The following is a 288,358-nucleotide window of genomic DNA, read 5'->3' on the forward strand; positions in this document are numbered from 1 at the left end:
GGCAAAGAGCAAGACCTCATCTCAAAATAAAATAAAATATATGAGAACAAAGTTACTCAAAGTACGAAAGGCTAATCAGAGACTGAAAAGAAAGCAACCATTTGTCTCTTATCTACCTATGTCCTGGAACCCCCCTCCCCGGCTTTGAGTTGTTCTACCTTTCCCGACTGAACCAATGTACCTCTGACACTTACTGATTGATATGACATGTCTCCCTAAAATGTAAGGTCTACCTAGACCATATTGGGCACATGCCATTTGGACCTCCTGAGCCTGCGTCATGCGCATACTCTTAACCTTGGCAAGATAAACTTTCTAAACTGATTGAGATGTCTCAGATACTTGGCTCACAAACTATTTTTAAAGTCCCAGGTGATTTATTTTAGCAGCTATAAGAAAAATCTGGGCTGGTACGGTGGCTCATGCCTGTAATCCCAGCACCTTGGGAGGCCAAGGCGGGCAGATCACAAGGTCAGGAGTTCGAGACCATCCTGGTGAAGATGGTGAAACCCTGTCTCTAGTAAAAATACAAAAATTAGCGGGTGTCTTGGGCACGTGCCTCTAATCCCAGCTACTCCGGAGGCTGAGGCTGGAGAATCGCTTGATCCAGGGAGTCGTGGCTTGCAGTGAGCCGAGACTGTGCCACTTCTCTCTAGCCTGGTGACAGAGCAAGACTCTGTCCAAAAAAAAAGAAAAAAGGAAAAGCTGGTTTCAGGGGTTTCTGGTTACATCAGGAAGTTTCAGCAGCCATACTTCAGAGAATCACGTTCTTGAAGCAATGTATGTGTCCTGAGTTTATTTTTTATATGTCCTCTTGACTTTGGTTTAGTTGTGAAGCAGCCTCATTTTCTGGGGTAATATCTGAGGTTCATTGTCTCATGGCCACGGAAATCAAGTACATGGACACCCAAGAGTGACGTTAGAGTAGAAGTTCAATAGGCGAAAGAAAGTCAATAGCTCTCTGCTACAGAGAGGGGTCCTGGAAAAATGGTTTGAGGATTCGTGGTAAAATGTAGGGGTTTTATTGATGAGCTGGTGGGGAGGCAGTGTCTTATCTACATAGGGCATGAAAAACTCGTTAGGACCAGATGTGTCATTTGCATACGGCATGAATTTCTGGTAGCCCCCTCCCCAATGTTTTATTATGCAGGTGGGTTCTGTGCCTGAGATGTGCACCATCTTGCCCATTTCTTTCTTACTGTACACGTGCTAACAAAAAAGGAAAGACGGAGCTTCCATTGTGGGCATGCCTAGCCCCAAGGTTGCCCCTTTCCTATTGGCGCAGCTGCTGACTTTCCTCCATGCAAGCTTCCAGCTTGCTTACCTGTTTGCAGATCAATTTTTCAGGCTGCTCTTCGTTAGAACAAAATGATATTTTGGGCAGCTTTTTGTTAGAAGGGAAGCTCTGCAGAGGAGTTTTTGCCCTCACTATCTGCCTAAATAATTTCTTTCTACCTCCTGTATCAGTTGGATATGGCAAGGGTGACCCAACTGATAGGATGAACTTTCACCACGGCAGAATTTTCAATCCACTTTACGTGCATTCTGAAAGTAACTAGAAAAGATGCTTTTTATTGTCAAATTGTAAGGGTTTTGTTTGTTTTGAGACAGTCTCACTGTGTCACCCAGGCTGGAGTGCAGTGGTGTGATCCTGACTCACTGCAACCTCCGCCTCCCAGGTTCAAGCAATTTTCCTACCCCAACCTCCTGAGTAGCTGGGATTACAGGTGTGCGCCACCACGCCTGGCTAATTTTTGTATTTTTAGTAGAAATGCCATTTCGCTATGTTGGCCAGGCTGGTCTCAAACTCCGGTCCTCAAGTGATCTGCCTGCCTCGGCCTCCCAAAGTGCTGAGATTACAGGCATGAGCCACCTTGCCCAGCCAATTATAAGGTATTTTAAAATTATTATTTTTTTGAGACAGAGTCTTCAGTCTGTCACTCAGGCTGGAGTGCAGTGGCACTATCTTGCCTCACTGCAACCTCCGTCTCCTGGGTTCAAGCAGTTCTCCCGCCTCAGCCTACCAAGTAGCTGGGATTACAGGCATGCACCATTACTCCCAGCTAACTTTTTTTTGTATTTTTAGTAGAGATGAGGTTTCACCATATTGGCCAGTCTAGTCTTTAACTCCTGACCTGGTGATCCGCCCGCCTCAGCCCCCCAAAGTGCTGGGATTACAGGCGTGAGCCACCGCGCCCGGCCCTATAAGTTATTTTATACCTTTTCTTTGTTTTCTCTTTCTGTCAGGTATGGTTAGAAAACCTATAACAGAGAGAGTCTTCAGAATATATTTGGATTTATTGTGGAGTCCTAATTAGGGAAAAGGAGTCTGGCTAGTAGGAACAGGGGGAAAGCAAAGAGATAAGGCAAATAAGCTATTTTAAAACTTAAACATTGAGTTACCATATCATCCAGCAAGCCTAGTGCTGGGTATACATGCAAAATAAAAGAAATCAGTATGTGAAAAAGATCTCTGCACTACCATGTGTGTGCACTCCTGTTCACAATAGCCAAGATTTGGAAGCAACCTAAGTGTCCAGCAACAGATAAATGGACAAAAAAAAAGTGGTGCTTACACACAACGGACCAATGTTCAGCCATCAAAAAGTATGGTATCCTGTCATTTGCAAAAACATAGAGGCAACTGGAGATCTTTTTTTTTCTTTTGCTGAGACAGAGTCTCTCTCTGTCACCCAGGCTAGAGTGCAGCAGTGTGATCTCTGCTCACTGCAACCTCCACCTCTGGGTTCAAGCGATTCTCCTTACTCAGTCTCCCGAGTAGCTGAGATTACAGTCGTACACCACCACGCCCAGCTCAATTTTGGTGTTACTTTTGTTCATATTCCCCACATTTACTTTTATTTCACAGCACTTTTTATATCCTTACTATATGTGTATTTTTATTTTACGTAAATTAAAATGCATGCCTTGTGTTCATTTGGGACATAAGAGAAAGACATTTAGAAGAATACAAGTTACACTTATCAATAGGGATGCAGGTTTGTCAGAGTGTGAAACTGCACTGCTATGGGATTCTCATCATGTTCACATAAGTAACCTAAGGCCGACTGCAGAGAGGATAACTGAAGTGGAAGGGGTGATTGTATGTTCTCAAATTGTATGATGTTTAATTCCATCATAAAATAAAACTGTAGATCCTTCAGCCTTAGCAACCTGATGGGGCATTGTTTGTGTTTAGACATGAAGGATCCTATAGAGGTGAGATAAAGCTATGCAGGTAGATGGGACATAATTAACTCATAGTTATAAAAAAATAAATTTTATTGACACATGAAATTTATGATACATTCTAAATAAAACAATAGAAAATGTAGCCTGGCCAACACAGTGAAACCACATCTCTACCAAAAAATACAAAAATTAACCGGGCATGGTGGTGGTGCGCATGTAGTCCCATCTACTAGGGAGGCTGAGGCAGGAGAATTGCTTGAACCTGGGAGGCGGAGGTTGCAGTGAGTCATGATCGCTCCATTGCAATCCAGCCTGGGTGACAGAGTGAGACATTGTCTCAAAAAACAAACAATAGAAAATGTAATGCTGGCAGTTTAATGGGATTCCTAATCAAGAACATGCTATTGTGGTTTTTTTTTTTTTTTTTTAAATAATTAAACTCTCCTCTTTGGACCAGATACAGTGGCTCACACCTGTAATCCCAACACTTTTAGGAGGCCAAGCAGAAGGATCACTTGAGCTCAGGAGTTCAAAACCAGTCTGGGACACATAGCGAAACCTCGTCTCTACAAATAGAAAAAAAGAAAAAAATGCTAAAAAATCCTCTTCTCTGTGATAACTAATCTTTTCAATTTCAAGATTAAGATCAATTTTTCCTCAATCTTGCTACATGACAGCTACTGCCATTCAATGGAGATGTGGCTAACATTTCCCCTGCATTACCTCTACCTTACATGTAATCACTTCCTATTAACGTATTAATCTCCTCCAGTAAAAACTGCAGTCTCTTGAGGTCTTGGATTGCTCTGTTTCATGATTGGTTAGTAGAGCATTTCTTTCCTATAATCCACACTGGCCCTCTCTGTGAAGAATGCCCTGTATGCAATAATATGACTGATATCACAGCTTTACATTATTCTCAGCCCCTTACAAATCTTAATTCAGCCATTTTTTTCCTTTTTTTTTTTTTTCTTTGAAATACTCACTCTGTCATCCAGGCTGGAGTGAAGTGGCACAATCTAGGCTCACTGCAACCTCCACCTCACGGGTTTAAGTGATTCTCCTGCCTCAGCCTCTCATAGCTGGGATTACAAGCGTGCGTCACTATGCCTGGCGTGTTTTTGTATTTTTAGTAGAGATGCGGTTTCACTTTCTTGCCCAAGCTCGTCTCGAACTCCTGATCTCAGGTGATATACCTGCCTCGGCCTCCCAAAGTGTTGGAATTACAGGAGTGAGCCACAATGCCTGGCCCATTGTTGTTTTTGAGGAGCATCACAGAAACACATACGTAGGCAACAATCTCTGTCTGGTTCTGTTTCCTTTTCTTTGTGTGTGTGTTTTTTTTTTTTTTGAGAGATGGAGTCTCACCTGTCACCCAGGCTGAAGTGCAGTGGCGCAATCTCGGCCCACTGCAAGCTCCGCCTCCTAGATTCAAGCAATTCTCCTGCCTCAGTCTCCCGAGTGGCTGGGATTACAGGTGCCAGCCACAATGTCTGGCTAATTTTTGTTATTTTTAGTAAAGATGGGGTTTCACCATGCTGGCCAGGCTGTTCTCAAACTCCTGACCTCAAGTGATCCACCCATGTCCGCCTCCCAAAGTGCTGGGATTAGCCAATATTCAGCCAATATTTAATTTCAAAAGATAGTGTCCCTGTTTCACAGGAATATGGAAATGATCTCACCTAATGAAGTAGGCCATTTTTTCCTATTCTTGCCTATAGATCATGAAATGACTAAGAAAGACATCATAAAAACATTTCTAATGTCAGCTTGAAAGTTAACATTGGTAAAGAAGTCTTTCTCCTTCAATAATGTAATCAATTATTTTATGACCTGAAGGTAACTGGCCATTTCCAAATGTCTTTGAGTCTTTGATGTATGTCATGACTTTTAACATGCTTTGAATTGTAATTATTCTGCAGAATGTAATATAAAAGATTAATGGCAGAGAATTAGACTTCTTATGAGCTCTCAGATGGATTATAGTCTGTGAATTGGTTAATTTACCATATCACTACATTTGTGTTTGTTCCACTATAATTTTTTCTTTTTTTTTTTTTTTTTTGAGATGGAGTCTCACTCTGTTGCCCAGGCTGAAGTGCAGTGGTGAGATCTCAGCTCACTGCAAGCTCTGACTCCCAGGTTCAAGTAATTCTCCTGCCTCAGCCTCTCAAATAGCTGGGATTACAGGCACCCACTACCACACCTGGCTAATTTTTGTATTTTTAGTAGAGATGGGGTTTCACTATGTTGGTCAAGCCGGTCTCAAACTCCTGACCTCATGATCCACCCAACTCGGCCTCCCAGTGTGCTGGGATTACAGGCGTGAGCCACCACACCTGGGATCCACTATGAATTATTTTTTGAGACAGAGTCTCACTCTCTCGACCAGGCTGGAGTGCAGTGGCACGATCTTGGCTCACTGCAACCTCTGCCTGCCAGGTTCAAGCAACTCTCCTGTCTCAGCCTCCCAAGCAGCTGGGACTACAGGCGTGTACTGCTACCCCCAGCTATTTTTTGTATTTTTAGTAGAGACAGGGTTTCACCATGTTGGTTGGCAGGATGGTCTCAATCTCTTTTTTTTTTTTTTTTGAGACGGAGTCTTGCTCTGTCGCCCAGGCTGGAGTTCAGTGGCCGGATCTCAGCTCACTGCAAGCTCCGCCTCCCGGGTTCACGCCATTCTCCGGCCTCAGCCTCCCGAGTAGCTGGGACTACAGGCGCCCGCCACCTCGCCCGGCTAGTTTTTTTTTTTTGTATTTCTTAATAGAGACGGGGTTTCACCGTGTTAGCCAGGATGGTTTCGATCTCCTGACCTCGTGATCCGCCCGTCTCGGCCTCCCAAAGTGCTGGGATTACAGGCTTGAGCCACCGCGCCCGGCCAATGGTCTCAATCTCTTGATCTCATGATCCACCCGCCTCGGCATCGGCCTCCCAAAGTGCTGAGATTACAGGAATGAGCCACTGCATCCAGCCCTCCAATATGAATATATATATATATTTTTTAAAAGACGGAGTCTTGCTCTGTCGCCCAGGCTGGAGTGCAGTGGTGCAATCTCGGCTCACTGCAAGCTCCACCTCCCGGGTTCATGCCATTCTCCTGTCTCAGCCTTCTGAGTAGCTGGGACTACAGGCGCCCACCACCGCACCCGGCTAATTTTTTGTATTTTTAGTAGAGACGGGGTTTCACCGTGTTAGCCAGGATGGTCTCGAACTGCTGACCTTGTGATCCGCCTGCCTCGGCCTCCCAAAGTGCTGGGATTACAGGCGTGAGCCACTGCGCCCGGCCTCCACTATGAATTTTTAATGAACCATGAGAATGCATCTTAGACTAGTGACCTTTCCAGATTTACTACATTTACTTGGTTTTTATTGAATAGATCTCTCATGACAAAATAATGAATATTACACTGAAAGGCTTATTACATTCATTATCTTTGTGTAGTTACTCTCCAGTATAAACCCTGTGATGTTCCAGTTTTAATGCTTGGGTAAAAGCCTAAGCGTGCACATTCCCTTTGTATGGTTTCATCAAAAAAGTTTTTGATGCCTAGTAAGACTATGGCCTGCAGAAAATCTCTATCACATATAATTATATAAAGGCTCTTTAGTATGGATTCTCTGATGTTGATGAATGTTTGAAGTCATAATGGTTTCCCACTCAGTGTTTTTGTTTCTCAAGTATGAAATTTTGCAATATTGTACAATGTGAGAGTTGTGCCAGAAGACCTTGCCACTTTCATTACATTTGTTAGGTTTCTCACCAGCAAGAATTCTTTGAAAAATCCTGATCTCAGACTTTTACCTTAAGGCCTTGCCACATTCAATACATTAGTAAAGTTTCTCTCCCCTATGGACTAGCTAATGGTTATTAAGCCTTGAACAAAACTAAAGGCTCTGCTACATTCATTATACTTGCAAAGTTTTTCTCCAGTATAAATTATTGTATGTGTTGCAAGGCTTTAATGCTGACTGAACCCTCTGCCACATTAATTACATTTGTTAGATTTCTCTCCAGCATGAAATCTCTGATGACCAACAAGATATGAACTGTCGCGGAAGAGTTTGCCACATTCATTACATTTGAAAGGTTTCTCTCCAGTATGGGTCACGTGATGATTAGTAAGGCTTGAACGTACACTGAAAGCTTTGCCACATTCATTACATTTGTAAGGTTTCTCTCCAGTGTGAATTTTCCGATGATGTGCTAGGGATGAGTTCAGACTGAAGACTTTCCCACATTCATTACATTTATAAGGCTTTTCTCCAGTATGAATTCTCCGATGATATGCAAGGTATGAATTTTGACTGAAGACTTTGCCACATTCATTACATTTGTAAGGTTTCTCTCCAGTATGAATTCTGCGATGTTGTACAAGATGTGAATTTTGACTGAATGCTTTGTTACATTCATCACACTTAAAAGGTTTCTCACCAGTATGAATTAGCAGATGTTGGGCAAGGTATGAATTGCGACTGAAGACCTTGCCACATTCATTACATTTGTAAGGTTTCTCTCCAGTATGGATCCTCCAGTGATTTGCTAGGGATGACTTGTGACTGAAGACTTTGCCACATTCGTTACATTTGTAGGGTTTCTCTCCAGTGTGAATTCTCCGATGTTGTGCAAGGTGTGAAATATGATTGAAGACCTTTCCACATTCATTACATTTGTAGGGTTTCTCTCCAGTATGAATGATCAGATGTTGTATAAGGTAGGAATTGCGACTGAACACCTTGCCACATTTGTTACATTTGTAAGGTTTTTCTCCAGTATGAATTGTCCGATGTTGTGCAAGGTGTGAAATTTGATGGAATACCTTTCCACATTCATTACATTTATAAGGTTTCTCTCCAGTATGAATTCTTTGATGTTGTGCAAGGTGTGAAATTTGATTAAAGACCTTGCCACATTCATTACATTTATATGGTTTCTCTCCAGTATGAATCCTGCGATGCTGTGCAAGGTGTGAAATATTATTGAAGACCTTGCCACATTCGTTACATTTATATGGCTTCTCTCCAGTATGAATTCTTCGATGACTTGAAAGGTTTGATTTTTTATTGAAGCTCTTGCCACATATATCACATTTAAGCTGCTTCTCCTCAGCATGGATTATTTGATGTATAGTAAAATGTAAGCCTTGGTGAAAGGACTTGCCACACTCATTACATTTGTAGTGTTCTGTCCCAATGTTTGCTTTCTCTTTTTGTGTGAATAATGAATCCACAAAATTATATGCATGTGTATGAGAAACGTGGGTTTTGACAGTAGAAGAAATACGGGGTGGGGAAACTAAGGAACTACTGTTGACAGATTTTTCCATGTGATCATATTTATATATTTTCCTTTCAGCTTGAAATAGCTGCAGTTCTGGTAGGTGTGACTGTAAGTTTAATCCAAGTTGACTTTTAATAGGCTTGTTTTGTACATCATCCTTTCTACCATGCATGTCTCTTCTACCAATAAGACTTTCCTTATAGGTCACACACACTCGTTTGTAATGTCTTTCATCATGTCTCCACCGACATTGAGAGTCATGTACATTTTTCTGGGTTTCACTGAAGCAAAAATCTATGTCGTGGCTTTCATGTCTTTCCAACATTACTGTCTGGAATATTTCTCCTGTATTACTCTCCTTTTTTGTTGGTAATTCCTTGATCTCATATTTAGAAAAAATACCTATAAGACATAAGGAACCCACAGTTTCCAATTAATTACAGATAATAAATATCTCCTATTGAAATATGTAATATTACACTAAGAGTAATGCTTATGTTAAAGGAAATTATAAAACTCCCAATCATGATTTTTAATTTTTTGGAGAACAAAAGGAACAGATATTTTCTTTTCTTTTTCTTTTTAAGATGGAGTCTTGCTCTGTCGCCCAGGCTGGAGTGCAGTGGTGCAATCTCGGCTCACTGCAAGGTCCGCCTCCCGGGTTCACGCCATTCTCCTGCCTCAGCCTCCCAAGTAGCTGGGACTACAGGCGCCCGCCACTACGCCCGGCTAATTTTTTATATTTCTAGTAGAGATGGGGTTTCACCATGTTAGCCAGGATGGTCTCGATCTCCTGACCTCATGATCCGCCCACCTTGGCTTCCCAAAGTGCTGGGATTACAGATGTAAGCCACCGCACCCGGCCAGGAACAGATATTTTCTAGTAGAGAAAGGGTGACTGCACATAATTCAAACTAACTGCAGAACAGTAGTATAAAGAAAGCTACGACCAACCACTTACATTGCAAAAATTAGTTAGGTTAGCTCCCCAAAAAGGAGAATTTTTCCAACATGAAGCCTGGGCATACAATAGAAGGGAAACATGGCTATCTAGTAATTGAAAAGAATTTTGGAATTGGGAAATTTATTGACTAAGGTCAGAGAAAACATTCTTTGGAGCAAACTGAAAAATAAAAGGTATACAACACAACGAAGGCACCCATGGTCTAAATGTTTGCACTGACCAAAATTAGTCTACTAAGATCCTATTCCCCAATATTATGTTATTGGAAGTGGGGACATTGGGCAACAATTAGGCCATGAGGAGGAAGCTCTAATGAACAGGATTAGTGCCTATATAAGGAAAACCACTAGAGTGCTTGCTTCCTTTCACTCTGACATGTGAGACACAGCAAGAAGCTGGCTGGGGCAAGGTGCGGTGGCTCAGGCCTGTAATCTCAGCAATTTGTGAGCCCAGGGTGGGTGAATCATCTGAGGTCAGGAGTTTGAGACCAGCCTGTCCAACATTATTAAACCCCATCTCTACTAAAAATACAAAAATTAGCAAAACTCCATTAAAAAAAAAAAAAAAAAACAGCAGACTAGGGTAAAATAGAAAGAAGGCACCACCCGGGAAGTGTTTTTATGCATCTTGGACTTCACTGTTTACAGATTTATGAGAAATTATTTCCTGCAGTTTAAGGTGTTAAGCATCTCAGTCTACAGTATTTCTTACGGTAGTTTGAGGTGGTTAAGACATGAAAAGCTCCATCTAATAAATCTGACAGAGACTGATAAATCTTTTTTCTTAACTAAAGTAACTTTTTCATCTTCACAAAAACTCTGCAGTATTCCCAGCCATCTACCAACAAACACTAACTTGCCAAAAGAAATTTGGAGTAGGCCGGGCGCGGTGGCTCAAGCCTGTAATCCCAGCACTTTGGGAGGCCGAGGCGGGCGGATCACAAGGTCAGGAGATCGAGACCACAGTGAAACCCCGTCTCTACTAAAAATACAAAAAATTAGCCGGGCGCGGTGGCGGGCGCCTGTAGTCCCAGCTACTCAGGAGGCTGAGGCAGGAGAATGGCGGGAACCCGGGACGCGGAGCTTGCAGTGAGCCGAGATCGTGCCACTGCACTCCAGCCTAGGCAAGAGCGTGAGATTCCGTCTCAAAAAAAAAAAGAAATTTGGAGTAAATTATTGCTTTTCAAATAAATAGAGTAGGTCCACCAATTTACACTGAAAATAGGTCAATGGGATTTGATCTTGGGCTGCAGACCCAGACATGTTCTTAAAAGTGGATGTAGTATTGCCCTGGCAATCCCATTGCTGGGTATATATCCAAAGGATTATAAATCATTTTACTATCAAGACACACACACATGTATATTTCTTGCAGCAATAGTTACAATAACAAAGACTTAGAACCAACCCAAATGCCCATCAAGGATAGACTGGTTAAAGAAAATGTGGCACATATATTCCATGGAATGCTATGCAGTCATAAAAAAGAATGAGACTGGCAGGACACAGTGGCTCACACCTGTAATCCCAGCACTTTGGAAGGCTAAGGTGGGCAGATCACCTGAGGTCAGGAGTTGGAGACCAGCCTGACCAACATGGTGAAACCCCTTCTCTACTAAAAATACAAAATTAGCCAGACAAGGTGGTGCATACCTGTAATTCCAGCTACTTTGGAGGCTGAGGCGGGAGAATCGCTTGAACCCGGGAGGTGGAGGTTGTGGTGAGCCGAGATCATGCCATTGCACTCCAGCCTGGGCAACAAGAGCGAAACTCCATTTCGAAAAGAAAAGAAAAAAAAGAATGAGATCATGTCCTTTGTAGGGACATGGATGAAGCTGAAAGCCATCATGCTCAGCAAACTAACACAGGAACAGAAAACCAAACACTGCATGTTCTGACTCATAAGTGGGAGTTGAACAATTAGAACACATGGACACAGGGACAGAAACAACATACAGCAGGGCCTATCGGGGTGGGGGGCAAGAGGAGTGAGAACATTGGGAAAAACACCTAATGCATGCAGGGCTTAAAACCTAGATGACGGGTTGATGGATGCAACAAATCACCATGGCACATGTATACCTACATAACAAACCTGCACATTCTGCACATGTACCCCAGAACTTAAAATTTAGACAGTGGCATGTCAACCATCATACAGAGCAGACATTGGTTTAGGCTGTGTCCTGAGAAGGCTGTCCCATGGATAAGCATGTGTCTTTCCTTACATAATGAGAGTAGTGTGGGGTCTGAGAGAGTACTGTGGATATTGAGGTGGTCAGAAATACAAAGATTAATACGTTCATAAGTGACAGTAGGCCGGGAGAAGTGGCTCACGCCTGTAATCTCAACACTTTGGGAGGCTCAGGCAGGTGGATCACCTGAAGTCAGGAGTACAAACCCAGCTTGGTCAACACGATGAAACCCTGTCTACTAAAAATACAAAAATTAGCTGGACATGGAGTTTGGCGCCTGTAATCCCAGCTATTGGAAAGGCTGAGGCAGTCGAATGACTTAAATCTAGGAAGAGGAGATAGCAGTGAGCAGAGATCATGCCACTGTACTCCAGCCTGAGCAACAGAGCAAGACTGTGTGTGAAAAAATATATAATTATAGTTCATCAGTTAAAATTCTGACCTTAGTAGAAAAGAACTGATTTAATAAAGAGCATTAATAATATTGCATCCTTGCCTGGGCATGGTGGCTCACACCTGTAATCCCAGCACTTTGGGAGGCAGAGGCAGGCAGATCGCGAAGTCAAGAGATCAAGAATATACTGGCCAACATGATGAAACCCTGTCTCCACTAAAAATGAAAAAATTAGCCGGGCATGGTGGTGCGTGCTTGTAGTCACAACTACTCGGGAGACTGAGGTAGGAGAATCAATTGAACCTGGGAGGCAGAGGTTGCAGTGAGCCAAGATCGTGCCATTGCTCTCCAGTCTGATGACAGAGCAAGACTCGGTCTCAAAAAAAAAAAAAAAAAAGTACCCTATCTTCAACTCTGGGAAAAATTGCAATTGTGCAGCAAAAATGGAAGAGATTTTTAAAAGTCAGTATGATAATGTGGGAAGGAGGCAGGTTTACATCTCTTATAATGTATCCTATGAAATTTGTCAAACTGAATGACCTATGAATTCTATTTATAGGCACATATTCAACAAATCCAATGTATAGATTCAGCATGATTTCAGCTCACCTCTTTCTCCCATGTTGAAGAGATTCTCTTGCCTCAGTCTCCTGACTACAGGCACCCGCCACCACGCCCGACTACTTTTTGTATTTTTAGTAAAAACAGGGTTTTATCATGTTGGCCAGGCTGGTCTCAAACCCCCGACCTCAAGTGTTCCGCTTGCCTCAGCCTCTCAAAGTGATGGGATTACAGGCAGCCACTGCATGTGGCCATTTTTCCTATTTCAAATAGACAACCAGACTATTTGAACAAGTACAGAGGGCTCTGTGCAGTATCCCGCACCCCAGACGCAAAGGAGGAGCAGCCCAGATTTTTCCATCTCCTAATTAGGTGTTCCAAGTACAGGAAATGGGATGGAACCTGAATAGGTCAAGGGGCAGGTATATCTAGAGGGACGGGGCAGTTCTGATCTATAGGGACAGAGAACGGAGCATCAGATGGAATCAAGTACAGAAGGAGAGACCACAGAGGAAAGAAACCACTTTGGCACAGCCCGCCCTGTGCTGCAGAGTCAAGAAACCAAAGAGGTGACAGAAGCCAGATGACAGGGCGCTGCCCATCAGGATAAAGACTGTGCCTTTGTCTCTGAGCTGCGGCATCACTAGAGGACAAAAGGTCAAACTAATACACGTCTCAAGAGCACAGGGCACAGGCGCGGTGGCTCACCCCTGTAATCCCAGCACTTTAGGAGGCTGAGGCGGGTAAATCACCTGAGGTTGGTAGTTTGAGACCAATCTGGCCAACATGGCAAAACCTCGTCGCTATTAAAAATACAAAAATTAGCCAGGTGTGGTGGTGGTGCATATCTGTAAAAAGAAAAGAGAAAAAGAGCAAGCAGAGGGATAAGTGGGGCAAAGAAATATGTCCAGAGATCTCAGGATTTAAATGATGCTTTTCCCACAGAATTCTCTCACTTGCAAAGAGTCTCCCCACACACTATTTGAAGATGGAGCTTCCACTCTGCCCATCTGACCTCTTACCTGTGTTTACATCTGTAAAACATTCCCAGCCGGACACGGTGGCTCATGCCTGTAACCCCAGTACTTTGGGAGGCCGAGGCAGGTGGATCACAAGGAGACCATCTTGGCCAAACTGGTGAAATCCCGTCTCTACTAAAAATACAAGAATTAGCTGGGCGTGGTGGCATGTGCCTGCAGTCCCAACTACTCAGGAGGCTGAGACAGGAGAATTGCTTGAACCCAAGAGGTGGAGGTTGCAGTGAACTGAGATCGTGTCACTGCACTCCAGCCTGGGCGACAGAGTGAGACTCTGGCTCAAAAAAATAATAATAAATAATCCCCACCCATCTGAATTTTTTTGCTATTTTCACTTTACGTTACACAGTCCAGGGCTCTTTGCCTTGCTCCAACAGGTCAGAAAGAGACTCCTGCTTATAAAAAGTAGGAAACATGACATGTTGGAGCTTTTCTAGAGCCCCAGCCCTATGTTTCTGTAGGAAAGAAGATATTACAGATGAACCTAGGAAAATATTTCAAATTCCTCCATTGCCTGCCTTATTCTGAATCCTTAAAGAGCATTGTAATATGTGGACATCAAGCTCTCTTCCAAGAACTACTGAATTGAAAGCAAAGGAGTAGCAAACAGAAATCTGGATATCTTTAAAGTCTGCCATAAGGTTTTGTTTTTGTTTTTTGAGACAGAGTCTCGCTCTGTTGCCAGGGTTGGAGTGCAGTGGCGTGTTCTCAGCTCACTGCAACCATTGCCTCCCAGGTTCAAGTGATAATCTTACCTCAGCCTTTCTAGTAGCTGGGATTACAGGCGTGTGCCACCACACGACATTTCACCATGTTGGTGAGACTGGTATCGAACTCCTAACCTGAAGTGATCCACAAGCATTGGCCTCCCAAAGTGCTCGGATTACAGGCATGGGTCACCATGCCTTGCCAGCCATAAGGTTTTAAGCCTACTTTACTTCTGGAAACCCCACTGAACTGTCATGAAGAAAGCAGAACATCTAAACAAAGGGCACAGTTAAAGTCCAGATGCTACATCATGAAGCTTTTCATTTTGAAATCAATACAGCTTCCATTTTAGTCAAGCAAGGATGGGGCTCCCAGGAGACAACTGGAGAAAATACAAAGATATGCAAGGGCACACCCCCACCTCTGGAGGGCAGTTATCCTCACCCAGGGAGACCAGGTTCCTATAATTCTCCAGCATCACGTTTCTGTATAGAGTCCTCTGAGCAGGGTCCAGGCATTTCCACTCCTCCTGAGAGAATTCTATGGCCACATCCCTGAATGTCAGTAGACCCTGAAATGAAAACACATTTTAACCAAATGGTTATGGGAGGAGTTCTTATCTTTACAGAAGTGAGAAGAGGAGAGTGGTGACAACAAGGATTTAATTGTAGTGAATGTTCTGACAAATCTGAGTGTGGGATTTTTCACCACATGATGTCTTCCCAGTGGTGTTTGATTACACTTTTTAAGCAGGTCATAATACCCTCTCGGTATAAATTTCTTATGTTTGTGAAGAACACAAGAGACGCTCAAATAAATAATAAATGCCTGGTTCCCATTATAGAAAAGTTAAAAACTTTTGGTCAGGTGCGGTGGCTCACACTTGTAATCCCAACACTTTGGGAGGCTGAGGCAGGTGGATCACAAGGTCAGAAGTTTGAGACTAGCTTGGACAATCTGGTGAAACTCTGTCTCTACTAAAAATACAAGCAGGCCGGGCGCGGTGGCTCAAGCCTGTAATCCCAGCACTTTGGGAGGCCGAGACGGCTGGATCACGAGGTCAGGAGATCGAGACCATCCTGGTGAACACAGTGAAACCCCGTCTCTACTAAAACTACAAGAAACTAGCCGGGCAAGGTGGCGGGCACCTGTAGTCCAGCTACTCGGGAGGCTGAGACAGGAGAATGGCGTGAACCCGGGAGGCGGAGCTTGCAGTGAGCTGAGATCCGGCCACTGCACTCCAGTCTGGGCGACAGAGCGAGACTCCGTCTCAAAAAAAAAAAAAAAAATACAAGCATTAGTTGGACATAGTGGTAGATGCCTGTAGTCCCAGCTACTCAGGGGGCTGAGGCAGGAGAATTGCTTGAACCCGGGAGGTGGAGGATGCAGTGAGCGGAGATCGCACAGTTGCACTCCAACCTGGGCAACACAGACTCCGTCTCAAAAAGAAAATAAAAAAGAAATGTTAGAAATTTTTATTGACACACCAAGTGACACTCAGTATCTAGATGAGATAGAGCATGAGTAATGCCTTCAAAGATGACAATATTCACAGTGAAATGTCAGCCGGGCTCAATGGCTCATGCCTGTAATCCCAGCTACACAGGAGGCAGGAGACTTGCTTGATCCTGGGAGGCAGAGGTTGCAGTAATCCAAGATCACACCACTGCACTCCAGCCTGTTCAACAGAAATTCCATCTCAAAAAATAATAAAAAAATTTAGCTGGGCATGGTGGCAGGCATCTATGGTTCCAGCTGCTTGGAAGGCCTGGGCAACAAAGTGAGGCCCCATCTCAAAATACATGAAAACAAAATTACTCAAAGTACAAACAAACATTTTGTGTATATCCACAAAATAATAAAATATACACAGACTCACAAAAAACTAGAGTTGAATGCAAAGGGTTGTCATTTTCCCCAGATTTTCAAAATATGTACGTGTGTGTGTATATATATATATAAAGTAGCAAGTTTTGTTTAATTGAAGAGGAATCTCATCTTGGTGGAAAAGGATATTTTGGCAGTTGGGGGCACGGGGGAATCTATTCAGTTCTAAGAAAGCAGCAGATTACCCATCCTACAAGCAATCACTCTTTTAACAGCCTTCCCTGGAGGAATCCTCAGATATTGGCAGTAATGCAGGCGAGCACAGAGGCAGTGACTATGACACTCTTTATACAAAGAAAAGTCACAAAGGACCCACATGTCATTCAGCCAATTTCCATGCAGGTGTCAAAGAGGAAGGTAGCCATGTTTACTAACATGAGAACGTGTAAATTTTCACAACCAGCAGGATCAAATATCAGTAAAATATTTACTAAAACACAAAGAACAACAGACACTGGGCGTCAGGCCTCTGAGCTCAAGCCTGCATGTATACATCCAGATGGCCTGAGGCAACCGAAAAGTACAAAGGAAGTGAAACAGTCAGCTCCTGTCTTAACTGATTGACCAACCTTATGACATTCCATTATGACTTGTTTCTGTCCTGTCCCAACTGATTGATGGATCAACCTCATGACATTCTTCTTCTGGACAATGAGTCTTATGATCTCCGCACCATACACCTTGTGACTCCCTCCTCTGCTGACAATAGATAACCACCTTTAACTGTAACTTTCCACTGCTTACCCCAGTCTATAAAACTGCCTCTCATTTATCTCCCTTTGCTGACTCCTTTTTTGGACTCAGCTTGCCTGCACCCAGGTAAAATAAGCAGCCTTGATGCTCACACAAAACCTGTTTGGTGGTCTCTTCACACGGACGTGCATGACATTTGGTGAGACCCAGGACAGGAGGACTCCTTCAGGAGACTGACCTCCTGTCCTGGCCCCCACTCCATGAGGAGATCCACCTACGACCTCGGGTCCTCAGACAAACCAGCCCAAGGATTCAAATTGGGTAAGTGGTCTTTTTACTCTCTTCTCCAACTTTTCTCACTATCCCTCAACCTTTTTCTTCTTTCAATTTCAGCACTGCCTTTCAGTCTCTCCCTTCCCTTAATTTCAGTTCCTTTCCTTTTCTGGTAGAGACAGAGGATACTTGTTTTATCCATGAACCCAAAACTCCGGCGCTGGTCACGGACTTGGGAAGACAGTCTTCCCTTGGTGTTTAATCACTGCAGGGATGCCTGCCTGATTATTCACCCACATTTCAGATTTGTTTGATCACTGCAGGGACACCTGCCTTGATCCTCCACCTTGGTGGCAAGTACCACTGCCTCTGGGCAGCAAGTACCACCCCCCACTTGTGTCTCTACCCCTCTTTTCTCTAAACTTATCTTTTTACTATGGGCAACCATCTGCCCTCCATTCCTCCTTCTTCCCCCTTAAGCCTGTGTTCTTAAAAACTTGAAACCTCTTCAACTCCCACCTGATCTAAAACCTAAGCATCTTATTTTCTCCTGCAACACTGCTTGGCCCCAATACAAACTTGATAATGGCTCTAAATGGCCAGAGAATGGCACTCTATTTCTCCATCCTACAAGACCTAAGTAATTTTTGTCATCAGATGGGCAAATGGTCTGAGGTGCCTTATGTCCAGGCATTTTTTACACTTTGCTCCCTCCCTAGCCTCTGCTCCCAATGTGACTAGTCCCAAATCCTTCTTTCCCTCCCGCCTGTCCCTTCAGTCCCAAACCCAAGTGCTGCTGAGTCTTCTGAATCCTCCTTTTCTGCAGACCCCTCTTTCCTCTCTCCCCCTTCCCAGGCCACTCCTCAGCAGGCTGAATCAAGTCCCGATTCTTCCTCAGCCTCTGCTCTCCCACCTTATAGCCCTGCTGTCACCTCCCCTCCCCACACCCAGTTTAGCTTACAATTTCGTTCTGCAGCAAATACTCCCCCACCTGCCCAACAATTTCCTCTTCAAGAGGTGGCTGGAGCTGAGGGCATCATCAGAGTGTATGTACCATTTTCTCTATCAGACCTTTCCCAAATTAATCAGTGCTTAGGCCCCTTCTCATCAGACCCCATTAAAGATATACAGGAAATCCAGTATTTAACCGAGTACTACAACTTAACCTAGAGTGACTTAAATGTCATCCTAACTTCTACCCTTTCCCCAGATGAGCGAGATAGAGTTTATACCCTAGCCCAGTCCCACACTGACACCCACTGTCATCATGAGCAAGACCTTCAAGAAGGCATCAGTATAGTTGCCCAAGAAGATCCCCAGTGGGAATACCAGACAGGCTCACCAGGTGTAGGTAGGTGAGATTATATGATTTCCTGCCTAGTTGAAGTGCTTAAAAAGGCAGATTTCAAAGTGACAAACTTAAAGAAACTACCCAAGGAAAAGATGAAAACCCAGCCCAGTTCATGGTTCATCTGGCAGCAACACTGAGACACTTCACAGCCCTAGACCCTGAAGGGTCAGAAGGCCATCTCATTCTCAATATGCATTTTATCAACCAGTCAGCTCCTGACATTAGAAAAAAGCTTCAAAAATTGGAATCCATTCCTCAAACCCCATAACAGGAATTAATCAATCTCGTCTTCAAGGTGTGAATAATAGGAGGCAGCCAAGTGGCAATGCATTTCTGAGTTACAATTACTTGCCTCTGCTGTGAGACAAAACTAAGCTGCACCTCCAGCACACAAGAACTTCAAAATGCCTAAGGTGCAGTGGTCAGGCATTCCTACAGGACCACCTCCCTCAGGATCCTGCTTCAGGTGCCAGAAATCTGGCCACTGGGCCAAGGAATGCCTGCAGCCAGGGATTCCTCGCAAGCCGTGTCCCATCTGTTCAGGGACCCACTGGAAATCAGACTGCCCAGCTCACCCAGCAGCCACTCCTAGAGCCCCTAAAGCTCTGGCCCCGTGCTCTTTGACTCCTTCCCAGATCTGCTCAGCTTAGCAGCTGAAGACTGACACTGCCCCCATCACCTCGGAAGACCCCTGGACCATCAGGGATGCCAAGCTTTGGGTAAATGTCACAGTGGAGCATAAGTCCATCCCCTGTTTAATTGATACAGGGGCTACTCACTACACATTACCTTCTTTTCAAGGGCCTGTTTCCCTTGCCTCCATAACTGTTGTGGGTATTGAAGGCCAGTCTGCTAGACCCTTTAAAACTTCCCAATTTGGTGCCAACTTGAACAATATTCTTTTATGCACTCCTTTGTTATCCCCACCTGCCCAGTTCCCTTATTAGGCTGAGACATTTTAACCAAATTACCTGCTTCCCTGACTGTTCCCAGACTACAGCCACATCTCATTGCTGCCCTTCTTCCCAACCCAAAGCTACCTTCACGTCTTCCTCTTGTCTCCCCCGACATTAACCCACAGGTATGGGACACCTCTACTCCCTCCCTGGCAACCAATCACACACCCATACCTAATCACCCTTACCCTGCTCAACACCAGTATCCCATCCCACAACAGGCTTTAAGGGGATTAAAGCCTGTTGTCACTCGCCTTCTACGGCATGAGCTTCTAAAGTCTACAAACTCTCCTTACAATTCCCCCATTTTACCTGTCCAAAAAATGGACAAGTCTTACAGGTTGGTTCAGGATATGTGCCTTTTAAACCGAATTGTTTTGCCTGTCCACCCTGTGGTGCCCAACCGGTACACTCTTTTTGTCCTCAATACCTCCCTCCACAACTCACTATTCCATTCTTGATTTTTTTTTTTTGAGACAGAGTCTGGCTCTGTCACCCAGGCTGGAGTGCAGTGGCGTGATCTTGGCTCACTGCAAGCTCTGCCTCCCAGGTTCCCACCATTCTCCTGCCTCAGCCTCCACGAGTAGCTGTGACTACAGGCGCCCGCCACCACGCCTGGCTAATTTTTTGTATTTTTGTTTTTAGTAGAGATGGGGTTTCACTGTGTTAGCCAGGCTGGTCTCGATCTCCTGACCTCGTGATCTGCCCATTTCGGCCTCCCAAAGTGCTGGGATTACAGGTGTGAGCCACCGCGCCTGGCCATATTCTTGATCTTAAAGATGCTTTTTTCGCTATTCCCCTGCACACCTCGTCTCAGCCCCTCTTTGCTTTTTCCTGGACTGAACCTGAGACCCATCAGTTCCAGCAGCTTACCTGGGCTGTACTGCCACAAAGTTTCCGGGATAGCCCTCATTACTTTAGCCAAGCTCTTTCTCATTTACTTTCTTTCCACTCCTCTGCTTCCTACCTTATTCCAAACATTAATGACCTTCTACTCTGTAATCCCTCCTTTGAGTCTTCGCAAAGCTTGGGTTGGGATTTGAGAGATCAGCCGGACACAGTTGGCAGGGAGAGCATGAGTGTTTTCATGAAGAATTATGCCAAGGTAGGTAATGGATGGGGAAGAAATTTGAGCTTTGGAGGGGGATACCTGATATCCTTTGGAAAATAAATGTTGAAGGAGCAGGACGGTATCTTGCTGCGAAGATACTCCCCTCATATTTGGACTCCCCACAACACAAGCTGCTACTCTTGTGGCTGCTCCATTATGCATCTCTCGGCAAAGACCCACTGGAATTCCCTTGGGTAACCTTTCACCTTCTCAATGCTCCTTCACTCTTCATCTCCAAAGCCCAACTACACATATCACTGAAACAATTGGGGCCTTCCAGCTCTGTATTACAGATAAGCCCTCTATCAATACTGGCAAACTTAAAAACATTAGCAGTTACTATTGCTTAGGAGAACATTTACCCTGTATTTCACTCCATCCTTGGCTACCTTCCCCTTCCTCTTCAGACTCTCCTCCCAGGGCCTTTTCTTGTTTACTTATACCCAGCCCCATAAATAACAGTGAAATGTTGCTCATAGACACTTGACACTTTCTCAAACACCATGAAAATCGAACCTCCCCCTCTATACAATTACCCCATCAGTCCCCATTACCACCTCTGATGGCTGCCGCCCTAGCTGGATCCCTAGGAGTCTGGGTACAAGACACCTCTTTTAGTACTCATCTTTTCACTTTGTATTTCCAATTTTGCATTGCACAAGACCTCTTCTCCTGTGGCTCCTCCACTTACATGTGTCTACCTGCTAATTGGACAGGTACACTCATTTTTCTTATTCCCAAAATTCAATTTGCAAATGGGACTGAACAACTTCCTGTCCTGCTCATGACACCAACCAGACAAAAAGTTATTCCTCTAATCCCTCTACTTGTAGGGTTAGGACTTTCTGCTTCCACTATTGCCCTTGGAGCTGGAATGGCAGGTGTTTCAACTTCTGTCACGACCTTCCATAGCCTTTCAAATGACATTTCTACTAGCATTACAGATATATCACAAACTTATCAGTCCTTCAGGCCAAGTCGACTCTCAGCCACCCCTGGCCCGCCCCCCTGGCTTCTGGGAGCCCCATCGCCGGGGGTGCAGGCACCCCCTGCGATCGGGCTCAGTTGTCCTCCAAAATCGCTGAGGCCCCGACTTACTGCTGAAAAAGGAGGACTCCGTATATTTTTAAATGAAGAGTATTGTTTTCACCTAAATCAGTCTGGCCTGGTATATGACAACATAAAAAAACTCAAGGATAGAGTACAAAAATTTGCCAACCAGGCAAATAATTACTCTGGACCCACCTGGACACTTTCTGAGTGTCTTGGCTGCTCCCTATTCTTAGTCCCCTGGTTCCTGTTTTTCTCCTTGTCTTATTCAGGCCTTGTGTCTTCCATTTCATTTCTCAATTCATTCAAAACCACATTCAGACCATCACCAATCATTTTATACAACAAATGCTACTTTTAACAACCCCACAGTACCATCCTCTGCACCAAGATCTCCCCACAGCCTAAATGTCTATTCCTTGTAACTCATAAAATTTTCCTTAAGGTGCCCATGCAGCCCCTAATCCCGCTTGAAGCAACCCTGAGAAACATCACCCATTATCTCTCCATACCACCCCCCAAAATTTTTGCCACCCTAACACTTCACCACTGTTTTATTTTTCTTATTAATATAAGAAGAGAGGAATGTCAGGCCTCTGAGCCCAAGACTGCATGTATATGTCCAGATGGCCTGAGGCAACCAAAAAGTACAAAAGTGAAACAGCCAGCTCCCGTCTTAACTGACTGACCAACCTTATGACATTCCATGATGACTTGTTTCTGCCTTGCCCCAACTGATCCATCGATCGACCTCGAGACATTCTTCTAGACAATAAGTCTTATGATCTCCCACCATGCACCTTGTGACCCCCTTCTCTGCTGATAATAGGTAACCACCTTTAACTGTAACTTTCCACTGCTTACCCCAGTCCCATAAAACTTCCCCACCCCTATATCTCCCTTTGTTGACTCCTTTTTCGGACTCAGTCTGCCTGCACCCAGGTGAAATAAAGTCTTTTTGCTCACACAAAACCTGTTTGGTGGTCACTTCACACGGACAAGTGTGACACTGCAGTCTGCTTAAGGGTGGAGGGTGGGAGGAAGGAGAGGCGCAAAAGAAAAAACAAAAAAACTGTTTGGGGCTGGGCATGGTAGCTCATGCCTGTAATCCCAGCACTTTGGGAGGCCCAGGTGTGTGGATCACCTGAGGTCAGGAGTTCAAGACCAGCCTGGCCAACGTGGCGAAACCCTGTCTCTACTAAAAATACAAAAATTAGCCAGGCATGGTGGCAGGCACCTGTAATCCCAGCTACTTAGGAGGCCGAAGCAGGAGAATCCCTTGAACTTGGGAGGTGGAAGTTGCAATGAGCTGAGATCATGCCAGTATACTCTGGTCCGAGCAAGAAGAGCAAAACTCAGTCTCAAAAAAATAAATAAAAAAATAACTATTGGGTACTAGGGCTTAATGCCAAAGTGACGAAATACTCTGTACAACAAAACCCCAATGACACGAGTTTAACTGTGTAACAAACCTTCACATGTAGCGCTAAACCTAAAGTTAAAAAATGAATATAATTTTTTAAAAATTTACTGATTTTTTTCTGAAGTCTCATAACGATGCAGAAAAACACATATACGAGACTTGCTCTGACACGTGGCACAGAATTGACAGTAGCGGCTCCCCAGTGAGGTTGGAAAGAGGGTGGAGGATGTGACAGGGAAAGGAGATGCTTTATGGCCAATGGCCTCAGATGCAGCTTTGCTTAGAGTTTTCCACAAAACAAATATATTCATTGGCCAGGTGTGGTGGCTCATGCCTGTAATCCCAGCACTTTGGGAGGCCTAAGGCAGGCGGATCACCTGAGGTTGGGAATTCGAGACCAGCCTGGCCAACATGGAGAAACCTCATCTCTTCTAAAAATACAAAATTAGCCGGGCATGGTGACACCTGCCTGTAGTACCAGCTACTCAGGAGGCTAAGGAAGGAGAATCACTTCAATCCAAAAGGTGGAGGTTGCGGTGAGCAAAGATCACGTCATTGCACTCCAGACTGGGCAACAAGAGTGAAACTCTCTCAAAATAAATAAATAAATAACAAATATATACATCATGTGATGTTTAAGTGTAAAAGTATATATTTACTAATAATTGGTGGGGCTGGGCACCGTGGCTCATGCCTGTAATCCCAGCACTATAGGACGCTGAGGCAGAAGGATCACCTGAGGTCAGGAATTCGAGACCAAACTGGCCAACATGATGAAACCCCGTGTCTACTAAAACTACAAAAAGATTAGACAGGCGTGGTGGCACATGCCTGTAATCTCAGGTACTCGGGAGGCTGAGGCAGGAGAATCACTTGAACTCGGAAGGTGGAGGTCGCAGTAAGCTGAGATCATGCCACTGCACCCCAGCCTGGGTGACAGAGCAAGACTCCATCTCAAAACAACAACAACAATAATAATAATAACAGGTGGAATGAGAATATGGCTCAATCCTCTAGGATACAAAAGTACTTTTCCCATTGTTGAGAAAAATTGTAACTTTTTTTCCCTTGTAAATAGTAGAATTTTATTTTATTTTATTTTATTTTATTTTTTTGAGACGGAGTCTCACTGTGTCGTCCAGGCTGGAGTGCAGTGGCCGGATCTCAGCTCACTGCAAGCTCTGCCTCCCGGATTTTTACGCCATTCTCCTGCCTCAGCCTCCCGAGTAGCCGGGACTACAGGCGCCCGCCACCTCGCCCGGCTAGTTTTTTGTATTTTTTAGTAGAGACGGGGTTTCACCGTGTTAGCCAGGATGGTCTCGAACTCCTGACCTCGTGATCCGCCCGTCTCGGCCTCCCAAAGTGCTGGGATTACAGGCTTGAGCCACCGCGCCCGGCCAATAGTAGAATTTTATACAAAGTTTTGCACCTTCAAAGTTATCACTTCAATAAGACACTTAATTAAAAAAAAATCTTAAAAACTATTTTAACAATGTACAAATATATTCACAATATAATCTGCTGATTAAGACTTCAACAAAGTGTATAATATCTATAACAGAATTTACAAATGCCTACAATAGTTTCTGGATTGGTTTACAGTTACACAGAATGCTTTAGGAAATACCATTAATACAAATGCATAATTTACAATATCCCCATTATAGCAAGAAAAAAAAAATAGATTCAGAAAATAAAATGTCTTTTAGGCATTTATTATGCCAAGTATGTAAACGATTATTCTCATTATGATATGAGAATAATGCTCTTTTAGTGGTAAAAGATCTATTAGCTCAAGGTCCACTGAGGAGCTTTCAATCTAGCTATCCTTTCTGTAAAATAAATAGAACAGCAGCAATCTCTGGGTATTCCTTAAACAAACGATGATGATTCCACTTATATTACCTGGGCCTTCAGTAAACGACTTCTTCCAAATAAAAATAAGATTTTAGAAAGTAGTTAATACCACTGGCCCTAATCGTTTTCACTTGTTTGCATATGTTTAAGAAATTTCCCCCATGAAGTACATATTAAAAACTAACAATAATTTCTAACTCATACATAAGCCAAAGTGCTCACTCTTACCATGGAAGCAAAATTTGCTCCTGAAAATAGTCTACAGAAATAATATGTAAACACATAGAACTTTGAGACAGACTAAGAACATCTTCCTATGTTTTATGGATCAAAATGCAAAGGTCTCCATTACCTATGTAAATGACCACTTTCATTAACTTGGGATATACTGATATTACACAGCTGTGTGCATACCTATGGAACACATGCACACCTACACCACAGAATAAATCCTGACAATGTTTCTAGTGCCAGCATATACTTTCTAGCCCCAAATGCTGGAAAGCAAATAAAAACTTAATATGAAAACTACTTTTCCTTTTTATAAATAAAGTTTTTAAGTGGAAAAACAAAGCCAACACTCCTCATTGCAACATGGACTAAGCTCTAAAAGGTTCAGAGTCAAGAATCTCTTCAGTTGTTCCCCAATGTAACAAAGCATGTAAGTTTTCTCTATTCAGGAAGGCTGATCATCTCCAGTGTTTTGTCGTAAGAACTGCTTTCCAAAATGTGAAGTAGCCATGCTGGTTAAATTCTTTCTGCTGCCCACCTTACACCCGATGTAACCATACAGGTTGGCACCTTGTAGCACCACACCCATGATAACCACCGCCAACCACTCTACTCTGAAGGAGAAGAGTGCACTAAAGGCAAATATCACCCACAGCACTGGACAGGCAATAAGTCCCAACCAAAAGATTCTCGATTCAGCCTCTGACACAGTTTTAGTCTCTTGAGAGGACTCCTTTCTAGATTGAAATACCCAATGGCTCTTTCCATCTTCAGCAATGTGATTCCAACAACGTAGGCCAACCATGAGTCTACCTGCGACATTCTTCACTGCCCAAAAGTCACACGACAAGATAATTGTCACCATACAGGTAATAAAGCTGCTGCTGAGCAACTCACAGAGCAGACAGACGACCATTGCACTGACTCGAAAGAACAAGTGGAAAAATGCTGCTACTGGATGTCTGATTTTGGATTTTCTTGGTCTATTAGTCGTTTCCTCTTCTGCATCAAACAGTGAAACATCTTCAGTGTCATCATAACTATCCTGCTGCAACATGGCGGCCCCAACTGTAACTATTTTTACCGAAAACACCTGTTTCACAAGCCTCTCCACAGTAACACCACAATCTCCAAGAGCTTAGTGTGCTAACAATGGTTTAAAGAAACTCTAGCGGGCCAGGTGTGGTGGCTCACGCCTGTAATCCCAGCTCCTTGGGAGGCCGAGGCGGGAGGATCACAAGGTCAGGAGATCGAGACCATCCTGGCTAATAGAGTGAAACCCTGTCTCTACTAAATACAGAAAAAAAAAAAAAATTAGCCGGGCATGGTGGCAAGTGCCTGTAGTCCCAGCTACTTGGGAGGCTGAGGCAGGAGAATGGCATGAACCCGGGAGGCAGAAGTTGCAGTGAGCCAAGATCGCACCACTGCACTCCAGCCTGGGCAACAGAGATTCTGCCTCAAAAAAAAAAAAAAAAAAAAAAAAAATCTCTAGTTATTATTTAGGTTGATTTCATATTCTTTTTTTTTTTTTTTTTTTTTTTTTTTTGAGATGGAGTCTCGCTGTGTCTCCCAGGCTGGAGTGCAGTGGCATGATCTCGGCTCACTGCAAGCTCCGCCTCCCGGGTTCACGCCATTCTCCCGCCTCAGCCTCCCAAGTAGCTGAGACTACAGGCGCCCGCCACCACGCCCGGCTAGTTTTTTGTATTTTTAGTAGAGACGGGGTTTCACCATGTTAGCCAGGATAGTCTCGATCTCCTGACCTCGTGATCCACCCGCCTCGGCCTCCCAAAGTGCTGGGATTACAGGCTTGAGCCACCGCGCCCGGCCTGATTTCATATTCTTAAAATAATGATGGAATAAAACACCTTGTATCATTCATGTCTGTGTATGAACTTTCCATTCTAATTAGTAAGATTTTTCGAGTCAGGAACACAGTAACTCACTCAATTACCTAAAAATATAGTATAAAATCAGGGAGAAAAGATTTCCCCTTGTTGGTCTCCTTTTCTAGAATTTACCACATACTTTGTGCCCATTAATAGATGACTTCCGGCGGGGCGCGGTGGCTCAAGCCTGTAATCCCAGCACTTTGGGAGGCCGAGACGGGCGGATCACTAGGTCAGGAGATCGAGACCATCCTGGCTAACACGGTGAAACCCCGTCTCTAATAAAAAATACAAAAAACTAGCCGGGCGAGGTGGCGGGCGCCTGTAGTCCCAGCTACTCAGGAGGCTGAGACAGGAGAATGGCCCGAACCCGGGAGGCGGAGCTTGCAGTGAGCTGAGATCCGGCCACTGCACTCCAGCCTGGGCGACAGAGCGAGACTCCGTCTCAAAAAAAAAAAAAAAAAAAAAAAAAAAAAAAAAAAAAATAGATGACTTCCATTGGCAGCTGCTCTACTCCTGATCCACAGAGAGCTGACAGTACATCCAGTTGTGGCCCCTGAACAATCCCTGCTGCCCAACAGCACTGACACCACGGGACCCTCACCCCATCTCCATCCATGTCTGGTGTGAGCCCTTCCCAGGCCCATGCCCAGTGCCGCCTCTTCCCAACTTCATGTCACTGGGTCACGAGAGATGGAATCTAAGCGCGATGAGAGGGACTGAGGGAAGGCATGGGTGAGTGCGAGCAAACCTGTCAGGCAGGACGCTTCAGACTCAGAGAAGATTCCCAACTCCAAGGCCCAGCGTTTCTGAAAGGAAGGAGACAGAACAATCCACCGAGAATATCATCTCACCTGAGGAAGAGCCATCCCTGACTCCTCTGCTTTCCTCTTCCTCTTCCGGGTTTCTTCCTCATGGACCAAGAGTCTTTAGCAGTCAATCCTAAATGTTAAAAATACATTGTTTATTGCTCAGAATCAACACACCCCGTCCCTGTAACACAACCACACATATAAAGGAGACCCCACACTGAGGAAATATGGTCCCCTGTGCTGCCCACTGCCCCAGAGACAATAAACTCCTACAGGAAAACTCCCGCACCCTCCTGGAGAAGTCCACACACGCTGCAGCAGTGGGGAGCTGGGCTGGAATGAGCACCTCTTCAGGGCACAGACGCAGCCCTGACCAAACGCCATGCAGAGGCTTGGTGCAGTGGCTCGTGCCTGTCATTCCAGCACTCTGGGATGCCGAGGCGGGTGGATCGTTTAATCTCAGGGGTTTGAGATCAGCCTGGGCAACATGGTGAAACCCCATCTTTACCAAAAATACAAAAAAAAACGTAGTCAGGCATGATGGTGCATGTCTTTGTGTCTATGGTCCCAGCTACTTTGGAAGCTGAGGTGGGAGAATTGCTTAAGCTCAGGAGTTCGAGACCAGCATGCCAACATGTTGAAACACTCTGTCTACTAAAAATACAAAAAGTGGGCCGGCCGCAGTGGCTCATGCCTGTAATACTGGCACTCTGAAAGGTCAAGGCGGGCGGATTGCTTGACGTCAGGAGTTCGAGAGCAGCCTGGCCAACATGGTGAAACCCCGTCTCAACTAAAAATACAAAAAGCAGCTGGGCTTGGTGGGCGTCTGTAATCCCAGCTACTTGGGAGGCTGAGGCAAGAGAATCCCGAGAATCTGGGAATCTGAGATTGTGGTGAGCCAAAATCACGCCACTGTACTTCAGCCTTTCCCAGGCTGGTAAATTCCATCTAAAACAAACAAACAAGCAAAAAATCAAAAAACTATGTAGACCAGGTTCGGTGGCTCTTTCCTATAATCTCAGTACTCTGGGCAGCCAAGGCAGGAGGATACTTTGGGCCCAGGACTTTGAGACCAGCCTGGGAACACAGTGAAACCTCGTTTCTACCAAAAAACAAACAAAAAAAACAATGATGGGCTTTTTGGTGGCTCATGACTGTGGTCCCAGCTACTCAAGAAGCTGAGGTAGGATTACTTGAGCCCAGGAGGACCAGGCTGCAGTTAGAGATCATGCCACTGCACTCCAGCCTAGGCAATTGGCCAGACCCTGTCTCTTAATATTAGTTAATTAATTAAGTTAAAAATTATGTGACAACAGAAAGGAATTTTTTTCTCACTTCACTGCCCCACTCCCTACCCCACTCTGGGAAAAGGGAACAGAGTGACTCAGAAGTGAATAAGTCGCTCCACTCTGGCTGAATAGGGATTCCAAGTGGAAGCTAACCTCTGAGGCCAAGATTTATAGAATGTACATATCTTATAGATAGGATTCTTAAAACTCTCAATCTCATCTGTATAATTTAAGCAAGTTTTAAGTTACGAGATTATATACAAAGAAGTCAACATGTCACAACTAATCGTATCCAATGAGCTCACCCACTCATCTAAACCCAAAGTCCCCCACCCCTTTTTTTCTTTTGAGACAGGTCTTGCTCTATTGACCAGCCTGGAGTGCAGTGACATGCTCTCGCCTCACTGCAGCCTGGAAATCCTGGGCGCAAGTTATTCTTCTGCCTCTGCCTTCAGAGTACCTAGGACTACAGGTGCGTACCATCATGCCGTTAATTTTTTTTTTTTTTTTTGGCGGAGATGGGGGTGTCTCATTATGTGGACCAAGCTGGACTTGAACTCCTGGACTCAAGCAATCTTCTTGCCTCAGTCTCCTAAAGTGCTGGTATTACAGGCATTAGCCACTGCGCCCAGCCCCTCTTTCTTCATTACTATGCTTCCCTTTCTAATTCTGTACCTATCTCTCTCCCCTTCTCTCTCTAGCTCTTGTTTTCTTTAATTTCCCTGGGATTCTGCTCATTTTGTACCCCTCTCCTCTTCTGCTGTTTATCCCCTTCTTCCCTCCATTCCTTCTCTTCCACCTCTTCTACTCCATCCTCGCAACTTACCTAACTTCTTGCTGCTCCTTCTCCCCAATCGTTCGATCATCCTCAATCTTGATATATTTCCGTCTCTTCTCCCATCTCTGCATCTCCTCTGCTCTCCCTGTTACATTCTCTCTTCGCTGTTATATCTCCCTGTCCCCACTCTCTGGAACCCCAGTCCTCAGGTGTCCTCCCTGCTGTGGTTCTCCTTCTGTTCTCCTTGCCACCAGCACCACTCTGCTCTGTCTGCCCTGGCTCCAAATCCCTCCTCTCCCTCACTCTGATGAGCCTCCCTCTTTGCTGCCCTTCTCCCTACATTACTGTCCTTCATCTCTCTGTACATCTAGCTTTGCTCTACATTTCTCCAGTTGCTTTTCTCCTCCTGCTTTCTTATCGTTTTCTCTTCACTTTTGCTGTCTCTGGGCAAATCCCTCACCCATCCTCTACTTTGCCATCTGTTATGGTCTTTCTCATTCTTCTTTTGTCTGTCTCAGGTTTTCTACTGCTCTGTCTCCTGAAGCCCTTGACCCACACAATCACAGGAGGGTTTGGAGTAGGAAGCCTGCATCCCGGGGGAGCGCATTTTCCAGTGGCTGGAGCTGGGCAGACAAGAACACCCCATATCACAGGACAGGCCCCGGGAACCTCCCCAACGCGGTCTCAGGGAAGCGGTGACTGCAGAGGGGAGACCTGGGGAACTGCAGGGCCCGGCACGAGGAGGGAGGTGGGGGCGTCTTAAGACAAGGGTGGGGGTCTGCAGGATTCCAGGACCAGGCAGAGGACGCGGCCTCCGTGGGACTGAGGTCCCTGCGCTACGCTCCAGCGGCCTACCAAGGCGAGGGTGGGAGGCGCCTAGGGAGGGAATTCAGCTCCCCGGTGAGGACTTTAAAAAGCGCGGGGCGGGAGGAGTCAGAAAATGGTTTTGAGCAGGAAAACTACGCGACAGGAAGTGTAACATTGCCCTATAGCAGAAAGACCGGGCCGGCCCAGCCTCAGGGCGACTTTAAACCCAAAAGGAAGCGATATCCGGACTCTCACGGGGACGTCTCAATTTGTCCTGGGTGAAGGAAGAAGGGCGAGAATTTCCAGGTCTGTAGGGACCCCACGTTTCAGGTATAGAAGCGCAGGGGACCTGGTAAGCCCAGACTTAATACAAGAGCGAAACTCACCGCCGCGGTGTGACCTTCACTCCACCAAACCCGCTTCCGGGTTTGCGCGAATCTGCGCACGCAGTACGGAAGCCAGGTCTGGGCGGGGGCCGGGAGGAGGTGGGCGGGGCCTTGAGGAGTAGGGGCGGGGCGGAAAGCGGAGAGACTTTCCTCTTTAGAACCGGCAGAGGGCGGGGCCAGGGCGGGACCTGTGCCTCTCTTAGCCTCCTTCTCAGCGCGTCTGTTTTTCGAGTTTTGGAGGCGAGACCGACCAGGAAGGCTGAGGCATGATTCAAAAGCCCTGGAATTGTCTGGAACGAAGATGCAAACTAGAATGGGAAATGCAAAGCCCTGCCTGGGCAAAAAGTACGATTTCATGCTGACGGCCCACAGAACCAAATAGAAATCCTCTCCCTTTCTATTGTCTCACTTGGGAGAGAGTCCACCCTGTGCTTAGCTTCAGAGACTCAGGTCACTGCATGAGATGCAGGATGGAGTGCTCAGGCCAAGGAGAGGTGAGGTCACCACCTGCGGCTTAAACACAGCAGGGATGCGGGCGCGGGAGCGGGAGCCTGAGGTCCCAGCTATTCAGGAAGCAGCGGAGGGAGGATCGCTGAGCCTGGGAGTCCAGGCCAGCCTGGGCGACAAAGGCTGGCCTGGACTCCTCGACAAACACCCCCTCCCGCAGGGCTCCCTTCCTCGTCTCTCTCTCTTCCTTTTTTTATAATAGCATTTTTGATGCTGTTACATAGGGATCCAACATTATTCTTTTCCACGTGGATATCTAGTTAGTTGTCCCAGCGTATTTGTGTAAGAGATCTATTACTTTTTTTTTTTTTTTTTTTTTTTTTGAGATGAAGTTTTGCTCTACTTGCCCAGGCTGGAGAGCATTGGCGCGATCTCGGCTCACCGCAACCTCCTGGGTTCAAGCGATTCTCAAGCCTCAAACTCCCAAGTAGCTGGGATTACAGGAACGTGCCACCATGCCCTGCTAATTTTGTATTTTTAGTAGAGATGGGATTTCTCCATGTTGGTCAGGTTGGTCTCAAACTTCCGACCTCAAATGCTCTGCCCGCCTCGGCCTCTCAAAGTGCTGGGATTACAGGCGTGAGCCACCGCTCCTGGCTTATTTTCTTTTTTATATTTACTTTTTTCTATTCTTGAGACACAGTTTTCTCTGTTGGCCAAGCTGGAATGCAGTGGCGAGATCTGGGCTCACTGCAACCCCTGTCTCGTGGGTTGAAGCGATTCTCCTGTCTCAGCCTCTGGTGTAGCTGACATTACAGGCGCGCGCAACCATGCCCAGCTAATTTTGTATTTTAAAAACCTCCTCTCTAATTTTTAGAGACGGGGTTTCACTATGTTGTCTAGGTTGGTCTGGAACTTCTGACTTCAAGTGATCTGCCTGCCTCAGCCTCTCAAAGTGCTGGGATTATAGTCATAAGCCACATGCCTGGCCCCAAAAATATTCCTTATTTTACTCTTTAAATTTTGAGAAAATATAATGGAAAACAAAACAAAACAAAATCTTCTCCCAAATGAGAACTCATCTTCACGACGATAATAGTGAGAGAAATAAAAACCACTTTATTAATAAATAAGCCTTAAGCCAGAATATGATGGGAAAATAGAGACAAACAGCTGAGAGGTTGAAAAGAGACAAAGAAACTTCGCTATTCTATACAACCCGTTGAATACACGTTTTCAAGATAAACACTAATCAGCCCTCAGGGAAGAGGACTTAACAACACCCTTGGTCACACATAGTTCATCCTGGCTCACACCGGTAATGGAGGTGGCCATCTGTGTCAACTAATTAGCTTCATCCAGAGGGAGGGGGAAAACCCCAACCCGTGCCTTTTTGACACGTGTGAGTTTTACAACATAGCGACAGGTGCCCTCTCTGGTCAGGTGCCTGCAATCCAACAGAAACTGATGTCAGCAGTAAATAATAAAATTTAGAATATATGATTAAGTATTGAGTTTACGTGAACACAAAGCTTGAGGACAGCCACCTGGAAACATCAACTCCAGATGAATGGGATCAGCGTTCCAAAGTAGAGACGTTAAGGTTTCACATACAGGGAAAGACAGAGAATCTTTAGCAGAATCATGACAGTTTTCATTCAAGACCAGTGCATAGGCTGCAGCAACTTGTTTGGTTATGGACTGATACAATTTGAGGAAGTCTACTTTATCACTCCATAAGAAGTAACAATGATCCCATGAGGTCTTAGCTCTGGGGCTGCTTAGTCTTCCTAATTATTGACAGGAAAACTCTTTTTTCTTTGAGAGGGAGTATTGCTCTGTCGCCCAGGAGTGTAATCTCAGCTCACTGCAACCTCCACCTCCTGGGTTCAAGCAGTTCTCCTGATTCTAATTGTCAGTCCCCTCTTCAACCAGCCCCCCACTCCACCCCTTTACGGAGGTCCCTGCCCCTCCCCACTACGCTGCCCCAGTCTGAGGGGAGCTCGCCCGCCCCGCCTCCAGGACTCTACCTGCTCAAACAAGGCGCTTTACATTAAAACCATTTTCTGGCCGGGCGCGGTGGCTCAAGCCTGTAATCCCAGCACTTTGGGAGGCCGAGACGGGCGGATCACGAGGTCAGGAGATCGAGACCATCCTGGCTAACACGGTGAAACCCCGTCTCTACTAAAAAAAAATACAAAAAACTAGCCGGGCGAGGTGGCGGGCGCCTGTAGTCCCAGCTACTGGGGAGGCTGAGGCAGGAGAATGGCGTGAACCCGGGAGGCGGAGCTTGCAGTGAGCTGAGATCCGGCCACTGCACTCCAGCCTGGGCGACAGAGCGAGACTCCGTCTCAAAAAAAACCAAAAAAACAAAAAAAACCATTTTCTACTTAAGAGGAAAAACGATTCAGCGTTCAGTACTGATGGCCCACTACAATATGTTGTTTTACCTTCGATTGTTTGAAACACTAACTTGAAACGGGCAGGAAAGGTCTATGATATTAGGGGTAATATCACGGCACATCAGAACCAATCCACCAATCAGAACCCGGAGGATTTAGTCCAGGCCGGCAAGAGGATGACGGTAGGCGACATCCGGGGCCCGACTGAGAGAGCCCAAACCCGACCCTTGCAGGCCCACGCCCTTCAGAACAACACCCCCTCCAGACCCCGCCCCCAAGATGACGATAACCCTCTGGTTCTGCCCTTTCCCGCTGTATGGCCTGACCCCCAGGCAGCCTCCTCCCTCTTGCCCCGCCCCAGTCTTGTTCCAGGTATGGCCTCCACGCTCTAGCTGTCCTAGGTTCCTGTTTAACAATTTATACACTCATGTACCACAGAGTCCTAAGCACAAATATGGACGACACCAATCTCTGGTAATGTATCTGACTGAGCGTCTGCCTCAAGAACATAACAATAGCAATACTGAGTGAAATATTAGTAAGTTTCATGTATGTATATAATTGATCATTTATTATCTGCAGCTTTAAATTGGCTAAAATTACATAGCATGGGTTTTTATTTTAATCAAATATTAGAAATCTATCATTCACAAATGGAATCTAATCACACAAAGTTGAAGAGCATTTCCCTATGTTGAATAAATATGAAGTCGTTCAGAAATTGGAACTGATTTAGTGTTTTGCATTACACCTAGTTCTTTTTTCTTTTACTGTTTTTTGAGACGCAGTTTCTCTCTTGTTGCCCAGACTGGAGTGCAATGGCGGCATCTCGGTCATTCTGGAACTGATTTTGTGCTAGTCTTTTTTTTTCTGTGTTCATGAGCTTGTGAACCAAAAGTATCTAACAGGTCTCAATCAATTTAGAAATCTATTTTGCCAATGTTAAAAATGCACCCCGATAGCCTCAGGAGGTCCTGACGACGTGTGCCCAAGTGTTCAGGCTGTAACTTGATTTTACTCATTTTACAGAGACATGAGACATCAATCAGTACATAGATGTACATTAATTCGGTCTGGAAAGGTGGAAAAACGAACTGGGGGCTTCCAGGTCACAGGTAGATAACAAATGATCACATTCTTTGAGTGACTGATCAGCCTTCCACTGAATACACAATTTATATATGAGAGGGAGTAGAGGATAGTCACTTATGCCTTAGTCTGGTTCAGTGGCTCTGAATTTTTACATAAATAGGGCAGGTGAAGCAATCGGATAGGCATTTGTCTCAGGTGTGCAGAGGGACGGGTTCTGTCCCACGCTTGGGCAGATAAGCTATCAGTTTACCTTACCAAGGAGTAATTCAACAGAACTATTTTAGGGTGAAGATCTTGAGGTTCCCAGTTAGTGAGGGGAGTATTGTAGCTTTTCTCCTTCCTTCCTTCCTTCCTGTTTTTTGAGACAGTTTCACTCTTGCCCAAGCAGGAGTGCAGTGGCCCAATCTCTGCTCACCGCAACCTTCACCTCCTGGGTTCAAGTGATTCTCTTACCTCAGCCTCTTGAGTAGCTGGGATTACAGGCAGGCACCACCATGCCTGGCTAATTTGGTATTTTTAGTAAAGACGGGGTATCTCCGTGTTGGTCAGGCTGGTCTCGAACTCCCAACCTCAGGTGATCACCGCACCCAGCCTCTCTGTAACTGTTTTTTAAATACTTGTAGCTATCTTGTCTAGGAATAAAATGGGAGGCAGGTTTGTCTGACACAGTTCCCAGCTTGACTTTTCTCTTTGGCTTAGCAATTTTTATTTTTCTTTCACAAGCTTGTGACTGACATAATGCTTTGACACACTGATATTGCTTTATATAGATTTTTCCATAACAGTGAAGTCCAAGGGTCTATCATGAAGTGGGTTAGGAGAGACGAGAAGATTCCCAGAAGTCTCCTGGCCTCAAGCAACCATCCTATCTTAGTCTCCCAAAGTGCCAGGACCACAGGTGTGATCCACTGAACCCAGTGGAGTCTCCATCTCAAAAAATCCAAAAGCAGTTCACAAATTATGGATCTCTATGGAATTACATCATTTTACTTTATCTTTTTGAAATGAAAAGTCTCACATATTTATTGTTGAACCCAGCCAATGTATGCATTCATAACAAAGTCAGAGAGAAAAAATACATTAGCAATAAAAAATGTCCAACTCTCCAGATAGTGGTGACATTTTCAGTTTGATACGGTAACGTGATTGTGATGCTTAGACAGCATAAATATGTGTGCTATCTCATCTGCAATTCTTTATAGACCCATCTTGGTTCTTCTCCAATGTACCCTTTTAGAGTCATACCTGATTTTATTACCAGTTTTCATCTGAATCCACTAGGGGAATCGGATGATTTTACTTTTGTTTCTTGGCCAGGAATCTCTTAATCCTGAAACTCTCTTGAGAGGACATGGTGAGAAGCAGAGTCAAGTGCACACTACGATGGTGAAAAAAAGAAAAGAAGGGGCTTGACATCTTTATTTATTTTTATTTATTTTTTGAGTCGGAGTATTGCTCTTGTTCCCCAGGCTGGAGTGCAATGGTGCCATCTTGGCTCACTGCAACCTCCACTTACAGGGTTCTAGCGATTCTCCTGCCTCAGCCTCCCAAGTAGCTGGGATTACAGGCACCCACCACCATACCCAGCTAATTTTTGTATTTGTAGTAGAGATGGGGTTTCACCATGTTAACCAGGCTGGTCTCAAACTCCTATTTTTTCAGCAGTTAGCTGTCAGTCCTCTTCATTACGGCACAAATAAGATTAATTTTTGTCTGTAAAACTGATGTGGATGGTCTGCCTGCCACTCCATGCATCACTTTCAACATTGTCTTGTACCAACTCAAAATGAGTTATCCATTTACAAACTGGTGATTTTTGGGGGGCATCATCACCATAACATTTTCATAAAGGATTAATGATTTAATTATGTCTCTACCCAAACTTTACCATAAGTATTCTTCTTTTGAGACAGTGTCTTGTTCTGTCACTTACACTGGAGTGCAGTGGCATGATCACAGCTGACTGCAGTCTCGACCTCCCAAGCCCAAGCCATCCTCCCACCACAGACTCCACAGTAGTTGAGACTGCAGGCATATGCCATCATGTCCAGATAATTTTTAGATTTTTTTTGTAGAGAAGGGGGTTTTGCCATGTTGCCCATTCTGGTCTTGAATACCTGCGCTCACATGCCACACCTGTCTCGGTCTCTGAAAGTGCTGGTATTACAGGCCTGACCCACTTCATCTGTTCTAATCAGAAAGTTGATGTTTTTTCTTGTTTCAATTTTAGCAGAATTTGTACTGCTTTGATATAGTCTCTTTTCAAACTCATGTCTTATCCTTCTGAGTGCCTCAAACTAGAGCCTGTTCAGACATGTTAAAACAGATTTGTATCAGTTCATTTGGGTGTAAAGGGTGTGAAATTTATGCACAATTTTCTCATAATATGTATTTTTCCATGAACTTCTTAAGGACCCCTTGTACAGGCAACTGTATTCAAGAGGATATAAAAAGGATTGTAGATATTCAAGTGCCACTTATTTCTGGGATGCAAGGATGGTTCAACATACTCAAGCAAATCAATGTGATATGCCACTTGAACAGAATGAAAGGTGAAAACCACATCATCTCAATAGATGGAGAAAAAGCATTTCACAAAATTCAACATCCAGTCATCATGGATATCCAAAACAAAATAGAGAAGGAAATTTACCTCAACAATAGAAAGAGCATCCATGAAATGACCAATGCAGAAATGGAATTGGTCAAGCAGGGAAAATGGAATGCTTTTCCTGTAGAATTTCACATGATGCAAAAATGCTCTCACTCCTTCTACTCAATAAATATTGGCTGTCCTAGCCAGAACAATTAAATAGCAAAACGAATGAAACTCATCCAAATCAGAAAGAAGTAAAATTATATTAGTTTGTAGATGATGTAATCTTCTGTGTAAAAAAATCATAAATAGTCAACCAAAATACTACTGTAACTAATAAACACATTCGGTGTATTTACAGAATAAATTATCAGCATCAAAAATTAGTTGAATTTTGATACATTAATAAATAATTATAAAATAAAATTTAAAAACACTTTCATTTGCTAGAGATCTTAAAGTAAGAAATACTTAGGAATAAACGTAAAAAGGTGAGAACTTTGTACCTTTAAACCTATAAACATTCATCAAAATGATTAAAAACTTTATATAAAGAGAGATACAACACATATTGATGAATTGGAAAAATCAATACTGTTAAATAATTATTTAACCCAATGTGATTTAGATTCAACACAGAACCCGTAATAATCCTTATCCGTTTTTGTCAAAGAAACAAAAAACAGGTTGGGAAAAGTGGCTCATGTTTCTCAGCCAGGCTGACCTCAAACTTCTGACCTCAAGTAATCTACCCGTCTTGGCCCCCTGAAGTGTTGGGATTACAGGCATGAGCCACCACACCTGGCCCAGTCCTCTTAATAGAAACACTTAAATGTCAATTAATGTTTGAATTCAATGTTAAGTCAACTCAAACTCAAGTCAATGCTGAATTGACTCTAATGTCAATTAATGCGTGATGGTTTGTTATACTCATTGCATTGGAACAATTATCTCCCAAGTGAATTTTCTGATGTTCTGCAAGGAGGAACCTCAGACTGAAGATCTTGCCACATTGATGACATTTTAAAATTTCTGTCCAGTATGAATTCTCTGATGTCTAATGAGGTGTGAACGTGAAGTAAAATCTTTGCCATAATCATCACACTTGTGAGGTTTCTCTCCTGTATGAATTCTCCTGTTTTGCATAAGATGAAGTTTGATTGAAAACCTTGCCACAATCATGACATTTGTAATGTTTCTCCCTCCCAGGGAGGGTGTAGAGGTTTCCCATACCTGTGGGTTAAGGTGGGGAGGATATGAGAGGAAGACGCGAAGGAGGCTTTGAACTGGGGGGAAAGGTGGCAATGAGGTGAGGCTGTAGCCGAGAAATAGTCAGGGAAGCAGATAATTTGGTTAAAATGTCTCGACCTAATAAGGAAACTGGGCATGTGGGCATAACTAAAAAGGAGTGCATAAAAGAATGTTGTCCAAGTTAGCACCAGAGTTGGGGAGTTTTAACGGGTTTAGAAGCCTGGCCATCAATACCCACAACAGGTATGGAGGCAACGGAAACAGGCACTTGAAAAGAAGGTAACATGGAGTGGGTATCCTCCATATTGATTAAGAAGGGGGATGGACTTACCCTCTACTGGGAGAGTTACCTGAAGTTCAGCATCCGTGATGGTCCAGGAGGCCTCCAAGGCAATATCAGGCAGCATTAGTCTTCAGCCACTAAGCCGAGCAGATCTGGGAAGGAGTCAGAGAGCCTTAGGCCAGAGCTCTAGGGACTCTGGGAGTGGCTGCCAGGCAAGTTGGACAGTTCAATTTCCAGTGGGGTCCCACACAGATGGGACATGGCTTAGGAGGAATCCTGGGATGTGGGCGTTCCTTGGCCCCGTGGCCAGATTTTTGGCATTTGAAGCAAGATCCTGGGGGAGGAGGTCCCAGAGGAACACCTGGCTGCTGTAGTTCAGGTGTTTTGAAGTTGTTGTGTGCTGGAGATGTGGCTGGGGTTTTTCTCACAGCGGAGGCAAATAATTGCAACTCTTCTCTATTATCATACACCTTGAAGGCGAGGTTAATTAAGTTCTGCTGTGGGGTTTGAAGGCCAGAATCTAATTTTCAGAGCTTTTTCTAATGTCAGGAGTGGATTGGGTAATAAAGTGTATATATATATATTTTTTTTTTTTTTTTTTTTTTTTTTTGAGACGGAGTCTCGCTCTGTCGCCCAGGCTGGAGTGCAGTGGCCAGATCTCGGCTCACTGCAAGCTCTACCTCCCGGGTTCACGCCATTCTCCCGCCTCAGCCTCCGAGTAGCTGGGACTACAGGCGCCCGCCACCACGCCCGGCTAGTTTTTTTTGTATTTTTAGTAGAGACGGGGTTTCACCATGTTAGCCAGGATGGTCTCGATCTCCTGACCTCGTGATCCACCCGCCTCGGCCTCCCAAAGTGCTGGGATTACAGGCTTGAGCCACAGGCGAGCCACCGCGCCCGGCCATAAAGTGTATATTGAGAATAAGACGGCCTTCTGGTCTCTCTGGGTCTAGGGCCGGAAAGCGTCTAAGGGTTGTTGCCAAACGGGCCATGAACTGGGCTGTTTTTTTTTTTTTTTTTTTTTTTTTTGAGACGGAGTCTCGCTCTGTTGCCCAGGCTGGAATGCAGTGGCCGGATCTCAGCTCACTGCAAGCTCCGCCTCCCGGGTTTACGCCATTCTCCTGCCTCAGCCTCCCGAGTAGCTGGGATTACAGGCGCCCGCCACCTCGCCCGGCTAGTTTTTTGTATTTTTTAGTAGAGACGGGGTTTCACCGTGTTAGCCAGGATGGTCTCGATCTCCTGACCTCGTGATCCGCCCGTCTCGGCCTCCCAAAGTGCTGGGATTACAGGCTTGAGCCACCGTGCCCGGCCTGGGCTGTTTTTATATTTAATGAAAAAGAGCCTAAATGCTAACTGATTTGGGAGAGGTCGGCTAAAGAAAAAGGAGCATTAACCTTGACTATGCCTTCAGCTCCAGCCACATCTGTAAGACGGTTAGAGAAAAAACTCTTTCCCGTTCATCTGGGGAGAGGGTAGAAGTTAGGATGACATTTAAGTCACTCCAGGTTAAATTGTAGGACAGAGTTAGATATTGGAATTCCCATATATATTTAGTGGGGTCTGGTGAGAAAGAGCCTAAGTGCTGACTGATCTGAGAGAGGTCTGATAGAGAAAAAGGCACAGGTACCCTGACTATGCCTTCAGCTCCAGCCACCTTTCTGAGGAAATTGTTGGGCAGGCTCGGGAGAGCGAGCTGCAGAATGAAACTGTAAGCCAGACCAGGTGTGAGGAGGGGAGGTGATAGAAGGATTATAGGGTGGAGGAGTGGAGGCTGAGGAAGAATTGGGACCTGGCTTGGCCTGGTGAGGAGCAGCCTGGGGAGGGGAAAGGTCAGATGGGTCCATAGAACAGAAGGATTCAAAGGACTCAGAGTTTGGAGTGGAGACTGAAGGAACAGGAGAGAAAGAAGAAAGATTTGGGATGAGTCACATTGGGAGCAGAGATTAGGAAGGGACTGATGTGTAAAAGAATGCCTGGACATCAGGCACCTCAGACCATCTGCCCATTTTACGACAAGAATTATCTAGATCTTATAGGATGGAGAAAGTAAAAGTGCCATTTTCTGGCTATTTAGAACAATTGTTGAGTTTGTATTGGGGTCAAGCGGTGTTGCAGAAGAAAGTAAGGCTTTTAGGTTCTAGGTCAGGTGTGAGTTGAAAAGGTTTTAAGTTCTTGAGAACACAGGCTAGAGGAAAGGAAGGAGGAATGGAGGGTAGAAGGTTGCCCAAACTGAAGGAGGCAAGCCCAGAAAAAAGAAAGGGTAGAGACACGGAGAGATGGGGGTGGAAGGTAGTTGCCCCCCAGGGGAGGTGTTGCTTGCCACCAAGGTGAAGGATCAAGGTAGGCTTCCCCACGGTGATCAGACACCTCTGAAACGTGGGTGAACAATCAGGCAGGTGTCCCCTCAGTGATTAAACACCAAGGGAAGACTGTCTTCCCGTGTCCGTGACCGGCGCTGCAGTTTTGGGTTCACGGATAAAGTGCATCTCCTCTGTCTCTACCAGAAAAGGAACGGAATTGAAATTAAGGGGAGAGATTGAAGGGTGGCACAGAAATTGAAAGGAGAAAGAGGTTGAAGGATAGTGAGAGAGGCTGAAGAGAGTAAAAAGAGATCGCTTACCCAATTTAACATTGGTGAGATGTTACTTGGGCTGGTTGGTCTGAGGACCTGAGGTTGTAGGTGGATCTCCTCATGGGGTGAGGGTGAGGATAGGGAGGTGGTCTCCCAAAGGAGTCCCCCTGTCCAGGGTTTTGTCACCAAATGTCATGCACATCCATGTGAAGAGAGTCCACCAAACAGGCTTTGTGTGAGAAACAAGGCTGTTGATTTCACCTGGGTGGTGCAGGCGGGCTGAGTCCGAGAAAGGAGTCAGCAAACGGTGGTCGGGTTATCATTAGTTCTTAAAGGTTTGGGATAGGCGGTTGAGTTAGGAGCACTTTTTTGTGGGCAAGCAGTGGCTCTCACAAAGTACATTCTCAAGGGCGGGGAGAATATTACAAAGTACCCTTCTTAAGGGCGGGAGAATATCACAAAGTTCATTATCGCAAGGACAGGAAGGGTGTATTGTCATAAGGTCAATTGATCAGTCAGGGTGGGGCAGGAACAGATCATAGTGGTGGAATGTCACCTTTTGTGGTTCTTCAGTTGCTTCAGGCCATCTGGATGTATACATGCAGGTCACAGGGGATATGACAGCTTAGCATGGGCTCAGAGGCCTGACAATGGGAGATAGAGGCAAACAGCTGAGAGGTTGAAAAGAGAGAAAGAAACTTCCCTGTTCTATACAACCCATTAAGTACATGTTTTCAACATAAACACTAATCAGTCCTCAGGGGAGAGGAACTGATAACACTCTTGGTCACACATAGGTCATCCTGGCTCTACTTGTTAACATAGTTGACCATCTGTGTCAGCTACTTAACTTCATCCAGAAGAAGGAAGAAAAACCCGAACCCATGTCTTTTTGGCAAGTGTGAGTTTTACAACATGGTGAAAGGTGACCTCTCTTGTGAGGCTCCTACAATACGACAGAAACTGATGTCAGCAGTACATAATAAAATTTAAACTACATGATTAAGTATAGATCATTTGAACACATAGTTTGAAGAGCGCCACCTCGAAACGTCAACTCCAAATGAATGGGATCAGCATTCCCAAGTAGAGACGTTAAGGTTTCACAGACATAGGGAAAGCCAGAAAAGCTTTAGCAGAATCACCACATTTTCCATTCAAGACCAGTGCATAGGGTGCAGCAACTTGATTGGTTACAGATTGATACACTTCAAGGAAGGTACTTTATCACTCCAGAAGAAGGGACAACGATCAGAGGAGGTCTTTCTCTGGGACTGCTTAGTTTTCCTAACTACCTACAGGAAAACTCTTAGAAGTTGCGCCTGCAAGGCCGGGCGCGGTGGCTCAAGCCTGTAATCCCAGCACTTTGGGAGGCCGAGACGGGCGGATCACGAGGTCAGGAGATCGAGACCATCCTGGCTAATATGGTGAAACCCCGTCTCTACTAAAAATACAAAAAACTAGCCGGGCGAGGTGGCGGGCGCCTGTAGTCCCAGCTACTCGGGAGGCTGAGGCAGGAGAATGGCGTAAACCCGGGAGGCGGAGCTTGCAGTGAGCTGAGATCCGGCCACTGCACTCCAGCCTGGGCGACAAAGCGAGACTCCGTCTCAAAAAAAAAAAAAAAAAAAAAAAAGTTGCGCCTGCATACCACTGGACTCAGGTTGCATGACTACATTCCTCTCAAGGCTCAGAATTATTTAAAGGTCCATAGCTTTAAATTGGAAGTATTTAAGGTTTGAATTACTTAATTTCTTACTGAGATACAAATATTATCTTCCTTGTTGTTTGCCTTTCAAAGAGAGTTCCCAAGTCCTTCAGAAATATATCCCTGGGGCAGGCACGGTGGCTCATGCCTGTAACCTAACCATAGCACTTTGGGAGGCTGAGGCAGGCGGATTGCCCAAGTCTGGGTAACATGGTGAAACCTCGTCTCTACTAAAATATGAAAAAATTATCCGGGCATGGCAACATGCTCCTATAGTTCCAGCTACTTGAAAGGCTGAGGCAGGAGAATTGCTTGAACCTGGGAGGTGGTTTACTTAAAGTAAGAAATACTTAGGAATAAAAGTAAAAAGATGAGAAGTTTCTACTTTGAAATCTACAAACATTCATCAAAATGATTAAATAGAGATACAACCCATATTGATGGACTGGAAAAAATTAATATTGTTAAATGATTATATAACCCAATGTGATTTAGATTCAACACAATACCCATGAAAATCCCTATCAGTTTTTGTTAAAGAAACAAAAAGCAAACTGGGAAAAGTGACTCACATCTGTTGGCCAGGCTGGTCTCAAACTCCTCACCTCAAGTGATTTACCCATCTTGGCCCCCCAAAGTGTTGACATTACAGGTGTGAGCCACCCTGCATGGCCCAATCCTCTTAACATAAACACTTTGATGTCAGTTAATGCTTGAACTCAATGTTAAGTCAACTCAAACTCAAGTCAGTGCTGAAATGACTCTATTGCCAATTAATGGTTGATGGTTTGTTATACTCATTGCATTTGGAACAATTATCTCAAAAATGAATTTTCTGATGTTCTGCAAGGAGTAACCTCAGATCTAAGACTGAAGACCTTGCCACACTGATGACATTTGTAAGATTTCTGTCCAGTATGCATTCTCTGATATCTAATGAGGTGTGAATGTGAAGTAAAGGCTTTGCCACAATCATCACACTTGTGAGGTTTCTCTCCTGTATGAATTCTCTTATGTTTTGCATAAGATGAAGCTTGACTGAACACCTTGCCACAATCATCACATTTGTAAGGTTTCTCTACTGTATGAGTTTGCCAATGAACTGCAAGGTATGAAAGATGTCTGAAAAATTTGCCACATTTGTCACACTTGTAATATCTCTCTTCATTATGGATTCTCCAATGATTTGCAATGGTTGTAGCATTACTGAAGACTTTGTGACAATCATTACATTAGTAAAGTTTCCCTATACCATGGATTGCTTGATGGTGAATAAGTGTTGACTACCCACCAAAACCTTTGCCACACTCATTACACTTGTACGGTTTCTCTCCAGTGTGAATTCTAGTATGTAGTGTCAGGTGTAAAATACTCCCAAAAGCCTTGTCACAAACCTTACATTTGTATGGTTTTTCTCCAGTGTGAATTGTCCTATGTCTTTCAAGGTGTGATTTGGGACTGAAAACTTTGTCACATTCTTCACGTCTGTAAGGTTTCCCTCCAGTATGAAGTCTATGATGACGTGCAAGGTTTGATTGTTGATTAAAAACCTTGCCACATTCATTACACTTATAAGGTTTCTCTCCAGTATGAATTGCCTTATGAATTACAAGAGCTGAATTTTGACTGAAGGTCTTGCCACACTCATTATACTTGTAAGGTTTCTCACCAGTGCGACATTTATGATGGCATGCAAGGTATCGCTTCTGATGAAAGACCTTGACACATACATCGCATTTATATTGTTTCTCTTCTAAGGGCATTATTTGGTGTTTCCTTAAGAATGAGCTACAGCTGGGCACGGTGGCTCACCCCTGTAATCCCAGCCCTTTGGGAGGCCGAGACGGGCGGATCACGAGGTCAGGAGATCGAGACCAACCTGGCTGACATGGTGAAACCCCGTCTCTACTAAAAAATACAAAAAACTAGCCGGGCGAGGTGGCGGGCGCCTGTAGTCCCAGCTACTCCAGAGGCTGAGGCAGGAGAATGGTGTGAACCCGGGAGGCGGAGCTTGCAGTGAGCTGAGATCCGGCCACTGCACTCCAGCCTGGGCGACAGAGCGAGACTCCGTCTCAAAAAAAAAAAAAAAAGAATGAGCTACAATTGGCGGCTTTGCCACTCTCATTACATTGGAAAGATTTCTCTCTCATGTGTACTTCCTGTTTTTGTGTGAGTAATGAAGAATGCAGGAAATTCTTCCCATACTTATTAGAAATATGTGTTTTGGGCCTACAAGAAATTATTTGGGATGTTGAAACTGAGGAAGCATTGTTGATAGACTTCTCAATTTGATTATCAATTTTCTCTTCAGTCGGAAATATGTGCAGTTCAGGCAGATGTGAATGAAAGCTTGATTCAAGCTGGTCTTTAATAGGCTTGTTTCCAGCATGCCTTTTTTTTTTTTTTTTTTTTTTTTTTTTTTTTTTGAGGCGGAGTCTCACTCTGTCGCCCAGGCTGGAGTGCAGTGGCCGGATCTCAGCTCACTGCAAGCTCCGCCTCCCGGGTTTACGCCATTCTCCTGCCTCAGCCTCCCGAGTAGCTGGGACTACAGGCGCCCGCCACCGCGCCCGGCTAGTTTTTTTTTTTGTATTTTTTACTAGAGACGGGGTTTCACCGTGTTAGCCAGGATGGTCTCGATCTCCTGACCTCGTGATCCGCCCGTCTCGGCCTCCCAAAGTGCTGGGATTACAGGCTTGAGCCACCGCGCCCGGCCTCCAGCATGCCTTTACTCATATTGGTCTGTACTCCCAGTCATCTTTTCTATTTTTGTCATTGGTGCTTCATGGCCATTTCTTCCATCTTCTTGACACTGAAACACAAAGTCATGAATATCTTTCTCAATTTCCTGGAAGCAAACATCTCCAATGTGATGACTTGCTTGTCTTTTCAATGTCCCTGTGTGGATCACTTCTGTATTGCCTTGCCCTGTTGATGAGAACTCCTTCATCCTGCATTTGGAAGAGACAGCTACAAAATATAAACACCAATATGTTTCCAATTAAGTACAGATGGTAAATAATACTAAAATGTGTATATGACACAAAAAACAATACTTATTTTTAAACTTCCCAAACATGATCTTCCAAGTTTAGGAACACAAAAGGAGTAAGGTTCTTTAATAAATAAGGACAATTACATGTACTTCAAATTATTTGTACGGAAGCCTATTTCCAACATCATGACAAAACACTGATGGGGGCAAACATGTATAAGCCTAAAGTAAGGAGTATTTTTCCAATGTGAACTTAAGGTGTATAACTGTTTGCAAAAAACATATCACTGTCACATCAAAGAAGAGAAAAAATATATATTCTTCATATTTACAGCATATTTACTGTGTACAAATAAAGGCTAAAGAACCACACAATATACTATATTGATAAATAATCCACAACAAGCTACTGTAAGGACAACCAAAATCAATGGAAATTCTGTATTGTCAAACAATCATAGCACTGAGAAAATAAGAAAAGATTACAAAAATTAGCTAGGCATGGTGGCCCATGCCTGTAGTCCTGGTTACTTGGGAGGCTGAGGCACAAGAATGGCTTGAACCCAACAGGCAGAGGTTGCAGTGAGCCGAGATCACATCACTGCACTTCAGCCTGGTTGACAAAGTGAGACTCTATCTCAAAAAAGAAAAAAAATTAACAGAGGATTTTTCTGAATAACTGTCATAAAATTACTTATATCCATGCAGAAAAGGCATGTTGTGACATTTTTAAAAAGTTTTTTGTATTTTTATATTTTTGAGATGAAGTCTAGCTTTATCATAACAGGTTCGAGTGCAATGGCCTGATGTCGGCTCACTGCAACCTCTGCTTTTGGGTTCAAGTAATTCTCCTGCCTCAGGCTACCGAGTAGCTGGGATTACAGGCACACACCACCATGCTTGGCTAATTTTTGTATTTTTAGTAGAGATGGTGTTTCACCATGTTGGCCAGGCTGGCCTCAAACTTTTGACTTCAAGTGATCCACCCGCCTCAGCCTCTTAAACTCCTGGGATTACAGGCATGAGCCAAGGCTCCCGGTGGCACTTTTGACATTAATGAGTGGAGTGTGTCCGTTATATTCCATACCACATACCAAAAAGCCTGATGTAAAATCATAAAACTTAATTAGTAAAATATTGTAATTCGTAAAACCAGCAAGCAAATAATAAGTATATTTATACAGCCTGCTGAATTCTAAACAATTCCATTAAGAAAAAAGCCACAACTTCTACTTACCACCAGCACACAATATAAGAACTGAAATACATGTTAAGATCACTACTTTCTGATGTATGAGGTCAAGAAAATACACAGCATTATAAGGTTGCAGTGAACCGAGATCACACCATTGCAATCCAGCCTGGACAACAAGCTGAGACTCCATCTCAAAAAAAATTTTTAAAAAGTTATGACTAACGGTGTCAAAGATTGTAATTATGATGTGACAACTGCAGTTATGTAACAGCTAGGCAATGTAGCAATTCTTTTTGTTATTTATATTTTAATTTAATTTTATTTTATTTTATTTTATTTTTTTTTTTATTTTTTTTTTTTTGAGACGGAGTCTTGCTCTGTCACCCAGGCTGGAGTGCAGTGGCCGGATCTCAGCTCACTGCAAGCTCCGCCTCCCGGGTTTACGCCATTCTCCTGCCTCAGCCTCCCAGTAGCTGGGACTACAGGCGCCCGCCACCTCGCCCGGCTATTTTTTTGTATTTTTTAGTAGAGACGGGGTTTCACCGTGTTAGCCGGGATCGTCTCTCGATCTCCTGACCTCGTGATCCGCCCGTCTCGGCCTCCCAAAGTGCTGGGATTACAGGCTTGAGCCACCGCGCCCGGCAATTTAATTTTATTTTTTAAGACAGAGTTTTGCTCCTGTTGCCCAGGCTGGAGGCTGGAGTGCAATGGCGTGATCTCAGCTCACTACAACCTTCGGGTTCAAGCGATTTTCCTTTCTCAGATGCCTGAGCAGCTGGAATTACAGGTGTGCACCACAATGTCTGGCTAATTTTTTGTATTTTTAGTAGAGATGGGGTTTCACCATGTTGGCCAGTCTGGTCTCCAACTCCTGACCTCAGGTGATCCACCTGCCTTGAACTCCCAAAGTGCTGGGATTACAGGCGTTAGCCACCGTGCCCAGCCTCAGAGCAATTCTATATATATGCATTGCCCTTAGTTATCTAGTTTACTATGCATAACATACAAAACATAGAATGTGTACTGGGTAAATTTATAAACTGAGATTATAGGAAACATTTTAGAAAACAAATCGCACAATAAAAACATAAACATGATTCAGGCTCCCAGGTCTGAATGTTCTTATTGACCAAAAGCCATGTTCAGAGTTCTTATTCTCCAATAGGATGTTCCTGCAGATGGGGCCTTTGAGAGAATTTGGTCATGGGTGTTGACTACTAGTGAATAGGACTCGTGCTTTTATAAAAAGAGACAGTAAAGAGCTCACTGCCTGTTTCTCTTTCCAGCATGTGAGAATACGGCAGGGAGATGGCTGGGCTAAACCATGAAGAAGGCTCTCACCAGGAACCAATGTGGCTGGCACCTCGCTCTTGGATTTCCAACTTTCCAAATTCATGAGAAATAAATGTCTGTGTCTTCAGCCTCCCAGTTTAAGCTACTTCCTTTATTGTTTGTTGTTGAGACCAAGTGATGCTCTATCACCCAGACTGCAGTGTAGTGGCCCAATTTTCCTGCCTCAAGAGATTCTCCCTCCTCAGCCTGGAGTCTCACTCTGTTACCCAGGCTGGAGTGCAGTGGCATGATCTTGGCTCACTGCAACCTCTGCCTCCCTGGTTCAAGTATTTCTGCTACCTTAGCCTCCCGAGTAGCTGGGATAACAGGTGCAAGCCACCACGCCCAGCTAATTGTTGTATTTTTAGTACAAATGGGGTTTTACCACGTTGGCCAGGCTACTCTCAAACTCCTGACCTCAGGTGATTTGCCTGTCTTGGCCTCCCAAAGTGCTGGCATGACAGGTGTGAGCCACCGTGCCTGGCCCATTTTTTTGTTTGTTTAGTAGATTCGAGGTTTCTTCACGTTGGCCAGAATGGTCTCAAACTCCTGACCTCAAGCGATCTGCCCACCTCAGCCTCCCAAAATGCTGGGGTTAGACGTGTGACCCACCCAGGCCAGCCAATGTAAACTCTTTCTGACAGGACAGCGAGATAACGGAGACAGGAGAAGGAGCATCTCATCATCAGCACTGAAGGCTGACAAGTCTGTTTAAACAAAGGAAGTTTACAGTCTGTACTACAAACCTTGCAATACTTCAAACCATCTAATAGCACTATCATGTTTTAAAAACCTTGAGGCAAGCAACGCATGGTGGCTCACGCCTGTCATCCCATCACTTTGGGAGGCTGAAGCGGGAGATCGAGACCATCCTGCCTAACACGGTGAAACTGTCTCTGCTAAAAAAAAAAAAAAAAAAAAAAAAAAATTAGCTGGGCATTGTGGCACGCACCTGTAGTCCCAGCTACTTGGAAGGTAGAGTTAGGAGAAGCGCTTGAACCTGGAAGGTGGAGGTTGCAGTGAGCTGAGATCACGTCACTGCACTTTAGCCTGGGTGACTGACTGAGCCTCCGTTTTGAATTAAAAAAATTTTTAAAAAAAATTAACAAAAGGAATTAAAGAAGGCTAAAGAGTAACTCCAACCCACACACATATATATAAAGTTCTCCATTAAAGGCAAATAAAAAGCAGATAGGCCAGGCGCCATGGTGCAGCTTATAGCTTGCAGTGAACTCCAAGAATGAAGTACTCAGACAATTCCAGCTGAGTGGGGGCAGAGATCAACCCTTCTGAGAGAGTGCCGCCCCAGAATCCATCCTCCAAGTCTTTTTTTAAAGGGCTTGTTTAAACTACACTTCAGCCTGGCGTGGTGACTCATGCTTGTAATCCCAGCAATTTGGGAGGCTGAGGTGGGCGGATCACTTGAGGTTAGGAGTTCAAGACCAGCCTGACCAACATGGAGGAACCACGTCTCTACTAAAAATACAAAATTAGCTGGGGTGGTGATACAAGCCTGTAATCCCAGCTACTCAGGAGGCTGAGGCAGGAGAATCGCTTAAATCCAGGAGGCAGAGGTTGCAATGAGCCAAGATTGTGCCATTGCATTCCAGCCTGGGCAACAAGAGTGAAACTCCATCTCAAAATAATAATAATAATAATAATAAAATAAATGACACTTCAGACAAACAAAATGCATCCACCTCGGGGCTCTGTGCAGTCAGGTCATGAGGCACATATGGCCTTGTAAAAGCACTTAGACCACATTCACAGGAGACTGTTTGCAGCATTTCTTATCACACAGTCTACTCCTTGTCCTGATTTCAGGGTCAAGGAGTTATAGTCTCATGCACAAACAACATACACACAGTGCCTCAGTATTTTTCCATGCCTCAACCTCAAATGCCTTGTACATAAGCTTGAATATGTTGCTGTGCACCCACCAAAGGTGATTCACGCCTGTAATCCCAGCACTTCAGGAGGGGAGGCCAAGGTGGGCAGATCACTTAAGTTTGGGAGTTCAAGACCAGCCTGATCAACAAGGAGAAACCTTGTCTCTACTAAAAATACAAAATTAGCCAGGCGTGGTGGCACATGCCTATAATCCCAGCTACTCGGGAGGCTGAGGCAGAAGAATTACCTAAACCCAGGAAGCAGAGGTTGCAGTGAGCTGAGATCATGCCATCGCAATCCAGCCTGGGCAACAGGAGCAAAACTCCATCTTGTAAATAAATAAATAAATGAACAAACAAACAGATACAGAAACCGGTATAAGTGTGCCTTTTCTTTATAACTCAACTTTTCCATTTAGAAGAAAAAAGCATGAAGAAAACACTGCGTATATGTTAATGAAAATACAACATACACAGAACTAATTCTGACATAAATAACAAAGAGTTCTAGTGGAGATAGAGTAGTTTTTGCAGGTTATGGAATTTTTGTTTTGTTTTGTTTCATTCTGTTTCCTTGAGATGGAGTCTCACTCTGTCTCCCAGGGTGGAGTGTAATGGCACCATCTCGGCTCCTGCAACTTCCACCTCTCAAATTCAAGTGTTTCTCCTGCCTCAGCCTCTTGAGTAGCTGGGATTACAGGTGCCCACTACCATGCCTGGCTAACATTTGCATTTTCAGTAGAGACAGAATTTCACCCAGCCAGGTAATGGAAATTTCAAGTTTCATTATTATGCTACCACTTTAAGATGTTTAACATACCTTCAACAATAACCTCGCCCAAACATCTATACAACACACTTCGGTTCTTCATATTGAAAGGAATGGACACTAACGTGGTTGTTATAGTCTCACTGGAATCATGCTTCAACCACTTATATGTTTACTAAAAACTAAAAGACAAAACTATTTAAAATAATAACAATGGCCGGGCACGGCAGCTCGTGCCTGTAATTTTAGTGCTTTGGGAAGCCAAGACACATGGATTACTTGAGATCAGGAGTTTGAGACCAGCCTGCCCAACATGGCGAAACCCCATCTCTTCTAAAAACACAAAAATTAGCTGGGCAGGTGCTGGGTGCCTGTAGTTGCAGCTACTCAGGAAGCTGGGGCATAAGAATCCATTGAGCCCAGCAGGCAAAGGCTGTGGTTAACCAAGATCACACCACTGCACTGTAGCCTGGACAACAGAGTGAGACTTCGTCATAAACAAAAAAAAAAGGTAAATAAGAAGGGAGTCAAAGCACATTGACACAAAAAAGCAATTATACACAAAAAATAGTAAATGAGAAATGAAGAACAAAGCAACCTACAAGACACGCAGATAAGATGTAACAGAAAGGCAACGGTAAGGTCTTTTCCATCAGGAATACTTCAAATGCAAATATTTAACTCTGCACTCAGAAGGCGAAGACTGGCTCCATCAACAGGAACCAACTACATGTTGTTCATAGAAGACTCATATTAGCCCTATGGACACACATACACTAAAATTAAAAAAAAAAACCAATAATTAGTTATGGAGGTTGGTGCCTGTAACCCCAGCTACTCAGGAGGCTGAGGAGGGTCTCTTGAGCCCAGGAGATCAAGACCAACTTCAACAACACAGTAAGACACTGTCTCTAAGAAAAATAAAAGTGATAAATTAGCCCCTCATGGTGGCATGCACCTGTACCAGCTGCTGAGGGAGGCTGAGATGGGCCAATCGCCTAAGCCCAGGAATCCAAGGCTGCAGTGAGCCCTAATCCCACCATTGCACTCCACCCTGGGGGATAGAGTGAGACGCTCTATCTAAAAAAATTTTTAAATAGAAAATAACACAAAAAATAAAAATAATATTCCAAGCAAATGTCATCACAAGAGAGCAGAGGTGGTTATAGTAATTTTTTTTTTTTTTTTTTTTTTTAGAGATGGGGTCTTGCTCTGTCACCCAGGGTGGAGTGCAGTGGTGTGATCTCGGCTCACTGCAACCTCTGCCTGCTGGGTTCAAGCAATTCTTCTCCCTCCACCTCCCAAGTAGCTGGAATTAGTGCACACTAGCATGCTTGGCTATTTTTGGTATTTTTAGTAGAGACAGTGTTCTACCATGTTGGTCAGGCTGGTCTAGAACTCCTGACCTCATGATTTGCCCACCTTGGACTCCCAAAGTGCTGGGATTACAGGCGTGAGCCACCGCACCCAGACCTAAAACATATTTTAACTTGAAAATATTTTACTGGAGAGAAGGAAAGATATTACATCATGATAATAGGGTTAATTCACCAAGAATATACAATAACTAGAGATATATATGCATGAATATGAGAGCTCCATATATAAAGCCAATGTTTACATAACTAAAAAAAAAAAAATGGCTCCATTGTAATGCTAGGAGATTTCAACATTCCACTTTCAATAATGGGTAAAACTACAAGAGCACTGAACAATAAAAAAGTAGAGGGAGGCCGGGTGCATGGCTCATGCCTGGAATTCTATCACTTTGGGAGGCTGAGGCATGAGGATCACCTGGGGTCAGGAGTTTGAGACCAGCCTGGCCAACACAGTGAAACCTCATAGCTACTAAAAATACAAAAATTAGTTGGACGTGGTGGTGGGTGCCTGTAGTCCCAGTTATATGGGAGGCTGAGGCATGAGAATCACTTGAACCCAGCAGGTAGAGGCTGCAGTGAGCCAAGATTGTGCCACTCTACTTCAGCCTGGGTGACAGACAGAACAAGACTTCATCATACACACACACACACACACACACACACACACACACACACGAAACTGATGATTAAATGAATAAAATCCAAGATCATGTGTAATATATAGAAATGTCCAAGATGAAAGTAGTGGCTTAACCAAATAACAGTGAACTTCGTACCAAAGGCATCATTCCAGTGACCTATGCTCCCCACAAGGACCTTGGGCCCCAATACAGGGTCTTTCTGTCAACTGTCTTTCCCACTCAGCTGAGTAACCATCTCAGAACAGTCACCTACTCCCCTGTGACACACACCAGTAAAGTGTGGATGAAGCACAACTGAAGAATGGCTGAGGGGCCTTGTGGAATAAGAAGAAATGCATATATTGGTCTTTTGCCCAGTTCCTGACACAGAGCTCCAAAGACCTTGGGACGTCCTGGGTGCAGGAGCATGATTTGTCCTAATGAGGCAACCTCTATGGTCTCCTGGATGGAGCTGATCACCAGCAAGAACAGGCTAGGCCTAGGGGCATGGACAGTCACTGCCATCCACCATCCTCCAGGAAGGGGAGAGGGGCTGGAGACTGAGTTACCATCAATCATGACTTTGTGATGAAGCCTCCACGCAAATCCCTAAACTATGGGAGATGAGAGCTTCCAAATGCTGAACACACACAGGGCCTGGGGCACGGCACACCCAGTGAATCTTCCCTCGCTCCTTGTGCGGAGCACAGCTCCCTGGAAAGGTGCCTCTAGTGTTAAGTACACTGTTATTCATTTCTACATATTATACATGATGTTGGATTTTATTTATTTAATAATCATTTTCCTATTTTGTGTGATAGTCTTTGTATTCTGTTTTATATCAATCATGTGTGGAACTGTTATATCAGAGAGTGACTATGGATTTACATTTTACTGTCCCACCCCGTGAATCTCATCTGGCTGTCCATCTGTGTCCTGCGAAACATCCTTCATCATGAACTCAAGAAAGTGTTTCACTGAGTTTTGTGAGCCACCCTAGCAAAGTAATCAAACCCAAGAAAGGGGTTGACGAAACTCAACTTACAGCTGGTTGGTCAGAAGAACATGTGACCATCTACTACTTGGAACTGGTGTCTGAGGTCGGGGGCAGCCTTGACGGCCTGGAGTTCAACCCTTGACCTGTGAGTTCTCACTCTAACTCCAGGCAGACAGTGTCAGAACTGAATTCAACTACGAGACATTCAGTTTGTGTCCATCCAAATCTGTATGTCGTTGAGGGGAAATACACATTTTGGTGATCAGAAGGGAGGCATTCTGTGCTCAGCAGCATGTGAGAGTAGGAAAAGCACATTTGTTTTTTCATATTTTTTTTTTTGGTGGGAGGATGGAGTCTCGCTCTGTCACCCAAGCTGGAGCGCAGGGGCGCAATCTCAGCTCACTGCAACCTCTGCCTCCTACGTTCAAGATATTCTCCTGCCTCAGTCTTTCAAGTAGCTGGGAATACACACGCCTGCCACCACACCCGGCTACTTTTGGTATTTTTAGTAGAGACGGGGTTTCACCATGTTAGCCAGGCTGGTCTCAAACTCCCGACCTCAAGTGATCCACCCTCCTCAGCCTCTCAAAGTGTTTGAATTATAGGCATGAGCCACAGCGCATGGCCTTTTTCATATTTCAAATAGACAAGCAGACTATCTGAAGAAGCACAGAGGGATCTGTGCAGTATCCTGGGCCCCAGAGGCAAAGGAGGCACAGCCCATGTTTTCTCATCTCCTGATTAGGTGTTCCAAGTACAGGAAATGGGATGGAACCTGAAGAGGTCAAGGGGTAGGTGTATGGAGGCCTCAAGTCTGATCTATAGGGACAGAAAGTGGAGCATCAGATGGAATCAGGTACAGAAGGAGAGACCACAGGGGAAAGAGCTCCTTTGACACAGCCCTCCCTGTGCCACAGGGTCAAGAAACCAAAGAGGTCACAGAAGCCAGGTGACAGGGTGTTATTGCCCATCAGGATAAAGTAAAGGCTCTGCCTTTTTCTCTGAGCTGTGGCACCACTAGAGGGCAGAAAGATCAAAGTACTACACATTTAAAGGGCAGAGGGGCCGGGCGCGGTGGCTCACACCTGTAATCTCAGCATTTGGGAGGCCCAGAGAGGCAAATTACCTGAGGTTAGGAGTTTGAGACCAAACTTGCCTAAATGGCAAAACTCCTAAAAAAACAAAAATTAGCCAGCTGTGGTGGTGATGCATGCCTGTAGTCCCAGCTACTTGGGAGGCTGAGGCAGAAGGACCACTTGAACTCAGGTGGCAGAGGTTGCAGTGAACTATTGTGCCACTGTACTCCAGCCTGGGCAAAATGGTGAGACTCTGTCAAATAAATAAATAAATAGCAGAAAAATAAGTAGGAGCAAAGCAAGATGTCCATTCTGAGATCTCAGGATTTAAACTTTCCTTTTCCCACAGAATTCTCCCACTTGCAGAGAGTTTCCCTACACACTAGTGGAAGGTGGAGCTTCCACTCTGCCCATCTGAGCTCTTACCTGCCTTTACACCTGTAATACATTCCCACCCAGCTGGATTTTGTTGCTATTTTCACTTCACTCTCCACAGTCCAGGGCTCTTTCCCTTGCCCCTACATGGTGACAACAGGGCAGAAAGAGACTCCTACTTATAAAAAGAAAGGAACATAATGTGCTGGAGCTTTTCTAGAGTCCCAGCCCTACGTTTCAGTAGGAAAGAAGACATTACAGAAAAATCTAGAAAAATATTTCACAAATTCCTCCACTCACTGCCTACTTCTTAAGGCTTACAGAGCATTGTAATATGTAATATGTGGACATCAAGGTCTCTTCCAAGAACTACTGAATCGAAAGCACAGGAGAAGCAAACAGGAAACTGGGTTTTTTTGTTTGTTTGTTTGTTTGCTTTGAGACGGAGTTTCACTTTGTTGCCCAGGCCAGAGTGCGATGGCGTGATCTAACCTCCACCTCCCCAGTTCAAGAGATTCTCCTGCCTCAGCCTCCTGAGTGACTGGGATTACAGGCATGCGCCACCCCTGGCTAATTTTGTATTTTTAGTAGAGAGGAGGTTTCTCCATGTTAGTCAGGCTGGTCTCGAACTCCCGACCTCAGGTGATTCCCTTGTCTTGGCCTCCCTAAATGCTGAGATTACAGGTGTGAGCCACCATACCCAACCAGAACTGGATATCTTTAAAGTCTGCCATAAGGTTTTGTTTTTCTTTTTTTTTTTTGAGACAGTCTTGCTCTGTTCCCTGGGCTGGAGTGCAGAGGCACAGTCTTGGCTCACTGCAACCATCTGCTTCTAGGTTCAAGCGATTCACCTTCCTTAGCCATTCTAGTAGCTAGTATTACAAATGTGTGCTACCACACCGGCCTAATGTTTGTATTTTTAATACAGATGGGGTTTCACCATGTTGACCAGGCTTCTCTCGAACTCCTGACCTGAAGTAATCCAGAAGCCTTGGCCTCTTGAAGTGGGAGTGATGACAGGCGTGGGTCTCCATGCCTGACCTGCCATAAGGTTTTTTTTTTTTTTTGAGACGGAGTCTCGCTCTGCCGCCCAGGCTGGAGTGCAGTGGCCGGATCTCGGCTAACTGCAAGCTCCGCCTCCTGGGTTGACGCCATTCTCCTGCCTCAGCCTCCCGAGTAGTTGGGACTACAGGCACCCGCCCTGCGCCACTGCGCCCGGCTAGTTTTTTGTATTTTTTAGTAGAGACGGGGTTTCACCGTGTTAGCCAGGATGGTCTCGATCTCCTGACCTCGTGATCCGCCTGTCTCGGCCTCCCAAAGTGCTGGGATTACAGGCTTGAGACACCGCGCCCGGCTGCCATAAGGTTTTATGCCTACTTTACTTCTGGAAGCCCCACTGAGCTATCATGAAGAAAGCAGAAGATCTAAACAAAGGGGACAGTGAAAGTCCAGATGCTACATCATGAAGCTTTTCATTTCAAAATCAATACGGCTTCCATTTTAGTCAAGCAAGGATGCGGCTCCCAAGAGGCAACAAGAGAAAAGGCAAAGACACACAAGGGCACACCCCCAGCAGGGAAGTTATCTTCACCCAGGGAGACCAGGTTCCTATAATTCTCCAGCATCACGTCTCTGTATAGAGTCCTCTGAGCAGGGTCCAGGCATTTCCACTCCTCCTGGGAGAATTCTATGGCCACATCCCTGAATGTCAATAGACGCTGAAATGAAAACACATTTTAAGCAAATGGTTATGGGACGAGTTCTTATCTTTACAGAAAATGAGAAGAGGAGAGAGGAGAAAGCATGGATTTAATTGTAGTGAATGTTCTGACATCCGAGTAAGGGACTTTTTACCACATGATATCTTCCCAGTTGTGTTTGATTATACTTTATAAAGAGGTCATGATACCCTCTCAGTATGAATTTTATGTTTGTGGATAATACAAGAAAGACACAAACAAAAAATCAATGCAGAGTTCCCGTTATGGAAATGGTAGCGGCCAGTCATGGTGGCTCACGCCTGTAATTCTAGCAGTTCGAGACCAAGGCAAGCAGATTGCCTGAGCTCAGGAGTTCAAAACCAGCCTGGACAACATGGTGAAACCCCATCTCTACTAAGATACAAAAAATTGGGAGGCCGAGGCGGGCGGATCACAAGGTCAGGAGATCGAGACCACGGTGAAACCCCGTCTCTACTAAAAATACAAAAAATTAGCTGGGCGCGGTTGTGGGCGCCTGTAGTCCCAGCTACTCGGGAGGCTGAGGCAGGAGAATGGCGTGAACCCGGGAGGCGGAGCTTGCAGTGAGCCGAGATCGCGCCACTGCACTCCAGCCTGGGCGACAGAGCGAGACTCCGTCTCAAAAAAAAAAAAAAAAAAAAAAAAATTGGCCAGGTGTAACAACGTGAGCCTGTGGTCCCAGCTACTGGGAAGGCTGAGGTAGGAGAATTGCTTGACACCTGGAGGCAAAAGTTGTAGTGAGGCGAGTTCAAGCCACTGCACTCCAACCTGAGCAACAGAGCAAGACTCTGTCTCCAAAAACAAAACAAAACAAAAAAAGCAATGTTAGAATATTTTATTGACACACCAAGTGACATTCAGTATCCAGATGAGACAGAGCATAAGTGATGTTTTCAGAGATGACAATGGCCACAGTGAAAGATCAGAAACTAAAATTCAGCTAGGTAAGGGGATACATTGCTCTAATCCCAGCACTTTGAGAGGCCGAGGCAGGTGGATCACCTGAGGTCAGGACTTCAAGACCAGCCTGGCCAATATGGTGAAACCCTGCCTCTACTAAAAATGCAAAAAATTAGCCACATGTCCTGGTGGACACCTGTAATCCCAGCTACTCAGAAGGCTGATGCAGAAGAATCATTTGAACCCAGGAGGCGGAGGTTGCAGTGAGCAGAGATCATGCCATTATACTCCAGCCTGGGCAAGAAGAGCCAAACTCTGTCTCAAAAAAAAAAGTAAATAAAAAATAACTATTGGGTACTGGGTTTAATATCTAAATGATGAAATAATCTGTATGACAAACCCCATTCATTCACAGGTAGCCCCAAACCTAAAGTAAAAAATATATATATATAAAAAATTTTAATTTACTGCAGAATTTTTCCTAAAGTCTCATAACTATGCAGAAATACATGTGTACAAGGCTTGCTCTGACACCTAACACGGAACTGACGGTAGCGGCTCCCCAGTGAGGTTGGAAGGAGGGTGGAGGACGTGACAGGGAAAGGAAATGCCTTATGGCCAAGGGCCTAAGCTGCAGCTTTGCTTGGAGTGTTACCACAAAACAAATATATATATCATGTGATGTTTAAATATAACAATATATTTAATAATAATTAGGCTGGGCATGGTAGTGCACGCCTGTAATCCCAGCACTTTGGGAGGCTGAGGCGGGTGGATCACAAGGTCAGGATTTCAAGACTAGCCAGACCAAGATGGTGAAACCCCATCTTTACTAAAAATACAAAAATTAGCTGGTTGTGGTGTCACATGCCTGTAATTCCAGCTACTCAGGAGGCTGAGGCAGAAGAATTGCTTGAACCCAGGCGGTGGAAGTTTCAAGCGCCGGCCATACCTTCATCTGCATAGGGCACCCATCTGCTCTGGCCTCGGGCCCGTTCACCTCAGCATTTCACTGGCCAAAGGCCAAATCCTTCATCCAGATAAGGAATAGCCCATAGGGACCTCAAAAGAAATACTTTAACCCCGCAAAACTTTGTAAACGGGGCCCTGGAGATGCTCGCTCAGACCCACTCCCCGCTCTGGAGTGCTTTCCTGATGGAATAAGAGGATGGAGAAGAGGGCTGCCTCCAGGAAGAGCACGTTTTCCAGGGATTGGAACTGGGGAGAAGCTGGGCCCGGCAGGAGGAGGGAGGTGGGGGGCGACGGCGCCTTCGGACAGGGGTGGGGTCTGCAAGATCCCAGGATCAGGCAGAGGACTCGGCCTCCTGGGGATTGGGGCTGCGGCGCTGCGCTCCATAGGCCGACGTAACAGCGAGGCTACTAGGCGCCCAGGGCGAGAATCCAGCTCGCGGGTGAGGACTTGAAACAGCGCGAGGTGGGAGGACGGATCGGGAAGCGTTTTGTGAAGGAAAGTTTCGCGACATGAGGTGGCTGCACAATACTGCAGAAAGACCGGGGACGGGACCGGCGTCAGGGCGACTTTAAACTCAAAAGGAAGCCACTCACGGACTCTCAGCCGGACGTCTCAATTTGCTCTGGGTTTAGAAAGAGGGGCTGAAATTTCCAGGTCTGTGGGGACCCCATGTCCCCGGTAAAGCAGCACCAGAGAACTGGGAAGCGCACAGACTGCCGCGCAACCTTCAGTACACGCTATCTGCTTCCGGGTCTGAGCCAATCAGAAAAGGACAGAAGCCAGGCCTGGGCGGGACACCCAGGAGGTGGGCGGGGCCTCGGTGAGGCCGGGAACAGACTCGAAGAGGTGGACTGGGTCTGAGCGAGGCAGGGGCGGGGCGCCCAGGACAGGTGACCTGGCGCGAGGGACAAGAGTCCTGGACTGTGAGGGGTCTGCGGGGGCGGGAAGGAGGGGGAGCTTCCCTCCCTCTCGCTCTGGGCGCCTCTGTTTTCCGGGTTTTGGAGGCAAAACCCGCCAGTGAGGCTGAAGCAGCTCAGCAGTCAGGGAAATAGTACCTCTCTGAGAAGTCGACGTGGGGCGGTAATTGGACACGGGAAAGTTCCTTGCTAATGAAATTAATTTTAGCAATTTAATTCCAAAGCCTCGATGTTGTCTAGGGCAGAAATGCAAACTAGAATGCGAAATGCAAAGCCCTGCCTGAGCGAAACCTACAACTTCATGCTGACGGCCCACAGAACAAGAGAGAAATCCTCTCCCTTTCAATTCTCCATTCACTGGAGTGGGAGAGTCCACCCTGTGCTCAGCTCCTGAGACTTCCCTAGGGCCACCGCCTGGGGTGCAAAGGGGAGGGCTCAGGTCAGGGAGGAGTGAGGTCACCACCTGCTGCTTAAACGCAGCAGGGATGCAGGCAGGGTGGCGGGAGTCTGGGGTCCCAGCTACTCAGGAAGCAGGAGCAGGAGGATCGCGGAGCCCGGAGGTCCAGGCCAACCTGGGTGACAAAGTAAGACCCTCTACCCCAGAGCTCCCTCCTCCATGTCAATAAGAAAAAAAGTAATTAAAAAAAAAAAAAAAAAAAAGGCACTGACATTTAAACAGTGCATATAAATTGCCCAAGTGTTCCTTATATTTGTTATTTCATGCTGCACTTAAAATGAGTTATTCTTATCATGGAAAAGAGTCAAACTCTGTAAAATATCTTTAGAGATTTATTCTGAGCTAAATATGAATGACCATCAGGAGGTCCTGAGAACGTGTGTCAAGGTAATGGGGAACAGCTTGTTCTTAGGCTGTTTAGGGAGGCATTAGACATCAATCAAATACATTCAAGAAATACACTGATGGCTGGGCGCAGTGGCTCATGCCTTTAATTCCAGCACTTTGGGAAGCCGAGGCGGACAGATCACGAGGTCAGGAGATCGAGACCATCCTGGCTAACACAGTGAAACCCTGTCTCTACTAAAAATACAAAAAATTAGCCAGGCATGGTGGCGGGCACCTGTAGTTCCAGCTGCCCGGGAGGCTGAGGCTGGAGAATGGTGTGAACCCAGGAGGCATAGCTTGCAATGAGCCGAGATCACGCCACTGCAATTATCTCAAAAATGAATTTCCTGCTGTTCTGCAAGGAGAGACCTCAGACTAAAGACCTTGCCTCACCTATGACATTTGTAAGATTTCTGTCCAGTATAGATTCTCTGATGTCTAATGTGGTGTGAATGTAAAGACTTTGCCACATTGGGCGCGGTGGCTCGTGCCTGTAATCCCAGCACTTTGGGAGGCCAAAGTGGGCAGATCACAAGGTCAAGAGTTGAAAGCAGCCAGGCCAACATGGTGAAACCCTGTCTCTACTAAAAACAAAAATTAGCCAGGCTTAGTGGAACATGCTTGCAGTCCCAGCTACTCGGGAGGCTAGGAAGGAGAATCGTATGAACCTGGGAGGCGGAGGTTGCAGTGAACTGAGATTGTGCCACTGCACCCCAGCCTGGGAGAAAGAGTAAGACTTCATCTCAAAAAGAAAAAAAAGAAAAAAAAAGACTTTGCCACAATTATCACAGTTGTAAGGTTTCTCTCCTGTATGAATTCTCTTGTTTTGCATAAGATGAAGCTTGACTGAACACCTTGCACAATCATGACATCTGTAAGGTTTCTCTCCAGTATGAGTTCGCCAATGAACTACAAGCTATGAACGATGTCTGAAAACTCTGCCACATTTACTACACTTGTAAGATCTCTCTTCATTATGAATTCTCTAATGATTTGCAAATGATAGTAGCATTACTGAGGACTTTGTGAGAATCATTACATTTGTAAAGTTTGCCTATACTGTGGATTGCTTGATGATGAGTAAGTGATGACTGCCCACTAAAGGCTTTGCCACACTCATTGCACTTATAAGGTTTTTCTCCAGTATGAAGTCTATGATGACATACAAAGGATGACATATGACTGAAGGTCTTGCCACACTCATTACACTTGTAAGGTTTCTCCCCATTATGAAGTCTATGATGGTATACAGAGGATGACATATGACTGAAGGTCTTGCCACACTCATTACACTTGTAAGGTTTCTCTCCAGTATGAACTCTCTGATGTTGTGCAAGGTTTGATTGTTGATTAAAAACCTTGCCACATTCATTACACTTGTAAGGTTTCTCTCCAGTATGAATTGCCTTATGAATTACAAGGGATGAATTTCGAGCAAAGGTCTTGCCACACTCATGACAGTTGTAAGGTTTCTCTCCAGTATGAAGTCTACGATGGCCTACAAGGGATGACTTCTGACTGAAGGTCTTGCCACACTCATTACACTTGTAAGGTTTCTCTCCAGTATGAAGTCGATAATGACATGCAAGGTGTGCTTTTTGATTAAAAACCTTACCACATTCATTACATGTGTAAGGTTTCTCTCCAGTATGAACTCTCTGATGTTGTGCAAGGTATGAATCACGCCGGAAAACCTTGCCACATTCATTGCATGTGTAAGGTTTCTCTTCAGTATGAACTCTGTTATGGCGTGAAAGGCATGAATTATGCCTAAAAGCTTTGTCACAAACCTTACATTTGTATGGTTTCTCTCCTGTATGAATTCGCCTATGTGTTTCAAGTTGTGATCTGCAACTGTAAACTTTGTCACATTCTTCACATTTGTAAGGTTTCTCTCCAGTATGACGTCTACGATGGCCTACAAGGGATGATGTCTGACTGAAGGTCTTACCACACTCATTACATTTGTAAGGTTTCTCTCCAGTATGAAGTCTATGATGGCGTGTAAGAGATGACTTGTGACCGAAGGTCTTGCAACACTCATTACACTTGTAAGGTTTTTCTCCAGTATGGACTCTATGGTGCCATGCAAGGTATTGCTTTTGATGAAAGACTTTGCCACATACATCACATTTATGTTGTTTCTCTCCTGAATGGGTTATGTGATGTCTCCTTAAATGTGAGCTATAATTAAAGGCTTTGCCACACTCATTACATCGGAAAGGTTTTTCTCTCATGTGTACTTCCTGTATTTGTGTGAATAATGAAGAATGGAGAAAATTCTTCCCATACCTATTAGAAATATGGGTTTTAAGCCTACTGGAAATTCTTTGGGATGTTGAAACCAAGGAAGCATTGTTGATAGACTTCTCTACTTGATTATCAATTTTCCCTACAGTCTGAAATACGTGCAGTTCAGGCAGATGTGAATGAAAGCTTGATCCAAGCTGATCTTTAATAGGCTTGTTTCCAGCATGTCTTTGATTATGTCGGTCTGTACTACCTGTCAACTTTTTGATTTTTGTCATGGGTGCTTCATGGACCTTTCTTTTAATTTCTTGCCACTGAAACTCAAAGTCATGAATATCTTTCTTGATTTCTGGGAAGCAAAAATCTCCAATGTGATGACTTTCATGTCTTTCCAACATCCCAGTGTGTAACACTTCTGTATTGCCTTGCCCTGTTGATGAGTACTCCATCATGGTTTTAAAAGAGCTGTCTAAAAAATAGAAAAACCAATAGGTTTCCAATTAAGTACATATGGTAAATAAAGGTTAATATTGAAATGTTAATATTACACAAAAAGCAATACTTATTTTAAACTTTCCAAATATGATCTTCAAAGTTTAAGAATACCCTCTCTCTACTAAAAACACAAAAATTAGCCAGGTATGGTGGTGGGTGCCTGTAATCCCAGCTACTCAGGAGGCTGAAGCAGGAGAATTTCTTAAACCTGGGAGGCAGAGGTTGTAGTGAGCAGAGATCACATCATTGCACTCCAGCCTGGGTAACAAGAGCAAAATTCCATGTCAAACAAAAACAGTTCAGTCAAGAGCCTCATATACATGAGGCAGTAAGCCTGAATCATGTCCTCCCTAGGAGGAACTTCTACAGCAGTGACTGCTGCTTAGAGAAGCTGATCATTAGTTTATGTGATGATCACTGTCACAGTACCAGGGAGAGATGCTTCTGTGATGCTCCTTTAAAACCAGAATGAAAGACCAAGCATGGTGGCTCAGGTTTGTAATCCCAACACTTGGCTGGAGGCTGAGGTGGGCAGATTGCTTGAGACCAGAAATTTGAGACCAGCCTGGTCAACATGGTGATACCCTATCTCTAACAAAAATACAAAAATTCGCAAGGTATCGTGGCTTGCATCTGTAATTCCCGTTAGGTTGGGAGACTGAGGTATGAGAATTGCTTGAATGCAGGAGGTGGAGGTTGTCATGAGCTGAGATCACAACAGTGCACTACAGCCTGAGCAACAGAGGGAGACTCTGTCTCAAAAAAAACAAAACAAAACAAAACCAGAACCACAGCTGGAAACACTTGTCAGTCAGTGTCAGTGTCATGCTTTCAATCTCATATCCTGGGCCATGCTGACAATTCTGCTCAGGGCTTCCAGGGACATCTCTGCCTAGAGCAGGATGATATTCAATTGTATTAGTCAGAGTGTTAATAAGTGTTCTGGGCCGGGAGCGGTGGTTCAAGCCTGTAATTCCAGCACTTTGGGAGGCCGAGACGGGCGGATCACGAGATCAGGAGATCGAGACCATCCTGGCTAACATGGTGAAACCCCGTCTCTACTAAAAAAATACAAAAAACTAGCCGGGCGAGGTGGCGGGCGCCTGTCGTCCCAGCTACTCGGGAGGCTGAGGCAGGAGAATGGCATGAACCCAGGAGGCGGAGCTTGCAGTGAGCTGAGATCCGGCCACTGCACTCCAGCCTGGGCGACAGAGCGAGACTCCGTCTCAAAAAAAAAAAAAAAAAAAACCAGTGTTCTGTTTTTATGTAAAACCACTCCATAGGAGAGTCTCTAAGAAGCTACCCATGACAGATAGGAGGGTCATCACTGCAGAAAAGAATGACATGTACATCAAAAGCATGTATCACAAAATCTCAAAAGAGAATACTAAATCAGGAAGAGCCAAGAAAGACAAAGGCAGATTCCTCACGTGTGGAGACACATTTTCCTCACCCACAGACTCCAGGTTCCTGTAGTTCTCCAACATCACTTCCCTGTATAAAGCCCTCTGCGCAGGGTTCAGGCATTTCCACTCCGCCAAAGAGAATTCTATAGCCACATCCCTGAAAGTCAAGTGTCCCTAAAATGAAACACACATTTCCACAAAACATTATGGAGGAGTTATCACCTTCACAGAAAATGAGAAAAGAGAAAATAAGCATTGATTTGATCCAAGACTGTGTTCTGACAAACCCACGCTAAGGTATTTTTTTTTTTTTTTTTTTTTTTTTGAGACGGAGTCTCGCTCTGTAGCCCAGGCTGGAGTGCAGTGGCCGGATCTCAGCTCACTGCAAGCTCCGCCTCCCGGGTTCACGCCATTCTCCTGCCTCAGCCTCCCGAGTAGCTGGGACTACAGGCGCTGCCACCTCGCCCGGCTATTTTTTGTATTTCTTAGTAGAGACGGGGTTTCACCGTGTTAGCCAGGATGGTCTCGATCTCCTGACCTCGTGATCCGCCCATCTCGGCCTCCCAAAGTGCTGGGATTACAGGCTTGAGCCACCGCGCCCGGCCGCTAAGGTATTTTTGAACAGTTTTTTCTGTACAGTTGTGTTTTATTGTACTTTCCCATTATAGATTTTAAAATCTAACTCACTGTGGAAGTCTCAGTTTTATGGAAAATATAAAAAACACATGTCCAGGATCCTGGCTAACTCAGTGAAACCCCATCTCTACTAAAAATACAAAAAATTAGCCGGGCGTGGTGGCGGGCACCTGTAGTCCCAGCTACTCAGAAGGCTGAGGCAGGAGAATGGCGTGAACCCGGGAGACGGAGCTTGCAGTGAGCCGAGATCATACCACTGCACTCCAGTCTGGGAGACAGGGCGAGACCCTGTCTCAAAAAATATATGTGTGTGTGTGTGTGTGTGTGTGTGTGTGTCCAGGGTGCGGTGGCTCACACCTGAAATCCCAGCAGTTTCGGAGGCCGAGGTGAGTGGATCAACTGAGCTCAGGAGTTCGAACCACCCAGGGCAACATGGTGAAACCAAGTCTCTACTAAAAATACAAAAAAATTAACTGGGTGTGCTTGTGCACGCCTCTAGTCCCAGCTATTTGGGAGGCTGAGGCAGGAGAATCGCTTGAGCTCCAGAGGTGAAGGTTGCAGTGAGCTGAGATTGTACCACTGTACTTCAGCTTAGACTGCAGAGTGAGACTCCATCTCAAACAAACAAACAAACAAACAAACAAAATATATATGTATATGGCCAGGCATGGGGGCTCACACCTGTAACCCTGTCACTTTGGGATACCAAGGTAGGTGGATCACTTAAGGTCAGGAGTTTGAGACCAACCTGGGCAACATGATGAAACCCCATAGCTACTAAAAATAGAAAAATTAGCTGGGCATGGTGGGGGAACCGCCTGTAATCCCAGCTATTTGGGAAGCTGGGGCAGGGGAATTGCTTGAACTCTGGAGGCAGACGTTGCAATAAGCTGAGATCATAGCACTGCACTCCAGCCAGGGCAACAGAGTGAGTCTTTCTCAAAATAAAAATATATGTAAATATATACTGCAAATAATGTGTTTTCTACAAAAACCATGGGCTTGGCTGGGCATGGTGGTTCACATCTACAATCCTGACACTTCTGGAGGCTGAGGCGTGTGGATCACGAGGTCAAGAGATTAAGACCATCTGAGCCAACATGCTGAAACCCCGACTCTATTAAAAATACAAAAATTAGCTTGGTGTGGTGGCATGCACCTGTAATCCCAGCTACTCAGGAGGCTGAGGCAGGAGAATCACTTGAACTCGGGAGGCTGAGGTTGCAGTGAGCTGAGATAGTGCCACTTCACACCAGCCTATCGACAGAGTGAGACTCTGTCTCAAAAAAATCATGGACTTCTCCATTAATGCTTTCCAGGACACATTTAAAATCACATCTACACACACTTAAATTAACTTCAGTCCGGACATTATAAGGAAAAACCTGGAGAGGACACATCCATAGCTACTCACCAGGCTGAGGTGGGTGGATTGCTTGAGCCTGGAGAGCAGAGGTTGAAGCGAACCAAGATTGCACCACTGCACTCCAGTCTGGGGGACACAGTCAGACCCTGTCACCCCCACCCCCCAAAAAGTCTGAAGCTCATTGAATTAAGCGACAGCTTCAAGAAATCATGAAAGCAATGCATGAAGAAAATGAGGTCAACCAACATACAGAAATTATGAAGAACTACAGAGAAACTCTCAGGCTAAAAATACAGTAACTAAATAGAAAAACTCAATACATGGGATCAAAATCAGAATTCATTATGTAAATTAAAAATTAGTGAAGAGGGGATGGGTGAGGTGGCTCACATCAGGACTTTGGGAGGCTGAGGAGGGTGGATCACATGAGGTCAGGAGTTCGGAGACCAGCCTGGCCAATATGATAAAACTTTGTCTCCACTAAAAATACAAAGATTAGCAGGGTGTAGTGGTGGGCTTCCCACTGCACTCCAGCCTGGATGACAGAGTGAGACTGTCTCAAAAGAAAATAATAAAATAATTTTTTAAAAAAGGCCAGGCGTGGGCCAGGTGTGATGGCTCATGCCTGTAATCCTAGCACTTTGGGACGCCGAGGCAGGCAGATCACCCAAGGTCAGGAGTTCAAGACCAGCCTGACCAACATGGAGAAACCCCATCTCTACTACAAATACAAAATTAGCTGGGTGTGATGGTGCATGCCTGTAATCCCAGCTACTTGGGAGGCTAAGGCAGGAGAATCGCTTGAACCTGGGAGGTGGAGGTTGCGGTGAGCCGAGATTGCATCATTGCACTCCAGCCTGGGCAATAAGAGCAAAACTCTGTCTCCAAAAAAAAAAAAAAAAAAGAAAGGCCAGGCTTGGTGGCTCATGCCTGTAATCCCAGCACTTTGGGAGGCCGAGGCGGATGGATCACCTGAGGTCAGTAGCTCAAGACCAGTCTGACCAACATAGAGAAACCCTGTCTCTACTAAAAATACAAAATTAGCTGGGCATGGTGGTACATGCCCGTAATCCCAGCTATTCAAAAGGCTAAGGCAGGAGAATTGCTTTAACCATGAAAGTGGATGTTAAAATGAGCCGAGTTTGTGACCTTGTACTCCATCCTCAGCAACCAGAGTGAAACTCCATCTCAAAAAAAAAAAAAAAAAAGTAGTGAATAGGAAAAGAAACAACAACAACAAAGAATAAAGAAAAATGAAGGGAGTCTAAACAGACTAACAGGACACCAGCAAGGACACCATCCTAACACATTAGGAAAGTCCCAGGCCAGATTGTGGCTCACGCCTGTAATTCCAGCACTTTGGGAGGCCCAGGTGTGGGAATCACCTGAGGTCAGGCGTTCAAGACCGGCCTGGCCAACATGGTGAAATTTCATCTCTACTGAAAATACAACAATCAGCCAGGTGTGGTGGTGTGCACCTGTAATCTCAGCCACTTGGGAGGCTGAGGTGAGAGAATTGCTTGAATCCAGAAGCAGAGGCTGGAGTGAGGTGAGATCACACCACTGCACTCCAGCCTGGGCAACAGTGTTGGGATTTACTCAAGATAGGGGCAGAAATATTAAAGGGAAATATTAGGGAAAGTTATAGGGAATAGTCACAAACCTTTTGGAAGGCCAAAAGGTTACATAGCTTGTAGTAATTGAACAGGCTGAAGGCAGCCGGCTCTTACCTTACAGCATTAGGTCATAGGGTAAATACTAGGGACAACAGAGGCTTCCCCAGTTGTGTCTGTTTACCCTGCCTCCAGTAACTAACCTTTGAGCCACATGGCACTCTAGGGGGAGGCTGACCAGGGAAATTGTCCCTTAATGGTATTTACTTTAGACCACAGTACCTGGGCTTTAATCATTCATAAAACCACTCTCTTAACCATGTTAATTATCCTCAAGTGTGTTTACTCAAACTTCTGTTGTTAATTCAATGCTACATAAATGCCTGGAGTGTGAGCTGCTCAGGGCCGCTGCAGTGACAAACCTCTCTTGGTGTGCAGGCAACTGGGCACCCAGCAGGACTGGCAAAGCAGAGTGTCTGTCTGTGTGTCGGTGTACGTTTCACTCATCCGTCTGGACCAGGGACTGTGGGCAGACCCCTGCAGCTAATGCCCTGTTGTGAGGAGCAATACCTCAGTTGGTGCCCCGTGTGAGGAAAGTCAGGGATCTGCAGAAACAGACCCCCAGCAGTTCAAGCCCCTCCTGAGGCAACCTGCAAAGGAAGGGTGAGGACCGCCCTCAAGAGGAAAGCTGTGATGGAAGCGTGAGGAACGCGACCCCCGAAAACGAAGGCAAAGAAGGACCATGTGGTCAAGTCAGTGAGTAATCAGCAAGTCACTGGTGCCCACTCTAGGTTACCACGTTCTGGGGAAAGTTGGAAACAGCATATAAAAGCGTTAAGACAGTTGCTTAAGGCTAGTGGTCGGGAAACACAGCAGAACTAGCCAAACAGAATTATCTGTGTGTCAGTGTATGTTTTATTCATACATGGTTTAGGTCAGGGTCGGCACGCAGACCCCCGCAGCTAATGCTGTCTTGTGAGGAGCAATACCTCAACAGAGCAAGACTCCATCTCAAAAAAAAAAAAAAAAGAGTACCAGAAGTCACAGAAGTGAGTGAGAGGAACAAAGGAATAGAAAAGCTTGTTGCAAGGCATAATGGCCAAAAATTTCTAATTTCAGAAGGCAAAAGAAACAAATTCAATACCTTAAGAATATCCAACTAGGATAAATCTAAGAGACCTACAACAGACAACATCATAATAAAACTGTCAAAATTCAGAGATAGAGAATCCTAACAACAGCCAAAAGAAGAGCTAACTGTCACTGTCAAGAGGGAGCCCCTGTAATATTATCAAGATAGTTCTCGGCTGGGCGGGCGGTGGCTCACGCCTCTAATCCCACAACTTTGGGAGGCTGAGGCGGGCAGATTATGAGGTCAGGAGTTTGAGACCAGTCTGGCCAACATAGTGAAACCCATCTCTACTAAAAATACAAAAAATTAGCCAGGTGTGGTGGTGTGCGACTGTAATCCCAGCTACTCGGGAGGCTGAGGCAGGAGAATTGAGGTGGTAAGACCATGGTGGTAAGAATCATAGTGATAAGACCACAGTAGTAAGCTTTGCTTAATGCGTGGGAAATTTCCCATGTTCTTAGTCAGAGAGGGCACCTCTGCAGCTGGGGGCAGGGATGGAATCTTCCCACATCTAAAAGAGGAAATGACAACTCCAAGAAGAAGCAATCGGCTTTTCTTTTCTTTTTTTCTTTTTGAGACGGAGTCTTGCTCTGTCACCCAGGCTGGAGTGCTGTGGTGCAATCTCCGCTCACTACAAGCTCTGGTTCCCGGGTTCACACCATTCTCCTTCCTCAGCCTCCCAAGAAGCTGGGATGACAGGCGCCCGCCACCACGCCCGGCTAATTTTTTTGTATTTTTAGTAGAGACGGGGTTTCAGCATGTTAGCCAGGGTGGTCTCGATCTCCTGACCTCGTGATCCACTCGCCTTAGCCTCCCAAAGTGCTGGGATTACAGGCATGAGCCACCGCGCCTGGCCTGCAATCAGCTTTTCAATACCCCAACTTGTAGGAAAGCTCCAGATATCTGCAGTGAAGTCACCATGTCCACAGGCAGCCAGTGTGTTATTCTTGGTAACAGTGAAAAACTGTCAAGGAGATTATGTGAAGTCAGGAGTTTGAGGCCAGCCTGGACAGCATGGTGAAATCCTGTCTCTATTAAAAATACAAAATTAGCCCAATGTGATGGTGGACGCCTGTAATCCCAGCTACTTGGGAGGCTGAGGCCTGAGAATCTCTTGAACCTGGGAGGTGGAGGTTACAGTGAGCCCAGAGTGCTCCAGTGAACTCCAGGCTGGGCAATAAAGGGAGATGGAATTTAAGATGAGAGGGAATGAGAAAAGGCATGGGTGAGTGCGAGCAAACGTGTGAGGCAGGACGCTTCAGACTCACAGAAGACTGGCTACCACAATACCTGGCATTTCAGAAAGGAAAGAGACAGCAGAATCCACCGAGGAATATCACTCACCTGAGGAAGAGCCATCCCTGGATCCTTTTCTTTGCTCTTCTTGGTGGCTTCCTCATGTAACATGAGTCTTTGGAAATTAATCCTGTGTGAGAAAAAAAATATGATATTTAATTTTTTTTTTTTGAGATGGAGTCCAGCTCTGTCACCATGATGGGGTTCAGTGACATGATCTCATCTCACTGCAATCTCCGCCTCCCCAGTTCAAGAGATTCTCCTGCCTCAGTGTCCCGACTAGCTGGGATTCCAGCCATGTGCCACCACACACAGCTAATTTTGTGTTGGCCAGGATAGTCTCGATCTCTTGACCTCGATATCTGCCCACCCCAGCCTCCTGAAGAGCTGGGATTACAGGGGTGAACCACTGCACCCCCCTCACCTCCCTGTGGATCACAGGCCGATCTCAGATCTCAACATGGAGGAAAGTGCCCTGACGTTCAATACGTTCAATACAATAGACACAGATGAGAATCACCAGTGCCATTGTAAGTATTAGTGAGCATGAGTCCCATCCTATGATAATAGCAATCTTTGACAGAACAGCATAAAAGATGTATTTGCAGAATGCCTGAGAACCCCAATGTAAAGTCAGGGTTGAGCTCCACTCAGAGGGCGCCAGCCCAGCACAGCCCCACCTTCTGGCTCTGCTCTCCCCTTGGGGACTTGTTCCCACCAGGATCCAGTGAACAGCGAAGGAGCAAAAAGAATCACACAGAACAGGCAACATGGACCAGAGGTGGGGGTGAAGGTGGGGCTGCCATGTCAAATGGGGGGTTGGGGAGATCACAAAGGTTTCCATAGAGAAAGTGATGTCAGAACAAAGACTTAGGGAAGAAAGGCTGCTTGTCACTTGCAGCTGATGGGACAGAGAATCCTAGGCAGAGGGACAGCACAGGTGAAGGCCCTGAGACAGGAGCAACCTCAGCCCCAGAAAAAGGAAAGAGGCCTGCGTGGCTGGAGCAGAGGGAGCCAGGAAGACGCATGCAGGAGGTGAGGTCAGAGGGGTCCTGGGAGCACAGATCCATAGGGATGAGGTCTTGAAATATTTTTCTCCCACACTTCAAAAGAATTTTGGAAATGATGTATTTTCTCACTCCTTTCATGTATACACGCAACTTTCTCTTTACGTTATAAATTACAACATTTACAAATAACGGAATTCATTTCCCATATTTAAAATACATGCTGTCAAATTTGGCTAAGTCCCTGGAAGTACACAGTCACCCTCATCTGAGATGTACAGGACTGCAGGGGAATGTGTTTGGGGGTTTAGGAAATCACCTACGGAAATGTGAATGTGGAGATGCCTGTTTGATGTCCCAGCAGAGAGCTGAGGAGACAACGGGACACAGGATTGTAGAGCTCAGGGGAGAGGGCCTGCAGGGGACATGGAGTTGTGTAGGTGGGTTAAAGTTGTGAAATGACATGGTATAGAAGGGCAGTGGGTGTGGACAGAGACAAGGAGAGGTTCAAGATGATTTGAGTCTAATTCCCTGTTTTTTCCATTCTGGTACTTGTGTTTTTTACATTTTTGGAGAACAGTAATTTATTTAAAATTCATATTACACCTGAGCATTACCCTGTCCTATAGAAAAAGCCACAAACTATTTGGTCAATCATTTCAGGGGCCAGTGTCACTCTGACTGAGCTTTTCTGGTCTTATTTGTCACCCGTATATTACAGGTGCAGTCACTGAGGTTCAGAGCAGGAGACATTTCACCAAGTTATCCTGAGAAGCTCTGAGTTGAGTGGGAAGGAGGTGTGGCTCATTCCCATGTGATGGCCTGGAAGGGTTAACAGACTGGCATTGGTTTTTTTCTCTAGGAATTTGCAGGATGGGCTGGGTGTGGTGACTCACCCCTGTAATCCCAGCACTTTGGGAGGCTGACATGGGTAGATCATATGAGCCCAGGAGTTTGAGACCAACCTGGGCAACACAGTGAAACCCTGTCTCTAAGAAAAGTACAAAAAATAGCCAGGTATGGTGGTGTGCATCTGTGGTCCCAGCTATTTGGGAGGCTGACTGGGGTGAATCTTTGGCCTCCCAAGTAACTGGGATTACAGGGGTGAGCCACCACGCCCAGTCCAACATTTACATTATAGCATCTTGACTTGACCCTCGGCTCCTCAGCTGCCTTGTGACTGTGTGTGTGTGAGACTGTGTGTGTGTGTGGCACTGTGTGTGTGTGTGTGTGCGCTCACGTGCTGTGACAGGCAAGGAAAAGCCAGTAGAGAGTCATCGCCACTGGCCTGGCAGGAGGAGGTGGCCCTCAGGTTGCGGTTCACTGTGCTGTTTGCACTCTGATCCTTGGAAGAATCTTTCCTGAAGTCATGGAGCCTCCAGCTCCTCCAGAACAGAACTAGTTGTGTAGGGGTGTGTCCTTCATGCCCTTCAGCACCCTGATCTTCTCCCCACTCTTCCTGAAGGGAACCCAGGACCCTGCCTCTGAGCACATCACCTGCTGGTGGCAAAGCCCCTGCCCATAATGGCCAAACTGGGCCCTGGTGATGCGCAGAGCACGGAAGACTCGGGAGCTGGAGTGAGGCGGTGACACAGACGGCAAAAATGGGAATGCCTCGGGATTGGCTGAGGACACAAGGTCTGGTCTGTTGGGCTTTTCTGACCTCAGTGAGGCCTTCTCCTCTTATTTTGACTGAAATAAATAGCCACAGGAAGTTCAGATCAATTAGAGTGGAAATTTCCAGATGAAATGTGGGACCATCCTCACATTTGCCCCAGCCCCTCAGTCTTCCCTGAGGATGCCTCAGCCTCTAAACCACAACCCTAGAGTAGATGCTGCAGTTGTCCTGTGGCCAAGATGGGAAATGTGTATCCTTCAAGTAAGGGAGACCCAACACACAAAGTAATCCACGCAGAAGGGTGTTTCTGGGCGGGCACAGTGACTCCCGTCTGTAATCCCAGCACACTGGGAGACCAAGGCAGGTGGATCACCTGAGGTCATGAGTTTGAGATTATCTAGGCAAATATGGTGAAACCCCATCTCTACTAAAAATACAAAAATTACGCTGGGTGCAGGGGCTCATGCCTGTAATCCTAGCACTCTGGGAGGCTGAGGCTGGTGGATCACTTGAGGTCAGGAGTTCGAGACCAGCCTGGCCAACATCGTGAAACCACGTCTCTACTAAAAACATAAAAAGTAGCCTGGCTTGGTGGGCATCTGAAATCCTAGCTACTCGGGAGTCTGAGGCAGGAGAATTGCTTGAACTCGGGTGGTGGAGGTTGTAGCGAGCCAAGATCACACCACTATACTCCAGCCTGGGTGACAGAGTAAGACTCAGAAATAAAATATAATAAAATACAAATACAAATACAAAAATTAACCGGGTGTGGTGGCACACACCTGTAATCCCAGTTACTTGGGAGGCTGAGGCACAAGGATCGCTTGAAGCTGGGAGACAGGTTGCAGTGAGACAAGATCACGAGACTGCACTCACAGTTTGGACAATAAAGTGAGAGTCTGTCTTAAAAAAAAAAAAAAAGCACTTCTGATATGATTCATGCAGAGATAATAAAACCTGGGTAACGTGATAGAGACTGATGGGCAGAGGGAACTTCAGAAGGTGGTGGGAGGGCATGGGAGACAGCTCTGAGCCTAGACCTGAAGGAGGAGAAAGGGACAATGCGGTGATCATTTAGGGACATAGGGTAAGAGCAGGGACAATGACCTGAGACAGAAAAGGTTTTGGTGTTTGAGGAAATTAAAAAAACTGTGACTGGGGCAGACGGAGTCGGGAGAGGAGGGCAAGCTCCCAGGAGGAGGCTGGACACTGGCAGGGGCCCTGGACACAGGGCTGTGGAGCCACAGTGAGGAGTTGGGCTTTTGTCCTGGGGAACACGGGAAGCCAGTGGAGGGTTCCCTGCCAGAGACTGACACGACCTGCTTTAGATTTCGCTGTGATATCCTCATACAGAGAAAGGCCCCGAAGATGGTCTCTGTGTCTGAGTCTACACCAGTTTCTTCCATTCTTCTGCTTTTCTTCATTTTTAGGGTACTGCATCCCATTTAAAATTCTAGTTACAACTGGGCACTCCCCTCTCCCAGATGAAAAGCCACGCCCAGGCACACACTCTATTTTGCCAATCATTTCAGGGGTCAGCGTCGCTCGGGTTGAGCTTTTCTGGTCTAGCCCCTCATCGCCAAGTTGCAGGGAGGCTCACTGGGGCTCAGAGCAGGGACATATTCACCAAGTTATCCTGAGAAGGTCTGAGATGAGTGAGAAGGTGTGCCTGAATTCTTACATGGGGGCCTGGAAGGACTAACGGGAAGGGTTGGTCTTTATCACCCCTATCCTTGAAAATTAGAGAAGCATCTTTCACATGCCTGGGCTAAAGAAACTTCTTTTACAAGGTTCTGATGCCATTAATTCCTGACATTTAATTCTTCCTTTAAAAAAATCACAGTAACGGCCGGGCGCGGTGGCTCACGCCTGTAATCCCAGCACTTTGGGAGGCCGAGGTGGGTGGATCACGAGGTCAGGAGATCGAGACCATCCTGGCTAACATGGTGAAACCCCGTCTCTACTAAAAAATACAAAAAACTAGCCGGGCATGGTGGCGGGCGCCTGTAGTCCCACCTACTCGGAGGCTGAGGCAGGAGAATGGTGTAAACCCGGGAGGCGGAGCTTGCAGTGAGCCGAGATCACGCCCCTGCACTTCAGCCTGGGTGACACAGCGAGACTCCGTCTCAAAAAATAAATAAATAAAAAAAAATCACAGTAACATCCATAAAATGCAGAAGTGTGAACATATAGCTATTGACCTTGAAAACAGTGAAAGAAGGTCAGCTGTAGAACTAAGACATAAGCAAATTGTTTTAATCAAGAATATGTGGGTGATCAGGCACGGTGGCTCACGCCTGTAATCCCAGCATTTTGGGAGGTCGAGGTGGGTGGATCGCCTGAGGTCAGGATTTTGACACCAGCCTGGTAAACATGGTGAAACCTCGTTTCTACTAAAAATACAAAAAATGAGCCAGGCATGGTGGCAGCCAACTGTAATCCCAGCTACTCGGGAGGCTGAAGCAGGAGAATCACTTGAACCCCGGAGGCAAAAGTTGCAGCAAGCTGAGATGGCAGCATCGCACTTCCAGCCTGGGGAACAAGAGTGAAACTGTCCAAAAAAAAAATACAGGAGTGCTTCTGGAACAGCATTCCATGCCAAACTGACCCATCTGTCAACATTTGTCCAAATGCACTAGATGGCCTTGAGGGAAACATGTACTTAATAGCTTACAACTCAAGATTTTAACAATGACATAAGGAAAGAAAACTGAAAAATAGACTAACTAGTTAAACTACATTTTCATGTTAAGGTAAGAGGTCCCCGACGTCTTTACCGGGTACACACTGAAACAATCAAAACTTCTGTATGAGGTACCAAAGGTTTCCAATAAATAATAAAATCTAGAAAGCATGCAGACCTCGATCTGAACCAGATGCAACTAATTTCAAACCGAAACTATTTTTAAATTGTTTTTTTAAAAAAAAGCTAACAAACTCTGAGGTCAATGGGAACATAACTGAAATATACACATGTACAGAAAGGAATGATGTGAGTTGGTTATAGGATGCCACAAAGGCATCTTTCAGAAGTGATTATGTATTAAAAAGATATTCTTAAAACTAAGATTTTTCTCACACTCCAACTGCAAAAATATCTATATATTTAAAAAATGAGGAACTAGAAAGAAAAACAAAAGGAAATCTATGACACCATGAGAACAAAAGCACTTTTGATGTCCCTTTTGTTTTTTATTTTATTTTTTTGTCTGTTTTTCTAAGATGGAGCCTCACTTTGCCGCCCAGGCTGCAGTGCAGTGGCATGATTTCAGCTCACTACAACCTCTACCTCCCAGGTTCAAGCGATTCTGTACCTCATCCTCCCGAGCAGCTGGAACTATAGGTGCATGCTACCATGCTGAGCTAAGTTTTGTATTTTTCATAGACATGGGATTTCACCATGTTGGCCAGGCTGCTCTTGAACTCCTGACCTTAGGTGATTCCCTCACCTCAGTCTCCCAAAGTGCTGGGATTACAGGCATGAGATACCACACCTGGCTTTGATGTCCATTTTAGAATGTACTATGGGTTGGGTGCAGTGGCTCACACCTGTAATCCCAGCACTTTGGGAGGCAGAGGTGATCAGATCACCTGAGGTCAGGAGTTTGAGACCAGCCTGTCTAACATAGAGAAACCCTGTCTCTACTAAAAATACAAAATTGGCCCGGGGTGATGGCGCATGCCTGTAATCCCAGTTACTCAGGAGGCTAAGGCAGGAGTATCGCTTGAAACCAGGAAGCAGAGGTTGCAGTAAGCTGAGATCGCAACATTGCCCTCCAGCCTGAGCAACAGGAGTAAAACTCCAACTCAAAAAAAAAAAAAAAAAAAATACTATGTAGGCCAGGCACGGTGTCTCAACCCTGTAATCCCAGTACTTTGGGAGGCCAAAGCAGGAGGATCCTTTGAGCCCAGGATTTTGAGACCAGCCTGGGAAACATAGTGAAATTCCATTTTTTGTTTGTTTGTTTGTTTTTTTAAATACAAAACTAGCCGGGCTTGGTGGCTAATGCCTGTGGTCCCAACTACTCAGGAGGCTGAGGTAGGAGGATTGCTTGACCCCAGGAGGCCAAGGCTGTAGTTAGAGGAGATCATGCCACTGCACTCTAGCCTGGGTGATAGAGCCAGACCCTGTCTCAAAATATTAATTAATTAAAAGTATTTTGTAATAATAGAAAGTGATTTTTGTCCTACTTCACTGCCCCACGTCCTACCCCACCCTGGGAAAAGGGAAGAGAGTGACTCACAACTCAGTAAGTCGCTGCCCTCTGGCTGAATAGGGATTCCAAGTGGAAGCTCAGCTCTGATGCCAAGATTTACAGAATGTACATGTCTTACAGATAGAAGTTTTAAAATTCTCAATCTCATTTTTATAATTTAAACAAGTTTTAAGTTCTTAGATTATATACACAGAAGTCAGCATGTCACAACTAATCATATACAATAAACTCACCTACTCATCTGATCCCAAAGTCCCCCCGCCACTTCTCTTCTTTTGAGACAGGGTCTCACTCTGTTGATCAGGCTGCAGTGCAGTGGCATGATTTTGGCTCACTGCAGCCTGGACCTCCTGAGCTCGTGATTCTCCTCCCTCAGTCTCCAGAGTAGTTGGGATTACAGGTGTGCACCATCATGCCCAATTAAGTTTTTTTTTTGGCAGTGATAAGGGTCTCACTATGTTGTCCAGGCTGGTCTAGAACTCCTGGACTCAAGCAATCCCCCTGCCTCAGTCTTCTAAAGTTCTGGGATTACAGGCATGAATCCCAGCCTCTCTTTCTTCATTACTTTGCTTCCTTCCCTAATTCTGTACATATCTCTCATTCTCCCCTTCTCTCTCTAGCTCCTGTTTTATTTTTCCCCAGGATTCTGCTCTTCATTTTGTACCCCTCTCCTCTCCTGCTGTTTATCGCCTTCTTCCCTCTATTCCTTCTCTTCCACCTCTTCTGCTCCATCCTTGCAACTTATTTAACGTCTTGTTGCTCTTTTCCCCAATCTTTTGATCATCTTGTATCTCCATATGAGATAGAAATTTAAATATAATAAGTACTGCATTTATTCACTCCAATAAAAGTAAAAGCGAAGGCCCATAATATAGCAAGGCAAGGGTTAAAAATAAAAAGAAAAGAATACGTTTTCCTCTGCAAGCTCAGGTTAAGGACGGTTACAGGATAACACTGTCCGAATAACCAAGTCTAAACGAATGGGCTCCAGACACCCCCACATTCCAGAGCAAGGTTGAAGAAAAAAAAAGAGTGAAAAATTATTTTACTGTTACTCTTTTTCCAGGCTTCTTAAGCATTATGATGTTTTACAAATGTATTTAGCCAGTTCTTGTTTTTCTTTTGATGCAGCTGCAAGGTCACTGGCTATGCAAGATCACAAGATATGCTATCAATTACATGGCCTGTCACTGTATAATTCATTGCTTTTGTAAGGCCACTTGTAAAAACTCCACTCTGTCTTTGTTCAATACTCAGCTTTTTGGATATGAATCCACTGAGCCGGTGTGCACCTAAAATAAACAATTCTGTTTCTCTCATATTGGTCTCTCCATTCTTCACTTTACCGCAACACATATATTTCCACCTCTTTTCCCATCTCTGCGCCTCCTCTGCTCTCCCTGTTACATTCCCTCTTCCCTGTTATACCCTCATCCCCACTCTCTAGAACTCCAGATCCCCAGGTGTCCTCCCTGCTGTGGTTCTCCCTCTGTTCTTTTTGCCACCGGCACCACTCTGCTCTGTCTGCCCTGGCTCCAAATGCCTCCTCTTCTCCCTCACTCTGATGAGCCTCCCTCTTTGCTGCCCTCCTCCCTACCTTGCTGTCCTTCATCTCTCTGTACATCTAGCTTTTCTCTACGTTTCTCCAGTTGCTTTTCTCCTCCTGCTTGTTTATTTTCACTTTTGCTGTCTCTTCGCAAATCCCTCACCATCCTCTACTTTGCCATCTGTTATGGGTCTTTCACATTCTGCTTTTCTGTCTCTGGTTTTCTACTGCTCTCTCAGTCCCTCTCTCTGTCTCCTGATCCCTTTGGCCCACACAATCGCAGGAGGGTTTGGAGTAAGACACCTGCATCCTGGAGGAGCGCATTTTCCAGGAGCTGGAACTGAGCAGGCAAGAACACCCCGTGTCACAGGACAGGCCCCGGGCAGCTCCCCAACGCGGGTTCAGGAGAAGCGGTGACTGCGGAGGAGAGACCTGGGGAACAGCAGGGCCCGGCACGAGGAGGGAGGTTGGGGGAGACGGTGCCTGACAAGGGTGGGATCTGCAGGATCCCAGGACAAGACAGAGGACGCAGCCTCCCCGGGACGGGGGCCGCGGCGCTGTGCTTCAGGGGCCGACAAGGGCAAGGTTGGGAGGCGTCCAAGGCGGGAATCCACGTCGCGGGTGAGGACTTTAAAAAGCGCGGGGCGGGAGGAGTCTGAAAATGGTTTTGAGCAAAACAAACAAACAAACACACACAAAACAAACAAACAAAAAAACTACCCGATAGAAAATGTATACATTGCCCTACAGCAGAAAGACTGTGGATGGGACCAGCCTCAGGGCGACTTTAGACCCAAAAGGAAGCGACTTCCGGACTCTCACGGGGATGTCTCAATTTGCTCTGGGTGAAGATGGGCGAGAATTTCCAGATCTATGGGGACCCTAGGTCCCAGGGACAGAAGCGCTGAGGACCTGGGAAACGCAGACTTAATACAAAACAGCGAAACTCACCGCCGCGGTGTGACCGTCACTCCACGCGATCCGCTTCCAGGTTTGCGAGAATCTGCGCGCGCAGGACAGAAACCAGGCCTGGGCGGGACCCGCGAGGTGGTGGGCGTGGCCTGGGCGAGGTAGGGGCGGGGCGCGAAGCAGAGAGACTTTGCAGTTTAGAACCTGCAGAGGGCAGAGCCGTGACCGGACCTATGTGTCTCACATCCTGGCTCCCAGCGCCTCTGTGTTTGGGGTTTTGGAGGCGAGAGCGGCCAGGAAGTCTGAGGCATGATTCAAAAGCCCTGGAATTGTCTGGAACGGGGATGCAAACTAGAATGTGAAATGCAAAGCCCTGCCTGGGCAGAATGCACGATTTCATGCTGATGGCCCACAGAACAGAATAGACATCCTCTTCCTTTCTATTCTCCATTCATACGGTAGGGAGGGTCGGTCCTGTACTCAGCTTCAGAGTCTTCCCTAGAGCCACCGTCTGGGGTGCGGGACGGAGTGCTCAGGCCAGGGAGGAGTGAGGTCACCACCTGCTGGTTAAACACAGCATGGGTGCGGGCGCGAAGGCAGGAGCCTGAGGTCCCAGTTACTCAGGAAGTAGCGACAGGAGGATAGCTGAGCCCTGGGGTCCAGGCCAGCCTGGGCGACAAAGTAACACCACCTCCCGCAGGGCCCCTTTCCTTGTCTCCCTCTCTCTCCCTGTCTCTCTCTCTTTTTAAACTTTTTTAAATGAAATTTTTGATGGTGTGACATAAGGATCCAACATTATTCTATTCCGTGTGGATATCGTTATTTGTCCCAGCACATTTGTGGACGAAATCTATTACTTTTCTTTCTCACGTTTTTCCTTTCTTTTTCTTTGAGAGGGAGTCTCCCTCTGTCGCCCAGGCTGGAGTGAAGTGGCGTGATCTCTGCTCACTGCAACCTCTGCCTCCCAGGTTGAAGCGATTCTCCTGCCTCAGCCTCCAGAGTATTACAGTATTACTGGTATTAGAGGCGCGCGCAACCATGCCCATCTAATTTTTGTATTTTTGATAGAGGAGGGCTTTCACCATGTTGGTCAGGCTGGTCTCAAACTCCGAACTTCAAGTAATCCACCTGCTTTGGCCTCCCAAAGCGCTGGGATTACAGGCATGGGCTACTTTGCCTGGCCTAAGGAATACTCTACTATTTAAACGTTGAGAAAATACAATTGAAAACAACAACAACAAAAATCTTCCCCCAAATGAGTAATTATCTCCACGACAACAGAGAAAGAAATAAAAACCATTTTATTAATAAAGAAACCTTAGACTCAAATGTGATGGGGAAATAGAGGCAAACGGCTATAAGGTTGAAAAGAGAGAAACTTCACTGTTCTGTACAACCCATTAAGTACACGTTTTCAAGATGAACAGTAATCAGTCTTCAGATAAGAGGACTTGACAACACCCTTGGGTCACACGTACTTCTTCCTGGCTTTACTTGGTAATGGAGGTGACCATCCGTGTCAGCTAAATAGCTTCATCATGAGGGAGGGGGGAAAACCCTAATCCATGTCTTTTTGGCAAGTGTGAGTTTTACAACATGGCGACAGGTGCCCTCTCTGGTGAGGCTCCTAGAATCCGACAGAAACTGATGTCAGAGGTAAATAATAAAATTTAGAATACACTATTAAGTGCAAAGGTTATTTGAACACAAAGCTTGGAAATAGCCACCTGGAAACATCAACTTCAAATGAATGGCATCAGCGTTCCTAAGCAGAGATGTTAAGGTTTCACACACAGGGAAAGACAGAGAAGCTTTAGCAGAATCACCACATTTTCCATTCAAGACCAGTGCACAGGCTGCAGCAACTTGGTTCCGGATTGATACACTTCAAGGAAGGTTACTTTATCACTCCATAAGAAGGGACAATGATGCCAAAAGATCTTATCTCTGGGGCTGCTTAGTCTTCCTGATTATTTACAGAAGAACTCCTCCTTTTTTTTATTGTTTGTTTGCTGTTGCTGTTGTTTTTTCAGACAGCGTCTAGCTCTATCACCCAGGCTGGAGTGTACTGGTGCTATGTCGGCTCACTGCAACCTCCACCTCCTGGGTTCAAGCAGTTCTCCTGCCTCAGTCAGACAGGTAGCTGGGATTACAGGCCAGCATGATCACACCTGGCTAATTGTTTTCTATTTTTAGTAGAGACGGGGTTTCAGCATGTTGGGCTTCTCCATTAATGCTCTCCTGCATACTTCAAATCACATCCACACACACTTAAATTAACTTCAGTTCAGAGATTATAAGCAAAAACTTAGAGAGGACACATCCACAGGCTGAGGTGGGAGGATTGCTTGAGCCTGGAGAGCAGAGGTTGAAGTGACCCAAGATTGCACCATTGCACTCCAGCCTGGGGCACACAGTCAGACCCCGTCACCCCCACCCACCAAAAAGTTGGAAATGCATTGAAATAAGAGACAGCTTCAAGAAACTATAAAAGCAATGCATGAAGAAAATGAGAAGGTCAACCAACATAGAGAAATTATGAAGAACTACACAGAAACTCTCGGGCTAAAAATACAGTAACTAAATGGAAAAACTCAATACATGGGATCCAAATCAGAATTCATTATGTAAATTAAAAATTAGTGAAGAGGCAACGGCTGAGGTGGCTCACACCAGGACTTTGGGAGGCCAAGGTGGGTGGACTACTTGAGGTCAGGAGTGCGGAGACCAGCCTGGCCAATGTGGTGAAACCTTGTTTCTACTAAAAATGCAAAGATTAACCAGGTGTGGAGGTGGCCTCCTGTAGTCCTAGCTACTCTAGAGGATGAGACAGGAGAAGCACTTGAACATGGGAGGCAGAGGTTGCAGTGAGTCAAGATCACTCTACTGCACTCCAGCCTGAGCCACAAAGCAAGACTGTCTCAAAAAAATAAAAATAAAAATAAAAATAATAGGCTAGGCCTGGTGGCTCATGCCTGTAATCCCAGCACTTTGGGAAGCCTAAGCAGGGAGATCACCTGAGGTTGGGGGTTTGAGACCAGCCTGACCAACATGGTGAAACCCCATCTCTGCTAAAAATACAAAATTAGTCGGGCATGGTGATGCTGCCTGTAATCCCAGCTACTGCAGAGGCTGAGGCAGGAGAATCACTTGAATCCCGGAGGCTGAGGTTGCAGTGAGCTGAGATCACACCATTGCACTCCAGCCTGAGCATCAAGAGTGAAACTCCACCTCAAAAAAAAAAAAAAAAAAAAAAAAAAAAAAAAAAATTAGTGAAGAGGAAAAGAAACAACAAAAAAAAAAAAAAAAAAAAAAAAAAAAAGAAAAATGAAGGGAGTCTAAACAAACTGACTGAACAACATCAAGGACAACATCCTGGTTGGGCATGGTGGCTCACGCCAGTAATCCCAGCACTTTGAAAGGCCAAGGCAGACGGATCATGAGGTCAGGAGTTCAAGACCAGCCTGAACAATATAGTGAAACCCCATCTCTATTAAAAATACAAAACTTAGCAGAGCATGGTGGTGCGCACTTGCAGTCCTAGCTACTCTGGAGATTGAGGCCAGAGAATCGCTTGAACCTGAAGAGGCAGAAGTTGCAATGAGCTGAGATCGCACCATTGCACTCCAGCCTGGGGAGCAACAGCGAGACTTCGTCTGGAAAAAAAAAATAATTAAAATAATAATAATAAATTAAATTAAATGTAAAAGGACAACATCCTACACGTTATAAACATCCCAGGCTGGGCATGGTGACTGACACCTGTAATCCCAGCATTTTGGGAGGCCAAGGTTGGGGGATCACCAGAGGTCAGGAGTTCAAGTCTGGCCTCGCTAACATGGTGAAATTCCATCTCTACTAAAAATATAACAGTTAGCCTGGTGTGCTGGTGGGAACCTGTAATCTCAGGTACTTGGAAGGCTGAGGTGAAAGAACTGCTTGAACCCAGGAGGCGCAGGCTGTAATGAGCCAAGACTGCACCACTGAACTCCAGCCTGGGCAACAGAGCAAGACTCCATCTCAAGAAAAACTACCAGAAGTCCCAGAAGACAGTGAGAGGAAGAAAGGAGCAGAAAATCCTGTTGGAAGAAATAATGGCCAAAAATATCTAATTTCAGAAGGCAAAAGAAACAAATTCAACACTTTAAGAATCTCCAACTAGAGGCCAGGCACAGTGACTCATGCCTGTAATTCCAGTACTTTGGGAGGTCGAAGTGGGTGGAAAGAAAATGGAATAACAGGCCAGGCGCGGTGGCTCAAGCCTGTAATCCCAGCACTTTGGGAGGCCGAGGCGGGTGGATCACGAGGTCAGGAGATCGAGACTATCCTGGCTAACATGGTGAAACCCCGTCTCTACTAAAAATACAAAAAACTAGCCGGGCGTGGTGGCGGGCGCCTGTAGTCTCAGCTACTTGGGAGGCTGAGGCGGGAGAATGGCGTGAACCCGGGAGGCGGAGCTTGCAGTGAGCCGAGATCACGCCACTGCACTCCAGCCTGGGAGACACAGCGAGACTCCGTCTCAAAAAAAAAAAAAAAAAAAAAGAAAATGGAATAACAGGCTACTTGAACTAAATATTGATGTTAGCATAAAGGAAAAAGGTCCTAGGGCCAGTCGTAGTAAGTCACACCTGAAATCTCAGCACTTTGGGAGGCCGAGGCGGGCGGATCACCTAAGGTCGGGAGTTTGAGACCAGCCTGACCAACATGGAGAAACCCCGACTCTACTAAAAATACAAAATTAGCTGGGCATGGTGGTGCATGCCTGTAATCCCAACTACTGGGGAGGCTGAGGCAGGAAAGCCACTTGAACCAAGGAGGCGGAAGTTGCAGTGAGCTTTGATCGCACCATTGCACTCCAGCCCTGGCAACAAGAGTAAAAAATAAATAAATAAATAAATAAATAATAGGCCTTTAATATCTGTATCAAGTACACATTGAAACAGCCTAAAATCGGGCACGGTGACTCACACCTGTAATCCCAGCACTTTGGGAGGCTGAGGGCGGTGGATCTCGAGGTCAGGAGATAGAGACCATCCTGGCTAACATGGTGAAACCCCGTCTCTACTAAAAAAAAAATTACAAAAAATTAGCCAGGCGTGGTGGTAGGTGCCTGTAGTCCCAGCTACTCAGGAGGCTGAGGCAGGAGAATGGTGTGAAGCCGGGAGGCAGAGCTTGCAGTCAGCCAAGATCACATCACTGCACTCCAGCCTGAGTGACAGAGTGAGACTACATCTAAAAAAAAAAAAACCTGAAATAATTTATCAGGTACTAGAAAATGTTTCCAATATATATTATACAGACTAGAAAGCTTGCAGTCCTCAATGTAAACTGAACACAATAAATTTCATAGAGAAACAATTTTAAAATGGTTAAAAATATACACATCTAATGAAAGGTGGGGTCAAAGAAAATAATTTTGAACAAATATCATAGTTGGAAAACAATGATGTGAGCTCATAAGATTCTATCAAAGCTTATTTGAGAAGTAGTTATTTATTTTACTTTGTTGAGATGGAGTCTCACTCTGTCCCCCAGACTGGAGTGCAGTGGCACGATCTCAGCTTACTGCAACCTCCGCCTCCCGGGTTCAAGCAATTCTCCTGCCTCAGCATCCTCAGTAGCTGGGATTATAGGCGCCCACCACCACACCCAACTAATTTCTGTATTTTAGTCGAGATCGTGTTTCACCGTGTTGGTCAGGCTCGTCTCGAACTGTTGCTGTTACATGGGGACTGAAAGGAGGAGGACGAATGCAGGAACGAAGACAAAGAGAGAAGGATCTGTTTGCAAGAAAGGGTCAGGGGACTCCTTGCTTATAGAGAACAAGGGCTCTGAGCTTCTATAGCCTTTTGAATTTATTGGGTAAACAGGGAGGAAGGGGTAACTGTTGGTCAACTATTTGATTTAACACAGGCCTACATAATTGTTTTCTTGGTTCTACAGGCTCCAGATGCTCCTGTAGATAACTTCAAGGAACACAGTGCCTGGGATGTGACTGCCTTCAGCATTCCTTCTGGTGGCAGATGCAGTTGTCAAATTGCCAGCATCCTGCTTTCATGAGAACAGTTTCCTGTTTCCCCATATAGCCCCCAGTGGTATACTGAGTTGGTCTCAACCCTCATTCCTTCAGCCTCCAACATCTCCCCATTTATGTTTTTGCATTAATTGAATAAAGGAATTCCAGGCTGTGCAGTTTTCAATTGCCGGTTGGTGGCCCACCCGATCTTACAGACTATAAACAGAAAACAGAGACATAATATTATTCCTATAAGTATAAAAAGGACATTAAGCTGATGTTTAACATAGGTTCAAGGATTGATACTTTCTAAATCCTGCAGGAATTCTGTCCAAGCTTCTAAAGAGGGCTGAAACTCGAGTCTGCTTACTCAAGTCAAGAATTTTACTTTGCAATTCATTGATGTCAAAAGTGACATTGGATGTAAAAGCCCTCGAAAATGAGCCTTTACAAGGTCTTATGGATATTCACTTTGGTTATATTCCAAATTGTCTACACAAATGCGAGTATGCTTAAAATGACAGTGTAATTTCTGCTGCAACTGTAAACTCTGTATTTGTTACCCTCACCACAAAACAGTAGTCTTTAACACTGTCACCTTGGTTTGTAATTCAGTATTAATTTGATTTTGAAGCATCCATGCCTGGTAAGCTGTGTGCATCCAATTTTCCATATATCGGGCTTTTTGAATAGAGCTGTGCAGTGCTACTGAGGACACCACCACAGAGGTTATTAGTGTGACTAAGGAAACGATAGCAAAAATTACCATGCCCAAGACTCTATGAGCACGATGAGTGAGCTGAGTGAGAAAGAGTTTCACGAAGTGTAAAGCGAGGGTGGTAGTCCAAGGTTCAGACAGATTGACAGGGATACACAATCCAGGAATGACATTTACCTGGAGCTAATCCTTCTTAGAAAAACACAAACTGTAAATTGAGTGGTAATATTCCTTACAAAGGTAACATTAACACTGTGTTGAGCAACATTACCGGCACTGGAGTGTCCCAACCCAGAAGCTGCCACTCATCAATGGGAGTGCTGCTTTCCATACCGACCCCTGAATTGGGTCCCCCTTTCCTTGATGCCACCACTGAGGTAAAGGTGGGTTAAAGCCTGTCCCGTGCCAAGGAAGCTGCACGGCAGATTCAATCCCTGTGCAGTGTAGCAAAGAAAGGTTGAAGGTCTGCCACCAGTACCAGCGAAGTTTGTGCCATGATGTCTGACTCTCATCTCACCCATCTAATTGACCACGGGGCCCCTAGTCATGATGGACAACATCACTGGACATGACCAGCTGTTTTCCCTGTTTGGCATGTGGCATGTATTATATGGGAGTAAGTGTCTATAGTCATATAAACATAGCTGAGGTTGCCAAAGGCAGCTATATGGGTAACATCCATCTGCAAGATTTCTTTTGGATGCAAACCTCATGGGTTACATTCTTCTACAGGTGCAACACCAGGAACATGTTGGCAAGTGGGGCATCCTTGCACAGTAGCTTGAGCTTGGCTGTAAGGGCAGAGGTGTTTTGATGCGGTAATGCAAGAGAAGCTTGGGATTGTCAAAAAACAGAACTGATCAGTTTATCTGCTCTATTATTACCTAGAGATAGTGGCACAGGGAGTTGAGAGTGAGAGCAGATATGAGAAAGATGAAAAGAGGCAGTACAAGAGTGAATAGCTTGTTGGAGTCTTAGAAACAAGGTAAACAGTTCCGGTTCTAGGGTACATTTAATAGTGACAGTCTCAAAGCAACTGGCTACATTTACCACAAAGGCTGAATCACAAACAATATTAATAGGAGATAAAGTTGTGAGCTCTAGAACCAGAATAACTGTGATTAATTCTGAATGCTGAGCTGAAACTCCAGAAGTCTTTATTGTTTGAGTATGTTTAGGTCCATACATACCTGCATGACCTTTGGAAAAACCATCAGTAAAATAGGTCTGTCCACCTGGAATAGGCTTGTAGTGAGTAATCACAGGGAGGATGAAAGGGTGAACTTTATAAAATTGCAAGATTTTGTCTGATGGATAATGGTCACCTGTTATTCCCACAAAATCTGTGAGAGTGATTTGCCAAGCAGTTGACATTTCCCAAGCTACGGCCTGCTGTCAGGGCTCCAAAGGAACAACCATTTTATCAGGATCATATTCTGTAAGCATTCTTGATCTACACCTGCCTATTGTCATAAGTTGTGTAATTAAAGAAAAACTTGCCAAGTTTTCACTGTCTGATTGGATAAAAAGAGCCATTCTATTACCATTATGGATTTGTCTATGAATTGGCCCGAAAGTCCTTCTGGAGAATGGGGGGTAGGAAGAATAAACAAAAGCAAATTCTTTCGCAGTTGTAGCCAGAAGGCATGTCATTGTTGAAGCATCTGCTCTACAAGCTAAAACTCAGCTTCTGCCTCTTTAGTAAGTTGCTGAGGGGAATCTAATGACGACTCTTTTTGGAGGGTTTGATAAAAGTGTGTGAGTTGATAAGCGACAATACCTAGCATCAGGCACAGCCAATTTATATCCCCTAATAATTGTTGGAAATCGTTCAGAGTTGGTAACCTGTCCCTATGGAGAGTTATTTCCTGAGGTTGAACACTTCTTTCAGTAACAGTAGTACCCAACTGTTGGTATGGGGGGTTGCTTGTACCTTTTCAGGAACTATTTTGAGATTCCATTCAGTTAAGGCCTGCTTTATTTCTCTGTATAATTGGTGTAATATTTGAATTGTAGGAGTGGCCAAAAGAATACCATCCATATAATGAATGATGTAGGCAGCGGGAAACATATTCCAAGGCTCCTTTAATGCCCTTCCTACAAAATGCTGACATAACGTGAGACTGTTGAGCATGCCTTGGGGTAAAACTTTCCATCGATAATGAGAGACAGGCTCTCTCTGATTAATAGAGGACACAGAGAAGGCAAATTTAGGCTTATCCTTCTCATGTAAGAGTATAGTATAAAAGCAATATTTAAGATTGATTATTACGAGAGGTCAATCTCTAGGAATGGTTGTTGGGAAGGGTAGACCTTGCTGTAATGCACTCATTGGTTTAATCTGTGCATTAATAGCTCTCTAATCATGCAGCAGTTGCCATTTTCCTTTTCCAGGACCACAAATCCTGGTGAATTCCAGGGGCTGACTCCTCTATGTGTCCTGCATCCAATTGCTCTTTTTCCAGCTGATGGAGTTGAGTCAGTTTCTCCTGTGATTGGGGCCATTGATCCACCTACACAGGTTTATCAGTTATCCACTTTAGCGGCAAAGCTGTGGATGGAGGAGAAGTATCAATGACCCCTTTTAGAAATCCTGATGTCCTAGTCCTTTTCTATCTGTTTGCCCGGTTATTGATATTGGATTAGGGTTTCCCTGCAGGAACTTTCCCAAGCCTTTCCCACTTTGATATCGCTTGTCCTTCAACATTTTATATCCTGGGTTATCAAGTTTATCATTTGTAAGTCTCAGATCCCATGCTGTAAGTAAATCTTGGCCCCATAAATTAACAGCTATATTTGCGACATAAGGTTGAAAAGTACACAGCTGTCCATCCAGACCAAGACAGGGTAAAATCTCAGGACTCTGTTGAACACTTTGAGCTGTTCCCACTCCCACTAGGGATGTATAGGTTCATTGCAGGGGCCAGGATGGGGGCCAATAGTTTTTGGATATTATTGACACATCAGCTCCTGTATCCATAAGCCCATAGAATTTCTTTCATTTAATTTGCACTGCACAAGTGAGTCAATTAGATGCTATGGGTTGTGATAAATACATTTCCTGTGTAGTTATACTCCCAAATCCTTGATTTCCTCATTTTTCCTTTCATGGAGAAGGGTGTAATTTGCAGGGAATAAACAATAGTTGAGCAATATGTTCCCCCAGTTCAAAAACCCAAAGATCTTGTGACATTAAAACTACTGCTCGGCTTGCGGCGGGTACCATGGTCGGTGGCGAAGCGGCAGCTGCAGTGGAGGAGCTGGTCTTGTGGGTGCAGCAGGCGGCCGACTTCACGGAGCAGTTCCGCTCCTACTCAGAGAGCGAGAAGAAATGGAAGGCCCGCATGGAATTCATCTTGCGCCACCTGTCCGACTACTGCGACCAGCCCGACGGCGGTGGCCGCCTGGACCAGCTGCTGTCCCTCTCCATGGTCTGGGTCAACCATCTCTTCCTAGGCTGCAGTTACAATAAAGACCTTTTAGACAAGATGATGGAAATGGCCAGTGGGATTGAAGTGGAAGACCTGCCACAATTTACTACCAGAAGTGAATTAATGAAAAAGCATCAAAGCTAAGCCAGAAGATTTATCACATTTTCATCATCAGCTACAGGATTAGAAAGGAGGCTGGGATGAATGTGACGTCGACCACAGCAGCTCTCTTAAGACTCCTGGTATTACCAACATAAAGAGGCAGGTGGAATGAGAAGGACTCTGTCTAGATTGGCTTTTTTAACATTCTCATTTTTTCCAGTAGTTATCACTGTAAAAGTATGCATGGATATTTATGTATTTATAAATCATGTACTCTAAGATGAGTTCATCAACATTGTAAAAGCCCTCTTCTATTTTCAGGTTTTTGGTTTTTTTTTTCTTACCAACAAGGTCTCACTCTGTCACACAGGTGGGAGAACAAGGGTGCAGTGTTGGCTCATTGCAGCCTTGAACTCCTGGGCTCATATTTTCAGGGTTTTTTGTTTTTCATTTTGTTTTTTTGAGACAGAGTTTTGCTCTGTCACCTAGGGAGGAGTGCAGTGGCGTGATATATTTTCAGCTTTTAAATGTCAGAATTTTTGTTTAAAATGCCTTTTTGGGCTGGGCACAGTGGCTCACACCTGTAATAATCCCAGCACTTTGGGAGGCCGAGGTGACCGGATCACCTGAGGTTAGGAGTTTGAGACCAGCCTGGCCAACACAGTGAAACCCCATCTCTACTAAAAATACAAAAAAGATTAGCTGGCGTGGTGGTGGACATCTGTAATTCCAGCCACTCGGGAGGCTGAGGCAGAAGAATTGCTTGAACCTGGGAGGTGGAGGTTGCAGTGAGCCAAGATTGCACCATTGCACTCCATCCTTGGTGACAAAAGTGAAACACTCTCAAAAAAAAAAAAATCATTAAAAAAAAAACCAAAAAAACCTCGATTTCTCCCTCATAATCAGAGTCAACAACCCCAGGGACCACAATAATGCCCTGTAAGTTAAGATGGCTTTTGCCCAAAATTAATCCCATATATCCTGTTGGCAAAGTCCCCAAATGTCAGTGGGAACCTTGGTGGGTTTATCTCCTCCAACTAATGTAACGCATTCTCTGGCTGGGAGATCTAGTCCTGCACTCCCAGCTGTTCCTGGGGAGATGGAATCAATGTTCCTCTGGAAACCCACTCCTGAAGTGGGGTTATGGTTGGGACAGGGAATGCCCTCATTGTTTGAGGGGCCTGGGTCCAGGCCCCCTTCTCGTTTCCTGACAGGGGAGTGCCATTTTGATGAAATTTTGAGCGGCATTGATTAGCCCAGTGATTTCCTTTATTACAAAGAGAGCAGAGCCCTGGAGTTTTTTTCTGTTGGGGGGGCGTGGGTACTGCATTATAAAGTCCCTTCTGCCCTGAGGTCTGACAGCATTCTTTTTTGAAATGTCCAATGTTTCCACAATTATAACATTTTCCCACTTTATGGTTCAACCCTTGGCTCTTTCTAGATTTGTTCACTACTAAACTAGCCACTGCTTGAGCCAACATTGTAGAACGATGGAGTTAAGTTCCCACATCTTGACAGGCTTTAAGAAAATTTCCCAAGCTCTTTGTAGCTCTCACAGGAGCCAGTGCACATTTACAATCTGCATTCGCATTTTCAAAAGCTAGAGTCAAAGTAGGCATTTCTACAGCAGCGGCATGAGGGATCTGATGTTGCACTGCCTCTTGTAACTGCAATAAATTATGCATAGGGTTCTTGCAATCCTTGCATGACATGCCGAAAAGATTGCATCCCCTCAGGAATTGTGGCCCAGGCACACTTAGCAGCCAAGGACACTGCTGGTAAGCAATGTCTGTGAGTGCCAATTGCTGCACAAGGTTCAAATAAGGGCCACTACAAAATAGCATGTCCTCTGCAATGTTCCCATGTCCAACGGCATGATTATGCCTAGCCTGGTCTGCACGCATTTCTTGCCCATTTAAATTCCATGTCAAATATGCACTAGTCGACAAGCAAGTGTGAGCCATGTGCTTCATATCAAAGGGTGGGAGGTGCATAGCACTAAATACCAATTCTAGCAATCCTAAAGTAAATGGGCTCTGTATTCCATTGTTAACCACACTCGCTTTTAATTCTTTCACTAGCTTAAATTCTATTGGCATGTGTCTATGAATAAGCCTCTGTGGATTATTTGGATCAGGCGTTACAGTCATAGAAAAACTGTAAGATCCTAAAGATTCCTCAGCTATGGCAGCAGCATTCAAAATGTTTTGTATTTGTACTGGGGTCTCTATTTCTGTTACTGTAGGAGGCAGTAAAGGCCAGTTATCCCCTCTCTCCTGTTTATCATTTTCAATAGTCACTCTTGGTGAGATAAAATATCCTTTCAATTATTGAGATTCAGAACATCACTCCTGCTGTCCAGCAGAAAAAGAAGAGGACAATGGCAGGAGGACAGTACAGACTAAACCCCAAGTAGAGAAAACAAAAGGGTCTACTTTAAGGCCTTTTTGAGGAGCCCATTTCAACTCTTCTCCTACCAGGTCCCAATTTTCCACATTGAGGGTGCCTGCCTATGGAAACCAAGGGTTTGCATAATAACCTCTTGCAGAGACTTAGTGTTTGAGAACTAACCTGAGCACCAGATTGTTTAAGTAAAACTGAGCAAACACACATAATGTTGCTCCTCAATAGACAAATTCTGTCCCATGTTACCCTGCTTCAGAAACTCCCCATTCCCAGTACTGTCTTAGGGCACTGACATTGTATCCTGCACTGGCAGACTTGTCCTGGGGTTCCCTGTTTGTCTGATCAGTTTCACTTCCTCTGCTCCAGCAGACCTTCTTTGTTCAAGTCCCTGTTTGGGCATCACTCATAGGTGTTACTTCGAGACTGAACCGAGAAGGACAAATGCGAGAATGAAGACAAAGACAAAAGGATCTCTTTCCAAGAAGGGGTCGAGGACTTCTCGCTTATAGAGAATAAGAGCCCTGAGCTTCTACAGCCCTTTGTATTTACTGGGTAGATGAAGCAGGAAGGATGGGGTAACTGTCGGTCAACTATTTGATTTAACACAGGCATACATAATTGCTTTCTTTGTTCAACAGACTCCAGATGTTCCTGTAGATAATTTCAAGGAACATGGTGCCTGGGACGTGACTGCCCTCAGCATTCCTTCTGGTGGCAGATACAGGTGTCAGCATGCCAACATCCTGCTTTCATAAGAACAGTTTGCAGTTTGCTCACATAGCCTCCAGTGGCATACTGAGTTAGTTATGACCCTTATTCCTCTGGCCTCCAACATCTTATTAATTAATTAATTCATTCATTCATTTATGTTGAGAAGCAGTCTCACTCTGTCACCAGGGGGGAGTGCAGTGGCACGATCTCAGCTCATTGCAACCTCTGCCTTCAGAGCTCAAACAATTTTCCTGCCTCAGCCTCTTGAACAGCTGGGCCTACAGGCACGTGCCACCCTGCCCAGCTAATTTTTGCATTTTTTCAATAGAGACAGGGTTTCACCATGTCAGCCAGGATGGTCTTGATCTCCTGACCTCACGATCCGCCCCACTCAGCCTACCAAAGTGCTGGAATCACAGGTGTGAGCCACCGTGCCCAGCCATCTTTTTTCATTTTTTATTTTTATTTTTTTGAAATGGAGTCCTGCACTGTCACCCAGGCTGGAGTGTAATGGTGCCATCTCTGCTCACTGAAACCTCCTCCTTCTGGCTGCATGCAATTCTCCTGCCTCAGCCTTCCAAGTAGCTGAGATTACAGGTGGACACCGCTTGGCTTATTTCATTTATTTCATTCATTCATTCATTCATTTATTTATTTATGTATTTTTAGTAGAAACTATGTTTCCCTATATTGACCAGGCTGGTCTCAAACTTCTGACTTCATGATCCATCCATCTTGACCTTGACCAAAGTGCTAGGATTACAGGCATGGGCTACCACACCAAGTCACACATTTACATTATAACATCCTGACTCTTGGCTCCCCAGCAGCCTTGTGACTGTGTGTGTGTGTGTGTGTGTGTGTGTGTGTGTGTGTGTGTGTATGCTCACATGCTTTGACAGGCAAGGAAAAAACAGTACAGAGTCATTGTCACTGGCCTGGAGGAGGAGGTGGCCCTTGGGCTGCAGTTCACTGTGCTGTTTGCACTCTGATTGTTGGAAAAATATTTCCTGAATCATAGTGTCTTCTACCTTCTCCCAAACAGAACTAGTTGTGTAGGGGTGTGTCATTCATCCCCCCGCATCTCCCCACCCTTCCTGAAGGGAATCCAGGACACCTGACTCTGAGCACATCACCTGCTGGTGGCAAAGTCCCTGCCCATAGTTGCCAAACTGGGCCCTGGTGATGTGCAGAGTGTGGGAAGCCCCAGGAGCTGGAGTGAGGCAGTGGAACAGATGGCAGAAATGGGAATGCCTTGGCAGTGCCTGAGGACACAAGGTCTTGTCTGTAATGCTTTTCTGACCTTTGTGAGCCCTTCTCTTCTTATTTTGACTGAAACAAATAGTCACAGCAAGTTTAGATCAATTAGAGTTGAAATTTCCAGTAGAAACATGGGACCATCCTCACACTTCCCCAGCCCCTTGGTCTTCCCTGAGGATGCCTCTGCATCTAAACCACAACCCCAGAGTAGGTGCTGCAATCATCCTGTGGCCAAGATGGGAACTGTCCATCCTTCAACAAAGGGACACAAAACAATCAAAATAATCCATGCAGAAGGGCATTTCTGACAGCGCACCGTGGCTCACGCCTGTAATCTCAGCACATTGGGAGGCCACAGCAGGCAGATCACCTGAGGTCATGAGTTTGAGACCAACCTAGCCAACATGGTGAAACCCCAACTTTACTAAAAATACAAAAAGTAGCTGGGCTTGGTAGGTATCTGTAATCCCAGCTACTCAGGAGGCTGAGGCAGGAGAATTGCTTGAACCTGAGAGGTAGAGGTTGCAGTGAACATGAGACAGGAAGGGCCACCTGTCCCATGATCATGTGACTTGCTTGATCTTATCAATCACTTGGACGACTCACCCTCCTTACCCTGCCCCCCTTGTCTTCTATGCAATAAGTATCAGCACACCCAACCATTCGAGGCCACTACTAGTCTCCGCATCTTGATAGTAGTGGTCTCCAGGGCCCAGCTGTTTTCTCTTTATCTCTTTGTCTTGTGTCTTTATTTCTTACGATCTCTCATCTCCGCACATGGGGAGAGCACCCGCTATGCCCCGTAGGGCTGGACCCTGCATTTGGCACTCCAACGTGGGTTTCTCCCTTGCTGTGTAAAGTTGCACTTTGAGCACGGGACTCAGTGGAGGACTGTGACAACAGATTCTTGAGGATTGCGGTCATTAAGCTTGGTGGTAAGCTTGGGTACTCAGAGCATCTCGGGGACACCATGGGACAAGCCAGTACTAAGGACTTGGCCTATTTAAACTTCATAAAAACCCTTCTTAAAGAAGGAGGAAATTCAGTTTCCTCTGACAAGCTAATTGAACTTTTTGAGGTTGTCGATCTCACTTGCCCTTGGTTTCCAACCTAGGGAACTCTAGAACTTAAAGATTGGGATGAGGCGGGCTGACAGCTTAAAATCTGTCACAGAGGGGGACATGTTATCCCGCTGGTCATTTGGAGGGTTTGGTCCTAGGTTCACTCCATCTTAGAATCCTTGCAGCCACAGGAGGAGGGAATGGAGGGTATGCTACCTTTCCTCTCCTCTGAAGAGGTTGAGGAGAACCTCACTACTCTCTATCCAGAGGACACCACACAACTTGAGGCCATCATTTCAGAAATGGACCTCCACTCTGACATTCTTTTGGCTCCACCAAATACACCACAGCCTACCGCGCCTACTGCACCCCCAACATCGCTTTATGAGGACCTTATGAAGAATCTCCTTCCCTCTTTCAGATCAAAAAAATCCCTCTGAAATGTACTATCAGCAGCCATTGTGGCTGGAACCTCCTGTACTCTCTCAGGCCTGCTGTAGGGCTCTCAACCATCCACCTGTTCAGCCCGGTCATGAGGCTCTCAACTCTATCCCTGTTCAGCCCAGTAAAGAGGCCCTCAATGCTATCTCTTCACTCAATTCTGCCTTTCCTCCTATATATCAGGATCCACAGAAGCCTGACCTGCAGTCCATGCAGCAGCCTGGAGTTCAGGTCCTGCAGTCCATGCAGCAGCCTGGAGCTCAGGCCCCTGAAAGATCTGCAGAGCAGGCGACTGCGCTTCAGCCTGGCTTGAAGGCTCTCAACTTCTCCTCTATTCAAATCTCCAATTTCTTTTCTGCCTCTGGTCTGGTCACAAGTGCTGTTGCTACACATAAGCAACAGGTTGTGTACATTCCTGAGAATGACACATCTTTTATGAGGGCCATTTCTCAGGCAAGGGAATATGGGGATCCTGAGGCATGGCCATTTCCTGTTATTCTAGAATCTCCTATACCTGCCACTCCCGTTCCTGCTGCCCCTGCTCCGGCTGTGCCAGACCAGTCACAGCCCGCTGACCAAGCTCAGCGGGTGGCTGATCCCACTGCTTCTCCAGACCCGCAGCTCAATGATCAGGCTCCTCAGTTGGTGCAACAAGGGCCCGCTGCCGCAGCACAGCCAATTCCTGGCATACCTGCCATTCAGGCTGTGGTGCAACCTGATCCCTTACACCCTGGTTAGGTCCACTTACGACCAGCTACTTGGGAAAGTTTTTCTTTCAAATTCCTTAAAGATTTCAAAGAGTTGGTTAAACAATATGGTACCAATTTCCCTTTCATCCGTTCCACCTTAAAGTTCTTAGCAGAAGATAAACGCTTGGTGCCCTATGACTGGGAAATTCTAGCAAAATCTGTCTTATCTAAATCTCAATATTTACAATTTAGGACATGGTGGGTTGATTTGCTGTCCAGGATCGAGTCCGCCTTAATCAGGGCTCTAATCTTCCTGTCAATGTCACAGCTGACCAGTTACTGGGAATGGGGCAGTGAGCTGCAATTAGAAACCAAATTATATTGAATGATGAAGTCATTGAGCAAACTCTGAAAATGCTGCCTGGATGCTTGGGATAAGATTCAGGATGATGGCTCTAGATGTCCATCCTTTACAGCCGTTAGAGAAATGCAAAATGAACTATACCCTGACTTCATTGCCCATCTTCAGGACATGGCAGAAAAAGCTATTCCTGATCGAAATGGCCAGCATTTGGTTGTGGAACTTATGGCTTATGAACAAGTAAACCCAGACTGTCAGGCTGCTATTCACCCTGTAAAAGGTAAAATCCCACCAGGAGGTGATTTAGTCACATCCTATATTAAGGCATGTGAGGGTGTTGGTGGAACTTTACATATTGCTATGGTCATGGCTCAGGCTATGGCTAGTTTTAGAATGCCTGAACAATTTCCTGGTAATAGTTTTCACTGCAGCCAAACTGGACTCACCAGGAAAAAATGTCCTCGGTGTTCAGACCACTGCCCTGTACAACACCAAACCTAAAAGGCCATACAACAGTGAGCCCCACCTTCCATACCATGCCCAAGATGCCGTAAGTGGAATCACTGGGCAGCTCACTGCCACTCGAAATTCGACATTGACGGCAATCATTTACCACCACTTCAAAACCAGGAAAACTGGAAGAGGAGACAGCACCAGGCCCCTTCAAACAAGGGGGCATTCCCCAACTCCCAGCCTTGGCCTTCCAGCCAAATGGGTGGATTTCTGGCCCAACCAATCGACCAACCATCCAGTTTCCACTTCAGCCATTCTTGCCACAAGCACAGATGTCACAGCCTCAACAAGGATCTCAGTTCAATGTTTGTCCCCCGCCACCACAGGATCTGCAGCAGTAGATCTCTGCTGTATTAGGGACAGTCCCCTTTTGCCCAGAGAGCCACCAATCACTGTTCCCATAAGTGTCTTTGGGCCCTTGCCACCTGGTTCTGTTGGTTTATTGCTTGGTCGCTCAAGCTTAAATTTAAAAGGTGCTCAGGTACATACTGGTGTGATTGATTCTGATTACTCTGGGGAAATACACAGTATTGTTAGTTCTGCAGTTCCTTGGCAAGCTTCGGCAAGAGATAGAATTGCTCAGCTTCTTCTTTTGCCATACATTTCACTCGGATCTAGTTCTCATAAAAGAACTGGAGGTTTTGGAAGTACAGATAATCAGGGTAAAGCATCTTACTGGGCTAAGAAAATTTCTGACACCTGACCCGTTTGTCCCGTGCATATACAGGGAAAGAAATTCGTGGGCATTATTGACATGGGTGCTGATGTCTCCATTATTGCTTTACATCAATGTCCTCAGCAATGGCCCAAAGAAAGCGCATCCACTGGGTTGGTGGGAGTTGGTCAGGCCTCCTAGGTTTACGAAAGTTTCACTATTTTACATTGTACTGGCCCAGAGCGACAGACTGGTACTATTCTCCCTCTAATTACACCCATTCCAGTTAATCTCTGGGGAAGAGATCCTTTACAACAATGGGGTGCACAAATTTCCTTCCTGCATGCTACTTACAGTGAGCAAAGTAAAAACATTATGACAAAAATGGGATTTGTTCAAGGCACTGGTCTGGGAAAATTGGTTAAGGTATTACTGAGCCTATTCAACCTTCCTATAAATTTGACTCTAAAGGGCTTGGTTAGTCTTTTTAGAAGCAGTCACTGTCAACTATCAAGCCTCCAGATCCCATCACTTTAACTTGAAAAACTCAGAAACTGGTTTGGGTGGATCAGTGGCTACTCCCAAAAAGTAAGCTGGAGGCTCTCCATAATTTAGTCTTGGAACAATCAGAATTGTGACACACTGAAGAATCTTCTTCTCCAAGGAATTCACCTGTCTGTTATCCAAAAGAAATCTGGAAATTGGAGAAAGGCCACTGATCTCAGGGAAGTTAATGCTGTACTTCAACCCATGGGGACATTACAACCTGGCTTCCCTTCCCCTTCTATGCTCCCTGAGTATTGGTCCCTAATTATCATAGATCTTAAAGATCTTAAAGATTGCTTTTTTAACATTCCATTGGCCTCTCAGGACTTTGAAAAATTTGCTTTTACTGTCCCTTCCCTCAACAATGTCACTCCAGCTGCATACTCCATGGGAAAGTTCTAACACGGGGCATGCTTAATAGTCCCACTATTTGTCAGTATTTTGTGGTGCGCATGCTTCAACCAGTTAGGGATCAGCTTCCCCAATGTTTCAGTTTCCTCATCATTCACTCTATGGATGATATCCTCTGCACAGCCCCCAAGCATGCCGTTTTGACTTCCTGCTTTTCCATGATTCAACAGGCCATTTCGGAAGCCCAGAAAAAAATTCAACTGGCAGTCTCTATTACACCAGAAAAAAATTCAGCCTTCCTCTCCTTTTCAATATTTGGGCATGCAGTTGGAAGACAAGGTGATTAAACCACAAAAAGTTCAGCTTACGAGAGACTTCTTAAAAACTTTAAATGACTTTCAAAAATTACTTGGCGATATTAATTGGATTCACCCTTCTTTGGGCATCTCCAAATAAGCTATGTCTGACCTTTGTGTCACAATACATGTGAACCGTACCGGCCTCCAGTAATGATTCTTATCAGGTGCACAATGTTTTCAGTAGTAATTATTTTCAGGTTCTGACCGTTAGAATAAATTCATTTGAGGAACGGAGAATTCCTGTCACAGTAAAACATAATAAAACACAAGGATTGCCAGACTCTTTGAAAGACACTATAAAGGGACCATTAATAATTGGAAACATCGGCCGGGCGCGGTGGCTCAAGCCTGTAATCCCAGCACTTTGGGAGGCCGAGACGGGTGGATCACGAGGTCAGGAGATCGAGACCATCCTGGCTAACACGGTGAAACCCCGTCTCTACTAAAAAAAAATACAAAAAACTAGCCGGGCGAGGTGGCGGACGCCTGTAGTCCCAGCTACTCGGGAGGCTGAGGCAGGAGAATGGCATGAACCCGGGAGGCGGAGCTTGCAGTGAGCTGAGATCCGGCCACTGCACTCCAGCCTGGGCGACAGAGCGAGACTCCGTCTCAAAAAAAAAAAAAAAAAAAAAATAATAATAATAATAATTGGAAACATCCTATGGAGTGACTGCAACGCCCCAACACCAGCAGTGTCATGGAGTCCCGTCACAGGGACTGTCATTGACTGGATCCCAAAAGGGTATATTGGCGAGATCGCTCTGGCCAAAATACCCAATGTTCAGAGTTTAACTATTCAATAGATTATGAAGAAGACTGGCAGTCCTCCAAAAAGAGGGAATGGGTGTCCCCTTACCCATTCAAATGCTTGGACAAGGGCATCGTTCCTCCTAGACCAAAAATGATTCATGCTATAGTTACCTCGGAGCATCCTCAATTGTGGAGGTTGACTGCAGCCATGTCCGGAATCAGATTATGGAATGTAGCTTATCAAAAAGTTCTTACAAATACCAAAACAAACAGGTATAAGATCATTTTAATGTCTGAAAGGGTGATACCCATTAGGAGCTGTGTTAAACCACTCTATATGTTATTAGCTGGAAACATAATTATCACCCCGATTGTCAAACTATTGAACGCGATAGTTGCAAATTGTTTACGTGCATTGATGCTACATTTGATAAAAAAACAAATGTTCTCCTGGTCAGGGCCAGGAAAGGGGTATGGATACCAGTTTCTTTACACTGCCCCTGGGAATCTTCTCCTTCTATTCATATAGTCAATGAAATCCTTAAAGAGATCCTTAAAAGAACTAGGAGATTCATTTTTACTCTCATTGCCGTGATTGCAGGTTTAACTGCTATTACTACAACAGCGGCTACTGCTGGAGTAGCCATTCATAACTCTGTCAGACCACTCATTACGTGGAAATATGGCAAAAGAATTTCACCAGGCTTTGGAATTCTCAGGCTCAGAATGATCAAAAACTAGCCAATCAAATTAATGATCTCCGCCAGAGTGTCATCTGGTTGGGAGATAGAATAATGAATTTAGAACACCGAATGCAACTACAATGCGATTGGAATACTTCTAATTTTTGCATAACACCTTATGCTTACAAAGAAGATCAACATAGTTGGGAAAAAGTCCAAAGGCATCTAAAAGCCTGGGATGATACTTTAACCTTAGACATTTCAAGACAGAAGGAGCAGATTTTTGAGGTTTCCCAGGCTCGCTTAACTACCGTTCCTTGTTCTGACATATTTGAAACAATTACAAAGGGACTATCTGATCTAAACCCTTTCAAGTAGGTCAAACCCATTGGAGTTTCACTTTTATTATTGACATTACTAGTACTGGTGTGTTTATGTCGTTTGCTTTTAGTCTGCAGGTGTCTCCATGAAGTCTGATGAAAAGCTCAAAGTCAGCGACAAGGAATGATGGCAATGACAATCCTAATCAATACAAAGGGGGGAGATGTGGGTGAAAGACTACCTAGCTGCCAAAGCAACAGACTGAAGGCACAAACTGTGTCAGTATAATAAAGGAAATAGTTACAATAAGAATATTCACAGTACAATTGAGATATAGAGATGATCACGGATAATTATCAATCATTATTATAAATATTATTAATCATTAGCTTTTAATATTACTCTTTGTTGTATTACTCATATTACCAAAGAATAACCAGTGGGGATAGGGTCAGGTGCTGAAGGGACATTATGAGAAGTGACCAAGAAGGCAAGCGGTGAGCCCTCTGTCACGCCCGCATAAGCGCCACTTGAGGGTTCCTTGGTCAAGTGGTAACGCGAGTGTCTGGGAAGGCACCCGTTACTTAGCAGACCGTGAAAGGGAGTCTCCTTTCCTTGGAGGAGTCAGGGAACGCTCTGCTCCACCAGCTTCTTGTGGAAGGCTGGATATTATCCAGGCCTGCCCGCAGTCGTCCGGAGGCCTAAACGCCTCCGTGTGGTGCTGTGCTTCAGTGGTCACGCTCCTTGTCCGCTTTCATGTTCCTCCCGTACTCCTGGTTCCTCTTTGAAGTTCGTAGTAGACAGCGGTAGCAGAAATAGTGAGAGTCTTAAAGTCTTTGATCTTTCTTATAAGTTCATAGAAGAAAACGCTGATGTATGCTGCCTGCTCTCTCTGCTTCAGCTACCTATAAGGGAAGGAATCCCTGTTCTATGATCACGTAACTTGCTTCATCTTATCAATCACCTGGACAACTCACCCTCCTTACCCTGCCCCCTTGTCTCCTATCAGTAAATATCAGCACGCCCAGCTGTTCGGGGCCACTACCGGTCTCCACGTCTTGGTGGTAGTGGTTCCCCGGTCCCAGATGTTATCTCTTTATCTCTTTGTCTTGTGTCTTTATTTCTTACAATCTCTTGCCTCTGCACATGGGGAGAACACCTGCTAAGCCCTGTAGGGCTGGACTCTACAGTGAAAACCCGTGTCTACTAAAAAATACAAAAATTAGCCAGGCATGTTGGAGGGTGCTTGTAATCCCAGCTATTCAGGAGGCTGAGGCAGGAGAATCACTTGAACCAGGGAGACGGAGATTGCAGTAAGCCGAGATCACACCACTGCACTCCAGCCTGGGTGAAGTAGAAAGACTCCATCTCAAAAAAAAAAAAAAAAAAAAAAAAAAAAGTGATTATGTATTAAGAAAGAAATTTTTAAAGCTAAGATTTATCTCAAACTCAAAAACTGCAAAAACAAGGAAAGAATAAAGAGAGAAGAGGAACCGGAAAGAAAAAAAAAAAAAAGAAAATCTATTGCACAACGACAACAAAAGCACTTTTGATGTCACTTTGGTTATTTTATTTTATTTTTTGTTTTTTTGAGATGGAGACTCGCTCTGTCACCAAGGCTGCAGTGCAGTGATAGGATTTTGGCTCACTGCAACCTCTACCTCCCAGGTTCAAGAGATTCTCATGCCTCAGCCTCCCAAGTAGCTGGAACTACAGGTGCATGTCACCACAGCCAGCTAACTTTTGTATTTTTAGGAGAGATGGGGTTTCACCATGTTGCCCAGGGTGCTCTTGAACTCCTGACTTTAGGTGTTCCAATCACCTCGGTCTACAAAGTGCTGGGATTACAGGTGCAATGGCTCATCCCTGCAATCCCAGTACTTTGGGAGGCCAAAACAGAAGGATCCTTTGAGCTCAGGATTTTGAGACCAGCCTGGGAAACAGTAAAAACTTGTTTCTGCAAAAAAAGTTACAAAAACTAGCCGGGCTAGGTGACTCATGCCTCTGGTCCCAGCTGCTCAGAAAGCTGAGGTGGGAGGATCGCTTGAGCCCCAGAGGTTGAGGCTGCAGTTAGAGGAGATCACACTACTGCACAACAGCCTGGGTGATACAGCCAGACCCTGTCTCAAAATATGATTTAATTAATTAGTTAAATTTAAAGTATTATGTAATAACAGACAGTGACTTTTTCCCCCTTCACTACCCACGTCCTACCCCATCCTAGGAAAAGGGAAGGCAGTGATTCACAACTCAATAAGTCACTTCCCTCTGGCTGAATAGGGATTTCAAGTGGAACATAACCTCTCATGCCAAGATTTATAGAATGTTCATGTCTTATAGATGCCAATTTTAAAATTCTCAATCTCATCTGTATAATTTAAACAAGTTTTTGGTTATTAGATTATATACACAGAAGTCAACATGTCACAACTAATCATATCCAAAGAACTCACCCACTCATCTAAACCCAAGGTCTCTTGCCCCATTTTTCTTTTAAGACAAGGTCTTGCTCTGTTGATGAGGCTGCAGTGTAGTGGCCTGATCTCAACTCACCGCAGCCTGGACGTCCTGGGCTAAAGTCATCCTCCCAGCTCTGCCTCCAGAGCAGCTGGGAGTACAGGTGCACACCATTAGGCCCGGTTATTTACTTATTTTTTTTGGCAGAGATGGGGGTCTCACTATGTTGCCCAAGCTGGTCTCGAACTCCTCAAGCAATCCCCTTGCCTCAGTCTCCTAAAGTGAGGAGATTACAGGTGTGAGCCACTGTGCCCAGCCCCTCTTTCTTCATTACTGTGCTTCCCTCCCTAATTCTGTACCTATCTCTCATTCTCCCCTTCTCTCTCTAGCTCTTGTTTTCCTTTCTTTTTCCCTGGGATTCTGTTCCTCATTTTGTACCCCTCTCCTCTTCTGCTGTTTATCTCCTTCTTCCCTCTATTCCTTATCTTCCACCTCTTCTGCTCCATCCTCACAACTTATTTAACCTCTTGTTGCTCCTTCTCCCCAATCTTTCAGTCATCCTCAATCTCCATCTATTTCTGTCTCTTCTCTCATCTCTGCACCTCCTCTGATCTCCCTGTTAAATTTTCTCTTCCCTGACATACTCCCCCGTCCCTACTCTGTGGCACCCCAGATCCCCAGGTGTCCTCCCTGCTGTGGTTCTCCCTCTGTTCTCCTTGACACAAGCACCACTCTGCTCTGTCTACCCTGGCTCCAAATCCCTCCCTCCCTCACTCTGATGAGCCTCCCTCTTTGCTGCCACTTCCCCACCTTGACGTCCTTCATCTCTCTGTACATCTAGCTTTTCTTTACATTTCTCCAGTTGCTTTTCTCCTCCTGTTTTCTTATATTTTTGTTGTTGCTGTTGTTGTTTTCACTTTTGCCATCTCTTAGCATATCCCTCACCAATCCTCCATTTTTCCATCTGCTATGGGCCTTTCTTATTCTTCTTTTCTCTGTCTCAGGTTTTCTACTGCTCTCTGTCTCCTGCTCCCTTTAGCCCACACAATCATAGGAGGGTTTGGAGTAAGACGCCTGCATCCCAGAGGACAGCATTTTCCAGGGGCTGGAGCTCAGCAGGTGAGAAGACCCCGTGTCACAGGACAGGCCCTGGGACTTCCCAAGTGCAGGTTCAATGGTTGGGAACAGGCTCCTCAAAATCTGGCCATAATTTGGCCCCAAAACTGGCCATAAACAAAATCTCTGCAGCACTGTGGCATGTTCATGATGGCTATAACACCCACGCTGGAAGGTTGTGGGTTTACCGGAATGAGGGCAAGGAACACCTGACCCACCCAGGGTGGAAAACCGCTTAAAGGCATTCTTAAGGCCGGGCGCGGAGGCTCAAGCCTGTAATCCCAGCACTTTGGGAGGCCGAGGCGGGTGGATCACGAGGTCAGGAGATCGAGACCATCCTGGCTAACATGGTGAAACCCCGTCTCTACTAAAAAAATACAAAAAACTAGCCGGGCGAGGTGGCGGCGCCTGTAGTCACAGCTACTCGGAGGCTGAGGCAGGAGAATGGCGGGAACCCGGGAGGCGGAGCTTGCAGTGAGCCGAGATCGCGCCACTGCACTCCAGCCTGGGTGACACAGCGAGACTCCGTCTCAAAAAAAAAAAAAAAAAAAAAAAAAGGCATTCTTAAGCCACTAACAATAGCATGAGCATTCTGTGCCTTAAGGACATGCTCCTGCTGTAGATAATTAGCCAGACCCATCCCTCTATTTCAGGTCATCCCTTCCTTTTCCATAAGAGATACTTTTAATCTAAAATCTATAGAAACAACACTAATGACTGGCTTGTTGCTAATAAATACGTGCGTAAATCTCTGTTCCAAGTTCTCAGCTCTGAAGGCTGTGAGACTCCTGATTTCCCGCTTCACACCTCTATATTTCTCTGTGTGTGTGTGTGTCTTTAATTCCTCTAGAGCCACTGGGTTAGGGTCTCCCTGACCGAGCTGGTCTCGGCACTCAATGGAAGCCGTGACTGCGGAGGGGAGACCTGGGAAGCAACAGGCCCTGGCATGAGAAGGGAAGTCAGGGAGGACGGCGCCTTAGGACCAGCATGGGGTCTGCAGGATCCCAGGACCCGGCAGGACTGGGCCTCCCTGGGACTGGGGCCGCAGTGCGGCGCTCCAGGAGCCCACGAGGGGGAGGCTGGGAGGCGCGCCTCCGGCAAGAATCCACTTCCCGGGTGAGGACTTTAATAAGCCCGGGGAGGGAGGAGTCAGAACAAACTTTTGAGCAGGAAAACTACGCAATAGAAAGTGTATACATTGCCCTATAGCAGAAAGACTGGGGACAGGACCAGCTTCAGGGCGACTTTAAACCCAAAAGAGTTTAAAGACCCCCGGGCTCTCACGGGGATGTCTCAATTTTCTCTGGGTGAAGGAAGATGGGTGAGAATTTCCAGGTCTGTGAGGACCCCAAGTCCCGGGGAAAGAAGCGACGGGGACCTGTGAAGCGCAGACTTAACACAACACAGAGCAAAACTCACTGCGGCGATGTGACCTTCACTCCACCCGATCCGCTTCCGGGTTTGCGTTCATCTTCGCCCAAGCAGGACGGAAGCCAGGCTTGGGTGGGAGGTGGGAGGAGGTGGGCGGGGCCTGGGCGAGATAGGGGCGGGGCGGGAGGCGGAGAGACCTTGTTCTTTAGAACAGGCAGAGGGCGGGGCGGGGCGGTACCTGAGCATCTCTCAGTCTCCCTCGTAGCCTCTCTGTTTTCAGGTTTTGGAGGTTAGAGCGCCAGAAAGTCTGAAGCATGATTCAAAAGCCCTGGAATTGTCTGGAACCGGGATGCAAACTAGAATGTGAAATGCAAAGCCCTGCCTGGGCAGCACGTACGATGTCATGGTGACGGTCCACAGAACAGAACAGATATCCTCTCCCTTTCTATTGTCCATTCACTTGGAGGGAGAGTCCACCCTGTACTCAGCTTCAGAGACTTCCCTAGGGCCACCGCCTGGGGTGCGGGACGGAGTGCTCAGGCCAGGGAGGAGTGAGGTCACCACCTGCTGCTTAAACACAGCAGAGGCGCGGGGGAGGGAGCCTGAGGTCCCAGCTACTCAGGAAGCAGCAGAGGGAGAATCGCTGAGCCTGGGGTTCCAAGCCAGCCTGAGCTACAGGTAACACCCACTGCCGCATGTCTCCCTTGCTCGTCTCTCTTTCTCTTAAAAAAAAAAAAATTTTTTTTTGTTAAATAAAATTTTTGATGGTGTGACGTACAGATCCATCATTATTCTTTTCCATGTGGATATCCAGTTAGTTGTCCCAGCACATTTGTGGAAGAGATCTATTACTTTCTTTTATTATTATTATTTACTTTTTGCTTTCCCTTTTTTTCTTTCTTTTGAGACAGAGTATTTCTCTGTCGCCCAGGCTGGAGTGCAGTGGCGAGATCTCGACTCAGTGCAGCCTCTGCCTCCTGGGTTCAAGCGATTCTCCTGCCTCAGCCTCGGGAGCAGCTGGCGTTACAGGCGCGTGTCACTATGCCCGGCTAATGTTTGTATTGTTGGTAGAGACGGGGTTTCACCATGGTGACCAGGCCGGTATCGAACTCCTCACTTCAAGTTATTTGCCTGCCTCGGCCTCCCAAAGTGCTGGAATTACAGGCATGAGCCACCATGCCTGGCCCAAGAAATATTCTTTACTTCGCTTTTTAAATGTTGACAAAGTATAATTGAAAACCAAAAAATCTTCTCCCAAATGAGAAATCATCTCCATGACAATAACAGAGAAAGAAATGAAAACAGTTTTATTAATAAATAAGCCTTAGACCAGAATGTGATGGGAAATAGAGGCAAACAGCTAAGAGGTTGAAAAGACAGAAAGAAACTTCACTGTTCTATACAACCCATTAAGTACATGTTTTCAAGATAAACACTAATCAGTCCTCAGGGAAGAGGACTTGACAACACCCTTGCTCACACATAGTTCATCCTGGCTCTACCTGGTAATGGAGGTGACCATCTGTGTCAGCTAAGTAGCTGAGGGAGGGGGAGTAACCCTAACCCATGTCTTTTTGACAAGTGTGAGTTTTACAACATGGCGACAGGTGCCCTCTCTGGTGAGGCTCCTACAATCTGACAGAAACTGAAGTCAGCAGTACATAATAAAATTTAAAATATATGATTAAGTATAGAGTTAATGTGAACACAACACTTGAAGAAAGCCAGATGGCAACAGCAACTCCAAATAAATGGGCTCAGCGTTCCCAAGTAGACACGTTAAGGTTTCACACACGGGGAAAGACAGAGAAGCTTTAGCAGAATCACCACATTTTCCATTCAAGACCAGTGCACAGGCTGCAGCAACCTGATTGGTGACGGATTGACACACTTCAGAGAAGGTTACTTTATCACTCCGTAAGAAGGGACAAGGATCCCAGGAGGTCTTACCGCTGGGGATGCTTAGTCTTCCTAAGACTAAATAAACGGTGGGTATAGTGTAATAGGCAGTTTTCCACGTCACCTTTCAGTGTCCATTATCCACTCAAACAACCCAGGACTTTGCTTAGTTTACTAAGCCATTCTAATTGTCAGTCCCGGTTGTAAGCAGCGCCCCACTCCACCCCTTTACCGAGGTACCTGCCCCTGTCCCCAGTCCTGCCCCAGCCTGAGGGGAACTCGCCCCGCCTGCAGGACGCGCGACTCTACCTGCTCGAAAAAGGCGCTTTGCCTTAAAACCATTTTCAACTTCAGAGAAAAAAAGATTTAGCGTTCAGTACGGGTGGCCCACTACAAAATGTTTTACCTTCGATTGCTGGAAATGCTAACTTAAAATGGGCAGGAAGTATCCCTGTGATATTAGGGGTAATATCACGGCACACCAGCAACAATCCACCAATCAGAACCCGGGGGATCCAGTCCTGGAGGTGAAGAGGATGACAGCAGCTCACATCATGGACCCAGCTGAGGAGAGAGCCCCGACCCATCGCCGCCAGGCCCCGCCCTGAAGAACAACACATTTCAAGCCCAGGCCCCAAGACAAAAATAAGCCTCTGGCCACACCCCGTCCCGCTGTCCAGCCCAGCCTCCAGGCAGCCTCCTACTTTTTGCCCCACCCCAGTCCCCACCCGCCCCACGCCGTCTAACCAGACCCGGCCCCAAAGTGTGGCTTGAAATGCATTACCAAATCAGATACAAAATATCTCCCCTTATTGGTCTCCTTTTTCAGAATTGACCAGATATCTGTGCACAATAACGTATGCACTTCACATATTGTTTCTCTGATCTGGTCCACAAATTGCTGACATCCAGATGTGGCCCCTGAACAATCCAGGCTCCTCAATAGCACTGACACTAGGGGGCCCACACCCGGTGTCCATCCATGTCTGGGTGTGAGCCCTTCCCAGGACCGTGCCCAGTGCAGCCTCTTAAGAAGTTCTTGGCCGGGCGCGGTGGCTCAAGCCTGTAATCCCAGCACTTTGGGAGGCCGAGACGGGCGGATCACGAGGTCAGAAGATCAAGACCATCCTGGCTAACAGGGTGAAACCCCGTCTCTACTAAAAAATACAAAAAAAAAACTAGCCGGGCAAAGTGGCGGGCGCCTGTAGTCCCAGCTACTTGGGAGGCTGAGGCAGGAGAATGGCGTGTACCCGGGAGGCGGAGCTTGCAGTGAGCTGAGATCCGGCCACTGCACTCCAGCCTGGGCGACAGAGTATGACTCCGTCTCAAAAAAAAAAAAAAAAAAAAAAAAAAAAAAAGAAGTTCTTGTCACCGGGTCACAGGGGATGGAATCTCAGAGCAGGTGAGAGGAACTGAGGTCAGGCATGGGTGAGTGGAAGTGAGCGTGTCAGGCAGACTGCCTCAGACTCAGAAAAGACTGGCTACTACAATATCTGGCATTTCAGAAAGGAAAGAAACAGATTAATCCACCGAGGAAGATGACTTCACTGGAGGAAGAGCCAGGCCTGGCTCTTTTTCTTTCCTCCTCTGAGCTGTTTCCTCATGTAACATTAGTCTTTAGAAATCAATCCTATATGTGAAAAATAAAGGGGGCCAGCCCCTCCACACCTGTGGATATTTCTCCTCAGGTGGAGATGAGAGACTGAGAAAAGAAATAAGACACAGAGACAAAGTATAGAGAAAGAACAGTGGGCCCAGGGGACGGGCACACTCAGCATGCGAGGACCCCCACCGGTGCTGGTCTCTGAGTTCCCTCAGTATTTGTTGATCACTATTTTTACTATCTTGCTGAGGGGAGTGCAGCAGGGTAACAGGGTGATGGTGGGGAGAAGGTCAGCAGGGAAACAACATGTGAGCAAAGGATTCTGTATCATGAATGAGTTTAAGGAAAGGTACTGTGCCTGGATTGTGGGGAAAAGAAAGACAGATCAGATTGTTACTGTGTCTATGTAGAAAAGGAAGATATAAGAAACTCCATTTTGATCTGTACTAAGAAAAATTATTTCTGCTTTGAGATACTGTTAACCTGTAACTTTAGCCCCAACCCTGTGCTCACAGAAACATGTGCTATAATGAATCAAAATTTAATGGATTTAGGGCTGTGCAGGATGTGCCCTTTTTTGTTTCTTGTTTTTCGGTTTTTTTTTTTTTTTTTTTTGGTTTTGGTTTTTCGAGGTGGAGTCTCATTTTGTGGCCCAGACTGGAGTGCAGTGGTGTGATCTCGGCTCACTGCAACCTCTGCCACCAGGGTTCAAGAGATTCTCCTGCCTCAGTCTCCTGAGTATCTGGGATTACAGGTGCTCACCACCACACCTGGTTAATTTCTGCACTTTTGGTAGAGATGGGGTTTCACCATCTTGGTCAGGCTGGTCTGGCACTCCTGACGTTGTGATCCGAATGCCTCAGCCTCCCAAAGTGCTTAGATTACAGGCGTGAGCCACCATGCCTGGCCAGGATGTGCCTTGTTAACAGTATGTTTGCAGGCAGTGTGCTTGGTAAAAGTCATCGCCATTCTCCATTCTCGATTAACCAGGGACACAGTGCACTGTGGAAAGCCACAGGGAACTCTGCCTAAGAAAGCCTGGGTATTGTCCAAGGTTTCCCCCCACTGAGACAGCCTGAGATATGGCCTCCTGGGAAAGGAAAGACCTTACCATCCACCAGTCCGACACCCTTGAAGGGTCTGTGCTGAGGAGGATCAGTGAAAGAGGGAGGCCTCTTTGCAGTTGAGATAAGAGGAAGGCATCTGTCTCCTGCAAGTTCTGGGAATGGAATGTCTTGGTGTAAAGCCGACCATTCCCATTGGTTCTATTCTTAGATAGGAGAAAACCACACTGTGACTGGAGGTGTGATATGCTGGAGGCAATACTACTCTGTATTGAGCCTTCATTCTCACCTTGGAATTCTCTTGTGTTTGTAATTCAGAAAAAATCCGGCAGATGGCGAATGTTAACTGACTTAGGAGCCGTAAATGCCATAATTCAACCCATGGAGCCTCTCCAACCGGGTTGCCCTCTCCGGCCATGATCTCAAAGGACGGGCCTTTAAATATAATTGATTGGAAAGATTGCTTTTTTACCATTCCTCTGGCGGAGCAGGATTTTGAAAAATTTTCCTCACAGTACAATTAAGACTTTTACATTGCACTTGGATCAAAGAGCTACATTAATTGGTCAGGCAAGATTACGAATAATAAAATTGCGTGGAAATGACCCAGACAAGATCGTTGTTCCTTTAAACAAGGAACAGGTTAGACAAGGCTTTATCAATTCTGGTGCATGGCAGACTGATCTTGCTGATTTTGTGGGAATTATTGATAATCATTACCCAAAAACAAAAATCTTCCAGTTTTTAAAATTGACTACTTGGATTTTACCTAAAATTACCAGACATAAACTTTTAGAAAATGCTCTGACAGTGTTTGCTGATGGTTCCAGTAATGGAAAAGTGGCTTACAGAGGCCTAAAAGAGCGAGTCATCAAAACTCAGTATCAATCGGCTCTAAAAGCAGAGTTGGTTGCAGTCATTGCAGTGTTACAAGATTTCAATCAACCTATTAATATTGTATCAGATTCTGCATATGTAGTACAGACTACAAGGGATGTTGAGACAGCTCTAATTAAATATAGCATGGATGATCAGTGAAACCAGCTGTTCAATTTATTACAGCAAACTGTAAGAAAAAGAAATTTCCTGTTTTATATTACTAATATTGGAGCACACACTAATTTACCAGGGCCTTCAACTAAAGCAAATGAACAAGCTGACTTACTGGTATCATCTGCATTCACAAAAGCACAAGAACCTCATGCTTTGACTCATGTAAATGCAGCAGGATTAAAAAACAAATTTTCCAGGCCCAGTGGCTCATGCCTGTAATCTCAGCACTTTGGGAGGCCAAGGCGGGTGGATCACCTGAGGTCAGGAGTTCAAGACCAGCCTCAACATGGAGAAACCCTGTCTCTACTAAAAATACAAAATTAGCCAAGCATGGTGATGCATGCCTGTAATCCCAGCTACTCAGGAGGCTGAGACAGGAGAATTGCTTGAACCTGGGAGGCAGAGGTTGCGGTGAGCCGAGATTGTGCCATTGTACTCTAGCCTGGGCAAAAAGAGTGAAACTCTGTCTCAAAAAAAAAATTTAAAAATAAAAATAAAAAACAAATTTGATGTCACATGGAAACAGGCAAAAAATATTGTATAACATTGAACCCAGTGTCAGGTCCTACAGCTGTCCACTCAAAAGGCAGGAGTCAATCCCAGAGGTGTATGTCATAATGCGTTATGGCAAATGGATGTCACGCATGTACCTTCATTTGGAAGATTATCATGTGTCCATGTAACAGTTGATACTTATTCACATTTCATATGGGCAACTTTCCAGACAGGAGAAAGCACTTCCCATGTTAAAAAACATTTATCTTCTTGTTTTGCTGTCATGGGAGTTCCAAAAAAAAAAAAATTAAAATTGACAATGGATGAGGATACTGAAGTAAAGCATTCCAAAAATTCTTAAATCAGTGGAAAATTACACATACAACAGGAATTCCCTATAATTCCCAAGGACAGGCCATAGTTGAAAGAACTAATAGAACACTCAAAACTCTATTGATTAAACAAAAAGAAGAGGGAGACCGTAAGGAGTGTACCACTCCTCTGATGCAGCTTAATCTAACACTCTACACTTTAAATTTTTTTTTTTTTTTTTTTTTTTTTTGAGACAGAGTCTCGCTCTGTCGCCCAGGCTGGAGTGCAGTGGCCGGATCTAGGCTCACTGCAAGCTCTGCCTCCCGGGTTTATGCCATTCTCCCGCCTCAGCCTCCCGAGTAGCTGGGACTACAGGCAGCTGCCACCTCGCCCGGCTAGTTTTTTTGTATTTTTTAGTAGAGACAGGGTTTCACCATGTTAGCCAGGATGGTCTCGATCTCCTGACCTCGTGATCCACCCGCCTGGGCCTCCCAAAGTGCTGGGATTACAGGCTTGAGCCACTACGCCCGGCCTTAAATTTTAGATTATACAGTAAAGGATTCAACTGACCTTACTCAAACTGGAGACTGTTCCCAGTGTATTCATCAGGTCACTGAAGTAAGACAGCAAATTAAAACAATCTTTCTGTTCTATGGTTATTATAAATGTGTAGGAACCTTAAAAGAAACTTGTTTGTATAATGCCACTCAGTACAAGATATGTAGCCTGAGGAATGACCAACCTGATGTGTGTTATAATCCATCTGAGCCCCCTGCAGCCACCGTTTTTGAAATAAGATTAAGAACTGGCCTTTTCCTCAGTGATACAAGTAAAACAATAACTAGAACAGAAGAAAAAGGAATCCCCAAACAAGAAACTTTAAGGTTTGATGCTTGTGCAGCCATTAATAGTAACAAGCTAGGAACAGGATGTGGTTCTCTTAATTAGGAAAGAAGCTACAGAATAGAAAATAAATATGTTTGTCATGAGTCAGAAGTTTGTGAAAATTGTGCCTGTTAGCCATGTGTTATTTAGGCTACTTAGAAAAAGAACAAAAAGGACCTGGTTCACCTTCAGAAGGAGGAAGCCAACCCCTCCTGTGCTGCCGGTCACTGTAACCCACTGGAACTAATAATTACCCATCCCCTAGATCCCCGCCAACCCCTCCTGTGCTGCCGGTCACTGTAACCCACTAGAACTAATAATCACCCATCCCCTAGATCCCCATTAGAAAAAAGGAGAACTTGTAACCCTGAATTGATGGGACAAGGTTAAATCCCCCAAGTTGTCATTTTATTTCAAAGGGAGGTTCACAAGAGCTCTCCCGAACCAGTGTTTCAAACCTTTTATGATGAGCTGAATCTACCAGAACCAGAACTTCTGAAAAAGACAAAAAAATTGTTGCTCCAATTAGCAGAAAATGTAGCTCATTCCCGCAGTGTTACTTCTTACGTATGTGGAGGAACCACTATCAGAGACCAATGGCCTTCGGAAGCCCAAGAGTTGGTGCCCACTGATCCAGCTCCTGATGTAATTCCAGTTCAGAAGGCCTAAGCTAGCAACTTCTAGGTCCTAAAAACCTCAATTATTGAACAATACTGTATAGCTAGAGGAGGAAAAAACTTTATCATCCCAGTAAGAAATCTTAATTGTATAGCACAGAAGTTGTACAACAGCACAACAAAAACAATTATTTTGTGGGGCCTAAACCACACTGAAAAGAACCCATTTAGTAAATTTTCTAAGTTAAAAACTGCCTGGGCTTATCCAGAATCTCATCAGGACTGGACGGCCCTGCTGGACTATACTGGATATGTAGGCACAGAGCCCACATTTGGTTACCTAATAAATAGGCAGGCAGTTGTGTTATTGGCACTCTTAAGCTGTCCTTTTTTTTATTACCCGCAAAACCAAGTGAGTTCCTAGGCTTCCTTGTCTATGCCTCCCAAGAAAAGAGAAGCATAGTTATAGGAAACTGGAAAGATAATGAGTGGCCCTCTGAAAGGATCACACAGTATTATAAGCCTGCCACATGGGCACAAAATGGCTTATGAAGATACTGAACCCCCATCTACTTGCTCAATCGGATCATACAGTTGCCTGCCATCTTAAAAATAATTACTAATGAAACTGGCAGAGCTTTGACTGTTTTAGCTTGGCAGGAAGCCCAAATGAAGAATGCTATCTATCAGAATAGACTGACCTTAGACTACTTGCTGGCAGCTGAAGGAGGAGTCTGTAAAAAATTTAACTTAACCAATTGCTGCCTACAAATAAATGATCAAGGACACGTAGTTAAAAATATAGTCAAGGACATGACAAAGTTTTCACATGTGCCTGTACAGCCTGAGCACGAGTTTGATCCTAGGTCTTTATTTAGAAAATAGTTTCCAGCTACAGCAGGATTTAAAACCGTCATTGTAGATATATTGCTAGTAATAAGAACTTGCTTGCTGCTCCCCTATGTATTACCCTTGCTTCTTCTTTTTTCTTTTTTGAGACGGAGTCTGGCTCTGTCTCCCAGGCTGGAGTGCAATGGCATGATCTCAGCTCACTACAAGCTCCACTTCCCGGGTTCACGCCATTCTCCTGCCTCAGACTCCCCAGTAGCTAGGACTACAGGCACGCACCACCACGCCAGGCTAATTTTTTGTACTTTTTCTTTTCTTTTTTTTTTTTTTGAGACGGAGTCTCGCTCTGTTGCCCAGGCTGGAGTGCAGTGGCCGGATCTCAGCTCACTGCAAGCTCCACCTCCCAGGTTCACGCCATTCTCTTGCCTCAGCCTCCCAAGTAGCTGGGACTGCAGGTGCCCGCCACCTCGCCCGGCTGGTTTTTTTGTATTTTTTTAAGTAGAGACGGGGTTTCACCGTGTAAGCCAGGATGGTCTCGATCTACTGACCTCGTGATCCGCCCGACTTCCCAAAGTGCTGGGATTACAGGCGTGAGCCACCACACCCAGCTGATACTCCTTTTAAAAAGTACTATCTCAAAGAAGTACTATCTCTTTAAAAAGTACTATCTCCAATAATAATAATAATAATAATAATAGAAAATCAGAAACAAAAAACAGGCTGAGACAAGTGGCTAACATGTGTGGGCCATGCTGGTTTCAAACTCCCGACCTCAAGTAATCTACCTGCCTTGGCCTCCCAATGTGCTGGCACAACAGGCCTGAGCCACCACACCTGGCCCAATCCTCTTAACACAAACACTTTAATGTCAATTAAGGCTTGAACTCAATGTTAAGTCAACAGAAACTCGAGTCAATGCTGAATTGACTCTAATGTCAATTAATGCCTGATGGTTTGCTATACTCATTTCATTGGGAACAGTTAGCTCAAAAATGAATTTTCTCATGTTCTGTAAGGAGTGACCTCGGAATAAAGACCTTGCCACACTTATGACGTTTGTAAGATTTCTGTCCAGTATGGATTATCTGATGTCTAATGAGGTGTGAACGTGAAGTAAAGGCTCTGCCACAATCACCACACTTGTGAGCTTTCTCTCCTGTATGAATTCTCCTATGTTTTGCATAGGATGAAGCTTGACTGAAGACCTTGCCACAGTCATGACCTTTGTAAGGTTTCTCTCCAGTATGAGTTTGCCAATGAACTGCAATGTACAAACGATGTCTGAAAACTTTACCACATTTATTACACTTGTAAGATATCCCTTCATTATGGGTTCTCAAATGATTTGCAATGGTTTTAGCGTTACTGAAGACTGTGAGAATCATTACATTAGTCAAATTTCCCCATACCATGAACTGCCTGATGGGGAATAAGTGTTGACTGTCCACTAAAGGCTTTGCCACACTCATTACACTTGTTTCTCTCCAGTGTGAATTCCAGTATGTTGTGCCAGAGTGAATCACTCGCAAAAGTCTTGTGACAAACCTTACATTTGTATGGCTTCTCTCCAGTATGAATTCTGTCTTTTAAGGTGTGATTTCCAACTGAAAACTTTGTCACACGCTTCACATTTCTAAGGTTTCTCTCCAGTATGAATTCTATGATGACGTGAAAGGTGTGATTGTTGATTAAAAACCTTCCCACATTCATTACACTTGTAAGGTTTCTCTGCAGTGTGAATTCTATTATGTCTTGCCAGGAGTGAATTACGCACAAAAGCCTTGTCACAAACAGTACATTTGTAAGATTTCTCTCCAGTGTGAAGTCTACGATGGTATATAAGGGATGGCCAGTGACGGAAGGTATTGCCACACTCATTACACTTGTAAGGTTTCTCACCACTATGAAGTCGACGATGGCAATGAAGGGATGACCTGCGACTGAAGGTCTTGTCGCACTCATTACACTTATAAGGTTTCTCACCACTATGAACTCTACGATGGCATACAAGGTATGACCTGTGACTGAAGGTCTTGCCACACTCATTACACTTGTAAGGTTTCTCTCCACTATGAATTCTAGTATGTTTTGCCAGATAGGAATGACATGCGAAAGCCTTGTCACAAACCTTACATTTGTATGGTTTCTCTCCAGTATGAACTACCTTATGTGTCTCAAGGCTTGACTGGCGACTGAAAACTTTTTCACATTCTTCACATTTGTAAGGGTGCGCTCCAGTGTGAATTGATTTATGAATTAAAAGATCTGAATTTTGACCAAAGGTCTTGCCACATTCATGACACTTGTAAGGTTTTTCTCCAGGGTGAATTCTAGTATGTCTTGCCAGTTGTGAATTCCGCATGAAAGCCTTGTCACAAACCTTACATTTATAAGATTTCTCTCTGGCATGAAGTCTTCGATGGCATACAAGGGAGGACTTGTGACTGAAAGTCTTGCCACACTCATTACACTTGTAAGTTTTCTCTCCAGTGTGAATTCTGGTATGTCGAGCCAGCTGTGAATGCCACGTGAAAGCTGTGTCACAAACCTTACATTTGTATGGTTTCTCTCCAGTGTGAATTCTCTTATGTGTCTCAAGGGTTGATTTGTGACTGAAAACTTTGTCACATTCTTCACATTTGTAAGGTTTCTCTCCAGTATGAATTCTATGATGACGTGCAAAGTTTGATTGTTGATTAAAAGCCTTATCACGTTCATTACACTTGTAAGGTTTCTCTCCAGTATGAATTGCCTTATGAATTACAAGGGCTGAATTTTGACCAAAGATCTTGCCACACTCATTACACTTGTAAGGTTTTACTCCAGTATGAAGTCTACGATGGCATGTAAGGGATGACACCTGACTGAAGGACTTGCCACATTCATTACACTTGTAAGGTTTCTCACCTGTGTGGCATCTCTGATGGCATGCAAGGTACTGCTTATGATTAAAGAGCTTGCCACATACATCACATTTATATGGTTTGTCTCCTAAATGGATTGTCTGGTGTATCCTTAAGAGTGAGCTACAATTAAAGGCTTTGCCACTCTCATTACATTGGAAAGATGTTTCTCTCATGTGTACTTCCTGTTCTTGTGTGAGTAATGAAGAATTCAAGAAATTATTCCTATAGTTATTAGAAATCTGGGTTTGGGGTCTACAAGAAATTCTTTGGGATGCTGAAACCGAGGGAGCATCACTGGTAGACTTCTCAACTTGACTAGCAATTTTGCCTTTGATCTGAAATATGTGCAATTCAGGCAGATGTGAATGAAAACTTGATCCAAGCTGATCGTTAATAGGCTTGTTTCCAGCATGCCTTTGATCATATTGGTCTGTACTACCAGTCAAGATTTTAATTTTTGTCATGGGTGCTTCATGGCCACTTCTTTCATCTTCTTGACACTGAAACTCAATGTCATGAATTTCTTTTTCAATGTCCTGGAAGCAAAAATCTCCAATGTGATGACTTTCAGGTCTTTGCAATGTCCCTGGGTAGAACACTTCTGTATTGCCTTGCCCTGTTGACAAGACCTCCTTCATCATGCATTTGGAAGAGATATCTACAAAATATAAACACCAACAGGTTTCCAATTAAGTCTAGATGGCAAATCATACTGAAGTGTGTAAATATGACACAAAAAACAAGACTTATTTTGAACTTCCCAAACATGAGCTTCAAAGTATAGGAACACAAAAGGAGTAAGATTCTTTAATAAATAAAGGGCAATTATATGTCCTTCAAATCAATTCTATGGAAGTCTATTTTCTGTATTATGACAAAACACTGACAGGGCACAAACATGTGTAAGCCTAAAGTGAGGAGTATTTTTCCACTGTGACCCTAAAGTGTATCACAATTTGCAAGAAACATATCACTGTCACATCAACGAAGAGAAAAATAAGTATTCTTCACATTTAAAGCATATTCACTGTATACAAATAAATGCTACAAAAAAAAACCCCACACAATATACAATATTGGTAAATAATCCACAACAAGCTCATATAAGGATAACCAAAAGCAATGGAAATTCTGTACTATCAAACAATTATAGCACTGAGAAGATAAGAAAAGATTACAAAAATTAGCCAAGTATGGTGGTCCGCGCCTGCAGTCACAGCTACTTGGGAGGCTGAGGCACAAGAATCACTTGAATCAGGAGGCAGAGGTTGCAGTGAGCCGAGATCACACCACTGCACTCCAGCCTGGGTGACAAAGTGAGACTCCACCTCAAAAAAAAAAAAAGAAAAAAAGAAAAAATAGTTAATACAATATTTTTCTGAATAAATGTCATAAAATTACCTATATCCACAGAAAACAGGCGCTTTTAAATTTTTTGTATATTTATTTTTTTGAGACAGGGTCTTTCACTCCAGCTTGGAGTGCCATGGTGCGATCTCAGCTCACTGCAACCTCTGCCTCCTGGGTGGAGGTGATTCTCCTGCCTCAGACTCCTGAGTACCTGGGATTACAGGCATGCACCACTATGCCTGGCAAATTTTTGTGTTTTTAATAAAGATGGGGTTTCACCATGTTGGCCACCATGTTGGCCAGGCTGGTCTCAAACTCCTGACCTCAAGTAATCCACCCGCCTCAGCTTCCCAAAGTTCTGGGATTACCAGTGTGAGTCACTGCACCTGGTGGCACTTTGTGACTTTAACGAGTGGAGTGTGTCAGTTATATTGCATACCACATACCAAAAAGCCATATATAAAATTATAAAAATTAATTAATAAAATATTGGAACCCATGATAAAACCAGCAAGTAAATGAGTACATTTATACAGGCTGCAGAATTCTAAACAATTCCTCTTAAGAAAAAATCCACAACTTCTACTTAACCACCAACACGCAACATCAGAACTGAAATACATGTTAAGATCACTACCTTCTGATGTATGAGGTCAAGGAAATACACAGCATTTGGCTGGGCGCGGTGGCTCACATCTGTAATCCTGGCACTTTTGGAGGCCGAGGTAGCGAATCACGAGGTCAAGAGATTGAGACCATCCTGGCTAACATGCTGAAACCCCGTCTCTACTAAAAAAATGCAAAAAAATTAGCCAGGCGTGGTGGCGGGCACCTGTAGTCCCAGCAACTCTGGAGGCTGAGGCAGGAGAATGGCCTGAACCCAGAAGGTGGAGCTTGCAGTGAGCTGAGATCGCACCACTGCTCTCCAGCCTGGGCGACAGAGCAAGATTCCATCTCAAAAAACAAAACAAAACAAAACAAAATACACAGCATTTTAAGAAATAACAATTGACTAACGGCAGGCACAGTGGCTCACACCTGTAATCCAAGCACTTTGGGAGGCCAAGGCAAGTGGATCACGAGGTCAGGAGTTCAAGAACAGTCTGGCCATCTGGGGAAACCCCATCTCTACTAAGAATACAAAAAAATCAGCTGGGCATGGTGGTGGGCACCTGTAATCTCAGCTACTCTGGAGGCTGAGGCAAAAGAATTGTTTGAACCCAGGAGGCGGAGGTTGCAGTGAGCTGAGATCGTGCCATTGCACTCCAGCCTGGGTGACAGGGCAAGACTCTGTCTCCAAAATAAGTACATAAATAAATAAAGAATTGACTAATAGCGTAGTAAAGCGCAATTATGATGTCTCAACTACACTTTTGTAACAGCCAGGCAATACAGCAATTGTATATATATGCATTCCCCATAGTTACCTAGTTCACTACGCATAAAATATAAAATATACAATGAGTACTGGGAAATTTTATACACTGTGATCAGAGAAAACATTGTATAAAACAAATTGCACAATAAAAACAAAACAAATGTGATATATGCTCTCTGGCCCACATGTTCGTATTGACTAAAAGCCATTATCAGATTTCTTATTCTCCAATAGGATGTTACTATAGATGGGGCCTTTTAGAGAATTTGGTCACAGGTGTTGACTAATTGTGAATAGGACTAGGGCTTTTCATTGTATTTTTTCTTTCTTCTTTCTTTTATTTTTTATTTTTTTGAGACGGAGTCTTGCTCCATCGCCAAGCCTGGAGTTCAGTGGCGCAATCGCGGCACACTGCAATCTTTGCCTCCCGGGTTCAAGCGATTCCCCTGCCTCAGCCTCCTGAGTAGCTGGGACTACAGGCGCCCACGACCACGCCCAGATAATTTTTATATTTTTAGTAGAGACAGGGTTTCATCATGTTGGCCCAGATGGTCTCGATCTTTTTTTTTTTTTTTTTGTGACGGAGTCTCGCTCTGTAGCCCAGGCTGGAGTGCAGTGGCCAGATCTCAGCTCACTGCAAGCTCCGTCTCCCGGGTTCACGCCATTCTCCTGCCTCAGCCTCCCGAGTAGCTGGGACTACAGGCGCCCGCCACCTCGCCCGGCTAGTTTTTTGTACTTTTTAGTAGAGACGGGGTTTCACCGTGTTAGCCAGGATGGTCTTGATTTCCTGGCCTCGTGATCCGCCCGTCTCGGCCTCCCAAAGTGCTGGGATTACAGGCTTGAGCCACTGCGCCCGGCCTGGTCTCGATCTTTTACCTCGTGATCCGCCCTCCTCAGCCTCCCAAAGTGCTGGGATTACAAGCGTGAGCCACCTTGCCCGGCCTCTTTAGTTTTTGAGACAGAGTTTCGCTCTTGTTGCCCAGGCTGGAGTGCAATAGCGTGATCTAGGATCACCACAACCTCTGCCTCTCAGGTTCTAGGGAGTCTCCTGTCTCCTGCTTCATCCACCCAAGTAGCTGGGATTACAGGCACCACTCCCGGTGAGTGACACCACTATTGGCTAATTTTGTATTTTTAGATTGGCTAATTTTGTATTTTTAGTAGAGACGTGGTTTCTCCATGTTGCTCAGGCTGGTCGCAAACTCCTGGTCTCTTGTGATTTGGCCATCTCCGCCTCCCAAAGTGCTGGGATTACAGGCGTGAGCCACCACGCCCGGCCAGGACTAGGGCTTTTTTTTTTTTTTTTTTTTTTTTTTTTTGAGACGGATTCCAGGCTGGAGTGCACTGGTGCGATCTCGGCTCACTGCAAGCTCCGCCACCTGGGTTCACGCCATTCTCCTGCCTCAGCCTTCTGACTAGCTGGGACTACAGGCATCCGCCACCACGCTCGGCTAATTTTTTTGTATTTTTAGTAGAGACGGGGTTTCACCGTGTTAGCCAGGATGGTGTCCATCTCCTGACCTCGTGATCCACCCGCCCCGGCCGCCAAAGTGCTGGGATTACTGGTGTGAGCCACCGCGCCTGGCCTAGGGCTGTTATAATATGAGAAAGTAAAGAGCTCATTGCCTGTTCCTCTTTACACCATGTCAGGACAGGGCAGGAAGATGGCTGGGCTAAACCACTTAGAAGGCTGTCACCAGGAACCAATCTAGCTGACATCTTGCTCTTAGATTTCCCACTTTCCAGATCCAGGAGAAATAAATTTCTATGTCTTAAGCTTTCCAGTTTAAGCTATTTCTTTCTTTTTTTCTTTTTTTTGTCTGTTTTGATCACCCAGGCTGGAGTGTAGTGGCATGATTCTCCTACCTAAAGAGATTCTCGCACCTCAGCCTCTTGAGTAGCAGGGACTACAGACACATGCCACCATGCCTGGCTAATTTTTTTGGGGGGGGGGGGAACGGAATCTAATTCTGTCACCCAGGCTGGAGTGCAGTGGCGCAATCATAGATTCACGGTTTCATTATGCTTGCCCGACTGGGCTCAAACTCCTGACCGTGAGCCATCTACCCACCTCAGCATTTGAAAGTGCTGGAAATAGAGGCGAAAGCCACTGTGGCTGGCCAGTCTAAGCTATTTCTGACAGAACAGTAAAATGAGTGAGACAGGAAAAGGGGCATCACATCATTAAAATCACCGAAGGCTGACAAATCTTATTAAACAAAGGAAGTTTAGAGTCTACACTATAAAAATATATGAAGCCATCTGATAGTATTCACTTGTTTTAAAAAGCAGGTGGATGAAACACCTGAAGTTGGGAGTTCAAGACCAGCCTGACCAATATGGAGAAATCCCGTCTCTACTACAAATACAAAAATTAGCCACGCTTGTGCCAGGCATAATCCCAGCTACTTGGGAACCTGAGACAGGACAATTGCTTAAACCCAGGAAGTGGAGGTTGCTGTGAGCTGAGATTGCACCACTGCGCTCCAGCCTGGCCAACAAGAGGGAAATTCCACCTGAAAACAACCAACCAAACAAACAAAAATGCCAGGTACACTGGATCATGCCTGTAATCCCAGCTCTTTGGGAGGCTGAGGAAGGTAGATCACTTGAGGTCAGGAGTTGGAGACCAGCCTGGCCAACATGGTGAAACCTCATCTCTACTAAAAACACAAAATTAGCACGTGGTGTGCATGCCTGTAATCCCAGCTGCTAAGTAGGCTGAGACAGAAGAATTGCCTGAAACTGGGAGGTGGAGGTTATGGTGAACTGAGATAGTGCCATTGTACTTCAGCCTGGGCAACAGGAGCAAATCTCCATTTCAAAACAAAAACAAAAACAAAAAACAAAAACAAAAACCAAAAACCAACCCTGGAGTTAAATTAACATTATTTCTCAATTAAAGACAGCAAGCTCACAGTGTTCATGTACATGACCCCAATTTGCATGTATGATAAGTGAGGGACAAGACCTGATTCTAGGTCTGAAGGATCCCATGACATGTTCTTAGGTACAATAGTCAGCCCAGGCAGTACAGAAAATGACCACACACAGAAAATACAAAGAGAACAGAAAGCCCCACATTGAGGGGGATACAAGGGCTGAGCTGGGACACAAGGGCTGAGCTGTGCTGCTGACAGTGGTGCTAAGTCATCCCTCATGGACCATGTGCTGAGTCATCATGCCCTGCACATTGATTCAGGCAGCCTCCTATAATTTTGTCCAGTGGATGAATAAGGTCTTGACTTACTCAGTGAGAGTAGTGTTGGAGGAGAGGGGCTCACAGGGAAATTGGGGTGTTCAGCATTACAAAATCAATAGGGTGGAAAGAAACAGTATTTGCTTCTAGATCAATGTACCATGTGAGACAACATCAGGAAAGGAAGGGTAAGTGTGGAGGGCAGGAAGTAATGGGCCTGTAGGAGTGAACTTTGTACATGCACGTCTGTGGGAATATAATTCCACTAGGATAGACCAAATCTTCAGCTTGGAGGAAAGTGGAACTAATTTAGCAAGTGGTAAAATATTGACCCAAGGTTAACTATGCAAATTACAACACGGGCAAGGGACAAGAATGAAAGAGATCCAAGAAAGCAGCAGTATGGTGGCCTGAGGTGAAAGCAGTTTTACATCTCTTAAATTCAATACCTCTGATTTCTAGTTTCAAGCATGTACTCAACAAAATTCTCTGTGTAGATTCCAGAAGTGCATACACACAAAAAAAAACAAGTAAACGCTATGAAGAGTATAGTGCAGCAACGTAGGAGACGATGGGGGAGAACAAGGATCCCCTGGCTGAGTGGGTAGAGATGTGCTTGTGAAAACAGAGCCAGGCTGAGTGCACTGGCTCACGTCTGTAATCCCAGCACATTGGGAGGATGGGCGAGTGGATCACAAGGTCAGGAGTTCAAGACCAGCCAGGCCAGCATGGTGAAACACTGTCTCTACTAAAAAAATACAAAACATTAGTCAGGCATGGTGGTGCACGTCTGTAATCCCAGCTACTGAGAAGGCTGTGGTAGGAGATTGCTTGAACCCGGGAGGCGGAGTTTGCAGTGAGCTGAGATTGCACCACTGCACTCCAGCCTGGGTGACAGAACAATACTCCATCTTAAAGAAAAAAAAAGGAAAAGGAACTGTACCTTTAATAGAAATGTGGTTTCACCACGTTGGACAGGCTGGTCTCGAACTTCTGACCTCTGGTGATTCACCCACCTCAGCCTTCCAAAGTGCTGGGATTATAGGTGTGTGCCACCGCACCCAGCCTGGCAGTATGATTTATAAGAATAAAGAGAAGAAACCAACCCAGATGTTCACAACAGATAAATATATGAACAAAATGTGGTATACATATAAAATGGAATATTATTCAGCCTTAAAAACAAACTCAGATGGGGCCAGGAGCGGTGGCTCATGTGTGTAATCCCAGCACTTTGGGAATCCAAGGCAACCGAATCACGTCAGGTCAGGCTATCAAAACCAGCCTGGTCAACATGGCGAAACCACCATCTGGAATAGAACTACCAAAAATTAGTCAGGTGTGGTGACACATGCCTGTAATCCCAGCCACTCAAGAGGCTGAGGCAGGATAATCACTTGAACCCAAAAGGTGGAGGTTGCAGTGAGCCAAGATCATGTCACTGTACTCAAGCCTGGGCACCAGAGTGAGACTGAGTCAAAACAAACAAACAGACAAAAAACATAGAAACAGACAAGTTGAAAGCCACTGTGTCTTAAGGAAATGACAGTAGAACTAAAATATGTAAACCTCATTCAACCTCACAAGCTCCCTCACTAAGATTTATGAAAACCATATCTGCTACAGGGTTGATCCTACAACAAACTGAACATAGGTTTTCTTGTTAAAAATCAACAATGACACATATTGGTGTGAAAAATGTGAAATGAACAAGAGTTCGGTCAAGAGCCTCAAACATATGAGGCTGTGAGCCCGAATGACATCCTCGCTGGGAGGAATTTCAACACCACTGACTGCTGCTTAGAGAACATGATCATTAGTTTACGGGATGAACATTGTCACAGTGCCAGTGAGAGACGCTTCTGTGATGCTCCTCAAAAACCAGAATGAGCTGAGCACGGTGGCTTGCACCTGTAATCCCAGCACTTTGGGAGGCCGAGGTGGGCAGACCACCTGAGGTCCCAGCACTTTGGGAGGCCGAGGTGGGCAGACCACCTGAGGTCCCAGCACTTTGGGAGGCCGAGGTGGGCAGACCACCTGAGGTCTCCAACATGGAGAAACCACGTCTCTACTAAAAATACAAAATTAGCTGGGCATGGTGGCGCATGCCTGTAATTCCAGCTACTCGAGAGGCTGAGGCAGGAGAATCACTTCATCCTGAGGGGCGGAGGTTATGGTGAGCTGAGATCATACCATTGCACTCCAGCCTAGGCAATAAGAGCGAAACTCCATCTCAAAAAATACAAAAAAAAAAAAAAAAATGTATGGGGCAAAAATCACAAAAGAGAATACAAAACCAGGAAGAACCAAGACAGACAAGAGCAGACTCCTCAGGCCTACAGGGACATTTTCCTCACCCACAGACTCCAGGTTCCTGTAGTTCTCCAACATCACTTCCCTGTATAAAGCCCTCTGCGCAGGGTTCAGGCATTTCCACTCCGCCAATGAGAATTCTATAGCCACATCCCTGAAAGTCACGCGTCCCTAAAATGAAACACACATTTCAACAAAACATTATGGAGGAGTTATCACCTTCACAGGAAATGAGAAAAAGAGAAAAGAAGTATTTATTTGATCAAAGACTGTGCTCTGACAAAACCACGTTAATGTATTTTTGAATATTTTTTCCCTATTGTTGCATTTTATTATACTTTTCCTTGAAAGATTTTAAGATCCCATAAATCATTATGGAAGGCTCGATTTTATGGACAAAACAAAAACTATATAAATAAAAAGGAAACACAGAGCCAGGCATGGTGATTCACGCCTGTAATCCCAACACATCGGGAGGCCAAGGCGGGCAGAATATTTGAGGTCAAGCGTTTGAGACCAGCCTGGCCAACATGGTGAAAACCTGTATCTCCTAAAAACATAAAAATTAGCCAGGAATGGTGGCAGGTACCTGTAATCCCAGCTACACAGGAGGCTGAAGCAGGAGAATCACTTGAACCCAGGAGACGGAGGCTGCAGTGAGTCCAGATCGCACCACTGCACTCCATCCTGGGCAACAGACTGACACTCCATCTCAAAAAACAAAAACAAAACAAAACAAAACAAAAAAACACTGCTAGGTGATAGCTCTCACCTGTTATCTCAACACTTTGGGAGACCAAGGCGGGCAGATAATGTGGTCAAGAGATCGAGACCATCCTGGCCAATGTGGCAAAACCACATCTCTACTAAAAATACAAAAACTAGCTGGGTGTCATGGAGCGGGCCAGTACTCCCAGCTACTCAAGAGGCTGAGGCAGGAGGATTGCTTGAATCTGGGAGACGGAGGTTGCAGTGAGCCAAGATCATGCCACTGCACTTTAGCCTGGTAACAGAGCAAGACTCCATCTCACAAAAAAAAAAAAAAAAGCAAACACAGGCTTTTCTCTAGAGACATGTCAGATATAATGTTCAACATACCAGGTGATATTAAGTTTCTGGATGAGCTAAGATACAAGTGGTGTTTCAGAAAGGACAAAGTCCAATGGCTTTGAAAGAAAAGTCCGAATCTAAAAACTATCATGATTGGTCAGGCACAGTGGCTCATGACTGTAATCCCAGCACTTTGGGAGGCCGAGGCGGGCGGATCATGAGGTTAGGAGTTTGAGACCAGCCTGAGAACATGCTGAAACCCCCTCTCTACTAAAAATACAAAAATCAGCTGGGTGTGGTTGTGGGTGCCTGTAATCCCTGATACTCGGGAAGCTGAGGCCAGAGAACTGCTTGAAACCAGGAGGCAGAGTTTGCAACGAGACGGTATCATGCTCTGCACTTCAGCCTGGGTGACAGAGCAATACTCCATCTCCAAAAAACAAAAAAACAAAAAACTGTCATGATCACAGCAATAGCCATGACTAACACTTTTGAATGCTTCCCATGTGCTACACACTCTTCTAAGTGCTTCCCGTGTCTTAAGCCGTAAAATAACATACTATCCCATGAAGAAAGATCTGTACTTGGAGACAGTTACATCACACACACTCTAGGAAACTTGCCACAAATCAAATAGCTAAAAATATCAACATGAGCACCTGAATCCAGATGTCTGGGGTTCACATGTGAATATAAACACCTAAGTAACAGACACAGCTTTAAGCTAAACTGACACAGGTTTACCTAGTGGAGAGAATGTGATAAAGGTCCAAGGGTGAGAACATGGAGCATCCTACAAGGTCACTGAATGGACACACACAGGCATGCATATAATCCTTCACAATACTTTTTTTTTTTTTTTTTTTAAGATGGAATCTTACTTTATTGCACAGGCTGGAGTGCAGTGGCACAATCTCAGCTCACTGCAACCTCTGCCACCCAGGTTCAAGCAATTCTCTTGCCTCAGCCTCCCTAGTAGCTGGGATTTGAGGCACCTGCCACAGCATCCATCTAATTTTTATATATTTAGTAGAGAAGGGGTTTCACCATCTTAGCCAGGCTGGTCTTGAACTCCTGACGTAGTGATCTACCCTCCTCAGTCTTCCAAAGTGCTGGGATTACAGGCGTGAGCCATGGCTCCCAGCCCCTTCTTACTATTAACTCATTATTGTGATAGTTGACAACAATGAAAAATACTTAAAATCATTACAATTATTATAAAAAATAAAACTTATTGCAAATGTGTTTTCTACATAAACCATGGGCTTATCCATCCATGTGTTCATGCACACACATCCCATCACGCCGTTACACATGTGGTGGTGTGCACCTCTAATTCCAGCTACTCAAGCAGCTGAGGCAACAGAATCACTGTAATCCGGGAGTCAGAGGCTACAGGGAAACGAAATCACACCACTGCACTCCTGCCTGGGCGACAGAGTGAGAGTCAATTCAAAAAATAAAAATAAAAAATAAAATAAAATCAATGATATAATAAAGCATCCTGTACCACTGATGCCTATCTCCACTTCCCATTCCACTCTGAGTCATTAAAAGTGCAGTTTGGCCAAGCACAGTGGCTCAGGCCTGTAATCCCAGCACTTTGGGAGGCCGAGCTGGAGGAATCACAAGGTCAGGAGTTCAACCAGCCTGACCAATATGGTGAAACCCCATCTCTACTAAAAATACAAAAAAATTAGCCAGCCATGGCAGTGAATACCTGTAATCCCAGATGCATGGAAGGCTGAGGCAGAAGAATTGCTTGAAGCCAGAAGGCAGAGGTTGCAGTGATCTGAGATCCCGCCACTGCAATCCAACCTGGGCAACAGAGCGAGACTCCATCTCAAAAAAGTGCAGAGTCCAGCCGGGCTGGCTGTCTCCCATCTGGAATGCCAGCAATTTGGGAGGCCAAGATGGGAGGAACAGTTGAGGCCAGGATATCAAGGCGATAGTGAGCTACGATTGCACCACTGCACTCCAGCCTGGACAACAAAATAAAAATACAATATAAAAAATAGGGCCGGACTCAGTGGCCCACACCTTTAATCCCAGTGCTTTATGAGTCCCAGACAGGCAGATCACAAGGTCAGGAATTCAAGACCACTCTAACCAACATGATGAAACCCCGTCTCAACTAAAAATACAAAAATTAGCTGGGTGTGGAGGTGCGTGCCTGTAGTCCCAGTAACTCGGGAGGCTGAGGCAGAAGAATTGCTTGAAACTGGGAGGCAGAGGTTGCAGTGAGCTGAGATTGTGCCATCGCACTCCAGCTTTGTTGACTGAGTGACTCCATCTTAAAATAAATAAATAAATACATACATACATTCATACATACATACATACATACATAGATATATATGGTGACCCATGCCTATCCTTCAGGCTCTTTGGGAGGCTAAAGTAGGGATTACTTGAGCCCAGGAATTTGAGGCTGCTGTAAACTCTGAATTGTGCCATTGTACTCCAGAACTAAGCCACAGAGTGACACCTTCTCTCTCTCTCTTTTTTCTTTTGAGACAGAGTCTCACTCTGTCTCCTAGGCTGGAGTGCAGTGGCACAATTTCGGCATATGGTAACTTCCACCTCCAGGGTTCAAGTGATTCTCCTGCCTCAGCCTCCTGAGAAGCTGAGATTACAGGTATGCACCACTACAGCCAGCTAATTTTTGTATTTTTAGTAGAGATACAGTTTCACCATATTGGCTAGGCTGGTCTTGAACTCCTGACCTCCAAGTGATCTACCTGCCTTGGCTTCCCAAAGTGCTGGGATTACAGGTGTGAGCCACCGCACCTGGACCACCATCCTGTCTCTTTAAAAAAAAAAAAAAGTTTGGAGTCAGAGACATGTTGATCTACTCGTGTGGCTTCAAATGCATTACCAAATCACATACACAATATCTCCCCTTATTCATCTCCTTGTCCAGAATTTACCAGATATCTGTGTACATTAACATATATATTTCATATGTAGTTTCTCTGATCTGGTCCACAAAGAGCTGACATCCAGATGTGGCCCCTGAACCATCCAGGCTGCCCAGCAGCACTGACATCCATGGGCCCACACTCCATGTTTATCCATGTCTGGGTGTGAGCCCTTCCCAGGACCATGCCCAGTGGAGCCTCTTCCCAAGTTCATGTCACTGGGTCACAGGAGATGAAATCTCAGTGCAGATGACAGGAACTGAGGGCAGGTATGGGTGAGTGTGAGCGAACCTGTCAGGCAAAATGCTTCAGACTCAGAAAAGACTGGCTACTACAATTCCTGGCATTTCAGAAAGGAAAGAGACAGATTCATCCCCAGAGGAACATCACTTCACCTGAGGAAGGGCCATGCCTGGCTCCTTTCCTTTCCTCTTCTCAGCTGCTTCCTCACGTAACCTGAGTCTTTAGCAATCAATCCTGTATGTGAAAAAAAGACTTCATGTTAGAAATGACTCACTCCCTTCCTGTGACAAAAACACATGAACAGGGGAGACCTCACCGTGTAGAAAGATGGTCCCCACTGCCCACTGCACCAGAGACCATGCAGAGATAAGAAAGCCCCACAGGAAGACCTGTAAGTGTACGTTTGACCCCGGTCTTCAGATCTCACTCCCCTCCTGGAGAAGCCCCCACACACGAGGCAGCAGCGGGGAGCTGGGCTGGACTGATCTCCCCTTCAGGATACAGACCCATCCCTGACCAAACCCCATCCAGAGAACAGCCCTCATCTCTGTGGATCACAGGCTGAGCTCAGCCCTCAGAAACGGGGGACACAGAGCTTCGATGCTCAGTGCTGCGCACAGATGACAAGCACCTGGGCCACTGCAGCTATTACTGAGGGTGGACTCCAGCCCTTCAGAATAAGAACCCCAGTAAAGCAGCACAAATGCTCTATTTGTAAAATGCTCTGCAGTCTAATGTGAAGCCAGGGTTGAGCTCCACTCAGAGGGGCGAGCCCAGCACAGCCCCACGTTCTGGCTCTGCTCTTCCCTTGGGGCCTTGTTCTCACCAGGATCCAGACAGCAGATGGCAAAGGCACAAAAGTAATCACATAGAACAAGCAACGTGCACCAGAGGTGGGATGAAGGTTGGGCTGTGTGTAAGGAAAATAAATCTTGGGGCCCCAAATCACTAAGCAAAATGGAAAGTCAAGCTGGGAGCTGCTTAGGGAGCCAGACTCCCCTTCTATTCAAAGTCACCCCTCTGCTCCCTGACATAGATGCCTATATGAGTGTCTCCTTTGGAAAGGCTAATCAGAAACTCAAAAGAAAGACCCAGCACAGTGGCTCAGGCCCGGTCATCCCAGCACTGTGGGAGGCGGAGGCAGGCAGATCACTTGGGGTCAAGAGGCCGACACCAGTCCAGCCAACATGGTGAAACCCCATCTCTGCCGGGCGCGGTGGCTCAATCCTGTAATCCCAGCACTGTGGGAGGCCGAGATGGTCGGATCACGAGGTCAGGAGATCAAGACCATCCTGGCTAACACGGTGAAACCGGGTCTCTACTAAAAAACCACAAAAAACTAGCCGGGTGTGGTGGCGGGCGCCTGTGGTCCCAGCTGCTTGGGAGGCTGAGGCAGGAGAATGGCCTAAACCCGGGAGGCGGAGCTTGCAGTGAGCTGAGATCCAGCCACTGCACTCTAGCCTGGGTGACAGAGCGAGACTCCGTCTCAAAAAAAAAAAAAAAAAAAAAAAAAGAAACCCATTTTCTCTACTAAGAGAAATTCTTCTGCCTTGAAATGCTGTTAATCTGTAACCCTGTCCCCAACCCTGTGCTTGCAGAAACATGTGCTGTGTTGACAAGGGATAATGGATTTAAGGCTGTGCAGGATGTGCTTTGTTAAAAAGTGTTTGCAGACAGTATGTTTGGTAAAAGTCACCGCCATTCTCTAATCTCAAGTACCCAGGGACAGAATGTACTGCTGAAGGCCACAGGGACCTCCGCCCAAGAAAGCCTGGGTATTGTCCAAGGTTTCTCCCCATTGAAACAGCCTGAGATATGGCCTCGTGGGAAGGGAAAGACCTTACATCCCCCAGCCCAACACAGTCAAAAAAAAGTTTTCAGCAGGAAAACTATGCGATAGGAAGTGTATACATTGCCCTATAGCAGAAAGAGCGGGTACGGGACCAGCCTCCTGGCGACTTCAAACCCAAAAAGCAACTTCCGGACTCTTACGGGGACCTCTCAGTTTGCTCTGGGTGAAAGAAGACAGGCAAAAATTTCCAGGTCTGTGGGGTCCCCACGTCCAAGGGACAGAAGCGCCGGGGACCTGGGAAGGGCAGACTTAATATAAGACAGAGCAAAACTCAGGCACCGCGGTAGGACCTTCACGTCACGCGATCCGCTTCCGGGTTTGCGCACGCAGGACAGAAGTCAGGCCTGGACTCCACCCGCGAGCTGGTTAACGGGGCCTGGGATCGGGGCGGGGAGCAGGACCCAGAGACCTGAGACCTTGCCCTTTAGAACGGGCAGAGGGCGGGGCCGGGACGGGACCTGTGCGTCTCTCAGCCTCGCACCCAGAGCCTCTGTTTTTCGGGGTTTTGGAGGCGAGAGCGGCCAGGAAGGCTGAGGCACGATTCAAAAGCCCTGGAATTGTGTGGAACGGGAATGCAAACTAGAATATGAAATGCAAAGCCCTGCCTGGAAGGAACATACGATTTCATGCTGATGACCCACAGAAGAGAATAGAAATCCTCTCAATGCCGGACGAGGTGGCTCACACTTGTAATCCCAGCACTTTGGGAGGCGGAGGCGGGCGGATCACGAGGTCAGGAGATCGAGACCATCCTGGCTAACACGGTGAAACCCTGTCTCTACTAAAAATACAAAAAATTAGCCGGGCGTGGTGGTGGACGCCTGTAGTCCCAGCTACTCGGGAGGCTGAGGAAAGAGAACGGCGTGAACCCGGGAGGTGGAGCTTGCAGTGAGCCAAAATCGTGTAACTACACACCAGCCTGGAGGACAGAGCGAGACTCCGTCTAAAAAAAAAAAAAAGAAAAGAGAAGAAATCCTCTCCCTTTCTATTCTCCATTTACTCAGGAGAAGGAGCCCACCCTGTGCTCAGCTTCAGAGACTTCCCTAGGGCCTCCGCCTGGGATGCGGGATGGAGTGCTCAGGCCAAGGAGAACTGAGGTCACCATCTGATGCTTAAACACAGCAGGGATGCGGGCGCGGGGGAGGAAGCCTGAGGTCCCAGCTACTCAGGAAGGAACGGCGGAGCATCGCTGGACCTAGGGGTCCAGGCCAGCCTGGGCGACAAAGTAACATCCCCTCTCTCAGGGTTCCCTTCCTCATCTCTCTCTCTCACTCTTTTACTTTTCTTTCTTTTTTCTTTCTTTCTTTTCTTTTCTTTTTTTTTTTTTTTTTTTTTTTTTTTTTTTTTTTTTTTTTGAGACTGAGTCTCGCTCTGTCGCCCAGGCTGGAGTGCAGTGGCATGATTTTGGTTCACTGCAAGCTCCGCCTCCCGGGTTCACGCCATTTTCCTGCCTCAGCCTTTTGAGTAACTGGGACTACAGGCGCCAGTCACGACTCCTCGCTAAGTTTTTGTATTTTTAGTAGATACGGGGTTTCACCGTGTTTGCCAGAATAGTCTGGATCTCCTGACCTCGTGATCCGACCGCCTCAGCCTCCCAAAGTGCTAGGATTGCAGGTGTGAGCCACCGTGTCTGCCCTTTTTTTTTTTTTAAACCCTTTTTAAATAAAATTTTTGATGGTGTTACATAGGGATCCAACATTACTCTTTTCCATGTGGATATCCAGTTAGTTGTCCCAGCACATTTGTGAAAGAAATCTATTACTTTCTCTTTTTTTACTTTTTTCTTTCCTTTTATTTATGAGACAGAGTATTTCTCTGTGGCCCGTGCTGGGGAGCAGTTGCGAGATCGTGGTTCACTGCAGCCTCTGCCTCCTGGGTGGAAGCTATTCTGCCTCAGCCTTCGGAGTAGCTGCTATTACAAGTGCACACGGCTATGCCCAGCTAATTTTCATATTTTTGGTAGAGACGGGGTTTCACCATGTTGGCCAGGCTGGTCTGGAACTCCTGACTTCAAGTGATCTGCCTGCCTCAGCCTCCCAAAGTGCTGGGATTACACTAGTGAGTCACCGTGCCTGGCCCAGGAAATATTCTTTCCTTCACTTTTTAAATGTGAGAAAATATAATTGAAAATCAAAGAGTGTCCTCCCAAATGAGAAATCATCTCCAGATGATAATAGAGAAAGAAATTAAAACTATTTTATTAATAAATAAGCTTTAGATGAGAATATGGTGGGAAATAGAGGTAAATAGCCAAGAGGTTGAAAAGAGAGAAAGAAACTTCACTGTTCTGTACAACCCATTAAGTACATGTTTTCAAGATAAACACTAATCAGTCCTCAGGGGAGAGGACTTGACAACACCCTTGGTCACACATAGTTCATCCTGGCTCTGCTTGGTAATGGAGGTGACCATCTTTGTCAGCTAAGTAGCTTCATCCTGAGGGAGGGAGAGAAACCCTGACACTAACCCTAACACAATATTAGCAGGGCGTCATGGCAGATGCCTGTAATTTTTCTGTATTTTTAGTAGAGACAGGGTTTCACCAAGCTGGCCAGGCTGGTTTTGAACTCCTGATCTCAAGTGATCCACCCACCTCGGCATCCCAAAGTGTTGGGATTACAGGCTTGAGCCACGATGGTCAGTCAGGAAAACTCTTAGAAGTTGCACCTGCATTTTACTAGACTCAGGTTGTAGGACCACATTCCTCTCAAAGCTCAGAATTATTTAAAGGTCCACAGCTTTAAATTGGAATCATTTGATGAATTATTTAGTTTCTTTTCTTTTTTTTTTTTTTTTTTGAGATGGAGTCTCGCTTTGTCACCCAGGCTGCAGTGCAGTGGTGCAATCTCGGCTCACTGCAACCTCTGCCTCTCAGGTTCAAGCAATTCTCCTGTCTCAGCCTCCTGAGAAGCTGGGACTACAGGCATGTGCCACCACGCCTGGCTAATTTTTTTGTGTTTTTAGTAGAGACAGGGTTTCACCATGTCGGTCAGGCGATCTCAAACTCCTGACCTCTTTATCAGCCCACCTTGGCCTCCCAAAGTGCTGGGATTACAGGCGTGAGCCACCGTGCCCAGCCGTTGTTTGCCTTTCAAAGCGAGCTCCCAAATTCTTCAGAAATACATCCCTGGGCCGGGAGCGGTGGCTCAGGCCTGTAATCCCAGTACTTTGGAAGGCCGAGCTGGAGGATCATCTAAAATGAGAAGTTCAAGACCAGCCTGGCCAACATGGTGAAACCCCGTCTCTACAAAACTATAAAAATCAGCCAGGCATGATGGCGGGTGCCCGTAGTCCCAGCTACTCTGGAGGCTGAGGCAGGAGAATCGCATGTACCGGGCAGATGGAAACTGCGGTGAGCCGAGATCGCGCCATTTTACTACGGCCTGGGAAACAAGAGCGAAAGGGAAAGGGAAAGGGAAAGGAAAGGAAAGAAGAAAGGAAAGGAGAGGAGAGGAGAGGAGAGGAGAGGAGAGGAGAGGACCTCAGAAGACAGAAAATGCATTTGCAAATTTTCTAAATAAATGTCCTAAGAAAAGAGATGAAAGGAAAGAAAATCTCTTTCTTTATTTTCAAAGGAGGAATTGTACCTCTCATTTATTTGCTTGTTTGTTTGAGACAGAGTCTAGCTCACTCACCCAGGCTGGAATGTGGTGACAAAAACAGGGCTCATTGCAGCCTTCAACGCCCTGGCTCAAGTGATCCTTCCACCTTTTTCACTAAGCATTTGGAAGAGATAGCTACAAAATATAAACACCAATACGTTTCCAATGAAGCCCAGGTGGTAAATCATACTGAAATGTGGAAATACGACACAAAAAACAGTACTTATTTTAAACTTCCCAAACATGATCTTCAAAGTTTAGGAGCACAAAAGGAGTAAGATTCTTTAATAAATAAAGGGCGATTACGTGTCCTTCAAATCAATTCTATGGAAGCCTATTTCCAATATCGTGACAAAACACTGACAGGACACAAACATGTGTAAGCCTAAAGTCAGGAGTATTTTTCCACTGTGACCCTAAAGTGCATCACAGTTTCCAAAAAACATATCACTGTCACACAAGGAAAAGTATATATTCTTCATATTTACAGAATATCTAGTGTATACAAATAGATGCTAAAGGACCACACAATACACTATATTGGTAAATAATCCACAACAAGCTCATGTCAGAGTAACCAAAATCAATGGAAATTCTGTATTGTCAAATAATCACAGCACAGGGAAGATAAGAAAAGATTACAACAATTAGCCAGGCCTGGTGGCTTGCACCTGCAGTCCCAGCTACTCGGGAGGCTGAGGCACAAGAATCGCTTGAACCTGGAAGGGAAAGTTTGCAGGGAGCCAAGATTGCACCACTGCACTCCAGCCTGGGTGACAGAGTGAGACTCCATCTCAAAAAAAAAAAAAAAAGAAAAGAAAAAGAAAAAGAAAACAATGTTAATACAACATTTTTCTGAATACCTGTCATAAAATTACCTATATCCACACAGAACAGGGACTTATTGAAATTAACAAGTGCAGTGTGTCAGTTATATTATATACCATATACCGAAAAGCCATATGTGAAATCTTAAATGTTAATCAGTAAACTATTGTAACCCATGATAAAACCTGCAAGCAAATAATAAGTACATTTATACAGCCTGCAGAATTCTAAAAATTCCCTCTTAAGAAAAAAGCTACAACTTCTACTTACCACCAGCACACAATATAAGAACTGAAATACATCTTAAGATGTATACCTTCTGATGTATGAGTTCAAGTAATACACAACATTATAAGGAATATGAAGTAACTAACAGTGTCGGAGGGTGCAATTATGATGTCACAGGTACAGTTACATAACACCAGGCAATACAGCATTTATATATATATGCATTGCCCTTAGTTCTCTAGCTAACTATGCATAAAATATAAAACATGCAATGTGTACTGTGAAAATTTATAAACGGAGATCACAGAAAACATTGTATAAAACAAATTGCACAATAAAAACATAAAAAACAAGATGTAGGCTCCCTGGTCTGAAAGATCATATTGGTCAAAAGCTATGTTCAGAGTTCTTATTGTCCAATAGGATGTTCCTGCAGGTGGTGTCTTTGAAATAATTTGGTCATGGGTGTTGACTACACGTGAATAGGACCAGTGCTTTTAGTTTAATTAATTAATTAATTAATTAATTAATTTTTTGAGATGGAGTTTCCCTCTTGTTGCCCAGGCTGGCATGCAGTGGCACAATCTCGGCTCACTGCAACCTCTGCCTCCCAGATTCAAGCAATTCTGCCTCAGCCTTCCGAGCAGTTGAGATTACAGGCATCTGCAACCACACCTGGCTAATTTTTGTATCTGTTAAGTACAGATGGGGTTTCACTGTGTTGGCCAGGGTGGTCTCGAAATCTTGACCTCGTGATCCATGCACCTCGGCCTCCCAAAGTGCTGGGATTACAGGCGTGAGCCACCGTGCCCTGATGTCCATGTTAAAAACTACTATGGGTGTGGGCATGGTGGCTCACGCCTGTAATCCCAGCACTTTGGGAGGCCAAGGCAGGCAGATCACCTGAGGTCGGGAGTTAGAGACCAGCCTGGACCAACATGAAGAAACCCAGTCTCTACTAAAAACACAAAATTACCTGGGCGTGGTGGTGCATGCCTGTAATCCCAGCTACTCACTGTTAGTTAGCTTGTATTCCTAATCATATCCAATGAACTCACCCACTCATCTAAACCCAAGGTCTCTTGCCCCTTTTTTTCTTTTGAGACAATGTCTCGCTCTGTTGACCAGGCTGCAGTGTAATACCCTGCCTCTCTGAGGCAGTAGAATCGCTTGAAGCTGAGAAGCGGAGATTGTGGTGAGCTGAGATCATGCCATCGCACACCAGCCTGGGCAACAAGAGCAAAACTCCCTCAGAAAAAAAGAAAAGAAAAGAAAAGAGAAGGCTATATAGGCCAGATGCAGTGGCTCATCTCTGTAATCCCACCTGTAAACCCAGTAATTTGGGAGGCCAAGGCAGGAGGATCCTTTGGGCCCAGGATTTTGAGACCAGCCTGGGAAACATAGTGAAACCCCATTTCTACAAAAACAATACAAAAATTAGCCAGGCTAGGTGGCTCATGCCTCTGGTCCCAGCTACTCAGAAGGCTGAGGTGGGAGGATCGCTTGAACCCAAGAGGTTGAGGCTGCAGTTAGAGGAGATCACACCACTGCACAACAGCCTGGGTGATACAGCCAGACCCTGTCTCAAAATATGATTTAATTAATTAAATTAAAAAGTATTATGTAATAACAGACAGTGACTTTTTCCCCCCTTCACTACCCACGTCCTACCCCATCCTAGGAAAAGGGAAGGCAGTGATTCACAACTGAATAAGTCACTTCCCTCTGGCTGAATAGGGATTCCAAGTGGAAGATACCTCTCATGCCAAGATTTATAGAATGTACATGTCTTATAGATACGAATTTTAAAATCCTCAATCTCGTCTGTATAATTTAAACAAGTTTTCAGTTGTTAGATTATATACACGGAAGTCAACCTGTCACAACTAATCATATCCAATGAACTCACGCACTCATCTAAACCCAAGGTCTCTCGCCCCTTTTTTTCTTTTGAGACAATGTCTCGCTCTGTTGTCCAGGCTGCAGTGTAGTGACATGATATCAGCTCACCGCAGCCTGGACCTCCTGGGCTCAAGTCATCCTCCCAGCTTGGCCTCCAGAGCAGCTGGGAGTACAGGTGTACCATTAAGCCTGGTTATTTACTTATCTTTTTTGGCAGAGATGGGGGGGTCTCACTATGTTGCCCAGGCTGGTCTTGAACTCCTGGACTCAAGCAATCCCCTTGCCTCAGTCTCCTAAAGTGTGGAGATTTCAGGCGTGAGCCACTGTGCCCAGCCCCTCTTTCTTCACTACTGTGCTTCCCTCCCTAATTCTGTACCTATCTCTCATTCTCCCCTTCTCTCTCTAGCTCTTGTTTTCTTTTCTTTCTCCCTGGGATTCTGCTCTTCATTTTGTACCCCTCTCCTCTTCTGCTGTTTATCTCCTTCTTCCCTCTATTCCTTCTCTTCCACCTCTTCTGCTCCATCCTCGCAACTTATTTAATCTCTTGTTGCTCTTTCTCCCCAATCTTTCAATCGTCCTCAATTTGTCTCTTCTGTCATCTCTGTGCGTCCTCTGTTCTCCCTGTTAAATTCTCTCTTCCCTTATATACTCCCTTGTCCCCACTCTGTGGCACCTCAGATCCGCAGTTGTCCTCCCTGCTGTGCTTCTCCCTCTGTTCTTGACACAAGCACCACTCTGCTTTGTCTGTCCTGGCTCCAAATCCCTCCCTCTCTCCCTCACTCTGATGAGCCTCCCTCTTTGCTTTCACTCCCCCTACCTTGCCGTCCTTCATCTGTCTGTACATCTGGGTTTTCTCTACATTTCTCCAGTTGCTTTTCTCCTCCTGCATTCCTATGTTGTTTTTCTTTTTGTTTTTCATTTTTGCCATCTCTTGGCATATCCCTCACCAATCGTCTATTTTTCCTGTCTGTTATGGGCCTTTTTTATTCTCTTCTCTGTCTCAGGTTTTCTACTGCTCTTGTCTGTCTCCTGATCCCTTTGGCCCACACAATCGCAGGAGGGTTTGGAGTAAGACGCCTGCATCCTGGAGGAGCGTATTTTCCAGGGGCTGGAGCTCGGCAGGCAAGAAAATCCCGTGCCACAGGACAGGCCCCTGGGACCTCCCCAGAGCGGGTTCAATGGAAGCGATGACTGCGGAGGGGAGACCTGGGGAGCAGCAGGCCCTGGCACGAGAAGAGAGGCGGGGAGGGCGATGCGCGCCTTAGGACAAGGATGGGGTCTGCAGGATCCCAGGACACGCAGAGGACTCGGCGTCCCCGGGACTGGAGCCGGGGCGCTGCACTCCAAGGGCCGACGAGGGCGAGGCTGGGAGGCGCGCCCCAGGCAAGAATCCACCTTGCGGGTGAGGACTTTAAATAGCGCGGGGCGGGAGGAGTCAGAACTAGGTTTTGGGCAGGAAAACTACGCAATAGAAAGTGTATACATTGCCCTATAACAGAAAGACCGGGGACCGGAACAGCCTCAGGGTGACTTTAAACCCAAAAGGAAGCGACCCCCGGGCTCTCACGGGGATGTCTCAATTTGCTCTGGGGAAGGAAGACGGACGAGAATTTCCAGGTCTGTGGGGACCCCACGTCCCAGGGACAGAAGCGATCGGGGACCTGAGAAGCACAAACTTAATACAGCACAGAGCAAAACTCACCGCGCGATGTGACCTTCACTCCAACCGATCCGCTTCCGAGTTTGCCTTAATCTGCGCGCGCAGAACAGAAGCCAGGCCTCGGCGGGAGGCGGGAGGAGGTGGGCGGGGCCTCAGCGAGATAGGGGCAGGGTGCGAGGCGGAGAGACCTTGCAGTTTAGAACCGGCAGAGGGCGGGGCCGAGGAGGGACCTGCGCCTCTCTCAGTCTCCCTGCCGGCGTCTCTGTTTTCAGATTTTGGAGACTAGAGCGCCAGAAACTCTGAGGCATGATTCCAAAGCCCTGGAATTGTCTGGAACGGGGATGCAAACTACAATGTGAAATGCAAAGCCCTGCCTGGGCGGCACCTACGATATCACGCTGAGGGCCCACAGAACAGAATAGAAATCCTCTCCCTTTCTATTGTCCGTTCACTTGAGAGGGAGAGTCTATCCTGCGCTCAGCTTCAAGAACTTCTCTAAAGCCACCGCCTGGGGTGCCGGACGGAGTGCTCAGGCCAGGGAAGAGTGAGGTCACCACCTGCTGCTTAAACACAGCAGAGGCGCGGGGGCGGGAGCCTGAGGTCCCAGCTACTCAGGAAGCAGCGGCGGAAGAATCGCTGAGCCTGAGGTTCCAACCCAGCCTGGGCGACAAGTGACACCCACTACCGCAGGTCTACCTTCCTCGTCTCTCTCTCTTTAAAAAAAAAAAAAAAAAAAAAAAAAAAAAAAACTTTTTTAAATAAAATTTTTGATGGTGTGACAAAGGGATCCACCATTATTCTTTTCCATGTGGATAACCACTTAGTTGTCCTGGCACATTTGTCGAAGAGATCGATTACTTTCTTTTTTTAATTATTATTTCCTTTTTGCTTTTTCTGTTTTTTTGTTTTGTTTTGTTTGTTTGTTTGTTTCTTTTGAGACAGAGTATTTCTCTGTCGCCCAGGCTGGAGTCCAGTGGCGAGATCTCGACTCAATGCAGCCTCTGCCTCCTGGGTTCAAGCGATTCTCCTGCCTCAGCCTCGGGAGCAGCTGGCCTTAAAGGCTCGCGCCACTATGCCCGGCTAAATTTTGTATTTTTGTTAGAGACAGGGTTTCACCATGTTGACCAGGCCGGTATCAAACTCCTCACTTCAAGTTATTTACCTGTCTCGACCTCCCAAAGTGCTGGGATTACAGGCGTGAGCCAACATGCCTGGCCCAAGAAATACGCTTTACTTCGCTTTTTAAACGTTAAAAGTATAATTGAAAACTAAAAACTGTTCTCCCAAATGAGAAATCATCTCCATGACGATAACAGAGAAAGAAATGAAAACCATTTTATTAATAAATAAGCCTTAGACCAGAATGTGATGGGAAATAGAGGCAAACAGCTAAGAGGTTGAAAAGACAGAAAGAAACTTCACTGTTCTGTACAACCCATTAAATACATGTTTTCAAGATAAACACTAATCAGTCCTCAGGGAAGAGGACTTGACAACACCCTTGCTCACACATAGTTCATCCTGGCTCTACCTGGTAATGGAGGTGACCACCTGTGTCAGCTAACTAGCTTCATCTTGAGGGAGGGGGAAAACCCCTAACCCATGTCTTTTAGACAAGTGTGAGTTTTACAACATGGCGACAGGTGCCCTCTCTGGTGAGGCTCCTACAATACCACAGAAACTGATATCAGCAGTAAACAATAAAATTTAAACTATATGATTAAGTATAGAGTTAATGAACACAACGCTTGAAGAAAGCCACCTGGAAACATCAACTCCAAAGAAATGGGATCAGCGTTCCCAAGTAGAGACGTTAAGGTTTCTACATAGACACAGTAACAGTCTGATCTCTCTTTTCCCCACATTTCCCCCTTGTCTTTTCGACAAAACCGCCATCGTCATCATGGCCGGTTCTCAGTGGTCGCTGTCTCTTCGGAGCTGCTGGGTACACCTGCAGACTAACAACAGACAAAACAGGCACACAAGGATTAATATGAAATTTACAATAGTAGAACTTCCGATGGTCTTAACCCACGTGACAGGGTTAAAATTTGTGAGGCCATCAGCAGCTCCCGCAATTGCCTCAGTTCCTGCTACCAAATTTAAATGGGCTTTTGATGCTTCAAAAATTTATTCTTTTAATTTGGAAATGTCTAAAGTGAGATTATCTTCTCTTCCTTGTAGATGGCGTCTAATTATGTCCCAGTGATGCTCAGACTCATTATAAACTCGGAGTGTAATGCAAAAATCTGACATATTCCAGTCACACTGTAACTGAAAAGGATGTTCTAAGCTCATGAGCTTATCTCCCATCCAAAGGACAGTTTGTCTAAGATCATTAATTTGATTTGCCAATTTTTGATCAATACCGGATTGTGAATTCCACAATCTCTTAGAATTCTTTTGCCCATCGTTAACAAAGTTTACTGTCTGAACAGAAGAGTGCAATGCAACTCCTGCCACAGCAGCCATAGCTGTGACTGCAATTAATCCCATAATAGGCCGGGCGCGGTGGCTCAAGCCTGTAATCCCAGCACTTTGGGAGGCCGAGACGGGCGGATCACGAGGTCAGGAGATCGAGACCATCCTGGCTAACACAGTGAAACCCCGTCTCTACTAAAAAATACAAAAAACTAGCCGGGCGAGGTGGTGGGCGCCTGTAGTCCCAGCTACTCGGGAGGCTGAGGCAGGAGAATGACGTAAACCCGGGAGGCAGAGCTTGCAGTGAGCTGAGATCTGGCCACTGCACTCCAGCCTGGGCGACAGAGTAAGACTCCGTCTCAAAAAAAAAAAAAAAAAAAAAAAAAAAAAATCCCATAATAATTGCAATTCAAGTAAAAATGAATCTTTTGGATCTATTTAAAATGTCTTTTAAATCTTCAGACAAAATATGGATGGATGGCAAGGCCTCCAACGGTGGGTCCATGGACACAGGGATCCACGTGCCTTCCTTTCGTCTCTCAATCATGTACTGGGGCATGATTGAGTTTGTCCTGTGCAATTGTAGTAGAATTGACCTCGGGGTGCCCAATCTCTAATAGTTCCGAATTCATTGTTTTGTAATATCACCGCACTATCAGCCACACATTCTTCTCCAACTACAACTTCTGTGCCTTTTGATCCTTTGGGAATTTCTTTGTGGCAAGGCTTTCCTTTGGCCTAAATTTTAATGATCTTTGATGAGAAAAGTCCTGTAAATAATTTACCTGTGGCCTGAGTGACATTCCACTTACCGTGTGATAAGTAAATCTACTGGTGGTGCTGACAGTAGGTGCTTCTACCAACCAATTTTGGATTGCAGACTTTAAACATCCTGGTGCTCTCCCTAGGCAAATAGGAGGATAACGATACCCAGTGGAAAAATTTATCATCATTCCTTCTTCCTCAGGTTTAGCAGAGCAACAGTCATCTGTGGGGCCAGGTACCCAACACTATTATTGACATATACTTCAATAGGATTATCCATCCATGTGACGGCCCGAATTAAGGGCGGGAAAGGCACACAGGCTTGGTAGGTATAATTAGCTGCAGCTGTTCCTGCAGGCATGGGGAGACTGACCACCGCTGATACAATCATCAAAGCTGCAAGCAGCATATCCTCTGGGGTTTGTGTCACTTTTGTGTTCTCTAGGCTTTTTTTTAGCTAACTGTGTCAGCTTCTTTAATTGCACCCAAGTTGGGGCTCCACTTTCTTGGTGGATGGCAACTTCATCTGTTCCTCTGACATCACCATTTTGTTCATCTTGTGAGTCGATGGTGCTCGATGGCGGTGTCTCCATCTCCGTGGAGGCGCTTTTTTTTGCATCTCCGATGGGTTCACTGTAGAACTTCAAATTTCCAGTGGGTATCCCAACAGGAAGCTGATTTTCTTCTGGTGAAACACAAGCAAAACCTCTCTCCGACGTTACCACCTTCCCTACTTCCCATGTCTTATGTTTATTGTCTTTCCACCAGATCAGTTTTCCATCATGTGGGCTGTTCTTTTTACCAGTAAGATGTTGTTCTGCAGAGGTCGTAGTCTGTTGCAGGATCTGGCCAGCAACCTGCAATGCCACGGGGCTCTTTCTTTGTTCCCAGGTGGATCAGCAGTTTGAGAAGTAATGGACACACACAAGATAGTGAAAGCTGGGTCCGGGGGGTCACCGCCTCTAGTCCCACAGTGCCGCCAATGCACTGGATATACCAGCATTTATTATTAAGTTTAGTGAGGTGGGGGTAGGTTAGTGAGGGATTTAGGGTCATTTGATTATGAGGTGAGATGGTCACATGGGGATGAAGTAATTCTTTAACATAACATCTGTATGCAGAAGTACAGTATATAGAGATAAGAATTTACAATATAGTGTGTGTGTGCGCATCAGTAATTTCTAACAGAGCCTCGAAATAGAAACACACTCTTTCCATAACCTATGATTAGCTAGATATTAATCAGCAGTAACACTTGCAGCAAAAGCTGGTTACAAACAATCCATAGAAACAGGACGTGAATCTAGACAACCGGTTAGACCAGAAATTCTCAGAAGGGAGTATGCCTTAACCCTAAAGAGGCCTAGAAGAGCTGTGGCAAGATGAGGACGTTTATAGCCCTATCTTATCCATATGGACAGGCGCCCCTCATGCGTCCATTTATAGGCACATTCCACAAGGGTTGCATTTCATTCCCAGAGCTATGAACATCTGCTTTTCTGGGATAGGAATCTTGGTGATGTGAAACCTCCCTGACTGCACATCCATTCATAGGCTCTCTGCAGGGGGAAGGACATCAGGCACTGTTGGCTCATTCTGGCAGTCCAACCTGGCATTGTCTTTACACAATCCTGCATGCAATTTTGTATTTACAATAAATCAGAAGCATTTCATCTTTTATTCCATAGCAATAGTTTCAGGGGGTCTCCCTATATCACCCCCTTTTCTCTGATTTAAATGAGCCATAGCAATCATAGCTTGGCACTCATTACAACTGGATTGAAGATTTTTTTTTTCCAATTTTACACATGAACAATAAACCAATGGCACAAATTATGCACAGAACAAAATTAACGATAGTGGATCCTCCCAAAGATTTTACCCATTGAACGGGGTTGAGATTAGATAACCCCTCAGAGATACCGTCTAAAGCTTCAGCACCGGATAAAGCAGTTAAGTGTGCTTGAGAGGCCTCAAAAATCTGTTGTTTTAGCCTGCTTATGTCTAAACTTAAATTATCTTCACTTCCTTGTAAATGGCGTTTCACTAATTCCCAATTGTGAACAGACTCATATTGGAAGGAGTTATACAAAAATCAGAAGTATTCCAATCACGTTGCATTTGTAATCTATGTTCTAAACTCATAATTCTGTATCCCATCCATATAACAGTTTGTCTTAGATCATTAATTTGATTGGCCAATTTTTGATCAATACCTGAGTGAGAATTCCACATCCGAGTAGAATTTTTTGCCATTTATCCACAAAATGAGCAGTTTGAATAGATTGATGTCATGCAACTCCAGCAGAAGCAGCAGTCGCAGTAACAGCAATCAAGCCCATTATTACTGCAATTAATGTAAAAATAAATCGTTTACTCCTTTTAAGAAATTTCTGTAGAATATTAATAATAACATGGATAGAAGGGGAAGATTCTCAAGGCCTATGTAAGACTACAGGGAGCCAAATACCTTCTCTGGCTCCAACTATTAAAATACTATGATATTGATTAAAGGATGAGTCAACACAAGTATACAAGTAACAATTAACACAGATAATTATGTTGGTTTTTGAACTAATATGCATATTTCCTACTAATAACATATATGATGGTTTAACACAACTTTTCAGTGGCATTTTTTTGTTAGACTCCATATAGATAGTATATGTATTTTGGGATGGCACTCTTTTTTGTGAATGTGGATTGGAGGGAATAGGTTTTATGAGAGGTGGTGGGGGGACATTAGCAACAGGGGGGTATAAGTCCTCATAATCTTTACTATCCCATCTTTGAATTGACCTTATGAGGATGGCCATAGTGATATTTTTGGCTGTGTGGAAATAGTAGTGTAAATCAATCTGTTGTCTTAGTTTTCGAGGTGACAAGGTGTATTTACTTATAACACTTTCTCCAGCCCAAACTCTCATACCAGTCATAGCTATGGTTAATCTCCATAATTCTGAATGTTCAGGTCCTAAGTGGGGAACAATGAACCTTGACTTTGGAGGGGCAACCCCTGCCCCTTTCCACTTAAAAGGAAAACAGGAGTTAAATCTACGATATAATAGGGGAGGGTTGTCACTGCTTTTTTGATAGGTAATATCATAGAGAAAATGTTGACAATCTCTGTGACCCTGAGAGCAATCATTAGTCATATGACCTTTAGGAGACCAATCAACAATGGTGTGGTGAGAAGAATTAAATAACACAGTTTCTTCTGGACTAACACAATCCTTCCATATTACTTTGTCAGCATTTGAAGACAAGTTGAGAGGACACGTAGATCCTAAAAGTTTATATTGGGATGTGTGAATATAATCAGCAATTCCTGTTTTGATCTGTCTTAGAGGTTTTACTGAGAGCCCTGATACCAAGTGTCCTAAAGGAGGGACAGAGTGACCAGAGAGTAGTGTGACTGCCCAAGTTTGAATATCTAATGAGAGACATCCATTAGGGTCCCAGGCACAAAGGTGGATAACTACAACCTAAAGTGATACTGAAAGGGGTTCCTTCTTCTGAGGGTTGGGCAGGACAACAGTCATCTACAGAACCAGGCATCCAAATACAATCATTAACATAGACCTCCATAGGAACGTCCATCCATGTCATGGCTCGAATAAGAGGAGGAAAAGGAATATAGGCTCAATATGTATGGTTTTTAACAGTCTGTGGAGTGACAGAGGGTAGAAAGATCAGTATCATCAGGAGGAGGCAGAGGTTGAGCCGGACCTGGATCGCTGGAGACAAGTTGTTCAGGATGGCTGAGGGGATTGTCTGTTGTCAAGGAGTTAGCGTGGTCATTTTCTTCTTTTTGACGATGGGATGTGTTAGTTGCTTTCTGCTGTGGCTCTTTTTCAGCAAATTTATCTGTCTTGTTGTTGCATGCATTTTCAGGACGCAATTTCAGGTGTCTAGCAGGAATCCAAGCAGGAGATTGATGTTCACCTGGGGAAACATAAGCATAGCCTCTTCCCCAGGTTAAAATAGAATATTTTGACCATATATTAGATTGAACGTCTTTCCACCACACTTCCCTTCCTTGGTTTACCGTGGGACAGTTACCAGAAAAATGTTTTTACGCAGCAGTAACAGAACAGGATTTAGGAATATTGAGAAAATTTAATGTGAGCAATGCCAAGTTTAGTTGTATGTGAGGCATAGACAACTCCTTTGGATTGGCTTGTTGAATTTTAGCAGGAGAAATGTGGAGTCCTGCATTGGCAACAGCTAATTTTAAAGAGGTAAAACATTGAATTAATTCATCTTTAGTGGGGGCAGCAATCAGTATATCATCCACATAACGAAGAATGTAATTATTTTTAAGTCTATTGGATAGGTTGTAACACAGTACCAACAAACAACTGACAAATAGTAGGACTGTTAATCATTCCTTGAGGTAAAACTTTCCATCGATATCTAGCTGTGGGAGCTGAATTGCTAATGGAAGGTATAGTGAAAGCAAATTTTCACAGTCTGACTTGTCTAAAGGAATATGAAAACAGCACTCCTTAAGGTCAATGATAATTAAAGGCCATTCCTTAGGAATCATGGAGGGGGAGGACATACCAGGTTGTAACGCCTCCGTAGGTTTAATAACTGCATCAACAGCTCTTAAGTCTGTTACCATCCTCCATTTTCCTGACTTTTTTTGTACAACAAACACAGGCAAGTTCCATGGAGACAAGGAGGGCTCGATAGTGTTTGCTTGTAGTAAATCATTAACAATTTCAATTAAAGCCTCCAACTTGTGTTTGGAGAGCGGCCACTGCTCTACCCAAACAGGTGACGCACACATCCATTGTAAAGGGATTGGTGGGGGAGGCGCAGCAGTGACCGCACCTAAAAAGGGTATCCAAGTCCTGATTTATTAAGTTTTGGGGAGGGTTCCAAGGGCTCTTTAATTCCCTCTCCGTTAACTCCCAATCCTTTTCCAGGAACAAAATTCACTTTATACATTATGTTTTTGCTAGCTTCACTATAATTTGATAAAGGGATAGATATTTCAGCTCCCCATTGTTGCAGTAAATCACGTCCCTATGAATTTATGGGAATCGGAGTGATAAAAGGTTGAATAGTGCCAATTGGTATACAGCAGATGACGTTCCAACTCCCACTAAATTAGTTGAAGAGGGCTGTTTTGGCCGAGAGGAAGGCCACTGATTAGCAGCGATTACAGAAACATCAGCCCCAGTGTCGACTAAACCTTCAAACTTTTTTGGGAAATTTTAATAGTACAGGTGGGATGAAGAGAAGAAATAGCATTAACCCAATAAGCAGCTTTGTTTTGTTTAAAGGTATTTCCTATGCTCCTGTGCGAGTAGCAGAGTCTGCGGAGGGGCACAGTGCAGGGACAAGTAGTAATTGAGCAATGCGTTCTGGTTCAATGAAAATGGGAGATTTGGTAGAAATAACCAAACAAATTTCATCTGTAGTGTTGGCATGGATAACGCCAGTATGAATAACTACACCTTTTAAGGTTAATGAAGCTCTGCCAAGAATTAAGCCAATATGACCTTTAGGTAAAGGCCCTTTAACTCCAGCAGGAGCAAGGACGGGTTGTTCTTCAGGGAGTAAAGACAGAGGGAGAGTACTACATAAATCTATTGAGCCCCCTCCTGTGGTAGAGGCGGACAGGCATTGTACTGGGACAAGAGGAGGGGGTACTTCGCACTGGGTTGTGGGTATTGAAGTTGAGGTAATGCCTGTGGCACTGTTTGTACTTGAGTCTGCGGCATTGCTGGTGCAGTTATAGAGGTAGCCACAGAGAGGGAGAAACCAGACCCCGAAATCCCAATCGGGGCTCAAGGCTGGCCCCTCCCCCAGTTTCCCTGAAAAGAAATGGGATTAGAAACAGTGTTGGCCACGTTTAAAGGAGGCAACAGATTACCACTAATATCAAATTTAGATCGACAAGAATTCATCCAACGTTTACCTTTTTTACATCGTGGGCAAGTAGTAGCAGGTGCTTTCTGTAAATTTGGAGTTAGTGGAGTAGGTTGTTGGGGATTAGCATTAAGTAAAGGACAAGATTTTTTAAAGTGTCCTACTCCCCCACATTTATAGCAAGTACCAGGAAAAGTATTGGGCACACCCGTTGTAGGAACATTAGGAATAACAGCAGCCGCTTTTAAGGACGAAGTCGTGGCTTGAGCCACGGGCACAGTTTTATGAGTTTCAGAACCAATACCATCACAGGCTCTAATGTAGGAAGGAATTATGCCATCATCAGGTACGTTTTGAGTCTTAGGTCGTATGACAGCCTGACACTCAGTGTTAGCATTTTCAAACGCTGTAAGTTGGATAACCACATCTCTTGCTCTAGTATCAGAAATAGACTTTACAGCAGCATCTGTGAGTTGAGTCACAAAATCAGGATAGGGTTCAGAAGGACCTTGTTTAATAGCACTAAAAGGCAAAGGGGCCTTGCCTGCATCTTGAATACGTTCCCATGCTCATAAACACACTTGAGTAACCTGAGTTAAAATACGTTGATCATATTCCAATTGTCGAGCAGGAGTATTCCACAAATCACTAGAACCCATAAGCATATCACAAGAGCCTTCAGTCCCATTTTCAGAATTTATAGAAGCTTGAATCATGGCCTCTTCTGATCACCATGTCTTAAATTGTGGGAATTGAGAAGGGGTAAGAGAAGCACGAGCTAGGAAATTCCAATCGTAGGAACAAGCTGTTGTTCAGTAGTAAGAGAATATAGAACAGTTTTAACATAAGGAGAATTAGGTCCATATTGATCACAAGCAGCTTTAAAATCTTTAAGGATTTGCAAAAAGAAAGGTTCAAAATGTCGCCGGCCTTTAGCAGTACCTTTGCCCCACCTCCTGCACTCTCAGACTTAGGGGCTACGGCTATGCGGAACTGCCAGGCATGCAAACCACCAGAAGCCCTAGAACTACCCATCGCCTCCTGAATAGAAGAGCAGACAGGTCTAGCAGGGGCAGAGGAAAGAAGAGAAGGAGAGCGAGGGCGCTGGGACGTGGATTGGCAGGAAGCAGGATTCCAAGCCTCCGAAAGAAGGGGTCCCGGAGTGTTGAAACAAACTGTAGGCTTAGAAGAGGGGAGAGTCCAAAAGGACAAGAGGAATGAGAAACAGGCCATTCAGATGAATGCCACACGTCCTCCTCTGTCAGAGGGGGCAACGGCTTAGTAGAAGAGTTAACATATACAGGTTCCAAGATAGGAGGTGGAGGGGTGGAGGGAGGGGATGATCACCAGGTTCCTCTCCTTGGGGAGAAAACAAGGAGAGATCGAATTCTCCCTCATCATCAGGAGGAGGATAGTAGGGGGGTCAGCTACCCGAGGTAAAGGGAGTGGTTCACCATCCGCGTTAACTTGCGGCAGTTGAAGAGGATCACCAGACTGAAAAGGAAGTAAAGCAACATGAATAAGAGCCCAGTCCGTCCAAACAGAAATAGGAAGTAAAACACCATCTCTCATGAGTTGGTGGAGAGTGGCGCCAACTCTAGCCCAGTCTAACAGGCCCATAGAACCTTTGTCACGGAACCAAGGACAATGCTTTTCAATAGTCTGAAATAAGAGAATAAGGTTATTGGAATCAGCCTTGATTCCACCCTGTTGAAGAAGAAGTTTAATAAAAGACAGATAAGCCTGGTGTTTAGACTGTGATTGTACCATAATAACCCTGGAATAATACCGATCGACAAACCTGAAAAGAGGGGAGAGTCGGAAAAAGTGTACCCAGAGACCTTACCGTCGAGACTGAAGACTAGTCATCATGAACCCACACTCAGAGTGCACTGAGCCGAGGAACAAAGAAGGCTATGTTGAGCACGAGATACTGCAGGATCTGGCCAGCAGCCCACAATGGAACGGGGCTATCTCTTTGTTCCCAGGCAGATTGGCAGGTCGAGAAACAACAGACACACACAAGATAGTGAAAGCTGGGTCCAGGGGCGTCACCGCCTTCTGGTGCCGCAGTGCCGACAATGCACTGGGTATGCCAGCATTTATTATTATGTTTAGTGAGGTGGGGGTAGGTTAGTGAGGGATTTAGGGTCATTTGATTATGAGGTGAGATGGTGATGTGGGGATGAAGTAATTCTTTAACATAACATCTGTCTGCAGAAGTACAGTATACAGAGATAAGAATTTACAATATAGTGTGTGTGTACATCAGTAATTTCTAACAGAGCCTTAAAACAGAAACACAGTCTTTCCATAACCTTTCCATAAGCTAACCTTAATTAGCTAGATATTAATCAGCAGTAACACTTGCAGCAAAAGCTGGTTACAAACAATCCATAGAAACAGGACATGAATCTAGACAACTAGTTAGGCCAGAAATTCTCAGAAGGGAGTATGCCTTAACCCTAAAGAGGCCTAGAAGAGCCGTGGCAAGATGAGGACGTTTATAGCCCTATCTTATCCATATGGACAGGCGCCCCTCATGTGTCCATTTATAGGTGCATTCCACAAGGGTCGCATTCCATTCCCAGAGCTATGAACATCTGCTTTTCTGGGATAGGAATCTTGGTGATGTGAAACCTCCCTGACTGCACATTCATTCATAGGCTCTCTGCAGGGGGAACACATCACAAGCTCTTGGCTCATTCTGGCAGTCCAACCTGGCAATGTCTTTACACAATCAGGCATGCAATTTTGTATTTACAACAATCATGAACATTTCATCTTTTATTCCATAGCAATAGTTTCAGGGGGTCTCCCTACGGTAGTCTGATTTCCATAAATGTTTGAAAAATTTAAAGTATAGAGTGCTAGATTAAGTTTCATCGGAGAAGTGGTACACTCCTTAATGTCTCCCCCTTCTTTTGTTGAACTAACTGCATTTTGAATGTTCTATTAGTTCTTTCAACTATGGCCTGTCCTTGGGAATTATAGGGAATTTCTGTTGTATTTGTAATTTTCCACTGATTTAAGTATTTTTGGAAAGCTCTACTACAGTATCCTGGTTTGTTGTCGGTTTTAATTTTATTCTTGAACTCCCATTACAGCAAAACAAGATAATAAATGTTTTTTAACATGGAAAGTGCTTTCTCCTGTCTGGCAGGTTGCCCATATGACACGTGAATAAGTATCAAGTGTTACATGGACACATGATAATCTTCCAAATGAAGGTACATGCGTGACATCCATTTGCCATAACGCATTAGGACACAGACCTCTGGGATTGACTCCTGCCTTTTGAGTGGACAGCTGTAGGACTTGACACTGGGTTCAATGTTGTACAATATTTTTTGCCTGTTTCCATGTGACGTCAAATTGTTTTTAATCCTGCTGCATTTACATGAATCAAAGCATGAAGTTCTTGTGCTTTTATGAATGCAGAGGATACCAGTAAGTCAGCTTGTTCATTTGCTTTAGCTAAAGGCCCTGGTAAATTAGTGTGTGCTTGAATATGAGTAATATAAAATGGGAAATTTCCTTTTTTACAGTTGTTGTAATAAATTGAACAGCTGGTTTCACTGATCATCCATGCTATATTTAATTAGGGCTGTCTCAACATCCCTTGTAGCCTGTACTACATATGCAGAATCTGATACAATATTAATAGGTTGATTAAAATCTTGTAACTCTGTAGTGACTGTGACCAACTCTGCTCTTTGAGTCCATTGATACTGAGTTTTGATGACTCGCTCTTTTGGCCCTGTGTAAGCTGCTTTTCCATTGCTGGAACCATCAGTAAACAGTCAGAGCATTTTCTAAAGGTTTATGTCTGGTAATTTTAGGTAAAATCCAAGTAGTCAATTTTAAAAACTGGAAGATCTTTGTTTTTGGGTAATGATTATCAATAATTCCCACAAAATCAGCAAGATCAGTCTGCCATGCACCAGAATTGATAAAGGCTTGTCTAACCTGTTCCTTGTTTAAAGGAACAACGATCTTGCCTGGGTCATTTCCACACAATTTTATTATTCGTAATCTTGCCTGACCAATTAATGTAGCTCTTTGATCCAAGTACAATGTAAAAGTCTTAATTGTACTGTGAGGAAGGAATGACCACTCCACAAGATCAGTATACTGAACAATGGTGCCTGTCGGAGAATGTGCAGTAGCAAAAATCAAAAGTTAGTGGGGGGCTAAGGGATCCATTCTATTTACTTGTGCTGACTGAATTTTTTCTTCCACTAATTTAATTTATTTTGTTGCCTCTGGGGTTAATATTCTTTTACTATTTAAGTCTGGGTCTCCTCTTAAGATAGAGAACAAATTCGACCTGGCATAAGTAGGAATGCCTAGAGTAGGCCAAATCCAATTAATATCTCCTAGCAATTTTTGAAAGTCATTTAATGTTTTTAATGTGTCTTTTCTTATTTCTATTTTTTTTTTTGGTGGCTTAATTTTTCTATTTTCTATCTGCATCCCTAAATAATGAAAAGGAGTAGAGGTTTGAATCTTATCAGATGCTATTGTCAGTCCTGCGTTGGCAACCTCTGCTTCCATAAATGTGTAACAGTCAATTAATTTATCCCTCGTTTCTGCAGCACACAAAATATCACCAACATAATGAATGCTATAACAGTCTGAAAACTTGTCTGTAACTGGTTGAAGAGCTCGACCTATGAAAATCTGACAAATAGTTGGACTATTATCATTCCCTGAGGCAACACTTTCCACTGAAACCTGGTGGCTGGTTCTTTATTATTTATGGCTGGCGTAGTAAAGGCAAATTTTTCAAAATTCTGCTCCGCCAGAGGAATGGTAAAAAAGCAATCTTTCAGATCAGTTATAATTTTGGGATCATGGCCGGAGAGGGCAACCCGTGTTGGAGAGGCCCCCTGGGTTGAATTAAGGCATTTACGTCTCTTAAGTTAGTTAACATACGCCATCTGCCGGATTTTTTCTGAATTACAAACACACGAGGATTCCAAAGTGAGAATGAAGGCTCAATATGTCCCTTTTCTAATTGTTCCTTTGCTAATAAATGTAAAGCCGCCAGTTTTTGTTTTGGTAGAGTCCATTGATTTACCCGTAGTGGTTTTTCTGCTTTCCAAGTTAATGGAATGGGTTTAGGAAACCCTACAGTGGCCGCCCCTAAAAAGGATACCCTATTCCTTTTCTTTCTTGATTTCCCTCAGCCTCAATTGGGACTTTAATGCCATTTTCATTTTTTTCCTAGTCCCTTTCCTGGTACATATCCCATTTTAGCCATGATTTTTTGACTCATGTCTAAACATCTGTGCCTCACTTCTCTGTGACCTGGGAGCCCCCTCCCTGCTTCAAGTCTCCCTGGCTTTGGTTAAAGTTGTCCCAACTTCCCAGACCAAACCAATGTACTTATTACATATATTGATTGATGTCTCATGTCTCCCTAAAATGTGTAAAATTAAGCTCTGCTCCGCCCACCTTGGGCACATGTCGTCAGGGCTTCCTGAGGCTGTGCCACGGGTGTGTCCTCAGCCTTGGCAAAGTAAACTTTCTAAATTAACAGAGATCTGTCTGAGAAGTCCTGGGTTCACAGCTGCAATGTCAAATGAGGGGGCTCTGTGAGATCACAAAGGTTTCCACAGAGAAGGTGATTCCAGAACAAACACCTAGGGAAGAAAGGCTGCTTGTCACTTGCAGCTGAGGGAACAGAGAGTCCTAGGCAGAGGGACAGCTCAAGCGAAGGCCCTGAGTCAGGAGCAACCTCAGCCCCAGGCAAAGGAAAGCGGCCCCTGTGGGTGGAGCAGTGGAAGAAAGGAGGGCACAGGCAGGTGATGACATCAGAGAGGTCTTGGGGGCACAGATCCATAGGGAGAAGGTCTTCAAACATTTTTCTCCCACAACCCAAAAGAATATTGAAAGCCAACTCTGATCCCAGCTACTGGGGAGACTGAGGCAGGAAAATCACTTCAACCCGGGAGGTGGATGTTGCAGTGAGCCAAGATCTCACCACTGCACTCCAGCCTGGGACACAGAGTGAGACTCGGTCTCAAAAACAAACAAACAAACAAACAAACTGAGCTTTACCCTCTGGGGAAGAAAAGCCACACACTGTATTTTGTCAGTCATTTCAGGGGTCAGTGTCACTCTGACTGAGCTTTCCTGGTCGTATTCCTCACCTCTATGTTACAGGTGGGCTCACTAAGGTTCACGGCGGGAGACATTTCCCCAAGTTATCCTGAGAAGCTCTGAGGTGAGGAGGAAGGAGGTGTGGCTGATTCCCATGTGATGGCCTGGAAGGCCCAATAGGCTGCCTTGGTCTTCCTCCTCTAGAAAATTCCAACACCAGCCAGGAGTGGGGGCTCAGCCGAGTAATCCCAGCACTTTGGGAAGTTGTTGCAGGCAGGTCATTTGAGCTGAGAAGTTTGAGACCAACATGGGCAACATGGTGAAACCCCATCTCTACCAAAAATACAAAATTGAGCCAGGTGTCATGGTACACCTCTGTGGTCCCAGCTACTTGGGAGGCTGATGCAAGATTACTTGAGCATGGGAGGCAGAGGTTGCAGTGATCCAAGACTGTGCCACTGCATTCCAGCCTGGGTGACAGGGTGACACTCTATCTCACAAAGAAACAAGTAAAAAGCAAAGTTCCCGGACTGTCTTTTATATACCTGAGCAAAAGCAACTTCTTTCACGATCTAAGGTTCTGATGACATCAATGCCAAACATGTAATTACTCACTCTCAGAAAATCACAGAAATACATTCAAAATACACACAAGTGTGAACACATAGCTACAAATGTTTAAAACACTGAAAAAGAGGCAGCTGTAAAAATGAGATTGGAGCAAATGTTTTCCTCATGAACATATGGGCTCTGCTAAACCAAGGTTCCAAGTCAATCCAGCCCATCCTTCCACATCTGCGGAGAATACTATGGACCAGAGGGACTTGACGGGGACATTTACTTAGAAGCTTACAGCTCACCATTTTATCAGATGACATAAGGAAGGATAATGGAATAGGCTACTTTCACTCGCATCTGTGTGAAGAGACCACCAAACAGGCTTCGTGTGAGCAATAAAGCTTTTTAATCACCTGAGTGCAGGTGGGCTGAGTCCGAAAAGAGAGTCGGCAAAGGAAGATAGGAGTGGGGCCATTTTGTAGGATTTGGGCAGGTAATGGAGAATTGCAGTCAAAGGGGGCAGTTCTCTGGTAGGCAGGAGTGGGAGTCACAAGGTGCTCAGTGGGGGAGGTTTTGAGCCAAGAGAAGGAGTTTCATAAGGTAATGTCATCAGTTAAGACAGGAACAGGCCATTTTCACTTCTTTTGTGATTCTTCAGTTACTTCAGGCCATCTGGATGTACACACACAGGTCACAGGGGATATGATGGCTTAGCTTGGGCTCAGAGGCCTGACAGCTACTTCAACTAAATTTTGTTGTTAGGGTAAAGAAAAAGGTTATGGATATTTTCATCAAAAGAAGTAAGATTCTTTAATAAATAAAGGGTGATTCCATGTACTTCAAATCATATCTATGGAAGCCTATTTCTAATATCATCACAAAACACTGACAGGACACAGACATGTATAACCCTAAAGTAAGGAGTATTTTTCCACTGTGACCCTAAATTATATAACAGTTTGCAAAAAACTTACCACTGTCACATCACTGAAGAGAAAAATATATATTCTTCATATTTACAGCATATTTACTGTAGACAAGTAAATGCTAAAGGACCACGCAATATACTATATTTATAAATAATCCACAACAAGCTCATGTAAGGGTAACCAAAATCAATGGAAATTCCGTATTGTCAAATAATCATAGCACAGGGAAGATAAGAAAAGATTACAAAAATTAGCTAGGTGTGGTGGCCTGCGCCTGTAGTCCCAGTTACTCAGGAGGCCGAGGCACAAAAATCTCTTTAAGCCAAGAGGCAAAGGTTGCAGTGAGCCACTGTCGCACCATTGTACTTCAGCCGGGGTGAAAAGAACAAACTCCATGTCATAAATACATAAATAAATTAATTAATTAAAGGACAGATACAAAAACTGGCATACGTGTACTTTTTCTTCAAAACTAAACTTTTAAAATATTATTTAGAATAAAAAGACATGAAAAACATTGTACAGAATGCAACATGCACATAACATACATGTTAACAGAAATGCAACATATACAGAAATAATTCCGACATAAATAACAAAAAGTTCTAGTGGAGAAGTAGTAGTTTTTACAGGTTACAAAAATGTTTTTTTAACCGTGCCCAGCCTGCCATAACGTTTTATGCCTACTTTAGTTCTGGAACCCCCAATGAGCTATCACAAAGAACGCAGAACGTCTAAACAAAGGGGACAGTGAAAGTCCAGGTGCTACCTCATGAAGCTTTTCATTTCAAAATCAATATCGCTTCCATTTTAGTCAGAGAACGATGGGGCTCCCAAGAGGCAACAAGAGAAAATACAAAGACACACAAGGGCACATCCCCAGCAGGGAAGTTATCCTCACCCAGGGAGACCAGGTTCCTATAATTCTCCAGCATCACGTCTCTGTATAGAGTCCTCTGAGAAGGGTCCAGGCATTTCCACTCCTCCTGAGAGATTTCTATGACCACATCCCTGAATGTCAATAGACGCTGAAATGAAAACACATTTATACCAAATGGTTATGGGACGAGTTCTTATCTTCACAGAAAATGAGAAGAGGAGAGAGGGGAAAGCATGGATTTAATTGTAATGAATGTTCTGACAAATCCGAGTAAGGGATTTCTCACCACATGACGTCTTCCCAGTTGTGTTTTATTACACTTTTTGAAGAGGTCATGACACCCTCTCAGTATGAATTTCTTACGTTTGTGAAAAATACAAGCAATACATCAATTAAAAACTCAATGCAGGGTTCCCGTTATAGAAATGTTAGGAACTTTGACACACCAAGTGACATTCAGTATCTAGATTTGCCAGAGCATGAGTGAGGTTTTCAAAGATGACAACATCCACAGTGAAAGATCGGCCAGGCACGGTGGCACATGGCTGTAATCCCAGCTACGCGGGAGGCTGAGGCAGGAGATTCGCTTGATCACTGGAGGCAGAGGTTGCAGTGATCCGAGATCGCGCCTCTGCACTCCAACCCGGGAAACTGAAATTCTGTCTCAAAAAAAAAAAAAAAAATTAGCCAGGCATGGTGCCAGGCACCTGTGGTCCCAGCTATTTGGCAGGCTGGAGGTGGGAGGATGGCTTGATCCTTAGGGTGGAGGTTGCAGTGAGTTACGATCACACCACTGCACACTAGCCTGGGCAACAAAGCAAGACCCCGTCTGAAAATAAAATAAAATACATGAAAACAAAATCACTCAAAGTACAAAAATCCATTTTGTATATATATGTCAACAAAATAATAAAACCTACACAGACTCAGAAAAACTAGATGTTAATACAAAGGATTGTCATTTTCCTCAGATTTTCAAAATACAAAAGATTTTCAAAATATATACATATGTGTGTGTATATAATAATCTGTATGTATATATGTGTGTATATGTGTGGGGATGTGTGTATATATACTATATATAATGTATATAGTATATATATGTTTTTAAAAATGTAAGAAGTAGCAAGTTTTGTTTAACTGAAAAGGAATCTCATCTTGGTGGAAAAGAATGGTTTGGCAGTTGGGGGCAGGTGGAAATCTTGTCAGATCTTAGAAAACAGGAAATGCCCCATCCTAGAGGAAGAAATCACTCTCAACTGCCTGACATGGAGGAAGCTTCAGGTATCTGTAGTAATGCAGGTATGCACAGAGGCAGTCACTACAGGACTCTTTATACAGAGGAAAATCAAAAAGGACCCACACCTTGTCATTCAGCCAATTTCCAATGCAGATGTCAAAGAGCAAGCTAGCCACGTTTGCTAACATGATAACATGTAAATTTTTACACCAATAGGATCAAATATCAAAGTAAAATATTTACTGGAATGCAAAGAAGAAACAACAGATGCTGGGATCTACTTGAGGGTGACGGGTGGGAGGAAGGAGAGGAGCAGAAAAAATAACTACTGGGGGCTGGGCATGGTGGCTCACACCTGTAATCCCAGCACTTTGAGAGATCTAGGGGAGAGGATCACCTGAGATCAGGAGTTCAAGACCAGCCTGGCCAACATAGTGAAACTCTGTCTCTAGTAAAAAACACAAAAATTAGCCAGGCATGGCAGAAGGCACCTGTAATCCCAGCTACTCGGGAGGCTAAGGCAGAAGAATTGCTTGAACCTGAGGGGCAGAGGTTACGGTGAGCTGAGATCATGCCATTATACTCGAGCCTGAGCAACAAGAGCAAAACTCGTCTCAAAAAAAAAAAAAAAAAAAAAAAAAAAAAAACTATTGGGTACTGGACTTAATACAAGAGTGAAGAAATAATCTGTACAACAAACCCCGATGACACAACTTTACCTATGTAACAAAGCTTCACATGTGGCCCCAAACCTAAAGTAAAAACATAAATATAAAAAAATTTGGCCAAGCGCGGTGGCTCATGCCTGTAATACCATCACTTTGGGAGGTCGAGGTGGGTGAATCATGAGGTCAGGGGTTCAAGACCAGACTGGCCAAGATGGTGAAATCCCGTCTCTACTAAAAATACAAAAATTAGCCAGGTGTGGTGGTGGGCTCATGTAATCTCAGCTACTCAGGAGGTAGAGGCAGGAAAATGCTTGTACCCGGGAGGCAGAGGTTGCAGTGATCATGCCAATGAACTTCAGCCCAGGTGACAGAGTGAGTCTCCGTCTCAAAAAAAAAAAGAAAAGAAAAAGAAAACAAAAAATTATCTAAAATTTACTGTCAGGCCTCTGAGCCCAAGCTAAGCCATCATATCCCTTGTGTCCTGCACGTATACATCCAGATGGCCTAAAGTAACTGGAGAATCAGAAAACGAGTGAAAATGCCCTGTTACTGCCTTAACTGATGACATTACCTTGTGAAATTCCTTCTCCTGGCTCATCCTGGCTCAAAAGCTCCCCCACTGAGCACCTTGTGACCCCCGCCCCTGCCCGCCAAAGACCAACCCCCTTTGACTAATTTCCCTTTGCCTACCCAAATCCTATAAAACTGCCCCACCCCCATCTCCCTTCCCTGACTCTTTTCAGACTCAGCCCGTCTGCACACAGGTGAAATAAACAGCCTTGTTGCTCATATAAAGCCTGTTGGGTGGTCTCTTCTCTTGTAGAGAGTGAAATTTGGTGCCATGATTCGGATAGGGGGACCTCCCTTGGGAGATCAATCCCCTGTCCTCCTGCTCTTTGCTCCATGAGAAAGATCCACCTACAATCTCTTGTCCTCAGACCAACCAGTTCAAGGAACAGGCATTCTGTTACACGTAGGTCCCCACCTAGTCTCTGTTCCCAATGCAACTCATCCCAAATCTTGCTTCTTTCCCTCCCACCTGTCCCTTCAGTCCCAACCCCAATCTTGTTGGGTCTTTTTAATCTTCCTTTTCTTTGGACCCATCTGACCTCTCCCCTCCTCCCCAGGCTGCTCCTCACCAGGCCAAGCCAGGTCCCAATTCTTTCTCAGCCTCTGCTCCCCCACCCTATAATCCTTTTATCAACTCACCTCTTCACACCCAGTCCAGTTAACAGTTTTGTTCTGTGAATAGCCCTCTCCCATAGCCTTCTCCCACGTGCCTGGCAATTTCCTCTTAAAAAGGTGGCTGGAGCTAAAGGCATAGTCAAGGTTAATGCTCTTTTTTCTTTTTCTGATTTCTCCCAAATCAGTTAGCATGTAGGCTCTTTTTCATATATAAAAACCCAGCCCAGTCCATGGCCTGTTTGGCAACAGCCCTTAGACGCTTTACTGCCCTAGACCCAAAGGAGCCAGAAGGCCATCTTATTCTCAATATACATTTTATTACTCTACTCCTGACGTTAAAGAAAGCTCCAAAAATTAAATTCTGGTCCTCAAACCCCACCACAGAACTTAACTAACCTCGCCTTCAAGGTGTATAATAATAGAGTAGAAGCAGCCAAGTAGCAACACATTTCTGAGTTGCAATTCCTTGCCTCCACTGTGAGACAAACCCAAGCCACATCTCCAACACACAAGAACTTCCAAACGCCTGAACCACAGTGGCCAGGCATCCCTCCAGGACCGCCTACCCCATGAGCTTGCTTCAAGTGCTGGAAATCTGACCACTGGGCCAAGGAATGTCTGCAGCCCAGGATTCCTCCTAAGCCGTGTCCCATCTGTGTGGGATCCTACTGGAAATCAGACTGTCCAACCTGGCAGCCACTCCCAGAGCCCCTGGAACTCTGGCCCAAGGCTCTCTGACAGACTCCTTCCCAGATCTTTTTGGCTTAGCGACTGAAGACTGACACTGCCAGATTGCCTCGGACGCCTCCTGGACCATCACAGACTCTTTGGGTAACTCTTACAGTGGAGGGTAAGTCCGACCCCTTCTTAATCAATACGGAGGTTACCCAGTCCACATTACCTTCTTTTCAAGGGCCTGTTTCCCTTGCCTCCATAACTTTTGTAGGTATTGATGACCAGGCTTCTAAACCTCCTAAAACTCCCCAACTCTGGTGCCAACTTGGACAATACTCTTTTAAGCACTCCTTTTTAGTTATCCCCACCTGCCCTGTTCCCTTATTAGGTTGAGGCATTTTAACTAAATTATCTACTTTACTGACAATTCCTAGGTTACAGCCGCACCTCATTGCCACCATTTTCCCCAGTTCAAAGCCTCCTTCGCATCCTGCTCTCATATCCCCCCACCTTAACCCACAAGTATGGGATACCTCTACTCCCTCCTTGGCAATCGATCATGCACCCCTTACCATCTCATTAAAACCTAATCTCCCTTACCCCACTCAATGCCAATATCCCATTCCACAGCATGCTTTAAAAGGATTAAAGCCTGTTATCACTTACCAGTTACAGCATGGCATTTTAAAGTCTATAAACTCTCTTTACAATTCTCCCATTTTACCTGTCCAAAAACCGTACAAGCCTTACAGGTTAGTTCAGGATCTGCTCCTTATCAACAAAATTGTCTGGCCTATCCTCCCCCATGGCTCAAAATCACAAACTTTGCTCAAATCACTCTCTACAATTCTCATAACTTCCAAAATCTATTTTCTTCCTCACACTTGATGCATATACTTTCTGCTCCCTGGCTCCTTCAGCTATGCTCACTGTTTCTTAGAGTCTCCTACAATTACCATTGTTCCTAGCCTGGACTTCAATCCGGCCTCCCACATTATTCCGGATACCACACCTGACCCCCATGGCTGTATCTCTCTGATCTACCTGACGTTCACTCCATTTCCCCATATTTCCTTCTTTCCTGTTCCTCATCCTAATCACACTTGGTGTATTGATGGCAGTTCCACTAGGCCCAATCGCCAATCACCAGCAAACGCAGGCTATGCTATAGTATCTATCATTGAGGCTACTGCTCTGGCCCCCTCCACTACCTCTCAGCAAGCTGAACTCATTGCCTGAACTTGAGCCCTCACTCTTGCAAAAGGAATGTGCATCAATATTTATACTGATTCTAAATATGCCTTCCATATCCTGCACCACCATGCTGTTATATGGGCAGAAAAAAATTTCCTCACCATGCAAGGGTCCTCCATCATTAATGCCTCTTTAATAAAAACTCTTCTCAAAGCCCCTTTACCTACAAAGGAAGCTGGAGCCATTCACGCCAAGGGTAATCAAAAGGCATCAGATCCCATCACTCAGGACAACACTTATGCTGATAAAGTAGCTAAAAAAGCAGCTAGTGTTCCAACTTCTATCTCTTACAGCAGTTTTTCTCCTTCTCATCTGGCCACTCCCCCACTGAAACTTCCACCTATCAATCTCTTCCCACACAAGGCAAATGGTTCTTGAACCAAGGAAATTATCTCCTTCCAGCCTCACAGGCCCATTCTATTCTGTCATCATTTCATAACCTCTTCCATGTAGGTTACAAGCCACTAGCCTGCCTCTTAGAACCTCTCGTTTCCTTTCCATCATGGAACTCTATCCTCAAGGAAATCACTTCTCAGTGTTCCATCTGCTATTCTACTACTCCTTGGGAATTTCTCAGGCCCCCTCCTTTCCCTACACATCAAGCTTGGGGATTTGCCCCAGCCCAGGACTGGCAAATTGACTTACTCACATGCCTTGAGTCAGGAAACTAAAATACCTCTTGGTCTGGGTAGACATTTTCACTGGATGGGTAGAGGCGTTTCCCACGGGGTCTGAGAAGGCCACCATGGTTGTTTCTTCCCTTCTGTCAGACATAATTCCTCAGTTTGGCCTTCCTACCTCTATACAGTCCAATAACGGACCAGCCTTTATTAGTTAAATCACCCAAGCTCAGGCTCTTGGTATTCAGTGGAACCTTCATACTGCTTACCTTCCTCAATCTTCAGAAAAGGTAGAATGGACTAATGGTCTTTTCAAAACACACCTCACCAAGCTCGGTCACTAACTTAAAAAGGACTGGACAATACTTTTACCACTTGCCCTTCTCAGAATTAGGTCCCGTCCTTGGAATGCTACAGGGTACAGCCCATTTGAGCTCCTGTATCAACACTCCTTTTTATCAGGTCCCAATCTCATTCCAGACACCAGACCTACTTGGACTGTGTCCCCAAAACTTTGTCATCCCTACTATCTTCTGTATTCACTGATCTCAACTACTCATAAATGCCCTGCTCTCTACACTGCTGGTTTACACTATTTCTCCAAGACATCACAGCTGATATCTCCTGGTGCTATTCCCAAACTGCCACTCTTAACTCTTAAAGTATATAAATAATCTTTCTGGCAGGGCTATGCTGAACCTCCTTGGGCACTCTCTAATTGGATGTCCTGGGTCCTCCCAATTCTTAGTCCTTTTTTTTTTTTTTTTTTTTTTTTTTTTGAGATGGAGTCTCGCTGTGTGGCCCGGGCTGGAGTGCAGTGGCCAGATCTCAGCTCACTGTAAGCTCCGCCTCCCGGGTTCACGCCATTCTCCTGCCTCAGCCTCCTGAGTAGCTGGGACTACAGGCGCCGCCACCTCACCCGGCTAGTTTTTTGTATTTTTTTAGTAGAGACGGGGTTTCACCGTGTTAGCCAGGATGGTCTCGATCTCCTGACCTCGTGATCCGCCCGTCTCGGCCTCCCAAAGTGCTGGGATTACAGGCTTGAGCCACCGCGCCCGGCTTCTTAGTCCTTTACTACCTGTTTTTCTCCTTCTCTTATTCCATTAGGTTTTCAATTCAAACAAAACTGTATCCAGGCCATCACCAATAATTCTATGTGACAAATATTTCTTCTAACAAGCCCACAATATCACCCATTACCACAAAATCTTCCTTCAGCTTAATCTCTCCCACTCTAGGTTCCCATGCCACCCCTAATCCGCTTGCAGCAGCCCTGAGAAACATCGCCCATTATCTCTCCATACCACCCCCAAAAATTTTCGTCATCCCAACACTTCAACACTATTTTGCTTTATGCAGAAATACACGTGTACGAGACTTGCCCTGACGCCTGACACAGAACTGACAGTAGCTGCTGTCCAGTGAGTTTGTAAGGAGGGTGGAGGATGTGACAGAGAAAGGAGATGATTTATGGCAATGGGTCTCTATGGCGGCAGCTTTCCTCGGAGTTTTTCCAGAAAACAAATATGTCCATCATGTGATGTTTAGATACCAAAATATATTAAAAATACAAAAATTAGCCTGGCGTGCTGGTGGGTGCCTGTAATTCTAGCTACTCAGGAGACTGAGGCAGGAGAATCCCTTGGTCCTGGGAGGCAGAGGTTTCAGTGACCTGAGATTGCACCACTGCACTCCACCCAAGGCGACAGAGCAAGACTCCATTTCAAGAAAAAGAAAAGAACACATGGGTTCTTTTGGAGGAGTGTTCTATGCCAATGCAGCCCATGTTTCAACATTTTTACAGAATGGACCAGAGGGCCTTGAGGGAAACACGCAATAAACAGCTCCCAGCTCAAGATTTTAACCAATGACAAAAGGAAAGAAAACTGAAAAACAGACTAACTGGTTAAACTATATTTTGATGTTTAGTTAAAAGGTCACTGACATCTATACCAAGTATACACTGAAACAATCAAACTTAAGTATTAGGTACCAAGGCTTCCAATAAATAACAACGACTAGAAAGCATGCAGACCTTGAACTGAACCGGATATTAATTTCAAACAGCAACTATTTTGAAATTGTTTAAAAAAAAAAATTCTAATGAATTCCGGGGTCAACAGAGAATAACCGGAAAATACTCAAGTACAGAAATGAATGATGTGAGCTGATTATAGGATGCTGCAAAGGCATCTTTCAGAAGTCATTACGGATTAAGAAAGAAATAATTTTTTTTTCATATGTTCAGCTAAAAAAGCAGAAGTGGTGATTTATTATATGGTTGTTACACTCGGCCACAAATAAACACAGAAATAGTCCAGAATGTCACAGGTCCAGGGCAGAGGACCAACATGGGCAGTTTTGTTTATGAGCAAGGTGGGTCTCAGAGGTGATCGGTGATCACAGGGCGATGAAGTTCTAGATCCATTGAGACAAGCTCTAGATAGTAGCATGCAGTCTCACAACTTGTAACAGCATCGCCAGCGTCTGGCACTCCATGTTTCTGTTCCTGTGGCCTCCACGGTGCAACAAGCTAGCAGTTTACTTGGAGCTGTACCTCATCTTTCTTCTTTTGTGCTTCAGGCTGAGCATTCGCTTCATTCTCCACTTGGCTCTCATGGCACAGAGGTTTCCAAGAACATGGCACTAAGGCCGAGAGCAGAAATAAAAAAAATTTTTTTTTTGAGACGGAGTCTCGCTCTGTCGCCCAGGCTGGAGTGCAGTGGCACAACCTCGGCTCACTGCAACCTCCGCCTTCTGGGTTCACGCCATTCTCCTGTCTCAGCCTCCCGAGTAGCTGGGACTACAGGCGCCCGCCACCACACCCGGCTAATTTTTTGTATTTTTAGTAAAGACGGGGTTTCACCGTGTTAGCCAGGATGGTCTCAATCTCCTGACATCGTGATCCAACTGCCTTGGCCTCCCAAACTGCTGGGATTACAGGCGTGAGCCACCACGCCCGGCCAGAAATAAAATTTTTAAAACTAAGATTTATCTCAAACTCAAACAGCAAAAAAAAATTAAAAATAAAAAATAGAGAAATGAAGAGGAACCAGAAAGAAAAAAAAAAAAAGGAAATCTATTATACAATGAGAACAAAATAATTTTTGATGTCTCTTTTTTTTCTATTTTTTGTTTGTGTGTTTGTTTGAGATGGAGACTTACTCTGCCGCCCTGGCTGCAGTGCTGTGGGATGATATTGGCTCACTGCAACCTCTGCCTCCCAGGTGTAAGTGATTCTTGTGCCTCAGCTTCCCAAGTGGCTGGAACAAAAGGTGCACACCACCAGCCCTGGCTAACTTTTTTATTTTTAATAGAGATGGGGTTTCACCACGTTAGCCAGGATGCTCTTGAACTTCTGACCTTAGGTGATCCACTCAAGTCGGTCTACCAAAGTACTGTGATTGCAAGGATGAGCCACCTTGTCGGGCTCTCATATCCTGGTTTGTTTTGTTTTGTTTCTGAGACAGACTCTCACTCTGTTGCCCAGGCTGCAGTGCAGTGGTGTGATCTCGGCTGCCTGCAAGCTCCGCCTCCCGGGTTTAAACCATTCTCCTGCCTCAGCCTCCTGAGTAGCTGGGACTACAGGCACCCGCCACCATGCCTGGCTAATTTTTTGTATTTTCAGTGGAGACGCGGTTTCGCCGTGTTAGCAAGGCTGGTCTCGACCTCTTCACCTCATGATCCACCTGCTTCAGCCTCCCAAAGGGCTGGTATTACAGGCGTGAGCCTCCGTACCCAGCCTGATATCCCTGTTAAAAAGTACTACGGTATATCCCTTTTCAAAACTACTGTCTCAAAAAAGTACTATCTCTTTAAAAAGCACTATCTCAAAAAAGAAAAATAGAAAATAAGAAACAGAAAATAGGTTGGGAAAAGTGGCTCACATCTGTTGGCCATGCTGGTTTCAAACTCCTGACCTCAAGTGACCTACGTGCCTTGGCTTCCCAACATGCTAGGATTACAGGCATGAACCACCGCACCTGGCTCAATCCTCTTAACATAAACACTTTAATGTCAATTAAGGCTTGAACTGAATGTTAAGTCAATACAAACTCAAATCAATGCTGATTTGACTCTAATGTCAATTAATGCTTGACGGTTTGCTATACTCATTGCATTGGGAACAGTTATCTCAAAAATTAATTTTCTGATGTTCTGCAAGGAGTGACCTCGGACTGAAGACTTTGCCAAACTTAAGACATTTGTAAGATTTCTGTCCAGTATGGATTCTCTGATGTCTAATAAGGTGTGAACATGAAGTAAAGGCTTTGCCACAATCATCACACTTGTGAGGTTTCTCTCCTGTATGAATTCTCCTGTTTTTGCATAGGATGAAGCTTGACTGAAGACCTTGCCATCATCATGACATTTGGTTTTTTTTGTTTTTTTTTGTTTTTTTTTTGAGACGGAGTCATGCTCTGTCGCCCAGGCTGGAGTGCAGTGGCCGGATCTCAGCTCACTGCAAGCTGCGCCTCCCGGGTTCACGCCATTCTCCTGCCTCAGCCTCCCAAGTAGCTGGGACTACAGGCGCCCGCCACTTCGCCCGGCTAGTTTTTTGTATTTTTTAGTAGAGACGGGGTTTCACCGTGTTAGCCAGGATGGTCTCGATCTCCTGACCTCGTGATCCGCCCGTCTCGGCCTCCCAAAGTGCTGGGATTACAGGCTTGAGCCACCGCGCCCGGCCCATCATCATGACATTTGTAAGGTTTCTCTCCAGTATGAGTTTGCAATGAACTGCAATGTATGAACGATGTCTGAAAATTTTGCCACATTTGTTACACTTGTAAGATCTCTCTTCATTATGGATTCTCCAATGATTTACAACGGTTTTAGCATTACTGAAGACTTTGTGAGAATCATTACATTAGTCCAGTTTCCCTACACCATGAATTGCCTGATGGGGAATAATTGTTGACTTCTCACTAAAGGCTTTGCCACACTCACTACACTTGTAAGGTTTCTCTCCAGTGTGAATTCCAGTATGTTGTGCCAGGTGTGAATCACTCCCAAAAGTCTTGTCACAAACCTTATATTTGTATGGTTTCTCTCCAGTATGAATTATCCTATGTCTTTTAAGGTGTGATTTGCGACTGAAAAGTTTGTCACATGCTTCACATTTGTAAATTTTCTCTCCAGTATGAATTCTATGATGAAGTGAAAGTTGTGATTGTTGATTAAAAGCCTTCCCACATTTGTTACACTTGTAAGGTTTCTCTGCAGTGTGAATTCTAGTATGTCTTGCTAGGTATGAATTACGCACAAAGGCCTTGTCACAAAGTGTACATTTGTAAGATTTCTCTCCAGTATGAAGTCTACGATGGTATACAAGCGATGGCTTGTGACTGAAGGTCTTTCCACACTCATTACACTTGTAAGGTTTCTCACCACTATGAAGTCTACGATGGCAATGAAGGTATGACCTCTGACTGAAGGTCTTGCTGCACTCATTACACTTGTAAGGCTTTTCACCACTATGAACTCTACGATGGCATACAAGGTATGACTTCAGACGGAAGGTCTTGCCGCACTCATTACACTTGTAAGGTTTCTCTCCACTATGAATTCTAGTATGTTTTGCCAGATAGGAATGAGATGCAAAAGCCTTGTCACAAACCTTACATTTGTATGGTTTCTCTCCAGTATGAATTACCTTATGTGTCTCAAGGGTTGATACTCGACTGAAAACTTTTTCACATTCTTCATATTTGTAAGGTTGCTCTCCAGTATGAATTGATTTATGAACTAAAAGATCTGAATTTTGACGAAAGGTCTTGCCACATTCACGACACTTGTAAGGTTTTTCTCCACTGTGAATTCTAGTATGTCTTACCAGGTGTGAATTCCATGCGAAAGCCTTGTCACAAAGCTCACATTTGTAAGATTTCTCTCCACCATGAAGTCTATGATGGCATACAAGGGAGGACTTGTGACTGAAAGTCTTGCCACACTCATTACACTTGTAAGTTTTCTCTACAGTGTGAATTCTGGTATGTCGTGCCAGTTGTGAATTCCACGTGAAAGCTGTGTCACAAACCTTACATTTGTACGGTTTCTCTCCAGTGTGAATTCTCCTATGTGTCTCAAGGGTTGATTTGCGATTGAAAACTTTGTCACATTCTTCACATTTGTAAGGTTTCTCTCCAGTATGAATTCTATGATGACGTGCAAAGTTTGATTGTTGATTAAAAGCCTTGTCACATTCATTACACTTGTAAGGTTTCTCTCCAGTATGAATTGCCTTATGAATTACAAGGGCTGAATTTTGACCAAAGAGCTTGCCACACTCATTACACTTGTAAGGTTTTACTCCAGTATGAAGTCTACGATGGCATGTAAGGGATGACACCTGACTGAAGGACTTGCCACACTCATTACACTTGTAAGGTTTCTCACCCGTGTGGCATTTCTGATGGCATGCAAGGTTCTGCTTGTGATTAAACACCTTGCCACATACATCACGTTTATATATTTTGTCTCCTAAATGGATTGTCTGGTGTTTCCTTAAGAGTGAGCTACAATTAAAGGCTTTGCCACTCTCATTACACTGGAAAGATGTTTTTGTCATGTGTACTTCCTGTTCTTCTGTGAGTAATGAAGAATTTGGGGAATTATTCTCACAGTTATTAGAAATACGGATTTGGGGTCTACAAGAAATTCTTTGGGATGTTGAAACTGAGGGAACATCATCGGTAGACTTCTCAAGTTGATTACCCATTTTACCTTTGATCTGAAATATGCGCAGTTCAGGCAGATGTGAATGAAAGCTCGATCCAAGCTGATCTTTAATAGGCTTGTTTCCAGCATGTTTTTGATCATGTCGGTCTGTACTACCAGTGAACATTTTTATTTTTGTCATGGGTCCTTCATGGCCATTTCTTTCATCTTCTTGACACTGAAACTCAATGTCCTGAATTTGTTTCTCAATGTCCTGGAAGCAAAAATCTCTAATGTGATGACTTTCATGTCTTTGCAATGTCCCGGTGTGGATCACTTCTGTATTGCACTGCCCTGTTGATGAGAACTCCTTCATGATGCATTTGGAAGAGATATCTGTAAAATATAAACACCAATAGGTTTCAAATTAAGTCCAGATGGTAAATCATACTGAAGTGTGTAAATATGATACAAAAAGAATACTTATTTTGAATTTCCCAAACATGATCTTCAAAGTATAGGAACACAAAAGGAATAAGATTCTTTAATAAACAAAGGGCATTTACATATCCTTCAAATTAATTCCATGAAAACCTATTTCCTATATCATGACAAAACACTGACAGGGCACAAACATGAGTAAGCCGAAAGTAAGGAGTGTTTTTCCACTGTGACCCTAAAGTGTATCACAATTTGCAAAAAACATATCACTGTCACATCAATGAAGAGAAAAATATATATTCTTCATATTTACTGTGTACAAATGCTAAAAAACAAAAACCCACACAATATACAATATTGGTAAATAATCCACAACAACCTCATGTAAGGATAACCAAAAGCAACGTAAATTCCGTATTGTCAAACAATTATAGCACAGAGAATATAATAAAAGATTACAAAAATTAGCCAGGTGTGGTGGCCCGCGCCTGTAGTCACAGCTACTCGGGAGGCTGAGGCACAAGAATCGCTTGAACATGAGAAGCAGAGGTTGCAGTGAGCCAAGATCGCACTACTGCACTCCAGCCAGGGAGACAAAGTGAGACTCGGCCTCAAAAATAAAAGGAAAAAAAGAAAAAAATGTTACAATGTATTCTGAATAAATGTCATAAAATTACTTATATCCACACAGAACAGGCACTTAGTGACTTTTGAAAAATTTTTTGTAGTTTTATTTTTTTGAGACAGGGTCTTTCACTCCAGCTTGGAGTGCCATGGCATGATCTCAGCTCACTGCAACCTCTGCCACCTGGGTTGAAGTGATTCTCCTGCCTCAGCCTCCTGAGTACCTGGGATTACAGGCACGCACCACTATGTCTGTGTAATTTTTGTGTTTTTAGTAGAGATGGGGTTTCACCATCTTGGCCAGTCTGGTCTCAAACACCTGACCTCAAGTAATCCACTCACCTCGGCCTCCCAAAGTTCTGGGATTACAGGTGTGAGCCACTGCACCCGGTGACACTTTGTGACATTAACGAGTGTAGTGTGTCAGTTATATTCTATACCACATACTGTAAAGCCGTATGTAAAATTATAAAAATAAGATGTTGTAACCCATGATAAAACCAGCAAGCAAATGAGTACATTTATATGGCCTGCAGAATTCTAAACAATTCCTCTTAAGAAAAAAGCCACAATTTCGACTTAAGCATCAGCACACAACATAAGAAAAGAAATACATGATAAGATCACTACCTTCTGAGGTATGAGGTCAAGAAAATACACAGCATTTTAAGAAATAAGAATTGACTAATGGCTGAGCCCGGTGGCTCACACCTGTAATCCCAGCACGTTGGGTGGCTGAGGCAGGTGGATCACGAGGTCAGGAGATCGAGAACAGTTAGGCCAACATGGGAAAACCCCATCTCTACTAAGAATACAGAAAGAAACAGCTGGGTGTGGCGGTGGGCGCCTGTAATCTCAGCTACTCTGGAGGATAAGGCAAAAGAATCATTTGGACTCACGAGGCGGAGGTTGCAGTGAGCTGAGATCTCGCCATTGCATTACAGCCTGGGTGACAGGGCAAGACTCCGTCTCAAACAAACAAACAAACAAATAGATAAATAATTGACTAATAGTGTAGAAAAGTGCAATTATGATGTCACAACTCTAGATATGTAATAGCCAGGCAACACAGCAATTTTCTATATATGCATTCCCCATGGTTATCTAGTTCACTATGCATAAAATATACAGACAGTGTACCGGGAAAATTTATAAACTGAGATCAGAGAAAACATTGTATAAAACAAACTGCACAATAAAAACAAAAAATATGATGTATGCTCCCTGGCCCAAATGTTCGTCTTAGCTAAAAGCCATTATCAGGTTTCTTATTCTCCAATAGGATGTTCCTGCAGATGGGGCCTTTTAGAGAATTTGGTCATGCATGTTGACTAATTGTGAATAGGACTAGGGCTTTTAATTGTATGTTTTCTTTCATTTATTTTTGAAAAAGAGTTTCACTCTTATTGCCCAGGCTGCAGTGCAATAGCGTGATCTAGGATCACTGCAACCTCTGCCTCCCAGGTTCAAGCGATTCTCCCACCTCAGCCATCTGAGTAGCTGGGATTAAATGCATGCACCACCGCTCCCGGCTAATTTTGTATTTTTAGTAGAGACGGTGTATCTCCATGTTGGTCAGGCTGGTCTCAAACTCCCGACCTCATGTGATTTGGCCATCTCAGCCTCCCAAATGCTGGGAATACAGGCGTGAGCCACCACGCCCGGCCAGGACAAATGCTTTTATAAAAAGAGACAGTAAAGAGCTGATTGCCTGTTCCTCTTTCCATCATGTCAGGACACAGCAGGAAGATGGCTGGGCTAAACCATGAAGAAGGCTCTCACCAGGAACCAATCTAACTGACATCTTGCTCTTGGATTTCCCACTCTCCAGATTCATGAGAAATACATTTCTATGTCTTAAGATTTCCAGTTTAAGCTATTTTTTTTTAATCTATTTTTGAGACTGAGTAATGCTTCATCACCCAGGTAGTGGCATGATTCTCCTACCTAAAGAGATACTCATGCCTCAGCCTCTTGAGTAGCAGGGACTACAGACACGTGCCACCATGCCTGGCTAATTTTTTTGGGGGGGGTGGGGAATGGAATCTAACTGTCACCCGAGCTGGAGTGCAGTGGTGCGATCATGGTTCACTGCAACATCCACCTCCCAGGTTCAAGTGATTCTCCTGTCTCAGTCTCACAAGAAGCTGGGATTACAGGTTCATACCAACACGCTCAGCTAATTTTTATATTTTTACTAGAGACAGGGTTTCACCATGTTGGCCAGGCTGGTCTCGAACTGCGGCTGGCCAGTGTAAGCTATTTTTGACAGAACAGTAAAATGAGTGAGACAGGAAAAGAGGCATCTCATCATCAACATAACCGAAGACTGACAAATCTTATTAAACAAAGGAAGTTTAGAGTCTCTACTATAAAACTTATAATAGATGAAGAAGTCTAATAGTATTCACTAGTTTTAAAAAGCAGGTGGACGAATCACCTGAGGTTGGGAGTTGGAAACCAGCCTTACCATTATGGAGAAACCACATCTCTACTAAAAATACAAAGATTAGCCAGGCTTGCACCAGGCATAATCCCAGCTACTTGGGAGTCTGAGGCAGGACAATCACTTGAGCCCTGGAAGTGGAGGTTGCGGTGAGCTGAGATTGCACCATTGCACTCCAGCCTGAGCAACAAGAGGGAAACCTGACTTAAAAAAAAAAAAAAAAAAAAAAAGGCCGAGCACTCATGCCTGTAATTCCAGCACTTTGGGAGGCTGAGGAGGGTATATCACTTGAGGTCAGGAGTTCGAGACCAGCCTAGCAAACATGGTGAAACCCCATCCCTACTGAAAATACAAAATTAGCAAGGCATGGTGGAGCATGCCTGTAATCCCAGCTACTTGGGAGACTGAGGCAGGAGAATCGCTTGAACACGGGAGGTGGAGGTTGCGGTGAACTGAAATTGTGCTATTGCACTTCAGCCTGGGAAACAGGAGCAAAATTCCATCTCAAAAAAAAAAAAACAAAAAAAAACAAAACCAACCCTGGAAGCAAATTAACATTATTTCTCAAATAATGACAGTAGGCCCATAATGGTCATATACATGACCCCAGTTTGCACATATGGTAAGTGAGGGACAAGACTTGATCCTGGGCCTGAAGCATCCCACCACATGTTCTTAGGCACAATAGTCAGCCCAGGCAGTACAGAAAATGACAAGTCATAGAAAATTCAAGGAGAACAGAAATAAGTACATCAAGTGGGATACAAAGGCTGAGCTGGGACACAAGGGCTGAGCTGTGCTGCTGACAGTGGTGCTAAGTCATCCCTTATGGACCATGTGCTGAGACATCATGCCCTGCACACATTGATTTAGGTAGCTTTGTACAATTTTGTCCAGTGGATGAATAAGGTCTTGACTTACTCAGTGAGTAGTGTTGGAGAGGAGGGGCTCACGGGGGAAATTGGGGCATCAGGCATTACAAAATCAATAGGGTGGAAAGAAACAGTATTTGCTTCCAGATCAATGTATCATGTGAGGCAAGGACACGAAAGAAAGGGTAAGTGTGGAAGGCAGGAAGTAATGGGCCTGTAGGAGTGAACTTTGTACATGCACGTCGGTGGGAATAGAATTCCACTAAGATAGACCAAAACTTCAGCTTGGAGGAAAGTAGAACTAATTTAGCAAATGGTAAAATATTGACCCAAGGTTAACTATGCAAATTATAATATGGGCAAGGGACAAGAATGAAAGAGATCCAAGAAAGCAGCAGTATGGTGGCCTGAGGTGAAAGCAGTTTTACATCTCTTAAATTCAATGCCTCTGATTTCTAGTTTCAAGCATGTACTCAACAAAATTCCCTGTGTAGATTCCAGAAATGCATACACACACAAAAAAACAAGTAAACGCTATGAAGAGTACAGTGCAGCAATGTAGGAGACCATGGGGGAGAACAAGGATCCCCTGGATGAGTAGGTAGTGATGTGCTTGTGAAAACAGAGCCTGGCTGAGTGCAGTGGCTCACTTCTGTAATCCCAGCACACTGGATGGGCGGGTGGATCACAAGGTCAGGAGTTCGAGACCAGCCAGGCCAGCATGGTGAAACACTGTCTACTTAAAAAAATACAAAACATTAGTCAGGCATGGTGGTGCACATCTGTAATCCCACCTACTCAAAAGGCTGAGGTAGGAGATTGCTTGAACCCGGGAGGCGGAGTTTGCAGTGAGCTGAGGTTGCACCACTGCACTCCAGCTTGGGTGACAGAGCAATACTCAGTCTTAAAAAAATAAAAAATAAAAAGAACTGTACCTTTAATAGAGATGTGGTTTCACCCATGTTGGACAGGCTGTCTCCAACTCCTGACCTCAGGTGATTCACCCACCTCAGCCTTCCAAAGTGCTGGGATTATAGGTGTGTGCCACCGCACCCACCTGGGCAGTATTATTTATGAGAATAAAGACAAGAAACCAACCCAGATGTCCACTGACAGGTAAATATATGAACAAAATGTGGTATATACATACAATGGAATATTATTCAGCCTTAAAAACAAACTCAGATGGGGCCAGGGGCGGTGGCTCATGCCTGTAATTCCAGCAATTTGGGAATCCAAGGCCACTGAATCACGTCAGGTCAGGCTAACAAAACCAGCCTGGTCAACATGGCGAAACCGCCATCTGGAATAGAACTACCAAAAATTAGTCAGGTGTGGTGACACATGCCTGTAATCCCAGCCACTCAAGAGGCTGAGGCAGGAGAATCACTTGAACCCAAAAGGTGGAGGTTGCAGTGAGCCAAGATCACGCCACTGCACTCAAGCCTGGGCAACAGAGTGAGACTCCGAATCAAAAAAAGTAAAAACAAAGCAAAACATAGAAACCAACAAGATGAAAGCCACTGTATCTTAAGGAAATGACAGTAGAAGTAAAATATGGAAACCCCATTCAACTTCACAAGCTCCCTCACTAAGATTGATGAAAACCATATCTGTTACAGGATTGATCCTACAAAAAATGGGAACATAGGTTTTCTTGTTAAAAATGAACAATGGCACATATTGGTGTGAAAATGCGAAATGAACAAGAGTTCGGTCAAAAGCCTCAAACATATGAGGCTGTGAGCCCAAATGACCTCACTAGGAGGAATTTCAACACCACTGACTGCTGCTTAGAGAACATGATCATTAGTTTACAGCATGAACATTGTCACAGTGCCAGTGAGAGATGCTTCTGTGATGCTCCTCAAAAACCAGAATGAGCTGAGCACGGTGGCTCACACCTGTAATCCCAGCACTTTGGAAGGCCGAGGTGGGTGGATCACCTGAGGTCGGGAGTTAGAGACGAGCCTGACCAACACGGAGAAACCCGTCGCTACTAAAAATACAAAATTAGCTGCGTGCGGTAGCACATGCCTGTAATCCCAGCTACTTGGGAGGCTGAGGCAGGAGAATTGCTTGAACCTGGAAGGCAGAGGTTATGGTGAGCTGAGATCATACCATTGCACTCCAGTCTGGTCAACAAGAGTGAAACTCCATCTCAAAAAACAAAAACAAAAACAAAAAACAAAACAAAACAAAACAAAAAAAACCATGTATGGGGCAAAATCACAAAAGAGAATACAAAACTAGGAAGAGCCAAGACAGACAAGAGCAGACTCCTCATGTCTGCAGGGACATTTTCCTTACCCACAGACTCCAGGTTCCTGTAGTTCTCCAACATCACTTCCCTGTATAAAGCCCTCTGCGCAGGGTTCAGGCATTTCCACTCTGCCAGTGAGAATTCTATAGCCACATCCCTGAAAGTCACGCGTCCCTAAAATGAAACACACATTTCAACAAAACATTATGGAGGACGGAGTTATCACCTTCACAGGAAATGAGAAAAGAGAAAATAAGTATTTGATCAAAGGCTGTTCTGGCAAAACCACGTTAAGGTGTTTTTGAATATTTTTTCCTCACAGTTGCATTTTATTATACTTTTCCTTCAAAGATTTTAAGATCCCATAAGTCACTATGGAAGTCTCGATCTTATGGAAAATATAAAAACTATATAAATAAAAAGGAAGCACAGGGCCAGGCATGGTGGTTCACGCCTGTAATCTCAACACTTCAGGAAGACAAGGCGGGCAGATTATTTGAGGTCAAGAGTTCAAGACCAGCCTGGTCAACATGGTGAAAACCTGTCTCTACTAAAAATATAAAAATTATCCAGGCTTGGTGGCAGGCACCTGTAATTCCAGCTACACAGGAAGCTGAGGCAGGAGAATCACTAGAACCCAGGAGATGGAGGCTGTAGTGAGCCAAGTTGGCACCATTGCACTCCATCCTGGGCAACAGACTGATACTCCATCTCAAAAAAAAAAGGGAGAAAAAAAAAGCAAATATAGGGTTTTCTCTAGAGGTATGTCAGATATAATGTTCAACATACCAGGTGATATTAAGTCTCTAGATGAGCTAAGATACAAGTGCTGTTTCAGAGAGGACAAAGTCCAATGGCTTTGAAAGAAAAGTCCGAATCAAAAAACTATCATGATCGATCAGGCACAGTGGCTCATGCCTATAATTCCAGCACTTTGGGAGGCCAAGGCGGGCAGATCATGAGGTCAGGAGTTCGAGACCAGCCTAGGAACTTGCTGAAACCCCTTCTCTACTAAAAATACAAAACTTAGCTGGGCGTGGTGGGGGGTGCCTATAATCCCCGATAGTCAGGAGGCTGTGGCCACAGAATTGCTTGAAACCAAGAGGCAGAGGTTGCAGTGAGCCGATATCATGCTACGCACTTCAGCCTGGGTGACAGAGCAATACTCCGTCTCCAAAAAACTCAAAAAAAAAAAAACTGTCACGATCACAGCAATAGCCATGACTAACACTTTTGAATGCTTCCCGTGTGCTATACACCCTTCTAAGTGCTTCCCATGTCATAAGCCATAAAATAACATACTATCCCATGAAGAAAGATCTGTACTTGGAGACAGTTACATCACACACACTCTAGGAAACTTGCCACAAATCAAATAGCTAAAAATATCAACATGAGCACCTGAATCCAGATGTCTGGGGTTCACATGTGAATATAAACACCTAAGTAACAGACACAGCTTTAAACTAAACTGACACAGGTTTATCTAGTGGAGAGAATGTGATAAAGGTCAAGGGTGAGAACATGGAGCATCCTACAAGGTCACTGAATAGACACATACAGGCGTGCAAAAAATCCTCCACAATATTTCTTACTTTTTTTTTTCTTTTTTTTGAGATGGAGCCTCACTATTGCACAGGCTGGAGTGCAGTGGCACAATCTCAGCTCACTGCAACCTCTGCCACCCAGGTTCAAGCAAGTCTCTTGCCTCAGTTTCCCCAGTAGGTGGGATTTGAGGCACCTGCCACCGCATATAATTTTTATATATTTAGTAGAGAAGGGGTTTCACCACCTTAGCCAGGCTGGTCTTGAACCCCTGATGTTGTGATCCACCTGCCTCAGCCTTCCAAATAAAAAATACTTAAAATCATTACAATTATTATAAAAAATAAAACATATTGCAAATGAAAAATAGTTAAAATCATTACAATTATTATAAAAAATAAAACTTATTACAAATGTTGTGTTTTCTACATAAACCATGGGCTTATCCATCCACGTATTCACGCACACACATCCCATCACGCCGTTACACAGGTGGTGGCGCGCACCTCTAAACTCAGCTACTTGAGAGGCTCAGGCAACAGAATCACTGTAATCCGGGAGTCAGAGGCTACAGGGAAACGAAATCACACCACTGCACTCCTGCCTGGGCGACAGAGTGAGACACAACTCAAAAAATATTAAAAAATAAAGTTAAATCAGGCCGGGCGCGGTGGCTCAAGCCTGTAATCCCAGCACTTTGGGAGGCCGAGACGGGCAGATCACGAGGTCAGGAGATCGAGACCATCCTGGCTAACACGGTGAAACCCCGTCTCTACTAAAAAAAAAAATACAAAAAACTAGCCGGGCGTGGTGGTGGGCGCCTGTAGTCCCAGCTACTCGGGAGGCTGAGGCAGGAGAATGGCGTGAACCCAGGAGGCGGAGCTTGCAGTGAGCTGAGATCTGGCCACTGCACTCCAGCCTGGGCGACAGAGCGAGACTCCGTCTCAAAAAAACAAAACAAAAAAACAAAACAAAACAAAAAGTTAAATCAATGATGTAATAAAGCCTATCACTGATGCCTATCTCCACTTTCCATTCCATTCCAAGTTATTAAAACTGCAGAGTTTGGCCAAGCACAGTGGCTCAGGCCTGTAATCCCAGCACTTTGGGAGGCCGAGGTGGATGAATCACAAGGTCAGGAGTTCGACCAGCCTGACCAGTATGGTGAAACCCCATCTCTACTAAAAATACAAAAAAATTAGCCAGGTGTGGCAGCAAATGCCTATAATCCCAGATCCTCAGGGGGCTGAGGCAAAAGAATTGCTTAAAGCCAGAAGGCAGGGGTTGCAGGGAACTGAGATCCCGCCACTGCAATCCAACCTGGGCAACAGAGTGAGACTCCACCTCAAAAAAGTGCAGAGTCCAGCCGGGCTGGCTGTCTCCCATCTGGAATGCCAGCCATTTGGGAGGCCAAGATGGGATGATCACTTGAGGCCAGGATATCAAGGCTATAGAGAGCTGTGATTGCACCACTGCACTCCAGCCTGGAAAACAAAATAAAAATACAATGTAAAAAATAAGGCTGGACACGGTGGCACACACCTTTAATCCCAGCACTTTGGGAGTCTGAGACAGGCAGATCACGAGGTCAGGAGTTCGAGACCAGCCTAACCAACATGATGAAACCCCGTTTCAACTAAAAATACAAAAATTAGCTGGGTGTGGAGGTGCGTGCCTGTAGTCCCAGCAACTTGGGAGGCTGAGGCAGAAGAATTGCTTGAAACTGGGAGGTGGAGGTTGCAGTGAGCTGAGATCGTGCAATTGCACTCCAGCTTTAGTGACTGAGCGAGACTCCATCTTAATGCAAATAAATAAATACATATATACATTCATTCATACATACATACATAGATATATATGGTGACCCATGCCTATCCTTCAGGCTCTTCGGGAGGCTAAAGCAGGGATTAGTTGAGCCCAGGAGTTTGAGGCTGCTGTAAACTCTGAATTGCGCCATTGTACTCCAGAATTAAGCCACAGAGCAACATCTTCTCTCCTCTCTCTTTTTTCTTTTGAGACAGAGTTTCACTCTGTCTCCAAGGCTGGAGTGCAGGGGCACAATTTCAGCGTTCAGTAACCTCCACCTCCTGGGTTCAACTGGTTCTCCTGCCTCAGCCTCCTGAGTAGCTGTGATTACCGGCATGCACAACCACACTCAGGTAATTTTTTTTTTTTTTTTGAGGCAGAGTCTCGCTCTGTCACCCACACTGGAGTGCAGTGGCACGATCTCGGCTCACTGCAAGCTCCGTCTCCCGGGTTCACGCCATTCTCCCGCCTCAGCCTCCTGAGTAGCTGGGACTACAGGTGCCCACCACCACGCCCGGCTATTTTTTTGTATTTTTAGTAGAGACAGGGTTTCACCGTGTTAGCCAGGATGGTCTTGATCTTCTGACCTCGTGATCCGTCCGCCTTGGCCTCCCAAAGTGCTGGGATTACAGACGTGAGCCACCGCACCCGGCCTCACCCAGGTAATTTTTGTACTTTTAGTAGAGATGGGGTTTCACCGTGTTGGCTAGGCTGGTCTCGAACTTCTGACCTCAAGTGATCTACCTGCCTTGGCCTCCCAAAGTGCTGGGATTACAGGTGTGAGCCACTATACCTGGACCAACATCTTGTCTCTTAAAAAAAAAAAAAATTTGGAGAAAGAGACATGTTGATCTACTCGTGTGGCTTCAAATGCATTACCAAATCAGATACAAAATATCTCCCCTTATTTGTCTCCTTTTCCAGAATTTACCAGATATCTGTGCACATTAACATATGTATTTCATATGTAGTTTCTCTGAGCTGACATCCAGATGTGGTCCCTGAACCATCCAGGCTGCCCAGCAGCACTGACATCCATGGGCCCACACTCCATGTTTATCCATGTCTGGGTGTGAGCCCTTCCCAGGACCGTGCCCAGTGGAGCCTCTTCCCAAGTTCATGTCACTGGGTCACAGGAGATGAAATCTCAGTGCAGATGACAGGAACTGAGGGCAGGCATGGGTGAGTGTGAGCGAACCTGTCAGGCAAAATGCTTCAGACTCAGAAGAGACTGGCTACTACATTCCCGACATTTCAGAAAGGAAAGAGACAGATTCATCCCCAGAGGAACATCACTTCACCTGAGGAAGGGCCATGCCTGGCTCCCTTCCTTTCCTCTTCTCAGCTGCTTCCTCACGTAACCTGAGTCTTTAGAAATCAATCCTGTATGTGAAAAAAAGACTTCATGTTAGAAATGACTCACTCCCTTCCCGTGACAAAAACACATGAACAGGGGAGACCTCACCCTGTAGAAAGATGGTCCCCACTGCCCACTGCACCAGAGACCATGCAGAGATAAGAAAGCCCCACAGGAAGACCTGTAAGTGTACGTTTGACCCCGGTCTTCAGATCTCACTCCCCTCCTGGAGAAGCCCCCACACACGAGGCAGCAGCGGGCAGCTGGGCTGGACTGATCTCCCCTTCAGGATACAGACTCTTCCCCGACCAAACCCCATCCAGAGAACAGCCCCTCATCTCTGTGGATCACAGGCTGAGCTCAGCCCTCAGAAACGGGGGACACAGAGCTTCGATGCTCAGTGCTGCGCACAGATGACAAGCACCTGGGCCACTGCAGCTATTACTGAGGGTGGACTCCAGCCCTTCAGAATAAGAACCCCAGTAAAGCAGCACAAATGCTCTATTTGTAAAATGCTCTGCAGTCTAATGTGAAGCCAGGGTTGAGCTCCACTCAGAGGGGCGAGCCCAGCACAGCCCCACGTTCTGGTTCTGCTCTTCCCTTGGGGCCTTGTTCTCACTAGGATCCAAATAGCGGATGGCAAAGGCACAAAAATAATCAAATAGAACAGACAATGTGGACCCGGGGTAGGGCGAAGGCTCACCTGTGTGTAAGGAAAATGAATTTAGGGCCCCAAATCACTAAGCAAAAGGGAAAAGTCAAGCTGGGAACTGCTTAGGGAACAAGACTCCCCTTCTATTCAAAGTCACCCCTCTGCTCCCTGACATAGATGCATATCTGAGTGCCTCCTTTGAAAGGCTAATCAGAAACTCAAAAGAAGGACCCAGCAGTGGCTCAGGACTGTAATCCCAGCACTGTGGGAGGCCAAGGCTGGCAGATCACTTGGGGTCAAGAGGTCAACACCAGCTCAGCCAACATGGTGAAACCCCAACTCTATTAAAAATACAAAAATGATCCAGGCATCTACTTGGGAAGCTGAGGCAGGAGAATCACTTGAACCCAGGAGGCAGAGGTTGCAGGGAGCCGATATCGTGCCACGGCACTCCAGCCTGGGCGACAAAACAAGACTTCATTTCAAAAAAAAAAGGAAACTCAAAAGATTGCAACCATTTGTGCCTCAGTTCTCTGTGAGCTGGAAGCCCCCGCCCTGCTTCAAGTCTTCCTGCCTTTGTTTAAAGTTGGCCACCATGCAGACCAAACCAATGTACTTCTTACATGGACTGACTGATGCCTCATGTCTCCATAATATGTGTAAAATAAAGCTCTGCCCCGACCACCTTGGGCAAAATAAACTTTCTAAATTAACTGAGATCTGTGTAAGATTTTCTGGTTTCACAGCTGCAATGTCAAACGGGGGGCTGTGGGAGATCACAAAGGAAACCTGGAGAAGATGATATTAGAACAGGGACCTAGGAAAGAAAGGCTGCTTTTCACTTGCAGCTGAGGGGCAGAGAGCCCTAGACAGAGGGACAGCTCCAGTGAAGCCCCTGAGACAGGAGCAACCTCAGCCCCAGGAAAAGGAAAGCGACCCATGTGGCTGGAGCAGTGGAAGAGAGGAGGGCACAGGTAGGACATAAGGTCAGAGAGGTCCTGGGGGGGCACAGACCCATAGGGACATGGTCTTCAAACATTTTCTCCCACAACCCAAAAGAATTTTGAAAGTCGATGGTGATCCCTGCTATGCGGGGTTCTGAGGCAGGAGAATCCCTTGAAGCCAGGAGACAGAAGTTGCAGTGAGCTGAGATCGTGCCATTGTACTCCAGCCTGGGACACAAGAGTGAAAATGTGTCTCAAAAAAAACAAAAAAAAAAAAAAGGAAGTTTTGTATCTTCTCACTCCTTTCACGTATACATATAAGTTTCTCTTTATATTATAATTTACAACACTTATAAATAATGTAACTTATTTCCCATATTTAAAACACATGCTGTCAAGTTCAGCTAAGTTTCCAGAAGTACACAGTCACTCTCTTCTGAGCTGTGCAGACTGTAAGGGAATGTTCGGGGGTTTAGGACATCACTTATGGACACCTGAAGGTGAGGATGCCCGTTTGATGTCCCAGGAGAGAGCTGAGGAGACAATTAGACAAAGGATTGTAGAGCTCAGTGGCGAGGCCTGTAGGGGACATGGAGTCGTGTAGGTGGGTTAAAGCTCTGAGATGATAAGGCTCAAGGTGATTTGACTAATCCCCTGTTTTTGCTCATCTTGTGTTTTTTTTTTTTTTTTAACATTTGGATAACTGGAACCCATTTAAAATTCGAGTTAAAACTGAGCACCCTAATTCTGTACATATCTCTCATTCTCCAATTCTCTCTCTAGTTCTTGTTTTCTTCTCTTTTTCCCTGGGATTCTGCTCCTCATTTTGTACCCCTCTCCTCTCCTGCTATGTATCCCCTTCTTCCCTCTATTCCTTCTCTTCCACCTCTTGTGCTCCATACTCACAACTTATTTAACCTCTTTTTTTTTTTCTTTGAGACCGAGTTTTGCTATTGTTGCCCAGGGTGGAGTGCAATGGCGAGATCTCGGCTCACCGCAACTTCAGCCTCTCAGGTTCAAGCGATTCTCCTGCCTCAGACTCCCTAGTAGCTGGGATTACAGGCATGTGCAACCGCGCCTGGCTAATTTTGTATTTTTAGTAGAGACGTGGTTTTTTCCATGTTGGTCAGGCTCGTCTCGAACTCTGGACCTCAGGTGATCCGCCCACCTCAGTCTCCCATAGTGCTGAGATTACAGGCATGAGCCACCGCGTCCAGTCCTTATTTAACCTCTTGTTGCTCCTTCTCCCCAATCTTTTGATCGTCCTCAATCTCTATATATTACCACCTCTTCTCTTATCTCTGCGTCTCCTCTGCTTTCCCTGTTAAATTCTCTCTTCCCTGTTACACCCCCCGTCCCCACTCTCTAGCACCCCAGATCCCCAGGTGTCCTCCCTGCTGTAGTTCTCCCTCTGTTCTCCTTGCCACCAGCACCACTCTGCTCTGGCTTCAAATCCCTCCTCCTCTCCCTCACTCTGGTGAGCCTCCCTCTTTGTTGCCCCTCTCCCTATCTTGCTGTCCTTCATCTCTGTACAGCTAGCTTTTCTCTACATTTCTCCAGTTGCTTTTCTCTTCCCGCTTTTTTTTTCTTTCACTTTTGCTGTCTCTTGGCTAATCCCTCACCCATCCTCTACTTTGTCATCTGTTATGGACCTTTCTCATTCTTCTTTTCTCTGTCTCTTGTTTTCTACTGCTCTCTCAGTCCCTCTCTCTGTCTCCTGATCCCTTTGGCCCACACAATCACAGGAGGGTTTGGAGTAAGCGCATTTTCCAGGGGGTGGAGCTGGGCAGGCAAGAACACCAGGTGTCATAGGACAAGCCCCTGGGACCTGCCCAACCCTGGCTCAGGGGAAGCGGTGACTGCGGAGGAAAGACTTGGGGAGCAGCAGGGTCCAGCATGAGGAGGGACGTGGGGGGCTGAAAGCGCCTTAAGACAAGGGTTGGACCTGCAGGATCCCAGGACCAGGCAGAGGTCGAAGCACCCCGGGACTGGGGCCGCCGTGCTGTGCTCCAGGGGCCGACTGGGGCGAGGCTGGGCAGCGCACAGGGCGGGAATCCACCTCGAGCCTGAGGACTTTAAAAATCATGGGGCGGGAGGAGTCAGAACAAGGTTTTGAGGCGAAAATTATGGCATAGGAAGTGTATACATTGCCCTAGAGCAGAAAGACCGGGACGGGAACAGCCTCCGGGCGACTTCAAACCCAAAAGGAAGCAACTTCCGGACTCTTACGGAGACGTCTCAATTTGTTCTGGGTGAAGGAAGACAGGCGAGAATTTCCAGGTCCGTGGGGACCCCACGTCCCAGGGACAGAAACGCTGGGGACCTGGGAAGCCAGTGAATACAAGACAGAGCTAAACTCACGCTCCGCTATAGGACCTTCACCTCACGCGATCCGCTTCCGGGTTTGCGCGCGCAGGACAGAAACCAGGCCTGGGCGGAGCCCGCGAGCAAGTTAACGGAGCCTGGGCGGGGTAGGGGCGGGGCGTGTGGCGGAGAGACCTTGCCCTGTGGAAGCGGCGGAGGGTGGGCCAGGGGCGGGACCTGTGGGTCTCTCTGCCTGGCACCCAGAGCCTGTTTTTCGGATTTTTGGAAGCGAGAGTGGCCAGGAAGGTTGAGGCATGATTCAAAAGCCCTGGAATTCTCTGGAACGGGGATGCAAACTAGAATGTGAAATGCAAAGCCCTGTCTGGGCGGAATGTACGATTTCATGCTGACAGCCCACAGAACAGAATAGAAATCCTCTCCCTTTCTATTCTGCATTCACTCAGGAGGGAGAGTCCACCCTGTGCTCAGCTTCAGAGACTTCCCTAGGGCCTCCGCCTGGGATGCGGGACGGAGTGCTCAGGCCAGGGAGAGGAGAGGTCACCACCTGCTGCTTAAACACAGCAGGGATGCAGGCACCAGACAGAAGCCTGAGGTCTCAGCTACTCAGGAAGCAGCCGCGGGAGAATCCCTGAACCTGGGGGTCCAGGCCAGCCTGGGCGACTAAGTAACACCCCTCCCGGAGGACTCCCTTCTCCGTCTCTCTCTTGCCCTTTTCTTTTCCTTTCCTTTTTTTCTGTTTTGATGGAGTCTCGCTCTGTCGCCCAGGCTGGAGTGCAGTGGCAAGATTTTGGCTCACTGCAAGCTCCACCTCCCAGGTTCACACCGTTCTCCTGCCTCAGCCTTTCGAATAACTGGAACTACAGGCGCCCGCCATGATGCCCAGCTAATTTTTTGTATTTTTAGTAGAGACGGGTTTCACTGTGTTAGCCAGGATGGTCTCGATCTCCTGACCTCGTGATCCACCCGCCTCAGCTTCCCAAAGTGCTGGGATTACAGGGGTGAGCCACCGCGCCCCGCCTTGATTTTTTCTTTTCTAGCCCTTTTTAAATAAAATTTTTGATGGTGTGACACAGGGATCCAACATTACTCTTTTCCATGTGGATATCCAGTTAGTTGTCCCAGCACATTTGTGAAAGAAATCTATTACTTTCTCTTTTTTTACTTTTTTCTTTCCTTTTATTTTTGAGACAGAGTATTTCTCTGTGGCCCATGCTGGGGTGCAGTTGCGAGTTCATGACTCACTGCAGCCTCTGCCTCCTGAGTGGAAGCTATTCTGCCTCAGCCTTTGGAGTAGCTGCTATTACAAGCGCACACGGCCACACCCAACTAAATTTTGTATTTTTGGTAGAGACGGGGTTTCACCATGTTGGCCAGGCTGGTCTGTAACTCCTGACTTCAGTGATCCACCTGCCTGCTGGGATTACACTCATGAGTCACCATGTCTGGCCCAGGAAATATTCTTTACTTCACTTTTTAAATGTGAGAAAATATAATTGAAAAACCAAGAGAATTCCCCCAAATGAGAAATCATTTCTACGACGATAATAGAGAAAGAAAGAGAAACTATTTTATTAATAAGCTTTAGAGCAGAATGTGGTGGGAAATAGAGGCAAACAGCTAAGAGGTTGAAAAGACAGAAACTTCAGTATTCTAAACAACCCATTAAGTACATGTTTTAAAGATAAACACTAATCAGTCTTCAGGGAAGAGGACTTGACAAGCCCTTGGTTACACACAGTTCATCCTGGCTGTACTTTGTAATGGAGGTGAGAATCTCTGTCAGCTAATTAGCTTCATCCCAAGGGAAGGGGAGAAACCCTAACACTAACCCTAATACAACAATTAGCTGGGCGTGGTGGCAGGCGCCTGTAATTTTTCTGTATATTTAGTAGAGACAAGGTTTTGCCAAGCTGGCCAGGCTGGTTTTGAACTCCTGACCTCAAGTGATCCACCCACCTCGGCCTCCCAAACTGTTGGGATTACAGGCTTGAGCCACCATGGTCAGCCAGGAAAACTCTTAGAAGTTGCGCCTGCATTCCACTAGACTCAGGTTGCAGGATGACATTCCTCTCAAGGCTCAGAATTATTTAAAGGTCCAAAGCTTTAAATTGGAATCATTTGATGTTTGAATTATTTAATTTCCTACTGAGACACAGGTATTATCTATCTGGTTGTATGCATTTTTTTTTTTTTTTTTTTGAGATAGAGTCTCACTCTGTCACCCAGGCTGCAGTGCGGTGGTGCAATCTCGGCTCACTGCAACCTCTGCCTCCCAGGTTCAAGCAATTCTCCTGCCTCAGCCTCCGGAGTAGCTGGGATTACAGGCGCCCGCCACCATGCCCAGCTAATTTTTATATTTTTAGTAGAGATTCACCATGTTGGTCAGGCTGGTCTCAAACCCCTGACTTCATGATCAGGGGATCACGAGATTGTGCCACTGTACTCCAGCCTGGGCGACAGAGTGAGACTCCGTCTCAAAAAAAAAAAAAAAAGAACTGACTTACAGTGTCGGAGGGTGAAATTAATTATGATGTCACAGATACAGTTAGGTAACACCAGGCAATACAGCAATTTTATATATATGCATTGCCCTTAGTTATCTAGTTAACTGTGCATAAAATATAAAATATAGAATGTGTACTGGGAAAATTTATAAACTGAGATCACAGAAAACATTGTATAAAACAAATTGCACAATAAAAACATCAAAGGCAAGATATAGGCTCTCTGGTCTGAATGATCATATTGGCCAACAGCGATGTTCAGAGTTCTTATTGTCCAATAGGATGTTCCTGAAGATAGTGCCTTTGAGAGAATTTGGTCACGGGTGTTGACTACATGTGAATAGGACTAGCGCTTTTATTTTTATTATTTATTTATTTATTTATTTACTTTTTGAGACAGAGTTTCCCTCTTGTTGCCCAGGCTGGAGTGCAGTGGTGCAATCATGGCTCACCACAACCTTTGTCTCCTGGGTTCATGCAATTCTCCTGCCTCAGCCTCCCGAGTAGCTGGGATTACAGGCATGCACCACCACACCCAGCTAATTTTGTATTTTTTGTAGAGATGGAGTTTCTCTATTTTGGTCAGGCTGGTCTCGAACCCCCAACCTCAGGTGATTCACCCACATCAGCCTTCCAAAGTGCTGGAATTACAAGTGTGAGCCACTGTGCACAGCCAGGACTACCGCTTTTATAAAGAGAGACATTAAAGAGCTGATTGCTATTTCTTTTTTGTTTTTGTTTTTGAGATCAAGTCATGCTCTATCACTCAGGCTGGAGTGTAGTGGCATGATTCTCCTGCCTAAAGAGATTCTCCTGCTTCAGCCTCCTGAGTCGATGTGACTACAGACACATGCCACCATCCTTGGCTAATTTTTTAATTTTCTTTTTTTTTTTTTTTTTTTGGCGGGGGGGGGGAGACAGTCTCACTCTGTCACCCAGGCCGGAGTGCCGTGGTGCGATCGTGGCTAACTGCAACCTCGGCTTCCCAACCAGGTCCAAGTAATTCTCCTGCCTCAGCCCCTGGAATAGCTGAAATTAGAAGCATGCGCCATCACGCCCGGTGAATTTTTGTACTTTGGTAGAGACAGGGTTTCACCATGTAGGCCAGGCTGGTCTCGAACTTCTGACCTTAAGTGCTCCCAAAGTGCTGGGATTCAGGCATGAGCCACCACGCTGGGCTTTGACGTTCCTTTCTCTCTCCTTCTTTTTTTTTTTCAGATGGAGTCTAGCTCTGTTGCCTAAGCTGGCATGCAGTGGCGCAATCTTGGTTCACTGCAACCACTGCCTCCGGGGTTCAAACAATTGTCCTGCCTCAGCCTCCTGAGTAGGTGGGATTACAGGTATCTGCCATCATGTCCAGCTAATTTTTGTATTTCTTTAGTAGAGATGGGGTTTCACTGTGTTGGCCAGGCTGGTCTCAAACTCCTGACCTCGTGATCCACGCACCTAGGCCTCCCAAAGTGCTAGGATTACAGGCGTGAGCCACAGCGCCCTGAAGTCCCTTTTAAAAACTACTATGGGCTTGGCATGGTGGCTCATGCCTGTAATCCCAGCACTTTGGGAGGCCAAGGCGGGCGGATCACCTGAGGTCGGGAATTAGAGAGCAGCTTGGGCCAATATGAAGAAACTGCGTCTCTACTAAAAACACAAAATTAGCCAGGTGTGGTGGTGCACGCCTGTAATCCCAGCTACTCAGGAGGCTGAGGCAGTAGAATCGCTTGAAACCACGAAGCGGAGGTTGTGGTGATCTGAGATCATGCCATCGCACTCCAGCCTGGGCAACAAAAGCAAAACTCCCTCTCTTAAAAAAAAAAAAGAAAAGAAAAGAAAAAAAAAAGGGCTATGTAGGCCAGACGCGGTGGCTCATCCCTGTAATCCCACCTGTAATCCCAGTGATTTGGGAGGACAAGGCAGGAGGATCCTTTGAGCCCAGGATTTTGAGACTAGCCTGGGAAACATAGTGAAACCCGATTTCTACAAAAAAAAAAAAAAAAAAAAAAAAAAAAAAAAAACTAGCCGGGCTTGGTGGCTCATGCCTCTGGTCCAAGCTAATGAGAAGACTGAGGTAGGAGGATCACTTGAGCCCAAGAGGTCGAGGCTGCAGTTAGAGGAGGTCAGGCCACTGCACTCCAGCCTGGGTGATAGAGCCAGACCCTGTCTCAAAATATTGATTAATTCAATTAAAAGTATTATGTAATAACAGTGACTATTTTCCCACTTCACTGCCCCATGTCTTACCCCATCCTAGGAAAAGGGAAGGCAGTGATTGACAACTGAATTAGTCACTTCAACCTAGCTGAATAGGGATTCCAAGTGGAACATAACCTCTTATGCCAAGATTTATAGAATATACATGTCTTTTTTTTTTTTTTTTTGAGACAGAGTTTCTCTCTTGTTGCGCAGGCTAGACTGCAATGGCACGATCTCGGCTCACCACAACCTCCGCCTCCCAGATTCAAGCGACTCTCTTGCCTCAGCCTCCCCAGTAGCTGAGATTACAGGCATGTGCCACCATGCCCAGCTAATTTTGTATTTTTAGTAGAGACGGGGTTTCTCCATGTTGGTTAGGCTGGTCTCAAACTCCCGACCTTAGGTATCCGTCCACCTCAGCCTCCCAAAGTGCTGGAATTATGGGGGCGTGAGCCACCGAGCCCGGCCCATACACGTCTTACAGATATGAATTTTAAAATTCTCAATCTTATCTGTATAATTTAAACAAGTTTTTAGTTATTAGATTATATACACAGAAGTCAACATGTCACAACTAATCATATCCAATGAACTCACCCACTCATCTGAGCCCAAAGTCTCTCACCCTTTTTTTTATTTTGAGACTGCAGTACAGTTGCATGATCTCAGATCACTGCAGCCTGGACCCCCTGGGCTCAAGTCATCCTCCCAGCTCGGCCTCCAGAGCAGCTGGGAGTACAGGTGCACACCATTAAGCCCGGTTATTTACTTATTTTTTTTTGGCAGAGATGGTGGGGGGGTCTCACTATGTTGCCCAGGCTGGTCTTGAACTCCTGGACTCAAGCAATCCCCTTGCCTCAGTCTCCTAAAGTGAGGAGATTACAGGCGTGAGCCACTGTGCCCAGCCCCTCTTTCTTCGTTACTGTGCTTCCCTCCCTAATTCTGTACATACCTCTCATTCTCCCCTTCTCTCTCTAGCTTTCATTTTCTTTTCTTTCTCCCTGGGATTCTGCTGCTCATTTTGTACCCCTCTCCTCTTCTGCTGTTTATCCCCTTCTTCCCTCTATTCCTTCTCTTCCACCTCTTCTGCTCCATCCTCGCAACTTTTTTAACCTCTTGTTGCTCCTCCTCCCCAATCTTTAGATCGTCCTCAATCTCCGTCTATTTCTGCCTCTTCTCCCATCTCTGCGCCTCCTCTGATCTCCTTGTTAAATTCTCTCTTCCCTGATATACTCCCCAGTCCCCACTCTGTGGCACCTCAGATCCCCAGGTGTCCTCCCTGCTGTGGTTCTCCCTCGGTTCTCCTTGACACAAGCACCACTCTGCTCTGTTGCCTTGGCTCCAAATCCCTCCTCCTCTCCCTCACTCTGATGAGCCTCCCTCTTTGCTGCCACTCTCTCTACCTTGCCGTCCTTCATCTCTCTGTACATCTAGCTTTTCTCTACATTTCTCCAGTTGCTTTCCTCCTCCTGCTTTCTTACTTTTTTTCTTTTTTTTTCACTTTTGCCATCTCTTGGCATATCCCTCACCAATCCGCTATTTTGCCATCTGTTCTGGGCCTTTCTTATTCTTCTTTTCTCTGTCTCAGGTTTTCTACTGCTCTCTGTCTGTCTCCTGATCCCTTTGGCCCACACAATCACAGGAGGGTTTGGAGTAAGACGCCTGCATCCCGGAGGAGCGCATTTTCCAGGGGCTGGAGCTCGGCAGGCCAGAAGATCCCACGTCACAGGACAGGCCCCTGGGACATCCCCAGTGCGGCTTCAGTGAAAGCTGTGACGGCGGAGGGGAGACCTGGGGAGCAGCAGGCCCTGGCAGGAGGAGGGAGGTGGGGAGGGGGTTGCGCACCTTAGGACAAGGTTGGGTTCTGCAGGATCCCAGGACCCGGAAGAGGACTGGACCTCCCCGGGACTGGGGCCGCAGCGCGGCGCTCCAGGGGCCAACGAAGAGGAGGCTAAGAGGCGCCCCCTGGGCAAGAATCCACCTCCAGGGTGAGGACTTTAAAAAGCGCGGGGCAGGAGGAGTCAGAACAAGGTTTTGAGCAGGAAAACTACGCAACAGGAAGTGTATACATTGCCCTATAGCAGAAAGATGGGTGAGGGGACTAGCCTCAGGGCGACTTTAAACCCAAAAGGAAGCGACCCCGGGGTCTCACGGGGATGTCTCAATTTGCTCTGGGCGAAGGAAGACAGGCGAGAATTTACAGGTCTGGGAGGACCCCACTTCCCAGGGTGGGAAGTGCTGGGGACCTAGGAAGCGGAGACTTAATACAACACAGAGCAAAACTCACCGCGCGACGTGACCGTCTCTCCACCCGATCCGCTTCCGGGTTAGCGTTAATCTGCGCGCGCAGGACAGAAGCCAGGCCTGGGCGGGAGGCCGGAGAAGGTGGGCGGGGCCTGGGCGAGGTAGGGGCTGGGGGCGAGGCGGAGAGACTCTGTCCTTTAGAATTGGCAGAGGGCGGGGCCGGGGCAGGTCCTGCGCATCTCTTAGCCCCGCTCCCAGCGTCTCTGTCTTCAGGCTGTGGAGGGGAGAGGGCCAGAAAGTCTGAGGAATGATTCAAAAGCCCTGGAATTGTCTGGAACCGGGATGCAAACTAGAATATGAAATGCAAAGCCCTGCCTGGGCGGCACGTACGATGTCATGGTGATGGCCCACAGAGCAGAATAGAAATCCTCTCCTTTTCTATTGTCCATCCACTCGGGAGGGAGAGTCTATCCTGTGCTCAGCTTCAGAGACTTCCCTAAAGCCACCGCCTGGGGTGCGGGGCGGAGTGCTCAGGCCAGGGAGGAGTGAGGTCACCACCTGCTGCTTAAACACAGCAGAGGCACGGGGGTGGGAGCCTGAGGTCCCAGCTGCTCATGAAGCAGAGGCAGGAGAATCGCTGAGCCTGGGGTTCCAAGCCAGCCTCGGGGACAAGTAACACCCACTGCCACAGGTCTCCCTTCCTTGTCTCTCTCTTTCTCTTTTTTAAAAAAACGTTTTAAAATTTTTGATGGTGTGACAAAGGGATCCAACATTATTCTTTTCCATGTGGATATCCAGTTGGTTGTCCTGGCACATTTGTAGAAGAGATCAATTACTTTCTTTATTATTATTATTATTTACTTTTTTCTTTCTCTGTTTTTTCTTTTCTTTTTCTTTTCCTTTCTTTTTTTGTGTGTGTGTGTGAGTGTGTGTGTGTGTGTGTGAGACAGAGTATTTCTCTGTCGCCCAGGCTGGAGTCCAGTGGTGAGATCTCGACTCAATGCAGCCTCTGCCTCCTGGGTTCAAGCGATTCTCCTGTCTCAGCCTCGGGAGCAGCTGGCATTACAGGCGCGCGCCACTATGCCCAGCTAATTTTTGTATTTTTCGTAGAGACGGGGTTCACCATGTTGACCAAGCCGGTATCGAACTCCTCACTTCAAGTTATTTGCTTGCCTCAGCCTCCCTAAGTGCTGGGATTACAGGCATGAGCCACCATGCCTGGCCCAAGAAATATTCTTTACTTCGCTTTTTAAATGTTGACAAAGTATAATTGAAAACTAAAAACTCTTCTCCCAAATGAGAAATCATCTCCACGACGATAACAGAGAAAGAAATGAAAACAATTTTATTAATAAATAAGCCTTAGACCAGAATGTGATGGGAAATCGAGGCAAACAGCTAAGAGGTGGAAAAAGAGAGAAAGAAACTTCACTGTTCTGTACAACCCATTAAATAGAAGAGGCCTGTTTGCCGGCTAAGTCGGACTAATGGCATTCTAATTACTCAGGCTCAGCTCACAGGCTCCAATAGTTTCTCTGATACTTAAGCCCAATTAAACTTTGATACTCTTACTACAGAACAAATAACAAATGTGGGTATGAGAACTGGGATAAATTACGTGCCCCAGGCCAAGCTCCTGTTTCTTTTACCATGGTTAAACAAGGTCACACTGAATCATACCCTGATTTTTCAGCTAAATTACAAGATGCTGTTGAAAAATCTGTCTCTGATGAGCATGCTCAAGGTATTCTCCTTCGTATGTTAGCTTTTGAAAATGCGAACCATTAGTGTAAAATGGCTATGCATTCTGTCCAACGACAAAATTTACCTGATCACGAGGTGTTGCCTGTATATATTAAAGCTTGTGAAGGCATTGAATCAGACACCCACAAGGCTATTCTGTGGGCACGGGCTATGAAGGACACCAACCAAACTGGTCCCACTAATTCTTTTCTTGGAGCCCAGACAGTCCAGGACCATATATATGCTAATTCTTCTCTCTTCAAACCTCCAGAGTTACCTAATGGCTCTGGGACCAAACTACAATTTACCTATAATTCTTCAGGCCCTCCCCCATCCACTTCAGCCCCTCACCCTCCTGTTATTTTGGTTCCTCACCGGGTCCCTTTGTCATCCACTCAGACTACTTCTCTGTACCTTCTTCACACATTTACACCTGTAATCACCAGTATACTTCTAATTCTTTTCTAATAGCGGTAAACTTGGTCATACTTGAAAAAATTGCACTGTTAAAAACAAAAGCTGTTAAGCCAGCTCAACAAACACAGCCAAATGCTGCTGCTAGTGTTTGCCCATGTCACAAAGGTAAACATTGGGCAAATAATTGCTGCTGTAAATATGATATAGATGGAAACCCCCACCACAACACCAGGGAAATGGGGAGCAGGGCCAGCGGCAGGCCCCAATGTCAAATAGGATGCTTCAGACTCAGACCAAAGTTGCGTTTCTGCTTCAGGCGGTCCCAATGCAACCCCCAGCACAAACAAATTTACCTACAGCCAACCCAAATAGGTCTCAGCCTCTCCTTTTGTCTCAATACAATGCTTGTCCAACTCCACGGTAGGGGGTGGGAAGGTCGATATCTGTAGTACTATTTCTCTAAATTTACTACGTAACTCTTTGCCTTTAATTGTACCCATAAGGGTCACTGGCCCTTTACCTCAAGGTTCAGTAGGCCTGGTGTTAGGTAGGGCATCCACCTCTGCTAAAGGAATCACCATTCATACTGGTCTCATTAATTCTGATTCCGTTGATGAGATTAAATTAATCGTATCTGCCAAGGCTCCTATTTCCATTCCGGCCAGCTTTTACTACCTAATATCATTTAAAACAAAGGAAATAAGGCACGTGGCCCTAGGATTGGCTCAGGTGGTGAAAAGGCCGCTTATTGGATTAATATAATTTTTAAACAGCAGCCCACCTGCACCATTCACATTCAAGGAAAAAAGTTTGAGGGCCTGGTAGATACTGGGGCTGATGTTTCTGTTATTTCCTCTAGTTTATGGTCTTCCTCCTGGCTTAAACATCACACCAACATGGGACTAGTATGTGTTGGAAAAGCCGAGGAAGTTTATGAGAACATATTTATCTTGCCTTGCACAGACCCTGGTGGTCAAAAGGGTACAGCTCAGCCTTATATCACTCCAGTCCTCATTAATCTTTGGGGTAGAGATTTACTGGCACAATGGGGGGCTGAAATTAATATTCCACATAATTCATATAGTGCTCCCAGTCAGCATATGATGGAAACCATGAGGTTTGTTCCTGGACTCCGTCTCGATCCAAAACATGAAGGGATTACTAAACCCCTCCCAGTTACTGTAAAATAAAACAGGGTGGGTTTAGGTTATCCTGCTGCCTCGGCTCCTTATCCTATCCCTTTACACTGGAAATCTGACACACCCGTTTGGATTCAGCAGTGGCAGCTCTCTAAAGAAAAACTGGAGGCTTTAACTCGCTTGGTTTCTGAACAATTACAACTTGGAAATGTGGAACCTTCTCTTTCCCCCTGGAATTCCCCTGTTTCTAGTAAAAAAGAAATCAGGCAAGTGGTAGATGGTAACCAATTTAAGGGCCATTAACGCTGTAATTAAACCTATGGGGGCCATCCAACCAGGCAGGCCTGCCCCTGCTTTAATACCTAAAAATTGGCCTCTCATAGTTCTCGATCTTAAAGATATTTTTCATATTCCTTTACATAAATTGGACTGTGAAAAATTTGCTTTTACTGTACCATCTATCTATAGTCAGGAGGCTGTAGCTCGTTATCAATGGAGAGTACTTACTCAGAGAATGCTGAATAGAATAGCCCTACAGTCTGCCAGCTTTATGTTGGGCAAGTGCTTTCACCAGTTCGAGCCCAATTTCCCCAGGCCTATATTCTTCATTAGATTGATGATATTTTACTTTCTGCCCCCACTGATAAAGAAGTAATTGACTGTTATCAAAGTTTGAGCCTCCATGTTACAGAGGCTGATTAAACATCGCTCAGGATAAAATTCAACACACCACTCCTGTTCAATATTTAGGAATGGTGGTCGATAAACAATGTATTCAACCTCAAAAAGTTCAAATTAGGAGAGATTCTTTGAAAACTTTAACGACTTCCAAAAACTTTTGGGTAACATTAATTATTGAAGACCTACTTCAGGTATTCCAACCTATGCACTGTCTAAATTGTTTTCTATGCTGCGGGGAGATTCCAATCTCTACAGTCCCAGGACTTTGACCCCTGAGGCTTCACTAGAACTGGAATTTATAGAGGAAAGAATCCAGACCGCCCAGTTATCTAGAGTACAGCCGTCTCAGCCTTTTCAGCTTCTGGTTTTCACTTCATTACACTCTCCTACTGGACTAATAGTTCAACATAATGATTTAGGGGAGTGGTGTTTTCTTCCTCACTCTGTGTCAAAACTTTGTCTGTTTATCTAGACCAAATGGCCACTGTAATTGGAGAAGCTCGGTGTAGAATACTTAAAATTTCCAGATTTGATCTGAATTTAACTGTAGTTCCTTTAAATCGGCTCAAAGTTCAAGCCGCCTTTCAACATTCCATACTGTGGCAAATTCACTTGGCTGATTTTATTGGCGTTATTGATAATCATTATCCAAAGAACAAATTGTTTGATTTTATAAAAGTGACGTCTTAACCAAAGGTCAGCCCACTCCTGAGGCCGTTACAGTGTTCATTGACCGCTCCAGTAATGGCAATGCTGGTTATGTGGGTCCTGCAGATAAGCTTATTTCTACCCTTTACACCTCTGCTTAAAAGGCAGAGTTAACTGCTGTCATTATTGCCTTACAGGATTTCCCTAATCCTTTAAATATTGTCTCTGATTCTGCTTATGTTGTACATGCCACTAAAAATATAGAAACTGCTACTATCAAACATATTGATAATTCTGAATTGGCTTCTTTATCTTCAAGGTTACAACAGGCGGTTTGCCAACGTAGACACCCTTTCTATATTATGCATATTAGATCTCATACCACTCTACCAGGACCCATGTCTGCCGGTAACCATAAAGTCGAGTGTTTGGTCTCTTTTGCAACCCAAGAAGCTCAGGAGTTTCATAATCTCACTCATGACAATGCTGCTGGATTAAAAGATACATTTGCTCTTACCTGGAAACAGGCTAAGATTATTGTTCACAGCTGTCCTCAGTGCCAAGTTTTTGTACTTCCAAATCAGGAACCTGGCGTTAATCCCAGAGGCCTAAGTCCTAATGATTTATGGCAAATGGATGTGACCCATGTTATCTCCTTTGGCAGACTGTCACATGTGCATGTCTCTGTAGATACCTTCTCAGGTTTTATCTGGGCTACCTGCCAAACAGGGGAAGGCATGGCCCATGTTTAAAAAAATCTGTATTCTTGCTTTGCAATTATGGGGCTTCCATATCAAATAAATACAGACAAAGCCGCTGGATATGTTAGTAAGGCTTTTGATTTATTTATGCAACAGCGGGGAATTTCCCATATTACTGGAATCCCTTACAGCCCTCAGGGACAGGCTGTGGTGGAACGGGCCAATTGCACTTTAAAAACCCGATTGTCTAAACAGTCTGAACAACAAAAGCATAATTTAACTACCCCCCATTCCCAAATACATTTGGCATTATTTACTTTAAATTTTTTAAATGTTCCTAGAGATAATAATCTAACTGCAGCCGAACACCATTATAAAGGCAAAAAATTCTCCCTAAATGAAGGCAAGCAAGTGTTATGGAAAAACTCCCAAACCAATACCTGAGAACCTGGCACAATTATAATGTGGGGGAGAGGATATGCTTGTTTCACCGGGAGATCACCAATCCCCTCTCTGGATACCCACTGGGAGACTGAAGCTTCATGTGAGTACTGACGATGAAAACCACAGGGAAAAGACGTTCACATCACAAACCGCCCTCAGATGTGGTGAGATCTGTGCCAACTCCTTAGAAGCTGGCACACCAAATCACAAGAGGTCTAATTCAATCCCCCCTAATGGCAATGGAGACCCATGTAACTAATCCCCCTTCTGATTAACTTTCTTTTTCTCCTTACAAACCTAAAAATCTCACCATTTCTATTAGCCTGAAAATAACATGCCTCTGTTCTTCGCTTCCTCCTTCAGCACTCAATCTCACCTACAATAGGTTTTATTTAATGATTCTCCTCCTTTTACTTTCTGTCTCACCAGTTTCCTCTCACACCGATTTACCTGCTGCACGAAATTATTCTTGTTGGGATTATGTGCCTTTTCCTCCACTTATTCGACCTCTCACCTCGACCTGCTGATCTGCATGGGAAAAAAGAGACAGCCCGCTGCATTGCAGGCTGCTGGCCAGATCCCACAACACATAAACACACAAAAGAACAGCTAAGCTAATTAAAAGAGAAACCAGGAAAAAAAAACCACACAAAAAAAAAATTATGAAAAAGAACAAAAGCACTTTTAATATGCCTTTTATCACATTCAATGTAGTAACAGAGACTCAGTCACTTCTTACCCTACTTCATTTCCCCACTCCCCATCCCATCCATGAAAAGGGAAGAGGGTGATCCACAACTAACGAGTTAAGTCACTGTCCTCTGGCTGAAGACGGATTGCAAAGGGAAGCTCGTCTCTGACACCATAATTATAAAATGCACCACACTTAGACACAGGAGTCTTGTAACCCTGATTCTCATCTGCATAATTTAATTTTACATTAATTACATTGTAAAGAGAGGAAGCAACACATCATCACTTCATCATCACATCTAATCAACTCACCACTCATCTGCACCCAGGGTTCCCCTTCATCTTCATCACTGTTTCCCTCCCTCATTCTGTACACAGCTCTCATTCTCACCTTCTCTGAAACTAGAATAGACTGGCATGGTGGCACATGCCATGGTGGCACATGCCTGTCATCTGACTCCGTGAGAGGCTAATGTGGGGATCACTTGAGGCCACAAATTTGAGGCTGCTGTGTGCCACTGCACTCCAGACTGGGCCCCAGAGTGACACCTGTCTCTTAAAAAAACAGTTTGGAGTCAGAGACATATTGACTCACAAGCGTAACTTCAAATGCATTACAAAATCAGATACAAAATATCTCCCCTAGTTTGTTTCCTTTTCTAGAATTTGCCAGATACCAGGGCACATTAATGAATGACTTTCATATATGGTTTTTCTGATCAGGTTTACAAAGAGCTAAACGTTCATCCAGATGTGGTCTCTGAACAATCCCTGCTGCCCAACATCACTGACAGCACGGGACCCACACCCCATCTCCATCCATGTCTGGTGTGAGCCCTTCCCAGGACCATGCCCAGGGGAGCCTCTTCCTAACCTCATTCACTAGGTTATAGGAGATGGAATTTAAGTGAAGATGACAAGGACTGAGAAAAGGCATGGGTGAGTGCCAGCAAACGTGTGAGGCAGGACGCTTCAGACTCACAGAAGACTGGCTACCACAATACCTGGCATTTCAGAAAGGAAACAGACAGCAGAATCCACCGAGGAATATCACTCACCTGAGGAAGCGCCATCCCTGGATCCTTTTCTTTGCTCTTCTTGGTGGCTTCCTCATGTAACATGAGTCTTTGGAAATCCTGTGTGTGAAAAAAATCAGAGATTTAATGTTTAGAAACCACTCACTCCTTTCCTGTGACAAAACACACACACGGGGGAGACCTTACCCTGGAGACGGATGGTCCTCTGCTGCCCACGGTCCCAGAGATCATGCAGAGATAAGAACGTGCCACGGGAAGATCTACAAGGGTAATTTTGACCCGTTTTCAGATCTTGCTCCCTCCTGGAAAAGTCCACACACACACACACGCTGCAGCAGGAGAGAGACCTTCAGGGCACAGATCTGCCCTAACCAAACCCCATGCAGAGCACAGCCCCCTCACCTCCCTGTGGATCACAGGCTGATCTCAGCTCTCAACATGGAGGAAACTGCCTTGACGTTCAATGCTGGAGACAGATGAGAATCACCTGTGTCATTGTAGGTATTGCTGAGGGTGGGTCCCATACTGTGAAAATAGCAATCTCTGATAAAACAGCATAAAAGATGTATTTGCAAAATGCCTGAGAACCCCAATGTAAAGTCAGGGTTGAGCTCCACTCAGAGGGCACCAGCCCAGCACAGCCCCACCTTCTGGCTCTGCTCTCTGCTTAGAGACTTGTCCTCACCAGGATCCAGTGAACAGCGAAGGAGCAAAAAGAATCACACAGAACAGGCAACATGGACCAGAGGTGGGGGTGAAGGTGGAGTTGTCATGACAAATGGGGGGCTATGGGAGAACATAAAGTTCTCCATAGTAAAAGTGATGTCAGAACAAAGACTTGGGAAAGAAACTCTGCTTGTCACTTGCAGCTCAGTGGCCACAGAGTCCTAGGCAGAGGGACAGCACAGTTGAAGGCCCTGAGATGGGAGAAACCTCAGTCCCAGAAAAAGGAAAGAGGCCTGCATGGCTGGAGCAGAGAAAGCGAGAGGGACGCATGCAGGAGGTGAGGTTAGAGGGGTCCTGGGAGCACAGATCCATAGGGATGAGGTCTCCAAACATTTTTCCCCCACACCTCAAAAGAAGGTTGGAAATGATGTATTTTCTCACTCCTTTTATGTATACATGCAACTTTCTCTTTACAGTATAAATTACAACACTTACAAATAATATAATTTATCTCCCATACTTAAAATACATGCTGTCAAGTTTGGCTAAGTCCCCGGAAGTACACAGTCACCCTCATCTGAGATCTGTAGGACTGTAAGGGAATGTGTTTGGGAGTTTAGGAAGTCACTTATGGGCACGTGAATGTGGAGATGCCAGTGTGATGTCCCAGCAGAGAGCTGAGGAGACAACAGGACACAGGATTGTAGAGCTCAGGGAAGAGACCTGCAGGGGACATGGAGCCGCGTAGGTGGGTTAAAGCTGCGAGACGAGATTAGGAAAAGCAGTTTGTGTGGACAGAGACAAGGAGAGGTTCAAGACGATTTGAGTCTAATCCCGTTTTTTCCATTCTGGTATTTGTGTTTTTTACATTTTGGGAGGACAGGAATCCATTTAAAATTCAAATTACACCTGAGCATTACCCTCTCCTACAGGAAAAGCCACACACTATTTGGTGAAGTATTTCAGGGGTCAGTGTCACTCTGACTGAGCTTTTCTGGTCTTATTCCCCACCTGTACATTACAGGTTGTGTCAGTTGTTCCGAGCAGGAGACACTTCACTAAGGTATCCTGAGAAGCTCTGAGTTGAGTCAGGAGGTGTGGCTGATTCCCATGTGATGGCTGGAAGTGCCAATAGGCTGTGTTGGTTTTCCTTCTCTAGAAAATTCCACAATGGGCCGGGCATGGTGGCTAACCCTGTAATCGTAGCATTTTGGGAGGCTGGAGTGGGTAGACCATTGAGCCCAGGAGTTTGAAACCAACCTGGGAGACTTGGTAAAACCCCGTCGCTACCAAAAGTACAGAAAATTGGCCTGCTGTGGTGGTGTGCATCTGTGGTCTCAGTTATCTGGGAGGCTGACTAAGGTGGATCACTGGGCCTGGGAGGTGGAGGGTGCAGTGAGCCAAGATCGTGTCCCTGCACTCAAGTATGGGTGACAGAGTGACATTCTTGTCTCAAAAAGAAGGAAAAAATTTCAGTACCATTTTATATACCTGAGCAAATGAAGTGTCTCTTTCAATGTCTAAGGTTCTGATGGCACGAATCCTAAACATGTAATTATTTTCCCAGAAAAATGATTGTGAAACGTTCAAAATAAACACAATTGTGAACACATAGCCATAAGTGTTTAAAACACTGAAAAAGAAGCAGCGGTAAAAGGAGATCTGAGCAAATGTTTTCTTCATGAACACATGGGCTCCAGTGGAACAAGGTTCCAGGTCAATCCAGCCCATCCTTCAACATCTGCAAATATTATGGACCAGAGGAACATGAGGGGAACAATGACTTAGAAGCTCACAGCTCACCATTTAATCAGATGACATAAATAAATAAAATGGAATCATGGCCACTTGAACTAAATTTTGATGTTAGCATAAAGAAAAAAGTTCCGTGATATCTTTATCAAGTACACATTGAAACAAACTAATCATTTATCAGGTACCAGAAAATGTTTCCAATATATGATACAGACTAGAAAACATGCAGTCCTCAATGTAACCTGAACACAATACATTTCAGAGAAAAACCATTAATAATGGTTAAAAAAAAATCTAATAAAATGTGTGGTCAAAGAACAAATTTTTCAACACATATCATAGTTGGAAAACAATGATGTGACCCCTTAAGATTCTACCAAAGCTTATTTGAGAAGCAGTTTTATTTTATTTTATTTTGAGACAGAGTTTTGCTCTGTTGCCCAGCTGGAGTGCAGGTGCACGATCTCGACTCATTGCAACGTCCGCCTCCTGGATTCAAGCGATTCTCATGTCTCAGCCCCCCGAGTAGCTAAGATTACAGGTGGCCACCACCATGCCCAGCTAATTGTTGTATTTTTAGTAGGGATGGGGATTCAGCATGCTATCCAGGCTGGTCTCAAACTCCTGACTATTCTTTCTGCTGTTAGCTGTCAGTCCTCTTCATCGCAGCACAAACAAGATTTATTTTTGTCTGTAAAACTGATGTGAATGCTCTACCTGCCACTCCATGCATCACTTTCAACATTGTCTTGTCTCAACTTAAAATGAGTTATCCATTTACAAACTAATGATTTCTTTTGGGCATCGTCCCCATAACCTTTTCACAAAGCATCAATGATTTAATTGTCCCTCTACCCAAACTTCAGCATATTCATTTCTTGAGACACTATCTCACTCTGTCACCCCAGCTGGAGTGCAGTGGCATGATCATGGCTCCCTGCAGCCTCTACCTCCTGGGCTCAAGCCACCCACCCACTACAAACTCCAGAGAAGCTGAACCAGCAGGCATGTGCCACCATGCTCAGCTAATTTTTGTATTTTTTGTAAAGAAGGGGTTTCACCATTCTGTCCAGGCTGGTCTTGAATACCAGGGCTCATGTGACCTACCTGTCTTGATCTCTGAAAGTGCTAGGATTACAGGCCTGAGCCACTGCATCTGGTCTCATTGTAAATTCAACGTTTCTTCTTCTTTCAATTTTAGCAGAATTTACATTGCTTTGATGGGTTCTCTTTTCAAACTCATCTTACCCTTCTGAGTGCCTCAAACTAGACCCTGTTTACACATAACAAATTTGTACCATTTTATTTTGGTGCAAAAAAATGTGATGTCATGCACAATTTTCTCATAATATGTATTTTTCATGAACTTCTTGAAGACCCCTTGTACTAGCAAACTGTATTCAAGACGATATAAAAAGGATTGTAGATATTCAAGTGCCACTTATTTCTGAGATGTAAGGATGGTTCAACATATTCAAGCAATTCAATGTGATATTCCACTTGAACAGAATGAAAGATGGAAACCACATCATCTCAATACATGGAGAAAAGCATTTCACAAAATTCAACGTCCAGTCATCATGGAAATCCTAAGCAAAATAGATAAAGAAGGAAATTTACCTCAACAATACAAAGACAATCCATGAAATGACCACAGTGGAAATAACCAATCAGGGAAAATGGAATGCTTTTCCTGTAGGATCTCACATGATGCAAGAATGCTCCACCCCTTCTATTCAATCAATACTGGCTGTCCTAGCCAGAGCAATGAAATAGCAAAAGAAATCAAACTCATCCAAATCAGAAAGAAAGAAGTAAAATCCTATTTGTTTGTAGACGGCATGATCTTCTGTGAAGAAAATCACAGTCAACCAAAGTACAACTGGAACACATTCAGTGTATTTGCAGAATAGAATAACAGCACCAAAAATTAGTTTAATTTTCATACATTAACAATAAATAATTTTAAAAGAAAATTAAAACCACTTCCATTTGCTAAAGAGCTTAAAGTAAGAAACATTTAGGAATAAACATAAAGGTGAGAAGCTTGTACCTTGAAATCTACAAACATTGATCAAAATGATTAAAAACATGTATAAATACATACACAACCCATATTGATTGGAAAAATTAGTATTGCTCAATGATTACATAACCAAATGTGATTTAGATTCAATACAATACCCATAGAAATCCATATAACTTTTTGTTAAAAAAACAAAAAACAGGCCAGTCACGGTGGCTCACACTCATAATCTCAGCACTTTGGGAGGTGGAGACAGGTGGATCATAAGGTCAGAAAATCAAGATCATCCAGGCGAACACGGTGAAACCCAGTCTCTACTAAAAACACAAAGAATTACCCAGGCATGGTGGCACACACCTGTAGTCCCAGTTACTTGGAGACTGAGGCAGGAGAATAACTTGAACCTGGGAGGCGGAGGTTGCAGTGAGCCGAGATCATGGCACTGCACTCCAACCTGGGTGACACAGCAAGACTCCATCTCAAAAAAAAAAAAAAAAAAAAAAAGAAAATACAGGCCAGGAAAAGTGGCTCCCATCTGTTGGCCAGGCTGTTCTCAAACTTTTAACCTCCAGTGACCTACCTGTCTTGGCCTCTCAAAGTGCTGGCATTACAGGCATGAGCCACAGCACCCAGCCCAATCCTCTTAACATAAACAGTTTAATGTCAACTCATGCTTGAACTCAATGTTAAGCCAACTCAAACTCAGGTCAATGCTTGTTTGACTGTAATGTCAATTAACGCTTGATGGTTTGCTATACTCATCACATTTGAAATAACTGTCTCCAAAATGAATTTTCCGATGTTCTGTAAGGAGCGACCTCAGACTGAAGACCTTACCACACTGATGACATTTGTAAGATTTCTGTCCAGTACGGATTTCCTGATGCCAATTGAGATGTGAACGTGAAGTAAAGGCTTTGCCACAATCATCACACGTGTGAGGTTTCTCTCCTGTATGAATTCTCCTATGTTTTGCATAGGATGAAACTTGACTGAGGACCTTGCCACAATCATGACATTTATAAGGTTTCTCTCCAGCATGAGTTTGACAAAGAACTGCAAGATATGAACGATGTCTGAAAAATTTGCCACATTTATTACACTTGTAAGATCTCTCTTCATTATGCATTCTCCAATGATTTGTAATGATTGTAGCATTACTGAAAACTTTGTGACAATCATTACATTAGTTAACTTTCTGTATACTATGGATTGCTTGATGGTGAATCAGTGGTGACTGCCCACTAAAGACTTTGCCACACTCATTACACTTGTAAGGTTTCTCTCCAGTGTTAATTCTGGTATGTTTTGACAGGTGTGAATCACTCCCAAAAGCCTTGTTACAAACCTTACATTAGTATGGTTTTTCTCCAGTATGAATTATCCTTTCAAGCTGTGATTTGTGACTGAAAACTTTGTCACAGTCTTCACATTTTTAAGATTTCTCTGCAGTATGAAGTCTATGATGACTTGCAAGGTGTGATTGTTGATTAAAAACCATGCCACAGGCCGGGGGCGGTGGCTCAAGCCTGTAATCCCAGCACTTTGGGAGGCTGAGACGGGTGGATCACGAGGTCAGGAGATCGAGATCATCCTGGCTAACATGTTGAAACCCCGTCTCTACTAAGAAATACAAAAAACTAGCCGGGCGAGGTGGTGGGCGCCTGTAGTCCCAGCTACTCGGGAGGCTGAGGCTGGAAATGGTGTGAACCCAGGAGGCGGAGCTGAGATCCGGCCCCTGCACTCCAGCCTGGGAGACAGAGCGAGACTCCGTCTCAAAAAAAAAAAAAAAAAAAACCCATGCCACATTCACTTGTAAGGTTTCTCTCCAGTATGAACTGTCTTTTGAATTACAAGGTGTGAATTTTGACCAAAGGTGTTGCCACATTCATTACACTTCTAAGGTTTCTCTCCAGTGTGAATTCTAGGATGTTTTGCCAGGTATGAATTATATGTGAAATCTTGTCACAAACCTTACATCTGTATGGTTTCTCTTCAGTATGAATTTTCTTATGTGTTTCAAGGTTTCATTTGCGACTGAAAACTTTGTCACATTCTTCCCATCTGTAAAGTTCTCTCCAGTATGAAGTCTACGATGATGTGCAAGAGTTGCTTTTTTGATTAAAAACCCTGCCACATTCATTACACTTGTAAGGTTTCCCTCCAGTATGAATGGCTTTATGACCTACAAGGGTTGAATTGTGATGGAAGGTGTTGCCACTCTCATTACACTTTTAAGGTTTCTCTCCACTATGAAGTCTACGATGGTATACAAGGTTTGACATCTGACTGAAAGCCTTGCCGCACTCATTACACTTGTAAGGTTTCTCTCCAGTATGAACTCTCTGATGCTGTGCAAGGTGTGCTTGTTGATTAAAAACTTTGCCACATTCATTACACTTGTAAGGTTTCTCTCCACTATGAAGTCTATGATGGTATACAAGGGATGACATCTGACTGAAGGTCTTGCCACACTCATTACACTTGTAAGGTTTCTCTCCAGTATGAAGCCTACGATGGATTATAAGGGATGATGTCTGACGGAAGGTCTTGCCACACTCATTACATTTGTAAGGTTTCTCTCCAGTGTGAACTCTCTGATGTTGTGCCAGGTGTGAATCCCTCCGGAAAGCCTTGTCACAATCCTTACATTTGTATGGTTTCTCTCCAGTATGAATCCTCCTATGTCTTTCCAGGTGTGATTTGCGACTGAAAACTTTCTCACATTCTTCACATTTGTAAGGTTTCTCTGCAGTATGAAGTTTATGATGACATGCAAGGTTTGCTTTTGTACTAAAAACCTTGCCACAGTCATTACATGTGTAAGGTTTCTCTCCAGTATGAACTCTCTGATGTTCTGTAATGCATGAATCACTCCGGAAAGCCTTGTCACAAACCTTACATTTGTATGGTTTCTCTCCAGTATGAATCCTCCTATGTCTTTCAAGGTGTGATTTGCACCTGAAAACTTTGTCACAGTCTTCACATTTATACGGTTTCTCTGCACTATGAAGTCTATGATGCCGTGCAAGAGTTGATTGTTGATTAAAAACCTTGCCACATTCATTACACTTGTAAGGTTTCTCTCCAGTGTGAATTATACTATGTTTTCCCAGGTATGAATTATATGCGAAAGCCTTGTCACAAACTTTACATTTGTATGGTTTCTCTCCAGTATGAATCCTCTTATGTCTTTCAAGGTGTGATTTGCGGCTGAAAACTTTGTCACATTCTTCACATTCAAAAGGTTTCTCCCCAGTATGAAGTCTACGATGGCGTGCAAGGGTTGATAGTCGATTAAAAACCTTGCCACATTCATCACACTTGTAAGGTTTCTCTCCAGTGTGAATTATAGTATGTTTTGCCAGGTATGAATTACACGTGAAAGCTTTGTCACAAACCTTACATTTGTATGTTTTCTCTCCAGTATAAATTATCTCCTGTGCTTCAAGATGTGATTTGCGACTGAAAACTTTGTCACATTCTTCACATTTATAAGGTTTATCACCTGTATGAAGTGCCTTGTTAATGAAGAGGGATGAATTTTGACCAAAGGTCTTGCCACACTCATTACACTTGTAAGGTTTCTCACCAATGTGACATCTACGATGGCATGCAAGGTATCGCTTCTGATTAAAGACCTTCCCACATATATCACATTTACATTGTTTCCCTTCTAAGTGGATTATCTGATGTTTTTTTAAAAGTGAGCTACAATTAAAGGATTTGCCACTCTCTATATAATGGAAAGATTTTTCTCTCATGTGTACTTCCCATTTTTGTGTGAGTAATGAAGAATGGAGGGAATTATTTCCATACTTATTAGAAATAAGGGTTTTGGGCCTAAAAGAAATTCTTTGGGATGTTGAAACTGAGGAAGCATCGTTGAAAGATTTCACAACTTGATTATCAACTTTCCCTTCAAGCTGAAATATGTGCAGTTCAGGCAGATGTGAATGGAAGCTTGATCCAAGCTGATCTTTAATAGACTTGTTTCCAGCATGCCTTTGATCATGTCGGTCTGTACTACCAGTCAACTCTTTGATTTCTGTCATGGGTGCTGCATGACCATTTGTTTCATCTTCTTTCCACTGCAACTCGAAGCCATGAATGTCTTTCTCAATTTTCTGGAAGCAAAACTCTCCAGTGTGATGACTTGCTTGTCTTTGCAATGTCCCGATGAGGATGACTTCTGTATTGCCTTGCCCTGTTGATGACAACGTCTTCAACATGCATTTGGAAGAGATATCTACAAAATTTAAACACCAATAGGTTTCCAATTAAGTACAGATGGTATATAATACTGAAATGTGTAAAAATGACATGAAAAACAATACTTATTTTAAACTTCCCAAACATGATCTTCCATGCTTATGAACACAAAAGCAGTAAGATACTTTAATAAATAAAGGGCAATTACATGTACTTCAAATCATTTCTACAGAAGCCTATTCCCAATATCATGACAAGACACTGACAGGGCACAAACATGTGTGAGTCTAAAGAAAGGAGTGTTTTTCCACTGTGACCCTAAAGTGTATCAGTTTGCAAAAAAACACATCACTGTCACATCAAAATATAAAAATATATATCTTCATATTTACAGCATATTTAGTGTATACAAATAAATGCTAAAGAATCACACAATATACCATATTGGTAAATAATCCACAACATGCTGTTGTAAGGAGAACCAAAATCAATGGAAATTCTGTATTGTCAAACAATCATAGCACTGACAAGATAACAAAAGATTACAAAAATTAGCCAGGTATGGCAGCCTGCACCTGTACTCCTAGCTATTCCAAAGGCTGTGTCACAAGAATTGCGTTAAGCCAAAAGGCAAAGGTTTCAGTGAGCCAATATTACACCACTACACTCCAGCCCAGGTGACAAAATGAGCCTCCATCTCAACAAAAAAAAAAAAAAAAAGAAAAAGAAAAAGAAAAAAGGCAGGGTGTGGTGGCTCGTGCCCATAATCCCAGTACTTCCAGAGGCCGAGGTAGGCAGATCATCTCAGGTCAGGAGTTTGACCATCCCGGCCAACATGGAGAAACCCTGTCTGTACTAAAAATACAAAAACTAGCCAAGTGTGGTCGCAGGCGCCTGTAATTCCAGCTACTTGGGAGGCTAAGGCAGGATAATCGTTTCAACTCAGGAGCCAAAGATTGTGGTGAGTTGAGATCACACCACTGCACTCCACCCTGGGTGACAGAGTGAGATTCCATCTCAAAAAAAAGAAAATGTTAATGCGGTATTTTTCTGAATAACTGTTACAAAATTACCTATATCCATGTGGAAGAGGCATGCTGGGACTTTTTTTCAATTTTATATATTTTTATTTTTTTCAGATAGAGTCTCGCTCTGTCACCCAGGGTGGAGTGCAATGGCATGATCTTGGCTTCATGCAACCTCCGCGCTGGGGTTCATATGAGTCTCTTGCCTTAGGTCCTGAGCACCTGGGATTACAGGCACGTGCCACCATGCTCAGCTAATTTTTGCATTTTTTAGTAGAGATGGGGTTTCACCATGTTGGCTAGGCTGGTCTCAAACTGCTGACCTCAGGTGATCCATATGTCTCGGCCTCCCAAAGACATGGGATTACAGGCTGAGCCACAGCAACCTGTGGCACTTTGTGACATTAATGGGGGAAGTGTGTCAGTTATATTGCATACCACATACCAAAAACTCACATGTAAAGTCATAAAAATCAATTAATCAAATACTGCAATCCATGATAAAACAAGCCAGAAAATAATAAGTAGATTTATACAGATTGAAGAATTCTAAACAATTCCCTCTTAAGAAAAGAGCCAAAACTTGTACTTACCATAAGCATACAACATAAGACCTGAAATACATGTTAAGGTCACTACCTTCTGATATATGAGGTCAAGAAAATACACAGCATTATAAGGAATGAGAATTGACTAACAGCCGGGTGCAGTGTCACAGGCCTGTGATCCCAGCACTTTGGCAGGCTGAGGCAGGTGAATCGTGAGGTCAGGAGTTCAAGACCAGCCTGGACAACATGGTGAAACCCCATCTCTATTAAAAATACAAAAAAATTAGCTGGTCGTCATGGAGGGAGCCTGTAATCCCAGGTACTTGGTAGTCTGAGGCAGAAAACCTTTGAACCTGGGAGGCGGAGGTTGCAGTGAACCGGGATCGTGCCACTGCACTCCAGCCTGGGTGACAGCATAAGACTGTCTCAAAAAAATCAAACAAGATAAATAACTACTTCTCAAATAAGCTTCGGTAGATTTGGTATTCTCTAATAGGATGTTCCTGCAGATGCAGACCTTGAGAGGACTGAGTCATGGGTGTTGACTACTCGTGAATAGGACCAGTGCATTTATAAAGAGACATTAAAGAGCTCATTGCCTGTTCCTCTTTCCACCATATTAGGACACAGGAGGGAGATGGCTGGGCTAAACCATGAAGAATGCTCTCACCAGGAACTAATTTGGCTGGCACCTTGCTCTTGGATTTCCCACTTTCCAAATTCAGGAGAAATAAATGTCTGTGTCTTAAGCCTCCCAGTTTAAGCTATTTCCTTTTTTGTTTGTTTTTCAGATCGAGTCACGCTCTATCGCCCATGCTGGAGTGTACTGGCAGGATTATCCTACCTCAAGTGATTCTCCCTCCTCAGTCCATAGTTTCACTCTGTCACCCGTTCTGGAGTTCAGTGGCATGATCTTGGCTCACTGCAACCTCCACCTCCCGGGTTCAAGGGATTCTCCTGCCTCAGCCTCCCAAGTAGCTGGGACTACAGGTGCACGCCACCATACACAGCTAATTTTTGCATTTTTAGTAGAGATGGGGTTTCACCATATTGGCCAGGCTTGTCTCGAACTCCTGACCTCAAGTGATCAACCCATCACAGCCTCCCAAAGTGCTGGGATTACAGGTGTGAGCCACTGCACCTGGCCCATTTTTGGCATTTAGTACATTCAGTGTTTCAACATGTTGGCCAGACTGGTCTCAAACTCCTGACCTCCAGCAATCTACCCACCTTGGTCTCTAAAAGTGCTGGGATTAGAAAAGTGAGACACTGGGGCTGGCGAGTCTAAGCTATTTCTGACAGGACAGTGAAATGACAGAGACAGGAAAAAGAGCATCTCATCATTAACATCACTGAAGGTGACAAATCTAATTAAACAAAGGAAGTTAAGAGGCTGTACTGTAAAACTTGCAATATTTGAAGCCATCTACTAGCACTAACATGTTTTTAAAACCTTGAGACAGGTCAGGTGCAGAGGCTCACGCCAGTAATCCCAGCATTTTGGGAGGCTGAGGCGGGAGGATCACTAAGTCAGGAGATTGAGACCATCCTGGCTGACAAGCTGAAACTCCATCTCTACTAAAAAAACACAAGAAACTAGCCTGGTGTGTTAGCACTCACCTGTAGTCCTAGCTACTTGGAAGGCTGAGGCAGGAGAATTGCTTGAACCTGGGAATTGGAGGTTGCAGTGAGCTGAGATGACACCACTGCACTTTAGCCTGGGTTACAGACTGAAACTCTGTCTCAAAGAAACAAACAAACAAAAAAAAATGAAAGAAGGCTAAAGACTAACTCCAGGCCAGGTGTGGTGGCTCAGGCCTGTAATCCCAGCACGTTGGGAGGCCGAGGCAGGCAGATCACAAGGTCAGGAGATCGAGACCATCCTGGCTTACACAGTGAAACCCCGTCTCTATGAAAATCCAAAAAATTAGTCAGGCATGGTGGCAGGCACTTGTAGTCCCAGCTACTGGGGAGGCTGAGGCAGGCGTGAACCCGGGAGGTGGAGCTTGCAGTGAGCCAAGAACGCACCATTACACTCCAGCCTGCGCAACGAGCGAGACTCCGTCTCAAAACAAACAAATAAACAAACAAAAAAAACAAGAGTAACTCCAACCCACAAATCTATATAAAGTTCTCCAGGCTGGGTGTGGTGGTTCACACCAGTAATCCCAGCATTTTGGGAGGCTGAGGGGGGCAGATCACGAGGTCAGGAGATCGAGACCATCCTGGCCAGCCAACATGGTGAAACCCCGTCTCTACTAAAAATACAAAAATTAGCTGGGTGTAGTGGCGCATGCCTGTAGTCACAGCTACTCAGGAAGGAGAGAATTGCTTGAACCCAGAAGGCGGAGGTTGCAGTGAGCTGAGATCACACCACTGTACTCCAGCCTGGGTGACAGAGTGAGACTCCATCACAATAATAATAATAATAATAATAATATAAATAAATAAATAAAGTTCTCCAGTAAATGTGAAAAAAAAGACAGATAGTCCAGGTGTGGTGGTTCATGCCTATAATCCCAGCACTTTGGGAGGACGAGCCAGGCAGATCAACTGAGGTGGGGAGTTTGAGACCAGCCTGAGCAACAAAAAGAAATCCTGTCTCTACTAAAAATACAAAAGTATATGGACGTGGTGGCGCATGCCTGTAATCCCAGCTACTCAGGAGGCTGAGGCAGGAGAATTGGTTGTACCTGAGAGGCAGAGGTTCCAGTGGGCTGAGATTGCAGCATTGTACTTTAGCCTGGGTGACAAGAGCAAAACTCTGTCTCATAAATACATAATTAATAAAAGGACAGATACAGAAACTGGCATATGTATACCTCTTCTTCATAACTAAACTTTTTTTCACATTATTTAAAATAAAAGGCAGAAAAACACTGTACATATGTTAACAAAAATGCAACATACACAGAAATAATTCTGACATAAATAAAAAAAAAAAAAAGGCCGGGCGCGGTGGCTTACGCCTGTAATCCCAGCACTTTGGGAGGCCGAGGCGGGCGGATCACAAGGTCAGGAGATCGAGACCACGGTGAAACCCCGTCTCTACTAAAAATACAAAAAATTAGCCGGGCGCGGTTGTGGGCGCCTGTAGTCCCAGCTACTCGGGAGGCTGAGGCAGGAGAATGGCGTGAACCCGGGAGGCGGAGCTTGCAGTGAGCCGAGATCGCACCACTGCACTCCAGCCTGGGCGACAGAGCGAGACTCCGTCTCAAAAAAAAAAAAAAAAAAAAAGTTCCAGTGGAGACGAAGTAGTTTTTGCAGGTTATGGAATTTTTTTGTTCTCTTTTTGAAAAACGGAGTTTCACTCTGTCTCCCATGCTGGAGTGCAATGGTGCAATCTCGGCTCACTGCAACTGCCGCCTTCCAGATTCAAGAGGCTCTCCTTCCTCAGCCTCCTGAGTAGCTGGGATTACAGTCACCCACCACCACGCCTAATTTTTGTAATTTTAGTAGACACGAAGTTTCAACATGTTAGCCAGGCTGGTTTTGAACTCCTCACCTCAGGTGATCTGCCTACCTTGGCCATCTAAAGTGCTGGGATTACAGATGTGAGCCACTGCACACATCCAGGTTATGGAAATTTTAAGTTTCTTTATTATGCTATAACTTTAAGATGTTTAACATACCTGCAACAATAACCTCTGCCCAAATATCTAAAGAACTAAAAGACAAAACTATTTAAAATAATAACAATGATCAGGCATGGCAGCTTGCACCTGTAATCCCGATGCTTTGGGATTCTGAGGCAGGTGGATCACTTGAGATCACAAGTTTGAAACCAGCCTAGCCAACATGGTGAAACACTGTCTCTACTAAAAACACAAACATTAGCTGGGCATGGTGGTAAGAGCCTGCAGTTCCAGCTACTCAGGAATCTGGGGCACAAGAATGCTTTGAGTCCAGGAGCCAGAGGCTGCAGTTAGCCAAGATCGTACCACTGCACTGTAGCCTGGGCCACGGAGTGAGACTCTGTCATAAAAAAAAGAAAGAAAGAATAGAAAGAAAGAAAGAGCACAGAGATAAGCAGGTGCAAAGAAAGATGCCCTTTCAGAGATATGAGGATTGAAACTTTTCTTTTCCCACAGAATTCTCCCACTTGCAGAGTTTCCCCACACACTATTGGAAGGTGGAGCTTCCACTCTGCCCATCTGAGCTCTTACCTGCCTTTACACCTGTAATACATTCCCTCCCAGCTGGATATTTTTGCTATTTTCACTTCACTCTCCACAGTCCTGGGCTCTTTCCCTTGCTCCAACATGGAGACAGCAGGTCAGAAAGAGACTCCTGCTTATAAAAAGAAAGGACCATGATGTGCTGGAGCTTTTCTAGAGTCCCAGCCCATGTTTCAGTAGGAAAGAAAACATTACAGATGGATCTAGGAAAATATTTCACAAATTCCTCCACTGACTGCTTCCTTCTGAATGCTGAGGGAGCATTGTAATATGTGATATGTGGACATCGAGCTCTCTTCCAAGAACTACCGAATTGAAAGCACAAGAAAAGCAAACAGGAAACTGGATATGTTTAAAGTCTGCCATAAGATTTGTTTTTGTTTTCTGAGACAGTCTTGCTCTGTCACCTGGGCTGGAGTGCAGTGGTGTGCTCTTGGCATCATGAAGCTTTTCATGTCAAAATCAATACGGCTTCCATTTTAGTCAAGTAAGTGTGGGGCTTCCAAGAGGCAACAAGAGAAAAGGCAAAGATATGCAAGGGCACATCCCCAGGAGGGAAGTTATCCTCACCCAGGGAGACCAGGTTCCTATAATTCTCCAGCATCACGTCTCTGTATAGAGTCCTCTGAGCAGGGTCCAGACATTTCCACTCCTCCTGAGAGAATTCTATGGCCACATCCTTGAATGTCAACAGACCCTGGAATGAAAACACATTTTAAGGAAATGGTTATGGGAGGAGTTCTCATCTTTACCGAAAATGAGAAGAGGAGAGAGGGGAAAGCACGGATTTAGTTGTAGTGAATGTTCTGACAAATCCGAGGAAGGGATTTTTCACCACATGATGTCTTTATTATAGTTTTTGAAGAAGTCCAGGCACACTTTCAGTATGAAATTCCTATGTTTGTGAGAAATACAAGAAATAAACAAATGAAAAATCAATGTTGGGTTCCTGTTATAAAAATGTTCAGAACTTTTGACACACCAAGTGACATTATCTAGATGAGACAGAGCACGACTGATGTCTTAAAAGATGACAATGCCCACAGTAAAAGATAGGCTGGGCACAGTGACATACGCCTGTAATCCCAGCTACGCATGAGGCTGAGGCAGGAGAATCGTTTGATCCGGGGGGGCAGAGGTTGCAGGGATCCCAGATCATGTCACTGCACTCCAGCCCGGGCAACAGAAACTCCATCTCAAAAAAATAAAAAAAATAAAAAACGTTAGCTGGGTGTGGTGGGAGGCACCTGTGGTCCCAGCTACTTGGAAGGCTAAGGAGGGAGGATGGCTTGACCCTGAGGGTGGAGGTTGCAGTGAGCTACGATCCCGCCAGGGGACTCACGCCTGGGCAACAAAGCGAGACCGCGTCCCAAAATAAAATAAAGTACATGAAAACAAAATTACTCAAAGTACAAAAATCAATTGTGTATATATATGTTCACAAAATAATAAAACCTACAGAGACTCACAAAAAACTAGATGTTAATACAAAGGGTTGTCATTTGTCCTAGATTTTCAAAATATATACGTGTGTATACATGTGTTTGTATGTATATGTGTGTGCACATGTGTGGGGATGTGTATATACATATATAAAGTTTTTAAAAATATAAAAAGTAGCAAATTTTGTTTAACTGAAGAGGAATCTCATCTTGCTGGAAAAGGACACTTTGGCAGTCGGGCGCAAGGGGGAATCTTGTGGGATCTAAGAAAACAGGAAATGCCCCATCCTAGAGGAAGCAATCATCCTTTCACCTGCCTGACCTGGAGGAAGCTTCAGATATGTGTAGGAATGCAGGCGTGCGCAGAGGCAGCCACTATGGCACTCTTTATACAGGGAAAAATCGCAAAGGAGCCAGTTTCCACTGCAGATGTCAAAGAGCAAGCTAGCCATGTTTACTAACATGACAACATGTAAATTCACAACTAGCAAAATCAAATATGAAACCAAAATATTTACTGGAACACAAAGAAGAAAACGAGACACTGGGGTCTACTTGAGGGTGGAGGGTGGGAGGAAGGAGAGGAGCAGAAAAAATAACTATTATGGGCCGGGCGCGGTGGCTCATGCCTGTAATCCCAGCACTGTAAGAGGTCGAGCAGGTGAATAACCAGGTCAGGAGTTCAAGACCAGCCTGGCCAAGATAATGAAACCCCTTCTCTACTGAAAATACAAAAGAAAAAGCCAGACGTGGTGTTGGCTGCTTGTAATCTCAGCTACTTGAGAGGCTGAGGCAACAAAATGCTTTAACCCGGGAGGCGGAGGTTGTGGTGAGCTGAGATCATGCCACTTCACTGCAGCCTGGGTGACAGAGTGAGGCTCTTTCTCAAAAAAAATAAAAATAAAAATAAAAATAAAAGGAGTCTGAGCGGCGGCGGCAACAGCAGCAGGAGCTGCAGGCCACTAGGGCTCCGGCAGGGGCGGCGGCGCCATCTTGTGCCTGGGGCCCATGGAGACGCCGGGGATGGTGTCCCGGGGGCGCAGGGGACGAAAGGAATGGCCTGGAGTGTGAGGAAATGGAGCCTGAGGAACTGCTGCTGGAGCCCGAGCTGGAGCCCCAGTCTGAAGAGAAGCCGCCCCGGCCCCACGCCCCACGCCCCACGCCCCTCGCCCCTCGCCCCTCGCCCGGGAGCTCCGGGCCCTGGGCCTGGTTCGGGAACCCCTGCAGCCAAGAGGAAGAGGAAGAGCCGGGACTGGTCGAGGGTGACCCAGGGGACGGCGCCATTGAGGACCCGGTGCTAGAAGCTATCAAAGCGGGAGTCAGGAGGATGGAGGAAGAAGCTGAGAAACTAAAGGAGCTACAGAACGAGTTAGAGAAGTAGATGAATATGAGTCCACCTCCAGGCAATGCTGGCCCAGAGATCATGTACATTGAGGAGAAGATGGAGGCTGATGCCCGTTCCATCTATGTTGGTAATGTGGACCATGGTGCAACAGCAGAAGAGCTGGAAGCTCACTGTCCTGGCTGTGGTTGGGTCAACTGTGTTACCAAACTCTGTGCCAAATTTAGTGGCCATTCCAAAGGGTTTGCATATATAGAGTTCTCAGACAAAGAGCCAATGAGGACTTCCTTGGCCTTAGATGAGTCCCTATTTAGAGGAAGGCAAATCAACGTGATCCCAAAACGAACCAATACACAAGAGAATCGCTTGAACCTGTGAGGCAGAGGTTGCAGTGGGCAGTTCGCAAGATTAGGAAATGGAAACCATCCTGGCTAAAAAGGTGAAACCCCGTCGCTACTGAAAATACCAAAAAAGTATCTGGGCGTGGTGGCACTCGCCTGTATTCCCAGCTACTCGGGAGCCTGAGGCAGGAGAATCGCTTGAACTGAGAAGGCAGAGGTTGCAGTGAGCCGACATCACACCACTGCACTCCAGCCTGGGCTGCAGAACAAGATCCCATCTCAAAATAATAATAATAATAATAATAAACCGGCATGGTGGCACACACCTGTGGTCCCAGTTACCTGAGAGGCAGAGGTTGGGGGATGGCTTGAGTCTGAGTGTGGAGGTTGTAGTGAGCTAAGATCATGCCACTGCACTCCAGCCTGGGCAACAGAGTGAGACCTTGTCTCAAAATAAAATAAATATATGAAAACAGCATTATTCAAAGTACGAAAATCTACTCTGAAAATATATGCTCCAAAAATAATAAAACGTGCAAAGACTCACAAGAAATTAGACGTTAATAAAAAAAAGTTGTCATTTTCCCCAGATTTTCAAAATATGTATGTGTGCGTATATAGGTAGGTCTACGCATAGATATGTGTGTATGTATGTGTATATATATATTTATATATATAAAAGTTTTTAAAATATAGAAGTAGCAAGATTTGTTTAACTGAAGAGGAATCTTGTCTTAGTGGAAAGGATACTTTGGCGGTGGGAGGAAGGAGAGGAGCAGAGAAAATAACTACTGGGCCCGGGCACAGCGGCTCACACCTGTAATCTCAGCACTTTTGGAAGCCGAGGCAGGTGGATCACCTGAGGACAGGAATTCAACACCAGCCTGGCCAACATGGTGAAACTCTGTCTCTACTAAAAATACAAAAATTAGCCAGGCATGGTGGCTGGCACCTGTAATCCCAGCTACTCAAGAGGCTAAGGCAGGAGACACACTTGAACCCAGGAGGCAGAGGTTGCAGTGAGCTGAGATCATGCCATTATACTCCAGCCTGGGCAACAAGAGCAAACTCAATCTCAAAAAAATAAATTTAAAAAAAAATTATTGGGTACCAGCCTTGATACTGGTGTGATGAAATAATTGGCACAGCAAACTCCAATGACGCAAGTTGACTTCAATAACAAACCCTCACATGTAGCCCCAAATGTAAAGTAAAAAAAAATATGAAAAATTTTCTTTAACTTACAACAGAAGTTTTAAAGTCTCATAAAGATGCAGAAATACGCGTGTACAAGACTTGCACAGAACACTTGGCACAGTTACACTTAAAACACTTGGCACAGAACTTACAGTAGCAATTCCCAGCGAGGTTGGAAGGAGGGTGGAGGATGTGAAAGGGAAAGGAGATGCCTTGTGGCCAAGGGTCTAAGCTGCAGCTTTGCTTGGAGTTTTACCACAAAACAAACGTGTACATCATGTGACGTTTAAATATAACCATTTATATTTAATAATAACTGGTGGGGATGGGCATGGTGACTTGTGCCTGTAATCCCAGCACTTTAGGGGGTTGAAGCGGACAGATCACCTGAGGTTAAGAGATCGAAGCCAGCCTGGCCAACGTGGTGAAACCCCGTTTCTACCAAGAATACAAAAAAATTAGCTGGGCGTGGTGGCACGCACCTATAATCCCAGCTACTAGATGGGCTGACACAGGAAAATCACTTCAACCTAGGAGACAGAGGTTGTAGTAAGCTTAGATTATGCCATTGCACTCCAGCCTCGGCAACAAAGCAAGACTCCATTTCAGAAAAATAATAATAATAACAATACGCGGAATGAGAATACAGCTTTATCCTCTTGGATAAAATAGTACTGCTTCCATATTTGAGAAAAATTGCAACCATTTTTACCAAAAACACTTGTTTCACAAGCCCCTCCACAGTAACACCACTGTCTCCATGAACGTAATGTGCTAAGAATGGTTTAATGAACCTCCTGCTATTATTACATTGATTTCATATTCTTAAAATAATGAAGGAATAGGCCAGGCACAGTGGCTCATACTTGTAATCTCAGCACTTTGGGAGGCGAAGGTGGGCAGATCACCTGAGGTTGGGAGTTTGAGACCAGCCTGACCAACATGGAGAAACCCCATCTCTACTAAAAATACAAAATTAGCTGGGCGTGGTGACACATGCCTGTAATCCCAGCTACTCAGGAGGCTGAGGCAGGAGAATCGCCTGAACCCAGGAGGCAGAGGTTGAGGTGAGCTGAGATCATGCCATTGCACTCCAGCCTGGACAACAAGAGCAAAATATTGCCTCAAATAATAATAATAATGATGATGATAATAATAATAATAAAGGAATCATTCATTATTCATATCTACGTATGAACTTTCCATTCTAATTAGTAAGATTTTTGGAGTCAGAAACACAGTAACTCATTCAATTACCTAAAAGTGTAGTAAAAAATCAGGCAGAAAACATTTCTCCATGTTGGTCTCCTTTTCTGGAATTTACCACATACTTTGTGCACATTAATACATGACTTCCAGTGGCAGCTGCTCTAATCCTGGTCCACAGAGAGCTAAACGTGCATCCACATGTGACCCCTGAACAATCCCTGCTGCCCAACAGCCCTGACACCACGGGACCCTCACCCCGTCTCCATCCATGTCTGGTGTGAGCCCTTCCCAGGACAACAACCACTGCAGCCTCCTTCCAAGTTCATGCCACTGGGTCACAAGAGACGGAATCTAAGCGAGACGAGAGGGACTGAGGGAAGGCACGGGTGAGTGTGAGCAAATCTGTCAGGCAGGACGCTTCAGACTCAGAGAAGATTCCCAACTCCAAGCCCCAGCGTTTCTGAAAGGAAGGAGACAGAACAATCCACCGAAATATCATCTCACCTGAGGAAGAGCCATCCCTGACTCCTCTGCTTTCCTCTTCCTCTTCCGGGTTTCTTCCTCATGGACCAAGAGTCTTTAGAAGTCAGTCCTGAATGTCAAAAATATGATGTTTATTGCATAGAATCAACACATCCTTTCCCGGTAACACAATGACACATACACAGGATACATCACTCTGAGGAAATATGGTCCCCTCTGCTGCCCACTGCACCAGGAACAAAAAATTCCTACAGGAAAACTCCTGCTCTGCTCCTGGAAAAGCCCCCCCCCCCACACACACACACTGCAGCAGTGGGGAGCTGGGCTGGGATGAGCTCCCGTTCAGGAGATCTCTACCAAAAATACAAAAACTTAGCCAGGTATGGTGGTGCACGTCTGTGTGTCTGTGGTCTCAGCTACTTAGGAAGCTGAGGTGGAAGGATCATTTGAGCTCAGAAGTTTGAGACCAGCCTGGCCAACATGGAGAAACCCTGTCTCTACTAAAAATACAAAAATTGGGCTGGACACGGTGGCCCGTGCCTGTAATACTAGCACTCTGAAAGGTCGAGGTGGGTGGATTACTTGAGGTCAGGAGTTCGAGACCAGCCTGGACAACAGGGAGAAACCCTGTCTCTACTAAAAATACAAAAATTGGGCTGGACACGGTGGCTCATGCCTGTAATACTAGCACTCTGAAAGGTCGAGGTGGGTGGATTACTTGAGGTCAGGAGTTCAAGACCAGCCTGGCCAACATGGTGAAACCCTCTCTCTACTAAAAATACAAAAAGTAGCCAGGCTTGGTGGGCATCTGTAATCCCAGCTACTCAGGAGGCTGGGGTAGGATAACTGCTTGAATCTGAAAGGTGGAGGTTGCAGTGACCTGAGATCATGCCACAGCACTCCTGCCTGGGCGGCAGAGTAAGACTCAAAAATAAAATAAAATACAAATACAAATACAAAAATTAGCAGGGTGTGGAGGCACATACCTATAATCTCAGCTACTTGGAAGGCTGAGGCACAAGAATCACTTGAACCCAGGAGACAGAGGTTGCAGTGAGCCAAGATCACGAGACTGCACTCACAGCCTGGAGGACATAGTGAGAGTCTGAAAAAAAAAAAAAAAGTACATTTCTGATGGGATTGACACAGAGATAAGAAAACTTGAGTAATGTAATAGACACTGACAGGCAGAGGGAACTTTAGATGGGGGTGGGAGGCCATGGGAGGCATCTCTGAGCCTAGACCTGAAGGAGAAAGGGACAGTGCCATCTTCATTTAGAAACATAGAATAAAAGCGGAGACAACGACCTGAGACAGGAAGGGTTTTGATGTTTGAAAAAAGAGAAAAGCAAATGTGACTAGGGCAGAGGGAGCCAGGAGATGAGGGCAAGCTCCCAGGAGGAGGCTGGGCACTGGCAGGGGCCCTGGACACAGGGCTGTGGAGCCACAGTGAAGAGCTGGACTTTTGTCCCGGGGAACACAGGAAGCCAGTGGGAGGTTCCCTGCCAGGGACTGACACGACCTGCTTTAGACGTAGCTGTGATATCCTCATACAGACAAAGGCCTCTGAAGATGGTCTCTGTTTCTGAGTCTACCGCTCTGTTTCTTCCATTCTTCTGCTTTTTTTTTTTTTCTTCATTTTTGGTTTACTGCATCCCATGGAAAATTCTAATTACAACTGGGCACTCCCCTCTCCTAGAGAAAAAGCCATGCCCACACACCGCCACTATTTTGCCAATCATTTCAGGGGTCAGGGTCACTCAGGTTGAGCTTTTCTGGTCTAGCCCTTCATCATCAAACTGCAGGGAGGCTCACCCGGGCTCAGAGCGGGAAACATTTTCACCAAGTTACCCCGAGAAGGTCTGAGATGAGTGAGAAGGTGTGCCTGAATTCTTACATGGGGGCCTGGAAGGGCTAATGGGATGGGTTGGTCTTATCATTCCCATCCTTAAAATTAAGAGAAGTGTCTATCATATACCTGGGTTAAAGAAAATTCTTTTGAAAGGTTCTGATGAAAACTGACTCCCAACATTGAATTCTTCCTTACAAGGAAATCTCAGTAACATTTATAAAATGCAGAAGTGTAAACACACAGCTATTGACCTTGAAAACAGGGAAACAGGGTCAGCTGTAGAACTAAGACATAAGCAAAAATTTTCAATCAAGAATACACGGGTGGACAGCTGCGGTGGCTCACACCTGTAATTCCAGCACTTTGGGAGGTCGAGGTGGGTGGATCACCTGAGGTCAGGGGTTTGAGATCAACCTGGCCAACATGGAGAAACCGTCTCTACTAAAAATACAAAAATTACCCGGGCTCAATCCTCACAATTTATTTAACCTCTTGTTGCTCCTCCTTCCCAAGCTTTAGATCGTCCCAATCTCCATAGATTTCTGCCTCTATACCATCTCTGCACCTCCTCTGCTCTCACTATTAAATTCTCTCTTCCCTGTTATAACCCCCTGGACCTAATCTGACACCCCAGATCCCCAGGTGTCCTCCCTGCTGTGGTTCTCCCTCTGTTCTCCTTGCCACCAGCACCACTCTGCTCTGTTTGTCCTGGCTCCAAATCCCTCCTCCTCTTCCTCATTCTGATGAGCCTCCACATTTCTGCCCCTCTCCATACCGTGCTGTCTGTCCTTCATCTCTCTGTACATCTAGCTGTTCTCTACATTTCTGCAGTTGCTTTTCTCCTGCTTTCTTATCTTTTTTTCACTTTCGCTGTCTCTTGGCAAATCCCTCACCTATCCTCTACTTTGCTATCTGTATGGGTCTTCCTCATTCTTCTTTTCTCTGTCTCTGGTTTTCTACTGCTCTCTCAGTCCCTCTCTCTGTCTCCTGATCCCTTTGGCCCACACAATCACACGAGGGTTTGGAGGAAGACACCGGCATCTCGGAGGAGCGCATTTTCCAAGAGCTGGATCTGGGCAGGCAAGAACACCCCATATCACAGGACAGGCACCGGGCACCTCTACAGTGCGGGCTCAAGGGAAGCGGTGACTGCGGAGGGAGGACCTGGAGAGCAGCGGGGCCCAGCATGAGGAGGAGGGAGGTGGGGGGCAACGACGCCTTCAGACAAGGGTGGGATCCGCAGGATCCCAGGACCAGACAGAGAACGCGGCCTCCCCGGGACTGGGGTCAGGGTGCTGTGCTCCAGCAACCGACGAGGGTGAGGCTGGGAGGCGCGCAGAGAGGGAATACACCTCTCGGATGAGGACTTTAAAAAGCGCAGTGCGGGGCCAGGCGCGGTGGCTCACGCCTATAATCCCAGCACTTTGGGAGGCCGAGGCGGGCAGATCCCGAGGTCAGGAGATCGAGACCATCCTGGCTAACACGGTGAAACCCCGTCTCTACTAAAAAATACAAAAAATTAGCCGGGCGTGGTGGCGGTGCCTGTAGTCCCAGCTACTTGGGAGGTTGAGCCAGGAGAATGGCGGGAACCCGGGAGGCGGAGTTTGCAGTGAGCCGAGATCGCGCCACTGCACTCCAGCCTGGGCGACAGAGCGAGATTCCGTCTCAAAAAAAAAAAAAAAACAAAAAAAGCGCAGTGCGGAAGGAGTCAAAACACTGTTTTGAGCAGGTAAACTACGCGATAGGAAGTGTATACAATGTCCTGTAGCAGAAAGACCGAGGACGAGACCAGCCTCAGGGCGACTTTAAACCTAAAAAGAAGGGACTTCCGGACTCCCAGGAGAACATCTCCATTTGCTCTGAGTGAAGGAAGAAAGACGAGAAATTCCAGGTCTGTGGGGACCCCACATCCCATGTACAGCAGTGCCGCGACCTGGGAAGCGCAGACTTAATACAACACAGAGCAAAACTCACCGGCGCGGTGCGACCGTCACTCCACGGGATCCGCTTCCTGGTCTGCGCGCATTTGCGCGCGCTAGACGGAAACCAGGCCTGGGTGGAGCCAATGAGGAGGTGAGCGGGGCCTGGGTGAGGTGTGGGCGGGGCCTGGGTGAGGTAGGGGCGGGGCCTGGGTGAGGTAGGGGCGGGGCCTGCGTGAGGTAGGGGCGGGGCGCAAAGCGGAGAGACCTTACCCTTTAGTACCGGCAGAGGGCGGGGCCGGAGCGGGACCTGTGAGTCTCTCAGCCTCCTTCCAGCCCTGTTCTCCGGCTTTTAGCGGCGAGAGTAGCCAAGAAAGCAGAAGGATGATTCAAAAGCCCTGGAATAGTCTGGAAGGAGGATGCAAACTAGAATGTAAAATGCAAAACCCTGCCTGAGCGTAAGGTAGGATTTCATGCTGACGGCTCACAGGACAGAATAGAAATCCTCTCCCTTTCTATTCTCCATTCACTTGGGAGGGAGAGTCCACCCAGTGCTCAGCTTCAGAGACTTCCCTAGGGCCACCGCCTGGGATGCGGGACGGAGTGCTCAGACCAGGGAGGAGTGAGGTCATCACCTGCTGCTTAAACACAGCAGGGATGCGGGCGCGGGCGTGGGAGCCTGAGGTCCCCGCTACTCAGGAAGCAGTGGCGGTAGGATCGCTGAGCCTGGCGGTCCTGGCCAGCCTGGACGACAAAGTAACATTTCCTCCCGCAGTCTCTTTTTTTTTTCTTTTAATTTTGAAATAATTTATACAATTTTGATTAGGCCGGACACGGTGGCTCAAGCCTGTAATCCCAGCACTTTGGGAGACTGAGGCGGGCGGATCGGGAGGTCAGGAGATCGAGACTGGCTGACACGGTGAAACCCCGTCTCCACTAAAAATACAAAAATTAGCCTGGCGCGGTGGCGGACGCCCGTAGGCTACTACTCAGAAGGCTGAAGTAGAATGCCTTGAACCTGAGAGGCGGAGCTTTCAGTGGGCCGAGATGGAGCCACTGCACCCCAGCCTGGGCGACAGAGCAAGACTCCATCTCAAAAAAAAAAAAAAAAAAAAAGAAGAAAAAAAAAATTTTTTTTTTGCTTGTATGAAATGGGAATCCAACATTACCCTTTTCCATGTGGATATCCAGTTAGTTGTCCCAGCATATTTGTAAAAGAGATCTATTACTTTTTCCCTTTTATTTACATTTTTTCTTTTCGTTTTTTTTTTTTTGAGACTATTTTCTGTCGCGCATGCTGGAGTGCAGTGGCGACATCTCGGATGCCCGGCTAATTTTTGTAGTTTGGGTAGAGACGGGCTTTCACCATGTTGGACAGGCTGGTCTAGAACTCCTGACTTCGAGTGATCCGCCTGCCTCGGCCTCCCAAAGTGCTGGGATTACAGGTGTGAGCCACTGTGCCTGGCCCAAGAAATACTCTTTACTTAGTTTTTTAAATGTTGAGAAAATACAATTGAAAAACTAAAAAATATTCCCCAAAATGAGAAATCATCTTCACGACAAAAGAGGAAGAAATAAAAACCATTTTATTAATAAATAAGCCTTAGACCAGAATGTGATGGGAAATAGAGGCGAAGACCTGAGAGGTTGAAAAGAGAAAAAATCGTCGGCCGGGCGCGGTGGCTCAAGCCTGTAATCCCAGCACTTTGGGAGGCCGAGGCGGGCGGATCACAAGGTCAGGAGATCGAGACCACAGTGAAACCCCGTCTCTACTAAAAATACAAAAAATTAGCCGGGCGCGGTGGCGGGCGCCTGTAGTCCTAGCTACTCAGGAGGCTGAGGCAGGAGAATGGCCTGAACCCAGGAGGCGGAGCTTGCAGTGAGCCGAGATCGCGCCACTGCACTCCAGCCTGGGCAACAGCGTGAGACTCCGTCTCAAAAAAAAATAAAAAAAGAAAAGAGAAAAAATCTTCACTGTTTTATACAACCCATTAAGTACATGTTTTCAAGATAAACACTAATCAGTCCTCAGGGAAGAGGACTTGACAACACCCTTGCTCACACACAGTTCATCCTGGCTCTACTTGGTAGTGGAGGTGACCATCTGTGTCAGCTAAGTAGCTTCATCCTGAGGGAGGGGGAGTAACCCTAACCCATGTCTTTTTGACAAGTGTGAGTTTTGCAACATGGTGAGAGGTGCCCTCTCTGTTGAGGCTCCTACAATCGGACAGAAACTGATGTCAGCAGTAAATAATAAAATTTAGAATACATGATTAATTATAGACTTTATTTGAACACAAAGCTTGAGGACAGCCACCTGGAAACCTCAATTCCAAATGAAGGGGCCCCTGTTCCCAAGTAGAGACGTTAAGGTTTCACACACAGGGAAAGACAGAGAAGCTTTAGCAGAATCACCACATTTTCCATTCAAGACCAGTGCATCGGCTGCAGCAACCTGATTGGTGACGGATTGACACACTTCAAGGAAGGTTACTTTATCACTCCAGAACAAGGGACAATGATGCCAAAAGGTCTTATCTCTGGGGCTGCTTAGTCTTCCTAATTATTTACAGGTAAACTGCTTTTTTATTTATTTAATTGATATTAGGAAACTAAATTCTATTGCACTTTTTTTTTTTTTTTTTGGTACGGAATCGTGCTCTGTCACCCAGGCTGTTGTGCAGTGGCGCAGTCTTGTCTCACTGCAACCTCCATCTCCAGGGTTCAAGCAGTTCTCCTGCCTCAGCCTCCTGAGTAGCCGGGAATACAGGCACACGCCACCATGCCTGGCTAATGCTTTTGTATTTTTTAGTAGAGTAGGGGTTTCACCATGTTGGTCAGGCTGGTTTCTTTTTTTTTTTTTTTTTTTTTTTTTTTTTTTTGAGACAGAGTCTTGCTCTGTCACCCAGGCTGGAGTGCAGTGGTGCGATCTCGGCTCACTGACTGCAAACTCCGCCTCCCGGGTTCACGCCATTCTCCTGCCTCAGTCTCCCGAGTAGCTGGGACTACAGTCGCCCACCACTATGCCTGGCTAATTTTTTACATTTTTCGTAGAGACGGGGTTTCACCATGTTAGCCAGGATGGTCTCGATCTCCTGACTCGTGATCTGCCCACCTCAGCCTCCCAAAGTGCTGGGATTACAGGCGTGAGCCACCGCGCCCGGCAACCAGGCTGGTTTCTAATTCCTTACCTCAAGTGATCCGCCAGCCTCAGCCTCCCAAAATGCTGGGATTACAGGCGTGAGCCACCGCACCTGGTCAGCAAAATTCTTAGAAGTTGCACCTGCATGCCACTGGACTCAGGTTGCATGACCACGTTCCTCTCAAGACTCAGAATTATTTAAATGTCTGTAGCTTTAAATTTGAAATATTTGATGTTTGAATTACTTAACTTCCTACTGAGATAGAGGTACTATCTCCCTTGTAGTTTGCCTTACAAGGAGCACTGCCAAGACCTTCAGAAATACATCCCTGGGTCATTAAGCTGAAAAAAGGTTTAGTTACTCTCTAAAAAATACCACTTCAGGCCGGGCACTGAAGGAGGACAGATGGCCTGAGGTCGGAAGTTGGAGACCAGCCTGAACAATATGGAGAAACCCCGTCTCTCCTGTAATTACAAAAATTACCCTGGCGTGTTGGCGTGCGCCTGTAGTCCCAGCTACTTGGGAGACTGAGGCAAGAGAATGGCATGAACCCGGGAGGTGGAGCATGCAGTGAGCTGAGATCGCACCACTGCATGCCAGCCTGGGTGACAGAGGGAGACTCCGTCTCAAAAATAAAAAATAAAATTTTTTAAAAGGTGGCACACAGTGGCTCATGCCTGCCATCCCGGCACTTTGGGAGGCCAAGGTGGACAGATCACCAGAGGTCAGGACTGTGAAACCAGCCTGGCCAACATGGTAAAACTCCATCTCTACCAAAGATACAAAAATTAGCCAGGTGTGGTGGCGCTCACCTGTAGTCCCAGCTACTCAAGAGGCTGAGACAGAAGAATCACTTGAACCTGGGAGACAGAGTTTGCGGTGAGCTGAGATTGTGCCACTGCCCTCTAGCCTGGGTGACATAGAGAGACTCCATCTCAAAAAAAGAAATAAATAACTTTAAAAAAGAAAATAGAGAAAAATCTGGAGAGGTCTCAGGAATCTCTAGCCAGCCTGATTGGAGAGTGTCCTTCCTCACTGAAGTCAGACACCAAAAACCATGAAAGCTGGCTGATTTCTGAACTGCTAAAGTTCCAACAGACCATAACCAGATATACAAAGAGATAACATGGATGATCCCAAGAAATTAAACACAAATTTATAAAACAGAGACTTATAAATAATCAGACTAAAAATTCAAAATAAGCCTGGGCAACATGTTGAAAACCTGTTTCTACCAAAACTACAAAAATTAGCTGGACATGGTGGTGCACACCTATAGTCCCAGCTACTTGGGAGGCTGAGCTGGGAGGATTGCTTGAGCCTGAAATGCAGAGGCTGCAGGACACATGGTGCTCTCTGTGTTCTCAGAGAGAGCGCTTTTGCAGGTGGGGGTAGGGATGGAATCTTTCCAGATCTAAGAAAAGAGGAAATGCCACATCCTAGAAGAAGCCATCAGTTTCTCAATAGCGCCCCCTGCAGGAACCCTCCAGATACATGTAGTGAAGTCAGCACACTCACAGGCGGCCAGCGTGGGTTTCCTGGTAACAGTGAAAAACTGGGAAGGACTCATGTGTCTTCATTCAGAAAATGCTCAAGGAGGATGAAAAACAGCAAGCTATCTTGTTTCCTACCTTGAAAACATGGAACATTTTAAGACTTGCAGGATAGGCCGGGCACGGTGGCTCAAGCCTGTAATCCCAGCACTTTGGGAGGCCGAGGCGGGCGGATCACAAGGTCAGGAGATCGAGACCACAGTGAAACCCCGTCTCTACTAAAAATACAAAAAATTAGCCGGGCGCGGTGGCGGCGCCTGTAGTCCCAGCTACTCAGGAGGCTGAGGCAGGAGAATGGCGTGAACCCAGGAGGCGGAGCTTGCAGTGAGCCGAGATCGCGCCACTGCACTCCAGCCTGGGCAACAGCGTGAGACTCCGTCTCAAAAAAAAATAAAAAATAAAAAAAAAAAAGACTTGCAGGATAAAATACCGCAACAAAACATTTAACATGTCGAGCTCAGTGGCTCACGCATGTAATCCCAGTACTTGGGAGGCTGAGGAGGGAGGATCACTTGAGGCCAGGAGTTTGAGACCAGCCTGGTCAATATGGAGAAACACTATCCCTACTGAAAATATAACCATTAGCCAAGCATGATGGCACATACCTGTAACGCAGCTACTCAGTTGGCTGAGGCTAGAGAATCATTTGAACCCACAAAGCAGAGGTTGCAATGTGCTGCTATGCTCCAGCCTGATGACAGGGTGAGACACTGTCTCACAAAACATACAACAAAAAAAAGTCATTTGGCTAGGCATAGTGGCTCACGCTTGTAATCCCAGTACTTTGGGAGGTTGAGGAGGACGGATCACTTGAGGCTAGGAGTGCCAGACCACCCTGGCTGACATGGTGAAACACCATCTCTACTAAAAATACAAAAAACTTATCCAGGCGTGGTAGCACACACCTTTAGTCCCAGGTATTCAGGAGGCTGAGGCACGAGAATCACTTGAACCTGGGAGAAAGAGTCTGCAGTGAGCCAAGATTGTGCCACTGCACTCCAGTCTGGGCGACAGGCGCATTCATCAGAGAATTTTGTCTAAAATCTCATAATGGTTACTGAATACATTTCTGCAGGACTTATGCTGACTTGCCACAGAACTCTCAGCAGTGATTCCCCGTTGAGCCATGGGAACGGGGGGAAGGCTGGACAGGAAAGGGGATGCGTAAGCGAACTTTTCTTTGAACTTTTACTATACAATGTATATATACATTGTGTGATGTTTAACATAAAAGAAACATTTAATAATAATGCGTAGAAGAATATGACTCCATCTTCTCTAACAGGAAGTTATGCTCTGATGTCAGAGCAAAATTATAATGAGTTGTACCTAAAATGCCTGCTTTATCAGAGGTCCTGCAAAAAACCACAGTCTCTGTTCGATGAAAGTGCTGAGAGTGATTTAAAGAATCCCCCCTGGCCGGGCGCAGTGGCTCAAGCCTGTAATCCCAACACTTTGGGAGGCTGATTTCCTGTTTTAGATGCAATAATAAAAGAAATTATCCTCTTCCACTGGTGTTATCTCTGCTTTCCACTCCATCCCAGGTCATTAAAAGTGCAGGGTCAAGGCTGGGAACAGTGGCAAATGCTTGTAATCCCAGCACTTTGGGAGTCCAAGGTGGGCGGATCACCAGAGTTCAGAGGTTTGAGACCAGCCTGACCAATGTGGTGAAACCCCGTTTCTACTAAAAGTACAAAACTTAGCGCTGGGTGGGCTGGCTCACACCTGTAATCCCAGCACTTTGGGAGGCTGAGGTGGGCGGGTCATGAGGTCAGGATTTTGAGAGCAGCCTGGCCAACATGGCAAAACCCCATCTCTACTGAAAATGCAAATATTAGCCGGGTATGGTGGCGCACGCCTGTAGTCCCTGCTACTCAGAAGGGTGAGGTAGGAGAATTGCTTGAATGCGGGAGGTGAAGTTTGCAGTGAGCCAAGACCGCGCCATTGCACTCCAGTCTGGGTGACAGAGTGAGACTCTGAAAAAACAACAACAACAAAAAAAACTCAGCTGGGCCAGGTGGTGTGCACCTATAGTCCCAGCTACTTGGGTGGCTGAGACAGGAGAATTACTTGAAACCAGGAGCCAGAGGTTGCAGTGAGCCAACAGAGATGCCACTGCAGTCCAGCCTGGCAATAGAGCAAGGCTACATTTTCACCCACCAAAAAAAAAGAAAAAAAGTGCAGGGTCCAGCCAGGCTGGCTGTCTCACATCTGTTATCTCAGCAATTTGGGAGGCTGAAATGGGAGAATCACTTGAGGCCAGGAGCTCGAGACTATAGTGAGCTTTGACTACACTGCCATACTCCTGCCTGGACAAAATAGCAAGACCCCATAGCCACACAATAAAAAATGAAAGAATTAGCCAGATATGGTGACATAGGCCTGTCATCCTAGCTCCCTGGGAGGGTAATGTGTGGATCACTTGATACCAGGAGTTCGAGGCTGCTGTAAACTAGAATTGTACCATTGCACTCCAGACTGGGCCACAGAGCAAAACTCTGTCTCTTAAAAAAAAAAAAAGTTTGGCTTCAAATGCATTACAAAATCATAAACAAAATATCTCCCTTTATTGGTCTCCTTCTCCAGACTGTATGAGATATTGGTGCACATTGATGTATGACTTTCATAGGTAGTTTCTGGGATCCAGTCCACACACAGCTAAACATGCATCCAAATGTGGCACCTGAACAATCCCAGCTACCCAGTGGCACTGACACCATGAGGCCCACACCCCGTCTCCACCCATGGCTGGTGTGAGCCCTTCCCAGGACAATGCCAAGTGCAGCGTCTATGGAAACTCATGTCACTGGGTTATAGAACATGAAAAAAAAATTTTTTTTTTGAGACAGAGTCTTCCCTGTCCGCTCACTGTAAGCTCCGCCTCCCGGGTTCCCGCCATTCTCCCGCCTCAGCCTCCAGAGTAGCTGGGACTACAGGCGCCGCCACCACTCCCAGCTAATTTTTTTGTATTTTTAGTAGAGATGGGATTTCACCGTGTTAGCCAGGATGGTCTCGATCTCCTGACCTCGTGATCCGCCCGCCTCAACCTCCCAAAGTGCTGCAATTACAGGCGTGAGCCACTGCATCCGGCCCAGAAGATGGAATTTAAGCGAAGATGAGAGGGACTGACAGAAGGCATGGGTGAGTGCGAACAAACGTGTCAGGCAGGATGCTTCATACTCAGAAAAGACTGGCTACTGTAATACCTGCCTTTTCAGAAAGAAAAGAGACAGGATAATTCACCAAGGAATATCACTAATATCCATGCAAAACAGGCACTTCGTGACTTTTTCAAAATTATTTTATGTATTTTAATTTTTTTGAGACAGGGTCTTCCTCTGTCACCCAGGCTCGAGTGCAATGGCATGATCTCAGATAAATGTAACCTCCACTTCCTGAGTTCAAGCGATTCTCCTGCCTCAGCCTCCTGAGTATCTGGGATTACAGGCATGCTGCACCATGCATGGTTAATTACTGCATTTTTAGTAGAGAGAAGGTTTCACCATGTAGGCCACGCTGGTCTCGAACTCCTGACCTCAAGTGATCCACCCAACTCAGCCTCCCAAAGTCCTAGGATTACAGGCATGAGACACTGCACCTGGCAGCACTTTGTGACATTAATGAGTGGAGTGTGTCATTTGAACCCAGGAGGCAGAGGTTGCACTGAGCCAAGATCATGCAATTGCACTCCAGCCTGGGTAACAGGGAGAGACTTCATCTCAAAAAAGAAAAAAAGAACCGACTAACAGTGTCAAAGGGTTCAATAATGATGTCACAACTACAGTTAAATAACAGCCAGGCAATACAGCAATTCTATATATACCCATTTCCCTTAGTTATCTAGTTCACTATGCATAAGATATGAAACATAGAATGTGTACTGGGAAAACTGTTAAACTGGGATCAGAGAAAACATAGTATAAAACAAATTGTACAATAAAAACATTAAAAAAAAGATGCAACGGCCGGGCGCGGTGGCTCAAGCCTGTAATCCCAGCACTTTGGGAGGCCGAGACGGGCGGATCACGAGGTCAGGAGATCAAGACCATCCTGGTTAACACGGTGAAACCCCGTCTCTACTAAAAAATACAAAAAACTAGCCGGCCGGGGTGGCCGACGCCTGTAGTCCCAGCTACTCGGAAGGCGGAGGCAGGAGAATGGCGTGAACCCGGGAGGCGGAGCTTGCAGTGAGCTGAGATCCGGCCACTGCACTCCAGCCTGGGTGACAGCGCGAGACTCCGTCTCAAAAAAAAAAAAGATGCAGGCTCCCAGGTCTGAATGTTCATATTGGCCAAAAGCCATGTTCAGAGTTCTTATTCTCCAATAGGATGTTCCTACAGATGGAGCCTTTGAGATAATTTGGTCATGGGTGTTAACTACTCATGAATAGGACCAGTGCTTTTATTTATTTATTTATTTTTTTAATTTTTGAGAAAGAGTTTCACTCTTGTTGCCCAGGCAGACTGCAATGGCCTGATCTTGGCTCACTGCAACCTCCGCCTCCTGGGTTCAAGTTATTCTGCTGTCTCAACCTCCCATGTAGGTGGGATTTCAGGCAAGTGCCACCACACCCAGCTAATTTTTGTATTTGTAGTAGAGATGGGGTTTTACCATGTTGGCCAGGCTGGTCTCGAACTCCTCACCTCAGGTGATCTGCCCGTCTTTACCTCCCAAAGTACCGGGATTACAAATTTGAGCCACCGCACCCAGCCATCTTTTGTGTGTTCAGTAGATTCGAGGATTCACCATGTTGGACTGACTGGTCTCAAACTCCTGACCTCAAACAATCTACCGACCTCAGCCTCCCAAAGTGCTGGGATTAGAGGCGTGAGCCACCGTGGCCAGGCAGTCTAAGCTATTACTGATAGGACAGTGAAATGACGGAGACTGGAAAAGGAGCATGTCATCATCAGCATCACTGAAGGCTGACAACTCTTATTACACAAAGGCAGTTTACAGCTCGTCTTATAAAAGCTGCAATGTGTGAAGCCATCTAATAGCACTAGCTTGTTTTAAAAACCTGGAGGCAGCGGGGCGCAACGGCTCAGGCTTATAATCCCAACACTTTGGAAGACCTAGGCAGGTGGATCACCTGAGGTCGGAAGTTCGAGAGCAGTCTGACATGGAAAAACCCTGTCTCTACTTCGAATACAAAATTAGCTGGGCGTGTTGGCACATGCCTGTGATCCCGGCTACTTGGGAGCCTCAGGCAGGGAATTTGTTTGAAGGGTGGGGGCGGGGCAGGGCAGAGGTTGTGGTGAGCCGAGATTGCACCACTGCACTCCAGCCTGGGCAACAAGAGCAAAACTCCATCTCAAAAAAAAAAAAAAAAAAATCTGGAGACAAATTAACATTATTTCTCAAATAAGTACAGCAGGCCCACAGTGTTCATGTACATGACCTCAATTTGCACATACAGTGAGGGAAGGACAAACTTGATCCTGGGCCTGAAGGATACCACGACATGTTTTTAAGCACAATAGTGCACCAAGGAAGTACAGAAAATAACCAGTCACAAAAAATACAAGGAGAACAGAATGAAATACTACAAGGGGGACACAGGGCTGAGCTGGGACACAAAGGCTGAGCTGTGCTGCTGACAGTGGTGCTAAGTCATCACTCATGGACCATGTGCTGAGTCATCATGCCCTGCACATTGATTCAGGCAGCCTCCTATAATTTTGTCCAGTGGATGGATAAGGTCTTGACTTACTCAGTGAGAGTAGTGTTGGAGGAGAGGGGCTCACGGGGAAATTGGGGTGTTCAGCATTACAAAATCAATAGGCTGGGATTTGCATCCAGATCAATGTACCATGTGAGGCAAGGCCAGGAAAGGAAGGGAAGGGTGGACAGCAGGAATTAATGGGCATGTAGGAGTGAACTTTGTGCATGCACGTCTGTGGTAATAGAATTCCACTAGGATAGACCAAATCTTCAGCTTGGAGGAAAGTGGAATTAATTTAGCAGATGGTAAAATATTGACCCAAGGTTAACTATGCAAATTACAATACAGGCAAGGGACAAGAATCAACGAGATCCAAAAAAGCAGCAGTATGGTGGCCTGAGGTGAAAGCAGTTTTACATCTCTTAAATTAAATGGCCTCTGATTTCTAGTTTCAAGCATATACTCAACAATATGCCTTGTGTAGATTCCAGAATTTCATACACACACAAAAAAATGAGTAAACTCTATGAGGAGTACAGCAATGAAGGAGACCTTCGCCATGAAGAAGGATCCCCTGGCTGAGTAAGTAGAGATGTGTCTGTGAAAACAGAGCCAGGCCAAGCACAGTGGCTCATGCCTGTAATAACAATAATAATGACAGTTTTTGTTTCTTTTTTCTTTATTTTTGAGATGCAGTGTGACTCTATTGCCCAGGCTGGAGTGCAGTGGCATGATCTCAGATCACTGCAACCCCTGCCGCACAGGTTCAAGCAATTCTCTCATCTCAGCCTCCCGAGTAGCTGGGATTACAGGTGCCTGCCACTGGGCCTGGCTATATTTTGTATTTATTTTTGTTTTTGTTCTTGTTTTTTTGAGACGGAGTCTTACTCTGTTGATCAGGCTGAAGTGCAGTGGCACAATCTCGGCTCACTGCAAGTTCCACCTCCCAGGTTCACGCCATTCTCCTGCCTCAGCCTCCTGAGTAGCTGGGACTACAGGTGCCCGCCACAAGGCCTGGCTAATTTTTTTTGCATTTTTATTAGAGATGGGGTTTCACCGTGTTAGCCAGGATGGTCTCGATCTCTTGACTCGTGATCTGCCCACCTCAGCCTCCAAAATTGCTGGGATTACAGGCGTGAGCTACCGCACCCATCCTAAATTTTGTATTTGTAGTAGAGACAGGGTTTCACCATTTTGGTCAGGCTGGTCTTGAACTCCTGACCACCAGCATCGGCCTCCCAAAGTGCTGGGATTACAGGCATAAGCCACCATGCCCGGCCCCTTCTTACTATTAACTCATTGTTGTGACAGTTGACAACAATGAAAAAATCTTAAAATCATTACAATTATTATAAAAAAAAAACTTACTGCAAAGGTTGTGTTTTCTACATAAACCATGGGCTTATCCATCCATGTATTCACGCACACGCATCACATCGCAGCGTTACATGCGTGGTGGCGTGCACCTCTAATCCCAGCTACTCAAGGGGTTCAGGCAAAAGAATCACTGTAATCCAGGAGGCAGAGGCCACAGTGAGAAAAAATCCCACTATTGCACTCCAGCCTGAGTGACAGATTGAAACTGAACTAAAAATAAATAAATAAATAAGTAAAATCAATGATGTGAAAAAGCATCCTGTTCCACTGCTGTGTATCTCCACTTTCCATTCCATTCCAAGTCATTAAAAGTGCAGAGTCTAGCTGGGCACGGTGGCTCAGGCCCGTAATCCCAGCACTATGGGAGGCTGAGGTGAAAAAACGCAAGGTCAGGAGTTCCCGACCAGCCTGACCAATATGGGGAAACCCGATCTCCACTAAGAATACAAAAAAATTAGTCAGTCATGGTGGCGGGCGCCTGTAATCCCAGCTACTCAGGAGGCTGACGCGGGAGAATTGCTTGAACCCAGGAGGCGGATGTTGCAGTCAGCTGAGATCCTGTCACTGCACTCCAGCTTGGGCAACAAAGCAAGACTCCATCTCTAAATAAATAAATAAAACAATTAGCCACATGTGGTGACACATGCCTATCACTCAAGCTCTTTGGGAGACTAAAGTGGGGATTACTTGAGCCCAGGAATTTCAGGTCGCTGTAAACTCTAAATTGTGCCATTATACTCCAGAACTAAGCCACAGAGCGACATTTTCTCTCTCTCTCCTTTATTTATTTATTTTTATTTATTTATTTTTTTTTTTTGAGACGGAGTCTTGCTGTGTCTCCCAGGCTGGAGTGCAGTGGCGTGATCTCGGCTCACTGCAAGCTCCGCCTCCCGGGTTCACGCCATTCTCCTGCCTCAGCCTCCCAAGTAGCTGAGACTACAGGCGCTCGCCACCACGCCCGGCTAGTTTTTTGTATTTTTAGTAGAGACGGGGTTTCACCATGTTAGCCAGGATAGTCTCGATCTCCTGACCTCGTGATCCACCCGCCTCGGCCTCCCAAAATGCTGGGATTACAGGCTTGAGCCACCGCGCCCGGCCTCTCCTTTATTTTTTAGAGATGGAGTCTCGCTCTGTTGCCCAGGCTGGAGTGCAGTGGCACAATGATGGCTTTCTGTGACCTCCATCTCCCAGATTCAAGTGATTCTCCCGCCTCAGCCTCTTGAGTAGCTGAGATTACAGGCATGCGCCAGCACCCCCAACTCATTTTTATACTTTTAGTAGAGATGAGGTTTCACCACGTGGGCCAGGCTGGTCTCAATCTCCCGATCTCAAGGGATCCACCCGCCTTGGCCTCCTATAGTGCTGAGATTACAGGCGTCAGCCAACACACCCAGACCAACATCCTGTTTCTTAAAAAAAAAAAAAAAAAAAGTCTGAAGTCAGAGACATATTGATCTACTAGTGTGGCTTCAAATGCATTACCAAATCACATACACAATATCTCCCCTTATTGGTCTCCTTTTCCAGAATTTACCAGCTATCTGTACACATTAATGTATGTATTTAATAAGTATTTCTCTGATCTGGTCCACGAAGAGCTGACATCCAGATGTGGCCCCTGAACAATCCAGGCTGCCCAGCAGCACTGACACCACGGGGCCCACACCCCGTGTCCATCCATGTCTGGGTGTGAGCCCTTCCCAGGACCATGCCCAGTGGAGCCTCTTCCCAAGTTCATGTCACTGGGTCACGGGAGATGGAATCTCAGAGCAGGTGAGAGGAAATGCTTCAGACTCAGAAGAGACTGGCTACTACATTCCCGACATTTCAGAAAGGAAAGAGACAGATTCATCCCCAGAGGAACATCACTTCACCTGAGGAAGGGCCATGCCTGGCTCCCTTCCTTTCCTCTTCTCAGCTGCTTCCTCACGTAACCTGAGTCTTTAGAAATCAATCCTGTATGTGAAAAAAAAATATGAAACTTCATGTAGAAATGACTCACTCCCTTCCTGTGACAAAAACACCCAGATAAGGGAGACCTCACCGTGTAGAAAGGCGGTCCTCTGAGGCCCACTGCACCAGAGACCATGCAGAGATAAGAAAGCCCCACAGGAAGACCTGTAAGTGTACGTTTGACCCCGGTCTTCAGATCTCACTCCCCTCCTGGAGAAGCCCCCACACACGAGGCAGCAGGGGCAGCTGGGCTGGACTGATCGCCCCTTCAGGATACAGACCCATCCCTCATCAAACCCCATCCAGAGGACAGCCCCCTCATCTCTCTGTGGATCACAGGCTGAGCTCAGCCCTCAGAAATGGAGGACACAGAGCTTCGATGCTCAATGCTGCACACAGATGACAAGCACCTGGGCCACTGCAGCTATTACTGAGGATGGACTCCAGCCCTTCAGAATAAGAATCCCTGCTAAAGCAGCACAAATGCTCTATTTGTAAAATGCTCTGCAGTCTAATGTGAAGCCAGGGTTGAGCTCCACTCAGAGGCGGCGAGCCCAGCACAGCCCCACGTTCTGCTTCTGCTCTTCCCTTGGGGCCTTGTTCTCACCAGGATCCAGACAGTGGATGGCAAAGGCACAAAACTAATCACATAGAACAAGCAACGTGCACCAGAGGTGGGATGAATGATGGGCTGTGTGAAAGGAAATAAATCTTCAAGCCCCCAAATCATTAAGTAAAAGGGAGAAGTCAAGCTGGGAGCCACTTAGGGAACCAGACTGGCCTTCTATTCAAAGTCACCCCTTTGCTCCCTGATATAGATGCGTATCTGAGTGCCTCCTTCGAAAGGCTAATCAAAAACTCAAAAGAAGGGCCCAGAACGTGGCTCAGGACTGTAATCCCAGCACTTTGGGAGGCAGATGCAACGAGCTGAGATCGCGCCACTGCACTGCAGCCTAGGTAACAAAATGAGACTTCATCTCAAAAAAAAAAAAAAAAAAAAAAAAAGAAAAAGAAACTCAAAAGATTGCAACCATTTGTGCCTCATTTATCTGTGACCTGGAAGCCACCTCCCTGCTTGAACCCGGCAGAAGGAGGTTGCAGTGAATCGAGATCTATAGGGTCCAGCACTACGGGGCTTAGCAGGTGTTCTCCCCGTGTGCGGAGATGAGAGATTGTAATAAATAAAGACCCAGGACAAAGAAATAAAGAGAAAACAGCTGGGACTGGGGGACCACTACCATCAAGACGTGGAGACCGGTAGTGGCCCCCAACGGCTGGGCGTGCTGATATTTATTGCATACAAGACAAGGGGGCAGGGTAAGGAGGGTGAGTCTTCTAAGTGATTGACAAGGTGAAGCAAGTCACATGATCACAGGACAGGGGTCCCTTCCCTTTTAGGTAGCTGAAGCAGAGAGAAGGCAGCATATATCAGCGTTTTCTTCTATGCACTTATAAGAAAGATCAAAGACTTTAAGACTTTCACTATTTCTTCTACCACTATCTACTACAAACTCCAAAGAGGAACCAGGAATATGTGAGGAACATGAAAGTGGACAAGGAGCGTGACCATTGAAGCACCACAGGCAGGGGTTTAGGCCTCTGGATGACTGCGGGCAGGCCTGGATCATATCCAGCCTTCCACAAGGAGCTGGTAGAGTAATGTTCCCTGACTCCTCCAAGGAAAGGAGACTCCCTTTTGTGGTCTGCTAAGTAACAGGTGCCTTCCCGGACACTGGCGTTACCGCTTCACCAAGGAACCCTCACGCGGCCCTGATGCAGGCATGACAGAAGGCTCACCTCTTGCCTTCTAGGTCACTTCTCACAATGTCCCTTCAGCACCTGACCCTCTACCCACTGGTTATTCCTAGGTTATATTAGTAATGCAACAAAGAGTAATGTTAAAAGCTAACAATTAATAATGATTGATAATTGTCCATGATCATCTCTGTATCTAATTTGTATTACGACTATTCTTATTCTAACTATTTTCTCTATTATACTGAAACAGTTTGTGCCTTCATTCTCTTGCCTCGGCACCTGGGTAATCCTCTGCCTACAGAGATCAAGCCACTGCACTACAGCCTGGGTGAGAAGAGCCAAACTCCAGCACACACACACACATACACACACACATACACACACACACAGACACACACACAGACACACATACACACACAAAAGAATTTTAGAAGTGATGTATCTTCCCAGTCATTTCATGAATACATACTAATTTCTCTTTACATTATAAATTACAAAACTTATAAATAATATAATTTATCTCCCATATTTTAAATACATGCTGTCATGTCTGACTAAGTCCCCAGAGGTACACAGTCACCCTCATCTGAGACGTGTAGGACTGCAAGGGAATGTTTGGGAGTTTAGGAAGACACTTATGGACACGTGAAGGCCGAGATGCCTGTTTGATGTCCCAGCAGAGAGAGGAGAGAACTGGACACAGGACTGTAGAGCTCAGGGGAGAGGCCTGCAGGGAACATGGAGCCGTGTAGGTGGGTTAAAGCTGTGAGATGATAAAGTTCAAGGTGATTTGAGTCTAATCCGCTGTTTTTGCTCATCTTTTGCTTTTTTTTTTTTTTTCCACTTCTGGAGGACTGGAATCCATTTAAAATTCGAGTTAAGGCCGGGCGCAGTGACTCATGCTTGTAATCCCAGCACTTTGGGAGGCCAAGGGGTTGAATCACAAGATCAAGAGATCAAGACCATCCTGGACAACGTGGTGAAACCCCGCCTCTATTAAAAATACAAAAATTAGCTGGGTGTGGCAGCATGTGCCTGTAATCCCAGCTACTCGGAGGCTGAGGCAGGAGAATTGCTTAAACCCAGGATGGGGAGGCTGCAGTGAGCCAAGATCATGCCACTGTGTGGGGAAAAGAAAGAGAGATCAGACTGTTACTGTGTCTATGTAGAGAAAAGTAGACATAAGAGACTCCATTTTGTTTTGTACTAAAAGAAATTCTTCTGCCTTGAGATGTGTTAATCTGTAACCCTAGCCCCAACCCTGTGCTTGCAGAGACATGTGCTGTGTTGACTCAAGGTTTAATGGATTTAGGGCTGTGCAGGATGTGCTTTGTTAAAAAAGTGCTTGAAGGCAGTATGCTTGGTAAAAGTCATCGCCATTCTCTATCTCGAGTACCCAGGGACACAATACACTGCGGAAGGCCACAGGGACCTCTGCCCAGGAAAGCCAGGTATTGTCCAAGGTTTCTCCCCATGTGATAGCCTGAAATATGGCCTCATGGGAAGGGAAAGACCTGACTGTCCCCCAGCCTGGCACCCGTAAGTGGTCTGTGCTGAGGAGAATGAGTGAAAGAGGAAGGCCTCTTTGCAGTTGAGATAAGACGAAGGCATCTGTCTCCTGCTCGTCCCTGGGAATAAAATGTCTCGGTGTAAAACCCGATTGCATGTTCTATTCACTGAGATAGGAGAAAACCACCTTATGGCTGGAGATGAGACATGCTGGAGGCAATACTGCTCTTTACTGCACCGAGATGTTTTTATACGTGCACATCAAAGCACAGCACCTGTCCTTAAACTTATTTATGACCAGAGATCTTTGTTCACATTTTCCTGCTGACTTTTTCCCCCATTACCCTATTGTCCTGCCACATCCCCCTCTCTGAGATGGTAGAGATAGTGATCATCCCGTCTCTGAGATGGAGACCCTTGTCTCTACCATCTCCAGTGCTGGCGTGGGTCCTCCGTATGCTGAGCGCTGGTCCCCTGGGCCCACTGTTCTTTCTCTATACTTTGTCTCTGTCTCTTATTTCTTTTCTCAGTCTCTCATCCAGCCTGATAAGAAACACACACAGGTGTGGATGGGCTGGCCCCCTTGACCACTGCACTCCAGCCTGGGCAACAGAGCAAGACTCTGTCCTCAAGCAAAAAAAAAAAAAAAAGGAAGTCTGGAGACACTATCCGCTTCCATCCGTAGTGCAGACCCTGCTGGAGCCACTGTCGGGAAGAGTCCATGAAGACAGTAGCAGGGATGCATGTGGAACTGACTGTTGGAGAAAGAAACCTTCTCTCTATTGCATGTAAGAATGTGATTGGAGCTATAAAGGCCTCCTGGAGAATAAGCAGCTGCATTGAACAGGAAGAAGAAAACAAGGGAGGAGAAGACAGCCTAGGAATGATTTGGGGATATCAGCAAATATTTGAGACTGAGCTAACATTAATCTGTTGTGACATTCTGGATGTGCCGGACAAACCCCTCATTCCAGCAGCTAACACTGGCAAGTCCAAGGTTTTCTATTATAAAATGAAAGGGGACTACACAGGTATCTGGCAGAGTTTGCCACAGGAAATGACAGGAAGGAGGCTGCGGAGAATAGTCTAGTGGCTGATAAAGCTGCTAGTGATACTGCATTGACAGAACTTCCACCAACATGTCCTATGCGCTTAGGTCTTGCTCTCGATTGTTTTATATTCTACTAGGAAATTCTTAATTCCCCCGACCATGCCGCAGGTTGGCAAAGGCAGCTTTGGATGATGCATTGCAGAACTGGATATGCTGAGTGGAGTAAGCTATAAGGACTCTACACTTATCATGCAGTTGTTTCGTGATAATCTGACACTATGTACTTCGGACATGCAGGGTGACAGAGAAGAACAGAATAAAGAAGCTCTGCAGGACGTGGAAGACTCAAATTGTGAGCCATAAAGACTCAAATTAGTGAGCCATAGAAGCCAACAAGAGAAACTATCTGTGACCACCCGAGTCCTCCCCATTCCACCCCTTGGAAACTCCCCACTGTCACCAAGAACCACTAAATCTGACTTTTACATTTGGTCTCAGAATTTGGTTCCTGCCCTGTTGGGTTTGGTTTGGTTTTGTTTTAACAGTTTTCAAAAGTTCTTAAAGGTGAGAGTGAATTTCTGTGGATTTTACTGGTCCCAGATTTTAGGTTCTTTAAGACACTAACCGAACTACATACAGGCTTCTTTACCATTACTGTGTTGTCTCCGTGCCAGATGTGGCAAAATCACTGCTAGAAATGGAAATGACATTTGAAAGCCATTAGACCTCTAGGTGAGGCAAGCACCTGAGAGGTTAATCACACGATAGAGACATAAGTGATATTGGTTTCTATTTTTCTAATGGCTTAAACTGCATTTTATACCAATGTTTGAAAGTAATTGGGTGTTAGCTTGAGATGGTTAGAGGTTGTTTGGGGAGAGAGTTTGTTGTAATGGTTTTGCTGTAAAAAATGTTTCAAGCGGCCGGGCGCAGTGGCTCAAGCCTGTAATCCCAGCACTTTGGGAGGCCGAGACGGGCGGATCACGAGGTCAGGAGATCGAGACCATCCTGGCTAACACAGTGAAACCCCGTCTCTACTAAAAATACAAAAACTTAGCCGGGCGAGGTGGCAGGCGCCTGTAGTCCCAGCTACTCGGGAGGCTGAGGCAGGAGAATGGCGTGAACCCGGGAGGCGGAGCTTGCAGTGAGCAGAGATCCGGCCACTGCACTCCAGCCTGGGTGACAGAGCGAGACTCCGTCTCAAAAAAAAAAAAAAATGTTTCAAGCTCTGCTGAAATGTTGCTGAAAAGCACGGTGCTGGTAACAGTTCAACAGTCTGTGGCTGCTCATTGTTGCCTACTTTACTCTCCCACTGAAGCAGGTTAGTGTTGAAGGTGGTATGGAGAAGCCGGCATGGCTGTTCAATGCTTCATTCTTCTCCTTTCCCCTCCCCCTACCTCCTTCCCCTCACTCCTCCCCTCCTTCACTCACTCAACCTCTTTTGTTCAGTATGTCTAACTTGAAGGTAATCTGTAATAGTGGATATCTGACTGGAGCCACAGATACAGAATGTGTATTGTTCTTACTAAAACACAGCATGGAAGTAACATTAAACTTAAGTGAAACCAAACTAAATTAAAAATGTCACACTACAAAAAAAAAATTCCAGTTAAAACTGAGTACTACCCTCTCCCAGAAGAAAAGCCACACACTGTATTTTGTCAGTCATTTCAGGGGTCAGTGTCACTCTGACTGAGCTTTCCTGGTCTTATTCCTCACCTCTATGTTCCAGGTGGGCTCACCGAGGCTCATGGCGGGAGACATTTCCCCAAGTTATCCTGAGAAGCTCCGAGGTGAGGAGGAAGGAGGTGTGGCTCATTCCCATGTGATGGCCTGGAAGGCCCAATAGGCCCAGTGGTCTTCCTCCACTGGAAAGCTCCAAAACAAGCCAGGAGGGTGGCTCACCCCTGTAATCCCAGCACGTTGGGAGGTTGAGGCAGGCAGAGCACTTCAGCCCAGAAGTTTGAAACCAACCTGGGCAACATGGTGAAACCCCATCTCTACCGAAAATACAACAAATTAGCCAGGCTTCCTGGCACACATCTGTGGTCCCAGCTGCTTGGGAGGCTGATGCAAGATCACTTGAGCCTGGGACACAGAGGTTACAGTGGTCCAAGATTGTACCACTGCATTTCAGCCCAAGTAACAGAGTGACATGCCACTTGGAAAAAAAAAAAAAAAAAATCCAAAACCATCTTGTATATTCTTGAGCAAAACAAACTTCTTTTGAGGTCTAAGGTTCTGATGGCATCAATCCCAAACATGTAATTACTCACTCCCAGAAAGTCACAGAAATATGTTGAAAATATACACACTGTGAACACAGAGCTGCAGGTGTTTAAAACACTGAAAAAGAGGCAGCTGTAGAAATTAGATCTGCCATCCTGGCTAACATGGTGAAACCCCGTCTCTACTAAGAAATACAAAAAATAGCCGGGCGAGGTGGCAGCGCCTGTAGTCCCAGCTACTCGGGAGGCTGAGGCCGGAGAATGGCGTGAACCCGGGAGGCGGAGCTTGCAGTGAGCTGAGATCCGGCCACTGCACTCCAGCCTGGGCTACAGAGCGAGACTCCGTCTCAAAAAAAAAAAAAAAAAAAAGAAATGAGATCTGAGCAAATGTTTTCTTCATGAACACCTGGGCTCTGCTAAACCAAGGTTCAAAGTCAGTCCAGCCCATCCTTCAACACCTGCCTAAAATATTATGTACCAGAGGGACTTAAATTCATTACATTACAAATAGAGGGAGCAACACGTCATCACTTCATCATCACATCCAATCAACTCACCGCTCATCTGCACCCAGGGTCCCCCTTCATCTTCATCACTGTTTCCCTCCCTCATTCTGTACATAGCTCTCATTCTCATCTTCTCTCAGATTAGAATTAGCCTGGCATAGTAGCACACGCCTATCATCCTGGCTCCTTGAGAGGCTAATATTGGTGTTACTTGAGCCCATGAATTTGAGGCTGCTGTTAATAGAATGGTTCCACTGCACTCCAGACTGGGCCCCAGAGTGACACCTTGTCTCTTAAAAAAGAAAGTTTGGAGTCAGAGATATTGACTCACTAGTGTAGCTTCAAATGCATTACAAAATCAGATGCAAAATAGCTTCCCTAGTTTGTCTCCTTTTCCAGAATTTACCAGATACCAATGCACATTAATGTGCTGAAGGGGGCCTGCCCCTCCACACCTGTGTGCATTCCTCACAAGGTGGAGATAAGAGACTGAGAAAAGAAATAAGATACAGGGACAAAGTATAGAGGGAGAAGAGTGGGTCTAGGGGACCGACACTCAGCAAGTAAGACCTGCACTGGCCTCAGCCTCTGAGTTCCCTCAGTGTTTATTGATCACTATCTCTACTATCTCGGCGAGGGGAATGTGACAGGACTATAGGGTAATGGTGAGGAGAGGGTCAGCAGGAAAACACGTGAGCAAAGGACTCTGGGTCATAAATAAGTTTAAGGAGAGGTGCTGTGCCTGGATGTGCACGTAGGCCAGACTTATGTTTGACTTTACACAAACATCTCAGTGCAGTAAAGAGCAGTATTGTCACCAGCATGTCTCACTCCAGCCATAGGGCGGTTTTCTCCTATCTCAGTAAATAGAATGTACAGTCGGGTTTTACACTGAGACATTCCATTCCCAGGGACAAGCAGGAGACAGATGCCTTCCTCTTACCTCAACTGCAAAGAGGCCTCCCTCTTTCACTCATCCTCCTCAGCACAGACCATTTCATTTACAGGTGCTGGGCTGGGGCACTGTAAGGTCTTTCCCTTCCCATGAGGCCATATCTCAGGCTGTCTCAGTGGGGGAAAAACTGGACAATACCCAGGCTTTCTTGAGCAGAGGTTCCTGCGGCTTTCCTTGGTACATTGTGTCCCTGGTTAATCGAGAATGGAGAATGGCAATGCCTTTCACAAACCATACTGCCTGCAAGAACTTTTTAAACAAAGCACATCTTGCACAGCCCGAGACCAATTAAATCTTGATTCAATACACACATGTTTCTGTGAACACAGGGTTGGGGCTAAGGTTACAGATTAACAGCATCTCAAAGCATAAGAATTTTTCTTAGTACAGATCAAAATGGAATTTCTTATGTCTTCCTTTTTCTACACAAACACAGTAATAGTCTGATATCTTGTCTTTTCACCCACAATGTATGACTTTCATATACAGTTTCTCTGATCTGGTCCACAAAGAGCTAAACGTGCATCCAGATGTGGTCTCTGAACAATCCCTGCTGCCCAACATCACTGACAGCACGGGACCCTCACCCCGTCTCCATCCATGTCTGGTGTGAGCCCTTCCCAGGACCATGCCCAGGGGAGCCTCTTCCCAAGCTCATTCACTAGGTTATAGGAGATGGAATTTAAGTGAAGATGACAAGGACTGAGGAAAGGCATGGGTGAGTGCCAGCAAACGTGTGAGGCAGGACGCTTCAGACTCCGAGAAGACTGGCTACCACAATACCTGGCATTTCAGAAAGGAAACAGACAGCAGAATCCACCGAGGAATATCACTCACCTGAGGAAGAGCCATCCCTGGATCCTTTTCTTTGCTCTTCTTGGTGGCTTCCTCATGTAACATGAGTCTTTGGAAATCCTGTATGTGAAAAAAAATAAGAGATTTAATGTTTAGAAATCACTCCCTCCTTTCCTGTGACAAAACACACACACAGGGGAGACCTCACCCGGGAGAAAGAGTGTCCTCTGCTGCCCACTGCACCCAAGATCATGCAGAGATAAGAACGTCCCACAGGAAAACCTACAAGGCTAATTATGACCCGTTTTCAGATCTTGCTCCCTCCTGGAATAGTCCGCACACACACACGCTGCAGCAGGGCACAGATCTCCAGGGCACAGATCTGGCACTAACCAAACCCCACACAGAGCACAGCGCCCTCACCTCCCTGTGGATCACAGGCTGATCTCAGCTCTCAACATGGAGAAAACTGCCTTGACGTTCAATGCTGGACACCGATGAGAATCACCAGCACCATAGTAAATATTACTGAGGGTGGGTTTAAATCTATGATAACAGCAATCTCTGATAAAACAGCATAAAAGATGTATTTCCAAAATGCCTGAGAACACTAATGTGAAGTCAGGGTTGAGCTCCCCTCAGAGGGCGCCAGCCCAGCACAGCCCCACCTTCTGGCTCTGCTCTCCACTTGGGGACTTGTTCCCACCAGGATCCAGTGAACAGCGAAGGAGCAAAAAGAATCACATGGAACAGGCAACATGGACCAGAGGTGGGGGTGAAGGTGGAGCTGCCATGTCAAATGGAGGACTGTGGGCGATCAGAAGTTTCCACAGAAAAATTGATGTCAGAACAAATACTTAGGGAAGAAACGCTGCTTGTCACTTGCAGCTGAGGGGCCAGAGAATCCTAGGCAGAGGGACAGCCCGAGTGAAGGCCCTGAGAAAGGAGCAACCTCAGTCCCAGAAAAAAGAAAGAAGCCTGCGTGTCTGGAGCAGAGGGAGCAAGGAGAACCCAGGCAGGAGGTGAGGTCAGAGGGGTCCTGGGAGCCCGGATCCATAGGGATGAGGTCTTAAAATATTTTTCTCTCACACTTCAAAAGAATTTCGGAAATGATGTATTTTCTCACTCCTTTTATGTATACCTGCAACTTTCTCTTTACATTATAAATGACAACACTTACAAATAATGTAATTTATCTCCCATATTTAAAATACATGCTGTCAAGTTTGACTAAGTTTCCAGAAGTACACCGACACCCTCATCTGAGACGTGTAGGACTGTAAGGGAATGTGTTTAGGGGTTTAGGAAGTCACTTATGGACACGTGAAGGTGGAGATGCCTGTTTGATGTCCCAGCAGAGAGCTGAGACAACTGGACACAGGATTGTAGAACTCAGGGGACAGGCCTGCAGGGACATGGGTAGGTGGGTTAAAACTGTGAGATAAGGAAAAGCAGTGGGTGTGGCCAGAGAAAAGAATAAGTTCAAGATGATTTGAGTCTAATCCCCCGTTTTTTCCATTCTGGTATTTGTGTTTTTACATTTTGGGAGGACAGGAATCCATTTAAAATTCAAATTACACCTAAGCATTGCCCTCTCCTACAGGAAAAGCCACACACTATTTGGCGAAGTATTTCAGGGGTCAGCGTCACTCTGACTGAGCTTTTCTGGTCTTATTCCCCACCTGTACATTACAGGTTGAGTCACTGTTGTTTCGAGAAGGAGACACTTCACCAAAAGTACAAAAAATTAGCCAGGTGTGGTGGTGTGCATCCGTGGTCTCAGCCATTTGAGGGGCTGACTGGGGTGGATCTTTGGCCCTGGGAGGCAGAGGTTGCAGTGAGCCAAGATCGTGTCGCTGCACTCAAGCATGGATGACCTAATGACACTCTGTCTCAGAGAAAGGAAAAAAAAAAAATTCCAGGACAATTTTATACACTTGAGCAAATGAAGTATCTCTTTCAACGTCTAAGGTTCTGATGGTATGAATCCTAAACATGTAACTATTTTCTCAGAAAAAATGATAGTATGGGTTGGTGGCGGCGGTTGAGCGGTAGACGCAAACATGCAGATCTTTGTGAAGACCCTCACGGGCAAAACCATCACCCTCGAGGTCGAGCCCAGTGACACCATTGAGAATGTCAAAGCCAAAATTCAAGACAAGGAGGGTATCCCACCTGACCAGCAGCGTCTGATATTTGCCGGCAAACAGCTGGAAGATGGCCGCACTCTCTCAGACTACAACATCCAGAAAGAGTCCACCCTGCACCTGGTGTTGCGTCTGCGAGGTGGCATTATTGAGCCTTCCCTCCGCCAGCTTGCCCCGAAATACAACTGCGACAAGATGATCTGCCGCAAGTGCTATGCTCGCCTTCACCCTCGTGCTGTCAACTGCCACAAGAAGAAGTGTGGCCACACCAACAACCTGCGCCCCAAGAAGAAGGTCAAATAAGGCTCTTCTTTCCTTGAAGGGCAACCTCCTGCCCAGGCCCCGTGGCCCTGGAGCCTCAATAAAGTGTCCCTTTCGTTGACTGGAGCAGCAAAAAAAAAAAAAAAAGAAAGAAAAAATGATAGTAATATCTTCAAAATAAACACAATTGGGAACACATAGCTATAGGTGTTTAAAACACTGAAAGAGAAGCAGTGGTACAAAGGAGATCTGAGCAAATGTTTTCTTCATGAACACAGGGGCTCTGCTGGAACAAGGTTCCAAGTCAATCCTGCCCATCCTTCAACATCTGCAAAGAATACTATGGACCAGAGAAACTTGAAGGGAACATTCACTTAGCAGCTCACAGCTCACCATTTAATCAAATGACATGAACAAAGAAAATGGAATAATAGGCTACTTCAGCTAAATTTTGATGTCAGCATAAAGAAAAAGTTCCTTCATATCTTTATCAAGTACACATCGAAACAAACTAAAATCATTTATCAGGTACCAGAAAATGTTTCCAATTATGATACAGACTAGAAAGCATGCAGTCCTCAGGCAAACTGAACACAGTAAATTTCAGAGAAAATCAGTTTTAAAATGGTTAAAAAACATATCTAATGAAATGTGGGGTCATAGAAGAATATTTCGAACACATATTATAGTTGCAAAACAATGATGTTACCTCCTAAGATTATACCAAAGCTTATTTGAGAAGCGGTTTTATTTTTATTTTATTTTATTTTATTTTACTTTATTTTATTTTTGAGACGGAATCTTGCTGTTGCCCAGCTGGAGTGCAGTTGCGTGATCTCGGCTCACTGCAACCTCTGGTCCCGAAATTAAAGTCATTCTTCTACCTCAGCCTCCCGAGTAGCTGTGTTACAGGCGCTCGCCACACCAAGCTAATTTCTATATTTTAATCAACACTGTCATGTCCCAACTTAAAATGAGTTATCCATTTACAAACTAGTGATTTCTTTTGGGCATCGTCTCCATAACCTTTTCATAAAGCATCAATGATTTCATTGTTCCTCTACCCAAATTTCACCATATTGATTTCTTGAGACACTATCTCGCTCTGTCACCCACGCTGGAGTACAGTGGCATGATCATGGCTCCCTGCAGCCTCTACCTCCTGGGCTCAAGCTTGTACCAGTTTATTTTGGTGCAGAAAATGCGACATCACGCACAATTTTCTCATAATATGTATTTTTCCATGAACTTCCTGAAGACCCCTTGTACTAGCAAACTGTATTCAAGAGGATATAAAAAGGATTGTAGATATGCAAGTACCACTTATTTCTGAGATGCAAGGATGGTTCAACATATTCAAGCAAATCAATGAGATATACCACTTGAACAGAATGAAACATGAAAATCACATCATCTCAGTAGACGAAGAAAAAGCATTTCACAAAATTCAACATCCAGTCATCATGGAAATCCTAAATAAAATAGATACAGAAGGAAATTTACCTCGATAATAGAAAGACCATCCATGAAATGACCAATGCAGAAATAACCAATCGGGGAAAATGGAATGCTTTTCCTGTAGGATCTCACATGATGCAAGAATGCTCTCACCCCTTCTATTCAATCAATACTGGCTGTCCTAGCCAGAGCAATGAAATAGCAAAATAAATCAAACTCATCCAAATCAGAAAGAAAGAAGTCAAATTTTATTTGTTCGTTGATGACATGACATTCTGTGAAGAAAATCACGAAGAGTCAATCAAAATGCAACTGGAACTAATAAACACATTCAGTGTATTTGCAGAATAGAACAACAGCACCAAAAATCAGCTGAATTTCCATACATTAACAATAAATAATTTTAAAAGAAAATTAGAAACCACTTCCATTTGCTAAAGAACTTAAACTAAGAAACATTTAGAAATAAGCATTAAAAGGTGAGGTTTGTACCTTGAAATCTACAAACATTGATCAAAATGATTAAAAACATGTATAAATAGATATAAACCCCATACTGATTGGAAAAATTAATATTGCTCAATGATTATATAACTGAATGTGATTTAGATTCAGTACAATACTCATAGAAATCCCTATAACTTTTTGTTAAAGAAACAAAAAACAGGCCAGGCAGAGTGGCTCACACCTGTAATCTCAGCACTTTGGGAGGTGGAGTCAGGTGGATCATAAAGTCAGAATATGGAGACTATTCTGGCTAATACGGTAAAACCCAGTCTCTACTAAAAATACAAAAAATTACCCAAGTATGGTGGCACACAACTGTAGTGCCAGCTACTAGGGAGACTGAGGCAGGAAAATCGCTTGAACCTAGGAGGAGGGGGTTGCAGTGAGCCGAGATCATGCCACTAAACTCCAACATGGGCAACAGAGCAAGACTCCATCTCAAAAAGAAAAAAAGAAAAAGAAAATACAGTTTGGGAAAAGTGGCTCCTGTCTGTTGGCCAGGGTGTTCTCAAACTCCTGACCTCGAGTGACCTACCTGTCTTTGCCTCTCAAAGTGCTGAGATTACAAGCATGGGCCATGGCCCCCAGCACAATCCTCTTAACATAAACAGTTTAATGGTAATTAATGCTTGAACTCAATGTTAAGTCAACTCAAACTCAGGTCAAGGCTGATTTGACTCTAATGTCAATTAATGCTTGATGGTCTGTTATACTCATTACATTAGAAACAACTGTCTCTAAAAGGAATTGCCTGATGTTCTGCAAGGAGTGACCTCAGACTGAAGACCTTGCCACACTGATGACATTTATAAGATTTCTGTCCAGTATGGATTTTCTGATGCCTAATGAGGTGTGAACGTGAAGTAAAGGCTTTGCCACAATCATCAAACTTGCGAGCTTTCTCTCCTGTATGAATTATCCTGTTTTGCGTAGGATGAAACTTGACTGAAGACCCTGCCACAATCATGACATTTGTAAGGTTTCACTCCAGCATGAGTTCACCAATGAAATGCAAGGCATGAACGATGTCTGAAAAATTTGCCACACTTATGACACTTTTAAGATCTCTCTTCATTGTGGATTCTCCAATGACTTGCAATGATTGTAGCATTACTGAAAACTTTGTGACAATCATTACATTAGTCAAGTTTCCCTGTCCCATGGATTGCTTGATGGTAAGTGTTGACTGCCCACTAAAGGCTTTGCCACACTCATTGCACTTGTAAAGTTTCTCTCCAGTGTGAATTCTAGTATTGTCAGGTGTGAATCATTCCCGAAAGCCTTGTCACAAACCTTATATTTGCATGTTTTTTCTCCAGTATGAATTCTCCTACGTATTTAAAGCTGGATTTGCGACTGAACTTTGTCACATTGTTCACGTTTGTAAGATTTCTCTGCAGTATGAAATCTGTGATGACTTGCAAGGTGTGATTATTGATTAAAAACCATGCCACATCCATTAGACTTGTAAGGTTTCTCTCCAGTGTGAATTACAAGGTGTGAATATTGACCCAAGGTCTTGCCACACTCATTACACTTCTAAGGTTTCTCTCCAGTGTGAATTCTAGTATGTTTTGCCAGGTATGAATTATATGCAAAAACCTTGTCACAAATTTTATATCTGTATGGTTTCTCTTCAGTGTGAATCTTCTTATGTTTTTCAAGGTTTGACTTATGACTGAACACGTTGTCACATTCCTCCCATTTGTAAGGTTTCTCTGCGGTATGATGTCTATGATGACGTGCAAGGGTTGCTTTTTCATTAAAAACCTTGAAACATTCATTACACTTGTAAGGTTTCTCTCCAGTATGAATGGCCCTGTGATTTACAAGGGTTGAATGGTGATGGAAGGTGTTGACACACTCATTAGACTATTCAGATTTCTCTGCACTATGAAGTCTATGATGGTATACAAGGGATGACATCTGACTGAAGGTCTTGCCACACTCATTACACTTGTAAGGTTTCTCTCCAGTATGAAGCCTACGATGGATTATAAGGGATGATGTCTGACGGAAGGTCTTGCCACACTCATTACATTTGTAAGGTTTCTCTCCAGTGTGAACTCTCTGATGTTGTGCCAGGTGTGAATCCCTCTGGAAAGCCTTGCCACAAACCTTACATTTGTATGGTTTCTCTCCAGTATGAATCCTCCTATGTCTTTCCAGGTTTGATTTGCGACTGAAAACTTTCTCACATTCTTCACATTTGTAAGGTTTCTCTCCACTATGAATCCTCCTATGTCTTTCAAGGTGTGATCTGCGACTGAAAACTTTGTCACACTCTTCACATTTGTAAGGTTTCTCTCCAGTATGAAGTCTACGATGGCGTGCAAGGGTTGATAGTCGATTAAAAACCTTGCCACATTCATTACATGTGTAAGGTTTCTCTCCAGTGTGAAGTATAGTATGCTTTGCCAGATATGAATTATACACGAAAGCCTCATCACAAACCTTACATTTGTATGGTTTCTCTCCAGTATGAATCCTCTTGTGTCTTTCAAGGTGTGATTTGCGACTGAAAACTTTGTCACATTCTTCACATTCATAAGGTTTCTCTCCGGTATGAAGTGCTTTGTGGATGAAGAGGGATGAATTGTGACCAAAGGTCTTGCCACACTCATTACACTTGTAAGGTTTCTCACCAGTGTGACATCTACGATGGCATGCAAGGTATCGCTTCTGATTAAAGACCTTCCCACATACATCACATTTACATTGCTTCTCTTCTAAGTGAATTATCTGGTGTTTTTTTAAGAGTGAGCTACAATTAAAGGATTTGAAACTCTCGATACATTCGAAAGATTTTTCTCTCATGTGTCCTTCCCATTTTTGTGTGAGTAATGAAGAATGGAGGTAATTATTTCCATACTTACTAGAAATAAGGGTTTTGGGCCTATCAGAAATTCTTTGGGCTGTTGAAACTGAGGAAGCATTGTTGATAGATTTCTCAACTTGATTACCAATTTTCCCTTCAGGCTGAAATACGTGCAGTTCAGACAGATGCGAATGAAAGCTTGATCCAAGCTGATCTTTAATATGCTTGTTTCCAGCATGCCTTTGATCATGTCGGTCTGTATTACCAGTCAACTCTTTGATTTTTGTCATGGGTGCTGCATGACCATTTGTTTCATCTTCTTTCCACTGAAAGTCAAAGTCATGAATGTCTTTCCCAATTTCATGGAGGCAAAATTCTCCAGTGTGATGACTTGCTTGTCTTTGCAATGTCCCGGTGAGGATCACTTCTGTATTGCCTTGCCCTGTTGATGACAATGTCTTCAACATGCATTTGGAAGAGATATCTACAAAATTTAAACACCAATAGGTTTCCAGTTAAGTACGGATGGTATATAATACTGAAATGTGTAAATATCATAGAAAAAACAATACTTATTTTCAACTTCCCAAATATGAGCTTCAAAGTTTAGGAACACAAAAGGAGTAAGATTCTTTAATAAACAAGGACGATTACATGCCCTTCAAACCATTTCTACGGAAGCCTATTCCCAATATTATGACAAAACACTGACAGGACACAAACATGTGTAAGTGTAAAGTAAGGAGTGTTTTTCCACGGTGACCCTACAGTGTATCACACTTATCACTGCCACATCGGAGAAAAATGTATATCCTTCATATTTACAGCATATTTAGTGTATACAAATAAATGCTAAAGAACCACACAATATACTATATTGATAAATAATCCACCTCAGGCTACTGTAAGAATAACCAAAATTAGTGGAAATTCTGTATTGTCAAATAACCATAGCACTGACAAGATAAGATTACAAAAATTAGCCAGGTGTGGTGGCCAGCGCCTGTACTCCCAGCTACTCCAGAGGCTGAGTCACAAGAATTGCATTAAGCTAAAAGGCCAAGGTTGCAGTTAGCTAACACTGCACCACTCCACTCCAGCTTGGGTGATAAAATGAGACTCCATCTCAAAAAAAAGGCATGGCATGGTGGCTCGCGACTGTAATCCCAGTACTTCCGGAGGCCGAGGCAAATGGATCACCTCAGGTCAGGATTTCAACCAGCCTGGCCAATGTGGCAAAACTCTGTCTCTACTAAACATACAAAAAGTAACCAGGCGTGGTCACGGGCACCTGTAGTCCCAGCTACTTGGGAGGCTGAGGCAGGATAATCGCTAGAACTTGGGTGGCAAAGATTATGGTGATTTGAGATCGTGGCACTTTACCCTGGGCGACAAAGTGAGACTCCATCTCAAAAAAAAAAAAAAGAAAGAAAATGTTAATACCCTATTTTTCTGAATAACTGTTACAAAAGTTATTAACTGGAATAGGCATATAGTGACTTTAATTTTTAATTTTTGGTATTTTTGTTTTTTTGAGATAGAGTCTGGCTCTGTCACCCAGGCTGGAGTGCAATGGCATGATCTTGGCTCACTGCAACCTCTGCCTCCTAGGCTCATGCAAGTTTCTTGTTTTAGGTCCTGAGCACCTGGGATTACAGGCATGTGCCACTATGCCCGGCTAATTTTTGTATTTTTAGTAGAAATCAGGTTTCACCATGTTGGCCAGGCTAGTCTCGAACTCCTGACCTCAGGTGATCCACACGACTCGGCCTCCCAAAGTCCTGGGATTACAGGTGTGAGCCCCTGCACCCTGTGGCACTTTGTGACATTAATGGGGGAGTGTGTCAGTTATATTGCATACCACATACTGAAAATTCACATATGAAGTCATAAAAATCAATTAATCAAATATTGCAACCCAGGATAAAACAAGCAAGAAAAAAATAAGTAGATTTATACAGACTGAAGAATTCTAAACAATTCCCTCTTAAGAAAAAAGCCAAAACTTGTACTTACCACCAGTACACAATGTAAGACCTGAAATACATGTTAAGATCACTACCTTCTGATATATGAGGTCAAGAAAACACACAGCATTATCAGGAACAAGAATTGGCTAACGTCCGGGTGCAGTGTCACATGCCTGTAATCCCAGCATTTTGGTCGCCTGAGGTGGGTGAATCATGAGTTCAGGAGTTCAAGACCAGCCTGGACAACATGGCGACACACCATCTCTACTAAAACTACAAAAAAATCAGCTGGGCATGGTGGAAGACGCCTGTAATCCCAGCTACTTGGGAATCTGAGGCAGGAAACATTTGAACCCAGGAGGCGTAGGTTGCAGTGAGGCAAGATCACGCCCCTGCACTCCAGCCTCAGTGACAGAATGAGACTTTGTCTCAAAAAAATAAAATAAGATAAATAACTACTTCTCAAATAAGCTTCGGTAGATTTAGTATTCTCTAATAGGATGTTCCTGCAGATGCAGACCTTGAGAGGATCTAGTCATGGGTGTTGACTACTCGTGAATAGGACCAGCGCATTTATAAAAAGACAGTAAAGAGCTCGTTTCCTGTTCCTCTTTCCACCATGTCAGGACACGGCAGGAAGATGGCTGGGCTAAACCATGAAGAAGGCTCTCACTAGGAAACAATGTGGCTGGCACCTCACTCTTGGATTTCCCACTTTGCAAATTCATGAGAAATAAATGTCTGTGTCTGAAGCCTCCCAGTTTAAGCTATTTCCTTTTTTGTTTGTTTTTGAGATGGAGTCACGCTCTATCACCCAGGCTGGAGTGTACTGGCAGGATTCTCCTACCTCAAGTGATTCTCCCTCCTCAGTCCAGAGTCTCACTGTGTCGCCAAGTCTGGAGTTCAGTGGCATGATCTTGGTTCACTGCAACCTCCACCTCCCGGGTTCAAGGGATTCTCCTGCCTCAACCTCCCAATTAGCTGGGATCATGGGTGCACGCCACCATGCACAGCTAATTTTTGTATTTTTAGTAGAGACGGGGTTTCACCATGTTGGCCAGGCTTGCCTCAAACTCCTGACAAGTGATCAACGTGTCGCAGCCTCCCAAAGTGCTGGGATTAGAGGGGTGAGCCACCATGGCCGGCCAGTCTAATCTATTTCTGACAGGACAGCGAAATGACAGACAGGAAAAAGAGCATCTCATCATTAACATCATCGAAAGCTGACAAATCTTATTAAACTAAGGAAGTTGAGAGTCTGTACTGTAAAACTTGCAATACTTGAAGCCATCTACTAGCACTAACATGTTTTAAAAACCTTGAGACAGGCCAGGTGCGGTGGCTCGTGCGAGTAATCCCAGCATTTTGGGAGGCTGAGGCGGGAGGATCACCAGGCCAGGAGATTGAGGCCATCCTGGCTGACAAGCTGAAACTCCGACTCTACTAAAAAAAATACCAAAAAATTAGCCCGGCGTGTTAGCACTCACCTGTAGTCCCAGCTACTTGGAAGGCTGAGGCAGGAGAATTGCTTGAACCTGGGAAGTGGAGGTTGCAGTGAGCCTAGATCACACCACTGCACTTTAGCCTGGGTGACAGACTGAAACTCTGTCTCAGAGAGAAAAAAAAAGAGAAATGAAAGAAGGCTAAAGAGTAACTCCAACCCACAACCATATAAAAAGTTCTCCAGACTGGGTGTCGTGGCTCATGCCTGTAATCCCAGCACTTTGGGAGGTTGAAGTGGGCGGATCACCAGCTCAGGAGATCGAGACCATCCCGGCCAACCAACATGGTAAAACCCCATCTCTACTAAAAATATAAAAATTAGCTGGGTATAGTGGTGCACGCCTATAGTCGCAGCTACTCAGGAGGCTGAGGATGAAGAATTGCTTGAACCTGGATGGTGGAGGTTACAGTGAGTCAAGATCACACCACTGTACTCCAGCCAGGGTGACAGAGTGAGACTCCATCACAAAAAATTAAATAAATAAATAAATAAAGTTATCCAGTGAAGGTAAATTAAAAAAACAGATAGTCCAGGCGTGGTCTTTCATTCCTGTAATCCCAGCACTTTGGGAGGACGAGCCAGGCGAATCACCTGAGGTCGGGAGTTCGAGATCAGCCTGGCCAACAAGGAGAAACCCTGTCTCTACTAAAAATACAAAATTAGATGAGTGTGGTGGTGCATGCCTCTAATCCCAGCTACTTGGAGGCTGAGGCAGGAGAATCGGTTGTACCCAAGAGGCAGAGGTTGCGGTGAGCTGAGATCACAGCATTGTACTTCAGCCTGGGTGACAACAACAAAACTCTGTCTCATAAATACATAATTAATAAAAGGACAGACGCAGAAACTGGCATACGTATACCTTTTCTTCATAAATAAACGTTTTTTCATATTTTTTAAAATAAAAGGCATGAAAAACACTGTACATATATGTTAATGGAAATGCAACACACACAGAATTAATTCTGACATAAATAAAAAAAGTTCTAGTGGAGTAGTTTTTGCAGGTTATGGATGTTTTTTTTTCTGTCTCCCAGGCTGGAGTGTAATGGCATGATATCAGCTCACCGCAACTTCCGCCTTCCAGATTCAAGCGACTCTCCTGGCTCAGCCTCCTGAGTAGCTGGGATTACAGCCACCCACCACCGCACCTGGCTAATTTTTGTAATTTTAGTAGAGACAAAGTTTCGACATGTTAGCCAGGCTGGTTTTGAACTCCTGACCTCAGGTGTTCTGCCCACCTTGGCCTCCCAAAGTACTGGGATTATAGGCGTGAGCCACTGCATATGTCCAGGTTATGGAAATTTTAAGTTTCATTATTATGCTATAACTTTAAGATGTTTAACATACCTGCAACAATAACCTCTGCCCAAATATCTATACAACGCACTTCACTTCTGCATACTGAAAGGAATGGACACTGGTTGTTACATGTTTACTAAGAACTAAAGGACAAAACTATTTAAAATGATAACAATGGTTAGGCATGGCAGCTCATGCCTATAATCCCAGTGCTTTGGGAATCCCAGGTAAGTGGATCACTTGAGATCAGGAGTTTGAGACCAGCCTGACCAACATGGTGAATCCCCATCTCTACTAAAAACACAAAAATTAGCTGGGCATGGTGGTGCACACCTGCAGTTCCAGCTACTCAGGAACCTGGGGAACGAGAATCCTTTGAGCCCGGGAGGCGAAGGCTGCAGTTAGCCATGATCGTACCACTGCACTGTAGCCTGGGCGACAGAGTGAGACTCTGTCATAAAAAAAAGGAAAGAAAAGAAAGAAAGTAAGAGCAGAGAGATAAGCAGGCACAAAGAAAGTGTGGAGAAAAGAGAGATCAGCTTGTTACTGTGTCTATGTAGAAAAGGAAGACATAAGAAACTCCATTTTAATCTATATTAAGAAAAACTGTTTTGCTTTGAGATGCTGTTAACCTGTAACTTTAGCCCCAACCCTGTGCTCACAGAAACATGTGCTGCATTGAATCCAGGTTTAAGGGATTTAGGGCTGTGCAGGATGTGCCTTGTTAACAATATGTTTGCAGGCAGTATGCCTGGTAAAAGTCACCGCCATTCTCCAGTCTTGCCAGGGACACAGTGTACTGCGGAAAGCCCAAGAGACCTCTGCCCAAAAAAGCCTGGGTATTGTCCAAAGTTTCCCCCTGCTGAGACAGCCTGAGACATGGCCTCATGGGAAGGGAAAGACCTTACATCCCCCAGCCCGACACCTGTAAAGGGTCTGTGCTGAGGAGGAGGAGTGAAAGAGGGAGGCCTCTTTGCAGTTGAGATAAGAAGAAGGCTTCTGTCCCTGGGAATGGAATGTCTCAGTGTAAAGCAGACCATTCCCATTCATTCTATTCCGAGAAAGGAGAAAAGCATGGCTGGAGGCAAGATATGCTGGCAGAAATACTGCTCTGTTACTCTTTGCTACATTGAGATGTTTGTGTAAAGTGAAACATAAATCTAGCATACGTGCACATCCAGGCAAACTACCTTTCCTTGAACTTATTCATGATACAGATTCCTTTGCTCACATGTTTCCCTGATGACCTTCTCCCTAAATGTTGCCCTGCTACACTCCCCTCACTAAGATAGTAAAAATAATGGTCAATAAATACTGAGGGAACTCAGAGACCGGTGCCGGGGCAGGTCCTCACATGCTGAGTGTGCCGGTCCCCTGGGCCCACTGTTCTTTGTCTATACTTTGTTTCTGTGTCTTATTTCTTTATTTCTTTACTCAGTCTCTTGTCCCACCTGACGAGAAATACCCACAGGTGTGAAGAGGCAGGCCCCCTTCAGAAAGATGTCCATTCAGGGATGTCAGGACTTAAACTTTCCTTTTCCCACAGAATTCTCCCACTTGCAGAGTTTCCCCACACACTAGTGGAAGGTGGAGCTTCCACTCTGCCCATCTGAGCTCTTACCTGCCTTTACACCTGTAATACATTCCCACCCAGCTGGATTTTTTTTGCTATTTTCATTTCACTCTCCACGGTCCAGGGCTCTTTCCCTTGCTCCAACATGGAGACAGCAGGTCAGAAAGAGACTCCTGCTTATAAAAAGAAAGGACCATGACGTGCTGGAGCTTTTCTAGAGTCCCAGCCATATGTTTCAATAGGAAAGAAGACATTACAGATGGATCTAAGAAAATATTTCACAAATTCCTCCACTGACTGCCTCCTTCTGAATGCTGAGGGAGCATTGTAATATGTAATATGTGGACATCGAGCTCTCTTCCAAGAACTACTGAATTGAAAGCACAGGAGAAGCAAACAGGGAACTGGATATCTTTAAAGTCGGCCATAAGATTTTGTTTTTGTCTTTTGAAACACAGTCTTGCTCTGTCACCGGGCTGGAGTGCAGTGGTGTGTTCTCGGCTCACTGCAACCTTGGCCTCCTGGGTTCAGTTGATTCTCTTTCCTCAGCCTTTCCAGGAGCTGGGATTACAGGTGTGCACCACAATATCTGGCTAATTTTTGTATTTTTAGTAGAGATTGGGTTTCTCCAAGTTGGTCAGGCTGGTCTCAAACTCCTCACCCGTAGTGATCCACATGCCTTGGCCTCCCAAGGTGCTGGGATGACAGGTGTGAGCCACAACGACCAGGCTGTGATAAGGTTTTATGCCTACTTTAGTTCTGGAAGCCCCACTGAGCTATCATGAAGAAAGCAGAACATCTAAACAAAGGGGACAGTGAAAGTCCAGATGCTACATCATGAAGCTTTTCATTTCAAAATCAGTATCTCTTCCATTTTAGTCAAGGAACGATGGGGCTCCCAAGAGGCAACAAGAGAAAATGCAAAGACACACAAGGGCACATCCCCAGGAGGGAAGGTATCCTCACCCAGGGAGACCAGGTTCCTATAATTCTCCAGCATCACGTCTCTGTATAGAGTCCTCTGAGCAGGATCCAGGCATTTCCACTCGTCCTGAGAGAATTCTATGGCCACGTCCCTGAATGTCAACAGACCCTGCAACAAAAACACATTTTAAGCAAATGGCTATGGGAGGAGTTCTCATCTTTACAGAAAATGAGAAGAGGAGAGAGGGGAAAGCAGGGATTTAATTGTAGAGAATGTTCTGACAAATCCGAGTGAGGGATTTCTCACCACATGACGTCTCCCCAGATGTGTTTTATTACACTTTTTGAGTATAATCAAGACACACTTTCAGTATAAATCTCTTATGTTTGTGAAAAATACAAGAAATAAATAAGAAATCAATGTTGGGTTCCTGTTATAAAAATGTTTGGAACTTTTATTGACACACCAGGTGACATTCATTATCTAGATGAGAGAGAGCACAACTGATGTCTTTTTTTTTTTTTTTTGGGATGGAGTCTCACTCTGTCGCCCAGACTGGAGTGCAGTGGCGCGATCTCGGCTCACTGCAAACTCCGCCTCCCGGGTTCACGCCATTCTCCTGCCTCAGCCTCCCGAGTAGCTGGGACTACAGGCGTCCGCCACCAGGCCCGGCTAATTTTTTGTATTTTTAGTAGAGACAGGGTTTCACCGTGTTAGCCAGGATGGTCTCGATCTCCTGACCTCGTGATCCGCCAGCCTTGGCCTCCCAAAGTGCTGGGAATACAGGCGTGAGCCACCATCCCCGGCCCGACTGATGTCTTAAAAGATGACAATGTCGGCCGGGCGCGGTCGACAGGAGGAGGCTGGAGGCTGAGGCAGGAGAATCACTTGATCCAGGGAGGCAGAGGTTGCAATGATCCCAGATTGCATCACTGCACTCCAGCCCGGGCAACAGAAACTCCATCTCAAAAAAATAAAATTAAAAACAAAACAAAACAAAACAAAATTAGGTGGGCGTGGCGGGAGGCACCTGTGGTCCCAGCTACTTGGAAGGCTAAGGAGGGAGGATGGCTTGACTCTGAGGGTGGAGGTTGCAGTGAGCTACGATCCCACCAGGAAACCCACTCCTGGGCAACAAAGCGAGACCCCATCTCAAAATAAAATAAAGTACATGAAAACAAAATTACTTAAAGTATAAAAATCAATCGTGTATATATATATGTTCACAAAATAATAAAACCTACAGAGACTCACAAAAAACTGGATGTTAATACAAAAGGTTATCATTTGTCCCAGATTTTCAAAATATAAAAGATTTTCAAAATATATACATATGTGTGTATACATGTATTTGTATGTATATGTGTGTGCATGCTTGTGGGAATGTGTATGTACATATATAAAGTTTTTAAAAATATGAAAAGTAGCAAGTTGTGTTTAACTGAAGAGGCATCTCATCTTGCTGGAAAAGGACACTTTGGCAGTTGCGGGCAGGGGGGAATCTTGTCAGATCTAAGAAAACAGGAAATGCCCCATCCTAAAAAAAGCAATCACCCTCTCAACTGCCTGACCTGGAGGAATGTTCAGATATGTGTAGGAATGCAGGCGGGCGCAGAGGCAGCCACTATGGCACTCTTTACACAGGGAAAAATCTCAAAGGACCCACATGTTGTCATTCAGTCCATTTCCAATGCAGATGGCAAACAGCAAGCTAGCCATGTTTACTAACATGACAACATGTAAATTCACAACCAGCAGGATCAAATATCAAAGTAAAATATTTACTAAAACACAAAGAAGAAAACAACAGACACCGGGGTCTACTTGAGGGTAGAGACCAGGAGGAAGGAGAGGAGCAGAAAAAATAACTATTATGGGCCAGGCGCAGTGGCTCACACCTGTAATTCCAGCACTTTAAGAGGTTGAGGCAGGTGAATAACGAGGTCAGGAGTTCAAGACCAGCCTGGCCAAGATAATGGAAACCCCTTCTCTATTAAAAATACAAAAAATAGCCAGACATGGTGTTGGCTGCCTATCTCAGCTACTCAAGAGGCTGACGCAGGACAGTGCTTGAATCCAGGAGGCAGAAGTTGCAGTGAGCTGAGATCACGCCACTTCACTGCAGCCTAAACGACAGAGTGAGACTCTGTCTCAAAAAAAAAAAAGAAAAAGGAAAGAACTTTAAGTTACTACAGAATTTTTTCTAAAGCCTCATAACGATGCACAAATACCTCTGTATGAGACTTGCTCTGACACCTGACACAGAACTGACATTAGCGGCTCCCCAGTGAGGTTGGAAGGAGGGTGAAGGACATGACAGGGAAAGGAGATGCCCTATGGCCAAGGGTCTAAGCTGCAGCTTTTCTTGGAGTTTTACCACTAAACAAATATATAGATCATGTGATGTTTAAATATATAACAATATATATTTAACAATAATTGGTGGGACTGGGCATGGTGGCTCGTGTCTGTAATCCCAGCATGCTGTGAGGCTGAAGCAGGCAGATCACCTGAGGTCAGGAATTCAAGACCAGCATGGCCAAAATGGTGAAACACCGCCTCTTCTAAAAACATGAAAAAATTAGCCGTGGGGGATGGCACGTGACTATAATCCCAGCTACTTGAAAGGCTAAAACAGGAGAATCACTGGAACTTGGGAGGCAGAGGTTGCAGTGATCTGAAATTGCACTACTGCACTCCAGCCTGGGCAATCGAGAATTTGTCTCAAAAAGAAAAAAAAAAAAAAAGCTGGATGAGGTGGCTCACGCCTGTAATTTCAACACTTTGGGAGACTGAGGTGGGCAGATCACGAGGTTATGAAATGGAAACCATCCTGGCTAAAAAGGTGAAACCCCATCGCTACTGAAAATAAAAAATTATCCAGGCATGGTGGCACTCGCCTGTAGTCCCAGCTACTCAGGAGTCTGAGGCAGGAGAATCACTTGAACCAGGAGGGCAGAGGTTGCAGTAAGCCGACATCACACCACTGCACTCCAGCCTGGGCTGCAGAGCAAGATTCCGCTCAAAAAATTAAAATTAAAATTAACCAGGCATGGGGGCGCCTGCGGTCCCAGCCACCTGAGAGGCAGAGGTTGAGGGATGGCTTGAGCCTGAGGGTGGAGGTTGCAGTGAGCTAAGATCATGCCACTGCACTCCAGCCGGGGCAACAGACCGAGACCTTGTCTCAAAATAAAATAAATATATGAAAACAGCATTACTCAAAGTATGAAAATATGTATGTCCAAAACAATAATAAAACCTACATAGACTCACAAGAAATTAGATATTAATAAAAAGGGTTGTAATTTTCCCCAGATTTTCAAAATATATATGTATGTATGTATATATGTATGTATATGTATAGATGTACGTGTATTTATGTGTGTGTATATATATTTATAAAAGTTTTAAAAATATAAAAGTAGCAAGATTTGTTTAACTGAAGAGGAATCTCGTCTTGGCAGTGGGAGGAAGGAGAGGAGCAGAGAAAATAACTACTGGGCCCGGGCACAGTGGCTCACACCTGTAATCCCAGCACTTTGGGAGGCTTAGGCGGGTGGATCACCTGAGGACAGGAGTTCAAGACCAGCCTGGCCAAGATGGCGAAACCCCGTCTCTACTAAAAATACAAAAAAATAGCTGGGCATGGTGGCAGGCGCCTGCAATCTCAGCTATTCAGAAGGCTGAGGCAGAGAATTGCCTGAACCCAAGAGGTGGAGGTTGTAGTGAGCCGAGATCACACCACTGCACTTCAGCCTGGGTGACAGAGTGAGACTCCATCTCAAAAAATAAAATTAAATTAAATTAAAATAAAATAAAATAAAAATAACTATTGGGTACTGGGCTTGATACTGGAGTGATGAAATAATTGGTACAACAAAACCCGATGATGTGAGTTTACCCCTGTAACAAGCCTTCACATGTAGCCCCAAGCATAAAGTGAAAAGATAAAATAAAATTTTTAAAAAATTTACAACAGAATTCTTTTTTCTTTCTTTCTTTTTTTTTTTTTTTTGAGACGGAGTCTTGCTCTGTCACCCAGGCTGGAGCTCAGTGGCAAGATCTTGGCTCACTACAAGCTCCACCTCCCAGCTTCACGCCATTCTCCAGCCTCAGCCTCCCAAGTAGCTGGGACTACACGTGCCCACCAACACGCCCGGCTAATTTTTGTATTTTTTAGTAGAGACAGGGTTTCATCATATTAGCCAGGATGGTCCCAATCTCCTGACCTCATGATCCGCTGGCCTCAGCCTCCCAAAATGCTGGGATTACAGGTGTGAGCCACCACGCCTGGCCCAGAATTTTTTTTTAAATCTCATAATGATGCAGAAATACACGTGTATGAGACTTGCTCTGACACCTAACACAGAACTGACGGTAGCGGCTCCCCAGTGAGGTTGGAAGGAGGATGAGGGATGTGACAAGGAAAGGAGATGCCTTATGGCCAAGGGCCTAAGCTGCAGCTTTGCTTGGAGACTTACCACAAAACAAATATATACATCATGTGATGTTTAAACATAACCATTTATATGTAATAATCACTGGTGGAGCTGGGCACGGTGGCTTGTGCCTGTAATCCCAGTGCTCTCGGGGGCTGAGACAGGCAGAGCACCTGAGGTTAGGAGTTGGAAGACAACCTGGCCAGCATGGTAAAAAGCCATTTCCACTAAAAGTACAAAACAATTAACCAGGCGTGGTGGCGCATGCCTATAATCCCAGCTACTAGGTGGGCTGACACAGGAGAATCGCTTCAACCTGGGAGGCAGAGGTTGCAGTAAGTTGAGATCATGCCACTGCACTCCAGCCTGGGCAACAAAGCAAGACTTCATTTCAGAATATAATAATAATAGGTGGAATGAGAATATGGCTTTATCCTCTAGGATAAAAAAGAAGTACTACTCTCATATTTGAGAAAAATTGTAAACATTTTTACCAAAAACACTTGTTTCACAAGCCTTTCCACAGTGACACCACTGTCTTCATGAGCTTAATGTGCTAAGAATAGTTTAACGAATCTCCTCCTATTATTTACATTGATTTCATATTCTTAAAATAATGAAGGAATAGGCCAGGCACGGTGGCTCACAATTGTAATCCCAGCACGTTAGGAGGCCAATGTGGGTGGATCACCTGAGGTCGGGAGTTTGAGACCAGCCTGACCAACATGGAGAAACCCCGTCTCTACTAAAAATACAAAATTAGCTGGGCGTGGTGGCGCATGCTTTTAATCCCAGCTGCTTGGGAGGCTGAGGCAGGAGAATCGCTTGAACCCAGGAGGCGGAGGTTGCAGTGACCTGAGATCATGCCATTGCACTCCAGCCTGGCCAACAAGAGCAAAATACTGCCTCAAATAATAATAATAATAATAATAATAATAAAGGAATCATTCATGTATTATTCATGTCTATGTATGAACTTTCCATTCTAATTAGTAAGATTTTTGGAGTCAGAAACTTAGTAACTCACTCAATTACCTAATAATGTGGTACAAAATCAGGGAGTAAAGATTTTCTTTTATTGGTCTCCTTTTCTAGAATTTACCACTTACTTTGTGCACATTAATACGTGACTTCCATTGGCAGCTGCTCTAATCCTGGTCCACAGAGAGCTGACAGTGCATCCAGATGTGGCCCCTGAACAATCCCTGCTGCCCAACAGCACTGACACCACGGGACCCTCACCCCGTCTCCATCCATGTCTGGTGTGAGCCCTTCCCAGGCCCATGCCCAGGGCCGCCTCTTCCCAAGTTCATGTCACTGGGTCACGAGAGATGGAATCTAAGCGAGATGAGAAGGACTGAGGGAAGGCATGGGTGAGTGTCAGCAAACCTGTCAGACAGGACGCTTCAGACTCAGAAGATTCCCAACTCCAAGGCCCAGCGTTTCTGAAAGGAAGGAGACAGAACAATCCACCGAGAATATCATCTCACCTGAGGAATACCCATCCCTGACTCCTTTGCTTTCCTCTTCCTCTTCCGAGTTTCTTCCTCATGGACCAAGAGTCTTTAGCAGTCAATCCTGAATGTTAAAAATATGCGTTTATGGCTCAGAATCAACACATCCCCCTCCCTGTAACACGATGACGCAAACAAAGGAGACCTCACCCTGAGGAAATACGGTCCCCTCTGCTGCCCAGTGCATCAGGAACAAAAAATTCCTACAGGAAAACTCCCGCTCCCCTCCTGGAGAAGCCCACACACACACACACTTCAGCTGTGGGGAGCTGGGCTGGGATGAGCTCCCCTTGAGGAAAACTCTACCAAAAATACAAAAACTTAGCCAGGTATGGTGGTGCACGTCTGTGTGTCTGTGGTCCTAGCTACTTAGGAAGCTGAGGTGGAAGCATCACTTGAGCTCAGAAGTTTGAGACCAGCCTGGCCAACATGGAGAAACCCTGTCTCTGCTAAAAATACAAAAACTGGTCCAGGCATGGTGGCTCATGCCTGTAATACTAGCACTCTGAAAGGCAGAGGTGGGTGGATTACTTGAGGTCAGTTGTTCGAGATCAGCCTGGACAACAGGGAGAAACCCTGTCTGTACTAAAAATACAAAAAGTAGCCGAGCTTCGTGGGCATCTGTAATCCCAGCTACTCAGGAGGCTTAGGAAGGATAATTTCTTGAACCTGGAAAGTGGAGGCTGCAGTGACCTGAGACTGCACCACTGCACTACTGCCTGGGCGACAGAGTAAGACTCAAAAATAAAATAAAATACAAATACAATAATTAGCAGGGTGTGGAGGCACACACCTGTAATCTCAGCTACTTGGGAGGCTGAGGCAGAAGAATCAGTTGAACCCAGGAGACAGAGGTTGCAGTGAGCCAAGATCACGAGACTGCACTCACAGCCTGGAGGACACAGTGAGAGTCTGTTTGGGGGAAAAAAAAAAGTACATTTCTGATGGGATTGACACAGAGATAAGAAAACTTGAGTAATGTAATAGACACTGACAGGCAGAGGGAACTTTAGATGGGGGTGGGAGGGCATAGGAGGCATCTCTGAGCCTAGACCTGAAGGAGAAAGGGACAGTGCCATCTTCATTTAGAAACATAGAATAAAAGCGGAGACAACGACCTGAGACAGGAAGGGTTTTGACGTTTGAAAAAAGAGAAAAGCAAATGTGACTGGGGCAGAGGGAGTCGGGAGAGGAGGGTAAGCTCCCAGGAGGAGGCTGGACACTGGCAGGGACCCTGGACACAGGGCTGTAGAGCCACAGTGAGGAGCTGGACTTTTGTCCCGGGGAACACGGGAAGCCAGTGGGAGGTTCCCTGCCAGGGACTGACACAACCTGCTTTAGACGTAGCTGTGATATCTTCATACAGACAAAGGCCTCTGAAGATGGTCTCTGTTTCTGAGTCTACCACTCTGTTTCTTCCATTCTTCTTCTTCTTTTTTTTTTTTTTTCATTTTTGGTTTACTGCATCCCATGGAAAATTCTTTTTTTTTTTTTTTTTTTGAGACGGAGTCTTGCTCTGTCGCCCAGGCTGGAGTGCAGTGGCCGCATCTCAGCTCACTGCAAGCTCCGCCTCCCGGGTCTATGCCATTCTCCTGCCTCAGCCTCCCGAGTAGCTGGGACTACAGGCGCCCGCCACCTCACCCGGCTAGTTTTTTGTATTTTTTAGTAGAGACGGGGTTTCACCGTATTTAGCCAGGCTGGTCTCGATCTCCTGACCTTGTGATCCGCCCGTCTCGGCCTCCCAAAGTGCTGGGATTACAGGCTTGAGCCACCGCGCCCGGCAGAAAATTCTAATTACAACTGGGCACTCCCCTCTCCCAGAGAAAAAGCCATGCCCACACACCGCCTCTATTTTGCCAATCATTTCAGGGGTCAGGGTCACTCAGGTTGAGCTTTTCTGGTCTAGCCCTTCATCGCCAAGCTGCAGGGAGGCTCACCCGGGATCAGAGCGGGAAACATTTTCACCAAGTTACCCTGAGAAGGTCTGAGATGAGTGAGAAGGTGTGCCTGAATTCTTACATGGGGGCCTGGAAGGGCTAATGGGATGGGTTGTTCTTATTCCATCCTTAAATTTAGAGAAGCATCTTTCATCTACCTGGGTTAAAGAAAATTCTTTGGAAAGGTTCTGATGAAACTGACAGCCAACATTGAATTCTTCCTTAGAAGAAAATCTCAGTAACATTTATAAAATGCAGAAGTGTAAACACACAGCTATTGACCTTGAAAACAGGGAAACAGGGTCAGCTGCAGAACTAAGACATAAGCAAATTTTTCAATCAAGAATACATGGGTGGACAGCTGCGGTGGCTCACACCTGTAATTCCAGCACTTTGGGAGGTAGAGGTGGGTGGATTACCTGAGGTCAGGAGTTTGAGACCAACCTGGCCAACATGGTGAAATCCTGTCTCTACTAAAAATACAAAAATTACCCGGGCTCCATCGTCACAACTTATTTAACCTCTAGTTGCTCCTTCTCCCCAAGCTTTAGATCGTCCTCAATCTCCATAGATTTCTGCCTCTTCTCCCATCTCTGGGCATCCTCTGTTCTCCCTGTTAAATTCTCTCTTCCCTGTTATAACCCCCTGTCCCCAATCTGGCACCCCAGATCCCCAGGTGTCCTCCCTGCTGTGGTTCTCCCTCTGTTCTCCTTGCCACCAGCATCACTCTGCTCTGTCTGCCCTGGCTCCAAATGCCTCCTCCTCTCCCTCACTCTGAGCCTCCCTCTTTGCTGCCCCTCACTACCTTGTTGTCTGTCCTTCATTTCTCTGTACATCTAGCTGTTCTCTACATTTCTGCAGTTGCTTTTCTCCTCCTGCTTTCTTATCTTTTTTTCACTTTTGCTGTCTCTTGGCAAATCCCTCACCCATCCTCTACTTTGCCATCTGTTACGGGTCTTCCTCATTCTTCTTTTCTCTGCCTCTGGTTTTCTACTGCTCTCTCAGTCCCTCTCTCTGTCTCCTGATCCTGCTGGCCCACACAATCACACGAGGGTTTGGAGTAAGACGCCGGCATCTCGGAGGAGCGCATTTTCCAAGAGCTGAATCTGGGCAGGCAAGAACACCCCATATCACAGGACAGGCACCGGGCACCTCTATAGTGCGGGCTCAGGGGAAGCGGTGACTGCGGAGGGAAGACCTGGGGAGCAGCAGGGCCCAGCATGAGGAGGGAGGTGGGGGGGCAACGACGCCTTCAGACAAGGGTGGGATCTGCAGGATCCCAGGACCAGAGAACGCGTCCTCCCCGCTACTGGGGTCACGGTGCTGTGCTCCAGGAATTGACGAGGGTGAGGCTGGGAGACGCGCAGGGTGGGAAAACACCTCTCGGGTGAGGATTTTTAAAAGCGCAGTGCGGAAGGAGTCAAAAAACGGTTTTTAGCAAGAAAACTACGCCATAGGAAGTGTATACGCTGTAGCAGAAAGACCCAGGACGGGATCAGCCTCAGGGTGACTTTAAACCCAAAAAGAAGGGACTTCCGGACCCCCAGGAGAACATCTCCATTTGCTCTGAGTGAAGGAAGAAAGACGAGAAATTCCAGGTCTACGGGGACCCCACATCCCATGTACAGAAGTGCCGGGGACCTGGGGAGCGCAGACTTCATACAACACAGAGCAAAACTCACCGCTGCGGTGTGACGGTCACTCCACAGGATCCGCTTCCTGGTCTGCGCGAATCTGGACGCGCAAGACGGAAACCAGGCCTGGGTGGAGCCAACGAGGAGGTGAGCGGGGCCTGGGTGAAGTAGGGGCGGGGGCGAAGCGGAGAGAACTTGCACTTTAGAACCGGCGAGAACTTGCACTTTAGAACCGGCAGAGGGCGGGGCCGGAGCGGGACCTGTGAGTCTGTCAAGGTCCTTCCAGTCCCTGTTCTCCGGGTTTTGGCGGCGAGAGCAGCAGGAAGGCAGAAGGATGATTCAAAAGCCCTGGAATAGTCTGGAAGGAGGATGCAAACCAGAATGTAAAATGCAAAGCCCTGCCTGGGTGGAACGTAGGATTTCATGCTGACGGCCCACAGGACAGAATAGAAATCCTCTCCCTTTCTATTCTCCATTCACTCAGGAGGGAGAGTCCACCCTGTGCTCAGCTTCAGAGACTTCCCTAGGGCCACCGCCTGGGATGAGGGACGGAATGCGCAGACTAAGGAGGAGTGAGGTCACTACCTACTGCTTAAACACAGCAGGGATGCGGGCGCGGGCGTGGGCGTGGGAGCGGGAGCCTGAGGTCCCAGCTACTCAGGAAGCAGTAGCGGGAGAATCGCTGAGCCTGGGGGTCCTGGCCAGCCTGGGCGACAAAGTAACATTCCCTCCCGCTTTTTTTTTTTTTTTTTAAATAAAATTTTGATTAGGACACGGTGGCTCACGCCTGTAATCCCAGCACTTTGGGAGGCTGAGGCGGGTGAATCTCGAGGTCAGGGCATCGAGACCATCCTGGCTAACACGGTGAAGCCCCGTCTCCACTAAAAATACAAAAATTAACTGGGCGTGGTGGCCGGCGCTCATAGTCCCAGCTTACTCAGGAGGCTGAGGCAGGAGAATGCTGTGAGCACGGGAGGTGGAACTTGCAGTGGGCCGAGATCTCGCCACTGCACTCCAGCCTGGGCGACAGAGCCAGACTCTGTCGCAGGAAAAAAAAAAAAAAAAAAAAAAAAAAAAAATTTCCTTGCCTGAGATAGGGATACCTTACTCTTTTCCATGTGAATATCCAGTTAGTTGTGCCAGCACGTTTGTAAAAGAGATCTATTACTTTCTCCTTTTTATTTCCATTTTTTTTCTGTGTGTGTGTGTGTGTGTGTGAGAGAGAGAGAGAGAGACATAGTATTTCTCTGTCGCCCAGGCTGGAGTGCAGTGGCGAGATCTCGGCTCACTGCAGCTTCTGCCTCCTGGGTTGAAGCGATTCTTCTGCCTCAGTCTCCGGAATAGCTGGCATTACAGACGCACGCCACCATGCCCGGCTAATTTTTGTATTTTAGGTAGAGATGGGCTGTCACCATGTTGGACAGGCTGGTCTCGAACTCCTGACTTCAAGTCATCCGCCTGCCTCGGCCTCCCAAAGTGCTTGGAGTACAGGAGTGAGTCGCTGTGCCTGGTCCAAGAAATACTCTTTACTTCGCTTTTTAAATGTTGTGAAAATACAATTGAAAACTAAAATATCCTCCCCGAAATGAGAAATCATCTTCACGACACAAGAGAAAGAAATAAAAACCATCTTATTAATAAATAAGCCTTAGACCAGAATGTGATGGGAAATAGAGGCAAAGACCTGAGAGGTTGAAAAGACAGAAAAAAAACTTCACTGTTCTATGCAACCCATTAAGTACATGTTTTCAAGATAAACACTAATCAGTCCTCAGGGAAGAGGACTTGACAACATTCTTGGTCACACATAGTTCATCGTGGCTCTACTTGGTAATGGAGGTGACCATCTGTGTCAGCTAGTTAGCTTCATGCAGAGGGAGGGGAAATACTTTAACCCATGTCTTTTTGACAAGTGTGAGTTTTACAACGTGGCGACAGGTGCCCTCTCTGGTGAGGCTCCTACAATCCGACAGGAACTGATGTCAGCAGTAAATAATAAAGTTTAGAATACATGATTAATTATAGACTTTATTTGAACACAAAGCTTGAGGACAGCCACCTGGAAACCTCAATTCCAAATGAAGGGGGCCCATGTTCCCAAGTAGAGACGTTAATGTTTCACACACAGGGAAAGAGAAGTTTTAGCAGAATCACCACATTTTCCATTCAAGACCAGTGCATTGGCTGCAGCAACCTGATTGGTGACGGATTGATAGACTTTAAGGAAGGTTACTTTATCACTCCAGAAGAAGGGACAACGATGCCACGAGGTCTTATCTCTGGGGCTGCTTAGTCTTCCTAATTATTTACAGGAAAACTGTTGTTTTTTTTTTAATTGGTATAAGGAAACTAAATTTTATTGCATTTTTTTTTTTTTTTGGTACTGAGTCTTGCTCTGTCACCCAGGCTGGTGTGCAGTGGCACGATCTTGGCTCACTGCAACCTCCATCTCTCCGGTTCAAGCAGTTCTCCTGCCTCAGCCTCCTAAGTAGCTGGGAATACAGGCACGCGCCACCATGCCTGGCTAATGCTTTTGTATTTTTAGTAGAGACGGGGTTTCACCGTGTTGGCCAGGCTGGTTTCTAATTCCTGACCTCAAGTGATCCGCCGGCCTCAGCCTCCCAAAGTGCTGGGATTACAGGCGTGAGCCACCGCACCTGGCCAGCAAAATTCTTAGAAGTTGCACCTGCATGCCATTGGACTCAGGTTGCATGACCACGTTCCTCTCAAGGCTCAGAATTATTTAAATGTCCGTAGCTTTAAATTGGAAATATTTGATGTTTGAATTATTTAACTTGTAGTTAATCCTTGTAGTTTGCCTTACAAGGAGCGCTCCCAAGTCCTGCAGAAATACATCTCTGGGTCATTAAGCTGAAAAAAGTTTTAGTTACTCTCTAAAAATACCACTTCAGGTGAGGCACAGTGGCTCAAGCCTGTACTCCCAGCGTTTTGGGAGGTCAAGGAGGACAGATGGCCTGAGGTCTGAAGTTTGAGACCAGCCTGACCAATATAGAGAAACCTCGTCTCTCCTATAAATACAAAAATTACCCTGGCCTGTTGGCATGCACCTATATTCCCAGCTACTCAGGAAGCTGAGGCAGGAGAATTGCCTGATCCCAGGAAACGGAGGTTGTGGTGAGCCAAGATCGTGCCATTGCACTCCAGCCTGGGCAACAAGAGTGAAATTCCGTCTCAAAAACAAAAAATAAATAATAAAAAAATAATAATAAATATAACTGGGTGCAGTGGCTCACACCTGAGCAAGACTCCATCTCAGAAAACAAAACAAAAAAACAAAAACCAAACAAAAAAAACGCTACCAGTTACACAGTAGGGCGTCCTCAAAAACAAAGGAAATGCCTCTTCTTTAAGTTTTTTTTTTTTTTTGTTTTTTTTTTGAGACGGAGTCTCACTCTGTCACCCAGGCTGGAGTGCAGTGGCGCGATCTCCGGTCACTGCAAGCCTCTTCTCGTGGGCTCATGCCATTCTCCTGCCTCAGCCTCCTGAGTATCTGGGACTACAGGCGCCCGCCACCAAGCCCAGCTAATTTTTTGTATTTTTACTAGAGACAGGGTCTCACCGTGTTACCAGGATGGTTTCAATCTCCTGACCTCGTGATCCTCCCACCTCGGCCTCCCAAAGTGCTGGGATTACAGGCGTCAGCCACCGCACCCGGCCTAAGTTTTTTTTACATAGGTGCCTAGGTAAAACTAAGATATGTCTACCTGCTGGTTGGCTGACAGTCTAACAAAACCTATCACTTTGTTGATTTAAAGCTATTCTTGACTGGTCGCGGCGGCTCATACCTGTAATCCCAGCACTTTGAAAGGCTGAAGTCGGGGGGGTCACCTGAGGTCAGGAGTTCAAGACCAGCCTGGACAACATGGTGAAAGCCCGTCTCTACTGAAAATGCAACAATTAGCTGGGCGTGGTGGCACATGCCTGTAATCCTAGCTACTCAGGATGCTGAGGCAGGAGAATTGCTTGAACCTGGAAGGCGGAGGTTGCAGTGAGCCAAGATGGTGCCATTGTACTCCAGTCTGGACGACAAGCGTGAACCTGCATTTAAAAAAAAAAAAAAAAAGGCCGGGCGCGGTGGCTCAAGCCTGTAATCCCAGCACTTTGGGAGGCTGAGACGGGCGGATCACGAGGTCAGGAGATCGAGACCATCCTGGCTAACCTGGTGAAACCCCGTCTCTACTAAAAAATACAAAAAACTAGCCGGGCGAGGTGGCAGGCGCCTGTAGTCCCAGCTACTCGGGAGGCTGAGGCAGGAGAATGGCGTGAACCCGGGAGGCGGAGCTTGCAGTGAGCTGAGATCTGGCCACTCCAGCCTGGGCGACAGAGCGAGACTCCGTCTCAAAAAAAAAAAAAAAAAAAAAAAAGCTATCCTTGGTATTTTAGTATTTTAGTGTGCAAGTACTTGAAAGCATGGCTGTAATTATCTTAGAAGCATACATTGTCATGGGATATTGGGTCATCTGGACATTGTGTTTCTGTAGGAGTTTGTTCTTGCAGGTACTATTAAGCTGCTTTCCTTAACTGTAAACATCTTAAGAACGTGACTCATGCGTGAGCAGTAAGGAACACGTCTGGCTAGGTTTACTGGACTTAAACTTCGTCATTCTAGCTCTCCTAGGATTCTGTTTAATAGTTTTCCCACTCATGCACCACAGAGTTCTAAGCACAATTATGGAGACACTACTCTCTTGTTATGTGCCGAGATCATGCCACTATACTTTAGCCTGTGCAACAGAGTGAGACTCCGTCTCAAAAAAAAAAAAAAAAAAGAAAAGAAAAAGAAAAAAAGAAAACTCATCCAAATTAGAAAGAAAGAAAATTGTATTTGTTTGTAGATGACATGATCTTCTGTGTAAAAACTCCAAAGAGTCAACCAAAATACTACTGGAACTAATAAACACATTCAGTGGATTTGCAGAATACAATATCAGCACCAAAAGTTAGTTGAATTTCCATACATTAACAATCAGCAATTTTAAAAGAAAATTCAGAAAACACTTCCATTTGCTAGGGAAATTTAAGTAAGAAATACTAAGGAATAAATGCAAAGAGATGAGACATTTGTACCTTGAAATCCACAAACATTGATCAAAATGATTTAAAACATATATAGATAGACATAAAACCATATTGATGGATTGGAAAAATTAATACTGTTAAATGATTATATAACCCAATGTGATTTAGATTCAACACAATACCCATAAAAATCCCTATCAGATTGTGTTAAAGAAACAAAAAACTGGCTGGGAAAAGTGACTTACATCTGTTGGCCAGGCTGATCTCAAACTCCTGACCTCAAGTGATCTAACTGCCTTGGCCTCCCAAAATGCTGGGATTACAAGCATGAGACACTGCACCCAGCACAATCCTCTTTTTTTTTTTTTTTTTTTTTTTTTTTTTTTTTTTTGAGACGGAGTCTCGCTCTGTCGCCCAGGCTGGAGTGCAGTGGCGCGATCTCGGCTCACTGCAAGCTCCGCCTCCCGGGTTCACGCCATTCTCCTGCCTCAGCCTCCCGAGTAGCTGGGACTACAGGCGCCCACAACCGCGCCCGGCTAATTTTTTGTATTTTTAGTAGAGACGGGGTTTCACCGTGGTCTCGATCTCCTGACCTTGTGATCCGCCCGCCTCGGCCTCCCAAAGTGCTGGGATTACAGGCGTGAGCCACCGCGCCCCGGCCGAGCACAATCCTCTTAACCTAAACACTTTAACATCAATTAATGTTTGCTATACTCATTGCATTTGCATCAATTATCTCAAAAATGAATTTTTTTTTTTTTTTTTTTTTGAGACGGAGTCTCGCTCTGTCGCCCAGGCTGGAGTGCAGTGGCGCGATCTCAGCTCACTGCAAGCTCCGCCTCCCGGGTTTATGCCATTCTCCTGCCTCAGCCTCCAGAGTAGCTGGGACTACAGGCGCCCGCCACCTTGCCCGGCTAGTTTTTTGTATTTTTTTTAGTAGAGACGGGGTTTTACCGGGTTAGCCAGGATGGTCTCGATCTCCTGACCTCGTGATCCGCCCGTCTCGGCCTCCCATAGTGCTGGGATTACAGGCTTGAGCCACCGCGCCCGGCTCGAATTTTCTGATGTTCTGCAAGGAGTGACCTCAGACTGAAGACCTTGCCGCACTTATGACATTTGTAAGATTTCTGTCCAGTATGGATTCTCTGATGGCTAATGACTTGTGAACGTGAAGTGAAGGCTTTGCCATAATCATCACAGTTGTGAGGTTTCTCTCCTCCATGAATTATCCTATGTTTTGCACTGGATGAAGCTTGACTGAAGACCTTGCCACAATCATGACATTTGTGAGGTTTCTTTCTAAGCATGAGTTCACCGATGAGCTGCAAGTTACAAATGATGGCTGAAAAATTTACCACATTTATTACACTTGTAATATCTCTCTTCATTATGGATTATCCAATGATTTGCAATGGTTGTAGCATTACTGAAGACTGTGTGACAATCATTACATTAGTAAACTTTCCCTACACCATGCATTGCCTGATGGTGAATAAGTGGTGACTGCCCACTAAAGGCTTTGCCACACTCATTACACTTGTACGGTTTCTCTCCAGTGTGAATTCTAGTATGTCCTGCAAGGTGTGAATCACACCCAAAATCCTTGTCACAAACCTTACATTTGTATGGTTTCTCTCCAGTATGAATTCGCCTATGTCTTTCAAGCTGTGATTTGTGACTGAAAACTTTGTCACATTCTTCACATTTGTAAGGTTTCTCTCCAGTATGAGCTCACTGATGAACTGCAAGGTAAGAACGATGTCTGAAAAACTGGCCACATTTATCACACTTGCAAGATCTCTCTTCATTGTGGGTTCTCCAATGATTTGCAAGCGGTGTAGTTTTACTAAAGACTTTGTGGCAATCATTACATTTGTAAGGTTTCACTACACCATGGATTGCTTGATGGTGAATAAGCGATGCCCTTACCCTAAAGGCTTTGCCACACTCATTATACTAGTAAGGTTTCTCTCCAGTATGAATTCTAGTATGTTCTGCAAGGAGTGAATGGAGCCCAAAAACCTTGTCACAAACCTTACATTTCTATGGCTTCTCTCTAGTATGAATTCTCCTTTGCATTGCAAGGTGTGATCTGCAACTGAAAACTTTGTCACATTCTTCACATTTGTAAAGTTTCTCTCCAGTATGAATTGCCTTGTGAACAAAATTACAAAAAATTAGCTGGGTGTCGTGGTTTGTGCCTGTAGTCCCTTGCTGTTCTGGAGCCTGAGGCAGGGGAATCACTTGAACCCGGGAGGTAGAGATTGCAGTGACCTGAGATCGCGCTGCTGAAAAGACATGAACAAGTTGAAAGCCACTGTGACTCGGCTCATTGCAAACTGCCTCCCAGGCTCAAGCAATTCTCCTGCCTCAACCTTTCGAGTAGCTGGGATTGCAGGCACACACCACCACACCTGGCTAAGTTTTGTATTTTTAGTAGAGACAGGGTTTTGCGATGCTGGCCAGACTGGTCTCGAACTTTTTACCACAAAAAAATGAACGTATAATACATAGAAATGAACAAGTTGAAAGCCACTGTGTCTTAAACAAATGACAGTAGAACTAAAATATGGGAAGGCCGGGCACGGTGGTTCACCCCTGTAATTCCAGCACTTTGGGAGGCGAAGGTGAGCGGATCACGAGGTCAGGAGTTCAAGACCATCCTGGCCAACATGGTGAAAACCTGTCTCTACTAAAAATACAAAAATTAGCTGGGCACGGTGGCATATGCCTGTAATCCCAGGTACTCAGGAGACTGAGGCTGGAGAATTGCTTAAAGCGGGACCCAGGAGGCAGAGGTTGCAGTGAGCCAAGGTCATGCCACTGCACTCTAACCTGGGCTACAGAGTAAGACTCCATCTCAAAAAAAAAAAAAAAAAAAAAAAAAACTAAAATATGGGCATCTCATTCATCCTCACAAGCTCCCTCAGTAAGATTGATGAAAATTGTAACTGTTACAGGGTTGATCCCACAACAAACTGAACAAAGTTTTTCTTGTTAAAAATGAACAATGCCAGACACAGTGGCTCAAGCCTGTAATCCCAGGACTTTAGGAGGCTGAGGTGGGCGGGTATTGAGGTCAGGAGTTCAAGACAAGCCTGGCCAACATGGCAAAACCTTGTCTCCACTAAAGATACAAAATAATTCACTGGGCATGGTGGCGTGTTCCTGTAATCCCAGCTATGTACATCAAAAGCAGGTATGGGGCAAAATCACAAAAGAGAATACAAAACCAGGAATAGCCAAGATATACAAGGACAGATTCCTCATGTCTGGAGGGACACTTTCCTCACCCACAGACTCCAGGTTCCTATAGTTCCCCACATCACGGCCCTGTATAAAGCCCTCTGTGCAGGGTCCAGGCATTTCCACTCCTCCAAAGAGAATTCTATAGCCACATCCCTGAAAGTCAAGTGTTCCTAAAATGAAAAACACATTTACATAAAACATTATGGAGGAGTGAGTTGTCACTTTCACACAAAATGAGATTAAGTATCAATTTGATCAAAGAATATGTTCTGACAAATCCACATTAAGGTATTTCTGAATTTAAAAAAAAAGTTTGGCTTCAAATGCATTACAAAATCATAAACAAAATATCTCCCTTTATTAGTCTCCTTTTCCAGATTGTACGAGCTATCAGTGCACATTAATGTATGACTTTCATGTGTAGTTTCTGGGATCCAGTCCACACAGAGCTAAACATGCATCCAAATGTGGCGCCTGAACAATCCCAGCTACACAGCAGCACTGACACCATGAGGCCCACACCCCGTCTCCACCCATGGCTGGTGTGAGCCCTTCCCAGGACAATGCCCAGTGCAGCCTCTATGGAAACTCATGTCACTGGGTTATAGAAGATGGAATTTTTTTTTTTTAGACAGTCTTCCCTGTCCGCTCACTGCAAGCTCCGCCTCCTAGTTTCACGCCATTCTCTTGCCTCAGCCTCCCTAGTAGCTGGGACTACAGGTGCCCGCCACCATGCCTGGCTAAATTTTTTTGTATTTTTATTAGAGATGGGGTTTCACCTTGTTAGCTGGGATGGTCTCAATCTCCTGACCTTGTGATCTTCCCACTTCGGCCTCCCAAAGTGCTGGGATTACAGGCGTGAGCCACTGCGCCCATCCTAAATTTTGTATTTTTAGCAGAGACAAGAGTTTCACCATTTTGGTCAGGCTGGTCTTGAACTCCTGACCACCAGCCTTGGCCTCCCAAAGTGCTGGGATTGCAGGCATGAGCCACCACATCCAGTCCCTACTCATTATTGTGATAGTTGACAACAATGGAAAATACTTAAAATCATTACAATTATTATAAATAAAAACTTATTACAAATGTTGAGTTTTCTACATACACCATGGGCTTATCCATCCACGTATTCATGCACACACATCACATCACGGTGTTACACACGTGGTGGCATGCACCTCTAATCCCAGCTACTCAAGAGGCTCAGGCAACAGAATCACTGTAATCCAGGAGGCGGAGGCTACAGTGAGAAAAAAATCCCACTATTGCACTCCAGCCTGAGTGACAGATTGAAACTCACCTCAAAAATAAATACATACATAAAATCAATGATGTGATAAAGCATGCTGTATCACTGATGTGTATCTCCACTTTCCAATCCATTCCAAGTTATTAAAAGTGCAAAGTCTGGCTGGGCATGGTAGCTGAGGCCTGTAATCCCAGCACTTTGGGAGGCTGAGGTGAAAAAAACACAAGGTCAGGGGTTCCCGACCAGCCTGATCAATATAGTGAAACCCTATCTCTACTAAGAACACAAAAAAATCAGCCAGGCATGGTGATGCATGCCTGTAATCCCAGCTACTCAGTAGGCTGATGTAGGAGAATTGCTTGAACCCAGGAGGTGGATGTTGCAGTCAGCTGAGATCCCGTCACTGCACTCCAGCTTGGGCAACAGAGCGAGACTCCATTTCAAAATAAATAAATAAATAAATAAAACAAACAATTAGCTGCATGTGGTGACACACGCCTATCATTCAAGCTCTCTGGGAGATTAAAGTGGGGATTATTTGAGCCCAGAGTTTCAGGCTGCTGTAAACTCAACATTGTGCCATTGTACTCCAGAACTAAGCCACAGAGTGACATTTTCTCTCTCTCCCTCTCTCCAACATGGTGAAACCCCATCTCTACCAAAAATACAAAAAATTAGCCAGGCTTCCTGGCACACATCTGTGGTCCCAGCTACTTGTGAGGCTGATGCCTGGGATGCTTGAGCCTGGGACATAGAGGTTACAGTGATCCAAGACTGTGTCACTGCATTCCAGCCTTAATGACAGAGTGACATGCCACTTCGAGAAAAAAAAATTCCAAAACCATCTTGTATATTCCTGAGCAAAAGAAACTTCTTTCAAGGTCTAAGGTTCTAATGACATCAATCCCAAACATGTAATTACTCACTCCCAGAAAAATCACAGAAATATGTTCAAAATGTACACATTGTGAACACAGAGCTGCAGGTGTTTTAAACACTGAAAAATGGTGAACACATAGCTCTAGGTGCTTAAAACACTGAAAAAGAGGCAGCTGTAGAAATGAGATCTGAGCAAATGTTTTCTTCATGAACACATGGGCTCTGCTAAACCAAGGTTCCAAGTCAGTCCAGCCCATCCTTCAACACCTGCAGATAATATTATGGACCAGAGGGACTTAAATTCATTACGTTACAAACAGAGGAAGCAACACGTCATCACTTCATCATCACATCCAATCAACTCACCGCTCATCTGCACCCAGGGTCCCCCTTCATCTTCATCACTGTTTCCCTCCCTCATTCTGTACACAGCTCTCATTCTCATCTTCTCTGAAATTAGAATTAGCCTGGCGTGGTGGCACATGCCTGTCATCCTAGCTCCTCGGGAGGCGAATGTGACGATCACTTGAGCCCACAAATTTGAGGCTGCTGTTAATAGAATGGTTCCATTGCACTCCCGACTGGGCCCCAGAGTGACACCCTGTCTCATAAAAAAAAGTCTGGAGTCAGAGACATAGTGACTCACTAGTGTAGCTTCAAATGCATTACAAAGTCAGACGCAAAGTATCTTCTGTAGTTTGTCTCCTTTTCCAGAATTTACCAGATACCAGTGCATATTAATATGCTGAAGGGGGTCTGCCCCTCCACACCTGTGTGTATTTCTTGCAAGGTGGAGATAAGAGACTGAGAAAAGAAATAAGACACAGGGACAAAGTATAGAGGAAGAAAAGAGGGTCCAGGGGACCAGCGCTCAGCAAGTGAGGACCTGCATCAGCGTCAGCCTCTGAGTTCCCTCAGTGTTTATTGATCACTATCTCTACTATCTCGGCGAGGGGAATGTGACAGGACTATAGGGTAATGGTGAGGAGAGGGTCAGCAGGAAAACACATGAGCAAAGGACTCTGGGTCATAAATAAGTTTAAGGAAAGGTGCTGTGCCTGGATGTGCACGTAGGCCAGACTTATGTTTGACTTTACACAAACATCTCAGTGCAGTAAAGAGCAGTATTGCCGCCATCATGTCTCACTACAGCCATAGGGCGGTTTTCTCCTATCTCAGTAAATAGAATGTACGGTCGGGTTTTACACTGAGACATTCCATTCCCAGGGACAAGCAGGAGACAGATGCCTTCCTGTGATCTCAACTGCAAAGAGGCCTCCCTCTTTCACTCATCCTCCTCAGCACAGACCCTTTATAGGTGTTGGGCGGGGGGACTGTAAGGTCTTTCCCTCCCAACGAGGCCATATCTCAGGCTGTCTCAGTGGGGGAAACCTGGCTAATACCCAGGCTTTCTTGAGCAGAGGTCCCTGCGGCTTTCCTTGGTGCATTGTGTCCCTGGTTAATCGAGAATGGAGAATGGTGATGCCTTTCACAAACCATACTGCCTGCAAGAACTTTTTAAACAAAGCACATCTTGCACAGCCCGAGACCAATTAAATCTTGATTCAATACACACATGTTTCTGTGAACACAGGGTTGGGGCTAAGGTTACAGATTAACAGCATCTCAAAGCATAAGAATTTTTCTTAGTACAGATCAAAATGGAGTTTCTTATGTCTTCCTTTTCTACATAGACACAGTAACAGTCTGGTCTCTCTTTTTTTCCCCCTACAATGTATGACTTTCATATACAGTTTCTCTGATCCGGTCCACAAAGAGTTAAACGTGCATCCAGATGTGGCCCCTGAACAATCCCTGCTGCCCAACATCACTGACAGCACGGGACCCTCACCCCGTCTCCATCCATGTCTGGTGTGAGCCCTTCCCAGGACCATGCCCAGGGGAGCCTCTTCCCAAGCTCATTCACTAGGTTATAGGAGATGGAATTTAAGTGAAGATGACAAGGACTGAGAAAAGGCATGGGTGAGTGCCAGCAAACGTGTGAGGCAGGACGCTTCAGACTCACAGAAGACTGGCTACCACAATACCTGGCATTTCAGAAAGGAAACAGACAGCAGAATCCACCGAGGAATATCACTCACCTGAGGAAGAGCCATCCCTGGATCCTTTTCTTTGCTCTTCTTGGTGGCTTCCTCATGTAACATGAGTCTTTGGAAATCCTGTGTGTGAAAAAATCAGAGATTTAATGTTTAGAAACCATTCACTCCTTTCCTGTGACAAAACACACACACAGGGGAGACCTCACCCGGGAGAAAGAGTGTCCTCTGCTGCCCACTGCACCCGAGATCATGCAGAGATAAGAACGTGCCATGGGAAGATCTACAAGGCTCATTTTGACCCGTTTTCAGATCTTGCTCCCCTCCTGGAATAGTCCACACACACACACGCTGCAGCAGGGCACAGATCTCCAGGGCACAGATCTGGCCCTAACCAAACCCCACACAGAGCACAGCCCCCTCACCTCCCTGTGGATCACAGGCTGATCTCAGCTCTCAACATGGAGGAAACTGCCTTGATGTTCAATGCTGGACACCGATGAGAATCACCAGCACCATAGTAAATATTACTGAGGGTGGGTTTAAATCTATGATAATAGCAATCTCTGATAAAACAGCATAAAAGATGTATTTGCAAAATGCCTGAGAATTCTAATGTGAAGTCAGGGTTGAGCTCCACTCAGAGGGCGCCAGCCCAGCACAGCCCCACCTTCTGGCTCTGCTGTCTGCTTGGGGACTTGTTCCCACCAGGATCCAGTGAATAGCGAAGGAGCAAAAAGAATCACACAGAACAGGCAACATGGACCAGAGGTGGGGGTGAAGGTGGGGCTTCCATGTCAAACGGGGGACTGTGGGTGATCACAAAAGTTTCCGTAGAAAAAATGATGTCAGAACAAAGACTTAGGGAAGAAACGCTGCTTGTCACTTGCAGCTGAGGGGACAAAGAATCCTAGGCAGAGGGACAGCCTAGGTGAAGGCCCTGAGAAAGGAGCAACCTCAGTCCCAGAAAAAGGAAAGAAGCCTGCGTGTCTGGAGCAGAGGAAGCCAGGAGGACCCAGGCAGGAGATGAAGTCAGAGGAGTCGTGGGGGCCCAGATCCATAAGGATGAGGTCTTGAAACATTTTTCTCTCACACCTCAAAAGAAGTTTGGAAATCATGTATTTTCTCTTTCCTTTTATGTATACATGGAAATTTCTCTTTACATTATAAATGACAACACTTAAAATAATGCAATTTATCTCCCATACTTAAAATAAATGCTGTCAAGTTTGGCTAAGTTTCCAGAAGTACACCGTCACCCTCATCTGAGACGTGTAGGACTGTAAGGGAACGTGTTTAGGGGTTCAGGAAGTCACTTCTGGATACATGAAGGTGGAGATGCCTGTTTCATGTCCCAGCAGAAAGCTGAGGAGACAACTGGACACAGGATTGTAGAGCTCAGGGGAGAGGCCTGCAGGGGACATGGGTAGGTGGGTTAAAGCTGTGAGATGAGATTAGGAAAAGCAGTGGATGTGGAAAGAGACAAAAATAAGTTCAAGATGATTTGAGTCTAATCTCGTTTTTTTTCCATTCTGGTATTTGTGTTTTTACATTTTGGGAGGACAGGAATCCATTTAAAATTGAAATTACAGCTGAGCATGACCCTCTCCTACAGGAAAAGCCACACACTATTTGGCGAAGTATTTCAGGGGTCAGTGAAACTCTGTCTCTACCAAAAGTACAAAAAATTAGCCAGGTGTGGTGGTGTGCATCTGTGGTCTCAGCCATTTGAGGGGCTGACTGGGGTGGACCTTTGGGCCTGGGAGGCAGAGGTTGCAGTGAACCAAGATTGTGTCACTGCACTGAAGCATGGGTGACCCAGTGACACTCCGTCTCAAAAAAAGAAAAAAAAAATTCCAGGACAATTTTATATACCTGAGCAAATGAAATGCCTCTTTCAATGTCTAAGGTTCTGATGGCATGAATCCTAAACATGTAATTATTTTCCCAGAAAAATCAGAGTAATATCTTCAAAATAAACACAATTGTAAAAACATAGCTATAGGTGTTTAAAATACGGAAAGAGAGGCAGCGGTACAAAGGAGATCTGAGCAAATGTTTTCTTCATGAACACATGCGCTCTGCTGGAACAAGGTTCCAAGTCAATCCTTCCCGTCCTTCAACATCTGCAAAGAACATTATGGATCAGAGGAACTTGAGGGGAACATTCACTTAGCAGCTCACGGTTCACCATTTAATCAGATGACATAAAGAAAGAAAATGGAATAATAGGCTACTTCAGCTAAATTTTGATGTCAGCATAAATAAAAAGTTCCTTCATATCTTTATCAAGTACACATCCAAACAACCTAAAATCATTTATCAGGTACCAGAAAATGTTTCCAATTATGATACAGACTAGAAAGCATGCAGTCTTCAATGCAAACTGAACACAACAAATTTCAGAGAAAATCAGTTTTAAAATGGTTAAAAAAATATATCTAATGAAATGTGGGGTCATAGAAGAATATTTTGAACACATATCATAGTTGCAAAACAATGATGTGACTTCATAAGAATCTACCAAAGCTCTTATGAGAAGCAGTTATTTATATTATTTTATTTTAGAGGCAGAGTCTCGCTCTTGCCCAGCGAGAGTGCAGTTGCACGATCTCAGCTCACTGCAACCTCCGCCTCCCAAATTCAAGCCATTTTTCTGCCTCAGCCTCCCAAGTAGCTGGCATTTCAGGCACTTGCCACCACATCAAGCTAATTTCTATATTATAGTCAAGATGAGGATTCACCATGTTAGCCAGGCTGTTCTCAAATACCTGATCTCAGACGATCCGCCCACCTTGGCCTCCCAAAGTGCTGGGATTACAGGCATGAGCCACAGCACCTGGCCTATTTTTTTTTTTTTTTTAAATTAAGAAACACGTTGGGCTGGTGGCTCATGGCTGTAATGCCAGCACCTTGGGAGACCAATATGGCTGTATCGCTCGAGCCCTGGAATTTGAGACCAGCTTGGGCAACATGATGAAAGCCCATCTCTACCAGGAACACAAAAATTTGCCCAGTGCAGTGGCACATGGCTGTGTTCCTCGGTACTTTGGAGGCTGAGGTGGGAGGATCCCTTGAACCCAGGAGATTGAAGCTTCAGTGAGCTCTGATCCTGTCACCGCTCTCATGCCTGGGCAACAGAATGAGACCCATCTTTAATAGAAATGAAGAAAAAGGAAACACATGCGTCCTGGGTCTGGGGACAGGGGGCCTCTAAGGCCAATTAACACGAACCTCAGGAGGTCCTGATGACGTGTGCCCAAGGCGTTTAGGCTGCAGTTTGGTTTCACACATTTTACGACACACAAGACGGCAGTCAATACACACATACATTGGTCCGGTCTGGAAAGGTAGAATAACTGGAATTGGGGAGTTTCTGGGTCACAGGTAGGTAACAATCACATTCTTTGAGTCTTTGGGCAGCCTTTCACTAAATACACAATTTATATGTGAGGGGGGAGGAGGAATAGTCACTTATGCCTTAGACTGGCTCAGTGACCCTGCATTTTTACATACACTATAAGGCAGTGAAAGCAATCGGATAGGCATTTGTCTCAGGTGTGCAGAGGCATGGGTTCTGTCCCACACCTGGAAAGATAAGCTATTAGTTTATATTGCCAGGGTGAAATTCAACAGAACTATTTTAGGGTGGAGATCTTGAAGCTTCCAGTTTGGGAGAGGCATACGTAGCTTTTAAAAAAAATATTTGTAGCTATCTTGTTTAGGAATAAAATGTAAGGCAGGTTTGCCTGACACGGTTCCCAGATTGACTTTTCTCTTTGGCTTAATTTTGATTTTCCTTTCACAAGCTTGTGACAGCCATAATGCTTTGACACACTGACACTGTTTTATATAGATTTTCCATAACAGTAAAGTCCAAGGGTCTGTCATGAACCGGGTTAGAGAAGATGAGAAAATTTTCAGAAGAGTCCATCTCAAAAAAAAAAAAAAAAAAAACAGAATTTAAAATACTCTACAGAATTAAGTAATTTGACTTTTTTAAAATGAAAAGTCTCACATATTTATTACTGAACCCAGCCAACCAAGGTGTTCATAACAGATCCAGAGAGAAGAAAATCATTCTCAATAAAACACGTCCAACTCTGCAGATGGTGGTGACATTTTCTGCTTGATATGGGAACGTGATTGGATCCTCAGACAGCATAAATA

The 288,358-nt window shown here is 45.1% G+C and overlaps 7 protein-coding genes, 1 long non-coding RNA gene and 5 pseudogenes across 26 annotated transcripts in view; 5 read left to right on the forward strand and 8 right to left on the reverse strand.

The window, feature by feature from the left end:
- Positions 1-6,542: 6,542 nt before the first annotated feature.
- On the reverse strand, positions 6,543-171,584 carry LOC126943021 (zinc finger protein 611). Of its 12 annotated transcripts, none has more exons than XM_050771286.1 (6): positions 80,997-81,034; positions 27,901-27,988; positions 14,773-14,899; positions 13,336-13,431; positions 11,087-11,203; positions 6,543-8,872 (listed from the first exon to the last, which is right to left on the reverse strand). In XM_050771286.1, exons 2-6 carry the CDS (start codon positions 27,913-27,915, stop codon positions 7,179-7,181), a joined length of 2,049 nt encoding a protein of 682 aa, XP_050627243.1. In that variant the 5' UTR covers positions 27,916-27,988; positions 80,997-81,034; the 3' UTR covers positions 6,543-7,178. The 12 variants fall into 12 exon arrangements, with proteins under 12 accessions (XP_050627243.1, XP_050627242.1, XP_050627238.1 ...); XM_050771285.1 differs by lacking the exon at positions 80,997-81,034 and adding an exon at positions 31,119-31,198; XM_050771281.1 differs by lacking the exons at positions 14,773-14,899; positions 27,901-27,988; positions 80,997-81,034 and adding exons at positions 159,047-159,173; positions 171,391-171,584.
- On the reverse strand, positions 24,489-26,352 carry LOC126943068 (Golgi apparatus membrane protein TVP23 homolog B-like). The gene has a single exon (XM_050771423.1). The coding sequence runs from the start codon at positions 26,215-26,217 to the stop codon at positions 25,606-25,608; it is 612 nt and encodes a 203-aa protein (XP_050627380.1). The 5' UTR covers positions 26,218-26,352; the 3' UTR covers positions 24,489-25,605.
- LOC126943058 (putative zinc finger protein 137) lies at positions 42,797-45,855 on the reverse strand (annotated as a pseudogene).
- LOC126943081 (uncharacterized) lies at positions 72,616-80,073 on the forward strand. Its single transcript, XR_007721694.1, has 4 exons — positions 72,616-72,692; positions 73,386-73,461; positions 74,130-74,302; positions 79,631-80,073. It is a non-coding gene; the product is annotated as an uncharacterized LOC126943081 (long non-coding RNA).
- Positions 90,899-91,891, forward strand: LOC126943072 (CDKN2AIP N-terminal-like protein). Its single transcript, XM_050771426.1, has one exon. The coding sequence runs from the start codon at positions 90,913-90,915 to the stop codon at positions 91,261-91,263; it is 351 nt and encodes a 116-aa protein (XP_050627383.1). The 5' UTR covers positions 90,899-90,912; the 3' UTR covers positions 91,264-91,891.
- A 32,288-nt stretch (positions 171,585-203,872) lies between the features above and the next one.
- On the reverse strand, positions 203,873-206,841 carry LOC126943074 (putative zinc finger protein 137; annotated as a pseudogene). Its single transcript, XR_007721688.1, has one exon. The product of XR_007721688.1 is annotated as a putative zinc finger protein 137 (transcript).
- An 867-nt stretch (positions 206,842-207,708) lies between these two features.
- On the reverse strand, positions 207,709-270,313 carry LOC126943023 (zinc finger protein 28). 3 transcript variants are annotated; one of them, XM_050771299.1, is made up of 5 exons: positions 270,239-270,313; positions 222,451-222,569; positions 221,486-221,573; positions 216,021-216,147; positions 207,709-209,736 (listed from the first exon to the last, which is right to left on the reverse strand). In XM_050771299.1, the coding sequence occupies exons 3-5, from the start codon at positions 221,498-221,500 to the stop codon at positions 207,722-207,724; spliced, it is 2,157 nt and encodes a 718-aa protein (XP_050627256.1). In that variant the 5' UTR covers positions 221,501-221,573; positions 222,451-222,569; positions 270,239-270,313; the 3' UTR covers positions 207,709-207,721. The 3 variants fall into 3 exon arrangements, with proteins under 3 accessions (XP_050627256.1, XP_050627257.1, XP_050627258.1); XM_050771300.1 differs by lacking the exon at positions 270,239-270,313 and adding an exon at positions 225,291-225,393; XM_050771301.1 differs by lacking the exons at positions 216,021-216,147; positions 221,486-221,573; positions 222,451-222,569; positions 270,239-270,313 and adding an exon at positions 212,893-212,940.
- On the forward strand, positions 217,820-218,731 carry LOC126943298 (polyadenylate-binding protein 2-like; annotated as a pseudogene).
- Positions 242,886-243,692, forward strand: LOC126943065 (14-3-3 protein epsilon-like; annotated as a pseudogene).
- The window catches only part of LOC126943046 (zinc finger protein 320), a 52,890-nt gene continuing 12,364 nt past the window's right edge, over positions 247,833-288,358 (reverse strand). The window contains exon 4 of the mRNA XM_050771380.1: positions 247,833-247,848. The gene's annotated coding sequence lies outside the window, so the exon portion shown is untranslated. The remainder of the gene's footprint in view (positions 247,849-288,358) is intronic.
- LOC126943071 (ubiquitin-60S ribosomal protein L40-like) lies at positions 249,758-250,262 on the forward strand. Its single transcript, XM_050771425.1, has one exon. It carries the CDS (start codon positions 249,792-249,794, stop codon positions 250,176-250,178), a length of 387 nt encoding a protein of 128 aa, XP_050627382.1. The 5' UTR covers positions 249,758-249,791; the 3' UTR covers positions 250,179-250,262.
- Positions 250,884-253,561, reverse strand: LOC126943076 (putative zinc finger protein 137; annotated as a pseudogene). The gene is made up of 2 exons (XR_007721689.1): positions 253,464-253,561; positions 250,884-253,348 (listed from the first exon to the last, which is right to left on the reverse strand). The product of XR_007721689.1 is annotated as a putative zinc finger protein 137 (transcript).
- Positions 251,821-288,358, reverse strand: part of LOC126943035 (zinc finger protein 468) — a 38,889-nt gene continuing 2,351 nt past the window's right edge. Inside the window, exons 1-6 of one of the 4 annotated variants that reach the window (XM_050771351.1) lie at positions 270,239-270,328; positions 268,937-269,055; positions 268,120-268,207; positions 262,232-262,358; positions 258,377-258,494; positions 251,821-255,403 (exon numbers count right to left, since the gene is read on the reverse strand). In XM_050771351.1, coding sequence (XP_050627308.1) covers positions 255,280-255,403; positions 258,377-258,494; positions 262,232-262,358; positions 268,120-268,134 — 384 coding nt within the window. In that variant the 5' untranslated portion in view covers positions 268,135-268,207; positions 268,937-269,055; positions 270,239-270,328 and the 3' untranslated portion in view covers positions 251,821-255,279. Of the gene's footprint in view, positions 255,404-257,736; positions 258,051-258,376; positions 258,495-262,231; positions 262,359-268,119; positions 268,208-268,936; positions 269,056-270,238; positions 270,329-284,233; positions 284,312-284,397 lie in introns of those variants that run through there. The other 3 variants (XM_050771349.1, XM_050771348.1, XM_050771350.1) reach the window with 3 other exon arrangements.

Source organism: Macaca thibetana, chromosome 19, assembly GCF_024542745.1.
Source record: "Macaca thibetana thibetana isolate TM-01 chromosome 19, ASM2454274v1, whole genome shotgun sequence".
Lineage (NCBI taxonomy): Eukaryota > Metazoa > Chordata > Mammalia > Primates > Cercopithecidae > Macaca > Macaca thibetana.

What these genes read in the sequence shown, in the direction of transcription:
- LOC126943021 (XM_050771280.1), bottom strand. Translation starts at nt 171,486, where the DNA reads ATGATCAAAAACATGCTGGAAACAAGCCTATTAAAGATCAGCTTGGAT. An exon ending in GCGCATATTTCAGATCAAAG is followed by an intron (nt 159,174 to 171,390) that starts GTAAAATGGGTA and finishes TTTTCATTTCAG; the next exon opens with CGTCTATTGACATTCAGGGA. An exon ending in TAGGAACCTGGTCTCCCTGG is followed by an intron (nt 119,614 to 159,046) that starts GTGAGGATAACT and finishes TATATTTTGTAG; the next exon opens with ATATCTCTTCCAAATGCATG.
- LOC126943072 (XM_050771426.1), top strand. Translation starts at nt 90,913, where the DNA reads ATGGTCGGTGGCGAAGCGGCAGCTGCAGTGGAGGAGCTGGTCTTGTGG.
- LOC126943023 (XM_050771299.1), bottom strand. An exon ending in TAGGAACCTGGTCTCCCTGG is followed by an intron (nt 209,737 to 216,020) that starts GTGAGGATAACT and finishes TAAATTTTGTAG; the next exon opens with ATATCTCTTCCAAATGCATG.
- LOC126943068 (XM_050771423.1), bottom strand. Translation starts at nt 26,217, where the DNA reads ATGTTGCAGCAGGATAGTTATGATGACACTGAAGATGTTTCACTGTTT.
- LOC126943071 (XM_050771425.1), top strand. Translation starts at nt 249,792, where the DNA reads ATGCAGATCTTTGTGAAGACCCTCACGGGCAAAACCATCACCCTCGAG.